Source organism: Xiphophorus maculatus, chromosome 10 (genome assembly GCF_002775205.1).
Source record: "Xiphophorus maculatus strain JP 163 A chromosome 10, X_maculatus-5.0-male, whole genome shotgun sequence".
NCBI lineage: Eukaryota > Metazoa > Chordata > Actinopteri > Cyprinodontiformes > Poeciliidae > Xiphophorus > Xiphophorus maculatus.
Genome location: NC_036452.1, coordinates 14,887,577 through 15,114,694, shown reverse-complemented (window position 1 = coordinate 15,114,694; position 227,118 = coordinate 14,887,577). Strand labels below are relative to the sequence as shown.

The 227,118-nt window shown below is 38.5% G+C and overlaps 3 protein-coding genes across 4 annotated transcripts; 2 read left to right on the top strand and 1 right to left on the bottom strand.

Moving 5' to 3' along the window:
- Positions 1-1,527: 1,527 nt before the first annotated feature.
- Positions 1,528-134,652, top strand: LOC102237580 (thyroid hormone receptor alpha). Its single transcript, XM_005794730.3, has 11 exons — positions 1,528-2,005; positions 21,842-21,924; positions 55,407-55,478; positions 94,502-94,881; positions 104,119-104,180; positions 107,831-107,931; positions 108,508-108,655; positions 109,340-109,545; positions 114,474-114,620; positions 116,821-117,079; positions 118,050-134,652. Exons 4-11 carry the CDS (start codon positions 94,826-94,828, stop codon positions 118,298-118,300), a joined length of 1,230 nt encoding a protein of 409 aa, XP_005794787.1. The 5' UTR covers positions 1,528-2,005; positions 21,842-21,924; positions 55,407-55,478; positions 94,502-94,825; the 3' UTR covers positions 118,301-134,652.
- Positions 134,653-141,976: 7,324 nt separating this feature from the next.
- dhx8 (DEAH-box helicase 8) lies at positions 141,977-154,239 on the top strand. The gene is made up of 23 exons (XM_023341609.1): positions 141,977-142,149; positions 142,315-142,400; positions 142,500-142,572; positions 142,695-142,786; positions 143,527-143,633; positions 143,761-144,165; positions 144,289-144,433; positions 144,621-144,827; positions 145,193-145,280; positions 145,682-145,779; positions 145,979-146,126; positions 146,471-146,652; positions 147,745-147,939; positions 148,028-148,213; positions 148,297-148,507; positions 148,594-148,775; positions 149,439-149,579; positions 149,682-149,837; positions 149,936-150,073; positions 150,164-150,292; positions 150,558-150,754; positions 150,837-151,016; positions 153,229-154,239. Exons 1-23 carry the CDS (start codon positions 141,993-141,995, stop codon positions 153,446-153,448), a joined length of 3,723 nt encoding a protein of 1,240 aa, XP_023197377.1. The 5' UTR covers positions 141,977-141,992; the 3' UTR covers positions 153,449-154,239.
- A 2,749-nt stretch (positions 154,240-156,988) lies between these two features.
- Positions 156,989-195,816, bottom strand: etv4 (ETS variant 4). 2 transcript variants are annotated; one of them, XM_023341611.1, is made up of 13 exons: positions 195,702-195,816; positions 195,261-195,370; positions 194,670-194,760; positions 194,480-194,527; positions 184,341-184,394; positions 168,714-168,843; positions 167,844-168,026; positions 167,311-167,720; positions 162,728-162,796; positions 162,052-162,099; positions 160,385-160,557; positions 158,392-158,493; positions 156,989-157,519 (listed from the first exon to the last, which is right to left on the bottom strand). In XM_023341611.1, the coding sequence occupies exons 2-13, from the start codon at positions 195,315-195,317 to the stop codon at positions 157,292-157,294; spliced, it is 1,593 nt and encodes a 530-aa protein (XP_023197379.1). In that variant the 5' UTR covers positions 195,318-195,370; positions 195,702-195,816; the 3' UTR covers positions 156,989-157,291. The 2 variants fall into 2 exon arrangements, with proteins under 2 accessions (XP_023197379.1, XP_023197378.1); XM_023341610.1 differs by lacking the exon at positions 195,702-195,816 and having other exon boundaries at positions 195,261-195,461.
- Positions 195,817-227,118: the final 31,302 nt, after the last annotated feature.

The following is a 227,118-nucleotide window of genomic DNA, read 5'->3' as shown; positions in this document are numbered from 1 at the left end:
AACAATAACTGCAATAATGTTTGATTTGATTTGACTTGTATCTCCCAAAAAAGACATACAGGGCAAAAAGCAACAACAAAACAAAGACAAACAAACAAAAGAAAAAACATGCTCACACGCACTGACACCCATGGACAAATGACTTAATATTTCATTTCTTAACACTGAGTTGTTTTTTTAGTTTTTCATCACATACATTTTTTTCCACCTGAAAACCATTTCCATGTTTTCAGTTTTATCTAAACATGTATGGGTTCCAAGGCTTTGTTTTGTTTGTTTTTTGGCAAATCTGAGTATTTCCTCGTTTTCTTTCGTTGACATTGAGTGATGTCATAACTTTTTTTTTCACATAGTCAAAGAAAAATGTGGCAATTTACAGGAAAATAATAAAAGTGGTCCAAAAACAAAACAGTATGAAAAAGAGAAAAAACAACATATAAATGAAAAAAAGGACACACATAATGAAAGTGCATAATAATAATGACAATAATACATAAAACTATTCAAATTACACTTTCTAGGAAAAAACAAAACAACAAAAAAAAAAACTAAAACCATTTTGTGGTTCCATTTAGGAATGTACTGCCACGAGCGACTATTAATTATAGCTATTTGTTTCATTGTTTTGCTAAGGAAGATAATGTCAGGATCTTGCTTTATTTGAGTTATTTTGGAGTTTGTTTATTTCTGTGTTCCTTAGTTTCTTATTTTCATTAGATCAGTCTTTTCCCCCCCTGTTTTTACTTTAGTTCATTCCTTTCTTAGTGATTCTGGTTTATGTTTATTTCTCGTGTCAAGTCATTCTTTCTTACTCTACTATGTTTCTTAAGTCTAGTTATTCTTTAATGTTAGATTAATTTAGTTCTTCTGTTGGGTAGTCTCTGTGCCGCTTGTGCAATTTTCTCTCTCCCCTCACACCTGCAACCTGTTAGTTAATTAGTCCACCATTCACCCTCCACGTACACACTTTCCCTCATTCCGCCTTGCTGGCTCTTCCTGCAAGACCTCGTTGCTTCCCCCGGATTATCCTGCTGGCTTTGTGTTCTGGATTCTTGTTTTTGCCTCTGGCTCCCTGTGTTCACTGTCATTTTTGTAAGCTTTCAGTTTTATCGATAGATAACATTCAGTATAACCCAGCTGCTGTCTGCATTTTGGGCCCACCAACAAACACACACATTATGACAAATGAAATCATCTAAGCAAGAAGAAATGAAACCATGATAATTGTTTTAATTTATAACTCAGAAATATTTCTCAACAAAAAAATATTTAAGAATCTTTTTTTTTTCTCTTGACAATCGCTTTAAAATGTCAGAACTTGTAAAAAACACGGATTTTAACTAAACGCCTCCGTCTAACTGACCTTACCTCACACGTTTTTTATCTGCCAAAATCCGAGATGACCTATAGCATCTACCAAACAGAAGAGCAGCAGCAAGAGGAGGAGGAGCAGGTTTGAGCTCAGTCATGATGAAGTCAATAAATAAGGACCACAGAGGCGAGTCGAGAAGAGAATGTTCCGCCTGTCACCCGACGTGTCAGTGCGTGTTTTGCAGCGCGGGTCCTGTAGAGAGCAGTAGATAGTTTTAATAAGTGCGGCTCCTCTTACTGTACAGCACACAGTGCAGCGGAGGGAGGAGCGACAGCGTACTGTTTCTTTTTTGGTTCTTTCCACTCCACACGCATACACACGCGTTGCAGGTCGTCCAAACGTAACTGTAGGACAACAAAACAGGAATCAAACTAGGAAGCGTCGTTGGAAAGCGGACAGGAGAGTCCGCTTTTAAACGGTACGAGGCTCAACAGTAGTGGCCAGGCGGAGGACTGGCGCTCGGGAGAGCGGAGGTGGGGGGGTGGGGGAGAGCCATCCAGCCCTGCCGTTACACACTTTCTACAGCAACCAGGAGGAACCCGGCTGACTTTTTTCCTCCCGCTTCGTCTCCGCCTCATGACCCAATTCCCAGAACAACGTGGGGTCCACGGCGCGCGGGGAAACTGTGGGACGGTAAGTGTTGTTTTCGGGGGTTCGAAGCCTCCGTGGCAGCGTGGTCTGCAGGCACTTCGGCGGCGGTAGCTTGTGTAGCCCGGGCTGGTTTGACAGATCAGCCCTGCGGCCGACAGACGCACATTCACACGGCGTATTGAACGCTCCTTCTGTTATTTAACACTCACTTCGCCGCTTGTGGAACGCTAGTTGGAGCCGCGCTCTGGTTGGTGTTTTGACGCCGGGATCGCGTGCTCCACTCTGGGCCCAGACTGGGACCGAACTGCCTGCTGTACTCCGGGGCGCGCAGGTCCACTCACCCCTGCACACGTGCACACACTTGAAGGCAGATGGACCCACTCAGCAAATGTTGCAGACCACTGTCAGGCTGCTCAGATTTCTAATATTTGATAAAAGTTTCCCTCCCTCAGAAGTAGTAGAAATTGTTTTATGAGCGTCTGAAAAATGCTTTAGTTGTTGTTCTGTATCCAGTTCTTTTACAATGTTTTCTATAGATGCAAACTAACTTGAAGGTAAATTGCATGTAGTCACAAGGTTCTCTAAAAGGTTGTGTGCTGCATGTTGCATGAGTTATGCAATGCTCATAGTCTGCCGTTTTTATTGAATGCCTCAGCCCTGCAAAAGCATTTAAGTTCACTGACATTTTTCAAGTTACAACTCCGTTGTAACTTGAGCTTTGTTTCTATAGGGTTAAGTGTTATAAACAAACACGATGCATAATTGCGAAGTAATGAAAATGACGTGGAGTTTAAAATTTTCTGAAAATGGAATCCGAGAAGTTTGGCGTGCAGTTGTATTCATTCCCGGACTTTGACTGGGTCATTCTCACATGTCAACTTGCTTTGATTAAACCTTTCCGTAGTGGCTGTAGTTGCATGCTCAGGACTCTTGTCCTGCTGACAGATGAATCAGTCCTTTGCAGCCTTAAGCATGTTTTCTTCCAGGATTGCCCTCTGTTGCTGCCCAGCATCCCTGACTTTGCTAAACAAACTTTGCCCGGTGTTTAGTTGAATCATCTTTGCTGTTGGCTTTAGATATCCTGCTCTTGCTGGAGGAAGGCGTCTCCACAGCATGATGCTGCCATCACCATACATAAGTTTTCTTTCAACAATATCTGCTACTTTGCACTATTCCATAAAGTCAAGGTTTGCGGAATACGTGACTAAGAGTTTTCGCGCCAACTGGTTCTCTCAGTTGTGGTTTTCTGCAGACTGAGATTAAATTACACACAAAAACATGCTTTTCCATTTAAGTGACTTCTGAAGACACTTGGTTGCATTTGATTTTATTCAAGTGTATCAGAGTAAAAGGGGGTGAATTATGCAAGTCAGACTTTTCAGATTTGTATTTTTGAAAATGTATTAAACCATGTGTTTTCCTTCTACTTCCCAATTACGCATCATATTGTGTGTGTCACATACAGTTTTAAAATAAATCATTAAGGTTTGTAGTTGTAATGTGGCAAAATGTGAAGTTTATTATGAATACTTTTGCAAAGCATTAAGCTTATTGAATAATAGAGAGACCCCACCTTTTTTCACCATGAATTCAGAGAAGATTTTAATGTTGCCTGGGGAAATTTTGGTAGCGCTCTCTGCTTTCCCTTCTGTCGCCATCTCCCTAACCCAGACCAGAGGAGAATCCTCAGAGAAATCAATCGCATCATAAATGCAGATCAAAAATATATTGGCCATCGTTTGCCTCACACATTTGCAACCGTTTCCCCTTTAAAAGTCCTTGTCCCTGCACCACAGGCTGTGTAATAATTAAATCGCTCAGTGTTAGCACTCAATTCAAACTCTCGAAAGGATGTGAGCTCTCTGAGCGGTGCTGCTTTAATTTCATTTTGGAGTGTGCAGAGAGATGGTGACCATCTAAAGACTGCATGCTGCTACTGCGGCCGAATTCAGCATGCAACAGATGCACCGGAGCGTCGTTAACTCTGCAAGGTGAAAACAGTAGAAAATAAATGGCAGAATGAGCATTAAAACTAAATAGATTCAGTCTATATGGCTTAAATTAAGTAACTTTTATGTCCTGCCCTTCTTCATTAAACATTAACCATCACTATAAAGCCAGCCTTTCTATTTCTGGGTTGATGATTAACCCTATACAGATCTGTCATTCACATATCGCTCTGCGATGGAATAATCCATTGAATACTTTCTAGCAAGTGGCAGCTAACACGTCTTTTAGAGCTAGTCTTTAATATTCTGTAATCCAAAATTTAATATGTGGGTCTTGCTCTTCGTTTGGTGCAAAAATGTTTCAATGCTTCCAGGGAAAACACTTGGAAAATGCTGGCTTGGTTTCTGATGTAGTGATGTAACAGGGTAGCGTGAGGAAAAACGAGGATGGATGGAGCCCCATGTGACCTGGCCTCGTCTCCTCCTCTTTTCCTCAAGGCCATGACTCTTTGTAGAAGATGAGGGTGACCTTATTCGGTTCCTCCTAGAATGCCGCTCTCCAGAAGGGCCTCTCTCTCTGCGACCTTTTCTGTGTGTCTTATTTTCTCCTCTCCTCCTTTCTAAATCACCTACTACTCTGCGGTAGGGCGTGAGCGATCAACGCTTAGATCTGTAGAGCATCCTCTTATGTAACTCTGTGCTCTGTTCTGTTTCTGATATTCAGTGATGTCAGAGCTTAGAGAGGCAGGCAGGATGCTGGGAAATCCAATGTGTCAGGAGATGTCCATGCGCAAAAGGCTTAGTTTCACATATGTTTCCTGGGATGGCTTTAGAAGTAAAACGGTGGATAATGAACAAAGTTTGATGGATCTTTGTTGTGGCATCTTGGTATGAAAAATGCCACTGACATGACACCAGCGTTATGTTGGTTGTTGTTTCACTTTTAAAACTGGTGGGTAAGAGGTTGTGCAGTGGCAAAGCTTTCTCAGTATTAGAAAGGGATGTGTGCTGGAAAAAGGTTGCTGTTAACGTAAAGATGGCTAATGGAAAGTTGAGTGGAAGAAAAAAGGTGATGTTAAAAGCAACGATAACTGCCTCCTGCAGGAGTATCAAATTGTACTGACACTTTAGATGTGTCCACCTCAACTGAATCAAATGGCTGAATCAGCAGGTGCCAAGTTCTATGAAGCCCTGCTAACCAACTGTTTCTTTTATAGTGTTTAGGGACTGACGCCCCTAAAAGTTGCAGGTCACTGACCCTTGCTGCCACTGTTTTTTCTTTTCTTTTTTCCTCTTTCATCTTTTTATTTTTATTTATTTATTTTGTCTTGTAAACTTGGGTGCGCTGGACGCTAGAGATGATAAATCATCGTTTGAATTTCATGCCCCATAATTTCTGTGAAATGCAAACACTCCTGATTAGTGTTTTCCGACCCTGGTTCTCACGGCCTGCTGCATAATTAATCCACATACTTGGGCTAAAAAAATGTTTTAAACAAATTCTCTTCAACTTAAAATACACATTGAAGTTTAAATATATTGGGATGTAATTACATAAACATAATTACATATTGAAAACGTGATAGAGGAACTTTTCACATTTGCTGGAATTATTTAAAAACTGTGTAAAATTGATCACCAGTTGCATGGTGGCTGGTTTTAAAAGTGTGGAAGAAAGTGCACAAGCAACAAGAACTCCAGACTTAATATTTTCAATGCAAATTTGGGATTCAGTATAGTATTTTAAAGTTTTATATAGAAAACACTTCTTGTTACTATAATGAAAAAAATTCTAAATGGGTATTCCCTTGAAATAAGTAGATAAAAAAATAAACTTCTGCTATGAACTGATAAAAATAGGAAAGTTGAAGGTTTTATCAAAGTTTTACTTTTTTCTTTTACTAAATTGCCCTCATTAAAGTGTATGCATTGTTTGTTTTAATGTACTACATAAAACCAATAAAAAAAGAATTTACAGTTGTTGCCAAAGATTCTTGCATCTGTTAGTGATGGTTTTCAGCAAATCAGTGAAAAGTTGAGCGAAAGGAAAACATGTGGCGGAATAAGGTGCACAAGGAACTTTGGCATCTGTAGTTTTGAGAAGATTGTGAAGCAAAAAAATGAAGCAAGTCGCATGGTATAGGCTGAACAGACTATACTTGTATTTTGATCAAACTTTAGCACAAAATGTGTAAAATATAAAAATTCTTTAAAATCTGATGTAAACATTGATGCAAAAGAGGAGACAAAAACAGGCTAACCATATCTGCTATAGGTTTAAGTGGAAGAAATCAATATGAGATTATTTTGTAAGTGGAATATTCAGCTGATTGAGTGAAAATAAAAGATGCTGTATGCTCTGTGGCCTTCCTGTCATGAAGGAAATTCCAAGTGGTTTCCTGCTGTAATATTTGGCACTAAGGCCAATGCCATTTAGCAAGTCAAACTACATTAAGAGAAAGGAATGCGGCAAATCCTCCTGTATGAAGTTGTGGGGGGTTTTCTGCCGTATGAAAGCGTCACTGCTGATAAGCATGCCGTCATGGCGAACACGACAAGAGATTATCAGCAGGCTTCGCACCGGCCTTCCCACAGACCACCGGAGGCTCCCACTGTCACTGAAATAATGTAACATCAGCACTCTGGCACACAAACACACTTTTAGAGGCCTTACATCAGATCTCAGGCAGGCGGCAAGCTCCAGGTTTGTGGTTTGTTTGTTTTCATTTTGGCTCCTCCCTATTCTTTTTTTCTTGTAGGAGGCTGAGTTTCATTTTATTCTGTTAGAGGTTTTTCAGTTGTGTCTGTTGAGCAGCGGTTTCCACGCAGATGGTTACCACAACCCTCCCACCCACGGGCTTATCTGTCGCTACGTCTTCGTGCCATCAAACAACTCCTCTGAGGCAGCAGGGATAATAAACTGGCAAAACTGCCTTTATTGGCCAAAATGGGTAAGAAAGACAGATTATTACGGAGCCGCCTTTTGCTCTTATTAGCACGAGTCAACTTGGCTCTGCTGAAATACCACTGGGGCCACTCACAAACTGGCTTTCCGTCAATGGGAATGCTTGGCACCCGGAGCCAGGAGGCTTCCCTTTGCCAGGATGACATTTGTTGGAGCAGGACTGCCTTCGCTCTGTGCCTGCTAGGGCCATTTTGGTTAATGAAAGTGGCGGAGGAATGAAGTCACTGCTTCATTTGCAGATACGGTTTTAAAAAACCAACTCCCAAAACAATAAAGCGGCTAATTTTCCTTCTGTCATAAACAACGCGGTGTTGTGGAATACAAGCACTGTCCCTCGAGAGTCAATATTGCATTGTCAATAACATCTTCAGATTCTGTTTACCTCTAGGGCTGTAAATAATCAGCTAACAATCAAAGTTCCTTCCTGCAGACGGACTGGTGAAGAGCACTGAAAATAATAAAGTGAGAAAAGGTGTATATTTATTAATTGTTAAGTGCAGCACTCACCAGTGAGCACATGTCACACATGTATCCCTTTTGTATTTACATAAAATGATGCTTTGAGTTTATGAGCTCAAGTTTGGCTGTTTAAACGTCGAAGCATCGCTGAAATATAATCTCACTTCCTGTCTGATAGTGCTGACAGTTGTGATTGGCGGTGATGAACTGTTGCAGGAAACAAAGACAGATGACAAATTCATTCAGGCTTTTGTCTCAGTCATCCATGTCAAACAAAGTAGACGCAAAAAAAACCTTAGACCCACGGTGATGTTATGCACACAAATGAGACGAGAATAAATCATTTAAAAACACCTTTCATGTTATATATTCCTTTGCAATTCAACTGATTAATAAAAAGCATAAATGATAAAGACGGTAGGAACAACGGTTGAAGAGTTAGTCCCCAAATAGGTGGGTTGCGGGTTTGCTTCCAGTTTTGTCCACCTGTTGTTGTGTCCTTGGGCAAGACACTTCATTCACCTTGCCTGCTGGTGGTGGTCAGAGGGCCTGGTGGTGTCATAGGCAGCTGTGGCTACTATCCAGTAGCTTGTCACCATCAGCATGTGAATAGGTGAATGACTGAATGTAGTGTAGAGCACTTTGGGGTCCTGTGGACTTGATAAAGCGCTGTACAATTTCAAATCCTTTACCATTTTACCACAAAGAGCTACAATAAGCTAGTTTTACTGTACAAGTTGTGCAAAACTATCAAACCACTTCTTTAAGCATGTTTTGATTCAGGGTCATCCTTCATTTTTCTCCAGTTAACACTTGTAGCAAGATTAACACAGATTAACCAGGAGTAAAGTCCAACATCCTGATACATATTCATCCACAACCCTCAGAGATTTTGGCCTATATTAGCATTGCACAGTTGATGTCGATCGCATACGTGAATCTTCCATTTCACCACATAGTTCCTCTTTTGGATTGAGAACTGGTGACTGCGCAGGCCACTGGAGATGGTATTTTGAGATGATTCGCGAGATGGTGAAATATCCTTGCCAGAAGGAGAAGAAAATGGGTATATTGTGGTCATGATAACATAATAATAAGGATCACCGAAAAGTAAAAAAAAAAAAAAATCATGTGGGATTACTTATCTTTAGCTGTAACTAGGGATTTTAGTGAAGGAGCTCTATATATCAGTGGGGTTTTGACCTCAAACCTGACATTCTGAAGGGACGTGCTCATGATAGTTTAACAGCATCCTATTTCCAGTTTTTAAACTTTATATTTCTCCATTTAACATTTCTACTGCTTTAAGTTGATTTGTGGAGGGCATATTTAACACCTACTTAAAAATGCTCTTGCACCACTTACAAAGATTTGAGTATTACATCTTTTCACATGATAAAAAACTGACATTTTAGAAGACTAGTATAACCTTTTTATATACATGCACTATTTCAGAGTTTTCTTTTTCTCTCCTGTAAAATTCATTCTGTTAGTAATTTATAATTTATTATATTTTTCTGAATGTAGCTGGGGTCAACAAGTTTTTCAAGCTTATCGTTTGTAAAAAAAAAAAAAAAAATAGGAACAAGACATTTATGTGTTGATTTTTAAAGAGATTAAAATGTTTATTAATTGGTACATTATTCATGCGAAACCAAACTCTTGACAGAAAAATAAAAAAATTCTGTTCTGTGGTGGCTACTACTCAAAAACTGTATATTGTTCAGCCTTATATTAGTGCATAAAAGCAAAGAGAATAGATTACTTTGAAGAGATTATCCTAATAGGGAGTTTAATGCTGTTGCCTTGCTGTTGTCCCACTGTATAGTTGAATAGCAACTAACCCGGATTACCCTCGTTTCAGGAAAAAAAGGAGATTCGATTTCCCTGTAAAGCTACTGTTGCTCGAATTCCCTTCAATCCCTGAATTAGAAGCTGAATGTGTTTCCTGTGGAGAAGAAAAGCTGCATTTTTATTGCTCCTGATTTTGTAATCTGTCACACTTGAGGGACTCTGAATGGGGCCTGTTCCACTGCCCAGTTGGTTTGGAAAGCTTTGCAAATCCCCCTTTGATCCATTGTGTTTTTATTATTATTATTATTATTATTATTATTATTATTATTATTATTATTATTATTATTATTATTATTATTATTATAATCTTGTATCAGGATTGTGGTATTAACCCACTGGTTGCATCAAGCACCTGCAATACTTGTGTGGTGGGAAAGACCCAAAGAAGTGTTCTGGGGCCACAGTTGGTGGTTTGATTGGAAACATTCAGATTTTCTATAAGGAAACTGTGCAGAGCAGTGGATGAAGCTGTTGTACACCAGAAGTCTTCTGGGACAGATATTACCATAAACCTCAATATGATTTGTTCGTATTAATAATTCAACCCGGTATTACAACAGGATCTGAAACGGAACATTTATTTTTTTGTATGGGAAATGAGGATGACTATGTATGAGACTGTATAAAAACCTTTTAGAAACGTAATTTTTTTTGTTTTAAAAATGAAATTAAAAAAGTAAAATACGAGCCGCAAACACTGATTTAATGTGACTTGATTCTCCATTAGCCATGATTCAGTATGTTTTGATTTAACTCAGTGTGATGTGATTTAATTCAGTGGGCTAAACAATGCAATACATTAGGCAAATAAATTAGGATTTAGAACTAAATGAGAAAAATTATAAAACATAAAAATAAAGATTCCACGTCTTATCCTTGTATTTTTGGTACTTCAGGAGAAAAAATAAATCTGAAATCTATCTTGAGCAAATCAAAGCTATATAAAATCAGTTAATCTCAGTTATTGCTATACTTGCATGAAACTTCTTTGCTGAAAAGAGCTTTCTGATTTCTCTTTCCCAGCCTCATTAATCAGTCTTTTCCTTGCTTTCACTTCCAGTTTGATTATTAAAATGAAATTGAAATAGTTAATTGACTTCCAGTTTCAGTATGTCCAGCAATGACAAGTTTTTCTTTTGCTTTCGGTGCAGATCTCTTATAATATACAGCAGGCTGCTACCCGAGCCGGAGTCTACCCCCCGATCTCAGTGCCACGTCTGGTTTTTACAGTCTGAGACTTTTCTCCTTCTGACTGTGTATGCATGCAAGATGTTTCCCTGGTTGAGGAATTAGACGTTGGTTTATGTTATGACTACCAGTGGGGTCAAAGATCAGCTGAGTTTAGCTGGGTTACCTTGAAGCATGACTCCATGGTGACCCGGGCCTCTCTGTTAGTGCACACCAAGCATTTTTTTGTTTGAGGAAACTTTTGTTGTCCCCTCCCACCTCTCCCCCCAACATCATATTTCCAAACCTTTCAGATGGAGGCATGTGCACCAGCAGTGGTTACTTTACTCTCTCTGCTTATATAGAGCAAATTGTGTTTGACAGAAAATGAAGTCAGACACAAGCTGAGCCCAGAAAATTGCATTTGTTAATGAAATTACCAGCTCCAAGGTCTCCGAGTCAGTTCCTCAGAGTGGAGGCTTTATTCAGGTGGCTTGTGGTAAAAAATAATGAGAAATTTGTTTGTCATTAAGTTACAACTGCAGGTGGGTGTGGTATAGGTTGCAGGGAGGATGCTTGATAACAGGAAACAAAAGTGAGTCACCTTTCTGTTTATTATTAGAATGCCTGTGGTTTATCACCCTTCATTTCTATTGTCAGTACTACATCTGTAATCTGTTGTCACACGCATTTTAAGATGGTAAAAGTCTTGAGTTTTAAGTTGTTTTTTTTTTTTTTTTTTTTTTTTTTTATTAAGTACCTACTTTAATGTTTCAGATCATAAAATGTATTTTAAACTCAGATATGAGTTAATACAGAAAATAATTTTCAGGTCATAATTTTAGTAAGAGAAAAAAGCTTTCCAAACCAATCTGTCCCTATAGGGGCCTGGGGGGAGGAGAAAGATTTCCACAGAATCCTCACACCTGGTAGCTTTTTTTGTTGCATTGAGGTGCAGACATGATTACCAAACCTCAAAACTCGATTATCCTAATGTTTATTCATGATCTAATTTTCAAGAATGCTGAGGAAGGAAACCACAAGCATGTAAGTGGAGCAGCAAGACAGTTTACAGTGAACACACAAGTAAATCCAAGTCATGGTGCACATCAGCCTTTGCTGACACTTTGAAAAGTGTCTCACCATATGCAGGTGCTGTTAAAGTAAAAGGAAGTACTTTGAAATACCACATCACACAGTTTCATCCGAGAATATCATAGAGGTAGTATAGCCCTGTATGAACTGCAAAAACAGCACTATGGTACTCAATTTCTGATGTCAGTTAGCATGTTGCGTGTGCCAAATGAGAACTGAAAAACAGCAGCTATGAAAACTTTTGTTTTAGTTACTGACAAAATGAGAGATCTTGGACTCGTTATTTTTTTTCCATGGCACTAGTAGCCTTTATTCATCAATTGAGGAACACATGGAAAACATGGCTGGAAGTCTGAGTTCCACTACTTGTGTTTTCAGTCCATAGAATATTTTTTAAAACTTCTATGGATCACCAAGGTGTAAATATAAAATGGGCCATTATCCTCTTTTTTTGTGAGCAAAGTTTTTGACCTTGGAACTGTAGGGTGGATAACTTTCTTGCCTGGTCTCTTTCTTATCTTTGAATTATGAACTCTGATCTTATCCGAGTTAACTGGCGCCTGCGGTATTTTAGAGGTTCTTTAATATCTCCCTGGATGGCTCCCTGATGCACTCACTCTTTGAGAAATCTTGGTAGACTGACCAATTCTGGGGAGATTCACCACTCTTTAATGTTTTCATCCATAACGATAGGTGCAAGTGACTTTGCTTCTTATCCTAATTTATTTAGATTTGTTGCTCTTTGTAATCTCCTCAAGAAGCAACACTACTTGAGTGATATCTTGATCCTGGTGGTGAGGCAGTAATTGGGTGTAGATTACAAATTTGAATTCAGCTTCAGAAATGCGTTTAATGGCAGTCCATGATTTAATTATGGGATAATTACTTTGTGACATGGATTAGGTTGATTAATAATCAGGTTAGCACATTCAAATACCTACCTATGGGCAATTTACATAGAGCAAGAAATGAGTCATACTTTTGAACTATTGGACAAACTCGGAGTACCCAGTGAAAATCCATTCATGAAAACAGTCAACCTCCGTACAGAAAGATTCGAGACCAGGATTTGAACCTGGAAAGCTCTTGCTGCAAGGCCACAGTGCTAACCGCTGCTCAACCATGCAGCCAGTAGTAAAATGCATGATTACATAAAACGTGTGTTTCTGAGTCAGAGTTCAGTTGGGTAAGAATGGACTCTGAGACTTAAGGTTTGGGGGCATTCCTGAAGGAGATGAAACAGAAAATAGATTATGTGCTGGATGACTTGGATCCTGTATGATACTTAGTGCTTTCTTTCTGCAGGGAGTAGTTTGGATGAATTGTAGATGTAGTCGTTCTCAGCAGTCCTCATCAATAACTTATGATGACACGCTTAACAGCTTTGCACATCAAGACTGACATTTTCATCCATGGCCATTGGCAAAAAGCTCAAGCTCAGTTATATTGGATCGAGAGCTGCAAATATACATTTTGATGACAGTTGTGCTTAAATAATTGTGAAAAACTGCTTTTCAAAAAAGAGCAAAAAAAAAAAAAAAATCTGAGGAAGAGGCCTGCTTGTTGATTAAAACTTTTAACAATTCAAACCAGCATTTTAATACTAGTTGACTTTTGGGGGGATAAAGCACTGGGTACAGTAAACCCAGAAAACACATTTCTATCCATACCTGTTGCTTGCCAAGTAGAGGGATGAAGAGCACCACAGTGGGAGGTCCAGAATGCAAAGTAAATGCCAAGCTCCCAGAGGCGTTGGCGCGCGCCTTTTCTTTGTGCACGTGTGCAAGCATTTGCACAAGATCTCGGAGACTTGCTGATCTGGCAGATGGACACATTCCTCACACGAGTTGTCTCAACTCCTGCCAGTCGCCTAATATTGGTGGAAAGTCCAAACTCACTCAGTTTCCTGCAGGTATTATGATTCACGAACCCTATACGTGTCGACACGGATCTGTTGGGTACATACATATGTGAACAGTATATCTTGACATGTTTGAGGTGTTCTCTATATTTCAGTACCACATTTGAGCGTTTGATCTCGGAGACGGGCTCGTGTTTCCCTGAATGTGGCTGGCCCAGAAACTCAATATTCAATTGGGGGGCCTCCTGCATGTGATAAGTGCCCACTATCGCCTTGAGGTGCTTTTAGCCTCAGTGAGCGCTGGACACGATTGTCTCACACTTGCACAGAAGCTTATTGACAAATCTTTTCACACCACAAGTAACTCATGAAAGCAGCTGTTTTTTTTTCTTTTTTTAGCTCATGTTAAATTTGACTGACCACTACCCTTTTCTGAATGCATATTGCTTTCATGTATAACTTCTATAGTGTGCTTTAGTTTTGTAATTTCCTTGAGCATAAAGAGCACTGGGCCAGGTGTACTTTCTATATAACCAGAAAAACATATAGAACAAAATACTGCAGATTTCCAGGGAGTAAAATTTTTTTTTTATGGGACAGCGGACAGAAATAGAAATCATCGAGCCACAATTTTAAATTTCACTCGGGATTTAACAGGAGCATTATGAAGAGTATAGCTGAAATTAGAGAAATATGATCTCTTCATCTAATCATACCTGGAATAAAACATTTATCTTTAAATACACAAAGAAAGAATAAGCTGGACGCCACAATAGGGAGGTAAGAGAGACTGGGCAATCTGTTCGGGAAGCAGGGGAAGTTATTCGTGGAGCTTCACCTTGCAGTGTAATGTTCCCCTGGGAGTCGACGCTGACAGCGGCATCCTCTTGTGTCTCAGGAGACCTGGAGTCTTTGGAAGAAAAGACAGTAGGCCACGGCCACCTGGCAGTGAAATGCCAGCAGTCTGACACCATGTTGTGCACTGTTGAAATAGAATGAAGCAACAGACCCACTGCCATGGAAACTCAAAAATCTTGTTTTTCCTTTCAGTATTCAGGATAAACTGAACTCTAATAAAAGCTTGCTATTTCCTACCTTTATAGCAGCGATTGACTGATCAGAAACCCATTCAGGAACACACTTGACAGGGGTGTGAAAGAGAGCTATCACAGAGTGTTTTGCTGTACAACTGCCTGGCTTGAACGATGAGGCTGAAAGGAGGCTCAGATCGGAGTTTGTGTTCTCCAGCCAGCGTCCCTGCCCCGTGTCCAGGCTGGCTGAAGTCCTGCTGGAGCCCTGGAAGTGACAGACCCTTCCCTAATTCCACATCTAGTCCCAGAGTCAGCAGCAGACATGACCCTGCAGAGTGAGCGTGCCAAAATCAGACAACTGGAAACAAGCTGGACTGTTTGTGTCGTATCAAGTGTTTGCACTGAAAATACATAGTTCACAGTCCATTAGATCCACTTGTTTTTCCTGTGCGTGTGTTTGTGTCAAGTGTTAGCTGATGGAAGGGGAACCCAGATACACTCATTCACTTTCCTCCCTGTATGTGTTGCTTAAGCTGGACCTTGTACACAACTGCTGCCTAGTTGAGCATCATTTAAAAATCCCTAATGGTGTGTGTGGTTGGGGGCGGGGGGTATACGTAGTAATTTCTACAGATTTTCCTTTTCTGTTATTTAGTTAGCTCCCAAAAGTTATTTTTGTTTCAAGAAATATGTGAAAATAAAAAAGTGCAAGGACATAGCTGCCAAGAAAGCCACTGAAGAATCATGACCTTATATCTAAGACACTGAATTCAAAACGTCTACTGTTCCAAGTCGAGTTCTTAAACGAATATTTTTTTGGGTGATTTATGTATTGAAGAGGATGAAGTCAGGAGCAGTAAACCAGGACCCCATCATGGTGGGAGGGTGAGGTGTGGTTTAAAAGACCTCTGTCGGGAGGCCAGTCAGCTTGTAAATCACCGCAATGGAAAATAACCACTTTGAACCAAAGATGATATTTCAAAACACTTACATTCTGGCAGGATTCCGCTAAATGCTGTAATTTCTCCTCTCGTTCTGACCAGCATTGTCACACTGTTTAGTCAGTAGTCTGAAAATGTAAACAGTATGACTGAGCTGGAAATGCTCCCACGAAAACGGACTGGGCGCATTATTAAGGGAAGACGCCAAGAAACTTGGGTTAACTGGAGAAACTGTAGAGATCCAGAGCATGTAGAAGACACAGCAACCATGTGGAAGAGGGCGCAACATATTTTTTAAAATTTAGATTTCAGTTTATACAAAAATTTTGACTTTCACTGGGCAGCTATGAACTACTTTATCCAAATAAAAAAGTTACATTTTGCCATTTCAATGTGAGTGAATGTAAAAAAAAAAGTTCAGATAGTATAAAAAATGTTCAGATTATGTCACAGGTGCCATTTACAGTTCCTTTTTTTCCATGTACGTTTCTTTGCTACACTTGCAGCCTTATCTTCAAACTCATGGCTGTTCAAACATAAGTTACAATGCAACAGGCATGTGGCAACGCAACTCTCCTTCTGTGGAAAATCCGACTCTTTCTCAGAAGGATCGAGGTGTAAACAATCCCTGACTGTCTTAGCAGCATTTCCCCACTGCCTTTTTTCAAACGTGTGTGACGTGGAAATATTTATCAGCGAGAGATTTTTCTCCTCATTATTGCACAGACTGGCAACATTCATAAAACAGTTCAAAGTTTAAAGTGTGGTATTATGTTCCCACTGGTCATATAATCTATGGCCAGCAGCTGTATGCACACTGAAACCTCTAAACCAAGTTCTAAAAATTAATATATGGTGAAACAGAAAAAAGAATGTCTACGTGTTTTATGTTCCGATAAGAATGCATTAACAGGTTTTACTATTAGTATTTCGCAGCAGTGCTTTTGCGGGGCTTAAATTATTGATTACTGAGCTGATTATTTGGAGCACAGGCTTCTCATTAAGCATGCAGATGCACACATACAGTGCAAGTGTCTGCTTTGCACATTGCCCATAAAAAGCCCAGAGAGAATTCAAAACAGCTGTCAGCCAGGCCCAGCAGGGTGTGTTTTCTTGCCCCACTTATTGCCATTTAGCGGCGTATTCTTTCTCAGGCTGGCATGCTGGTGTTTAGCAGTTTTCACTCTGTAAATTTAATTCTTGTGGCACTGCATTGGATTGAAATGCATGAGTGCAGCTTAAGTGAAAAAGTCTGAGATCGTTCTTACTGTAGATTAGAGGTGGTGGGGAGAATTAGAGAGGAGTTGAAGAGAGAAAGTTTTGAGTAGAAAATGGGTCAGACATCTGAGAGGCATGCATTTCCTTTTTTTTTTTTTGCAAAGAGCGTCGAGACAAGAAACGCTTGCATCTATTTCTCTCCCTCCTTTTTTGGCCTTAGATTAGCGTGGATGTTTTTCTAGTCTCCACTTTGACTGTTTGGGGAAAAAGTGGGAAAACAGGAGAAAATTATTATGCTTGGCATGTCTGCAGAGGGCGAGCATTAATTTGGACTCGGCCCAGCTGATCAATCTCCACCTTGGCTCTGGTACAGCACTGAGTGAGAGTGTTTGTATGTGAGCAAGGCCACACATAACAGCTAAGCCGACCTCACCGTTCTACAAGTAAAGCTCTCCGGATTAATTCCACATGGAAATTACCTTTTCTACACAGAGCCGAGGAGAAAAATACAATTGGATTAGAGCTGGAATTAGTGCTAATGAGTTATGTGTCGGACCCATATGTTATGAAGTTAAAAATGTTTTTGAAACGCTTCAGTTAAACGCCTCACTGTAAAATCTAGAGTGGGGGAGAGAGCAGGTTCTTACACTAAAGCAAGCGCAGTGTGATTTGCATAATATGCAAACATATGGAGGTGATTCCGATGGTGGTTTGGTGAAGTGTCAAAGAGCCTAGAACATTTCCTCTTTAAGGATTTCCTTTGGCATGGAGAGCACTTTGCAGGCTTCTGTTGGAGAGTTTCGGTCGTAGGCATGGCAGCCTGAGTCCCCTCTGACTTCGTTCTCCTGTAAACCCACAGGAGAGGAAGCTGTAAAGTGTGTTTGTGTTTATGTTGTAACGAGATTACTCCACGGTTTAATTCAGGAATTCCGACTATGGAATTTGTTGTATAATCACATCAAGCAAAGTCTTTCTTTTTTTTTTTGTTTGTTTTACCATTACTTTGGTGTAGTGCCTTTACTGTTTGCGGTAAATAGGTTGGTGCCTTATTGGCAAGCTCATTTAGCTCTGTTCCCTTTTAAAACTATGAGTCAACTGCACAAATTGGTACCAGTACCTGGTGATGCTATAATGCCTCTGGATTTTTACCGAAATGCATTTTGGTGATATTTATTTATTTATTTTTTTTCATTTTTAAATACATCTGTCAAAGCCAAGGTCTTCAACTGACTGAAAAAAATCATTAAAACATGGATCTTTTTTTTTTTTTTAGGTCTTGCTAAGTTTGATAATTATAACTATCCATCCATCTAGTTTTTTTTCTGAAGCTGATATTGTGTTGTGAAATGTTGCATTTACAAGTGCTGAAAATGACTAAGAATAGAATAGAATAGAAGTACTTTATTCATCCCAGCAGGGAAATTACTTCGCAGTTACAGCATAGAGACAAGACACAATAACAACTACCACTGAGTAGTAGTTGTAGATAAAATAAAAAATAAAATAGGACATGACAAATGTTTTATTTTTTTTTTTATTTTCTTATTACATTGAAGAAGATTAAATACTGAAAAAGGACATTACATCTACTACCTTTACAGAAGACATGAGACAGCCATAGTGATGGCTGTTGTTGTGACCCTAAAGATTGTGGCAAAGCCTTGTTTTAATGACTCAAATCAAAGTTAACTTATTAGCAAAGGGTTCTAGACACAGTTCAGTTTTTTCTTTTTCCAATGAGAGGAGAGGTTTTTGGAGTTGCCCCCATTTAGCTATCATACACAGCTGACTTTAAGCTTGTAACAGGAGGGAGGGTAGCGGAAGAACTTTTTTACTTCCCATTCTCCCTCAACAGAAATATATGCACTGTGTTTGGCATCTCATTAAAAATAACTTGAAACCACGGGAAAGGTGCAATGGTAAAGTTTTAGGGGTTTACAAACCACAAGCTATGAAAACTGCAGCATGTCTTAAATGGACAACTGGCCCATTCATAACTGTGGGATACTTCATTTTTTCAGCAGATTTATTTATTTATTTATTTATATTACAGTGTTCTTAATATGGAAAGGTATTGAATTTAATTTTAGTATTTTCCAGGTTTGAAGTAACATAGCAAGACAAAATAATAGGAATGGGGGAAAAAGTTTACATATCCAGATTTAATTTCCTATCCCATCCAAATGTTTTGTCCTTTCTTATTTCCTCTACTTCCCTTCCTCCTTCATGTTGTAAGTCTTTTTAGTGTGTCAAACTTCCATTTCTATCTGTCTGTCATACATTCGTGATGAAACTTAGCTTTGTATATTTAGAAAAAAAACTGAAACCTTTCTAAAGGAATTCTCAGGAGACTGATCTTACTTACCTACCCACATTTTGAGTACTCCAGGCATTACTTGTTTGCCTTCTTGGGTTATATAACTGTGTGTTTAACCTAAACAAAACACACATTGTAGCTTTGACTTGCCCACAGTAAAGACTGACAGCATTTCTGTCAGTGCTACTTGTGTGGTTACATATTTATCCTCTTCTGGGTGGCCAGGAGCTGGTTTAGCATATGGATTAACCGGGTAATAAGATGCATGTCCACATTGACTTGCCGTAGACTGTAACGGTGTGTGAGAAAATGAGCAGTCCACTCAGACGCAGCCGAAGGTCACATGGGAGACTAAACCTCAATATCTTCGATTTAATGATCCAGATTATAACAGCCCACCTTTGACCAGTTCCGCAGGAATGGATTTTAAAGTGAAGGATCACTTAGGAAGACAATGTCCATTTTATGCCTCATTATATTGAAAATTAAAGATGCTATGCTAGAAATATTCAACACTTTCTGTATCTGAGAGGTCAGTTTGGTTTTGAATTGTAATACTTAAGACTTTTACCTTGACTTAACAGTCAAAAGGGAAATGCCAACATCTGTATTTGAAGATGAATGCACTTTTTTGATGTTAATGTCTTAAGTATAAAAATATTGTTGCAGTGTTTTAGCTGTCACCAGGCGTACTTGCTAAAGTGAAATATTGGCTGCCTAAAGACTTCTAGCTTGTCTTCTTCTTTCATTGGCCTCAACAGAAGAGCATGATGCTGCCACCACCATATTTCAATATGGTGCATTCTGGGTAATCTGCTGCGTTAGCTTTTGTTCATAAAGTGTGTTTTTAACCAATGCCAACAGTTGAATATTGATCTCAACTCGTTACATTTGTCCATGTATATTTTATAAGAACTGTTGTGTATTATTGAACAATATACAAAGGAAAAACTTGACACGTATCAAATGCTAAAATAAGAAAAAGAAAACAACTTCCATCTGCTCAGTTTTGCTTGTGAAGTCTTAACTTTTAAAGGCCGCCAATTCTGGCTCGGGTTTCTTTTGACACAGAGATATATTTGTCAGGAAGAATTATTTCTTTATCTCTTCATACCAAGATAGGATTGTGTTCGGCTGGAGAAGTCATTGGGAAAAGGTGTCGGTGCTGTGAAGCTGTCAGTCTAAATGTCATCTGATTCAGATACGGCAATGTCGCCTATAACTGATTACTGCTAGAAAAGACACTTTTAGAATAGCGAGATTATCGCTGTTTGTACTTTGGGCCATACTGGTGTCTTTTCTTTGTATTTTGTGAATTTACGAGATGTCTTTTAACAAACACGCACGAAAGCCAAACATCCTAACTGACAGACTGTGTGCTGGATCTACATTAACACCCTGTACGGGTTTTCTGATTTGTATTGTCCTGTCTGGAAAATAAAATGAAATAATTTATATCCTGTCCCCATCCATCTACCCATCTATCTTTTTTTGAATGAATGATCTAGTGTTTAAGAATGCAAAATGTATCTTCTATCTTCTGTTAGTTGAACATTGTATTACTTCTGTTCCTTGTTTTGCAGCCCCGTTTAGGACTGAATGCAAATGTCCCAGGAGGCTTGTTGTGAGGCAGAGGTTAAACAGCTGAAAGCTGGGGTCAGATCTTTTACATCCGAGTTGAGTGAGCCATTTAAATGCATTGCCTGCTTGGACACAGAGACCAGGGACCTACAAGATAAGGAGAGTCCCTGACTAGATTGTATGTAATAAATGACTCCACGTCTGCCTGAATATTTACAGACCGCTGCTATTTGTTTTGCTTTTTTTTTTTATTCATGCAAATGATAGCATTTTACTACCATTTTCAAAATAACCATGAGAAGAATAACACACGTGCAATGCAATTATACATACTCTCATGAAGCATATTCCTGCCTGTTTAATTGCTGATATGCTCATCTGAGAGTGCATTGTAACCCAGAAAAGGAACAGATGTGACATAATTCAATTTGCCTTTGCCAGATCAATTTATGAGATCCATTGCAAAGAAGCAGAATCAGTTCTGTTCATAGTAAAAAAATAAATAATTGAGCACAAAATAACATTTGATGAAATGATTGCAGATCAAGAGCAAAGGTTTTCTTTAAAGATGAGAAAGAAAAACGAAATATTTGCTCACTGTGCCTGAAGGTTGAGCTTGCATTCATGCACTATTTGAGCAGAGTTGGATATTAAGATCTGGATGTTAATGACATTGGGTAATTTTTCCCTTTTGTGTGAACATGTGTTTTATTGTGAAGGAGAACAATAAATTTGAACTGACAAAGCTGTTGTATAAGTATTTTTGGAAAACTTCTGATATGACAGCTTAGAGCTGCTTAAAGACGTTTGGTTTGTATTTTCTGTAGCATGGATTGTGGCATCTAGCTCATTATTTTAAAGGTGCTGCTTGTCGGCTAAAGCCAGATTTGTGAAGCACACGACAAATAGGTAACAGACAGATTCTTCCATCTGAGTTGAGGAGTCCTGTGGCTCTTTCTCCTATTGCCCCCAAAGTAAAACAGCCAAAGAGCAGATTAAGGGAATACCAAGTGTGAGGAATTCCTTCCCAGATACCCAGCATGTGCACAGTGTTGACCATTTTAAAGTCACGCCATTAACTCTCTTTGATTCCTCGGTTTGTCCGCGTCATTTCGTTAAAGGATTAGATTGCTAATCCTTTTAGCTCTAAGCTGGTGACATGAAAATCTACCATTGCTTTTCATGGACAGAGGAACGTTGCGCCTCTCACTGGGATTGAACTCATCCCATGTCATGGGATGGATGACATGGGAGGCCACTCATGCATGCATCAGTGGCCATGTGGACTTCATATTGCCATTTCTATCTGCAGCATTCGGGGAACTGCTTTCTCATAGGACTCCCCTGCAACTCCCTCACTGTGTGGACTGTCTGAGTAGATTCTGCTTCAGATGGCGCAGATATATGGGGCTGAACCAGACTGCTTGTTTCTCTTTGCAGAGTTTGCAGAGACGTTGGCTGGTACGAAGGCTGGGATCGAAAATAGAGGAGCAGCTCTGAAGTGAAGGCAGTTGGCAACCAAGGTGAGAAGTGTTTTCATTGTCGTGGATGATTATTAAGGCTGAAGAAGTCGCTGTTAAGCAAGTCATTCTCCACTTTCCTGCAGATGCATTAAAGTGAACACAGATCATTGTAATGTGGGAGTTGCAGTGACAGTTTACCAAAGTTTACCAAAAGGCGACTGGCGCACGCTATTTTAAATTTTTATTTTTTTTTATTTTTGAAGGTACTGTATTTACATTAAAAACCTACAATCAAATGTGATGCCCTCTGCATATGACAGCTTCATCTTTCTTTTTGTTTGAAAGAAAGAAAAAGCGTTAAAAAATAAATAAAATAAAATACTCCAAAAATAAAACAAAAAAATCCTGCAATAGCCCAAAAATCGATGCAGGTTAGAAGTCCAGCCTACATCCGCTTTTATCTAGGGTTACTTAATAATAGTGTAAGAATCATACTGATTATAGTAAAATTCCTTAACTTCTTATATAGTAGGAAGTTTCATCAAACATGACTTAGTACTTGGGTCTTTTGCACACAGTGATTCCATTATAAGTTAATTGGATTTTTTTTTACCAATGAATGACTTTTTTCCTTGTGTTTTTGTTTGCTTCAAATTGTATTTTTATTGCATCCTGATATGTAGCAACCTAAATGAAAGAGGATTTACTTTTTTTTTTAACCATGACTGTGCTTCATTGTTCTCTCCTATAAATGCATGCCCTTTGTTTTCTGAGGGGAAAAAAATGTTGCTTTGGCTCTGTATTAAGTGTCCGCTGAAACATCAAACCTTTTTATGGTGTTGAAGGGCGAGAGATCATTGGGTGCTGACAGGACTCTGAGAGTACACTGTGAGAGGAACAGGTTCTTCTTCAGTTAGTCTGCTGGCACCTGGCCACTCTACATATTTCCCAGATCAGAATTCTGCAATCACCAAGATTACTCAAGAGCGTTATCTTGCAAAGTGTTGAACTTCTCAGCTTTGTCATCTTTATTAGCCACATGCTATCATCAACTTTCTCGCTTAGTTTTCCAATATGCTTTACAATATTCAAGAAGCATGATTTTTTTTTTCTTTTGTCATGTTCTTTGTTTGCTCTGGACTTTGCATCATTCTGTTTGAACTTTGAGTTTGCAGCAGAATAAATATTCCCAACATGTCTGCAGGATGGGGCAGAAAGTCCAGAGCTGGTCCTCTGAGCTGTTGGTTTACTGACTGGAATGATTGTTTGGATGTAATTTAAAGATTAACTGACAGATTCTGGCAGCTGGAACTGATGTGATGTGATTACTGTGATTGTTTTCCCAGAGATTTAGAACTTGGTTATGTTCAGTGGAAAAAAAAAAAAAAAACACAGTTCAGACAGCCGCTGAGTGATGCTGAAGAGTGACGCTTGTTTTTAGAAGCAGCTAATTTTGGAGAGAGCCTATTTTTTTCTTCTTTTATGCTTTCAGTGAGCTGGAAGAGATTATTTTAGTTTATACGAGCAAATGTGAGTAAGTGTATTTTGAGATGTGCAAATGTTAGGTCTGGAAACATAATTTTTTTGGTATACACTTTGGTTCAGAAGTACAATGAATTTAAAAAAAAAACATGAATTAGGCTTAAGTTTAAATTTATTGTGGATCTTAAGTATAGACATTGACCTATGTCTGGTTAAGTATCTGTTTTAAAGTGCTCTTGATTATTCTGTGGCCACCAAGAAGACCACTTTCCTTGGCGGAACTGGTAAAGTTCATTTGAACCTGTTGGCTTTCGTCATAGTCCACAAACTTTCAACAGCATTGAAGTCAGAGATTTGGGAAGCTCATCCCTGAAACTCCAAAACCAGATTAGTGTGTGTTTGGCATCATCTGGCTATGTCCCAAAGGTTAAAAGCAAAGTCTTAAATAGCTGAAGATGACTTTAGATAAGAGATGAAAGTTTCAGTTTAACTTTTATGTGCCAGACATGGTAAAATTCCTCCTTTCCACTGAATGGACAAAACTTGGCTCCCTGTCATTAAGTATTCCTCAGTAGGCACGGATTGGTGTGAGGTTCTCCCAGTATGGATAACCCTAAGTAAAAATGTCGATTTCACAGTATTACAGGGTAAAGTAAGTGACTGAGTGAGTAGACTGATTGATGGGGAGGTAGACTGATGGTCTAATTGGTGGATTGATGGATGGATGGATGGATGGATCACTGGCATGCTGGCCCTAGGTATGGATGGATTAATGGGTGGATGGAAGAGTGGGTTGATGATTGATGGGCAAAAACGTAGATCGATGAAATGAATGGATTGACTGATAAAATGATGGATAAGTGGGTTATTGGATGGATAGATGGATGGAGAGTTGGATCAATGTTTGTGTTAATGGGTGGGTTAATGGATCGATGGGTGACAAAAAAATCGATGGTTTAATGGGTAGGTTGATTGATATGATTGATAGTTAGTAGGTTAATGGAAAGAGTGGTTTGATTTATAAATAGATGGTTGGATGATTGGGTGGGTGGGGTTAGGGATGGATGGAGTGGGGAGATGGCATGATAAGGAGTTGAGTGATTGGATTTAGTGATGTTTGAAAGTCAGTTGTTGGAGAAAATACCTCACATTTCAAATTCTTCATATCAATACAATCAGCTTTTTCTTATGTTCGTTTGCTAAATTTGCATCTCAGCCATTGTGTTGTTTTTTGCGATCAGTTATGATATAGCAATGATAAAGTTTCTTTCTCTGCATTATCTGACTAAAACAGGAAATACTTGATCAGTTTATTCCATACTGACACTGGTGGTCCTGTGGTTTGACTGTCGCTTACTGTAGTGTTGATACTCTAACCTCTCATAGTGCTTCTATCCCCCAAGGAGAAACTGAGCACAACCAGTTTGGAAGTGAAAATGATGCTCACATTCAGACATCTGCTGCCGTCGGAATGTCCTCGGTGTCACTGTTAGTGGAGGCTTAATTTGCTATGGTGTTTTGATGATGAAATGCAAAGCTAATAAAAGCAGCTTCTGTCAGTGGACTGAGAGACCGTACGGACGCACATCAAACCCTCAGGTGGCGCAAAGATCGCCTGTCCCTACCCATCTGTTATTCCCGTTGGGGAAAATCTCCTTCCTGCTCGGGATCACAAACACAGAAGAGCATATGCCCATCTGGGCACGCATTCCTGGCTGCAAATGCAAATATATACACACATGTAATCAAACAGACGAATATGCATAGACCGAAGCGTGTACACCGACAAAATGCATGAAGCAAGCTGCCCGTTATGTTTGAACCTGTACATAAATCACTTTTGAACTGCATGTTTTGAATGTGTATTAGGAACGGGGATCAGAGCCAGGGGCTGAATTGCTTCAGTTTTCTGCCAGTGTGACTCACCACCTGGTTTGGTACCCCCACCATATGCTTTTTTTTTTTTTTCGATGTTACCTGTGCTTTGAGTTTGACGGCTGATGAACTTTATGACAGATGATGCTGTGAGGAAGCGACACTGTGTGACATTTAAACAGATACCCTAAACAGCCAGATGGATGTTTCTTTATGAATGCTGTCTCCTTCTCTAGAGGTGACATTTAAACGTGCTTTTTTTTGTCAATAATCGATAAACTAACCCAATAAGCTGTCTTGAAGCCCTCGGTTGTTCGGACAGAAAAGAGTTGCACCAATTTAGTTTTACTTGCCAATAAAGGTTGTGATGGATTCAGTTGGACAATGCTGCAGAATGACATTTCAAGGAAGGGTAGGCTGGCCATATCCGGTAAAGTCGTTTCTAAGTGAAGATGTTGGCAGATTGGATGCTCATTAGGTTTTCATGGTAAGGTTTGTTGGTGTGTAGCTGTAATATTGGTCTAGAGCAACCAAGGAAAGGAGCATGTGCTGTTTTATGAAACAGTGTGGTTTCTTGGACTGCTTTGTCATTCTCAGAAGGAAGTGGTTTTATGCCTCCTTTCAACAAAGTACAAAATGTTCCTGTTTTTAAAGCTGTCTCGCGGCTCTGTCATTTCACGAATTCATGTGCGATCATGTCTGCCTCTGTCCTAGAGGTGGGGTAAGTGTTTGGTGTCAGAGGAAAGACTCAAAACCCACATTCAGGAGATGTGTGATTGTCTGCGGTCAGCATTTTGTAATGATTGCTGACATCTCAGTTCTGTTTTTTTGAAATACCGTCGTTTGGTTTATAAAAATTAACAAATGTTTGAATTGTACTTTTTATTTTAATTTATTTTTTTTTTACATTTGCAAACTGATGCCTGGGCATTTTCCTTCTGGATTTTCTCTTTGAGAGTATAATTTGTAGGAGCGTTAATTACATCATTATTTAAGCTCAGCCCCAGGCCATCCTAATACCACCATGTGGTGTGGCTGTAATCTTATTCACACCTTCTTGTCAGTTTACAGAAAATTTTGCCAAAAATCTCTGAGGTCATTAAGGTGTTTTGTTTTTTTTTGCGAGAGAGGCTTTTGTGTTTCTTCTGAGTCAGCAGTTCTTAATAAATAAATGAAAACTACTTTCTGTTATTTACTCAGGTTATATTTATCGCATATTATAAATTATATTGATGTGAAACAGTTAAGTGTGACAAAAAAGCAAAAAAACAGAAGAAGCCTGAAAGGGCAGCAATTTCTTGTGTAATTTCTAATGCACTAAATTCTGATACAAATAACTTCTGCTTTGCATCCATTGCTTAACCGCTTTTCCATGGAGGTGGGGTACACCGACAGATCATTGGTCCATCAGAGACATACAGGACTAACACGCGCACACTCTCATCCCTTGCGTACACAGGAACAACATGCAAACTCCATGCAGATCATGATTAACGCCCAGGATTTTCTTGCTGCAGTGCAACAGTGCTATGTGCACGGATGCCTTGCTTCCTTGTCGCTAAATGTTAAAGTTCACTGAAATAATGCTGTGGTCTTGTGTTGCATCAGAGTGGAGCATCAACTGGCATGTTATCACTTCCAGTTTCCTAACATTTATGTTCAAACTCAGTTTTTTTTTGTGGTTACTGAAAAGCACAATTTGCAAACAATTTTGTCAGTTGTCAGTTCGTGCCCCCAATTTGCATCCTTTGACTGGGTCATTCTAAGACATTAATGGCAAATTGCAAAGTGTCTAGCTTTGTCCATCTTCTGAAAATAGTATACCCAAAACATGGTGTTGCCACCATTTAAACATGGTTTTCATACATTTTCCCTCTGTTCCTCCATATTTTTGTCCATTCATTCATTCATTCATTCATTTATTAATTTGTTCTTTCCTTCCAGTAACCGCAATGGCACCCAGTCTGACAGATTGAACCATATAAAAATAACACCTTCAAGCATTATAAGTTACTCTGCGAGTGCTGCAGGGTTATCCAGTGCAAGAGGATTTTTTATAAATGGTAAATATTTCAAATGAAAAGGGTTAAATTTATATTTTCCACTGCAATAACCAGATTGGAATAGCTTTTTTCCTCACAGAAATCTCTATATATCCTTTAATTTGTATTAAAAAGATGAAATCAGGCTTTATTTAATGCTTTTTTTTTCTTCGTTGATAAGTGTGAGACCCACACTGGTATAATAGCTGTTTTACCTCTCTTTTTGCCCCACTTTCTCTGTTTGTGTTATCTGCTCCCTCCACTTTCCCTGAAGCCTACGTGAGTTGGGGCCCAGCACTGTGACACAGTGCTGGGCCCCAACTCACATTTGAACACACATATGAAGTCATATGAACACACACATTACAGTCATATGTGCGCTGCATGTTGGGCTGTGCCGTTCACACTGGGAGACAACGGATTCAAAGTGCTCACCACACCAGACTGACCCATGCTTGTGTGTAATGTGCCCTGGCAGAGTTTGCTCTACTTCTTTCTCAGCTATAAGGGATTAGAGATAATGGGTTGGAGTGTGGCGAAGACTTCATAAAGACTTTAGCCTCAAGCTGAGTGCAAAACAAGCCGAGCCTGCACGTTTACAAGTTCAACAAGTGACCTAAGACTGTGTAAAAATATCACTGTACTGTACATTTAATCTAGAGTGAGGAGAAAGTGAGCGGCAGAGCAAGTAAACAAATATGTTGGCAGTGTTGCAGCACAGTGCAAATACTTTAATCCACCCAAAATGTTTCTGTTTTACTTCCAATGAGCCTTGCTTACAACTATTTAAAGATGATCAAGATTTCTCCATGTTTTTTGAAAGTCTAATTTAAAAATCTGTTCAACTAAAAAAAAATATTATAATACAAAATACCAAGCGCATTGTAAGAAATAAGTTGCTCCACAGTTTCCAAAAAGTACAGTTTGTGTCTTCATCTTTTGGATCAAATGTTCGTCTTTATCGTTTTAGTCAACACACATACAGGCATACAAAGTGTATTATTTTGCCCCTACATAAATTTGAGTTTAATTTTCCTACTGTAGGGAATTGAAATCAGTGCTTTAATTTTATTAGCCTCTAGGTCCTTCGCCAAGGGAAAGTGCATTTTTAACGAGGTCTATGAAATTTACTGTATGCTTGGTTGCATACCAGAGCCCAAAAGGCACTAACATAAATAGACAAAGTTATATTCAACTTATTAGACAAGTTTAGTTTAAGTAGGCACATTAAGTCAATCTTTAGAAATATATAGGACTTAAATTTATGCTTCAAAAAGCCTTAATTTGAACTTTTGAAGAGTTACAGAAACCCTGGTAATGACTGAGGACAAAAACATAATTCACTTTTTAAAACGTTTCTGCTTGCCAAAAATGCTGTGTTTCAACATTAAACAGTTTCTTAACAATGACCAACCACTTTGACGTATTTCAGTTCAGTTTCTGGGCTCACCACTGCCCTCTTCAAAGTGTTCTGAGACATCCACATACAGTAAATACAGACTGGAGGAACCACAGTGTTGGTTCTGTTTGAACAACTGGAGAGCTGAGTCGGACTTTAGTACAGTACTGAACTGGTTTGAATATCTTACCTAATGAACAGAGACTTGTTTGTGTCAATAGGTAACTTCTCATTGGTGGGGACAGAAGTCATATGTGGAGTACCCCAAGGTTCTATCCTGGGACACCTCCTATTCAATAGCTATTAAATCTCTATTTAAAAAGCAGAAACACTAAATTTCTTCAAATCTAGACTAAAACCCTACCTGTGTAGTGTTGCCTTTTAAGAAAAAAAAAAAAGATTAAATATTGGAACCTTGATAGATATTTGCTTGATGATTTTGTTGACGGCATTTGGCAAAATGTAATGTTTATTGCTTGTTTCATAATTGGTTACTGTATTATGTTTTGCAATAAGCATTTTGAACTGCCTTATTGCAGAAATGTGCTACACAAATCAGCTTGATTTACTTGCAGTCTATTGTGATTCCCGGTGTTTGTAACTTGGGTATTTAAAAGCCTGAGCATTGCCTGTTGAAGACTTGTATTTAAACAAAATGACATAAGTGAACTTATAACTTTTGATGAAACCCCTGAACTGCAAGAGTTGCATGATATGTTTTTTTTTTTTTGTTATATTCTAAGCCAAACAAATACCTTCCAACCAAGAAATTATTCCTTGCAATTTTTTTCTCCCTGGTAGATGACAACATGGGGGAGGATTAAAACAACAAAAATGAGACAACCATCTACGGGGACATAAACTAAAATAATGAAGAGGATTATAATGCCGTTGTTGTCGGTCATACACAGCTGAAGTGAACTTTACAGAACTCCAGTGAAGGTCAAGAGTCTGGACTGTGATATTTATGAAGCTCTGTAGAGTTTGCGGTTTTAGACATCTAACCTGCCGCTCCGCCATGCGTGCTGAGAAATGCATGCACAAACATGTACTGTACGTTGCAGGGTTTTCTCCTAGAAATTCCAGCAGGTACTCAGGGGATGGGCGCAGGAATGTACGGGTGCCTACCTTTTGTTCTGTGTTTAGGGGTAAGTTCCAGATCAGTGAGCTGTGGTTTGCGCCTCCTCATTAAGGACACATTTTTCTGCGCAGCTGGGTGGTTTCAGTACGCCAAGGCTACCTGAACCCATTATAAGACATTTTTTCCCTCACCACTTGCCAGAGATCAACAAAGACATGGAGTCAGATGAAATTCTACCCACAGTGTTATCATCCGTGATAACATAGGAGCAAGGAAGCTTGAAGGTTTAAATAACCATGTTGTCCTCTTAGTTGTTGCTTCATTTCCCTAGGTTGTTGTTTTCGGTTTTCTTTTCTTTTCTCTGCCTTCAAGCTGACGGCCGCGGGTTTTATCTCTGTTACATAAACTGACCACGTGCCTTTTGGCAAAGCCACGCCTACATGGAACGCCATCCAAATCTGTCAAGGTTATTTTAGCTGAAGTTGTGCCAGTGTGGTTTGACACACTTCCTCTCTGCAGCTGTGTTTATGTGCGGATGTTTATTGTTCGTTGTTCGTCAGACAAACCCTATCCTCTCAAGTTTGAGTTTTTTTTTTTTTTTTATAAGTTTGGGCATAGAAAATAGATTCTGATTAATTTAGACTTTTAGATGAAATCATAAGAAAGAGCTTTAGCTTATGCATCATTGCTTCGTAATGCTAGAGAAGATTTCCAATATTGAACTGAGTAATTCGTGTCATTTGGCCAGTCTGTTTTGCCAGTCCTGCTTAGCAGCAACAAATTATGCTGCAGCTTTCATTAATTTCCCATTACCCAATCCTTTTTATTAGTGCTGTCACTAAACACAGTTGACATTTTGGAATTACATCAACTCTGTCCAGGTTTGCATAAGTTCGTCCATTGGAGAACATTTGTTTTCCAAGCAGAAATTCCTTACAAGCTGATCCATTCTGGTTTTGCATTGAAAAATTCACTTATTTGAAAAAAGAACCTACATAATGTGTAATAAAGCATCATAATGTGTAATTTCTTTATACCCCTTAAGCTTTTTCCTGATGTATCACATTGCAATCACATGTTAAAGTTTTACTAGGATTTTATGATAGGTTTCAGCATTTCTCATTTTTTTTCTTTACATAAAAATATCTGAAAAGTTTGACTTGAGTTTGTGCTCGGTTCTGTTAGGAAATAATTTGTCGGTCAACATTTTTTGCCTCAATTAGAGGCACATGTGTATTTGGATTTTTTTCTTACCAGCTTTGCACATTTGGAGACAAAAAATAATCCATTCAATCTGTCCCTGTCAGATAGGATGGAGAACACCTTTTGACATCAGTTGGCTTTAGGAATGGACTTTGATTAGGCCACTAAAACACATTAATATGCTTTGATCTATTACAGGTGTATCCAGTTATATCTTCAAAGGAAAATAAGCAATTGTGACTTACATTAAAGACCAAATCATCGGCAACAGGCTATTTTTCCACGCATAGAAAGTCAAACTCTGTTTTCCATAAACAAAGCCCACCATATTTAGCTTCTGTAAATAAACCCGTAGGCAAGTCTTGTTAAAAACCCTGCATTTAGTTTTGATCTTTGTTTTTTTTTTCTTCTTTTCTCCTATGTCTCTCTCAGTTTAGCAGTGAAAAGCCTATTCACAATGGGGCACCGCTGGATACAAGGGTGCTTAAATAAGACACAAAAAACACCTTGAAATAAAAGCTGTTACAGTGCAGTTGCTGTTACTAATGCAATCGTCTTATAGTTCTCTCCCACCTAAGCGGTTGACCTTTGCAGTTATAATAATCTCCACGGACCTCTTGGCTGCCTCGTACTCTCCTGTCAGTTTAGTTCAGCATCCATGTTTTTGCAATATCACCATGATCTTTCCATTCTAGGATTGAGCAATGAGTGAGATCCTTAACTTCTCGTTGTGTGTTCCTTGGTCTTCATGGTGCTGTTTGTCCACTAATGTTCTCTGACTCCTTGTCTGAAAGGCTGTCTGTACTGAGATTGAACTACACACATATGGACTCTAATTACTAATCATATATCTTCTGAAAGGTAATTTGTTGGACTACTTTTTTTGCTATCAGAAGGTAGTATTTAGCCTTTAGAACCCTTCTCAGATTGATTATAAGGAGTGCACATTCATCCCATCGTTTATCATTCATGAAAAACTACCAATCATAAGAATTTTATCGTTGCCTCGATGACTTTCAGTTAATGTTGTTAAATATAAAACGCCTTAATCATCTGAATGGTATTTTTACTATTTTATCCACTAAAGCATCAGAAAATATCAATAAATATTGAAAATATGACTAAATGCAGTTCCTGTGTGCCATTCAGCAAAAAAATCACATTTAAGTAAGTGGCGTTCTGAAGAAAACAATTTCAATTGGGAAGGTTTTTCTAAGAAAAGTAATTGTGTTTGACAATATCATGCTGCCATAGCCATACAATTATCTAAAAAAAAGAAACAATAAATAGGTTTTTAATCATAATTTGTATTGTTATCACAATAGTACCAAAAAATATTGCAATACAATTCTAACTCCATATAGCCCCCTCTACCCATCAAGTCATTGTTGATGGCATTTCTACATTAGGAATGTGTCAGTCCTTGTGATCAAGACAAACTGAGATAATATTAAAGACTAAATTTGAAATGCTAACTCTTTCTTCTGTCCATGTCTCTTTGCGTTGAGTGTTTGCGCCTGAACCTCTCTGTGACTCTTCACAGTCTAGAAGGATTCCAGCTCTTGTTGCACTCAGACATACAGCAGCAGGAGATGGTTGCAGAGGCATGTCTGGGGATGTAGTCATGAGAGGCTGGTATTTTATGGAACATACTGTACTAAGCTGTGGTGTTCCTGTAAACCTGCTAAAAATAGATGGCGCTGATAAAGAGTACATAAAAGAAAAACAATGCGGAGGTGAATGTAAAACAGACTCACAAAGCTGGTTCATCTTTGAACGCTCAGGCTTCGGGAGCTGGAAGCCTGAGCGGAATAGCTGGAAGCTCAGGCGAGTTTAGTTCAAGAGGAATCCTGGTGAACATTGCATATATGTCTAACGAATTTCATAAATTTTTTTGAAATTTATGAGCCTCTGTGTAAGGTTTTTTTTTTTCTTTTTACTTTTTAGGACTTGATGGATTTATGTTTTTTATTGGACAATTAAGCTGCAGTCACATTCGTAATGTGTTTAAGTCCAAAACCACAAGTCCTTCCTCTGTCAGAACTCTTCCCCTTTACAAATATAGATTTTAAAATGAGCCCACGTAAGAGGCAAGGCTTCAGCTTTCTGAAGCTATGCCTGGGACATAGCTGGGACATTTGTCTTGTCCCTTTCAGAAATGTGTTTAAAGAAAGAAATGTGGCTTTGTCATTGCCTACTCAGTCTAAAGCACATATTAAAAACAAGCTTCAGAAAGCAGAAGGCATAGCTTCAGCTTTCTGAATCTATGCCTGGTATGGTGTTCTGTTCGGCTGTAGTACTTTCTTGGAGGAGGGCGTCTGCTGATATAATACCAAACTTTGTCCATGCCCTCCTATTAACTTTTTGCTTTTCAGTAATATAATGAATACTCCTACAACAGCTCTTCTGTTTCTTTTGTGGTAATCTGTTCTGTCTTCTCAAAACCTCAGTCGGACGTGGCAGATGGCAGATGGCAGATGGTCGGGTTCTGCTGGAAGTTTCTTCCTGTTAAAGGGGAGTTTTTCCTCTCCACTGTCGCTACATGCATGCTCAGTATGAAGGACTCCTGTAATGTCAAGTGATTGTCTGCTGGTGCTGTGTTCTCGTCCAGGAGGAGTGAATGCTGCGAGTTGGTGAGATGATGCAATCTTCTGGGTTTCCTTGGATAAAAAACTTTTTAAGCTAATCTGAATAATAAACTGATTTTAATTCACTGGAATGTATGTACATGGTAAATAGACTGAAATTGTATCACTTTGACCACTCAAAGCACTTTACACTAGAGTCTCATTCTCCCACACATTTATACACCAATACACAGATCGGTAGGCAACTTGAGGCTAAGTGCCTTGCCCAGGGGCACATGGACATGTGGAATTTGAAATCTAAACTACTGTACATCCTTTTGATCACAAGACAACTATTCTACCCACAGAGCCATAGTCGCCCTCAGGTGTGGCTGAATTGAAACTTATTTTTATTTAGTTTTTTTTTTATTCCACTATGTTCTATATAACTAAATTAAAATGAATTGATTGTGTTATATAAAAAATAACCAGGATTTTTCTTGTGCCTTTCTGAAATCTGTTTAAAGAAAGACATTTGGCTGCCTACTCAGTCTAAAGTACATATTAAAAATCAAACTTCTTTGGCTGCCTCCTGTGCTTTCACTCCTTGCTTTCATAAATAAAATTAAATAAGTTCTTTCATATAACTTACATGCAGCTTTATAACTGCTATGTGGCTCCCTACATGCACTGCTCGCCCAATGTTCCCATTTGAGATTCACCCATTGCCTCATTCTCAGACTTTTAGCTCTGTAGCTCTCGATCGTCTGCACTCAAGCACTCATGCAGATATTTAATATTCACCACATCCCTGTCTTCTCCTCCTCCTTTTTTTAATAGCTCTGTTCTTGGCAGTTTTTATGGCCTGCCCCCTCGGTTACAGTATCCCTTCTGGAATTTTGGCCTCCTTTCAAAAATCCTAAATCAACTGCAGGCTGCCACAGCAGCAGCCTGGGCCCCCTTTGCTCCATCACCCCACATTTTGACCTCAGGGAGCATTTGTGTGCAGGAAAAAAAAAAAGTTTGAGACTGACTGGTTACCCTTTGAAGGTTTTGAACTTTAGTTTCTTCAGTTATTTTTTTTATTGCCTCCCTCTAAGTAAATTAGTAAAATTTTAGAATAATTTATTTTGTTGCACTTCCTGATAAAGCAGCTGACAGCTTTTAATCAGTATTTGCTTTGCTAATAGGAAGGCACAGCGTTAAGATCTCATACTTCATCAAAATATGTATATTTTTTTACACTGACAAATGCCTGCATAAAGCATGCTGTTTTAAAGACAATATTCTGATATGTCTGTAGCTGTCCTTTACCTGCAGTGAATGCGTAAAGTTGTCCCAAAACCTATTTTATATCTTGCTGGTCTCCCCCAACTCACCACCCCATTTCTCAAAAACTAGCATATGTTCTTTATTCCTCAAATATATTTTATCTCTATTCTTGCTTTATTTTTCAGTCGTGCTTCTAAAGTTCAAAAAAGAAAAAAAAATGAAAACATCTACAGTGAATCTTTTGAGGCTATAACTAAGCCTTATTTGAACAGTCAAATATAATTAAATTATGAGTAAAGACTCAAAATGTAAAAAAGTAATTTAAAAAAAATTTAACTGACAGATTATGTAAAACTGAAGCTGGTTAAAACGTTGTTAAAGGCTTAATGGAGAAACATTGTGATGACTTCCTGAAGACTGAGTGTCTGAAAGAGCAGGAGCTTCTTAAAGAGACAGAGGCCCAATTTCAAGGTGTTAAATTGCAACGTCAAATTTCTTTAGTCATGATTTACACATACAACATTTCATAACAACTGAAGGTAACACAGTTACTTGGTCGTGCTATAAAAGGGTGCTATGTTCCTGGAAAATACATAATACTGCCCTTGGAAGCTTCTCCTTTACTGCAAAAAGGCTGCTAAATATATCCACTTGGATTTGTAATACTATAAAATGCTATTATAAAGCACAGTGTGCCCTCTGTTTATGGATGTACTAAAGGCAGGAATGGCTGAAAAAAAATCAGTATTTTAAATCAAAAATCTCCCCTTCTGCTTTTGTAGTTTGTGTCATTTGTGCAAAATCAAACTCTTTTGCAGATGTATTTCCAGGAGCCCAAGGCTTATGTCCTCTTTTCACCCGAGTGAGTCCTATTGGTGTTCCTTTACCTTTGAATGACCCTCCTGTCTCATTTACTTGTCTGGTTTGTCTGTTATCCTCTTGTATGCAACATGTTGGTCTGTTTTGTACACACAGACCAACAGCTGGCCCTTTTGATCACTTTACTGGGGTGTGAAGCTAAGCTCTTGTCAGCACAGGGGTTCCTCCTCTGAGCTTTCATGTGGGTTTGTGTTCTTCGTATTTCACATGTACCGAGATCGTCAGCAAAGCAGTGAATCTGTTTTTTTCACCCACATGTGTGGGATGTTATTCTGACGAGCTCTGCTACACATTAGTCCTGTGATTTACTGAGTTTGGTTGGCATGTCCTCCCCAAGATGTCTCACTGGCTCATCCGTCTTTGGTCGTCCATTGTATCTGGTCTGGCTTAGATTTCCAGCCTCGATGGCTGCTTTGCAATAGAACATGTGTGTAGCTGATGATCACAAACATCCTTCCAGGGTTCCTACACAGTTTGGAAAAGTAGCCACTATTGTTATCTGAACTTTAGTCTCCCTCTCGCTGTCCAAAAGTTGTATGATTTCCATCCGTCATTCCTTAAAATCTGGAATTTTTACACAAAAAGCCAAATCAATTTTATTTATAAAGCACATTTCAAAGCAAAGTTCTGCGCAGTACGAAAACAGATCAAAACAATGAATATGAGAAATGTGTTGGAACCTTTCAACAGCTGCTTGTGTCATGATAAAGGCTGAAACTGTCTTTTTCCAGATCGCCTTGTTGTACCTGCGAACTTATAAATGCACACTGTACTCATCAGTATTCAAAGACGTGAGATGGTGCAGTCAACGTGAAGACAAAGACCACAGAGTTTCTGATTATCATCTTTACAAAAGGGGACTGTGTCCCAGCCGAGCTTTCATTAAGTTTTACACAAAGGCATCAAACACATCTACGCTCAGAGGGGACTGAACAGTGTTTAGGTCGATCGTGTGTGGCTTAAAGAGGTTTGGACATCAACTTTTCTGTCAAGACACGTCCTTTGTTCCATTGAAGCGATGCCAGTCTTTGTTCTCGATTGGTAAAACTGTCCTGACTCATTCATCAACCCCCTTCTGTTACCCATCAGTGTACAGTGAGTGTGAACTACACGCTCAGTTTGTTGTGGTCTTTCGGGAAGGCCAATCACGGCCAACAGAGATTTTATTTTATTTTTTAACTCGTTAAAGCCTTACTATTTTAACACACAGTGTCGTGTAGGGATTGTTTTTGCTTCTTTTTGATTCTGGAATGTACTCTTCATTTGTTAAGGATTGCACATTTCTTAGGGTTGCTTTCCAGCCGAGAAACCACAAACTTCAATGCATTTTATTGCGATTTCATGTGATTGTCAACCATGCCAAGTATTACAAAGTGAAATGAAAATGATAAATGGTTTTACAAAACAAGACCTGCTAATCATTTAATCCAGTTTGGAAAAGAGAGTCTGAATATTTTGCTTATTCTACTTTGCAGAGACAGCACACGCTCTTTCTACTGTTATTGGAGAGCATATGTGAAAGCCAGTTGAATTTTGGGCAGAAGCATTGTAAAACGAAAATGCTTTAATCCAAGCCATTCCACTAAAACTCTGGCTGCATGTTTAGGGCCCTCATCGGGTTTTCTTCAACAAAACCCTGTGTCAAACCTTTCCACAGCACTATCCTTAACCTTTCTGGATTGTTTCCTTGATTTTATGATGTCTGTTCGCTCATCTTCTGTGCCAAAGCATGCAGTTACAACATTATTGTTTAGTTTAACTTTTTCTGTGAGTTTTTGTTTCTTGGTCTATAAATTCTACTTACATGCATACATGTGTTGCAAAAACATGTGATTGATGTGAGCACATGGCATTTAAAATATAATACCTACGGTATATTGCTTTCCAGCAGCCTTTTATTTATTGCTCGCATCGATATTGCCATGACGACTGTGGTTCAAAACATTTTGCAGCTTGAACAAATGTAGCGTCTTTCACAAAGGCTTAACGTAACATAAACAAAATGAGAATTCAGCGGGACATGCGGCACAAAGGCCTGTTCCGGCGCGCTGGGAGTGGTTGCATCAGGCAGTTGGAAGTGCTCTAGCTCTTCTGACACCCTGTGTTTTAAATACATCTCAGTGCCAGCAACCACAGAATGTCCTCCAGGGCTATTGTTGTTTTAGACATTTGTGTTTGAACAGCAGCCTGTATTCTAAATATCTCCTTTTTCTCCGGGAGTCGCTACAGGCCTGAGTCACGTTGACATTCCTCATCTGAATCCATTCCTTCTTCCTTCAGATTCCGTCTTTTGTTGAGCGTTTCAAGGTGCATCTCAGCAAGTTAGAGTATCACTGAAAAGTATACCCAATGGGCTCCAGCTTTTTGAGTAATGGCTTTTTGTGTTTTACCTTCCTTCTCAAGAGCGTCATTGACTGACTGCTGATGAACTGTTTGGTCAGCAGTTTTCCCTTTGATTGTAAAGTCCAGCAGTCTACAGCCTACAGCTTTGAAGCCACAAGTGGCTCATTAGATGTTCCTCACTAGCTCGAGCATTTGCCCAAAGGCATAAAATACCAAGGGATGGTTTTTAATATAACATTTTAATGCAATATTTGTGTAGAATTTCTACATTTTTGTTAAGATTTCAAAACACATTCTAATAGATTGCAAATGCAACTCTTTAATGTTGACTTTAACAAATATGGATCACTTAGATTTAAAAAAAGATCAGTTGATCTTTTGGTAAACGTTTATGCTCTTCATTTTAATACCTAAGAACAAATTGTGTCTCTGTAAATTAAATATATATAAAAAGCTCACAGTTGTGTCCTGTTGTTGACGTTTTTATCAGAAATCTATATAATCTTGTTTTGAAAAGACATATTGCTTTTATGGGTTTAAGCAAGTCTTTCAGTTGAGCCGAGGACCAAAATGCAAAGGTTCTTGACCGCTGCTATACGGCTTCAGCAAATTGATGATAGAGGAAGTTATTTAAATCAAAATTATATTTGTGACATAAGACTTTTAGAAACTTTAATTTATTGTTTTTAAAAGGGTCTAAGACATAATCATTAAAATGGAAGTAAATGCTTAGAATGCATCACTGTCTGTCATGACTCTATAATTTTTTTTTTGTTGTGATCTCTATCTTTTCAGGAAACGCTGGATTCCATCACTCTATAAGGCATCTTATGTGGAAATAGTGGCAGATAACAAAATGGGTTTCCTGCTTATCGTAGGTTTGATCACAGATTATATAGCTGTCATGGCTCCAGTTTTTCTGAATGCAAAACACCCGAGTACAGATACTGTGCACGGATTGGCTCTCTGTTGGAGACACCTGACCCAACCAAAACATGGGAGCTCATATGTTGAGCCATCAATTATGCATGACCTCCGTGGCGTCAGGTTTTCTGTAAAAGGGGAGCTCTTTATGCCTTTTTTTTCTGGTCATTCTAGTCACCCTGTGACTCTGATAGCACTTTGTTTTTTGCCCACAGCAAAGGTCAAACTCTAATGGCCATGTAATCTAGAGACACTACTGAGACCTACAGCAGAGAACTGAGTCAGTTAGCATTTAAATCAAATCGGAGAGGATCCTTCATCCATAAGTTATGGTTGTTTCCCATAACTTAAAGCTTCAGCGAGTCATATATTTGCCAAGAAATATCATATATTTCTTTAAACAGTTGAAAAATAGTTTTTCCCGTGATGTGACTCTTGCAGGTGTTGCATAAATCCCTGAGGAAAGAAAAAATAAATAAAAACCTTGATATACAGTAGTGGCTACATGTCTGTGCAGGATGTGGTTTGCTGGTCGCTGCAGTCACATTGTACATACAACATTGACATTCCGTGGCAGCCGGCTTTGTTGTTGATCCGGTTTTTAAAAAGCAACAGCAGCGCATGTACACAGTTGGAGTATCTTTCTGAGCGACGAGTCTGACGACGAGACTGCCAGTACTGCCAGTCCTCCTGCTGCCTCTCAGAGACCCATCTGTACCCAGGCCAGAGTCTACTCAGCTGTTATTGAGCTTATTTGGTGAGCTGATTGGGTAGCTGGGAGGACTAAGAGGGGTGAGGGGCTGTTTGGGTTTGGGTTGAATTGGCTTGAACTGGTGTCCATTTCAAAGATAGTCCAGGTCAGCTGTGATCGTTTAGCTGCTGAGCCTTTATCCCTCTGTTATTGTGTAACAGAGTTTCCGGCAGCTGTGAGAACAGAAAGAGAGGGTACATTTATTGGACATGAACAGATGTATATTTATCGCTCTTCTCTGATTTAGCTCTGTTTATAATCTGTGTTGCCTTATTGTAATTTCTACTCTTCAAAATTAATATTTCACCAGGAATCTCTGTTTTCAGTCACGAAACAGAGGAACCTTTACATTTATTTCAACTTTATTATTCGGATGTAAAAAAAATGCCTAGATAGAAAAACTGAGAATAAATGCAGAAATACTTTAAATAAATTACAACATAACTGAGAAGTTATTTCAGCAATTCAGTTTAGATATTAAAATTATTTTATTATATTGGTAACTTAAAATGCTTTTGTAAATTTAGATGATTATGGTTTACAGGCAATTCAATTTACTTTTAAAGAAAATTAGATTTAAAAAAATTATTTTGGCCATAGAAATGTATTCATAACAAAATATGTCCTAGTTCTGCAGTACAGTCTACTTCCCTTTTCTCAGTGGCCCAGTAAGAGTCTTCCAACATTGTTTCTAGTGGCTTCAGACAATAAATATGACAGTTGTAGCCCATGTCCTAGATGCTTCTGTGTGAAGTCTCTTGATAGACTGACTCAAACTTCAAACCCACGTCTTGTTAATATCTTTCAAACGTTGGACTTTGCTTAACAAACTTTTCAAAGTTGCAGCCGTACTTGTTGGTTACGCTGCTTTTACTTTCAAAATATTTACCTTCCACCAAACTTTTCAATAGCAACTTGGATACAGTCCGAATAACTAGTTTATGTTGCAACTACCTTTTATGACATGCCAGGTGAAGGATCTCAATGACTGTCTGTGGGACATCTTTCAAGCTGACATTTCCACATCCCCTTTATGTAAGACATGGCCTTAATTTAACATTTTTGAATTAAAAAAATCTGTTGCGTTAATTAGTGTTAAATACTTTGATTTTATTTAACTGATCAGCTTGAAACTCGGAGGTTGGGGAACAAAGCCTATTTTTTCATCCTTAGAAAGCAGACCTGGAAGATTCTAACAAATATCATATTTCAATTATCTTAACCTTATGATGACAAGGTTTCCCCCAGAAAACTCGCTAAGTCCGGTGGTTAGGCGCTAAGGCAGTCATTCATCCAGTGGCCCATTGTGTTTTTGAGTTAAAAAATGTTTAAAATTGACAGGAAATTTGAAAATATCACTTGATAGTTATGTATTCTTGAAAGATTAATATCTGAACAAACTATAAAGACTTACAAATTGCAAACATAAAAAAAAAAACTTAAATAAGCAATACTTAGCCTGGTGGGGGCACCAGTAAAGTCTGTGGCCCGCCAGGCTAATAATACACTGAAATCCTGGATAAAATTTTGAGGGATGTAGAAGCTGGACTAAGAAATATGTAAATGATGTACCCTGACAGTTTCTTGTGAACACATAGGGTCATACATGCTTTAGATTGTTGTTTTCAAAGAACCACAGGAATGTTTGTTTTCCAAGACATAAATTAAGTAAGTAGGACTGGCTAGAATTGATACAGCCTAATTTAAGTTGAATTCGATAACTCCCCCCACCAAACTGCTGTGTTTTTTCTTGCTCTTTATGTGGTGCAGCTTCAACATCGTAAACTCTGGGGGACAGTAATGCATCGACTGTACTGCCAAAATCCTAACTTTATGTGAGCTCAAGGAATTCTTTGATCTCTCTTTAGATTGTCTCACAGTCCATTTCAGAAGCAAAAAAAAAAAAAAAGAAGAGAAATCCAGTGTAAACATAAAGAATATGTGGATTGAAACCCTATCTGATCTGCAGGCAGCTCTGCCTTGTGACTTCTTCACTATGTAGAGGCAATTCAAGCAGGATTTGCCTGAACAGCGAGAACAAACAGGCTCATTACAGACGAACTTCCTGCTCAACTCTGATCTGAGTCTGACGAAGACAGAAGGGAGGATTAATGATCCCTCTGCTGCTGCACATGCAGTGTCATGAGTTGGAACATAATGTTCAATACATTGCTTATGCTTTAGGGTAAAACCAAAATCTAAAGTCAAGCAGAGGGCGAGGGTGTGTCTGCACTGTGGATTGCTTCACATAACTTCAATGTGTTCAAGATGTAGAAGAAATTCTTTAAGGTATGGGAACGGTCTGCTGAGTAAGATGTCGACTGGGGCAAGTCCTGTACACCTGTGCAACATTCCAAAGGTAGGACTAATCAGGGTCATGTACACCTGAGCCAAACTGAATCTCTATTAGATATTAAAGCTGGCTGGGTCACGTAAAGGGTACGAGACTTAACAGGAGCTCTCACTGTTTTCAACAAATCAAAACAGTTTGGGAAATGAGTGTAATGTAATACCCAGCAATTATTTTCTTAGGATTTTATGTAACAGGTCTATGCAAAGAAATACTTAGCTGTGAAGAATCTCTCTGCCAACTTTGCACAAACGGATATTCTTGCCCATTCTCCTTTGGGAAAAAAAGGTTTATGTCTGATTGGATGAAGAGTGTTGGTGAACATCAGTTTAATAATATTTCCAGTCAGAAGAAACATCCATCCACACACACACACGCGCACGCCCACGCAGAGTGTTATGTCTGACACACCATTCTCAAAAACACCGCCTGGTAATAGAAAGCTTAAGGAAACACTAATAGAACTAGCAAGGATGTGCTATCTTGGCTTTGACCCACAGCGGGTCCAATTCATTTTATATTTTTTATGTTTTTTATTTCACTTTAACTCAGAGATGTTTCCTTTTGTAATCCTTCAGTACATTTTGTTCGCTCGTTCATTGAGTTCAACAACATGTTTAGTTGCGTTCCTCATTCCTGTTTGTCGAGTGTAATTGTATTTGCAGAGGCCACGATGGCGTGAGGAAACGTGAAAGAGAGTAGCCTTGAAGAGCATTTTCTCTCTAAACTGCACTTGTTTATGTGGTTAGGATTCAAAATGTACAAAAGGACAGTAGAAAAAATTAGGAGGAAACAAAGATCCATAAAATTGGGTTTTTGAGTGTATTTGCATGGGCACTTGATTTTCCCTCAGCTTTCCAAGGTTGATAAGGAGCTGTTGTTGGATATGCTTTTTCTTTAACACAGAGGATGTGGACATCTTGAGCTATTCTGGTTGGTATGTTGGTAAAAGTTATTGAGAAAACTATTTTTTTAAGATTGTACTTATTCTCCTATTGATACTGCATTGACTAGACGAGATGGATCGTCTCGTTTAATCAAAAGTGGAGCCAACTTCCACTTTTTTCTGGCTTTAATCTTACTGTATTTTACAAGTGAACCAGGCTCTTTTGCTTCTGTCTGCTGTTTCAACACAATAGAAAAAAGTGAAATACAGAACTGATCAATGGGGTGTCTAAAACAATGAGTGCAGAGCTGGGATTAAAAAAGTAATGTCAAATCTGTGTCCTTCAAAGCCATGTATCAATTATACACTACCAGAGAAAGCAGTTAACTTCCCCGTCCTTAAATCCAAGTGTAGCCTGTTCTTTCTTCCCCCATCGGTGGTGTTAGTGTGGTCGTATACATTAAAGGATCTTATGACCATGCTGTAGTGAAATCTTGCTGCATCTGACTAGTCATACCTCCCACCCACTCATCATGTATCTTCTCCAAAGACACTAAGTAAAGAGCTTGCTGGCTCCTGCAGCATTCTGGGTTATGTTAATGATATGGCTGTACAAAGGCACGGCCTGCTTTAATTATGGAAGAGTGTTAGGCTCCTTGCTCCTGCTCCCCTTTCTGTTTCTTTGATATTCCTTCATCTTCTACCTCAGATTTCTTTCACTACTTCCCTAATGTGAGGTTTTTGATTTCCCCTCCTCTCCTTAGTGAGAAGGGGCGGACTAATCCGCTGAATCACATATGTCACCTACCCGAGGTAGCAATGAATAGGTCCTAGATTACCAGTGGACACTAATCGCATTTAGTCTCTGGGATGATTGTTCTTGTTTGATTTGGGCCCTGATTTTTACCCAGCTGTTGTCAGGCAACTGTTCTGCTTCCTCATCAGTATTTCTTACAAGATTCTGTGAAATATGTCTTCCATACAAGACACAGACGGTGATCATACTTCCAAAAGTTACCCCTGCGCAAAAATCTTTGTTATTTCTTTGGCCCCTATTTTGAAGTGAAATAGGGTAAGGGCAAAATAGTTCTAAATATCTTTAAGGAACAAAAATAAATAGATTACAAGGGAAGACTGTCTTTTCAGTAATCACAGATTTTTCTGTGGAAGGAGACTCAAAATTATTTCCAGCAAAACTGGCCATTCATTTTTATTTATTTATTTATTTACATTTGAAAAATTCTAAAGAAAATGGAGCTTGAGAACCTGAAATTCCTCAGCACAGTCATACTTAAAACGCTATTGGCCGGCATTTGCAAAGCAGTCAATCTGGGAGTGGTATTTTTATTTATTTTCCTTGATTGACTGTTCCCCCAAGAGCAGTTGTAAGAAAGCCCATGGTTGCCAGCTGCTGTGGTAGTGCTACAGAAGCTGCACATTAATATGTATTAAGGAATGCTTGGTGTTTTAACCATTAAAATAAGCAGTCAAGAGGGTTTTTTAGACGGGGCTCCGAAGTATTTGCTAATTTTAGCTATTTGCAGATCACTGTGGTCTCAAACACCCACAAATGCATCGGGGTCCAATGTGTTTTACTAAAATTTACTTGACATGTAAGAAATGCAATAATAAACAACACAGAACCCAACAATTTTTGATGCTCTTTCAAAGACAACAACAAAAAAAACAGTTTGACTATCTATATCTAACCATTCATAGCACAGCTCTTCTCATGTGTTCAAAATATATATCAGTCTTTGGGTTCATGACAAACATGAAAGTTTGATGAGTCTTGCACTGATAATGATGAATCAGTGTGTTTTTCTCAGTCTCAATCATTTATTGTTTGTGATTTGAATGCAAATCACTTCAGGCTGTATTTGAATGAATGGTGCGGTATAAATACATACACATGTTCTTCCTCTGATTATTAAGCTCAGTCACATCTCACTTTACATTATGAAACATTTTATTCTCATTTGTGACATCACATTAGTTTTTTATGTGCTTCTTTTGCTTTGGTAAGAGCATGAATAGTTGTAGGAGATATTAACTATGCATTTACAGATTCATCAGAGCCATATATATTTTTGAGGACTTCTACAGTTTGAATTTTCTGGCTCTTTTTTTTTTTTTTTGCCTCCCTTGTTGCTTTATTTTTATCCAACCCATCCTCTATGCAAATACAGTATGGTGGGCACAGAGGCTCCACTATTTGCAGCCTCTGTGCCAACAGTAAATTTTCCTTCTGACAAGCCTCGTATCATTGTCTTCTTTTTGTGTGTCGTGACCTAAGGATTATCCGCCCCCTCCTCCTCCTGTCTCCTTGAGCCGTGCATAGTGTGGGCTCCCGTCAATAAGGCCTTGTGTCCTCCGCTCTTTGCCGTTTCTCCCAGCCTATCTCTCCATCCTGTCGTCCCCCTCGTCTCTCATCAGCCCTTTCCTACGGAGCACTATGAGTTTTATGACTGCTCATGTGGTGAACCCAGCCCCATAAGGGAGACCAAACGACCGACCTTGAATTGATACTGTGAATGCACTGACATCACCATACAACCCCATCCACAACCTGAAAATACTGACACACTGCAAGCCTGAAGGACTCTTGCTGTAGCGTCTGTCTTTGAGGGTCAGAGTGCAGGAGCCAAAGATGTTCACTCTCCAGATAAAAAATTCTGTTTTTTTGTGACCATGATTAATAAAGTCAAAACCTGTTTCACCATTAACTCAGCAACTTTTTCTTAGGAGTCCGTCTGCATCCAACATCCTTTACTGGTCAATATTTGTGCTATTACCTTTCCAAACCTCTCTGATTCTGAAGGTCTCTTCATCTTGGTGTTCTTCATGTTCAGTTTTCTAGCAGACACTGTGAGGATCTGGGTCTACACTGTCTGGTATTTGCAGCTGTTCATCACTTTTTGCCCAGCACATCTTCTGGTGATGTGGTGTGGTGTTTTTGTGCCAGACTAACTTTGTGGAGCTGTTGCCAAATGTTTCATTTTTGTTTCATCCAAACATGAAGGAATGTATTTAACTATAATATTATTGACGGAAGCTGTAATTATAGGTTTGATTATTTTTAACTGAAATTTCATCACGCTTTTTCTTCTTTACTCAGTGTCCTCCAATTCTAGATGAGTTTTAACATCTGAGCCGTTAAAACATACATCATTAAGGGAAGTGGGACTCCATCCAAATGGCTAGATACATTATTGATATGCAGAGCAGGAGTAACTAACAGTTAAAATATCTCCTATCAGATTTTGCTTCCAAGCACCCCTTTGGCGCACACTCTAGCATTGTAAAGATGATTATGATTTGATATAATGGCCAGCTCTAACCGCAACACATGCTTCCCACAAGGTTTGAAGGAATTTTAGCCAGGCCTGAGTGGGATCTTTAAAAGAATCCGCTTCTATTTTACCTCTCTACTCCTCAGAATACAACCTGCAGCTCCTTTAGCGTTCCTCCCAGGCTCCTGGCTGCCTCCCTAACCGTTTTCTATCTTGTACACTGGTGCAGACTCTCAATCATTCAGGAAATGACAGTCAGGCAGCTGGACCTCTTCTCTTGTTTCTTGAAGATGTTTCACCTCTCCTCTAAAAAGCTTCCTAAGTTTGAACATGGTTGGAAAAAAACAGGCACAGAACAAACACTAATGGGGTCATTGAGGTCACTAATGGGGCAATCAGGACACATGAGTCACTGGGTCTACCCTCTATTCAGCTCAATTGATTTATTATCAGTAATGCAGACCAGTCACTTTTATTGTTGACTGTCTTTTCTGTACCATGTGGTATAAAAATGCTGTACATTGTTTTGTACACTTCTTCTGTCTGATACCTTTTAAGCATTTGTCACCTCACTACAGAGAATGGTTTTAGTTAAAGGATTCGAGTGAGTCAAGCTTTATTTAAAACCATTTGCTGTAATGATGTTAAATGGGAAGATAAAATGACTAAATCCCCCTTCAAACAGAACTTAAACTTTGAAAATAAGTGATTGATCTTGAACTAACTTATGAAACATGGCTTTTTAACTGAGGTGATAGCACATTTTATATCCATATATTTAAAATCGTTTTATAAGATCAGTTTGTGTTTAAAAAAAATCTTTGCACAGTATTAGAATCAAACATGTATATTTTTTGTTCTTCAATAATCCCGTTGCTTGAGAATAAAATGCGTCTAATCTGGAATTAATTCAGGGATTGTTTTCAGCTGTGAACATTTACGGTTTACTGAAGAGCTCTCATTAGACTTGCTTGTTAAAATCGTGGAATTTACTATTTATTCTTCATGGTTAATTGTTGCTTTATAGTCTCCCTCAACATCCTTTCCCAACCCAATTTTGAATCTGCTTGTCTGCACTCTCTGTCCAGGCTAGCAGAAATACGGCAATCACATTAACAACTCCTGGACCTTTTATGAGAATCAATGTTATTACATTAAATATTGATATTTAATGAGTACATGCTTGATGCTGTTTTGTCTGTGCTGTTTGGTTGCTGACAATAGGTCTTCTGCCAAAATGAAATAAGATATTTACAGTAAGTGGGGAAATGAATGTGCTGCTCATTGTGGACACAGGAGGTTAGTCAGGGCATGACCAAGATGCAACTGACATGGTTTCTGGTTCAGAAATGACTTGGCGTTAGGAAAGAGACAGACCATGTCCTGTACATGTCTGTGTGTTGTGATTATGGAAGCTCTGACTGCAGCTGGAGTCTGCCTCCCTGCACCTCCACGAACAATCCTGCGCTTTTGCACATTTTTCCACACTTCTCCCTTTCAGTCCACTTTGCAACTTATGTAGCGACAACCTTTTGTAGTTAACCCTCTATTCAGAGGGTATCACTGACCATAGGACAAGTGTAAAGTCACAAGAGTTTCCATGATTGTCTGTGCCCAAGTTCTTCTTTTGTTTTTATTTGTGTTGATGATCCTTGCTTTTCTCCTCAGAGGAGTATTTATGCAAGACAGCTTTTCTTACACTGTTTGCCAATTTTATTAAAAATTACACCGTATTTCTGCAGGACGTGTATGAGTAATGTAATGTTTTTATGTTAACACTTTGCAATGCTAGAGCTGGAGCTCTTTATTACTTGCAGTGATTAGTTTTTCATGACTCAGTCTGCCATGTGAGGGGTTCTTCTCCCCACCAAAGGCAGGACAGCGAAGCAGCATCTGATATTTTCCATCCGCCATCATTCATAGCTCTGACAGGCAGCCGAATTCCCCTCGGCCATCCCAGGCTGCAGTTCAAAGCTTTGCATTTGCCACTAGAGACGGGCTGTAGTGGTGAACTTGGGGCCCACTGTCAGAATTTACCCTCAAGATGTTTTCAGTTGAGTGTCCTGTGAAGAGGCAGGAATCTTTTCTGCTTCTGTTTTAGACTTTCCTAAGCACTCACAAGCAGTGTTTTTACTCTTCCTCTCTGCAGACACTTGGAGAAAGAGGAAGAAGCACAAAGCCTTCAAAACAACTCACTGGCATCAAAGTCACATCTCTAGGAGTACAGAGCATTTGAGCTTCTATAAGTTTTTCTCTGGTGAATCAGCTACACTATGAGATTTTTATAAATCAAGGAGGTTTTCCAGTGGGGGAAAAAATAGAAAAAGGGAAGGAAAAAAGTCTTTAAGTTGCTTAAAAGCCTCTGAAATAACATCCCATAATTTCCCTAAATTAGAGCTTACAGCCAGACCTTAAAAAACACCATAAACTGTACTTACAGGGCAGCTTTTATGGTGCTCAGTTTGAAAGTGTAAGCATGTGGTGATGTTGGGACTCGGAGGGCAGGCGTGGGGAGATTAACATCAAACAATCAGTCACGGTGAGCACAAGACTCAGTCTTTTATCGCAGCGCCTCAGTCTCAAATTTCTGCTGTGATTTCAGGCTGGTATAGATAATTTAGAGCTATTGGATAATTAAACATCCTTGTTAGGAAGCGACTTTCTGGCATTAAGCGTTTGAGTCATATGAAAGCCCTGCAAAGAACATGAAACCCATATTCTGCATAGTGCTAAGAGTGCATAACCTCTCATCTCCATATTATTTACTTGTGGTATTTGTGGTTGCTTTAACAGGAAGTTTGACTGTTTGTCCTCACAAATGTAATTGTCAACACGTTGTTCCTCCCGAGAGAGCTCAAATTGTCAGCCAAGTATGCTTATGACCAGGGAAACACCAATATGAAAATTTGAACTGATATCGATATTCACTCAGGTTGCCACAACAAAGAGTTAAATGTCAGAAGATGCCAACAGGAAGCTAAATGCGTTACAAAAAGTGACTCTGTTCCCATTTAAAGTTTGATCAATTATGGAATATGCATACTATTTACTAATTTTGTGAATTGCTTTTTTTATATAATGCCGGCCTTCTCATTGCTAATTTAAGCATTGAAAGACTGTTTGAAATGCACACTTGATACCTATTTTGTTTTTGTTTTGAAACAATATTGAATCCTGTTTATCTGCAGTTATTTTGTTGTAAAATTGTAGGAATAAATGATTAATCTGTCACTGATTTGTTTCTCAATGATCTTACAGAAAAAAAAGTGATATGGTGCACTTTACCATTTTCAGGTATGCAGAACAGGAGTTGGTGATCTGTCTTGTTATCTGGAGAACTCTCCTCTATTTGTCGGTTTTTAGTGATGTACTGAGAGATGGGGCTGTAATTTTGGTCTGTTTTTGGAGAATCATTGTTTTATTTCACCATAAACATTTTATAGTGAAAACAACAATTACATTTTCAGTTTATCCAAGCCAACATCTGTAGGATAAATTAGAATAGAGAGGATCTCATCCAGAATCAGTGTTTGATCTCACAAATGCACCTCAGGAAGAATAGTCCCCAAAACACACTCCACAATCTTTCCCAGGATATATGAAGCTATCAGAGGTGTAAAGATTGAGTCATCCTATTAAATGCTATGGATTAAGAATGGGATGTTGCTCACATTCATGCTATAAAAACAGACAGGTGATACTTTTGGCATTATGATGTAACTGGTCTTCCTCTGCTGCAGGCATTTTAAAGTTTTGCAGGCAATATTTCAATTCTTGGTTGTACAAAGCCTGCTTTTGCTTCCCCTTCCACATGGTTTTGAATTTCAGTCAGTTAGTTCTTTATTCTTTATCACCAGTCAGCATTAATGGAAGTGAAAGTCCATTCAGCCGGCAATCTAAATTATTGGTTACCATTTTTTTTTATCCACACACTTTTTTGCAACTTCAATGTTGCAAACATTGAGGTTTGGTCAATGATTTCATACATTGTGCAACTCTATTGCCATACAAAACCATTCATAATATGACTATATACTTTGTTTTCTCAATACGTTTTTACATCTTGTTATTTTCTGTTAGTAAATATGCTCTTGTGAGTCTGATAAAGATTATGCATCAAATGGAGATTAAGTTTGGTTATATTACATAAGAGCCAACTGCTTTATTTTGGGATTAAAACCATAACAAGATCTTAGCATGTTAAAAAAAAAAAAAAAACGTCTAGAAATTTGTTTACAAAATGAGGATATGAACTGACAGTCACTTCATTTTGTAGAACAGACTTTTAATACGTATGTCCCAGTTTTACCCTTTTAATGTTAATTATTTAATGTTAATTCTTAAAGTTTTCCTCTAAAGAACAAAAGGAACTAAGGTGGACTAAGTTTGTCTTTCATGACTTGAGCGACAAAGCCTTGCACGATTCACAATTCACAGAAATGTATCCGTTTTTAACTTCGTAACATCTAAATGCAGTATGCCGCAAGTCTCCAAGTTAGTTTTTGGTAGGTGAAATATTTCTAATGAAGAACATTTCTCAATGATCTTCATCTGCAGCTTAGAGACACTTTTATGCGAGGAAATCAGTAAAGTGCCCGTTAGAGCAAGTTTGATCAGGATGCCGTTGCATCATTTTATTCTTTAGCTGCTGACAGTCAAAGATATATGAAACCCTTTGTTGGTTAGCCACACCCTGTCGGGTCAAAGTGAACACCATCTTGGGTATTCATATTGGGCTTTTGACAACCCAGCATTGGTTAACCACCTGTCAGATTTACACCACTGCAGCTCAGGGAATCAACGATTCAGTCCTCATTCTCCCTCTCAGTCTTTTCTCTTCTCCTCCTTTCAGATCAGTAAATAATAAGCTTTAGCTTGTGCAGGGGAGCATCACACTGACAGCTTCTTTATTGTTTGCACAGTTTACTTCACACCAAGCCGCCTCCCTCCTTGTACCCTTTCTTTGCTCTTTCTTCTCCCGTGCCCACACATGGGAAGAGCTCTCCGGCTAATTAGAGACTTTGCCAGTGGAATTCCAGAAGACAAAAGAAGCCATTCAGGTCATGATGCTGGTGAAAGGCTGCACTGGCAGAGGCTTCTCTTTGAAACGCGCCCTCTTGTGAAGACATCCCAGCACTTGACTTAAAGGAGCAGCTCTGTCCTCGTTTTTCTATTTTTTTGTGTGTGTGTGTTTTCCACTCCATCTTTGGCCACCTTACACTGTGGGGAGACAGGTGGGATTTGACTGCTGTCACGCACTTCCAGCACAGGGCTGTGATAGTTCAGACCTGTCCTATTGATTTCATGGAGTTGATCTGCTGCCTCTGTGGCACATCTGACCCATATTCTTTAATGCACTTGTCTTGTCTAGCTGCTGGCTCATCCAAGCTTGTAGAAATCCCTGTCCGCTGTGTCGCTGTTCATCCACCTTTCAACTACGCTTGCAGACTCAGGAATCCTTTGAGCAAACTGATCCAGTGACCCTCAACCTGATCAATTAGACAAATTACTGTAGTCGTGTTTAGTGGCTCTGGCTCTTTCTCACACTTCCACCTATTGAATTATCTACCCATCTGGCATTTCCTCAGAAACATTAATTCTTTAGCCCTTAGCTCTTGGCTGTTTTCTTCTAATAAAAATCTCCGAGAATGCATTTAGTGTGGGAGGTTATGGATTTTTTTTTTCTGTTTTATGAATTACTGTACAGCGATGGTTTATTGCTAACCTTGGCCCACTGTTTGATCACCCTTTGCTAAGGCTCCTATCCTCTTATGTCATTACAACCATAAATATCAGTGTATTTTATTGGGATTTTGTGACACACCCATACAAAGTAGTGCCCAGTTGTGAAGTGGAAGGAAAAGGAGACATTTTTAAAAAGAAAAAAAGGAAAATTTCAATAAGGTGTCATACATTGTCATGCAACTGCCACCATCATGCCACTGATATGCAGTCTATGCAGGCCAAAAGATAAACTTTCTGGTAGATTTGATAGTATTAGGTGTTTGTTTGAGAATAAATCTGTATTGCCTCTCCAGAGGTCTGTGAATCAGATAATAAAATCTCTGGTAAAACCATTGGGGCCAGACAAACACAAGCCACTAACGATTCTTTTTTTTTGCATTTGATGAATTTGAACAAAAAAAGCATATTTTTGTTATGATTCTGTATAAATAGTTTGGTTTTGGTTGTATGCAATGTTAGTTTTCCTGCACACCTAATATTTTGCATGTTGGCCAAGAAGTTGAATTTTTACACGTTTAGCATATGGTCCTGTTTAGATTCCTGGTCATGCTTTAAACTTCTCCACAACTTCATTCCTGACCTGTCAGCAGTGTTCTTTAGCCTTCATATTACTGTTAGATTTCTAATGTTCCCTATCAAATGCATTTGGCCTTCACAGAACAGCAACTTCTTGGCCAAATGCTACACTAGTAGAATTATGAACCAGGCAATTTCTGAAGGCGACTGACTGGATTTAGAGGTGTCAGATGAAAAAGTCTAAACAGAAAGGCATCCATAATTATCCTCTACTTTGTGTTGCTCTATCACTCAAAATCCGAATGAAATACACTCAAGTATGTGGTTGTAACATTATAAAGTGCGGAAAAGTTCAATATTTGTTCCATACTATGCAAACCACTGTCTTTGATTAAGCTATAATCAAAGATAGTGTGTTTTGTAATGTAATTTCTGCAAATGTGAACAAAACTGCATACACACCCAGTTCTACATGTACACCCCCACATGCACGCAAACTCCTCCCCCCCCCCCCCCCCCTCCCCCCCCCACACACACACACACACACACAGGGAGAAACCCATCCTTTCCTTCAAGCATTTCCTGTCTGAGTGGACCATAAAGACATGAACAGCTTCCTTCTTCCTCCTACCTTTGTGAAGCACTTTCAGATTCAGGCGTTATGCTTTCCTTCCTCTTTCTCACTCTCACAGTTCTGTCCCATATTTTGCAAAGATTCATTTTTCATGTTTCCCCTCTCACTCTTGTTCTCATTTTTCACTATTGCATACAAAACAGCTGCTTTGTGTGACAAATGACCTTGTTGTTGAACCCATGACGAAACACATCAGCTGTGCTGATGATTTGGTTGACATAATGTTGAATCTAAAGCATTTGTGCTTTACTTGATGGCTCCAACTAGAGGCCTGTTGTGTATTTATACTATCCTGCTGTTTTTTGCATTTTATTAAATAGCATTTTTAACCTAAACACACAGCTAACAGTGATGCACAGTGACTTCCTTTCTCTCGGTTTCTGACAGTTTTGCTTGATGTTTCCTGTGGTTCAGAGTAAACACATGCTGTGCTACAGGGACAGCATTTGGAATTCAGCCTGTTGAGGGCAGTGCAACTGGCCTGGTTTTACCTCTGCCAAATATGCATATATATTTTTTTAACCCTTGATGTAAGAATGATGTTATCTTTTTTGTGCAGTATTAGTTACCTAGAGGGATAGGGAGAGAGAGAAAATGAATACACAATTGTTAAGTGTGCAGGTATGAACTGCAGTGTTTCAGGTTCAGAAAAAGTCAAGTCAAGTGGAAAGGGTCAGAATTACAATACGTGGGCAGGAATTGGTGAAGGGGTGGATTGACCTGGTGCTGCCATCAGCTTCAATCAGCGTTGAAAGTACTAAAATTATCGTGTCTATTGCATACTAAAAAATTCCCTTGACATGGCTGTATAAAAATGTCAATTAGACGATCAAGTCTACTTTTCATCCCCAGAATCGGAACCAAACACGGAGAAGCAGCATCCAAATTTTACGCTCGTCTTATCTGGAAGAAACTTCCAGAAAGCTGCAAAAATGCTGAAACACTCAGTCACTATATATCAAGGCTAAACCCCATTTGCTTAGAGCTGCCTTGGACTAATAACAATTGGAACATTATAAATTGTGGTCTGTTTCTCAACCTGTCATCACTTCTGTTTACTGCAGTGTTTTTCAGTCCTGGTCCTCCAGGCACTCTGCCCCAAATATTTCAGGCATTTCCCTGTTTCAGCGCACGTCATTTCAATTGATGGCTGATTAACAGGCTTTTGCTGAACTGCAGTCATCTGAATTGGGTGTGTTAAAGCAAGGAAACATCTAAAACATGTAGGGCAATGTACCTTGAGGAACAGGAATGGGAAACACTGCTGTGATGTTGTTTCATTTTTATTTTAATCATGTAAAGCACTTCAAGTTACCCTGCTGCTCAAAATGTTCTGTACAAATAAAATTGCCTTGCTTCGTCATTTAAGGTGCTTTAAAAGAAATACCGGAGCAAACCTGCGCTGAAACGTCCTTTCTTGTTGCTATGCAGTGGTCATCTTTCTGAGGCTCAAAAAATCCATATTTGTTTTTAAAAAAAAAGACAAATTCAGCTGTTTGGAAATACGTAATAGTCATGTTTTGGAAGCTAAAAAAGTGCCATCCATCACACTTAAATGACACTCATTTAAAAGCAAAGTTCACTGCAGGTTCACCAGGTCAGCTGGAAAGCTTCAAGTCGTATGACATGTCTCACAAAGCGACGTAAATACAAAGTTGTGTATCATTGGAATACATGCAAGAAGTGCTAAAGTATCCATTATTTGGTCTAGGACAACCATATAAATATCAAATGAAAGTTAGATTTCCACATCATTGACAGGAAATGATAAGATAGAATATAGAATTTGAACTTTTTCCCACAGCATTGATTAGCAAGGACTTAAAAGGTCTAAGTAAGCACTAACAACCTGAACACTGTGATAATCTACAGTACTATTTTATCTTTGATTGACTTTTAGCCAGTTACATTGGCCGTAGGAAGATATTTCTCCGTCGGCTAAAAACGTGACTTCCTCAGATGAATCTATCTGCGGTGTGAAAAGTCAGAGATTCCTGATTTCAAGATGAGAAAGAAGCAAGTGAAGAAAAAGTTGAGTAGAAAGAGAAGGGAAGGTAGAAAGAGAATGATTGAAAACAATGGATGAGAGAAACTTTTTGAAGCAGATCAGCAGCAGGTGAGCGTATGGAGAGAAAAGAAGGAAAGCAAAAAAAAAAAAAAACAAATAAATATAAGAAAGAAAATTGTTGAAGGATGAGAGCACATGGGATTTCAGGGTACTATTACTGGCCTTTGTATTGTTTTCTACTCTGTTTCAGCTTTTGCGTAATCCTAAATTGTCCTTGTTTTATCTCTTCCAGGACAGAAACGAGGTGGACGACACGTCGGAGGGGCGTGGGAATCACTAACCGCACGCACGTACAGTATGATTGGTAGGTTCTGTTCTTCCTGTCTTCAGATGTGTTTTCAGAAATAAACATATGTTAATCATGTATGCACACACAGCGCAGTCTCGGGAAGGTGCCGTGGTGTTCATATAGCTATTCATTATCACTCTAAATGACAGTTATCTTTTTATATAGGAAGCAGACTCGTATGGCGGTATACTCTTGCTTTAGCTCTGATTAGAAGAATACTGTTGCCTCTAAGGAAGTGGTTGTATAGCTATCACTTTTTAAAGATTTGTTTTCTGTTTGATTTACCAGAAAAGGATACAAGAGCCATAATTAAAACAAGAACTTCTGAAAAAGGTCAGATTTTCTGGGGGAAAAAAAAGTCACTAGTTCAAATACACCCCCTACCTATTATTGCTCCCTACCTGCATGTGATTAAATATCCCTTAGCTAGCTTCTGGCATAACTCTGGCTGTATATTTGACTACTTTGTCTTGCACAATTGGTAGTTGATTTAAATTGGTAGGTTTTATTTTTTTTGAAAGGCCTGCTTTACTAAGTTCAAAACCAGTCAGCTATTGTATTTTGGATCAATGTCTGGCAGAACACCTGGTTCTGTTCACGTTTCAACCAAGCTAACTGTTAATTTGAGCTAAAGCTGAAGAACTTGAGCTTCACATGATCTATGTTCCATTAAAACATTTAGGTGTGAGCAAAAGAGAGAAAATGAAATCTGAAACGGAGGCAAACACTTTTTCACAACATGGCTGACGGTTCGTTTTCTTACCCTTATAAGCCATGAACTGCAAGATAAATTCCAACTTAACATTTCTTATCATGAATATAATCTTCTTTAGTGAAGGACAGATAGAAAATAAACAAATCTTGCTCAGACTGATGTTTGTAAAAGCTTGAAAATGATTTCTCATCTGTCATCGAAGCAATGACCTTTTAAAGGACCCTCATATGGGTCCTTTCCATCACAGCTGCCCCCTCTGTACACTATCTCTGCGCACATTAGCCAGAAACCCTCTGAGGGAGGTGAGATTTAGTAGGAAAATTGTTCTTGTTGTGATGGAACAAGGTTAACGGGACATTTTAGAAGGCATGTTTTCGCCCCAGGAAGTTTGAACGCTGCCTACATGTGGTCTGCACGTTTGTGTTAGGGGTCGATGTGCGCATACGAACGGTTGGGTGCTGCGTGCGTATCGTGCAGCTGAGTTTTTGACTGTGCGAATGTGTGTCTGTAAGTGCCTATGTGTCTGTCAGGAGGGGTGTCAGGCGAGGAGGTGGGATCAGTCTCACATCACTGGGCTAAAAGCAAACCTGCGCAACACCTCATAAATCTCACCTTGTGCTACAAGCCCCGCTTCTGATGTAGCTGCAGCCGTGCATGCTCACACAGACAGCGCAGGTATTTTGTGGTGCGCGCTGCACACAGGTTGATTATGTCAAAAGCAAGAGAGAAATTGGAAAAATAATATGATGTATGATGTGTCCGTAAGCGGCCGCTGTTGGAACAAAGCGCCACTTATTGAAAATAATTTATTTTCAAACCAAAAGAAGCAGTAACATCTGGCTTTGTTATGCTTCTGGCTAAAACCCTCCAGTGCTCTGTTCAGGTTTAGCTAAATGTACGGTATATTTTTATTTAAGCACATCTGCCACTCTCTTACACTTTCCACCTGTCTTCAACAACTTTCGGGGAGCGAGTAAGGACATGTAAAGCTGTTATCAGCGTTACATGCTTTAGAGAAGAATTTCTCATTGCTACAAGCCAGACCCCATTTATAACCGTTTAATAAGCAGTCGCAACCAGAGAACGTTTACAGAAGCTGTGAGTTCAGCCAAACTTCACTGTATTTATTAAGTCTTCAATCTCCTTGAACCTCCTTACATTTTCCCACATTACAACTTCAAACCTGAAAGTACAAAGTCGTGCATTAATGTGAAGTGGAAGTAAATACACCCTGTTTTCAAAAGATTTTACAACTAGTCAGAAAACTGCAGCGTGCATTTCTGTTGTCTTACAGTTGCTGACAGAAAGTCATGAAAAGTTCTGCTTGCTAACTGCCAAGAGCGACAAAGAAAACATAGCAAACATGTGAAAGAAGATACTGGGCAGGACAACAACCCTAAATGTAGGGACTGGTTTAGATCAAAGGTTACTGATGTGTTAGAACAGCCTAGCCAAAGTCCAGACATAAGTCCAGTTCAGGATCTTTGGCAGGACTTGAAAACTAATCTCACACAGTCCCCACCTTGATTTGAATTTAAAATATTTCCAATCACTGATTTGAAAATATTTATATTTAATTTTTTTTTTGTAATAAGTGTAGAAAAAAAGCATTGTCCTTTACTTCATAATTATACCCTGCTTTTAATATGAAGAAGTGCCATTTGTAAAGATATATACTGCTATGCACCAAACTGCACTGACTTGAATGATATTAGTCTCTAATGTTAATTATAGAGATTATAATCCACAGATCCAAATAGTTAAACAGATTTTGGAGTTTTGATTGAAATGTGTTGCTGGCTGTGAAAAAACCCTGAAAATTCTCTTAATTTCTTCAGAGTTTCATCCAGGCTTTATTGGTGCTATTAATAGTTATTTAAAAGTTGTTTTTGGCTGTTTTTTTATTTTTTTTTTACTCATTTTACTCATAAGTGATTAAATCACAAAAAATCCTTGTTATTCTCTTTATTTCCACCAGTAGTAAGCCAGGTCCCACTAGATGGTTGTTACGTCTTTGTGAAAGAAATTCAGCAGTTGCAAATTTTTCTACAGAAGCAATAAAGATTTCCCCTTAAATATCAATTAATCACCTCTGGATTGAACTAGAAAATGTGTATTTCTGAAGCCCTTTTCCCTTTGGTGCACCTGCTTTGTTGTTTTTAATCCAGGACAGTCAGTAATGCTGGCTCATGTTCAACCACAAACATGCACATTGGCTGGATTTGGCTTCAATTACCGCATTAGTGGCCTCAGTGGAATCTGTTTTGGGAAAAGCTTGACAGGTAAACTCCCATTTTCCCCCAACCTTCTCACAGAGATTCTGTTTTTTTTTTCCACTAAATGAAAATAGCTTAGCCTTCTCGCCGTGTAAGTTGCCAATAATTTATCAGGTGACTCGAAGAGTTTTGTTTGTTTTTGCACAGCAACCACTAGTTTACTTTTAGGCGGAGTAATATCACTGCAGAGTAGCGCTCAAGTGATGAAAGAACAACATATGTTACTGCAGCAAGCATCTGTCAAATTTTTTTTTTTTTTTCAGATGACTATGCAGAATCCACTCTGAATTATGAAGGCCTGTATAGTTATGTCAGGTTGAGTGTAAGACAAAGAAATAATCAGTTGTTTTTTTTTTACTTCACCTTTCTAACTGATTTTTCTTTCAGTGGAGATTGGTCTCTTTAAATGTGCCACTGTTTCATGCATTTTAAAATAGAATATAAATATGTGATTATTTGTCATCATACAGTATATGCACTTATGCAAGTGTCCTTTATAAGAAAACTCAAAAAAGTCCTGACCACTATTGGTCAGAGATGCCGTTTTCATGCCAAGTTAAGGAGGAGAATTGATGACTCCGCTGTTACTTCATACAATTAATTTTATTTTTATTTCTGAACAGGATCCAGCTGCACATTCTACCAAACCACTTTGGCATATGTTCAATCTTGGCACTGGATTAGTGCAATACACACAGGCAGTCAATTAGAATGGTATTTTCTCTCAGTGACTGCTGTCGTCGACAAGTTGACCCTGAGGATGTGACTTGTCCCCTCTGATTTACATTTATATATAAATAACTGTAGAGGCAATACGTGAAGACGTCATTTGAAATGCTCATCTTATATCAAACTGAAGCTGCACGTAACCTTGAACACACCATCCTTATGTTGAAATATGGTGATCGGGATGCTTTTGTTCAGCAGAGACATGAACAAAAAGTTTCGTTTGCCTTATTTATATTTGATCAATTATTTTTCTTGATCTAGAGGTTTTCTAACCTATTGTCAGAAGCAAGTGTGTCTCTTTCTTTGAAAGCGCTTGCTATGTTGTGTCCTGCTTTTGAGTTGAAGTCACTTTATGTTCTGGCTCTTTGAAATTAAATTGAAACAAAAAGACATTGTTAATAAAGATAAATACTTGGTTGTCCATTCTAAGAAGGATTTGATTAAATATTACATAGGACATGACAGTCGTAAGTGTTTAAGTAGAAGGAATATGGACTTTTTCCTCATGTTTCCTGAAGATTGTCTTGAATCTCATCCAAAAGGTTGAACTGAATACGCTTAGGACTCCCTGTAAATGATTTCAAAAAGTGCCTATCAGTGTTAATTGTAGGTTAATTGCACAGCCTTGGCTTTAGAAATTGTTTCTTTACTTATTTTTACTTCTTCAAATGACCTACACTGGGAACATGAAGATAAAGCCGGGCATATTGGCTTCAGGCCATGCGCATTCCTTCACTCTTCCTGCTGTGTTTGAACTGCCTCTTTAGCCGTAGCAGTCGATGAGCGATACTCACACATTGAGGGACTCCAGTTCAATCATCCTGAAAGTGGCTTTGCTCGTCAGAGCATTATCATCAACAGAGCTAACTACCCGTCTGCTGCCAGCCTGTCCACAGCTTGTTGATCAATAGCTCCCAGCGCTTGGGAGCTATTTGCTTGTGGCTCCGGGGGGGAATAGTTTCCTGACAAACAGAGAGGCTCCGGACATGGACAGAGTCTGTTCTGTGTGGCTCGCCTGCTCCATTGCAGTCACTAAAGTGAACAGTATTTTTTTTTTCTCTCTCTCCTCTTACTCTGTCAACCTTTGGCCAAGCGGGAGATCGACTACATTAGCAGAAAAAACGCATGGCTTCAAGTCTTCAGCTAACCACTACACTTCAGTGGTGCTCATCGAGGCTATTTGCAGCTGTCACACACTAGTAAGGCCCCCGGGTGTACTGGTTGAATTCCACACTCATTCATCTGCCCTGTGGCATTTATTTGTGCTCGAGGATGTCAGCCTTCTAGCTGCGCCTCTGCTCTTAGGCCTTTTTTTTCTTTTTTCCTTGAGGGTGTGTTCTTTTTGCTTTGTGTTTTCAGACCCATTCAGCGTTAATGAGCTGTTGTGTTAGAGCACTGGCAGGTTGCATACTGGATAAGGATGGGTTCGCTTATAAATTCAGCAGACCTCAATAAGTGAGAGTTGAAGAGGCATGCACATTAGGACATCTGCTCTTGTTTAAATGTGGTTGAAAAGCTGTAATAGTCCATCAAACGAGTCATCCAACCTTTCCCCTCCATGGTTTTATATTTAAAGCTGTACCTCAACAGAAATATACGCTTTAAATTCATAGAGAACTTCTGTGTTTATACCAAGCACTGACAATTACTAACCATCGTCTGAAAAAAGACTGAAATCAAGGCAGGGAAAAATGTGTAGGAACCCCTGGACCTGATTTAGGATGCAAGTTAAATCAACTGATTCTAAACGTTTGGTTATGCAGTGAGTTTTTATTGGAGCAGAAGTGTGTGTGGGATTACCTCAAAATAAACTCTAGCGTGTGTGTGTTTATGGTAATTAAGAAACAGGTCACCGAGCAACAATGTTGGAGCTCTGTGGAATAACACAAGAATACCTACCAAGCTGTGGGAAGTTGTTTGCTAGATTCTCATTGAGTTTGATCATTTATCTTTAGTTCATTCGTGAAGGAAAAAAAAAAAAACGGGCCTGTATGTGTCACTAATAGGACATAAATTTATGTCCTATTGATTGTTGTGTACTTGAGTGCAACCCTTCACTGGATGAGTCTGCAGGAATCCTTGTTGATACATTTATCCAGTAATGGAGACATTTCACTCTGATCGCAGTCATTTTATGTAATGAAGTAAACAAGCCTTTCTTCCTCTCTAAAAGTTTATCTCATTTCAATGATATTGGATGCAATGATTCGTGCGACTCATTTCTCTGTTTCATCCAGCTCAGCGAACAGAATTACTCTGCTGCCACTTGGTTATATTGTTGCTTGCTAAGACTGTTCGTATTGTGTGTGTGTGTGTGTTTGCTTCTTTCTAAATGTGTTCCTGTTATTATTTTTGCTCTGAATAGGCTCCTTTGCAGTCCCACACGACATCAGGTCTGTCGGATTGTAAACACAATATTTTATCCCTAAGCAGCAACTGCCTCATCATGGATAAACATTGTGTGTTTAAACATGTCAGCTTTAGCAGACAGCATAAAGAATTCCTTGTTTCTCTTCTCGATTTTCCTCCTTTTGGGTTTTCTGTCGATGTTTTTTTTCTCCCCTGCACGTTTACTGTATTTCATCAGGCCTCGGCCTTCGAAGCGGGAGAAAAACATCATGCGCCGGGGTGGGCTTTCACTGATCAAACAGCCACACATGGACACAAGCAGCAGCCTGGTCATTGTCCCATCAATCAGGTCATAAATGTCATTAGAGGGATGTTGAAGGAGGCAGTTGCAGGGCAGATGAAGTCCATTTTATCCTGCAGACGGGGACAGAGTGGGAGGTAAAGACTGGAGTCATGGAGGGAGACAGTTATATAAGTTGGGGCCTGGTTTCTTTAACTAACAGCTAGAAGCCTGGTGGGGCTTTTCAGGTCTCCATCTGGTCTATTACCACGTGAAAATGGCGTTCAAAAAAGTTCCAGCGGAGTGTCGAGGAGCTTTTAATTGGTAGTCCACAACTGCCTGTCTCCCGGGGGTTTTTTGTGAAACAGAGCCCCCTAGCCGCTCTTAAAACTGGGAGAGATGGGGAAACGGTCCGAGCAAATTTTTAAAAAATGGCTAACTTGCACACATCTACATCAAGAGAAAATAAATAACATTTCTAAAACAACTGCTCCATAAGTGTGAAGTATATGTAGTCACTACAAATCAGTTTGATTTAAATGGCACAGCAGACTGTTTATAAAGCAAAGTTTTCTCCCTAGTATATTCGAAGTGATTGAAGCTCACATTTTGAATACCAATGTAATGTTCAGTCTAACAGCAGCGAATCACCTACACCTGACACTGATCACCGTGTGATGATCAGAAGTGATGCGGTTCAGTCACGTGCGCTTACGTTGCTATGATGTGTAACCATGGCAATAAAGTGCTTTTGTTTTTTCTTTCAGTTGGCAAAAGCTGATTAGCTCAAAAGCTGTAATAATACCTGAACTTTGACCCAGAATCCCAGGAGAGTTGTAAAGGAGATTTTATGGATGCAGAGCAGAACCAAAGAACAGAGAAAAAGAAAAAGGGAGAGTAAAGGGAGAAAGTTCAAACCCTCTCTTCAATCAGTGACTCAAATGTGTCTGTATGACTTTCTATCCCTACAGCCAGACAGAGATTTAAAGAACAGCCGCAAGGGCAAATGAGGTGAATTAGCAGCGCTTGCCAATAACTGATGGTGCCATTCAGGACATGTTATTGTGAAATATCCTCTCTGCTGCCCAGATATTGATGTGTTAGCATGTTTTGACAGTCATGTGACAGTCATAAAGCAACAGTCGTCAGTCAGAGGCATCTTCACAGTTGTTGCATTTCCTGAGTTCCTTCAAGCACAAACATCTGCAACAACTCTTAGTGATGGCAACATTTAAGTTCTGTGTAAAAGCACCTAATGCTTACTGTTAAGTACATTGCCAGAAAGACAAGCTTGGCAGAAAACCGAAAACGGTTCGTTGTAAGGTCTTTCAGGAGGATAATTATCAAAATCGTATGACCAAATTAACTCAGAAATGGCTAACAAGATGCAAAAATCAATCTTCTTATACACCTATCTATGTCAGAAAAAACAAAATCCTACATTAAACCCATAGGGTGAGTTAAAAAAAACAATACTTTTATATACTGCTGCGTTAAAAGATGATTTAATTTCAAGGTTTTTCACATATCGTCATAATGTTTTCCAGAAAGTATGGGAGCAAAATTGTTTTGTTTTTTTCTGTCCAAAAATGTTAATTTAGACAACATTTAAGTCCTGTAACAAATGCAGCATCTTATTAGGGCCCACCCACAGTTCGAGTATGTTGGATTACCAGTTTATTTCAATCTGCATACATAAACATTACCCCAGGGATTGAATTGTAGGACCTTGTTTCAGTTTCTCCTTTTCTTCCCGTCACATTCTTGGCCTGAACAGAACCTTGGCAGCACACTACATGTTGCAGTTAAACAAGGTCTGGCAACAAAAATAAGTAAAATTGTTAAGCTGCATTTAGACTCATTTTTTATATGAGGCTTGATCATGGCAGCCCACCGCTGAGCGCTGGCACCAACAGATAGTGCTCACTTACCATGGAGGTGAAATGTGATATTTATAGTTTAGTTCTTAGGGGGAAAAAATTAACATTTCATTTCAAGAAACGTTTTAAAGAGGGTTTATTTGTAGGAGTCAAATAGTGGTCAGGTTTGGACCCAAATGTTCTGGCGGGCTTCAAAATAGAAATTTAGAAAAATGTTAATGAAAATTTGTCATGATTGCCATCATTTAAATTATTTGTTCAATTTACAGACCTTGAAGAGAGTCCTTGCGTCCTGTTTTAGATTATCAACAGAATTAATGACTGAGTTTGAACCAAGCTTCAACTGCCAGGTATATTATCTCACAATTGACTCTAGAATACGTTTGTATTCAGAGGAGTTCATGGTTGAGTCAGTGACTGGATCATGTCCAGGTCATGTTGTTGAACTCAAGCTCAGATTATCATCCCCTCCTTTGTGGTGTTTGACAGTTGGAATGAGGTGTTTGTGCTGATATGCAGTGGTGAGTTTCTCCTAAACGTATGTAGCTAATCTCCTTTACTTTGGACCTAAAGACATTGTTCTATAAATGCTTTATTCAGATGTAACTTTAAGCAAATTCCTTTAGGAGAGAGAATATTTTTTCCTGGCAACCCTTCATGACAAGCTAACCTTGTTTATTCTTATTTTTTAATTAGACTGCTAGAGAGTTTACATTGAACATGCTAACATGGTCATCTAGACTCTAAAATGGAACCTAAAAAGATTGCCATATGTCTCAAATGGTTTCCCCAGGTGAATGCTTTTTAATTTGGATGTTTTTGTACAAAGCAAGTAACAAAATCTTTGGGTACCATACAGAGTGTGCCATGAAATTGTATTCAGACCCCGAGAGAGTACGTGTAGAATTCCTTTTAGCTGCAATTAAAGCTACACACCCTTTTTTTGGTTATGTCTCTTCAAGTTTCGCATGTTCTTCCTTGCAAAACTGTTATAGCTCAGGCATATTGAATGAAGAACATCAATTTTCAAGTCTGGCCATAAATTGTTAATTTAGGTCTAGACTTGAACTCAGACTGCTTTTAACTAAACCATTCATTTGTAGTTCTGGTTGTAAACTTAGGATTATAGTTCTGCTGGATGGCAAGTAGCAGTTTCAAGCTCTCTGCTGCTTTTAGCAGATTTTCCTCTAAGATTGTCTTGAATTTATTTGAATTCCTATAGAATTAAGTAACGATATTACCTTCAGTTGTTATTATTTATTTTAGAAATTTAACGCCTTGAAATTGGGCTTCTGTATCTTTAAAAACTCTGCTCTTTCTGAAACTCCGCCTTCAGGAAGTCATCTCTACATGGCTCCTCTATTAACTCTTTAACAACATTTTTATCAGAGTTGTACTGAGAAGTAGCTCCTATAAAGAGCTTAGCAGATGCACAGTTCTGCCAGGTCTTTGCTAAATGCTGCTGGCTAGTCTGAAGGAGCTGAGTGGGGCAGTGGCAGGGGAGGACTGCTCTGTGAGGAGCATAGAAACTGCAGCTTTGAGCAGACTCTGCGCCTCGAAGGCGGCACTTAGTCCACCAACGTGTTTTGGGCAGCTGAATGGTTGCCATGGGAGATTAAAGGCTTTCTCAAACATGCATGGAAGAATTCAGGCAACACTGCAGGTATGGCTTTGATTAGGGAATAACATTGTAGCATTTGACATAATTCTGCCCCTTTAAATCAATACTCATTGTATGAATGCTATTACAGCCTTGCTATAACAATCGGGTTTGCACGCGTTAGTTTTTCCACCCCTTGGCATGATCTCGTTTTGATGTTACATTTGCCACGACTGCATTGTTCTTATCGTTTTATGTTTTCCTGCCACATCTGTTTTCCTAATCCTCCCTGCCTTCCTTCCTTCATTTCCCCTCCTTGGCTTCGAGAAGGAAAAAAAGAAAAAGAGCCCCATTTCCTCTCTGCTAATTACTGTAATCGATGATCGCCCTACCACTTTTACCCAGCGTCCTGCTCTGTGCTTTGCTTACGTGCTTTAAACAGCTTCAAGGCAGCAAGTTCTAATCCCTTGAAACGGCTGCCGCTAAGAAAGGAAGCTGGACTGTGTTTTCTTCATCGTACATTATGACTTAAACATGTGAGTGAGTCTAAAATTGAAAGGAAACAAACACACAATCATTAGCAGTGTTTCTGGTCATTGTATGTCTTAAAGCAATCTGTAGCAGTGCCTCTCAGAACCAAGTGCCACATTTAATACACATTCATTAGTTGTTTTGCCTGTTTTAGGATTGCTTATGACTATCTTAAGAGGTTTGTTTTCGTCCAAAGTTGTTGTCGCTCTGACATTTCCACCTGAGCTACAACGGTCAAGTTAAATTATCCCACCTTTAGGGACCATGTGTGATTTTTATAAAATCAAACTTTTGCATTTCCTTTGTTTGATTCGAGCCTGGACAGCAGTTGAGTAGAACAAGCCCAATTTCTTCCCAAAACAACTTTTGGGTTCCTGAGGTTAGAAGTTTAAATTGAAATATTTGTTGTTTTTTTTGGCAGCTTGAGAGACTGGCATGTGGTTTTTTAGGCTCTTCCTTCAAAAGACAAATTGTTTGATCAACTTCATATCACAAGCGCGTTTCATTGAGTGCATCAGTGACATAATAGTGAATAAAAACACTCTGTGTGTACCAAGGCAGCGTGCCACTCCTGGCAGCTGTCCTGAAGGGTACAACCCACTTTTGATATTTGCTAATGTGCTGACTCAGTCGCTGATGAGTCCTCCTCTTTCTTAATGATTAAACGGGCCTGTTTGTGTGCCGAGTCACACGGCAGAAATGCAAACCTCCAGCTGACTTTGCAGAGAGGCCAAGAACTGGTGCCAGAAACCTCAGTAAGAATTTTGCAGTAGGCGTGTCGGGGGTATGTGCCGCTCTCATCCAATCGACTTGCAGATTTAAGCGAGGAAGTTGTGGCCTGGAACTCGTGTTGACAGCAAAAAGGGAATCAAAAGGATTGCAGATGGGAGCTGTTTATAGCCTCTGTAGTTTATTTAAATTGGTAACTGTCTAACACACAGATGCTTTTTAAATTTTTCGACTGAGGAAATTTGAACTTATAAACATGCAGATCAGTACAGTTGAAGCAGAAGAATTGCAGTCCTGCTTTGTACAAGGTCATTGAAAATCTTTTATTCTTGTTTTAAAAAGGAGGTCAACCAAAGGCACAGATCAAAATTTGCACAGAGCATATTAAATTCCAAGACTGAATTACTAATTAGAATTGTCCTTTAAATAGGAAAATTGTTTCTCCATGTGCAACAGGTCACAGTAGTAAAACAAAATTTCTGTTTGAGGCTAACTCAAATTTTACATAGTAATATTTTTTTGTAAATGAATTTGTTTCCAATAACATTTCAATTGTGATGTTCTGTAAATAATTATTTTATTATTTATCTTATTGATACATTATAAGACTATATGATTAAATACTTTTATTTGAAATACCTTTAATTAAATGTATGTATTTGCTTTATTATTTTATATACCGATTTATTTATTTTTTTCTAATTCCATTTTAATAAACACACATGTAATTAGGCCTCAAGTTATACTAATGACAGATTTTAATATGGCTCAAGATTTTTTTTCTCTTTCTGACAGTAAACAAGTCAAGATTAAGACAATAATGAAAGAAAAACCTTATAAATTGAATGAAAAAAGTAGAAATTTTTTTGAAAAAGATTGTTGATATCTGATGCATTTTTTACCAGTTGGTCACTAGACTTGTCCAAAATGTTTTTTTACTTTCAGTCATAAGAAACATGTTTTTAACAATTAAACATAACTTAATTTTTGCACTTTTAAAATGTAATTGAGACATTGTTTTTGGCAGGAGCAGTTTGATTGGAGCCAGTTTATTAAAATTAAAAGAAACAGATGTTACAAAGCATGAGTGAAATAAGGCCATGCCTTAGAAAAATAAAATAAAATCAAATTAAAATGATCCCCTTCCTTCACTGAGTAATTCATGATATTTTTTAAATTACATAGTTTCTTTTTTCCCATTCCCCACAGTACAATGGCTTAGCCACTCAGATCAGATCAAATACCTATATATCAAATAGGCATTTGATTTACTACTGTCTTTCTGGCTTTAAGCAGAGCTGTATAAACCAAAGTAAAATTCTCCTGGTGTTTCTTTGGTCCCTGCTATCTTAGATTGGGGTTTCATGTGATAAAACATTTTTCTCCCATGAGGCAAGTGAGTACATTTCATCTCTTTCTGTCTTTGATGGTTGTTTTGAAAGCTGCTTTGGAAATCTGCAGAAAAATATCTTTATTAATTTCGCACATGTATGGAGAGCCTTTTTGGCACATCTTTGCACAAAGATTACACACTAACGAGAAGCACTCTGAGTACAGCAGTACAGCTCCCTCTTGTCTATGTAAATCAATATGCACTTGTAGACAAACTGGGCGAAGGGCAACTCAGGTCATGTGCGCTCATGTACCCAAGAGAAATCACAAAACAATAAATCCTGTTTTTCTGACTTTTTGGGGTTTTGGTGAGCCTAATGTGCATCACAATCCCATCATCATCTCTTGCACTAATGCCCTGGCTGCCATTTGAAGTTGAACTGGCATTGTATTGCACTTCAATGAAGCTGTATGATACAGTCACTTTAGAAATGTATACATTTTAGAACTCTATTAAAACAATATTTCAAAAGTTTTGGGATTTGTTTATAGTATACTCTAACAGAGAAGTCAAAAGAAACAATAATTTAGATGAGAAACCTCTTCATGTTTCTTTAAATTGTTAGCACAGATTCCAAGCCTTAGTTAGAATTACAAGCTTATTTTAGTAGCTTAGAATTGCAAAAGATAGTTGAAAAAGTAACAGTTTAAAACTCTTGAGCCATTGCCTTGAAATGACTGGGATGGTTAATTATCAGTTTATTGATTCTAAGTTTGTAGCCAGCATTTTTGAAAGTCAATAATGTCATAAAAAGTTTCAGTAAATTTAATGTGAATTCAGTAATTTTCATATTGCTTTTACTTAATATTGCTTTTATTATCTACATCCAGGGTGTCTTGCATTTGCTTCCACTAAACCCAAAGCAGCAGCAATATAGACTTTCAACTCACTTAGTACCTGCTGGGATGAATAAAGTAATTCTTCTTCTTCTAAATTGATCTTTTGTGATGACTGTGTGGTTTTCATGATACTGATCTTGTCTTGTAAAGAGTAAGACTGATATCTAAATGTATCAAAAAAAGACTAGAAAGAATATTATTATATTATATTATATTATATTATATTATATTATATTATATTATATTATAATATATTATTAAACCAGATTTCCAACCTCTGCTGCATTTGCAGACATAAATGCCGGATCTCCTAGGAGAAGCTCAATCGCTGGTATTTCCTGCTTTGGGATGATGCCATTCAAATTATGGGAAAAAATGTGATGGCTTTGGTTTAATGACCCTACAGTGTCTTGCTCACACTTATTTGTTATGTTTTATACCTCATTTCATTGTGTTCAAATATGTGCACGTGGTATATCCAGGAAAATAAATGGTAGTGTTTTTTTTAATAGGGAGAGAAACTAGGAACTGTAAACCAACACCTACAGCACAGGGCCCAGTAGTTCAGTTAACTAGACATGGCAACACATGCTGGAGTAAAAAATAAAGTCAGTTATGCTTAAGTCGTGTTGGAACTTATTGTGCACACATAATTCTATTGCTCTGTTGTACTCCCAGAAGTGTCAACCTTATACAAATATCATCTTTACTTGGTATAGACGGGAATGATCCTGAGTAACCCTGCTGTTCTGTGAGCGAGCAAGACAGAGTTTAAAAAAGTTGTAGGCAAAGAACTAGGATTACCTCCACTATGTGAGGATTGATTGTGTCAGCTTTAAGATTTATGGGCCCATCATTCATCAGTGTTAAAGGTGTGCAAACCTATTATGAGGGGTTGGAGCCAAATCGTCTTGAATAAATTACAGTGCTTTCAAAACGTCATTTATTTACTTCAAAATAATAATTACAGCTCTTCTTGTAAACCCGATGCTCAGAAAAGAAAATGTCGGATTGTTGTTTTTTTTTTGTTAGTTTTTCATTTGCACAGTTCTGTGCTTTTGCTGTAAACTACACATTTTTTCTCTTAACCTTTGTATAATTACAGGATTAAAGAACATAATTTTGTGATGCAGATTTTCTTGTCTTCTAAGTTAGAAACACTAACTTAGATGGTTAGAAAACTGTAATTCATGGCCTAAAACTGTCACACTGACTTCTCTGGTAATGTCAGATGACCAATTTAGTTTCAATTTTTAAAAAAATATATTGAGTAAAATTAAAAGTTAAGGCTAATAAGTGCAACATAGATGAGATAATTAACTAAAATCAAAATACTTTGTCATCTTATTTTAATATTATTCTAAAATATGCACTACATTAGCAATGCAGCTTTAAAGTGTCTAGAATTACTGTTTCAATCATCTCGCTTAAATAAAATGTATGTTGTTAAAGTTGAGACAAAAGTCCAGTTTTTATGAACCTGTCTTTATACAATGTATGGATTTATCTTTCATTATATGACCAAAGGAAATACCCTAGAAAAATAATCCTGTCTGAAAATGAGATAAGAATGAGCAAAAAAGAAAACTGTTGTTTAGAACACATCTCTGCAGACCCCACACATCCCGGACACCAACTGTTCAGCCTTTTACCTTCAGACCAGAACTACAGAGTGCAATTTGCAAAAAGCAGCCTGCACATTGACCTTTTCTTCCACAAGGCTGGCTCTGATGAGCACAATGAACACCTTACAGCCTGAGTAGTCACTAACTATTCTGTGAAACAAAATAAGCCTGTTTGCACTGTCCCTACCTGGCTTCCCTTGCACTTAGTGTTTTTACATTGTGAGCGCTAGACACCAGAGACAAATTCCTTTTTTGTAGACATAATTTTGATTTACATTCTAAACTGTGACAACTACTTCATAAGATTAAAGAATTCTTGGCTGTTCAGAAGCTACAATCACATTTGTATGAGTTTTAGTGATCAAACCTGTTTGTACAAACCACTGAAACAAACACAGACTCATGTTAACCCATCAACACACTGATGTCCCAACATTTTACGTCTGAGCGTCACACAATCTCACATTAAATGTTCAACATGGTCATTAATGACAGGCTACGATACTCTTAAGGTTTGAGTAGCTTTTGATGACACTCATTCCACTTGTAATTAATTAAACATAGACACTGTTCAACAAGTCAGGCAGCATGGCCGTTAATGAAGATAACTCAGGTCCTTTACTAATAAGATAGATAATTATACAGACTGCACAATGTGATTTGCCGCTGCATTCAGAGGTCACTGAGGGGACACACACGCACATTTACGGGAGAGGCAGGATGGCACCAGGCCTTATTTCCCCGGGCCCCTAAGGTCCCATGTTGTTTTAATGTTTCCCATCTGACATCAGCCATGCATGTCTGGCCTCTTTAGATGACAGTGCAGAGGAGAGGCAGCGTAGCCGCTCTGTCTCCTGCGCTACCTGACGTTATTCTGCAAGTGTGTTTGATTGTGACACACGAGTACATCCAGCTCGTTATTTGGGCCGTCTGTCCCAACTTCTTGTTAGTTCCAGCAGAACCTCAGGCGGTGTGATTATGAGTCATTGTGGTTGTGCATCAGTCATGTTTTTTTGGAGCTGTGTTGTTGTAATATATAATTGCAATTGTGTTACAAATTGGCTTCAACTAAAGTCAGCACAGATCTTTTCTCAAAAAAGTGACAACAGGGTTGAACATGCCAAGGGTGCAATCAGACTCTGTCCTTTCATGTGTTTAATGTTCCCTGTTTGAACTGATCAGATTGTTGATAAAGGCAGATCGGCCATCTGATGACAAGTAATAGTCATACATTCTAAGGTTTAATGTTTATTTGATTTGGCCTTTACCAAGTATTTAAATTCATCATCAGATATACAAAACTACTGAAAATGTCCTCCTCTGTTGTTGTTTGTTACATAAAAATTAAGCTGAAATTGAAAAAACAATGTAAAAGGAAAACTGATTACCACTTTGCTACTTTTAGGGATTTACGTAGCAGCCAGATGCTGCTATGTAAACCACCGCCTCCCCTTGTTCTATTCTTTGCTTCGCACACAGGGTCTAGACTCTTGGCGATTGAGAAATGATTGCTTGTTGGAGGCATAGACTCTGTTGAAGTTCATATATATGTGTTACGTTTGGCCGTAACTATATATTATGCCAGCTCAATTGTGAAGGAAGCTATGCCATAAAGCTTACCGTACATTGTGTTTGCTGTAAACAAAGTACGACCACAGGATCTCTACAAGCAACAAAATGTGGTAAAAATTCCTCTTGCTCTGACCTTAATTGCTCAGTATTTGGAAGCGTGGCCGATATGGACTTCCTCTGCCACCATTGCTAAACTACAACCCTGACGACAGTTCTAAACCAGGGCAGAAACTCAAGATTATTGTGTATAATTACGCCTTCTATTTGCTGAGTAGCCAAGATTCATATTATGAAATCAAGCTCAATGGGACAAATCCTAGACAGAGCTTTGAAATTAGAATTCAATGACGAGGCTAGGAAGACGGCATAAATAACCTTGCATGACACCGTCCAGCCAATATGTCAACCAGAGCTCCTCTGTACACCAGACTATTCTGCAAAAGTAGGCCACCTGTAACAGCTAAAGCTTGACCCAAACTAGGTGATCAACGAAAGAACGATCCCAAACACAATGGCTAATCTACAACAGAACAGCTGAAAAAGACAAGGATAATGGTATCACAGTGGGTTTAATCTGAATGAAATGCTGGAGTGGGATCTAAAGAGAGCTCTGTTGAAGCAAATAAACTTCAATAAACTGAAGCAATATCATATATCAGATTTGTCCAACATTCCTCCTCAACAATGTGAGAGACTGATAAAGTTGGACAGTAACTGGCTGCTGGGAGTTATCAGTGAATCTGCATGCTGCTTCATCATAGGGTATGCTTAGTTCTTTGTTGTAGTTTGATCTATTTAATAAATAAAGACAAGTTGGAATCTGTTGTTTGTGTTCACTTGAAGTCAGATATACACAAATCTATTGTGAAAATCTAGTAAATAGCCAATTTTTATCATGTCCTGATCTGTAGTTAATTCTGCTAATGGATGATGGCACGGAGAGGCCACATCCTTCAACCTATCAGCCTCATGGATAATCCAAACATTTTCAGCCTCATTGTAAACATCAAACCAAAAGGGGGTCTTGGATCTAAACCTTCAGCTAAAACTTCAACACAATCAAAGAACATATGTTTGCCTTTACAGCCTTGCTCTGCGAGCACAAACATTAAAATGCCTGAAAGGAGGGAGAGCAAACAAAGGTTGATGTGCAGGAGAAAAATGTTTTCAGGAGGCCCAAGTACAGGATTTGTTTAGCTGTTGCCACCTCAATGATGATTATGTTTCGGCATGATATTTCACTAATATTTATTTTCTGCAAAACCAAACAGCCTGAATTATTCCCCGGGAGCAAGTCTTGCAAAGAATCGAAAGTAGTTACTGGGCAAATAAAAATGGGGTGAAAAGCAGAGAGCCGATTGATTTACTTTCTAAGACGATCTTCTGTGATACATATTTGCTTTTCAGAGCAAATTCCATGGAAAACTTTTATCATCATTCCGCTGCTGCTGCTTGCTCTGGTTTTCTGTGTTTTGTTTATTCTTTTACACTGCCTTGCAAAAATATTTCCTTAAACCTTTTCATATTAAAACCACAAACTCCAATGTATTTGTGTTGGGACTTATGAGGTAGCATAGAGTACTGCGTAATTGTGAAGCGGGAAAGACATCACCCTGAACACACCGCTACCACAGGGAAAGACTTTGCACTTCAATTGTTCAGTATGAAACTATTTTAGGGCTTTTTATGCTCTTTAATGGATCAGTTTGAAAGGGTTTTTAAAAAAAAGAGGTGTCCATTAAACTTTATGCTTCACAAAATGGAATAATAAGGAAAAAAAGAGAATTGAGCGATTTTACCCTTTAATGGCATAAATGTGACATTATCTGCACATTTAGTTGAAACTCTTGTTAAGGATTAAAACCGACAGCTCGGCGTGCGGGTCCAAACTGGTAAAATGCCGGGTTTTTTTTCTTGTCCCCCTCAAGCATGCCGTTTCTCACAGAAAAGTTACTATTATACCACCTCTGTGGAGAGCGTGCAGCACTTAGCCAGTGTGGGACCCCTCTAGCTATGATACTTTATTCAGCAGAAACTGCCAGGTTGGAATCCCCGATCCTCTTAAAGCAGGGATATTGGAAACTACTTGCTCCAAGCATCCATGTTAAAGTAAATTATGTCTGCAGTGTGTCACTGTTCTATTATTCAGGCATTGGCTGATTTAAGGCAGAACGATAAACTTGACTAAAGAGCTCACATTTTTATTAATATTGCAAAGCAAAATTTTGGATGGACCACACAAAGGAACGACCAAGTAACACAGATCATTTTCTCAGTTTTTCAGTTGTAACATTTTTAAGTTGTTGCCAAATTTACAGTATTAAACAACTGCAACAATAATTTGCATAATTCAAAGTGTCGTGTGGTGCATTTTTAACTTTACCATCTTACTCCTCCTCTGTGGCTTGGATTATTTTTACATTACACAAAACGACTAACAGGCCTTTTAACACAAGGATGTTAAAATCTTTAGATGTGAAACCAACGCGTTACATTGATCCTCCAGAAATTTTTTTTTTGCATGATTTCTTTAGGAGGGATGGGAAGCAACAAGACACCCCAGAGATACTTCAGATGCTGTTTGTAATGAAATAGAATAATAATCGCTTAGAGCTTTATTGATGCAGATTGCCAGAAGGTAAAGTGAAGAGGAATCATAAAGAAAATGCTTCAAGACCACCAATCTGCCTGCTGATTATGTTAATAATGGCTCCCTTCTGACCTTTAGATCAGACTGATATGAGCCCTGCTGGCATGTTAACCTTAATCGACCATCCATTAGTGTAATGATAGGTCACATGATGAGCTCCCGGCAGCTGGTGAAGGGTGGCCTGCAGATTGTGAGAAGATATGGTTAACAACTCTGTAATAGATTCTACAATAGAGCTGATATAAGTTAGGTCATTTCATACTAAAATAACCAAAATATGAGTCTGGAGAAGGTTTAAGACTGTGTCCCATGAGGTGTTTTTTGAGTGGTGATATGGGAGTAAAGGGGGCAAGGGATATTTTTGTTATAACCAAGCAATGTCCTGATCCACTTTCCTATGAACTCTGACCTGTCCCTGCTGGAAAAAATGCAACCCCGCAGAACGATGCTGTCAACACATCTCTCAACATGGCATGGTGAGCTTAGGCTGACCTGCAGTGTTATTTTTCCACCACTAATAGTAAAAAAAATTTTTTAAAAGTGCAATTTAAGGGCTACAAATACACAATATATCTACTTTAAGATAAATCTAGATATATTTTTATTTTTTTAAATTAAGGAACTAACAGATATTTCTAAATTTATATTGGGGGAAAAAAAGAAAAACACATTTGAATACTCTCATTTTTGAGGATATCTGTTGAGAATCCTAATATCCTGAGGATATCTGTTGAGAATCCAAAGCTCAACTGAAATTTCATGGTCTATTTGCGAAGTGTTGCTCATGACCTCAGGCACAGTGTACACAACAATGATCCCTTGTCAACATTAGATACCGCCTAGCTCAGTGTTCTCTGGTTACATTTTGGTCTACTTAGGCACCGAGTCAGGAAACATCGCAGACACTTCTCCACCGCCATTCTGTGATTCCAGCCTTCTGTGTCACTGCGACACAGAATCTTCCTTCCAGCACAATCCTTAGCTCAGCTTAAATCACAGAAATCCTCAATGTGTCTCTGTAGCTTAGCATCCCATTACTGCATCTGATTCCCACATCATATCTCCACCTATGATGCTTTTGCTTTTGTTTCATCCCTTTTTCTGCTGCTGGATATAATGGGGCTTGCTGAGGTTACGCTCTCTTCATGTCACTTTGGAGTAAAAAGCCCCTGTTTTAACTTCATTCGCAGACATGACTTAGCCGTTTCAGAGAAATATAGCCCAGTTTTCTGCTGTTTTTTCTTTTTTTTCTTTTACGTCTTCATGTTGACTCAGGCCAAATCCGTCTTAACGAATAGGAGCAGTGGGAGCAGCTGCAGGCTGTGAGTTCATCACTATTGCTGGCTGTTACTCTGTATGTGGCCTACGGAGCGAGTTGGAGCAGATAAGTGAGAGTGTTCGAGTCACAGCGATTTGTTTGTTTTGAATGCTTTCGGTTGAGTCAGTGAGATAAATGAAGGATTAAAAACAATACTACCTACCACATGATGATATAATTCCACTTTTCACTTGCAGCCTTCGGAGTACATGGAACATTTTGTCACATTGTAACCACATAATTCCACAAAATCCCAGTGCATTTCATTGGGATTTTTTTTATGATAGGCTTTCATTCATTTGTGTTCACCCCACCTGAGTGAATACTTTGTCGAGGCGTATTACAGCCGCATTCTTTTGGGATATGTCTCTACCAAATCTGCACATCGGAGGAGTAACATCGGAGGAGTAACTTTGTTTTCTTTTATTTTTCTTAGAAAAATACATAGCTTCTGTGAAAATCATGTTTCAATACTGAGCCAAAGATTTTTCCAGTGAATTTAGGTTTGGACTTGACTAGGTCTTCCTAATGCATCAATGATGCTTCGATATCAACTGTTCCATTGCAGCTTTGGCTGTAGTTTTACATCCGGCCCAGACTCTAATATTGTGTTGCTTCTAACAGATTTACTTCAGTGATGATAAGTTTAGTTTACATTTTTACGTCTGAAGAATTTTGAAAGCTGTATATCATTTTCTGATATCTGTATTTCATATTTGATCTGTATATCAACAAATAAATCTAATAAATTACAGTAAATTGGACTAATTTAAAAAGTAAATCATATTTTGACAGCTCTGTAATTGAATCTGTTAATCCAGTAAATTATTGACGAACATGACGTCTAATTTGAAAGCATAAAATATTCCAGGATTATACTTTTGCTACGGTAATGAGTTCAATGATCAATTTCTAAAGCAGGAAAACTTTTGAACATGGGTGTCTGAGTCCATCTGTTACCAGCTGCAGATCTGTGCTGCTAGAATGTCTCTGTTCAATTATTGTGAGCATGTATGACTGCGCTCACCTCGATACGTGTTCTGTAAATCAACTACACAGCACGCGGCGTGAAATCAGCCATGCTGCTTCCCTCCGTCTCTCTTTCGTCTTTGTTGATGTCTCTTGGTGACCCTTCCTCCCCCGTTCTTTGTTTGCTCCAGCTTCTCTTTGAGTGAGAGGAGGCTGTACGGGGGAGAGCGCTCAGGGGTCAGCCAGCCCATGCTTTTGCTTAAATACTGTTGGTGAAGAGGAGCGGGCTGGATGCCCTGTGGAGCAGTGAGCCAGGGGGCATTGCAGCATCCTCACCTTGTGTTCGTACACCTGTACGAGACTGAACCTAGTGCATATTTTCTCTGCTCTTGCATGCCGCGCTGTGTATGTGACATGGTTAGAAACATTTGTATATGAGCTTGTTTTGAATACAGATTCTATGAAGGGGCCTCTCTGCTGCTACCTGAGCACTGTAACGGCTGTTCCTCATCTGGTAAAACCGGACTGTTGTTTCCATGGTTCCTCACTACTATAAAAATGAGGCACTGGCTTCTGCTCAGATATGAACTAACAGAATATAAGGTTTTATTATTAAATAATATTATTATCGCACATGGTTGGTGATATGGCAAAAAAATATATTTATTCAAGGTAAAGTCTAAATTTTACCACAAATTCAGTAGTTCTTTAAAACTCAATCATAAATTAGCTTTGATTAAGGATTTTTTTTGTTTTGCTTTGTTCAGTTTTGGAATCCGCACTCAAAGCTGATTGGTCAGACCCAAGAAATCACTTTAATTGGACCTGTTCATCAACATCAAGTAGGCAAAACGATCCTAGAATAGCATTTAAAGTATTGTGGGCCTCGGTTAATGCCAGTGGTTCAACAATAACAGAGACTGGGCACCAATGACATTGGTGGGAAAGTTTCATTGCCAAATTAATATTGAATAAAAAGATCACACAGACCCATCTCAATTAATCAATCAAATATTGCACATTTCAGCAAGAGGGCAGTTCTTGCTTTACATCATAAAAACATAAAAATCAACAATTGAAATGCTACATTTTTCCAAGTGCTGTCATTGCACATCAAAATATTGGTTAGTCTTGCATTCATAAAATATATCATGATAATTCCTAAAGACTTTTTAGAGAACATTCTGTATAATAATGAGACAAAAGATTCAGTTGTACTGACGAATCAGAGACAGTAGTGTGCTGGTCTGGAGAATCTGGGCAATTTGTTCTAATTGATTGAACCCTTCTCTGCTCTCCACAGAAAATCCTAAAGCTTAATAATATTTGGGTATCAGTTCCTGACCTTAAGCTCATGCACACTTGAGTTATGACAATAATCGAAAACACCCCAGCATGTCCACCTGAATTAAAATAATTGTGCAGAGAAGAGTGGGTCAAAGTTCATCCACAGTGATGTGAACGACACTCGATGGGATCTGCTGTGGCCAGTTATCAGGTGTGTTTACTTCAGGGAGGTAGGGTGGTTTGGATGAACTACATTTAGCGTTTTTCATTTAATCTGTGCATCATTATAGAACAAATGTTTTATCTTAAAAATTTAAATTTGATAGAAAAGTGGAAAAAAAGTGGAATTTAAAGTTTTTCCTCCATTGATGCATCAAAGCACTAAACAAAAGACGGGTCTAAAGATGCTACATCTGGAATTATTATTAGACTTAAATGAGGTCAGAAACAAATTCTTATGGGCTGTTATAGTCTTCTTTAAAGCCTCGGCTTTTCTTCTTTTACCAAAAGCAAACTGCTGCTTCTCAGAGACATTTTTGTTCAGGAGATGTTTTCTGTCAAAAACATCTCCTGTAGTTGGAAAGCATTCCTCTGAACGGTTTCCAGCCACAGCTCACAGCTAAACTATATCTGACTCTTGCTGCACTCAAACCAAAATTTTGTTTTCAAGAGATTCACATTTTTGATGATTTTTCTTTTTCACTTGCCAACAAAGGGAAAAGGAACAATTTATTTGTGCATCATTACTGAGATATTTCTTTCCATTTTTATTGCTGCAGAAGATCACTCAGAAATCCTCAGAGTTGATATGCACAGTTTTATTGCTTTAGGCAGAACGTCTTTTATAGGTAGAATACAAATTTAGTTTATGCCATAACAAGTTAGACTGTTGGCACGTTTTTATGAAATATTGTGGATATAAAGTAATGAAAGAGGTATGTTGAAATACCTTTCTGGCCACAAATGCCCTGCCAAATTGCTGCAACTCATCTTTTATGGACCAAACTGATCATTATGCACATTCCAAGCCAACAAGGCAGAGACACAAAGCAAACGGTGGCAGTGAGGAGCTCCTGACATATCTTGCCTTTTTGTTCACCCCGCTTCCTCCTCCGAGGTCCTCGGTGCAAATGGGGAAAGCTATATAAATAGTGGGAAGTAAAATGAGTGAAAGTGTTTCCTGGATCGTGTGTAGGTGAGTGTGTGCTTCTCACACACTTCTCGCAAGAAGAAGACGGGACTCTGGTTTTACGTGAAGAAGCAGATCTTGTAAATTCAGGTGGAAAGAAACCGCTAAGATGATGAATTGAGAAATGGGACAGAATGACTGGTAGGTCCTGAGGCATTCGTGGAGCCTGCCTGAATGCAAACCCAAGACAAAATCTGGTCCTTTTTTATACGTTAACATTTCTCTTTACAAAACGAACCCAAATATATTCAAAGGTAGTTGAAGGAGAATAAAACCCATCTATATGCTCTGTTTTTCAAAGTCTGTTTCTACTCCAGAACCTTTCCCAGGAAGCAGAATTTTTTTTTTTTGCTCACATGGTTTCCTTAATGGGCTGCACAGTGGCTCAGTTGGTAGCACTGTTGCCTTGTAGCAAGAAGGTCCTGGGTTTGATTCCCTGCCTGGGGTCTTTCTGCATGGAGTTTGCATGTTCTCCCTGTGCATGCGTGGGTTCTCTCAGGGTACTCCTCCCACAGTCCAAAAACATGACTGTTAGGTTAATTGGTCTCTCTAAATTCTCCATAGGTGTGAGTGTGTGTGTGCATGGCTGTCTGTCCCGTCTGTTTCTGTGTTTCCCTGCGACAGACTGGCGACCTGTCCAGGGTGTACCCCGCCTCTCGCCCGGAACGTTAGGTGGAGATAGACACTAGCAGCTCTGTTATGTTACTATATGTTACTGCATTTATGTCATACCAAGTAAAATCAAATAACCATCACCATCCCCCTGCATCACTACCTCATACATGCATCTGCTGCACGTTGGTGTATTTTGTCATTTTTACAACTTCTCCTTTTTAAACTGTATTCAGGCTCTTAAGGCCATAACACCAAAATTTATAAAAAGGCGTAAACTATAAAAGGCAAACAAAAGGAACACAGACCAGAGGTTGAACAGTGAAAACTGGGCAACAATGGAGAACATATTTTTTCTTCCAAGACAAAAGTAATGGGAGGAAAGCCTCCAGTTTTGAATTAGGGTTCATAAGGCAAAAGTTTTGTGGGTGGGAGAAATGTTTTTCTGAGAGTAGTAGCTTGGAGACTTAAAAACAAAACTGCTTTTCAGTCCAGTTTGTCTGTAATTTTTACCACAGAGAGAGAAAGAAAATATATACAGTATATCAAACACTAAAGTTCTGGAGGTATTCAGGTAGATGTAACTTTTGCTCCATCTGACCAGCGTTGTTGTTCTGGCAGTCAGCAGTATAGGCAGAAAATGTTATATTGGTGAACCATGTAGTGATTGGGCAACTCTCACTTTTCTCCACATAATACATCAGTGATTTACTCATGATGGTATAACTGCACTGTAATAATGTAAAGGTCAAAATATTGTTCTAAAGACTCCATCTGACAAACCAAACACAAGTCTTCGTAAGCTTAATTGTCCCACAACATGTTGTTTGGCTTGAAGAAGTAATATCTGCCATATTGTCACAGTATTCAGGGAAATACCTGCCGGCAGGAAATGGTGGCTGAACACTGCTCAATCTGATGCATTTAGGACGTCTTTGTACCTGTGTATCTTGTGAGCATGCAGTGCATTCACGTAAAGAAAACAAGGGGAATTTACAGAACAGATTAAACAGTGAGAGTTTGTTTCCGTTTTATTCCTCAGGGCTGTTAGCAGTAAAACCAAAACAAAACAAACAACGAAAAAAAAAGATGCTGTGTTCTCTGACAGATTTTGACTCTCGCTGCTTTCTGTCGTTATGAATCCAAAAAACATCAGATTTCACCTTGAGGAGAGCAAGAGCAGATCTGAACTTTGAGGAGTGTGCCCCCGCATGTGCACACCACCTGATTCAAAGCGTATGTGTCGAAAAGTTAAGCACTTCAGCGGGCATCTATGCCCCCGTGCCCCTTGCACATTGCCTTTCTATGACAGAAGGTTTGGATCTAATCAGGTCCTGGACCACACAGACGTTCCGGGGGGAGCCAGTCGGGAATCCGGGCCCCTTTCCCAAACGCAACATTCTGCCAAGAAAATCACCTTCCAGCCTGCCGGCTCCACCTTTGTGGCCCCAGCTTGTTCTCCTCCCCTTTTACCACCTTCTCCGCTTTCACAAAATGTGCTGTTTGCAGCCAGAAAAAGACAGAGGTGTGAGGTGGGTGTTGTTATGGCCCTGGTGCTCTCAGAGGCCACAAGAGGCCTCGTAGGCTTCATTACACCAGTGGGTGGGAGAAGCTGGCAGGGGGAGGGGTGGGAAGAGGGCATATGCAAGAAATGAGCTTGTTGGTCCTTTGTGAGTTTTTGCGCGTGTGTGTCTGTGGTCTTTTTTACAGTTGCAGTTGTTGCTCATTACAGAGGTGGCTGAGATGTGGGAATGAATGGGAAGGTGTAATGTGCACAGGCTGCGTGTCTTAAACAAGCCTCACAGGCTAAACATGGATCGCCGGATCAGGACTGTGTGAAGATGGGTTCTGATTCGTTCCACAAATTCCAAACTGAAAAATCTATGTTATTGTTCCTTGCAGAATAAGCAAAATTGATGGAGTCTGTGCTGTCGAAAGCGTATTCTCGAAGGAGTCTTCTGTTTGCAAAGCAACAGTGGGGATAATAATTCAGAGCACAAGGCGTGCAGAAAATGGCTCCCTGTATGCTGGAGTGCAGTGTAGCAAGATCAACCCATATTCCTTGGTGTCTATTGTTTCCACCTTTACGTATGCAGTGCTGGCCAGTAGTGTACACCCACTTGCCATCAGCATATATGTCATGTTCATTTTGGGCTTTCGATGACGCATTTAAACTGTTCAATTTGGAATGAATCTTTTTTTTTTATCCACAGAGGCTTTAAATTAAATACATCCTCACTGATATTTGAGTAAATGTCATAAAGCAAGTTTAAGAGAAACAGTGCACTTCTATAAATGAGCTTTTGGCATCATCACATTTGCCTTTTTGCCCACTCCTCTTATCAAATATTGTTCATTTAAATTGGTCAGTTTGGGTTGGATATTAGATTTAATATTAGATTTATAATATTTTATGTCCGGGATAATTTTCCTGTTAGAACATCCAGTTGTTTATTTCCAAAAAGGTGAGGGTTGACAAAGAAATAGTCCTCCTGCTTCATTTTCCATCCGCTTCCTGCCAGAACTTGGCAATAGTTCAGTAAAGAAGAGCTGCAGCTTGATCGTTTTCGTCTCTGTGAAACTCTGAGATGCCTCACCTCAGCCCATAGTCTGATAAATTCATCAGACGTTTTACAGGCTTTGCGTTTTTGCTTGATCATCTGCAGGTTTTCATCTGATTCACTAGGGCTTGTGTTATTTGAGGTGCATCTGGCGCCTAAATCCAAACCAGGTGCACAGACATAGGTTAATACTAAAGCTATTATGTCCTAAACTGAATAATTATATATATATATAGATATATATATATACATATATATATATATATATATATATATATATATATATATACCGTATATATATATAATTTTGGTACTTTAGCCAAAATTAAGCTGCTTTTATAGGGCATTTAGTTTCTTGGCCAGTTTAGTGCAGGATAAACACAACCAATATCAACAAATGTGGTCAGAATTTAGCCACAAAATTCCTGCTTCTTTTCAGCTGTTATTCTGTTCCAAAACTACTTTCTCTGTGAGGGAAAAACACAGTTTGATTAAAACATGAAGGCCCTGTTTAGAAATGTTATTTTCTTTTAGTGCAACTGTGTGCCTCATGTGCTCATAAAAATGTGTAGAACCTACACAGTCATAGTCATTTTAAAATACCAGAGCCATTACTCCTATTGATTAAGAATGCAGAGAGCATTTTTATGAAAAAAATTATACAAAGCTGTAAATATTACAGGAAGCTAATGCTCCCTTTTTTCCACCATTGGCACAATCAGCAAGAAATTGGTCTTTTTTTTTTTTTACCTGGCAGTATAAGCTGCAGAAGCTTTGCACTCCTCCTCACACTGCATACATCTTTTTTATGGTCGAGAAAGTGAGCACTTTGGTTTCTTCTCAATTAGTTTTTTCTGCAGATATCCAGGAAAAGTGGGGAAAAACACGGTTATAGATGATACAGTGAGTATGTAGTTGGAGGAAACGAGGACCTGCTGGTGAAACAAACAGCAAGTTTGTTCATTACTCATAAGTTTCACAAGTTGTACACATTCGTCAATGAAAGAAAAACGTGCAATGAATCAGTATTTAAACACTGAAAATGTACCCGGTGTTGGTTTTGGGCATTATAAATGTCACCAGGCAAATTACAAATCAGCCAATTTGATCCGGCTAGCAGAGCAGGAGGAGAACTTACTAAAAGCCGCAGAGGGAGGAACAGACACTCTAAAAAGCAGGAAACGTCTCTCCTGCGAGACAAATAATTTATTGTGGGCTCCACCTCGTACACACACAGCTGATGTGTACAGAAGTGTTTGTCAGCATCTTCCTGCTTCCAGTTTAGTGCATGCAGATGACTTTGGAAAGACATGATGTTTAAGTATTGACTCATACATTTTTGTAAAATAAGTTTACTTTGCGCACCAAACTGAGCAGTGTCTGTGTCTTTGACGCTTTTGTAGTTCAAATTTCGGAAACAGGGCTGTGTAAGAAATGTTTTTGTGTTTTAATGGATAGACGACAACAAAGTGGAAGAAAATTGTAAATAAAATACAAATAAATATCTGAAGTTTGTCATGCATTGCTATCTGGAGCCACGTAGTGAATAAATAAAGTCCACCTGTGTGTAATTTAACCTCAGTGTAAATTCAGCTGCTCCACATACTGTATGAGGCCTTTATGAAGATACGACAAGAAAAAAAAAACTGCTGAGAAAAAGCCGTTAGAGATCAAATTTAACGTTTGCAACATGACTTCAGTATCAGAAGGTCCTCTGCAAAACTGAGCTTTTGGGCCTCCATGCATAATGCTATGTATGGGGTACACATTCATAACTATACACACAACATCCCCATTGTGAATCACGGTGATGGCAACATCATGCCACTGGCAGTTCTTTGAGGAAACCTTTAAAAGGCTACTGCTACAACTAGTGAGTTAGTTTCAGTTGTAAGGTTCTCTTGTAGCTGTGGTAGAAAAAACATTTTAAAATAAACAGTTTCAGCCAAATGCTTGGAGCCTCGTCCTTAAGTTTTATTTTCTATATTGACATCCTGGTATAATTGTTAGCAATCATCCCGAAGTTGTCCAGCTGTTTTTTACATGTTCACACCAGAGGCGTCGGGTGTTTTGTTCACCAGGATGCTGGTCTTAAAGTTTGAGATCAATCAAGGCAAATCCAGGGTGTGTTTTGACGCAGAAGGGGATGAGAATTTTATCAGGACGCTGACCTTTTTGAGTTTCTTGCTGGCCACAAACACCGTCAACAGAGCTTCTTTGGGTGGATGAGGTGGGGGGAATCAGTCGAAGCAGAAAAGAGTGATAAAGAGCATCGATTGCTGTGTGTCTGTGCGTGCGTGTGTGTAGGTAAACCTTTTCTCGCCATCTGTTTCAGCACTATCATCTCAGTCTGGAAACAGAGTGAAGTACGAACTAATACACAATACAGTATTTAAGCACCAACCTGCCAGATTTTAGATGTATAATTATCAAGTTGTATTATTGGGTTTTATTTCTGCAGTAATTGTGACAAATCGTCCATCTCTGTGCTTTTTTTATGAGGAAATAAAGCACTCCAACAGTTTCAGACAGATTGCTGCTTCTCTTAAGGTGGGCCTTGAAAAACAGGTGGACATGTGTTTGTCTTGGCTGATGTGGGAGGGGGGAAAAAAATACATTTTCCTGCAGTTAATCTACTTTGTTTTCTAAAATCTCCACCTTTTAGCTGTACTGCAAAGCTCTTACCCTCCTTAAGGAGAAGAGAGTAACTACTGTTGAAGGGAAATGGAAGAAAAGAGGAGAGATTCATTTGTTTTGCTAGCACTTTGTAGGACTTTGTTTTGTCTTTGCCAATGAATGGAAGAAAGGGAAGGAATCAGAGGGAAGAGGAAGTAGAAGTGAGAGGGGAGTTGGTTTCTTTTCCCCTCTCTTTAATGTGTGGCTTTAAATTTATTTGGCTGAATTCTTAGGTTTTCAGCTTATGATACTGGTGGGCCATTCAGTTTGTTTTTGTACAGGAATTATTCATGTGTGAAAGTAGAAATGTGACTTGAAAAAGTATTCACACCCTTTAGACTTTTTTTCACATTTTGTCACCTTACAACCATTATCTCTTATGTATTTTAAGAATTTGTGATACACCATAACAAAGTGGTTAAAAAAAAAGAAAGAAAATAAAAACAAAGTGACTTTGGTTGTAAATGTAAAAAATCTAACTATTTTTCTCATCATTTACTGAGAACATTATTTTTAAAAAATGACTTGAATGTTTTGGACATAATACAATTATTCAGGACTGGCAAACATTAAAAATCAACCCGTTAATGCACATTGCCATTGACTTGAAGCGCACGCTGTTGAGTCATTGATTTTTCTTTTCTTGTGACGTGGTAAGCAGTTCAAGTAAACAAACTAAATCTCCTCTGATTGCATTGACATTTCATTGTCAGTATTATACATAGAGAGCAAAGATTCAGAGAGAACTTCTCCTCAATTTCTCCAATAAAGATATTGTTATTGCTATGTTTGAACTAGCTGCTAGCTTTTCTGATCCGTTATATGCACCTTGTTAAAACAATTAGGCATGTTCCTAAAACAAAATAATGAATTACACATTTGTTTCCAGTCCATTTTAAAGACATTTTGTCAGTTTTAGATGTTCTGTTTTTCCACTGCTATGCAGCATTTTTTAAATTATTATTATTACTACTTAAGGGTTGTGTCCAGATTATATTCCTTTTTACAAGCAACATGTTTGTGATAGTGTCAGAAAACAGATGTTTTGTAATGAAGGCTAAAACTTCAGCTGCATACAAACTCGCAAGCTCACAAAACATCTGTTGCTCCCTCCATCATGATGCAACTCTTTCAGATTCATAGCCTGTTTACTGTAAATCTGCAATAAAATGTTAAGAATGAGGGACTTTGCAGGAAAAAAAGGAAGGCATAAAAGAAAGAGGGAGGTAATTGGTCAGATAGCTGTGTCCTAGAACTATGCAGATGTCTCATGAAAATGTATGTTTTTGACCTCTTGTCAGGTTCGGTGCCAGGCACCAGTCTGTTCTCCTTCTCCTCGAACAACTGCTGCTGACAGGCCACTAAGCAAAAAATTGCTGAGGATCAACAAAATGTGTGCTCAGAAAGTAGGAAAATTCAAACGTGGACATCGCTTCTGTGTGTGTGTGTGTGTGTGTGTGTGTTTGTATTTCGGTTCGGCTTGCCTAAAATAAAGATTCTGAATTCGCCAATGTGAGAAGTTGACAACAGCAACAACAACACAAGAGGCGACATGATGAGTTAAGAGATGTTAGAGAGCTACTGCAGCAGCCGACAGTCAGATGTTGGAAGTAAATGATTCGGCTTTGTTTACAAATTTTATAGATAGCCACATGCGTAGAGTTTCTAATAGTTTTGCTTCTAAAGTATTAAACGCTGAATCACTTGTAAACATAATCTAGAGTTTATGCAAATGGCTGCCTGTACATGTCAACACAACAAGGTCACATATCACAACATGGCCACTTCACCCTCACCTGAAGCCACATGTTAAAGTTTCTCCAGCAACAAATTTGCAAACTGGTGGAATAAACTGAAATGGAGCAGAGAAGCTGATTTTTATGTCTGTCGCTGCTGGACTATTCCTCCCCACTTTTCACTGCAGTCTAACCTATAATCAGAGCACTTTCACCACATCCACAGGTCAGCTCTGCTTCCCTGCCCTGTCACTTAACCTCTAATTAGTCAGGTCAGCAATATGAGCTGAGGTCGCTGACCCCACGTCTGGTACGGGGGTGTGAAGTCTAACAAAGGTTGTCTTCGCAAGATCAACTTTTTCAGGCTGCCCAAGAATGCACTGTGATCCTCGAAAGGTTTACGCTGCCTTGTAAAAGTATTTATCACAAACAATGAACATGTGAAATTGTATTGAATAAAAAGATGGGGTTTTTTTAATATAAATCATATTCTGTAAAACAGAAAACAGACATTTTTGCCCTTTCTGTTTTGCAAAATCTCAGTCAACTCAGAATGTCAGTGCCCCAGTCTTACTATAAGGTTTTTAATTGGATTTACAACATGACTTTGACAAGGCCACTTTAACACATGAATATGTTTGTATCAAAAAGATCCTTTTGTTGTATGTTGAAGGTTTTTCTTCTGCTGGAAGGTTAACCGCCACCCCAGTGTCAGGTCTTGTGCAGCCTCTGATAGTTTTTATTCTCAAAAGAAGAGGAAAATGATAGTTCCATCTATGATATTCTTCTTTGTAAAAATACATGCCGCAGTTTTAACCCTTTCATGCACAGTAGTCACTACTGTGGACAGCCATCTAAAAGCCTTTTTCTTGTGCTTCTTGTGGATTTTTATGTTATAAATGCACACAGACCACTGAAGTGGACACTAATGCATCATAAAATAAGCTATCAACTACTGGCCATCAGCTGAAAATGCAAGAAATTATTTTTGTTAAATCCAATATGGCCGACAGACAATAAAGCATGCCAACCGACCCTGTCCCTCCTTCTACTGTAGACGACTCTTGCACGTAAAAAAAATATTGACATCAGATAACCCCTAAAGAACAATACTACTGATGTACAGTATTTATCAAATAACAACTTTGTATTTGGAGAAAATTACAATTGATCACCTAAAAAATAAAATAAAAATAATAAACAAATTTTGACAAATTCTTTTTCCTACCTTTTTTATGCCTTAAGAAAATAAACAAAATGGGGAAAAAAATCCTGACACAAAGGATCATAATTCATGCATGAAAGGGTTAATAGTTTATCATGTTGGTTTAACTGTTGAAGAAAAAATCCCAATAAAAATGCATGCAAGTTTGAGGGGGTTTAGTCAGACTCATCATGCACTGACTGATTCCTCAGACCACTTTCAAAAGGATGTTTGGTATGCTTTATGCAGCCACATCTATTTATTTGTTTCCATGCACATATTTTATAGCCCACCTACTTTACCGAACAGCCGTCACGTAGGCAGAAGGAATTCCACAAGGACAGTTTTATGGAAGGACATAAACAAAAGAATCTTGTTTATCCTGAGCACATCAATTGTGTCAATTTGTTAATTTTTGCTTGGCAGCAACTGCACAATGGCCGTGTGTTTACAGTTCCAAAGCTCGCTGTCTATTTTGTTGAGGTGTTAGATTTTAATCTATTTCTGTGATCAGACAGTTAGGGGATTGTAGTTTCAAATTGCAGTTAATTGTAACGTTTGATATTGCAAATGTCTAATGTTTCTTAGTTTGTCTTTTGATGTTGTTGAATAATGAGTAGGTAAAATGTGGAAAAAGCTGTCAAATTAACTCATCTATTGTTGCAATTTCAAAACCTTCCGTTGAAAAAATGTCAGAAAAATCCAACCTTTGATTTTAAATTTAGCGCCAATTATGTATGTGCAATTATTACAGACTTCAAAGGAACAAGAGAGAGCAGAACTTTCAGCAGATAACAAGAAGGCTGAACAGAGTACAACAAAGCTCTGATTTGTCTGTTTAAACCTTCAACTTTTACCTGTAATGGAACATCTAGGTTTTATCAATCTTATCTGAGTTAAAGATCTATATTTTGCGGGAAATGTACAAAAACACTGCTAATTTAGAAATCTTAGTTAAGATGCTACAGACAGTTTGGGATAACAACTATTTTTTTAATAAAATTGTAAAAATCCAGGGCATACACCTCTAATATTTTTCACTTTATTGCAGCTCATAAGGACAGTAACAGTCTAAAATATGAATCATCGGGTCAGAGTTTACCAAAGTTGTAGATTAGAATACAGTTTATCTCTAAAACTATTTTTGAATTTACTTGTCCAGTAGGTCCAGCGGACCTACAGTTGTCCAAATATTTAGTTACACTCAGCACAGGGATATTTAATCCCATTCACATCTTTGCTCATTTAAAACTAATGGCAAACTGTTGAGTCTCTGAGAAGCTGCACTCACTGGATGTATGTTACTTCTACATTCAGTTAACCTTTGTCTCTCCGATCATCCTTAACTTAAACCTTCTCACTTATTAAACTGTCTGTGTATATTCGGCAGCATTAAATTCTGTGTTGCACATAAATAAATTTAAAAAATAAATAAAGTTGTAATGGGCATCATGCTTGCTGTGATGGTTCCGTACCACAACTCAGACTTGACAAGTAAAACTAGGAGTCTGTTCTGAAAGCAAATTTGATTTGTGTCTGTTCTAAAAGCAAAAGCAAACCAGTTCGGAACGTAACACTTTGCCTCTGCTTCACCACCATCCCACCATCCCTGTTTTCCTCTTTGTTTTTTAATGAGGGACATGGATTCTTTTTCTTCAGCCGTTAGAAGGAAATACGTAGGTTTTTTTTGTTCCTCAACTTCTCCAGGACTTGTGGTTCATTCACTGGTTGGTTGTCTGCTTTCCTTTTACGGCTTTTGGGGCAATTAGACATTTGGTCTGTTTAATTAAAATCATAATCATTTTAATCCTTAATTATAAATGTCAGATTTGTATATTTTTTTTATGTCACAGTGATTGTTTTCTTTGTAGCATTGCCCACTCAGTGAGCCAATGATCGATGTATTTCATCGATCATTGGCCTACTTTGTTCAGTTTTGATCCATGACAATTGACCCTAAATAAATTGCCCTAATGTGAATATAGCACTGGCATGATTTTGTGGCCCCACAGATGTTTACTTATTTAGTTGCCACTAAAACTTTAGTAAGACTTTTGAAAAGGTGATCACTATTACAAATCACTTCACCTAAATATACTATGTGGCACCTAGTAAGTGTTCACTGCTTCTAGGGGAAAAAAAGCTGAATACCTCTAAAATCTGCATTTTGACAGGTCTTGTTGCTCTCTGATTAAAGTTTGCATCATCTTTATTCCAACGTTGACTTGCATAATCTTTTCCTCACTTTTTCATCAACTTTTCCACCCCCATTTTATAAACTGTGTATTATCTTAAATCAATTTTATCTCACTTGCTTTCTTTCCCACCTTATCTCGACAAAATGAATTTTCATCCTCCGACCCCCGGGTAGAGGATATTAATGTTAGCAGAACTTCCTGCATGGGAGCAAGAGCAAACAAGGACACAGTAGCTAAGAAAATGTGAGAATTATGCTACTTGTGAGTGGAGCAGATAAGTTGTGCTACAAACATTTTCTAAGGCAACTCTTGGAGAATTTTCATTTTGACAAAGTCTTAGTCTGATATCAGTTCTCTATGTTTGATCCTTACTTTGTTTCAACATTAATTGTAATATCACTAGCATGTTTTGATAGAGTGCTAAAGTCTGTAGCAAAAAGTGAAATAGAATCAGCGTTACACACTAGACAAAAATTTATCTGGAGAAATTTAGTTGTATTCCACTCACTGTTGTAATCCACTGTTATCTCTTGAAGTCTTCTCCCGGTGTCTCTACCTCTTAGATTTTTATCGTCTTCTTTCTTTTCAAGCACTTCACTGACATGCTGGGTCGTCTTCCTTCAGTGACAACTGCCACTCTGAGTAGTGTTGTTCTCAGGGCAACCTGTTTGTGTTTTTAGGTCTTTCCTGACTCATTGGCAGTCAGAACCAGTCCCTATTTCTTGTTGCCTCTCTAAATGCAGGTCATAACAAATCAAAGGGTTTCCATAATGTTCCCTGACAGCCTGGCTTTTAATGGAGAGCAAGATGAAAACAGTTTTAAACACAAGATTGAAAAGATTGAAGTTTCTTTTAAAGTGGGTTGGCCGTTTTTTAACCAGAGAGTTAATGTTTCAATGTTATTGCAGTTGCTAATCAAACAATACCCTTTTTTTTTCTTCCCCTTTCCTCTCCCCTCATTGTCCCAGTGTGATAAACAACTAATTGTATTTGCCACAAACACGAACTGAGGCTGGTTCCACTTGTGGCAGAAGTTGATGTGATAGAGAGAGGCCCTTTGATAAAGGACACTCCATTAGCGGTTTGCCTCCCAGCTTTATGTCATCACCCTCCCTGCCACTCTCAGCAGTTGTGCTCGGGTAGAAGAGCCTGAAGCTCAGACTTGTACGGATTTCCAAATCCGCAGACTCTGCAAAAATATTTTGCAGAAATATCATGTGTTCAGGTTTATTCTGGAGGTCGTTGTTTTACTGAAAGCTGCAGAGGTAGATGTTTTGGGGATTCTTTTGGTTGTAATTTGTCTGTGTAATAGTGACAAGATGTACCATTAATTTACTGCATTCTTTCAACTGTTATTTCAATCAGTAGATAAATAAAAATAAATTGAAAGTTTGCCTTCATTTTTTTTTCTCTTAAATGAGTTTGAGCTTCATAAATATACCATTCTTTGGGTGTTATTTGTCCCATCTTATTATAAACCTGCTTAGATTGAAAAATGCAAAGCAAACTGTTCTGCAGTGATGGGTTTAATGGTTTTATCTGCAATCTTAAACTTTAAGTAAGAGACAGCAGATGAGGCATGGAATGAAGACACAACACAACCTTTAATTAAGTGCACCAATAAAAACACACAACTGAGACTGATGCATGGGGGGGATGTTATTAGACTACACATGCATGGCGTTCCTATTTTTCTATTCTGTTCTATTCTAAAGAACTCACAGCACATATTTTTTCAGTTTTTTTTGTTTGTTTTGATTTGGTTTTTTTCCCCAATTCATCGCCCATAATTCTTAGGAAAGAAAACAGAATCCATAAAATGATGAGCTATGGAAGGTCAGCCCTTAGACTGAAATTGATACCAACCAGAAAAAGCCTAATCTAAAGGAAACATTGTGGGAATGTCAGAAATGCAGATAATTCTAATCTTCCTGTAGACAAGTTAAAATATTAAATGTAAGTGTTACAAGCTCAGATAAGACCAATGTCTCTATAAGAGACCACCAGCTGGTAAATATTGTCTGTTACAGTGCTTCCCTGCAGAACAAGGTGTTTGTGCAGACTTTTGAACAGATCTTTAAAGTGTGTTTGATTTTAATCCTGAACTTTACTCATTAAAAATATTAAATACCTCTAAATTGTCCATGGCAGTTTGTTCTGCAATTACTGTTAATTATGTCTTAAATTTTGACTGCCATTCATTCAGATTAATTTGGAGAATTGAACTCCCCTTATTGGGTAATTTTGTTATTTTTATCTCTGGCACCAAGTATTTGGGTATTGTTATTTTCTAACAAAACTAAAAATACAATGATGCAGGGAACCAAAATAAAAAATCATTTATTGTGAGATGCATAGCAATCCCTGCAGACGTACAAAATAACTAATATATTTGCCATAATTAATTTGGGCCTAAGAAATATCCCGAAGGAAGGTACAAAAGCTGCATAGTTGTGAATTTCATGTGGCAGATGGCTCTTTTTGATTCCTGAACAAAGTTAGGTACAAAATGATCCCAGCATCCGAATAACCAAAACCTGTTGGTTGATTTGTGGATCTTAGAACAGTTTTCATTAAAATTGAGGTTACATTTCTGGGCTCTGTCTTTTTTCTATTTTATCTCTCTGTCTAAAGTTGTACCCATATACCTTTATTGACAAGATGTGGCTGTGGAGAGGAAACCACCTTCACACTTTGAATAAATATAGAACTGTTATGTTGCACAGCAGCCCTATGCTCAACTTCAGTAATTTAAAATTCCTAATTTCAGATTTGTGAAGCATTTAAAAACTCATTAGCAATTAATTGAAATTGATTGATGTGATTGCTTCAACCCTGGAATTTGATTTAAAGTCAAATTTTCTCTAAATATCATCTGTTTGATGGTGTGGTGTTTACCAGAGCGTGGTATCTCTCTCTCTCTCTCTCTCTTTTTTTTATTGCTTTGTCATTAAATGTTTGCTTATCATTCATTGCTAAATCTCCTATTGAAGGTTTGCTTGCACGATAAGATGCTTTAGAAAAAATAAATACTTGCAAGAAAATCAGTTTGAGTCAGGAAAGCAATAATAATATCCATTCTCTCTGAGGTCAGCATCCTGGCCAGTCCCTGACTGTTCAGGATTAGAAAGATACTGAATAATGGGATTAACAGAGGAACAGATAAAGCTGTCGAAAGAAAACAAGAGAAGACATCAAGACCCTCCAAGTGCTTCCAGATTACACTGGTCATAATAACTGCTTAAGCATGTATGGTAGGAGACATTCCTTACGATTTCAGCTTTCAGGAACTAGTCAATTGGAGAACAAAGACAGGAGACTTTTTGACCTGCAGACCACCTTCTTTACTATTGTCACTATTGATTTGGTATGTGACTCAGAGGATCCCTCCTTCTGCTGCATGCTCAAGATACAGCCAGTTTCATCTGACCAGGGTCATGCTGTGAGAGATGAAATATGAGATTTGCATCCAGGGGACTTTGGAGCATTAGACCGTGAAGGCACAACATGTGGTGAAGGTGTTGCTTTCTCATTCGCACTGCAGTTTGTCTTTGTGAAAATGTGTTAGTGATAAGTAACGAGAAAGGTTGGAAGAAAGTTTCTTGCTGGCCGTCGCTTTGGAATTGTTTTTGAATCTTTCATTTGCTTCTCCTTTGCAACCGTTAGTGTGATGGTTTTTTTTGCGCTGTCGAGCAGAGAAACGATTCTTGCCTGGTTGGTGTCGTCTTAAGCGAAGAATCCAGTTGATGTGTTTTTCGTCGCAAGGACAGTTTAAAAGTGTCTCTGAAATCCCCTGATATAGAAATAAGGAGATATGTAGGAGGTGCTTGGCTTCAAAATTTTACTTCTTGCCATAAAGCGTTGTTGTAGTAGTTCCAACTTCACCACAGTCAGTAAATCCCAACCAATAAACTTATATATAATCATTTCTGACATCATTTGGCCACACCCACAAAGATCAGGAAAGCATTTTTTTTTTTTTTTTTGCATGTTAATTTTTCAATTTAAAATTATAAAAAAATACTGTTACTACTTGGCAGAAATCCAGGGACAATGGAGCCATTGTTTTCTCTCCTGGAGATGCTGTAATCTTTTTCTGTACTTGTGTGTTCTCCTGCAGGGTGTCTCCCATTCCTCCTTCCGTCTGCCTAAGAGCGACGTCCACCTCCAGCCCTGGCTGCAGGGCCAGCAGATTTACCCCCGCGGTTTCCCCAACCTCTTCTGTGTCCTGAAGCTTCACACCCAGCAACAACCTCACAGGGGGTCAACCCCCCCTCACCCCCTACCCTCCGCCCTCCACGGCTCCCCTCCCAGGTACTCCAGGGACGAGACGACTCTGTGCTTTACAGACAGACCCCTCCGGACCGTCGAATGACGAGCGTGCTTCGGAGGGCGGGGCTTGCCTCAGTCTCTCATGATTGGCTGCTGGATGGAATTGAGGTGAATGGAACACATGCCCAAGGAGCAGGACTCTAACCCATCAGAGGGAGAAGAGAAACAGTGAGTTCAAGTCTTTTGGACATTTTTTTTCTTTTCATGTCACCAGGTTTTTTTTGTTTGTTTTTTTCTCTTTTAATAGGCACTTTTTACATTATTGGAGCATCAGCGGTAAAACACACTTTGCTCACCGGTCTTTTTACTCCATGTGTGAACGGTTTCAAGTGGACTTTGGCCTGTAGCTGCTTTTAGCCTCGATATGTTGACCTTTACGTTCGGTTCTTGAGTAGCAGAGCTGAGTGCAAACAAACACTGTACTGTCTAAGCTACTGCTACTTATTGAAAAAAACAATATTAGTGACACGGAGGGCAAGAGGAAGGCAACAGGAGCCTTTTAAAGGAAAAGTCTTGGGGCTGGGGTCCAATAGAAAGGGTTATCATTTATCATCAGTCTACTTTGATATTTAAAAACTCTGTGGAGGAAAATTCTGAACTTATTGAGCTGATTTGTGTGGGAATTTTAAAGGTGCTGCTCTGACCCTGACTGGGAATTAATTAAATTAATGCAAATTAAGGTATGCATTTGTTAAGGTCTCACTTCAACTCAGTTGTTTTCTTAATTTTGTCTCATGGATTAAATATTGCAGAACAGTATTTACCTAGCTACAAAACTTAGCTTAGAATGCAGGCATGGTGATCACCCAGCCTATTAAAACTTATTTTGGCAAAAGAAGGGCAATAAGAACTTTTTGTTAGCTTTCAATTTACCCCCAGATGAATGTCACCAGACCTTTGACTTTCAAGATCTTAAATATATCTGACCTCTTCTTACATAACGGTAACTAAAATGAACAACATCAAAACACATTTTCTATTATATATGTGCCGTTTGAAGGAATACTTGTAAAAATGCTGTTTTGTTGTATAGGTATTAGTCAACATCCTGCCACCTACTGGTCGGACAGTGCACAAAAACAAAAATGAAATCTTCAAACACAGAATAAAACATCTATTCACATGATGTCTTTACAGGTAAAAACTTACTGATTTTTTGTCTGTGTGGGGAAACTATTTGTATTTGCTTTTTTTAACCAATAATTTAGGTAAGCTTCATAGCAGTTTTATCACATTACATTGGGACTGCAGAATATACAGGTGTGTGGTTGTTGGCCGCTATATTCTATAACATAAATGTGTATGAATTCACCCTTTGACTGGTGAATTCTTTGACAGGTCTATTCAATCTGGTGCTGAAGACCTATGACAGTTCGCAGCAGACTACAGTGCAAAGCGAGTGCTGAGAGCATCACAGTAACATCTGAGAAAGAGTTGAAAAAAATGTAGATCACAGTATTCAACCGTATCACATGATTTCCTAAAATCATGCAGTCCTACATTAAACAATAGCAGAGAATGGTAAAATATGTGGCCACTTAAATTTCGTAACAATATTTCTATATCGGTTTATAAATTTCTCTTAATATAGCATTGCTGTCTTACATTGTAATAAAGTCAAAACGCTTATCATCATACATGTTGAAGATAATTCTGAGTGAATCATAAGTTATCCATGAAATGGCTCATGACAATAATAAAAAAAGAAGCAGTAAATGTTTTATTACCATGTAAATGAACTGGCTGAGTGTCTGTGCGGTAATGCGGTATCAGGTTTCCTTCACTGTGTAAAGCTCGGATGCGTTCCTCAGCCAACACAGACACCTGTTGGAGGAATACCAGCTCTCCCTCTTGGGTGACAGTTGTTGTTGTTGTGTTTTTGGGAGTAAATCCTTCAAACTTTTATTTTTCATTTGACATGTTTAAGGGTGTCTCAGCTCAATGTTCTCTCCTAACACCAGCATCACATTCTAGCTGCAATTTGTTGCATTGTTGAGATAATTAACAGTGCTTTCACTGTTAATTACACTGCTGATGAGTTTTGGTTGGTCGGTGCTTTCTGTGGATGTCAGGCCCGTGTTGTACGATGTGAACGTTGTTATTCCAGTTCAAAATGGGAATGATTATCGGTCTGATTTTCACACAAACAGAAAACTTCTTGATGGACAATTACCTTTGATGCTGTTTTTGACACTAATTTGAAGCTTTGTGCTCCGGCTTCATGGTAAATATGGATTGGGTGTTGCATCACGTTTCCAAACATGTTACAGCAGCTGATGTAAGCCTGCATAGTCTTTGATGCAACAACTTTATGGCACTAGCTCACGTCCTTAAAGAGTGTGATTTGTCTATGAGCTATAATAGGCCTTTTTTATGTTTTTACATTTTGCACAGCGGAAGATTCCACTTCCCGCTTGATCATCCGTGTTTGCATTTATTCATGTAGTGCAGCTTAGCTTCTAGCGTCAATGTGAGCCATAATTTGAAACAATAAGAACTACTAGAATGTTTTTCTCATACTATTTCTGTGATGTAAACTTATCTTTACAGGATCCATTTGATTTCTGGTCATATCGAGCATAGAGTTCCTAAATCTCACCTATAGTGCGCTATTAATCAGCTGTGTTATGGCAGCAAAATAACAAGAGACCCAAGAAACATTTCCTTCATTTAAAAAGAGGCAAAGCTGGTATTTCTGAATATACACAAAAATTAACAGTGTGTTATTGTGATACTCTCTTACTTAGAAATCCCTAAATAAAATCATGTGTAATAAACTGCATTTAGAAGTCACATAATTACGAGACAGTGTGATTTAATCTGAGTTGCAAATGCATCAAAAGTATTGACTCAGAAGGGCTGAACTTAGATGCACAACACACTTGTGAGGTTATGTCTTTAAAAAAGTTGTAATTTTTCCTTAAGTTTACGATTTTATTTCACTTTGTGTTTATCTATCTAATTCAAAAGAAGTGCAATTAAAATTGTGGTTGTAACTTCTCAAAATGTGAAAAACACAACAGGGTATTAACATCTTTTCAAGCCCGTGTGAATATTTGGCCTTCTCTACCTCCTCTTGATGATTTTGGGTTTGAACCAACTAGTTTGCAGAGGCATTTTTATGTGATGTTTGCATGCTTTTTCTGTTTTCTAGATTTTCCTTACAATAAAAATGAATGCATGTAAAGTTAGCAAGAGTTGATGAGTGAGCCTGAAGTGTTCAAATTCCGGTCCTTTTGTGTTAGCCCTGGAATATATTGGCTACAAATGTCCATTGCACAACTGTGCTCTGAGTCAACTTAGGCTGGTGGAGGACTGACACTTTCTCTGACCTTGGACAGTAATTTGGAAATGTATTGGTGCATTGGAAGATTTGAGGTGGCATTTAGTACTTTCAGGAAAGTATTCATTCAAACAAATATCATAAACTTTGTCAAATGAATCACCCAGTTGTGCAGTGCATTTACTAAACTGGAATACATGTTGGAATAATGAAGATCACGACCATGTGGGAAGGATATCAATTCTTTCCCACCAAAGAGCTGGATGTTATTGTCCACCATCAGAGTTCTTGATGGTGTTCTTCAGTATAGAAGGTTCAAGCTGGTTTAATGTCACCATTGTGTCTCAGCACATGACATGTGAAGCTTACATGTTTATTTGCTGCTTAAAGTACATTTGTGTAGAGCAGGGGTGTCAAACTCCAGTCCTCAAGGGCCACTGTCCTGCAGTTTTTAGATGTGCCGTAGGTACAAAACACTGGAATGAAATGGCTTAATTACCTCCTTCTTGTGTAGATAAGTTCTCCAGAGCCTTGCTAATGACCTAATTATTCTATTCAGGTGTGGTGCAGCAGAGGCACATCTAAAAGTTGCAGGACAGTGGCCCTCCAGGACTGGAGTTTGACACGTGTGGTGTAGAAGCACAGCCAGTAGCATGTTGTATCCTTCGCTGGTTTGGACTGTGTTTTAGACACTGAGGGGACGCATGAGGGAATAAAGTGTTCATTAGCGCTTGATGCATGGGCCGAGACAGGCTCAGCTGTGAGCCGATAACATACAGGGACAACAATAGGCAACTGTAGCACTCTAAACATAGGACAAGGGGCCTCATTTAGACACTATTAGGGATATAATTCTGTACTAAGTGTCTTTTTTTGTCCTTTTTCTGTAAAAGCCTTTCAATGCTGCTGCTTAGGCTTCAGTTGCGCTCACCTGCATAAGAAGAAATATTATATAAGTGTAAAGAAATAAAAACAGAAGCGCCTTCTCTTCTACAGCTGTCATGCAATTAACACACAACTGATTAGGGAAATTAAACATTGATGTTCATGCTTGTTTGTGTATAGAAAGCAGGAACAGTCCATTTACACTAAATTTAAAACAGATTTGACAATATCAACTTAAACTAACTATCTCACATGTTGTGTAAAGCATCACACCAAACTAATATACACACAAAAAAAAAACACACATGGCAAATGAGAGTAAAAGTTAAACGCTCCAGTTGCATCCGCAACTAAACATCCTTTTGTTATTTTGCCTTGTTTGGCTCAGACACTGGAAAAACTAAAAAGACAGTTATCTGTAAAATAAAACTTTTTTTTTACCTGATAAACCTTATGCTCACAAACAGCTGCTCAAGCTGTTGTCGTTTTCATGACATAAACTTTATGTTCTCATCCTTCGGCTATGGGTTGTTTATGGTGTTAAAATCAAGATTCCAACTCTATAATACAATGCAATAAAGTCAGTCTACAAAATGTTGTAAACCATTCGAATATTTATTTATTATAACAAACCCATTTCTGTTGGGTTTGTTAGGTTTTTTTATTTTCTGTGTTCTGTCATTTTTATATATCTACCTTTTAGGTCGATATATATGTTTTTTTCCCCTTTAAAAAAAAGCAACACATTTTTCTTAGTTTTTTTGCAGGTGGTCGGGTCAATAAACTCCTTTCTAAACAATCCACAGCAACCATTTGGGTCACCAGCAAAGAGGCTGGCAGTGCTCCAGTCAGGGTAGAATGGGTGGTACTGTTCTTGTAGCCGAGAGAGAGAGTGAAACAGACTGAAAGAATAAGAAGGGAGAGGCAGAGTGCACTTGAGTGGGTCACCAGACTAAACATAGCATCGCATGTTAGAGATGCATGGAGGCAGCGCCCCAGCTCACATCTGTAGCTTCAGCTAGAGCCACTCCTCTGCCATGCATATTTTACAGTCTCGCTGTGTCATCTGCTCAGCAGTGCTGTGAGTTTGAGAATTTGCAGGTTTTTTTGGTTTTATATTCTTGGTTGTTCTCTTTAGTTTAAGAAAGGTGACTCTCTTATTGAGCAACATGTGTGTGTATGTTTGTGTTTGTTATGCGCAAATTTAGGACATACTAATCTTTTTCTGTCGTTGTTCTCAAGTGTGTGCTATGTAATTGGTGGGGTGTTAAGTGTGTTTGTGGGGCTTATTGCGCTTGCTGCTGAGAGTCTAAGAGTGCTGGAATCAGAAAGCCCTCTGAGGCTCTCCAGCAAATAATGCTGTGCATAATATTCAATTATGCATGTTGTTTTTATTTCCAAACTGAGATACTTACGTGTGCACATGTTCAGCAGTCGTATGAGACGGTTTGCTAACATCCTGCTTTTTATAACATCACAAAACCTTTAAAATATATATATATTTTCTCAGCAAAACTTTTTCTTTTTTTTTTTAACAGTAATGGTTCTGTCTTGGGCTTAATCAGAACTTAATAGAGAGGATTACAGCAAGAGCTCTATCTGAGCCAGAGATTTGTATTATCGTTTTATAATCATATCATTACTGTGCCAGTTCTCCGGCTGTTGTGCAGTGATGTAACAGATGTGTGCTTGCAAATAGAACAGTGTGGTACTCAGAGGAGGGAAACCAAACCACAGCATGTGGCAACTGTGATTTTCATCTTTTTTTCCACACCATGATTTCTTCAGAAATGCACAGTTGTAGGAGTGACAGAAAGCTGGAAAAAAAAAGAGTATCTGTTTGTTGATGCTTCTGACGGCATAAACACACTGTCACAGTGGTGGTCTGAGCTGTCACACCACTGACGGACTGAGGGGCTGTCGCCCCAAGCACCTACACGGACACAGTTTGTTTTTTGTTACCCGCACTTGCTAAAAACTCAAATGTTATCTTGATGCTGCTGTGCTGTCACAACTATTACTGACAATTTCACCCTCAATGTAAACAAAACACTGATGTCAAGTTTAAAACAGACGTACGGTGCCTTGAAAACAACTGATTCCCATTTTGAAGTTGATGGAAATAAAAAAAAAAGTTAAAAATTAAAATCTGAAAAGTTGGTGTTATGAAGGTGGATCAAGCAAGCCCAAGAAAAAAAGAAGCCTTATAGACCACAAAAGGCTTGAAACACTCAGGAGGGTTAAGTGCTCCTGAGAGCTCCTAAATTTGATTTGTTTTAGATCAAATCAAATTTGTGCAGAATTTTATTAAAATCTGCGGCAAAACCCAAAAATTGATATCCACAGACACTCTCCATTTCAGTTTGGGATAAGCAGAATTGTTAGAAATTTAGCGAAACGGTTGTCTTTACAAATTAATAATCTGTTTGAATAGGAATAAAGGAATCTTTTAGTTTTTCCATCATGTTTCTTCTCACTGGAAGTAACAGGTTTTGAAATATCCCAGTCAGAGCTGTGAATCTGATATAAAATGAATCTAGCGAGCTTAAGATTAGGGTGATGGCAAAGAGGTCTTCCAACGTCAAAAGCCAAAGAAATTATATAAATACTGGAAACATGTACAAATCTGTTCAACCCGTATTGAACCCTTTCAATAAGGGTTGAACAGATTTAGGGTATCAATAATTTTGGGCTAAACTTTGCATCTCGTTTACAAATTTCACAAATTTGTAAACAAGCAATACTTAATGTCTGTATATGAAATTCAAATCAAGTGAAATGCCCTAAGGTTTCTGCCTGCAACATTTTAAAATGTGGAAAAGTTCAAACATCTGAGAATGTTCTTCAGTGGATCACATTCATTAAATTACATTTTGCTTAAAAGCTGCTAAAGTCGCTTTTTTCAACATCCTAACAGAATGGGATCATCATCTCAATCAACTGGGCCACAAGAGAGTTTTAAGACGCTCCAAACAAAACAGTCAAAATAAATCAGGCTCCATTGGGTGTTTAAGAGCTTTATTTTATGCTGTTGTAATCCATCCTATAGATTTTGAAAAGAGCAAAGGGAGTTATAAGCAGGGCCAAGCTATAATTAAAGTCTAACATGTAAAGGGCAGCATTAGGGCACAATGATAGTAACTTAACAGGCAATTAAATTTGTTTTCCCACTGGGAGGTTAAACACCAAGCATGTCTAGACATGTAGTCCTGTTTTCGACTTTTTATTCTGTATCATATCATTATGAATTTAAGTTATCAACCTTGCAAACATTAGAAGAAAATTGTCTCCATCTTTGCACCATCACACCGGGACTTGTAAAACTAGAAGCTACTTTTGCTATTGAAAATTAATAATATATTTATTGAATGAAAATGCTAAATACACTTAAACAGAAAGAAGCAGATTTTCTAAAATTGAGGAAACGTTGATACTTAAATAAGAAATAGAGGAAGTGAAATGTTTTTGGATTAGATAAAAAGCTGTTAGATAAACTTAGATAAAAGCTGTTATTATTAATTAAGTTATTAATTCAAAGACAAACAGTTAATATAATAAATTATAGTTGTGCATAGTGAGACAAACATAAATGGATAGAAAAAAAATATATATATATATAATATTTAAATACAATTAATTCATATTTACTACATAAATTATTTATGACAAACAGTAAATTGGTCTAATTTTAATGTATATTTTTTATGTAATTAGTCCATTAATGAATCTGAATGTATCTTGTTCATGGTAATTTAGATAACACTTAACATGTACTAATTAAATTGAATTATTATTGCAAAATTCAGTTATAAAAATAAAAAATAAATATGTTTTATAATTTCTATAGTGACATTAATTTTAGTATGACTTAAGTTATTCAACTTGTTTGAAACTTTTTTTATTAAATATTGCAGATAAATCAAAGCAGATATATTAATTGAATAGCAACTTTATGTTTGGTTCTAGTCTTTATTGTTCCATTTATTACAGACTGAATAACTAATGCTGCCTTTACCTACAATTTTAATTTGGCAAATAAAACTGTTTTTATAGCTTATTTATTTAAGCACATATTATATGCTGCCTCAGTGGCTTTCCAAGCTCCACATGGTGTCCTTATGTGCGACAATAATAAACAAACTGGGCATAAAACATTAATTATTGCAGAAATCTCTGTGGTTAGGGTGTGCAATTTCTGCTGGTACTCCTTGTTCTCCCTGAGGTTGAGCCCGACCACCCTACACACTCTTTGAACTGCAAACACCTCCGACATTAACAGACTGCACAACCTGACTGTGTGTCACGCATGGTCTTTATGGGATCGTGTTCTTCCTTCACCTTCCATCCCCTCCCATCTGAGCAGGCTGTTTCCAACATGTCTTTCAAACTTTGCTGGCGTGGTTTCAGCTGTGCGTCTGATGTGCTGTGTGTTGATGTGCCTGTGGAGTGGTTCTCTCCCCTGCTTTGTCAGTGTGGGGTTTCCCCCATGTGTAGCCATGTAATTGAAGGGCTTTAAGGGGCTTATTTGTGTATTTCCCGCAGAGTCATTTTCCTGCTATTGAATTTAGTTTGAGAGCACGGTCAAAAGGAAAGCTTTTACTGTTAAAATACACTCAATTACTTGTATAAAAGGCCTCCTAATAGTATTGGCTTTGAGTGCTCCATTGGTCCATGAAAACACTCTTGTTACTTTCTAGATTTTAGAGCGCAGATGGCTGGTACAGAGACGGTTTATACAGATGAGCTTATATTGTCTCTGGCTTTTTATGTATAAATTTTGGATCGTCCGACTCTGATATAGACAACTACATTATAGAGAAATTTTACATATCTGTTTTTAGTTCAATTAAAAACTCATACTGGCCTCAGTGAGGCCTTCTGTCACACAATTAGCGCATGGTCCAAACTGGGTACTCAACTGGACAATGATACAGCACCAGCAGCAAATCTAACACAAAATGTTTGGAAAAGAAAATCATCAAGATGTTGCAGTGTTCTGGTCAAAGACCACGCCTCAGCTTCTGGAAATTGCTGTGGTGGCTCATTAGAACGAGGCAGAAACTCAATAGATGAATAAAGTTGTACAGAAACTAGGAACCTCACGCTAACTTGTGTGTATGTAACTTTTCTGTGACTGCTTAATATAACAGCTGTGAAACAAACCAGGTGGTCTCATTGTAAAACAGAAAATTCATCAAAGTCTGATATCCTTTTCTGTTTCTTTTATCATCCCTCAGGTGGCTCAATGGCCCTAAGAGGAAGAGGAAGAACAGCCAATGTTCGGTGAAGAGTATGACTGGTGAGTGACTGATTTAATCTTCTAAGATCCATGAATCCCTAATCCAGAGATTAAAGGCTGTCCAGATGCAGACAGATGTTCACTTTAGAAAATTGAACAAATAAGTGATGAATGTAACATTTTTTTATAATTTATATAGAAAAGCTCCTCACAGTGAATCTAGGCAACTGTGCAATTGTACAAAGGTTGGTGGTAGCTATTTCAAAGCTGCCTTGTGAACATTTTGCTTTCAAATATGGAGAAAAATATTTTGGGCATCTGCCGTTGATAGACAATAGCCCTCTGCTTCGTCTGCCTCTGCCTTGGTCAGTGTTTATTGTGAGAGTGACAGCTCCAAATCCTGGGAACTGAGGGAGAGAGGTAAACAGGCGAAGAAAGACGCAGTGAAAGAATTACGGTGGGAGGAACAGCTTTATTTAGGAAAATAAAGCACCAGATATGTTTTTGTTTTCCCTCCAAGCCAGCATATGGTTTGAATCACCTGCATCACTGCTGGATAGCCCATTAATGCCATCATTTTGAGCCTCTTTCTCTTCAGGTTGCTCTTGTAAAAGAGTCTTCTTTGCTGGTGTTACGGTAAAGGTTTTGAGAAGAAAACACACACACACACCACCCACCCCCACACACAAAGACACTTTGCTTCCACGCATCTTTTGTTGGAAGCACAGCAAGTGTGTATACAGCTCATCAAAGTGTTGCTCAGCATGGTGCGAACAACACTGGCAACCTGGCAATTCACAGAGTTTCCCATATTGATATTGAATTGGATAATAAATAATTGCAATTGCATTGATGAGTCGATATTTTTATCCACCCCTAATTGTGAGTTTTCAGCTCAAGGAACTGCGATCGTGGAAACCAAAAGGTATAGGTTGCAACCTGGCAGCTGTGAGGATTTCTTCTTGGAAGTTTACCTGGACTTAACTCCGTGTGTCAATCTTCGCGTACATTCTTCAAAAGCATTCAGTGCTTTAAATACAAGCAAAGTTGCTGCCCACATCCTCAGCATCTTATCTTCATCAGACTCTGCTCATGTTTCTCAAAAAGATGGACACTAGAGTATGATTAATGTCTCTGACCTGCAGGAACAGTTGTTGTTGCTTTGGGTCATGCCACGCTCATTTCGCAGTCTTATATTACGCCTTAGAGTTCATAGTCAGTTCAGTAACTACCAGCACTTGATGGTGGCAGTTACAGAGCTGAGCAGAGCTCTGTGAGATGTTTAAAGCCTGGGATATTGATTGAAATCCTCCTTTTTCATCACCGCATATCCTGAAATATGTGTAGGATCTAACGTCAAGACAGGATAACAAGCCTTTTGAAATTAGGAGCTCATTAATTTTTTTCTTTTTTTTAACATTATAAGCATGAGTAATTGCTTATTATGCTATTAAAGTTTTATTGTATAGTTCATACAACAGCAGGGGATTAGTGTGTGTAGTCAGGATTATCCCCTAATGTCCTCAGTGTTTACAGTCTCATATGTCGTCCCGCCCGGACTCCTGTTGTGTCAGGACCTCAGAGAAAGAACCACGGGACTCCGTCAGACACCTGATCCATTACGTTCCGATCCAAACAAAGAAAGCGGCTTTTCTGGCGCGAACCTCTTGAAGACTGAATATTTATCTGGGCTCTGCCTCTGCAGCAGCGACCCTCGTTGATGTCTCTTGAGTTTCCTGTTCCAAAAAGGGGGCACAGCCACATCCAGAGAGCTGCAGCGGTATTGATTTTGGGCTTGGCTTCCGAAAGCAGCCACAGACTAGCTTTGGGATTGGTCTACCACTGTTTGGCCCTGCCAAGGCAGCAGCACTGACATTCCTCTCACAGGCTTACCTCTGATGTTCTCCTTATCTTTTTCCTCATGCTTTTCTGAGCTTCTATATTTTCTTCTTCAGTTCTGCGGGTTTTTATTTCCTCTCAGCAAGTCTAAACTCTTATTACAATCCCCAGTGGGGTTCTATCAGCTTGAACTTGGTGGTATTTGTTCAAATCGATTTGGCTTGAAATGTGACTTGTTGTGCCCCCTTGGCACTCACTCTTGCCTTGCTTTCCCACCATCCTCTTCTTGCACTGCCCCTCCTTCTTCTCCTCATCCTCTTCCTCATCTGGAATCTGTAGCAAAGCCAAAAAGCAGGGCGCAACTGACACTGCCAGTCACAGCTCTCAACACGCCTCAATACAAACACGCACACAGCTGCAGTCCTGCTTCATCCGCTGAGAGTAAAGAAGGAAAGGCTTTTATTTAATAATCTGTTTGAATAAGTTAAAGCCAGACAAAGAATTGGGCCACTATTTGACCACACATAACCTTGCCCATTCTCCTCACTGCACTTTTGCAGTTACAGACATGCAAAAAAAAAGCTAAGATCGTGGAAACGAGTCTCAATTTTATCAGTGGATTCAGGTTCTCCGATTCTTCTGTCTGGATGTAATCTGAGACTCTGCAGGGGCCAAACCGTCTGCACTCTGCTACCTCCCTCTCTCCCTTCATGTTTGGGGTTGTTATCATACCATAAAAGAGGTCTGTCCGCCTCAGTCCTGATACAGTGTGATATCCATCAGAAGGGGCTGAAAAATTCTGAGCAGTTGTGAAGCTAAAAACGCATGATGAAGTCACTCAGTTTGTGTATGTTTGTGCCCACACCGACTTTATTTGCGACTTGCACTGGACCATTTCCTCCCCTCCCAGCTGCTCGGCCACGTATACGGCACATGAAATGTCTGGAAATCTGCTATTTCCTGTGTTTCTGAGCAAACTCCTTGGTTCTCCCCAGTCTTGGAGGCGGCATAGGAGGAGAACGAGCTGTTCCGTTCCCAACCTATGACTTATTCCCTGTGTCAAAACAAGTGTAACTAGTTCCATATAGTTCATGTCCAATTAAACCCATTAAAGATATTTAGAAAGTTTTTAATTAAATTTCTGGAAGTTAATTTAGAAGTAGAGAGGGAGCATTTAAAGTTAGGGTTCCTCACACAGTGCTTGTAGAAATTGATTTGCATTTTCAAAGTGTAGAAAAAAAAGTGGGGAAAGATATTTGAGCTTACAGACTGCATCTCCTGTGCTCTTGTCTAAATGTTGTGACCATTCTCTCATCATTGTGTCCCACATCTTTCCATCTTAACTTCTTGTATTATGTCCTTCTTTAATTTCTTTCTTAGGTTTTTCTTCCACTTTCTTTCTTATGTTCTTCCTTTCTTTGTTTCCAGGTGTCCTACTTCTCTTTCTTCCCTCCTTTTTTTCTGCCCACCTAGTTTCCTAAATTCTTTTTTGCATTTTTCTTTCTTTTCTTATTTCCTTTTGTGATCTTTTCCCTTCCCTCCATTTTCTTTCCTTCCTTCTGCCCTTATTTTAAACATATTAACCTCACAAATATTAATGGATTAAATACATTTATTTCCAAAATAAATTTGTTGCAAGGTTTTGTATACTTCTAATTTTATAAAACATTGTTTCTACTGTAAAAGGAAAGTAAAGGAATGAGAATGCTAGAATAATGAGCCTGGAAAGATTCCGAATGTTTTCATTGAAAACTCTGTAAGAATCCTAAAAGATACAAACGCAACACTCTTGATGAGTGCTCAGTTTCTGGTTTAAATAGCCCGCAGTAATGTGCCCTTTATGTTTATGCTTGTGTTCCTTCTTCTTTCAGGGTACATCCCCAGCTACCTCGAAAAGGATGAGCCATGTGTGGTGTGTGGCGACAAGGCCACAGGGTACCACTACCGCTGCATTACCTGCGAGGGCTGCAAGGTATGCGTCCACAGAGACACTCACCTCCGTCAGTTATCTGTAGCTTATTTTTTTGTGCTCATATTACAGGCCAAGGCTTTTCTCAGTGTAAAAATACAGTGATCTTTGCATGCTTAGGAGAGATTATGTTTTGGATGTGATTCACAGTAAGAAGAATTCAATAAAAGTAAAAAAAAATAAAAGAAAAAGAAAAAAAAAACCCTCAGACAGGCTGAAAATCAGCTTATTTGGATCTTTGGATCAGATACAAGATTATAGGAAATTTATTCCTTCGTGGAGGCTAAGATAAAATAACTGAAGCTTGATGTAAGGTTTTTACACCATACTGTGTGTTAACATTTCTCACAAACAAGACCAGCAGGAGGACTGATTGATCCTGACTTTCCTGAGCTGTTGTAGGACGTGGGATTTAAGGTTTTCATTTTATCTTGTCCTTTTCTTGTCCTCCATCGCTTTAATCTCTGCCTGCTCTGTTTCCCATCAGGCCTCCACCGTATGTGACCTACTGTCACTCTGCCTGAAGCGTTCATTCATTCATCAGTCTCCCTCTCTGTGTGCTTTTCGTCGTGCCTGCAGGGTTTCTTTCGTAGGACCATTCAAAAGAACCTCCACCCCACCTACTCCTGCAAGTACGATGGCTGCTGCATCATTGACAAGATCACCCGCAACCAGTGCCAGCTGTGTCGCTTTAAGAAGTGCATCTCAGTGGGAATGGCCATGGACTGTAAGTGCAAAGGTTTTTCCACATTCTGTCTCTTGACAAACATAAACTTCAATGTATTTTATTGGGATTTTTAATCATGGTAAAGTAGAACAAAAGTTAAATAGTTTTACTTTTTCTTTAAACAGAAAATTTAGAAAGTAATGGCACACATTTGTATTCGGCCCCTATCAATCTGTTACCCTTAAATACAATCTCGAATTCCTGTTTACAGTTGCCCACAGCCCAATTAGGTGGAGCAGACTTTACACCATCTTGAAAATATCATATTGGGTGCTGAGAAAGACTTTGGACTGGGGTGGAGGTTGACCTTCTACAAGGTCAATGTCCCTAATTATATGTCCAGAGTTACAATGGAACAGCTTAGATGATAGTATATCTATGTGTCCAACTCAAAGTTTGTGCCAAGGCATGAAATTGATGCTTTCCATTCACTCAGGCTGAGCTTGAACTATTATACAAAGGCTTTAATAAAATCTCATGAAACATGAGTTTGATGGCAGAATTTGAACATATTTAAAGAGTGTAGATGCTGGTATGCATTCAGAAAATTGATATTAAAGTTTGGATTGGAAATAATAAGTGATGTAACTCACAAGTTATTGTGGTTGAAATGTGTTTTGTAGTAAAAATCTACCTTTAAACTTAATGTAACTAAACCTAAATCTTTTCTTTCTTCCTCCCCAGTGGTCCTGGATGACTCAAAGCGTGTGGCTAAACGGCGCCTTATTGAGGAGAACAGGGAGAAACGCAAAAAGGAGGAGATGGTGAAGTCCCTGCAGACCCGTCCAGAGCCCACTGTGGCCGAATGGGACCTGATCCGGCTGGTGACAGAGGCCCATCGGCATACCAACGCTCAGGGCGCACAGTGGAAACAGAACCGCAAATTCCTGGTAAGAACACGTTGCTCTGGTTTCCATTTTTGTCCAGATAACTCCACTTTCTTTTAGATGTACAATATTTCATGGTCTGACACTCAAATGCAAAAAAAAAATATTAATCCAAGAGAGTCTCCTCTAAAGGTCGGAGCTTGCTGCAGGGAGGAGTTTGGCTCTGAAAGTGTTTGAAGGTGCATAAAAGCTGAATGCTTCAGATAATCCTCAGCCAAAACACAAGGTCGTAGCCTGAGTTTGTGTGAGGTGTGAAGCCTTATAGGACAAACCTGAGAGCAGCAGAAACAAAAGTCTGTGCATAAACTTGTTTTTGTTACTAATCAAAGCGTGAACAGGTTGAGCTCTCTTAGTTACAACAAATATATAATGTTTTAGAAGGCTTTTCAGTCTAATAAGGCCAAGAGACCAAAAGCAAATCTGTACAGTAACATTTTGTAAGTTATTCATTTACTCATTTAAATAGACACAGTTCTCTGTAATACAGATAAGACCTGCTAAATTTAGGAAAAACAGATTTGGTTGCCATGGTTTAGGAATGTATATCACAATGTAAAATTCTTGAAAAGCTGTTATTTGTTTATATTTTACACACTATTATGCACATATATAAATAAATTTAAACCACATGGAGTCATGACGCCTGTTAATTTTATTCTTAGACTCTACCATCTTTATTTGTGTTCTCTTTTTATATAGTTTTACATTTTTATCTCTTTCATTCACCTTATTTAAAATTTGCTTGCAAAAATTGTGACTTTTGTATTTGACAGGTAACTTGCCAGCATTTGATTAGTTTATCATCAGTGAACACAACACGCCCAGGCGTCACCAGGTCCTGCTGAGACTGTAAACTCAGCTTATTATATTGATTTGCATCAGTCTCTGTGGATTAAGGTGGTGATAGCATTCTGGTTTGAAAAATGTCCAGTTAGAAGGAAGGAGGGATAATTAAAAGTAGAAAGTAATTGAATTAAATGTACCTCTTGGGAAATGAATGCATGATGTTTTCTTGTCCATAAGAGATAAATTACACAGATAAGGAATTTGTTTGATTTTTCACTTCCTTATTCCTAAAAGAAAAGTAAAAACAAATAATTGCCTTTCTTCTGCTGTTGCTGGAGTGAGTCGTGGTTTGCTTTACCTGCTGTGTGTATGACACCACCTTTTGACGTGGGGCTGCATGTTGCGGTTGACTCACACATTCAGTGTGAGGGATGTTGTTACCGGTGAGTCCACTAAGTTGAGTAAGTCAATCAAATCCACCTAATCGGCTGAATCTGCTGTATTTCTGCCGATTCAGGAACTTTCCAGCTCTTCTGACAACCCACATCTTTCAGTGTAGATGCTGTTTCTGAGTGAAGAAAGCTCAAAGTTAACTGTTTTTCAGTGTTAGTGAGGCCCCCGCCATGAAATATGCTGACTTTGAACATGCTGTCAGCCTCTCGGACATCTCTAAGTTAAGGTGCTTTCCCTTGAATGCCAACAGAGAAGCTGCTGTTTTATGTAATGCCAGCAACACTAACCACACTGATAGCTTTACTCAGCAGTGTGATATCTGTTTGAAAGTCAAAGCTAAGATTACTAGTAGCACTTTCAAACAGCTGGATGCATCCAGAATGAACTTCTATGGAACAAAAACTGTGGGAATAATTTTTCATTTTAAGTGTTGGATCATCTTGTACACACCATCCTTCTCGGTTTTCTGTTCTATTCTCTCAGCCAAATAAAATATAAAACCTCTCCACAACCCTTCAGTGCACAGAAGTCTCCTGTTTTTCACAGGTCCTAAACTTTAAACTGTTGCTCTTAGAAACATTTGCCAAATATTGAATTTGAATCTCTGTTTTCTGTCTTTGCAATTAGAAACAGAAACTGATCTAATTTAAGGCCCATTGAACATCTGCTTTTAGTTCAGTGCAGATTAAGTAAAAAATAACACACAAAAAAACACTTTCCATACCACAGACCTGCAGGTTCCCAGAGGAGATCTCATCATCCAATCAGATGTTGTGTGCATTGTGTTTATAATTTTTGGCTTCTAACTGTTGAACGTTTTATCTCATCTTAAAAAAAAAAAACATCTGTATGTCATTGGGAATTCATACATTTTTACATGTATGTAAAAATGTATGACATATTATATATTCATACATTTATATATGTATATATATATTCATACATTTTTTATATATTCATACATTTTTGAATATATAAATATATTCATACATTATTCATACATTTTTTGTATATTCATACATTTTTTGGTTTTATTCTTGATCCATTATGCCAAAATTGTGGCGAAGCACCTTTTATTGATTGAAATTGGCTTTGAACTTGACTCATTGTGAGTGACCAGTTTTAATCGCTTTTGGTATGAAGCAGACGTACAATAAGCTCATTATGAACAAAGCTTCCAGAGATAATGTAATATGTATATAATATGTCAACAGTTCAACACTTTAATGCTGAAACTGCAATAACAAGGTACCTCCCCAACCCCTGTCAGTAAATCAGTTGAACTTTATTCATACTTAGGTCCATGGATCATGTGCAAGCTGCTCATTTTTATTTCTCTGATTGATTGATTCTTTAATTCACTTGAAGTCCATTTTTTTTTTATTTTCTCTTTTCTCCATCTATGTACCTTGGACATAAACAAGGAGGTCTTGAAGATGGGCAAATAAATATTATGTATTATCTTAAATACTTAAATTTTTGTGTTTTTAACTTCAATAATCTCAATGTATCCATAAAAAAATGTCATGAATTTTCTGAAACCTAGTCATGGGTCAGAAAGTCCCCCAACAGGAATCCACAATTAAGGCTGATGCTGTTGGAACATTTTTAGAATAATATTGAACTGGAAGCTTTGTGTTGGAAAATGAGCGAGTTTTGCAGACAGCATCAAAAATACTGGGTGGAAAGTAAGTACTGGTATAAATTACTCCTAAACGTCCTGGTGTAGTTTGTTTTGAACTCTAATGGATTGTGCTCCCCAACTGCCCATAAATCTAGAATTACATTCTGACTCACCGAGCAAGAGGAAACTCTGTGTGAAGGTCACCATGAGACACTTTGGTATTTTTCAGTCTGTAAATCTGTTAAAAACATCTTTTCATTCAAAAGTTGGTTTTGACTACGCAGATTCATGACTGACTTTCTGAAACTTGACTTTCTTTCTCTTCTTCCTTTCATTTGTTTTGTTTTCTTTCTTTTCTTTCTGATTTCCTTCCTTCCTTGTATCATTATTTTTGTTAATCTCTTGTTCTCATTCTTTTTTCCTCCATTCTATTGTTTCTTCTTGCCTTCCTTCTTTTCTCCCTCTTATTTTTTCCTTCCTTGTCTCATAAATTCCATCCTGTGCCTTTTTGTTTTTCTTTTCCATCATTCCTTATGTTCTTCCTGTCTTTCCGTCTTTACATTCCTTCTTCTTTCCACCCTCTATTTACTTTTTTCCTCTTTTTAGCATTCTTTCTTCTTTCCTTCTCGTCTTCCTACACTGTGTCCTTTCTTTGCACCTTCATTCTTTCCTTGCTTTCTTCCTCCTCCAGTGCTCTTCTCTTTTTCATTCATTCCATTCCATACACTTGTCCTTTCTTCTGTCCTTCCATAGTCAGAAATTGATGGTGTATTGATAGAGTAGTGTACTTTAAAATGAAATCTGAAAAGTTGACTGGAAAAGTGTGGAGTATTTACGCAGTTAATGGGTGGGAACCTTGGAGCAGGCCACCTTTTTTTTTCTTTCTTTAAAACAAGACCCAAGAAGAGACAAAGAAGTAAGCTTGCATTCCACATAAATCTTAAAACAGACATTTTCTATTAGTACTATCAAGGCTCCTCAGTTATTTTAGAAATCGGACTGATTTGGAAATAGAAAAGCACCGTGATTAATCCCCATCAGCTTCCAAAAGTTTTCCCTGCATTAATCTAGGTAATCTGCAGAGCTTACTATGAAGACTTCTTTTTGCTTATTGCTGCCATTTTTTAGGTTCTCCGCACTTTTCTAATCACACTGGGGTTAAGGATGAACTCTGCAGAGACAAAAGCCATTAAACAACGTAAAATATGACTGAAAGACTGCGGAAGGAGTGTTATGCTTTCAGTATGTATAACCTGCAGCTGATTCTCTTGCGTCTCCCTTGACAGCTATTTTCTCAATAGTGATGTAAAAAATGTCCCTGACCTACAAACACTATGCTTAGTTTTTGGCTTTTCACAGCATCCATCTCTGTCTTTCATGATTGATGACTTACTGTTTACCATGATTATTCTCATGCTTTAGTTTTATCCTGTTCATGGCCGGAGCCCAACTTAAATTAATTGCTATAGTTCTGACACATGCTTTATTCAGTGGAAGGTGACACAATATGTATCATTATCACCCCTCAATTTACACAGATTTCTGAATGCAAAGCCTTGACTTTTCCTCATTTGTCACATTAGACCCTGAAACGAAAGTGTATTTTATTGAGATTTTATATGATAGACCAAGATAAAGTGGAGCGTAATTATGAAGAAGAACGTGAATGATAAATGAGTTGTGGTTGTCAAATAATTTTTTTTAAAAACTGGAAAAGGTTGGTTTGCAATTATTTGAGGTGAGCAACGGATGGGGCTTTGTGAAACATCAGCCTTAACCTTGATGAGAAATGTGTTTCATTGTCACAAGAGCTCAACCCAAAGGACTTTGTCAAACTAATTAGTGATGATAAAAAATGCACAAAAATTATTAGCCTTAACTGTACACTGCAAAGGCAAACAAAAGCTGCACAATGTTCTTAGGACCATGATGAAGGTTTTGATCCTTGTATGGTATGTCTTGACAGATACCCCTGAAAATTGAGCTCTTTAAGAATGTCCTCTTCAGGTGTTATCTCTTAAGGATTATTTAACACCCAGCGGTAATCACTGCCTTTTTTCCAATGCAGCCAGAGAAGATTGGCCAATCTCCGGTTGCCCCGACGTCCGACGGAGACAAGGTGGACCTGGAAGCCTTCAGCGAATTCACCAAGATCATCACCCCTGCCATCACCAGAGTAGTCGACTTTGCCAAAAAACTGCCCATGTTCTCTGAGGTGAGGGAAGGTTGATTATTTGGCAGCAGACGACCAGTTCGTGCATAGATGAATGCCCCTGTCAGGCTGTGTGTGTTTGTAAGTGCTCATAGAGGTGTGAGGGTCATAAGTACAATTTGTCAAGCAGATCATTGAATCTGTCTGAAGGAAAGGCTAATGCATTTCATTGCAAATTTATTCAAACCTCTTAAACATTTAAACTGCTTTACATTTAGTTTCATCTTGGGATTTTCTATTATAGATTCCCATAACTTCAGAAGTAAAAGAAGGATTTGTGGTTCTCAAAAGTTTATTCAAGTATCACCTTTTGCTGCAATTGCAGCTGCAAGTCTTTCAGTTATTTCTGTACTACCTTTGCACACTCTCATCATTTTCAATCTGTTGTCATTGATTTTAAGATCTTTCTAAAGATTCTCAGTCTGATATAGATCTGGACTTGTCTGCCTTGATCTGAAGTGCCCTTCTGTGGCTCTGGTTGTATGTTTCGGCTCTGACGGACTTCATGACTTTCTTTCAAAAAGGATTTATTTCTTGTCGCTTTGTATTTGTGAAGCGAACAGACACTTGTGTTAGTCAATATTTCCTCCAGCACTGACTTACAGGTAGACACCTCAGGGAACAAGCTTTCTTACATATGATAGTCAGTTTGGGTTATATTAATTAGTTAACAGCTGATAAAGCAGTGACAAGGCATTATATTATTGGGCACTGATTAAAGAGTTATTGTCTGATGGGGCAGATGGATTTAAATAGGCCTGTGAGTGGGAATGTGTAGCATAATTAGTTACAGATGTGAAGAAGTTGCAACTGTAACTCTGTACAACATTTAGAAACAAAAATCGAAGGCAATGATGTTGAATCTGCTTTTTTCAGTATAAATGTGTGTTTAACTTTTTCTTCCTTGATAGATGATACCACTGAAAACAATAAGAAAAAAAACTCATTGTGTTAACTGAGATGAAAATTAAAGCTTAGTAGATAGCAATGCCAGAATCTGCCTTGTTTTATCTCAAAATAATAAAAGGCACTATAAATTTGGCTGTTTAATCTGATAACATTGGACTATGGAAAAAACCTATTTGAGCCATGAGGCTTCTTCATGCTGCCTGTTTGAAGCCCTGATAGGACAGCTGATAGCACAGAAACAAGGCCAGCAGTCATTTACTCACTAAAAAAACACTAATTAATTGCTGCTCCTTTAAATTGACACAGCCATAAATGAATTGTAAGTGTTTGGTTTGAGCTTCAGTTACAAGCTATGATTACAAATTTACAAGACAGATCAAGGCAACAAATGTCAATTAATCTGCTCGGGTGCCAGCAGCGACACAGGGAGAGTAGAGTTCGCACCGAGGTGAGATTAATTCAGTGAACGCATTCTGCACACGTAACGAGATGAGATTCAACTGAGAGGGGCTTGCATCCATGTAAATCAGGGTGATTTTGAAATAATCTATTTATTCATGGAAACAAATACATGCTTGGTATTCATCTATCGTTTTTCTTCTGTTCTTGAACCACTTATTTTACTATTATATTTTTGTCTCCCTCATTATCTGTTAAACTTTGGTTGATGCTGGAAATTTTTTTTATTTATTTTTTTCGTCATGTGTAACACTGAAACTGAGGAAATTAGGCCATGCCCACACGAGAACACAACGGATCTGAACAATCTTTTTGTTTCCCTAAAATATTCTCATAGAAATAACACTGTTGCTATAAATGTCTTCATTCATATAAGAACACCATAAGTGAAAGGATGTGGTGCTCTGATGTTGCCTGGAAAATGCACAAACACAGGAATGGAGGGAGCATGTTCTCACAGAGCTGAAAAGCATAAAAAATAAGTGCTGCCACCCTTTGTTTAGTTCTGATACTGGAGACATTACGGGTTAGAGTTACTGACTAACATTTATTTTTGGCCCAAAGACAATACCCCATATAGACTATCATAAAGTGCAATGATTTGAGTGCTAGCATAACATGAAACATTTTTCATGTTATGCTAGCAACACAATAACATTGTGTTGTCCTGACCAACACAATGTTATTACGTTGGTCAAGTGAGGAAACTTGTTCATTGTAATGAATTTTTTTCAACAACGTAAATGTAAATGGATGCAGAATATATCTTCACATTTCTATGTTTGCATTGAATGATAAATGTGGTTTTTTTGGGGTTTTTTTATTTGATCACCAGCTGCCTTGTGAAGACCAGATCATCTTGTTGAAGGGCTGCTGCATGGAGATCATGTCGTTGCGTGCAGCAATCCGTTATGACCCCGAAAGCGAGACGCTGACGCTGAGCGGGGAGATAGCTGTGAAGCGTGAGCAGCTGAAGAACGGAGGGCTGGGTGTGGTGTCTGACGCCATCTTTGATTTGGGCAAAAGCCTGGCGCAGTTCAACCTGGACGACACGGAAGTGGCGCTTCTGCAGGCTGTGCTTCTCATGAGCTCAGGTATCCTTAAAGAAAAAAGGCATCTTTCAATTTATAATTTTATTTCAATGGCTTTACATTCCATTGAATGAAACATGTAGTAAGTACATGAGGTCTTACTTAATGTTATTTAAATAAAAATTTCAATCGTACTTCTCACTGGGAGGTAACATGTATAAGCACACTAAGTACTGTACATAGTGCTTAGAACTAGGTGTTTAAAAACCAAAAACTATCTTTTAAAGAAATGTCTTGTGTAAACCATCCCCAGGGAAAGGGGAACTGTGATTTCTCAGTAATTGAAACACACTTTTTGGTCCCCTTTCTTAAAGATTGGTTCCACCGTCCTAATCTGTCACTCCAGAGCCATTGTCCCAGTCCTCCATGTAACAGAAAAGAGGCTTGTCAACCAGGCCAATAATGCCCAGAGTCTTCACCATCTGAGGATAAATGCTCTGCACTCCAGGCAACATGCTGATGAGGAGCTATCCGCTACTAACTGAGTCATGTAGAGGAAATAAATTTTGAACTTGGAAAATTTGCTTCTTCTACTAAGGATATGGGGACTGGATTAAGGAGATCCTCAAAGTTATCCTTACATTACCCAACAAGGTCCTTTGTGTGGGTCAGCAGCTCAAACCCTATGCCAAACAAGACATAGGGAATATCCTATGATTTCTTTTCTGAGTCACTTCCAGAACTTCCTTGAGACCAACCAAAAATCCATCCCCATAGCTTCTCTGAATGGCACCTACATTTTTTCCTCAACAAAGCCATCCATTAACTGCCAACAGGATTGTCAGTTCTGCTATACTGTCAGTAAACTGTTTTCTTTTTGTTTTGGTGTAGCATTATTGAGTAAAACATTTGTGCACCTGCTCCTGGCTTTCTCAGTGATTTATTGCTGTAGCCACACATCATCATAACAAGTCAAGAAAACGCTACCAAGTTCAGAGCTTTCTAAATGTTCCTTTGTCTCCTTTGTTGACAGATCGCTCAGGCCTGACGTCTGTGGACAAGATAGAGAAGTGCCAGGAGACGTACCTGCTGGCATTCGAACACTACATCAATTACCGCAAGCACAACATTCCCCACTTCTGGCCCAAACTCCTGATGAAGGTGACGGACCTGCGGATGATCGGTGCATGCCACGCCAGCCGTTTCCTTCACATGAAGGTGGAGTGTCCCAACGAACTGTTCCCGCCGCTTTTCCTCGAGGTCTTCGAGGAACAGGAAGTGTGACACGTGCAGATGCCAGCATGTGCAATGGGAAACAGGAAACAGGAGATGGGCTAAGCCACAGAGACACATGGAGAGTCTCATCGGCAGGAATTTGCGTTTCTCCGACATCAAATTCACAGTTTGTGGTTACAAAGAAACTGGATATAACCGGAAAGAAAACACACACCAGCAACAGGAGAATGGAACAAGAACCTCCTCCCTCTCTTTCTTACACCATCTCCTGTTTAAACATCCGTGTGGGGGCCCTTCTGTCTGAGCAAGCTGTTTTATCCAGAAAGAGTTGTTGCCATTTGCCAAGACACATCCACAAACACATAAAAACACTCACACACAGAGCCACAGCTTGTTTCACCTCAGTTCTTCAGGGCAGCGTTGTTTGTGGGGATCAGGTTCCCCTCCTTGTTTCCTTTTTTTTTAATGCTTCTCGCAGTGCTCACGTTTTGAAGCAGCCTCAGAGCTGGTCAGAATCTTTCAGTATTATTTCTGAACAAGTGTTAAAACAGTAGTTCAGAAAACACAGCCTAATTTCTCACAGTCATGTGAGCAGTCAGCAAACACTGCGAGCTAAAATTTCCTGTTTTTTTGTTTGTTTTTTTTCTCCACATTTCTTTGGTGTGCAATGGCGCCGATGGAAGCAAAAGCAACTGGACTCGGCTGCCAGGTAATCAACTCAATCTGAGCCGTTACTGCTGTCTTGTTGTTTTGTTTTGGAGCTGCTCCTCCTCTAAGATCCCACTGAAACAGGTGCTATATTTATATAAAAAAAGGCTAGTCCAGTTTGATGAAAATGTTCTGTCAGCCTTTAAAAAGGCGGCAGACCATATTTACTTTTTTTTTTTTTTTGTCATTGGACCGGCTCCTGTGACTCATACACATACAAACAAACATACATACGTACATACATACATATGTGCAGGCAGTCACTGTCTGTTCATACCGTCGTATGAATGACAATGAAGCGCTTCTCTCTCCAAGGAGTTACGACTCTGAAAGAAGGAAAGGAAAAATGAGATGGGAGGAGGGAGAGATTCCCTTTGAGAAGCAGAAAAAGGAGGAGCGAAGGCAGGGAGAGGAAATGCGTTGTAATACCCGGACTGGGGTCAGAAGTAAATCTTCTGCACCCCGTCTGCCTCTGTCTTCATTTGACACACACATTTATATGAAAACACACAACTTCACCTCAGAGTAACATAAATGCCTCATTTTACTGTACACACTGCACGACAGTGTGGATTTAAAGCCCTAATCCGTAGGGTTTCTACAGAGTCCTCTCCTCATGGACTCAGCTCAGTGTGGCCCCTCCAGGCTTCCATACACACTTGCCTTTTTTTAAAAAAAAAGAAAAAAAGAAAAAAAGAAATGAATCTATGGGAGTCACTGAGAGTAGGCAAAAAGGCCAAGAAGGCTACCATTTACCTCAAATACGGACACACCCCGAGGATGGGGCGGCCATGCTGCCCCACGGTGTCAGGCACTACCTCACCTCTGTGGACACAGGGCAGCTGCCCACAGCCAGACGTACACCATTCAACTGGTTCATATGTGGACTAACACAAAAGTTCAGACTTTTCTTTTTGTTGTTGTTGTTTTGCATAGCGGCACAAAAACACTCAAAGAACACACACAGACACACATTTAACTCTCTCACTTGGTTCTAATGAAAAACTGTACAAAAAGACAGGAGGGCCGACCACCCTTCCCCACCCTGCAGGGGGGGAGTGGTACCCATCACATTCGGATCATCTCGTGTTCTGTTATTTGGGACCAAGCGACATCCTTTCACCCCCCTCTGTAAAAACAGAAACTGACTTACAGGAGCAACCAATGAATGGTGGGCACCCCCAACTTAGACCACCTCTGAGAGCAAGCAAGAGGAGCAGACGAGGCACAGGAAGCAAGCGTCCATGATGGCCTCCCAGATGGCCTCCCCCGCTGAATTAGCACACAGAGACCGGGCGTCTGCAAACGAGTGACTTTCCACAGCTCGCCCATGATTTCTGCCACTGGATATAGAACAAAACAGGATATCTGTGATTGATGGTCACCACATTAGATTTACAATCATGGGAAAAAGAAAGTTTCTAACAAGGTCACTGTCATTTTAATTTCAAAATTTGCGCCATCCACTCAGACATTTGAGAGGCTTTAAATAGTTCATAGTCCTAAGCGCCCTTTTCTGCTATATTGATTTTTGATGTAAAAAAAAAAAATATTTATTTGATATTTGTCCAGTGACCAGTGTTGATTTCCACCTTTGATCAGTACAGTGATAGAAAAAAAACTACATTTAATGATCAACTGTAGGATTTATTAGTTTCTCTAATCACTGTAGATTATCCTCCACTTTTCATTACAGCAAAATATTTCCTGTTGAGTTTGGTGTTTCTGTCCCGTTGAGTCCAAATTTCAGCCATGCTCCTGCTGTCGGAGAGAATAATTCTTATTTCACTCTACAATACATTGTTTTATAGAGGAATATATGATCAAGCCGCCTTTTTACTGAGACAGCAAATCGAGGCCAAATCATCCCCCTTCCACCACTGTGCTTGTGAGTTGGTGAAGGACTTTGTTCCTGAAGTCTTACGATTCATTGCTGACCAGGAACCCTAAGTCATGCCACTGTAATTTGATATTGCTATAAAACTTAACATTTAAAATGCTCATTGGGTTTTCACAGTTCTTACGAGTATTGCATATTTTCATTTTGGGGCGGAATTTGTTTTTAACTTTGGGCAGTTTACAAGTTTAAATCATGTTCATAAACTCAGAGTAGAATGTTCAGAAATGGCCTTATAGCCATCCCTACATTGGCGGCACCAACAGTTCCTTCCATAAACTCTTTGCTGATGTCTTTCTGCCTTAACATTGTGCTAGCCCGCTAATGTTTGACTCCCAACCAGCTAACTATCAGAACTCCCATTTTGAAGAGGCTTCTGGGTCACACTTGTTGAATTGATTTCTACTAGACTTACTTTTAAACCCCATGGCAACAAAGGTGGAATTTCTTTTTGTCATGATTGTAATCAAATGTCTTATGTATCCCAGTTCTTGTCACTATACTAGTAATGTGTAAAACATCCATGGCAGACATCATACATGAGGCAGCTGAATGACTATTAAAGAATACAGCATCTGTTATAAAAACCCACTCTGTTCCTTCAATTTTGGGTCCATGCCAAATCTGGGTTCCCCTCCTATAAAAGAATCAGTTCTATTTAAATGTCAAGCAGCAGTCCTGTACATAATGGATAACTCACACCTCTACCAGATGGATAAGCATCCGCAATGAAAAGCTAAAGAGGACCTGGAATGTTGCTCCTTAAGCACATCTACAGCTTCTGGGGATTGATCACTTCTCCTGTTCTGCCATCCTCATGGCCTACCTTGGAGCTGAGCTCAAGCCGTCATTACATCCCCATTCAGCCAGGCTAGTGGGAGTTTTTGCACTACTGGAGCGGTCCTCACTTTCACCCTTTCCTTTTCAAAGTTTTATCTGTACACATTTGTTGGCCCTACTCACCCTAAATGGGAATCCTTGACCACTCTGTATAACAGAGGCTGACAGCCACAGTGGCCTCAGGCCCAAACCTTTCCTGTTGTCGGCGTCATGCTGACAATCCAGAAAAAAACAGGGAGGTTTGTGAGAGACCCCTGCATGGGAGGGTTTGGAGGGCTGTGTAGCACTTATCGTCTTCTCGTAATCATCATCATTACTTTTCAGATCTGGGGCCCTCCAAATTGTTTTTCCTCCTCTTCTTAACCTTGCTGTTTCCCCACGGGTTTGGCCAAGAATCCCTGACACCAAACAGGTTCCGGGCCTCTCCACCTTGTGAGACAAGGCTGGCTATAACCGCCTTTCAGAGAGGCGCCACCGATTGAATGTGAACAGCAAAGCAGTAGAGACGAGATCGAGAGATTTGAAGACGCAAGGAAGCTAAAGAAAACAAAATGCCGTTATTAACTTGGATTAAAGTGGGAATTGTGGATGGGGAAATGTTGGATATGCAATGTCCCCCCCAATTTAGGTGCCCCAACCTCTTCTCCCACACCAGCCGAGGACCCAAAATGAGCCCCCGCCCCCACCTCCTCCTCTCAGTTCCAGTTGAAAATTTTAATACTATGGGGGTCGGAAAAGATATCCCACATTCCAGAGATTGAGGTTTGGATCACCTCTTTGTTAAACAACTGAAAGAGGAGTGTAAGAAATCTGATGTCCTTTTGTTGAGCTGACATGGTTTTTGTGTGTCACTGAGGGGGTTAAATGCTGCTTTTCCTTATGGGACAAAATAAAATCTGAAATGATATGAATCCATAAAACAAAATTAAAAAAGAGAGGACTTTAAAAAAAAAGACTCCTAAACAGAATTATTGGAGATTTTCTTTTTCCTTGTTTTTGTATATTTCTTTGTATTTTGATGCTTTAACTGCTCCGTGTAAAAGAGAGAGGAAAAAGAAAATGGCTGTAGTCACTTTTTGACCATGTGTGCAGTGTAACGTTGGAGAAATTTCACTTCTTTTGCCCACATCTGTCTTTTGTGTTGAGAAGCCAACTGATGTGTTTTGTCTAGTGTCTCTCCAATTGTCTGTCCTCTTTTATCAGAGGAGGAACTTAGAACCAACAAAACAGGAGTTGCTTTTTTTTTATATTCTTATATATATTTCTCTTTTTGTAATGGAATACAACAGAAAATAATGCAACCTAAAACTGAAAACTGAAAAAAACTGAAACACAAGCCTGTCATACCTCACGCAACACAAAACTCATATGAACTTGGGAGGCATCGTGTTTTGCAGGCACATGTAAAATTGCAGAGATGCATATAGACTAAAAAGGAACAGAGAGTTACGTATTGGGCCTGTGTGTACGCATCCGTATACAAGTTCAGCTCAATAAATTAGATTATTATTGCAAAGTTAATCGATTTCAGTAATTCAATTCAAAAGAGAAATCATATGTAAGACTTCCTGCACACGTTGATAAATTTCAAATATTTATATCTGAGTTAATGTTTATGAATATGGCTCGAAGCTAAAAAAAAACAAAAACACATCCATTTTTTCTGGAAAAAAAAATGGGGGGGAGACCATAACATACCAATATGTTATGGTCTACAGAATCATTTGGAAGACTACTGACTGGACAGCTGACAGTATAGTCATTGACAGGCTCTACAAGGAAGGTAAGCTACGAGAGAGTGCTGTATTCAGACATTTTAATGGAAAATTGAGTAGAAGGGAAAGATGCACAAGTAAAAGGGATAACTACAAAATGAAAGTCATGGACTGAGGCTGAAGCAGCTTATTACTATACTATTATTATCATACTTGGTCAGGGCTTTTTTTTGCATGAAATACAAAAAGATTCAGCTCGTTATTGGCATATTCACCAATTCAGATTTTTCTGTGGAATGCAACTCCAAATTATTTGCAGAAAACCCGCCTATTCACCTTTTTTTCACCTTTTTTTTACTGAAAATGCAGCTTAGGAGCAAGGCTACTTGACGCTCTATTGTCTGGTATTTTCAAAGCAGCCAATCCAGGAGTAGTATTGATTTATCTTGCTGTTGTTTGGCTATACCCTGAAGTACAGAGACAAGGTAGAATTTAGATATTGGCTCCTGTGGTAGTGCTAAGACAGTTTCCACGGTGCGTATTATTGCATATTGAGGTATATTTGGTGTTTGGTATAAAATAGTCAGTTTCAGGAATTTTTAATAAGGACTTTTAAGTATTTCAGGATTTTATCTATTTGCGGGTGGTCGTGGCCCCTTACTGTTGACATGACGGCTAAAAAACAAGATTAGCTTCTCCAAAGTTCTCTAAATTATATTCAAGCTTTGTCCCTCCACTGAACTTTCTATTATTAAGCTTGGTTGAAACACTATTAGGATCCAGTTTTTTTAACTATAGTTTTTTGTTGCTCTTGCAGAAGATGTCCGTCACTTTCTGCTGCTCAACTGTCAAGTCTGGAGTTTTCCAAATAATTGTGCTGAGCATAACATGGCCATAAAATAACATCCTGTTTTAGTGATATATTTTTCTAAGAAACAAAATTTGGGGTTTTCATTAATTGTAGGCTATAATCAACCAACTGTCACTGTATGCAATACATCTATAAAATGAGTTTTACTTTGCAAACAGAATTACTGAAAAGAATTTACTTTTCTATGATATTCTACATTATTGAGATACGTCTGTTGGTTTTTCCTCAAGGTTTGGGGCCCTCTTATTGATTTGGATCTCAGATGAACCCACGGACATGCTTTGCTAAAATCACTCAGCACTTCTCTGACTCTGTTGTAGATCATGACTTAAAAAAATGTGAACGGCCCAGAGACTGAGGGATGTTTGCTTCTGTAATGGCTGATTGTTTTATGGAACTGAATGTAGCTGAAAGAGGGGGGCACTGGACCTTAACCTGGCACCCACAACCCAGCTTCCACTCACCAGCAGAGAGGATAGTGGTGTCACACAGACATTAGGGGGGGGAAAAAACTGAAAGGATATATTGCCCGTTTGCAAGGTGCAATACTCTGTACTTTTGTATGTTTTCGGTTTGGATTTAGTTTTTGTTTACTTTTTACTTTTTCAGGGGTGGGGAGGGGAAACATGATCAATGATGTAAATACAAAACCATACAAAAACACTCAAGATTCATTATAAAAAGTCACCTTTACCGCTCCATCCCATTGTCATGTAAGTGAAGACAACAAAAGAAGCGAAGAAATGTGTAATGCTTTTTACAACTTTTTATGTGTGCACGCTGTCACATGTGCATGCAGGTCCATAATCAAAAGTGACCCTTGACATTAATCATAACCCCCTGTGCCTCGTCTTGTTTGCAAAGAGATAAAAAGCCTATACCCTCTGTAGTCTCATGACGACATGAAGCGCTACATGTGTGGCTGTGGGTTTTTGTGTGTGCGTGCTCAGATATTGTCCTTTAAAACTGATGATGCGAGTGGTGACAGCAGCTCAGTTAGCTGCAGGAAAGGAAAGAGGTACACTTGGACTCTTTGTCTAGCATCTATCTCAGCTAATTCAGCTGCTAAGCACTTACATTGTTGTCATCAAAGTGTAAAATGGATCTGACCATTTGTCCAAAGCATCGTTGGGTTCCAAAAGCTAGCTTGGAAATGTTGCAGCATCAGCTTATACTGGCCCCAGTTACACTAATATTTTAAAATTCTATTGGTTTATGTATGTGTGGTTCTGGGAGAATTATTATTTTTTTCCCCAAAATTGAATGTCCATTCTGCCCTTGATACATAAAATGGCGTGTAAATGGGGTCTTAGATGATGACCGCAGTTTGAACTTTCCATTGTTTCATTCAAGTGTAAAATGTTTGCTCTGTTTTAACTACAGATGCACCAATCAGGCTTTTCCTGGCTGCTACTGATATCCTATTCCCAGATCTGTTTATTTGCATTGCACCAATTCACAACAAATCTCATATCGAGGAAGTTTGAAAACAAAAAGACCCAATTTATATCTAGAAATATAATCAGTTCAATATAATCCAATCAGATGGACAGATTGCAATTCAATGAAATTGCAATTCCAGTTCAATCCTACTTATAATACAATGCACTCAAGTTTATAATGGCAATTGCTAAGAAATTATTTAAGGACCCACAGTTCTCTTGTATCTGACACAAAAGGAATTATAAAAGTTACAACTTTTATAAAAGTTATGTTATGGATACTGACTGCTGTCAGTATCCATAACGTTGGTATTCTTACCATTGATGGGTTAAGTAAATACTGTAGGTCACAGGAAAACTGGCCGTTTGATTGGTGCTTCTTCCATCTGCAGACCACCTACTAAGCTCAAAGTGAGCTTTTTTAGGCTGATTTTGAGAAACTTTAAATCCAGCCCCAACTAATTTTGATCTATTCTCACATGTTGATGCTTTGGACAAAGGTGAAGATTGTCTCTAATGTCATTTGTTTCATTTTGTTTTTTTTCTTATTGGTTGTGTTTGGTTCCCTGCCCCTCCCCCTATGCCAAATATAGAGTTTGTTGAGACATGCAAACAGCAAGATGTCTATGCAATCTCCCCTCCTAAATCTTTTTCCCAAAAAAGAAAGACAAGCTCACTGTAACAAAGAGCCAGTCTGACTAATTAAAATCAAATTTGACCCGGCTTGAATTCCAGAGGCTCTTTGCATGACCCAAGGACCCTTGCTGCTCTTGTGTGGGCACATATCCTGACTGCTCAGCGGCGCTGGCCTTACCGCCCAGCTTTTTTGGCCGGTCCAAAGGCGCAGGAGCTCTTTCCAGCAGTCCGTATCCCACAGAAGTAGGCGGGGTTCATTGGAATGTTGTGGAAAACAAAGATTCAGCGAGATGTGTTGTTTTCTGTGAATTGCTCAGAGTGTGATGCGTGAGTCTAAGTGTACGCGTGCATGCTTGGGTTCTGCTCATGGTTCCTTAATGGGATCGGTGCATCAAGAAACTTAGATTTTAAAATTAGGACCAGCAGCTAAATTTAATCCCGTTTGCTGCCTTTATATACTGTCACTTAGTCAATGTAATGTTAGTTCTTAGATTTGTGCTTTAGCTTATGTTTACTAAAACCTTAATGCTTTTGATTCTGAGTCAGTTTCTCTGACTCAGAAGAGAAACCGAGTCAGAGAAACTCAAACATCTCAAAAAATTTTCACTTTTTTGAGATGAAGATTCAAAATCAACCTGATTTAGCTTTACATTAGCACTTAACTTAAAGAGCACTTTGAATGGCCCAAACACGATAAAAAGGGAAAAGTCTTTGTGGTAATTCTCAAAATGCACATATTTATAAATTGCATATAAAGTTATGTATATTTAAAAAAAATTTAACCCCAAAAAAGAAAGAAAAAGAATATTAAAAGAATTATTTAAAGTTTACTATAATTTATAATGACGTGCAATAACTCATTGAGTTTCACATCTAACCAGAAAGTTCTTCACACATTTGTGGGGATTAATGCACCTTTCCCTGAGAGCACCAGCAAGACCCAATCAGCATGCATGCACACACAAACACAAATTACTTTTTGTTACTGGGTAAAGAAAGTTATTGAAGGATTCTCTCAGGTAAAAAAAAAAAGAACATTTTCTAATAAATGATGGTGAACATTAGATCAGAAATCCTTGTTATTCGTCTTTTTGGCCTCCCAATATGCAGTTGTGCATTGTGTCTGTTTTCTGTCCTGGATGGGTTTCTAGAAGAAAATTAATTTTAACCAAGGTTACCAAACACTTAAGTTTCCAAGTTTAGACCCAGTGAAACTGAATGACGCTCACCTGGTTTTGGTAGATGGTTTACACCTCAAAGGGAGGGAAATTTGTATCGCATGAGGAGGTGAGTGTTTTCAATCCTTGTCGGGTTGGAGTTTGTGCTACTATTGAAACCCACCTCTCTCATATCAGGTAAAAGGAATATCCAAAAAATGTTAAAACAATCTGGCCTTTTTTCTCTTTATTGCTGATCTTTCTTATGTATTTCAAAATTTAAGATAAAAAGAGTGTAATTTTGCAGAAAATTATGATTGGTTTGAATAATGACATTCTCACTGCGATGGAGTATTGTGTTTTCTTTTTTTTTATCTTTTCATGCACGACACTTTAAGTTGACTAGGTTTAGGCTCTAAAAGTTATCCATGTAGAAAAATAAAAGTTTTTAGATTATATTTATTTATAAATAAGGACAGAAATAAATATATTTTCTTAACTATGTTAATTTTCAGATTAACCTTTACACTTTGTTTTAGTCATTGTGTATTATAATTTAGATTTTACCCTGTACGTTAAAAACGCGGTGGAAAATTTATAGATTTTTGATTTAAAAAAAAAAAATCTGTTATAGGTCTCTAAAAATATCCTTTTACTCTGACTAATGATTACATCTACCTTTTTTTTTTAATAAACCTTACTTTTTTAGTTTTTTTGTAGTCACAGGGTTATATTTTCTGTTACGTGTTTCTAACATGATGCTTAACATTTCCAGGTAAGTACATGATGCACTATGCAGTATCTCAAATACTGGATAGATTTTGACTTTTCTCAAAACCAGGCTATGCAAACTTGCTGTTTTTTCTTTACACTCGCTCCCTTTTATAGTCAAAATCTCTGCAGCCATAAATAACACTCCCTCGTGTTGAGGCTGGACGTACAGAAGCACATGACTCCCATCTAAAACCCAGCATCAGTCTTCGTCAGTGTGGAGGTAAAGGAACCTGACCCAATCCCCAACACACACACACAGACCCCACACACCCCTATCTAACTGCTGACGACATGATGCTCTCAACTGGTGGGAATAAAGAAAGGCCTTGCATGTGTAAAACTGTGCATGCCAATGTCTCTGTGGGAGGATTGAGTTGTGTGTAAGAAAAACTGTGTAAGCGCTTTGTTGTGACTGTCTCTCCAATGGTGTATCTTGGTTGACCTGCTTCACTTTTTCTTCAAAACCCATCAAAAAGCACCTTTTAAGGCCTCGGTGAATGTAGAATAGACATTTGTCCTGTCCCAGACCAGTATTATTCCCTCAGATGTATTCATCACAGTGACAGGCAGACTTATATGAAGAAAAAGGTGGGAGGGAGGAGTGGCTTGGCAACCATTCCTCATCTTCTGCAAGATTTCAAGGTAGAGAAAAATGAATTTCAAGAAAATAACAGAAAATAGATACTTCAAAAGAGAAACTTCAGCAGCTTTAATCAACAAAAGCTGTGTTACTACGGGATAAGGGAGATAACTGGCACAGATGAAGAGTTTGGATTTTTGTAATCACTTCAAACGTTCACATTATTGATTGCGTTAATCGCCCTCATCCCTCATCATTTTCCTACAATTTGTTTCATACTACGGCAGGTGATTTATTCTAAAATCTGCACTTTTATAAAAGGGAGGATTTGAGGCTTTTCTGAAAGAAGATTTAGGTGCTGCATTGAATCCACAAAACGGGCACAAAAATAAGTTGAGAGTATTAAAACTCAAAGTGAAATTGTTTTAGTGGTGCTGAATGTCACAAGAGTTTGCTGGCCAGTCAAACACAGTGATATTATGATCATTAAAGCCTTAAACCTTTGGAAATGTGAGCAGGTACCAAATCTGGTAATCTGCATTTCCCAAAAGTTTGTGACCAGAAGGAATCACTATGTGTTCAATATCTTTTTTTTCTTTTGACTCAACTTTCCACTACAATGTTCAGGAGCAGCTGTCAGTGGAAAGTCAGTTCCTTTAGCAATGAGTTTTTGTAGTTTAGTGATTATAAATGACTATCAAGCCAGTGGTCCCAATTCTTTTTAAAACTCAGAAATCATTATTTCAGTATCCAAATTTTATTTACTTTGTTTCATATGTAATCTAATTTTTAGAGAAGTGGAATTTATTTTATTTTTACTAGCATGAACCCATATAAACATCATGATTTACAGAAATAAGCCCTTGAAATCTATCACTCTGTGTGTGTAAATCTACATAATCGCTTTTTGGACTCAATTACTGAAATAGATTTGATGATATAAATTATTGATGTTGTATTTAGAGCCGCTAACATCGATATTGGTGGCTATGACGTGGATTAAAAAGCATGAAAATAGGAAAAATCTGGTAGGGAAACGTTTTTGCTGCTCAGATCATCTGCATAAAGATTTATAGTCGAAGGGTTTTATGGAAAAGTATATGTATAAATGAGTGAAAGTGTGCAGATTTTAGCTGAAATTTTAGTAGTGGTTAGAAATTAGAAAGGTGAGGTGTCGAGGAAAGAAATTTGTTTTAGGAAAGATATACAATGTACTGTATGCCTTTTTTCTTCTTTTTTTTTAATCTTCAGATGATTAACTGGCCTCAAAGGGTGCTTATCGTTCTCTCATTGTGGTTCAACCTGTTTCCTACTCCACCAAATGCCCACAATCACATTACACCATCCACTTACTTACATGCACGAACCTACTGTGAAATCAAAAGCATTGCTCGCTTCTTGGCAACTTGCTGTAAAGGTGTTCACATCTCTTAAACTTCAGCGTGTTTCACGTACACACAAGTAAAATCCAGTGCAATCAAGGCTAACCACTTAAACTGACAGATCTGGGAGCAATGTATTTGCTCACTGCTGCATGCACACAAAACTGCATGTCTATATCAGAAACCTGGAGTGCACAAGTACAACATGTCTTTTATGCAGCAATTGGTGTGAGGTAATGCTTCTACTGAATTCCGGTGGTGCTATTTTTTTGCCAACAACTGAGTAAATTGTGTCTTTATTGATTTATTTAAGTGTTATTACTATGCAATGAGTTTTCCTCTTTCAAAATGATGATGCTAATTTTAAGCTGTGTTTTTACAAAGCTGAAAAGTGGCACCCTTTGGGTTACATTTTTTTCTCTGACTTATTATTTTTTACTAAAGGATCTTGTTCAGACTGCTTACAGCAGTAACACATTGCAAATACTGACAGTTCTAATTACATTTTGCAAAGAAAACAACTTACATTTACTCGTCATGGCTGCACTTTGACTGCTGTGGCTGCTGGAGACGCTATGATGAGTTCTGCAGACTCGCGTGTATCTTGTTTTGCATATCTGGAAAGTGCGAGAAACAAGACGTTAGATGGATTACTTATTTATACTGATGCTTTACAGACCTAACAAACTGCGTTTATTTTATGCTCTTGGTGGACAAAATCCAGAAAATCAAGAAAAAAATCTTGGTGCAAAATAAAATAAAGTTAATATAAATTTGTCCTATGATAGCATCTGAAATTTTATTTATTTTTTGTTTGTCTTTTAATTTGTCAGGTTGTAGCTTAAAAGAATAACCTTGTCACTTTTTCATTTTTGTTGTTTAATCAGCCACCCTGAAAATTAAGATACATAAATTTTAATGTACCTTTCTGAGCCTTTATGCAGCACCAAACCTTGCCTCTGTGCCTCCTAGCTTCCTAGCCATTTATGATGTGAAGATGCAGTAATTTAATGATGTTTTTACCAGAGAGCTTAGTGTCTCTGGAAATAACATCCAACCTTGTTTTGCTCTGTCTTGTGGCAGCCAGTTCGGCCACCCATTGTCAGTGTTTGTGAATTTTTGCCAGGTCTCAAGCGAACTGCCAAGTTGCTGTCTCTGTAGCAGTTTGTCAACCTGTCCTAAAGGAGGAATCTGATGACTTGCATCCTGTGGAATAACATTTTTTCCTTAGATATATGTTGCATTAAATGAAGGACTAAACTCTCAAGATACAAAACAGCCATTGAGGTTAACCTGAAAGCTTCAGAGTGTAGCAAAAAGGGGAGAAAAAAAATCCATGTAAAGAATCTCTGAAATTAATGCAGGTGAAACAGTGTTTTAGTAAGAGGATAAACTACATACCCCCTGTTCCCATTCTACAACTGGTGCTAGAGCTGGATCTTACCTTACTTTACTGTGAAAAATCAATAAAACATTTAAGAAGTGCTTTGGATTTCCAAAGCCAGATAACCAGCATGGTGCCACATCATCATATTATTTAAAGATTCTCTGTACGTAAATGTCTGATCCTCCATCTGTTGTATTCTGAATTTTTTGGAGGACCATAGTACAAGAAGGCAGTTTATCTACTATGATCAAGTGATTTTTTTTACCAAGAACTTTGGTCCTCACTGTTAAGACACAATGTTTGGAGCAGGATTTACTACAGCAATGAAGTGATAAACAAAATGCCAGCAGCGTTTCCATGAACAGATGTGAAAACAATCTTTTCGGCGGTCATCAGTGCAGATCTATGCAGCACAAAAAGCTAGAAAATCAAACATGAGGAACTTATTTCACCCTTTTGCCAATCTCCTCAGAATGAAAAATTGGATTAGTTGTTGGTTTCTCATTTCTGTTGAGTTGTCTTTGAGATAGCACCAGTTTTTTCTGTCTGACAGTCTGTCCTTGTACCAGTGAAAACAGACCAGTCACATTTAGGAATCCAATTACCGTACACCAAATGAAAGCTCTTTAAGATGGCAATGGCATAGCTCAGCTCTGATTTGTAGTTTTAAAAGGTGCTAGGCAATCAGAGGCACCGATTTTTCCCAGTAAAATAAAACAAATAAAAATAAAACAATAATAATAAAAACAAAACATAAGTGAGAACTTAAAGCTTCTTGAATGTCTGACAGTTATTTTGCTTCTGATCTATGCTATAGTTTGATTTAAAATATTTGTTGTACATTTGTCACTGACTTCAACCTTGTTATGCAGCATAATGTTATTATTTCTTCCTGTAGATAGGGGTCAGTAAAGTCTGACCAGGTCTTTGTAAACTTCAAAACAGTGAGGCTCCTTCTAGTTTTTTCTCTAGACCGACAAATTAGCTTCTTACTTTTGACACAGGATTTGGTTAAATCTACTGCTTCAATCCCAACAGCATAAACCCAACTTTTTAAAGAATTATGAATAATTCTGATTTTTTCACACCTGCATGAAGTCCAAAGCATACTTCAGAGGCTGGACTCTGAAGTATGCTTTTGTAAGGCTGTAAGACCAAAATGACTTAACTCTGCTCTTGTTGTTGAGCAGAATCTTATTTGTTATAATATAAAGGTTGTGGGCAGCAGTAGGAGAGCTCTATGGGGTATGGGACATCTGTGACTCGGTTTGTAGATCAGTCATTCTGCATTTGAATATTAGTGAAGTTGCTGTGAAAAGTCCTGGCTAGAAAGAACTTTGTTCTTGCAGCCTTGGGTAAAAACACATTTCTCAGTTCTTGCAGTGCATGTACTGGCCTTAGGAGGTCTCTGCAAACTTTGTTGGAGATCAGAATGAATTTCATGCTTCTTTCAAAAAATAGAGTACAGCTTCGGGAAAATATAAAGCTAATATTCAAATGGTTGACAACATTTGAAGTAGCATATCAACAGCGTACTTGGAATATATTGTTGATGAAGGCATTGAAAAGGCATACTCCATCTTCCCCGGACAGAATTTGTATGGTGGCTTTGGAAATAAGCTCAAAAACTGGCTGCCTATTGGATTCTACAGAAGTTATATAATAGCTCCATAGTAATAGCCTATACATTTGATGGAGAACAATGTTAAGTGAAAACCAGGATCTGTATGTTCTCTACCCAAGTTGTGGAATTTGAATTGATTTTCTTAATTCCACTTTAGGACCAACACAAATAGGATGCCTAACAGATTTGACTAATATGGGTTTTATCATCAAACCTAAAATAGGTCTCACATAAGGGTAACCATTGTAAGCCCCTGCCTTCAAAATCAATATTGGACCCACATACGCAAGTTGGCTGGGTCCAGATTGCTTTCTTTCAAAAATACAATGTCTCCATATGCAAAACATTTTTAGTCAGACAAATTGCCATGACAGATACAAACCCTGCAAACTCTGCATTTTAAACAATGTAATTAAACCTTATTGGAGAATTTCAGCCAGTAAGGGCATGTTTGTATACATCACTGTCACATATATAGTATATTTATGCTAAACTAGTACAGGCCATTTACCATATGGAATGAAATAAACATCTTGTTTGAAATTCCTACTCATATAAACCACTTTGCTTGCACTATGCAAAAGGATTGGAAGAGGATGGGTTAAAGAGGCAGGAGCAGCATGACCATTAACTGTGGAAATTTTAAAAATATGTTCTTCAGCCTGTTTTGCTCTGGTCTATTACCAGATCATGGGTATATTTTTCCCTACTTATCCTTCATAAATCCAGTAAATTTACCTACAATCTCTAGTCTGGCGTTTGTTTTAATATGTCCCAGACAATAAGCAGTCTGAGCATATTTTTAGACCCAATCGTTTTAATTATTTTCTTTGTTTGTGCTTCTCAGTTTTTGCTGGGATCAACACAAAAGAACAATATTCAGAACCCAACCCCACAAAGTGCTGGGATCAACAAATATCCACAAACAAACGCAGTCAAGCTTTAGTTAACCCTCTGAGCTGAACATTTACATGCCGTCCTGTCTCACTGACAAACCTCAAAATATCCACTGTGATTTCCCACACCACCCACGCCTTCATCGCACCAGCTCACCGGTTCCACCCACAAAACCCAATTCTCCACCACTACCCGTGCTCCTCCTCCCAGATTGAGTCCAGTGGGTGGTGTGATGTCAGGTAAATGTGGTGGACTGCTGAAAAGAGGTCCAGACAATCAGTGTGCTTTGTAAACGTTAGTGTGAAGCTCTCACACCTTTATGTTTGTTGTCAGGATTTTAAAAGGAAGCTATTTTTATGCTAACTGTCGCTGGTTTATTTTGCTCTCTATTTACGTAATTATTGTGACTCAGAATACATCTGAAATGTTCTTTGATCTGTCAAATCATCAATGACAGTTGGAATGAACCAATAAAAAATCTTAAAATAAACATTTGGCTTTTTGTCTGTTATATGAAATTGTGCATTACATTGTGGAGGGGATCAAGGCTGCATTACTGTTATGGGTTAAGCATCATGTTTTAGAGCAATATTGTTTGTTTTTCTTTCTTTTTAAAACTGTAAGAACAATCGTGAGAAGAATGACTAAATGAGGAATAAAGATTTGTCTTCTTGAATCAGAGTCACTGTCAGGATTGACCCTGGCAGCATTGCTCAGTTTGTTGAAAAAATCAAAACACATCATGTCTAACTTACTGACAGATGTGCTGTGTGGTTTAATAGATACAAGACTATGGGTTGACCAGCTCTCCCTCAGTGTGATTTCAGTTTCAAAAATGAAAGGTTGTGCTCCAATTTTGTAAATTGTAATTTTAAAAAGTCGTCAACTGTAACGGGTAGTATGTAGAGACTATATGACGTGGTTTTTTTGGGTTTTTTTTCTCCAGAAGCGAGCATTATGGTTTTAACAAAAAGGATCCTGACTGAAATCTGATGGGTACAAGACTGTTTTAAGCGAAGGGTCTGTAGTGAGAAGCCAGGTTACAGAGGCCAGCATAGATACATAGCACATCACCATCTGCTGGTCAAGCAGCAATGGATAGAGAGCCATTCAAAAACCTGCAGTTAGTTTTTTAAGCTATTTGATGGTGGGGCTGCTGTTGTGCTTCGAATCTTTGTTTCGGTGTTGGCTGGACATTTCCTGTAGGATTTTCTGGCAGAGATCAGAATTAATTATTACAAGTCCTCCAAGTCCCAAAGCATCAAAGGAGTTCCATACCAACAAACTTCCACTACCATGCTTGTCTGTCTGTGTGATGTTTGTTTTATAAAACATAAAAACTTCTAGTTTTGTTCCAATGTAGCAGGATACATCTTCCAAAAAGCTTCACTTTTATTTGGCAGTACAAAGAATATTATTTTGTAGGTTTACCAGAGGTTTAGGACGTCCCCTTTGGAAGTCATTGTCTTTTTATTGGTGATGAACATCACCCCGCAGTGCTTTAAAATTTAGTTCTTAGATTTTTTTTACCTTCTGTTTGATTGTCAATAATCCCTCTCACAGTTATTCACCGGAGTCCCAGGCTGATAGATGGTAATGACTTTGTTTCACTCCAGCTCTTGAATTTCTTTAGATTGAAGGTCGATGTCTTGCATTTGTGTTTGTTTAACCTACTTCATGTTGTTTCAGAGAACTGCTCAACCTACTAATTGCTCCAAAACTCTTGCCTGTATGGAAGCAAGGGGATGACTGGGTGACCTAGGGATACAGCAAACATGTGGTGAAAAGTGGTCTGGCAAAATGAGATCAAAGCTTACTTAAATTTAAATTACTTTTTGGCCGACATGCAAAACATTTGTGTGGCGGCAAACTAATGTTCCATGTAACACACACACTATGCCCACAGTGAAACAGCATGATGCAAAATTCTTGAGTTTTGGTACCAAGTTCACCCCTCAGCATCACAATGACCCTAAGCATTCAGAGAAAGTTACAAAGGAAAAGTTTAGATCAAAGTAGATTCATATTTTGGTTAAAGTAGCCTATTCAAAATCCAGACATAAAGCAAAATTGATGTTCACAGATGCTTCCAGTCTAATCTTACGGACATCCAATTTCTCTGCAAAGAACAATGGGTGGACATTTTATTCATTAGGTGCATAGAATGGTAGACATACCCAAAGACTTGCAACTACTTTGAAAGGTGCATGTATCTTTTTCTTCAAATGTATGCATTTATGGACTATGTTGCATTGGTCTATCATGTAAGTAATACAAATAAAATACTATGAAGATTGTAGTTATAATTTGAAAAGGTTTAGGACCTTTTGTAAGTACGGTAAGTCTGTAGCTATGTCTAGTTAATTGCATTTTAAAATGGCTTTACTCCCTTATTGCAAAAAGATAGTCAACTGTTTGGCGGCAAAGTTCTGACTCGTTTGGAAAACTGTGTAGCTGATTTTTTTATTTTTTTTTTTTAGCTCGTTGCATATGTTTGTTGTAATCACTAAGTGACAAGAGTGATTCCTGTCATTGAAGTCCATCTTGGGGGTGGGGGCTGTTGTGATGGGTGTGACCTCACAAAGGCAGCTTTTCTACCAACCAATCCCTTCCCGGCTGTTTGAATAAAAGCCCAACCCACCTCAGTTTGCTCTCCTCTTTTACTCTTCCCTTCTCTCTGGTGTGTGTCTCTGTCATGCACACATGTCATGCTCCCTGTCATATCAGGGATTTTCCACTCAGCGGCAAGTAAACTTTGCAGCCAGCTGTGCTGTCAGTTTCAGAGCATGCTCATACCTCAACAACTCTTTGCAGACACTCCAGCCCTCTGCCCAGCCTTCTTCCCCTGTTTTTTTTGTTATTATTGTTATTTTTCCTTGTTGGTGATCAGAGGCGTGTGCACAGCTGTACCAGACTGCATATGGCATATTGTGCCAGGTCTTTGCATGTCAGACTGCAGCAGATCTCATTACTCCGAACTGCAGAATCAATTTAAAAAGAACTTTGTGCACTTGTTTTTGTTAAATGCATTTCTATCTACTCTCTGTGTGCAAAGGAATCTGTTGGACCCAATCCCATGTTGGAGCTCTGTTTTTCCTCTTTTATTCCTCCATCTGGATAATTCTCACAGTCTGTCCTTCTGCTATGTTAGCTACAAGAGTAAATCAAATACGCCAGTCTGCTGACCACAAACCAAAACAGTGATCATAAAGGCTAAGATTGTAGAGCTATGGGAAACTGTAGAGTTGATACTTTTGATAATATTTAGACTATTTTCCTCACTGGAGTTGTTTTTATATCAATCTTGCTGTTTTGATCTGTTGATTCTTTAGAGACGTGCTGTTTCCAACTTTCCAAGCACATAGTGAACTTCTTAAAGCACAACCTTCAGTTGTTATAAAACAACTTTGCAATTTAATTATTTGAAATCAGACTTTAAAAAGCTCTTGCTCTTTCCGATACTCCGCCTTCCGCATATCATTACAACAATTATGCTGTTTACAACCGTTAGGAGCATTACACTGAGAAGTAGTTTGTATGATGAGCTAAGCAGACTCACATTTCCACCAGGTGTTTTCTAATTGCTGGTGGAACTGAGAGAGGAAGAGCTGCTCTGTGAGGCAGAAGCTCGGCTGGAGACTGCAGCTCCAAGGAGGAGCTTTGTGGAAAAGGTGGCACTTGATATGAGCGAGTGGTTAGCCACCCCAAAATGGCTGACTTTGGAAGATTCCAGGATTTCTCAGACATTCATAAAATAGTCAAAGCAACACCCCAGGTATGTTTTTGATGAGGGAATAACGTTATAACATGACATAAAGCTGAAAAAAGTCGATTTTACATACTACCCCCTCCCCTTTAAAAACATCTTTTAAGACAAAAATACAGAAATGATATCATGTTCTGCACAATCAACCTCAGTCAGTCAGTGTGAATTGTGAATTTATGGGAAGTTGAGCTTATGGTACTGCAGTACTTATGCAAGAACTGTTCTGTACGTCTCGCTTGTGATCTGTATACACAAGAAGACGATTATGTAAGTGTGAGGTCACCCACTCTCACTCCCCTTCCCTGCAACCCATACATGTCCCCGCTGGCTCTCAAATCAGGTCAAATGAGGACTGCTGAAGCTGAGCCCTGCCCCGAATTACCCCCATATATGCATAAAGCAACATGGAGAAAGCCTTGAGGTGGCTTAAACATTCTTTTTAGCAAGTTGCCAGAGTGAATAATCCCACAGAGCCACCCGTGGCAGATTTAGATGTAAAATTGTTTTTCATTCTGCCAAGAAATGTGCTCTTAATGGGAAATAAGGTGTCTCTCAAAAGACCATAAGGCAACTTAAAGGAGTGTTACTTTTGAAAAAGAGAAGTGTATCTGTTAATTTTACATTTCTTTTAAAAATAACATGCTGAAAAATGATTTATGCCCTTCTCAATAATCAATGCAAAAATCTTTACTGGCAGTAAATTAGACAACTATCTTTGTGCATGTTTCCACTTCTATTTTAATTGGTGATGAGCTCCTAGTCGTTGACGTTGGAAGACTTGTTTGCCATCACCCCGATATTTTTATCTCCATCCACATCATCTATAACTTGGGCCCCTAATAACTTCAAATAACATTAAAATCCACAGTTCAACTAAAGACCATAAAAACAGTGTGAAAACTAATACATAATGCAGCTGAAAACGAAAATCTAATTATTCCTGTTTCTAAATACTCTTTGATGTTTACCATCTCCAAGTCTATTCTCCCTTTTGCCAATTCCTATGTCGTCATGTTCTCATTTTGTACTGCTTATCAAAATGTCCTCTGTCCTTTGGAGGTCTGAAGAAATTACGACTGAGAAGAGAAATAAAAGTGAAAGACAAATTCAAATTATCAGACGTACCTAGATCTACTCTGAGAGAAAACAGTCAGAAATTGACTTATGTTAATGAGGGAGATGTGTCAAGTTGAACAATCAATAATAGTATATTCTAATTTTTAACAATTTTCTGACTAAAAGAAACCTAAAATTTCAACAATCTCCATTTAATTAGACAGGCTAACTAATGACCGAGGCTACAATTACAGGGCAACTTTCTAAATCATATGAATTGTATTGAATAAAAAGGTAACCAGGTTGGGATGTAATTATTTTCAATAACAACTTGTATACAACATGAAATAGAGCTGAAGATCTACATTGATGAATTGCCAGAAGGAGCCTAGAGAAGGCTTGCATTTGCTTCTTTTCTGACAGAAATGCTTTGTGAAAGATGCTGTTGCCTTGGAGATGAAGCTTAACTAAGCCATTTACACCTGTTACACACTGAGCTTGTTAATTCCTGTGAAACATCTCAGATTTATTTTTAAATGCCTAATTTTCCCTTTGAGAGTTTTAAGTATCATGCTGTATTTATGTCAGTACAGTAGTGAGAAAATCTGTTTCTTTCAAAGCTATGTCCTTGCAAGGTAAATCCATCCAACACTACTGGGACCCATTTTAACCATAGTCCATGATAAACTATTTTTAATGCTCTTTTGTTAGAACTGGAGTAAATTTCAAAAGGCAGGTTTCATCAAGGTTTTTGCAGAAGATTGGAGAATCCTGGAGCAACAGATTAAAGTCTACTAATGGAAGCAGGACTTTACAGTAACCCTGTGAAAATATGCCCAAAATAATGCTTGGGGCGCATGGAACAAATACATAGATGAAATCTGACAAATGCAAGCTGAAGAAACAATAATTTGTCCTGAACTTATGCCTCATGTTCTCCTTAAAATCTCAAATAGTTTAAGGTTATCTGGCTGTACTATCCTCATGATTATGAAATATTCGTGCCATGTTGAATAAATTAATAAGTAAACTGGTTCCAAGAGGGAGGAAGATCACAAGAGGTGCATTGCATCAAGTTTACACAGAGTACACTGTGTTTCGGTTAAAATGTATGTTTCAAATCCAAATGATTGGCTGAGTATTGTATCTCTGTTTATCTCTGAAAGAAGGGAGAAAGAGTTTCTGCTTTCTGCTTCTTGGTATCCCACAGTATTATGACCCTGACAATCCATATAAAGCGATACAGGAACTCTTGATTTACTGAACTACATTTCAGCGTCGGTAAAACCCTCCTAGGAATTAAAGGGAGATAAACGTGTTAGCGAGTGCAAAACTATGAATCATTATTGCCTTCAGTGACACTGTGTGCTGGCCAAGGTAAAGAAACAGAGAAAAAAAGCTAGTGAAGTAAGTGTTTGTGTTTTCAAGGATTGATCTATTTTTAAAGATTAAACAGCAATAAAAAACCTTTTACAGTTTTTAAAGTAAATCCTGGTGTTTTAAAAGCATTTGTTTCTCATCAATCATTCTCATAGTTTGATATAAACTTCTTTCAAAGAATTGATTTATATAAATGGGGAACCTAGGTCGTATATGACTGTTGAAAGCTTCCCATGTGGGTATTAAGTATCAAATACATTATAGAAGATTTGCCTTCACACAAACACCTTTTAGGGACACGTTTATTGAGCTTGAACTTAAGAATGATGGCCAGTTAAGTCATGGATAAAAGGTGGTGCTCTGAATAAGCCAGATTTTAGACAGAATGCATTTTATCCAAATATATCCATGCCTTTGGCAGTACACAACCACTCTACGGCATAACGTTAAAATATGTATTGAGGTTTCCAAGATTTTCTTTTCTTTACAAGTTCAAATGAAGAAAGTCATTTCTCTACTTCCATCAGTTTTTGCTGTATCCTTCTCAAAATTTGCTGCCAAAGTTTGGCATGTACAACATCTGTCCCATGGGGTATATAGCGAATGGATGGAGGAGATTATTTCCCAACCCCCTTTAAAAAAGAGTAACAAAGATGTATAACACTGTTTAAAAACACTGAGCTTTTTTTTTTTTTTTTTGGAATAGGCCTTACAAAATTCCTATATTGAAAAAAAAAACCCTCTTTTGGTAGCCTCTCTGATTGTTCACTATCCAACAACCAATATTGCAGAAGCTATGTGTGAAAGCATTAGCATTGGCTAAAATGAGGCACTAACTATGTCAGCGCCCACTTCGTATCTACTGGCCAACAGTGCTGTATGATTACTTGCTGGTGCTTATTCTCATCAAGTCAGAAAAGAACTCCTTGACAAAACAATACAAAAAAAAACAAAAACACGTTTACTATTAACAGGGGGAAATAAAATCAGGATCCACTTGATTCTTGAGTTTTTTTTTAAATTTCCTTCCCTTGTTGGGTTAATAACAAAATAAGGAGCAGTTATTGCAACTTTGTGTGCTTCGGGCTGTACTAGACAAATGCGTGTGAGACAGATCATTATGAATATTATCTATATCTGCTTTAAATGCTGTGACTTATTTCCAAAGAGCAGTCAGACATGACAAATTCAAACATTTTAATTATCTTCTAAAATAATTTTTCCGAGTTTGTTTTGTTTTTCCATACCTACTGAGACATAGCTGTCCAGCTAAACTGACAGCATTAATCAGAAAAGCAGCCTCCAGACCTATTGTGCCTCTGGAGAAGCTGCAAAGATCCACACCTCAGGTGGAATAATTTGTTTACAAGACAGATTTTTTCAGTTTTTTATTTTTTTATTTTACCCTACTACAAGGTCACCCCACACTCCAGCTTTAACTGGGTCACAGGTGAAAACCCCATTAAAAAAAGGGCATGGTTACACTTACGGACATCTTGCTCTTCGTGAAAGATACAGTGCCATTTATGTTATTTTACGTCTTTGCCGCCATCGTGTGGTCGTCAGTGGGTAGCGCAGGAAATGTGTTTCCGCTTAAAACGGAAGAGGAAATTGCTTTTACATCCAATATGTCTGCCGTCGTCAACGTTGTTGAACACAAACAAGACCCGTGGAAAATGGCAGACGTCGGAGTTGACGAGTTATCGCAGCTGGAATATTTGTCCTTGGTGTCGAAGGTCTGCACGGAGCTCGACAACCATCTGGGAATTAATGACAAGGATTTAGGTGCGTGTTTTTAACTTTCGTCCCAGTTCGTAACCTAGACCAGCTAGCTTCTCTGTTAGCTTTTACAACCCGTTCTTTTGCCTTATTTCCCCGATCCCCTTGATACAGTTTTACGTGAACACCAAGTCCAGTCTAACGTTATTGCCTTTTGCTTCACTGTCCTAGCCGAGTTTGTCATCAGTCTTGCTGAAAAACAGCCGAGCTTCGATGGATTCAAAGCGCTTTTACTCGACAATGGAGCAGAATTCACTGTAAGTCAGCGGATCGCGGAATTATTAGCCAAAGTAAGAAATTGTTGCCTAAACGATTCGTTAATTTCACTAACCCTGCTTTCTTGCGTTTAACTGCAGGATTCTCTCATCGGCAACTTGCTCAGACTCATCCAGACGATGCGACCTCCTTCTAAGGCATCGACAAGTAAAGGTAAGTCTGAACTTAACAGCTCCATCGTACATGATACATTGTGGCCATTTTTAGTAAACCTATCACTTGTTTGAATCAAAAGGCTTCCTAACTAAATATGTCTTCATTTCTTGACCCTGCAGCCTCTGATGTTTCAGTCAAGCCAAAAAGTGAGAAAGACAAGTTGAAGGAGCTGTTTCCTGCTCTGTGTAAACCCAACGATCCATCACCAAAGGTACTCAAAGCTCACATTTGTGTTTCTTTCATCACTGTCCTTATTTCTTTATACATTTTCATAGAAACAGTATTATCTCTGAATGAATGTTCTGCTTTTAATTTCTTTTTTTTTTACAGTCCAACTAGCCTGAGCCACAAATGTATCTTATTCAATAATCCAATTTCAACAATGAAGGATTAATATATTTCTAGAGTTCTTTTGTTTAATTGTTTATGAAAATGACCCGCAGCTAATGGAAAAACAATTTTTAAAATTTCTCAAAAAGTTTCAATACTATATAAGTCAATTGAAATCAAATATCTACACATTCAAGAAGAAAACTTCTGACCTGACTAACAATAAGTTATTGCAAAAGAAGCTCACTAAGTTCTTTATCCAAGCACATTGCTTTAAAGTTGAATGGATGGAAAGAGCTTAGAAGAAGATGTAGAAATAGCTGAAAATTATTAGCTGCAAAATATAATAATTATCAAAATAATGATAGAAATTCTTGACAAATATCCCACTGTGTGTAATGATTATACTGTGCTTTTGAACTAAAAATTTGAAGTAAAGAAAATTGTTTTATATTGCAGTTTTTTATATGTAAACACGTTTTTTTGGAAACAGAGGAATTTATTTTTATTTTAACCAAAGTATTCACCAAAGATAAATTATATTTTCCAAAAATGTTGTCAGAAAAACAAATCTTGTCATAAGTCTGAGAATCTAAATCGGTTTTTGTTTAAAATTTGTAGCGGGTGCTGGATGAAGACGATGTAAAAGTTGCTGCTGATGCGATGAAGGAACTAGAGATGTTTATGCCCAGTGTCAGCGGGGCAGACTCCAAAGTCAGCAAGAGCAAGTAAGACACATTTAGTTGTAACTATATGAAACAAGAACGAAACTTTTTCAAAGTTCTGGTTTTGCTAAAATGGAAGGACAAAGTTGTTACAGTTGCTTTGATCTAGATTTCCCCTTTCATCCCACAGATCAGAAAAAAGCAAGCATCGCAGCCGAAGTAGAGAACGAGAGAGGCACAGGGACAGGGACCGGGACAGAGACAGAGACCGGGACAGGGACAGGGACCGGGGAGGAGACAGGAAGAGGCGGCACCATTCCCGATCGCGTTCCAGATCCAGGTCTCGCTCCCGGGACCGTGACCGGCACAGAGACAGAGATCGGGACAGAGATCGTGGTAAAAGAAAGGACAAGTCTTCCCGCTGGTCTGATCGTTCACCCAGCCCCAGGAAAGACCTGGATAAAGACTCTGATCGCTGGAAAGACAAACACGTGGACCGGCCTCCTCCCGAGGAGCCTTCTGTTGGCGACATTTATAACGGCAAAGTGACCAGCATCATGCAGTTTGGATGCTTTGTTCAGCTGGAGGGACTAAGGTCAGCTTGAAAGAAGCCAGCACCAAAGATTACTTACTAAAAATGACCAATAAGTAAAAGTTTCAATTTGCTTAATTTCACTCTGTCTGACCTCATTCTTCATTTGTCTTTTTTGGAGTTTAGAAAACGATGGGAGGGTTTGGTCCACATTTCTGAGCTGCGCAGAGAGGGACGTGTTGCGAATGTGGCGGACGTCGTCAGCAAGGGCCAACGAGTGAAAGTAAAGGTGCTGTCGTTCACCGGCTCCAAGACGAGCCTCAGTATGAAGGTAAGAACAAAGGCTGTTACTGTGTAATAAGATACATGCATAATTATAAAAAAAAAGTGGTGTTGAGCTTTAAAAATATCAGTTTGTAATTAGATATTAAGATTGTAAATTAAAGATGACATCTTATTTAGAGTAAGTGGTAAACTTTATTACCAGCTTGCCTTGTTATTATTATTTATTCTGCCAGGATGTGGACCAGGACACAGGAGAAGATCTAAACCCCAACAGGAGAAGGAATATGGGCCCCGAAGGAGGCGATGACGTCTCCATGAGGAACCCCGACAGGCCTAGCAACCTGAACCTGGGCCACGCCCCCGAGCTGGAGCAGGACGACACGCTGGAGCGCAAGAGGCTCACCAAAATCTCTGACCCGGAGAAGTGGGAGATCAAACAGGTCAGGACTCTGTGGCTCACTTGAGTCCTGACCTTTTTGTAGATAAAAAAAAAAAAATTAAGGTGCCTCGTTCTACACAGAAGGGGAGGGGGCAGCAAATATGAATGAGCATGCTGGGGTTAACAGATGAGTGTTTTACAAAGCAGCAGCAATACTGGAGGAAAATCCAGATACTATTCACAATTTGATTTAGTAAATAATCTGCAGCTGATGCTATTTTCTATGTTATCTCCTAACTATTCCTGAACTGTTGCTTTTTTTGTAGATTTATATGTCTAACTGTAAAATGATATAAATCTTGAATTGAGCCTGTTTGATGTCGAGAGCATTTTTTCACGTTATTCCTGTGGCTTTCCTGTACTTAGATGATTGCTGCAAATGTGTTGTCCAAAGAAGAGTTCCCAGATTTCGACGATGAGACGGGAATCCTCCCTAAGGTGGACGATGAAGAGGGTAACAGAATTTTTTTTATTCCTTCATTCTCACACAGTAAATATATTTGACAAAAGAATATCAGATTAAAAAAATCAAAGCTAATTATTCTTATTATTTAATTTTTTTATTATTATTTTTATTTATTTATTTTTTCTCATCTAGCAAAAAAAAGTCTTCATATTTTAGAGGAAAAATAAAAATTCTGGGTCTCATAATCACATTTGGTGAGAGAAGAGAACTGGATGCATTCATAGGCACATCACATGTTGTGTAATATCACCAGCTATTACTTCCAGATTATCCTGTAGATCACTACCACATCACCTAATGTTTCTGAATTAATTTGCTAGAATTGTAGCAAATTCAAACTCAACAAATTTTTGAAGTACCTTATGTGACTTTTCTGACACTGTCGACAGATGAGGACCTGGAAATCGAGCTTGTTGAAGAGGAACCACCGTTTTTGAGGGGACACACCAAACAGAGCATGGACATGAGCCCCGTCAAGATTGTCAAGGTGCTTATCATTCAGCATGGGTCGTCTTTTATTCGCAAGATAAATGAAGAGCTCACTTACTTTTAGTTTATTTTTGTGGTTTGTAGTGTTTTTTTTCTTTTTCGTGCAGTTTGTGATGTGGCACTTTCATCAACACACTTGTGTCTGGATTTATCGGGTAATGTTTTCCTGTGATTTGACGTTCCTTCTCTGTTCCCAGAATCCGGACGGCTCGCTATCGCAGGCAGCCATGATGCAAAGCGCTCTGGCTAAGGAGAGGCGTGAGCTGAAGCAGGCGGCTCGAGAGGCAGAGATGGACTCCATCCCCATGGGGCTGAACAAACACTGGGTCGACCCGCTGCCGGACGGTTAGGAATCCCATAGATATCCACGCTAAGCCATTTCTAGGATGCCCAGATTGTTACTGAAGTCATCTTTAAATTAGAACTTAAAGAACAAGATTAATATAAGGTTTTTGGAAGTAAATATTCTTTGGTTTTGTTAGTTTTCAGAGAGATTTTATTCTCGTTGTGCAGAAAATGCCCGTCTAACTTCCTGCAGCCCTTATTTGGCTCCCATTCGTTATAGTTTGTTTCTGTTTATCGTCCCTTTTGTGACCCTTTTGAGCCAGCTGGGATCTGTCTGGTGTGTCATGGTTTTAGTTGCCATGTTTAAAGTTGTCCATAACAAACACATTAATCCTCTCCCGCAGTGGACGGTAGGCAGATCGCTGCTAACATGAGGGGAATCGGAATGATGCCCAATGACATTCCAGAATGGAAGAAACATGCTTTTGGAGGGAACAAGGCCTCGTACGGAAAGAAGACTCAGCTCTCCATCTTGGAGCAGAGGGAGAGTCTGCCCATCTATAAACTAAAGGAGCAGCTCATTCAGGTGCTCTACTGTTCACTAACTTATAGAGATGAAATAACCAGAATGTTATTTTATGATCTCATTGTCTTTCTCTACAGCTCTGGTTTTATTGTAACAGTTTGCTGCTGTTCCAAATGTTTTCACAAAATGCTTGATATCCATCTTCTGTTTTTTTTTTCAGCACTAAAATATCTCAAAAGAAACTGACATTAAGCAGCAGAGTGGTCTTTGTTCTGTCCAGTAACGTCAGGCTTCCATAACAGGCTCCATCATTATATTTAAAGCTTAAGTAATGGGCCATATCTAATAAAATAAATCTATTCATCCTGATATTACTGTCATCCAGAGTCAAATCAGTCGAGATATGACCACCAGCAACACAGGACCATCCTGTCTGGACTGGTGGACAGATTGGCGGCCCAGGCTCAATGGCTGATTCAAGAATGAATTGAGTTTTGGATCCGATCCCGATATTGGATCTAGTCTGCTCCCTGTTTATTCTTCCCGTGAGCGATCGTTAATTATCTGTCAGAGCAGAGATGATTTCAGTAAACCTTCAGACATTTCCAGACAAAGAAAGTTCCACAGCAGTAGAATTTTGAAACCGAATTTCTTCAGATCCATTTTCATCCTTGCATGAATAAATCTTAAACTATTGTAGGAAATAAAGTCTCAAAGATGTTTTTGTTATTAGACACTGCTGTTCTTGTGTCTAATAACAAAATAATATTTAAGATTTTGTAACATATAGACATAATGAGTTTTGCAAATATTTTGTAGAAAATTATTTCCTTTTTAAATAGCCACTTGCGTCCCTGTTCCTCTGAATTTGTTTTTCAGCACCTAATTGACGCTGAATAATATTTACTTCTTCATTTTCTAGATTCAGCAACAATCTCAATCTAGTGGTGTTGTCTGTTTGACCTAGTAGCACTTAAATGTTACACTGGCTGGTATTTTTTTTATTAAAAAGATGATTAATAACCAGGCTTAGCCGGACTAATCAAGCTCTTAGCTGGTTGATTTGCGTCCATTTCCATTTGCTGGGTTTGGTTTATGTTTGCAGAACATAAACCAGCTGGAATTCCCGTAACATCTCCTCCATCTTCGCAGGCTGTTCACGACAACCAGATCCTGATCGTCATTGGAGAGACGGGCTCTGGGAAGACCACCCAGATCACTCAGTACCTGGCAGAGGCAGGTTACACCACGCGGGGGAAGATCGGTTGTACGCAGCCGCGACGTGTCGCCGCCATGTCAGTGGCCAAGCGAGTCTCTGAGGAGTATGGTTGCTGTCTGGGACAGGAGGTAACTTGCTGCTCCTACAGTATATGGTTCTCATTATGTTGTAGACATCTGTTGTTTAATATCTAGAGGTTCTATTTGCTTCCTGCAGGTGGGTTACACCATCCGATTCGAGGACTGCACAAGCCCTGAGACGGTGATCAAGTACATGACAGACGGTATGCTGCTGAGGGAGTGTTTGATCGACTCCGAGTTGGGCCAGTACGCCATAATCATGCTGGACGAAGCTCACGAGAGAACCATCCACACTGATGTTCTGTTCGGTCTCCTCAAGAAGGTAAGCAACCCAGATAGAACGGTTCTTTAGGGTTTTTTCTAGGTGGAAATGGAGAACTTTTCTGATTATTTGTTTCACTTTAGACGGTACAGAAGCGCACAGACATGAAGTTGATCGTAACCTCAGCCACGCTGGACGCCGTGAAGTTCTCCCAGTATTTCTACGAAGCCCCCATCTTCACCATCCCGGGCAGAACGTATCCAGTGGAGGTTCTTTACACCAAAGAACCTGAGACTGACTACTTGGACGCCAGCCTCATCACCGTCATGCAGATTCATCTGACCGAGCCTCCAGGCATGACAGAGAGCGAGGGAAAAACTCACTGGTGCCGTTTTCAATATCACACTGTAAACATTGTTGTGTATCCTTTGTCCGCACAGGTGACATCCTGGTCTTTTTAACTGGGCAGGAAGAGATCGACACCGCCTGTGAGATTCTCTACGAGAGGATGAAGTCCCTTGGACCCGATGTCCCTGAACTCATCATTCTCCCTGTGTATTCTGCTCTGCCCAGCGAGATGCAGACCAGAATCTTTGACCCTGCTCCCCCAGGAAGCAGAAAGGTACCTTTAAAAAAAAACTAAAAAGAACATGAATGGTTATTTAAATATATATATATATATATATATATATATATAAGAGCTTATGATAGCATTTGCAGATGTTTATTTTCACTCTTGCAAAAATAATCCTGAAATCTACTCTGTTTCTGTCTGCTTTGACATGAATGTTGGTGTTGATCCATATATGTCATTTTGAGGTTGTCTGATCATTTCTATTCTTTCTTAATTACGACAAAGATGCGCTATTTATTTGTTCTAATAAAATTGTTTTTTTAAAGTAAAATGATCTAATTAACAAAGCTAAATTAGTTTTACAAACTCATGTTGAGCTAAAATATTTTGTTTTGTTACATTAGACACAAACTTCAATATATTTTATTTGGATTTTTGTGACAAAAAAAACTTAACATCTGTCTTCTGAACTTGTTGCACATTTTTCTTTTCTAATGAGCTGACTTGAACTTGAGACATTTAAATCAGAGTGGTTCGTAGTTTAGAGTTAAGTGGTTTAACAAAGAAAAAAAAAATGTGGAAATGAATGAAATGGGAACCAAGGAAAAATAGAGTAAATTAACGGCCAACTTAAGATGTTAAATCATTGCACAGTGTTTGCACACTCTTTCTTTATGGAATCCGTTGCAAATAAATCCTCCACTTCTTCAGGTTGTCATTGCCACCAACATCGCGGAGACCTCTCTGACCATCGACGGGATCTACTATGTGGTGGACCCGGGCTTCGTCAAGCAAAAGGTCTACAACTCCAAGACTGGCATTGATCAGCTGGTGGTGACTCCCATCTCACAGGTGAGCCGGGTCTGGATTTTCTGAATGTGTGCGTGAGGCTTTCTGATTGCTGTCGTTCAGGACACTGAAGCAAAACCTCGTTTGATCCGTTTTACCTTCCAGGCCCAGGCCAAGCAGAGGGCGGGGCGCGCCGGCAGGACGGGTCCTGGGAAATGTTACAGGCTTTACACGGAGAGAGCGTACAGGGACGAGATGCTGACCACCAACGTTCCTGAGATACAGAGGACTAACTTGGCCAGCACTGTGCTGTCTCTAAAGGTTAAACAAAGTCTTTATTTTACATCGATCATATTTGAACACCTGTTTATTATTAGCTGAGTTTTGATCTTTCTACTACATTTCTTTTTCTCCTTTAGGCCATGGGCATCAACGACCTCCTCTCCTTTGACTTCATGGATGCTCCTCCCATGGAGACTCTGATCACAGCCATGGAGCAGCTTTACACTCTGGGAGCTCTGGATGATGAGGGCTTGCTCACACGCCTGGGTAGAAGGGTGAGGATGCAAACATATACCTGTCCCTCCGAACATTTAAAGTGCTGTTTGTTTAAATTAAACATTGGCACCATATTGTCTTTCTTCCAGATGGCGGAGTTTCCTCTGGAGCCCATGTTGTGTAAGATGCTGATCATGTCCGTCCACCTGGGCTGCAGTGAAGAGATGCTGACCATTGTTTCGATGTTGTCTGTTCAGAACGTTTTCTACAGACCCAAGGTACAGTACCCACAGACTTAAAACATTTGGGATGTTTAAGTAAAAATCAGTCCATGATAAATGAGTTCAGCCCTTTTTTTTCACATTGAGATTCTGAAAAAAATATCTGAAAAACAAATTTGCTCAGGAGGGAATGATTGTAATACTTTGCAAATCCATAAGCGAATCCTTTTGTTGACCCTTCTCTTACACCCATTACATCGTCTAGTTTTTTATGTGAAATAGTTGAACCCAGTTAACCCAATAATGATTTTCCTGAACGCAGGACAAGCAGGCCCTGGCTGACCAGAAAAAGGCAAAGTTCCACCAGCCTGAGGGCGACCACCTCACTCTGCTGGCCGTTTACAACTCCTGGAAGAACAACAAGTTCTCCAACCCCTGGTGCTACGAGAACTTCATCCAGGCTCGCTCCCTGCGCCGAGCCCAGGATATCCGCAAACAGATGCTGGGGATTATGGACAGGTTCAATTTACCTTCACTGTCAAATGGTAGAATGCTAGGTTGTGTGATTGGGAGTTTATCGAACGTCTTTCTCCTCCTCCAGACATAAACTGGATGTGGTGTCTTGCGGCAAAGCCACGGTGCGGGTCCAGAAGGCTATCTGCAGCGGTTTCTTCAGGAATGCTGCTAAGAAGGATCCCCAGGAGGGCTACAGGACCCTCATAGACCAGCAAGTTGTTTACATCCATCCCTCAAGTGCCCTGTTCAACAGACAGCCTGAATGGTACGACCGCATCTTAGATCTCCATAGAAACGAAATGTCTATTTATGCTAATTTCAGTTAGCATAATTTAGATCTTTTCGTTATTAGCAACTTTGCAGGTCTTTCCATCTACATTATGAACACTAAGGCGGTAAAAAACGCTACACATGGACGGGAACCAGGGCTGACTCTAGCCACTTTGGCACCCTAGGAAAGATTTTATTTGCCCCCGCAAACTGTTTCACCAATTTACATATGTATATGAAGTTTTAGTTTAGAAAAAACCAATCACTAAAACATAAGTTAAAAATACATGAAAAATATTAAAAATACTGTGATCAGTTAGATCTATGCGGGAACCTTCTTCACCTGTGAAAGAGCTGGAGATAAGTAAAGTATCATTATTATAAATGCAGTATTTCATATTCTTTCTTATTCAGCCAACTTGAGTAGAATCTTTAATATTAGGAAATTATGTTATTGCCTTTAAGTTTAAAAAGTGGCTACACAGTGGCTCAGTTGGTAGCACTGTTGCCTAAGAAGGTCCTGGGTTCGATTCCTGGCCCGGGGTCTTTCTGCATGGAGTTTGCATGTTCTCCCTGTGCACGCGTGGGTTCTCTCCGGGTACTCTGGCTTCCTCCCACAGTCCAAAAACATGACTGTCAGGTTAATTGTTCTTTCTAAATTCTCCCTTGGTGTGAGTGTGTGTGTGAATGGTTGTGTGTGCTGTCTGTTTCTGTGTTGCCCTGTGACAGACTGGCGACCTGTCCAGGGTGTACCCCGCCTCTCGCCTGGAACGTTAGCTGGAGACAGGCACCAGCACCTCCTGACCACACTAGGGACAAGGGTGTAAGAAAATGGATGGAAGTTTAAAAATTATAGTTAGTGTTTTTTTCCTTTCCCCATTTATGGAACCTCCTGTGCCACGGCCAGGCTGGCCCTGGCTGGCAGACATTGTCACCTAGGTTTATTGGCAAAATATAGAAAATAACAGTTGTAATAAATGAAACATGAACAAGTTGAATGGCTCATCACAAGTTACTTCACAACTTTTTCCTCCTGATGTTGCTTCTGATGAGTACTGCAGTCCCAGTCATGATTGTTTGAGGCTTAAAGCTGCGTTTCACTGTTGCGACCTTCTGCTGCAGAGTGATTCACACTAGCTCCTGGCAGGGTGTTTAGCGAAAGCTTCCAATTTATAGTTTTGATTTCAACAGAGGTCATGTCAGGTAATTACAATGACTATACTAGCATCTTCTAGAACCTTTTTTGAAATTACGGTAATCCTTTTGATGATTTTGATATATGATTGGCATCATTGCTTTGTTTGAAGGCTTGATGAGTCTAAGATTTGACATTTTCTTCCAGGATTTCCATTTTTTTTTGTTAGAATCAATCTTTCCTTCCTTATGCGCAGCTTTCTAATGTGGCTTCAGAGCATCACTGCAGTGGTTCTCGTACATTTCTCAACAGAACAGAATCACGCAACCTGTTTTGCTTATTATGGCAGCTGTGAGCAAATTGGAGTGGATTTAGTGTTGTTTGTCTTTCTCCAGGTCCTTCTCAGGAGGCATTTGACCGTCTGTCTCTTCAGGAATCTGATGGCAGTGGTTAATAACTTCCTCTTTCTGCCACCAGGTGGCATCACCACAGTTCCTATGACTTCAAACTTTATTCTGTACTTCCAATAAGTTATTTAGGAACATTCAGGGCCTTTTTCTTTCCTTGTTTGGCAGTCCTCTATGTGGGTATAAATGTCTTCGTCATTTCTGAAATGTCTCCATGTGGTTTAGAGTCCTCTCAAGCATACTTGATGTAACAATGAAGACCTTTATTGGTTGCATCAGGTGTGTGTGAGACCAAAGAAAATGAGCAAAAGGTTGCCGTGGTGAAGGATTCTGCTCGGGGGAGGGGGGAAATCACGTTGAGTCAGCAGCACTCACTGAAAGTAGGATTATGAGTTGAACTAAGAAAAACTTCCGTAATATTAGGTTTATTCAACTGTCTAAGCAGATCTTGTGTAGTTTTGTCATTGCAAAATCGCTAATAAGTCTAATTTGCATTGGGTTCTGAATAATTCTAGGTGCATTTGTATATGCCCGTTGGAAAGAGGTTACATTTGTAAGAAAATGTTTTGTTTTGTTAACATGAGAACAGCAATCAAAGCTCTCTATAATACAGAAAACAAAATGCGTTTAAAGCTGTCGTCTAACATCCTGCCTCTTTCTAACAGGGTTGTGTACCATGAGCTGGTGCTGACCACCAAGGAGTACATGAGGGAGGTGACCACCATCGATCCGCGCTGGCTTGTAGAATTCGCGCCCGCCTTCTTCAAAGTCTCCGATCCCACTCGCCTCAGCAAGCAGAAGAAGCAGCAGCGCCTCGAGCCGCTGTACAATCGATACGAGGAGCCGAACGCCTGGAGAATCTCGCGCGCCTTCAGACGTCGCTAATCCGCAGTATGGATTTCATTCCAGAACTGTGGTGCTGCGCCAGGATTGGACAAGCACTGATGGGTTTAGGGTTCCCCATCACAAGTCAGCTTTCAGTTGTGGTTTGTATTTTATTTTGTTATTATTATTTTTTTTTTTGCCTGTAAAAACTGTAAATTTTCTTTCTTTGTCTCAAAAATTTTCAATGATTTAAATTTAGTCAGAAATGTTCATGTCATATCAGCAAATGTCAGGTTTTTTACTTATTAAAGAAACAAAACAGCAATTAGAAAACATTTTTGTCTTGCAAACAGTTCAAGTCTTTAATAAGGACATATTCCAAAATGACGACCTATTTATTTTTACTCTGTAAACTGTTGAGTCCAAAGAATGTCCTGATGCAAATCGAGTTTGACATTTTGTCTTCAATGTGATTAGCTCTTATTTTTCAAAACAAGAGGATGGTCAAATGTGTGATATGTTGTATAATAACTGGGAAATATCTTCATCAGTGTATGGATGACTGTAAAACAAATGACTTCCTCCCCAGCCCCACTATATGGAGAAAATTTAAAAAGCCTATCTGATTTTGTCATTAAGTAAAAAAAAAAAGTGGAATTTCAGTAGGAAATAGGTGTAACAAAATATGAATATTTGGGTTTTCTAGTTTGTCAAAATATCTCAAATGATTATCATACTTGTTTCTCTGCAACATATTTTATCTTTTTAATTGGTACTTTTGAAACTAATTGGATCAGTGGAGACATGTTCTGCATTTTTATTAAAATGAAGAAAACCATTTTAATTCCTTGCATTGCTTATTCTTTGTCTATTTTTTTCTAATTACAAACTTATTAATATCTGAGACGTCACAAAGTAGTGCGCAGCTGTGAAGTGGAAGAAAAAAATTTGAACATGGTTTTTAGTTCTTATTCGGATTTACGTCTGCACTTTGACTAGGCCATAATATCCTTTGGTCTTAACCGTCATCATCTTATTGGATGGTAAAGCCAGTCTTAACTTTTCTGCAGCCTTTTACTTTGCGTTCGTCTATCACACAAAATCCTGATACTATGGTTTGTCCTCATAACAACAAACTGAAAATATTTTTCAACCCTATTCCTGTTACTAGTTAACTTTATATATTTTAGTGATTTAGTGTCAGGAATCCCAAATTAGGTGATGGAAAAACTGAAATTAGTCTCCTAATTTGTGGAGAAACAACAGATAAAAAGATCCACATTTACAAGCTAAAGTGGTTAAGATGAGTGTAAGTTTGGTCTACATGGGGTAAACCTGCTCTAATTAAGGTTTTTTATCATGATTTACGGAAAAAATGTTACAAATTCTTCCTTTCAACGGCTCTCAGGCAGAGAGGTGAGGGTAAACAACTAGCCAAAGTTTTAAGAGCCCAGTTTACTACTCGGAGCTTTCTCGTTAGCCACAACCATCTCCAAAATGCTCTTCCAGCATCAGCGTTACAAGCTCAAATCTTTTCGTCTCATCTGCCACTTCCAGCTGTAAAGTAATTTAAAAAGCTAAACTAATCTATTGTATCCGATATTTAATAGTCAAGATAAGTTTTATTTTACTGGATTTCCTGCAGTGGGCCTGTTCCAATGTTACCATGCCACAGCTGGAGATGATTATCAGACAGTTAACACAGATATGACTCAGTCTTTATATACCCCAGGGGAAGCTCCCTCCACTCCATGGTTGCCATCTGACTCATAGTTTGACTTTTGCAAAATCCTGTTGGTAAGTGAATTATTCCTGATGGAACAGAATGGAAAACACTGCAGACCACTGCTGGAACCTAAAGTTGGTCCGTTTTGTTGTTGTTGTCATGTACAGAGGAAGACAGGGATGTTTGTCAAAGGGAATCTTGTTGATTTTTGTGAGGGGTGGGGAAAAAAGTTTTTTTTAATAGAAGAAACTAAACATTTTTGAAGTCGGTGAAAGTAACAACACTATTAGTTTTTGTCAGCCTTCACACTTTCCATTTGAATTCAGTGCCTCTCCACTCTTCCTTCGGACTCTAGAACCTTCACAATCCTTTAAAGGCCGTTATCTCTGCTGCTTGCATTCCTTTTTATAACCGGCGCTTTAACTTCCATTAGAGAAGCATAGATGTAACACTTTCTGAACTGCCAGCTTCTTCAGCTTGTTTGTTGCTTTCCCTCCTTTTATAGTGAATATGAGTTTCTGTTTATGAACTGAATTATAGTTTTCTCAGAAATTCTTCGTTTTTGAGAAAGGGCTGTAAGCTTCAGGGAGATGAAACCTAAAAGAATTTGCTGTACCTACAGTGACCAGCAGGTGGTGGGTCACCTCTGCCTATAGGTAATGAGCACACTTTGACCCCAGAGTCAAAGTGTGCAAGACTAATTGGTGTGTCTAAAACATTCTTCCACAAGTTGTGGATCTCTGAAGCTCCTCCAGAGTTACAATGGACCTCTTTGCTACTTTTCTGACTAATGCTTTCCTTGCTCAACCTGCCAGTTTAGGTGGAAATTCATGTTTTAGTAGGCTTTCCATACTTAATTTACAGATGATGAATAGAACAGTGCTCTATGAGATGTTTCAAGCTTGCAATAATGTTTGATAACCTACAGCCCTGGATTATTCTTTTTCCACACTCCTGTGGTGTTCTTAGGTCTTCTTGTTGCTGTTTGTTCTCTAAAGTTCTCTAAAAAAACCCTAACCCTACAGCTGGATTTATGCCGTGATTTAATTACAAGTGAACTCTATGTATGGATTAGGTGACTTTAAAATGCATTTCGTTTCATTAGGAGCCTTAGGTGTAAAAGTGTTTAATACAAATGCATAAAACATTTAAAATGCACGTATATATACAGTATATATAACTACCGGTACTAAAAATAAAAATACTTACAGTATGCACCACTTTGTATTGCTTTATCACATTCAACTCCAATTCATTTGCATTAAAGTTTGTGGTTGGAATGTGACAGACTGTGGGAAAAGATTAAGCAGTATACCAGCATCTCAGTAAACATGCATGAATATTAAAATTAATTTTTTCATAATGAAATACTGAAAAGTACAATAGATGCCTTCATAAATAGAGATAAAATTCTTTAATCATTAAATGAGACATAATTGCAGATCTTTGGTCCACAAGCTGAATCTTTTTAGGGATTTACCTAATTTATTTAGGTAAATCTCTAGGTAGTTTTTTTTTTTTTTCTAGTTTTCAAGCATATGTGGTGAATGTTTAGGACTGACCATCAGCATATATTTCTGAAGTTTTCTCCTTCAGAAAACTTCAGAAGGAAGTTTATCGCCAGGTTTAGGCGAATCGACTGTTCAGATAGAAAAGGCTGACATGTAGTTCACTTCTACACCAGGAGTTTTTATAGGTTCCAAAAGGCAAATGTGGCCATTTACAGTGGAATCTTTTAAAATTTCTGGAAATTGTTTTTGCTTTCTAACTCCTCGTATGCTACCCCCATGTTTTAATCAAAATGTCTGGTTGTCCTTTTGTTTACCTATTTATAATCCAAATCATCACTAGAATAAAAACAGTCTGGACTCAAATTGAGGGGTATTATTATGAGTATTTATTATTAAGCAATCTCTTGAACCACGTTAATGTTTAAGTATTGAATAGGCCTCAGATGTGGGAGGAATGCAGCTTATAAAAACAAAAGAAAACAAAACAAAAAAAAATCCCTAATGAGATTAATTTAAACAAAAACACCATAGCCTTATATACAAGTGGATGGGTGGGCATGTGCAAGAGGTGCATGGTGGGGCTTCAGGGTGTGCTTGATGATGACTTGGTACAAGAGAAGGGATTTTCTGAAAGTGGGTGTAGAAGGAAATGCGGGTGGGCTGGCTTTAGTACATGTAGCCTTTGGAGTAGGGCTGGTGGGCCATGTTTTGGGGGGCTTGTTCCGGGGTGTAGGGCACTCCCTCGTCTAGGTGCGACAGTGGCACCGTGTCCTCCTCGTTGACGTAGCGCTCGAACTCGGCCTTTAGGCTCGGCCGCTGATTGTCAGGAAAGGCCAGGGAGATGAGCGCCTCGGGCTCACACACAAATTTGTAAACATAACGCTCCCCCGCCACCTGGAGAGAGAGTGAGAACTCAAATGAGATTGTATGATGGGGGGAAAAATGAATGCTCCGTTAAAGTGAGCAGCATAGAATAAACAGAAAGGCTTGGTAAATGTCTCCTCATCCCTTGTGGCATTTTGTCACATTACAACAAACAATGTTTTTTTTTAGTAAGGATGAAATGCAATAGACCCACACAAAGTGGTGGATAATAGTAGTGTAGAAGGAACATTACAGGTGGTTTTCACTTTTTTTTTTACAAATTAAAATAAAATCCAACAAGGTGCATTTATATTGAGATGTCCACAAATTTGTAGCACCACCTTTCATTGCAATTAAGCTGTATGTATTTTACAGTAAGTCTCTTGAGCCTCCTTTGGTCTCATCCACCATATATTTATAGGTTTGCAGCAGCATCATACTCTTTAATTTTTTTTAGATTATGAAACAAACATTGATTTGTGAAATGTTCACAAACCAATAAAGCTTGAAATGCTGTTTTATAACCTAGCCGTCTTATAAATTTCTCCACAACTTCCTCCTTGACATCTGAGGTGCTTCACAGAACAGGTGGATTTATACAGAAATGTAATTACAGACATGTGAACTTATGAATGACTTGCTTTCTTATGGAGCCTGGTTGCACTGAATCTAATTTAGGCGTATTCAAGAATTGAGTGTTGAATTTGTATGAATGCCACACCTTTTAGTTTTCATTTCTGACAGAATGCATCACTATCCCCACTTCACAATTATACACCGCTATGCGCTACTCTGTCACATAAAATCCACTGACGTTTGTCGTTATAATGCGACAAGATGTGGAAAATTTTAAAGGTTATGAAAGCTTCTTGCATTCCCGGTTAGCAGGTGTGTTTTTGTACCTTTTGCATGATTCCCTTTTCGTAGTAATAGCGCAGAGAACGACTAAGCTTGTCATAGTTCATGGCTGGACGGTTCTTCTGCATGCCCCACAGTCTGGCCACCTGGGGAAAAGAAAAATCAGTCATCCACTTTCCAGTTTTCTTTCCTTTAATGTTCATAAATCACAGGTGCAATTCAACACTATGACCACTAAGGGCCCCCAGTGGCAAACCAAACTCCCGTCTGGTCTTAAGTTCAACTGCGTCAACATGCCAAGACTGGGGCGAGTCCCCACATGTGGATTCACTTCCTTTTTATGTAACCCATTACCACTTGAATGTAACCAGAGTCCCGCAGTGTTTTGCAGTGAAAAAGGGAGCAATGGCTGTCAATGAACAGCTGTAAAACATAGCTACAGTCTTAAATTAAACTCTCAGCTGAGCTGGTAGTAGAACACACAGGAGAGAGGGAGACAAACACTTCAGAGGAATCATGAGGGAAGGGATGGACGGTGGGGGGGGCGCTAAAAGTCTCGACTGAAGAAGACGAGTTTCATCACCCAGCTGCCCCGTTTGATCTCTCAGTACGCTCTCAGGCCTAATTGCTCCTGTAAAACTCTTAGCCCATTCATTTTTAATGTACAGTAAAGAGATAATGGAAAACGCAATACGGACCTGTCTGTCTTAAAAAAAAAAAAAGAAAGAACGAAAAACCCTACCTAAATGGACCAATCAAACTGCAGACTTAAACATTGTGTAAATGTCTCTCAGGTGAAAGAGATTGGGGTGGTTCTCTTTTGTTTATCAATTCAGTGTTTCATATGATGAATAATAAATGGGTAGCGGGTAGGGGAGGGGGTTGTGGGGATCAGAGTCGGTGAGGGGAGGTGGACTGATGCCACTCTGAACAGTTGAAATCTGGATAAAAAAGTAGAAAAGATTTAATCCCAAAATAACTTCTCTGTTCTGCTCATATCTCTGTTGTACATTAGTCATGAATGCCATTAACTCTAACTGTGAACAGAGTGCTGTACAGTAATGGGCCTGAAACTGAATGCTTAAATTATTCATCTCTTTCTACAAACATAACCGAATCCATATTAATTCAAATCTGAAGATTTAAGCAGCTACAGTATTGAGCGCAATGATTTAAACGCTCATAGCATTTTAAATATGTCAAGTCCAATGAAAACCTTGGACAAACCTTTAGAAAGTGTGGGTAACTACTGAGCAAGACCATCCAGGTTCATAAGAAAGTCTGACTGCTTGAAAGAAGAATAAACAGAAATGAGACATGACTTGAAACTTTTCCAGAGAGCTGTATATAGATCTTGCGATGAGCTGTCATCAATAGCAAGTTGATCTTTGCTGACTGTCACAATACAATTGGAGAGTCTGTACTTCCACTTTTTCCCACGTCCTGTGTTTCTGTTGATTATGGACCTAGATGTAGATTTGCTCTTAAAACAGCTTCACCATGTAAATAGTGTCTCTATGTGCTGACTCAGTTTGCCTACATTAAAATGAGGGATTGTGGATTTAGGGAATGTCCATTGAAATGTATGCAAATTACAGCACTAGCAAATAGCTTTTCTTTCTCAAAGACCACAACCGTTTATGTTGGATTGCACAGGAAAAATACCATCTGCTGAAAGCAAAAAAAAAATGCCTTGTACATAAAATTGATCAAAACAAAGTGATTAAATACATGTGATTTCCATTTTCCCTCTTTGCCCTGCTCTTACTTTATCCTATCTGTTTCCTCCAGTCATCCATAGCGAACAAGGTCTGCATATTCAAATGAAATTGAGAAAAGTTTAATATCTTTGTTTTTGTTTGCTTAAAAGAAATTGGCAACTGATGAAGTTTGGGCCTCTTCTGGGAGACTTGAGGAATGTCCCTTGTGACTTTGAGGAGACACTCTAAAGTCTGGTGGTAAGAATCGCATTTGGAACTACTGTTCATGGCCTGTCCAACTTTGCTTTCTTGAGGTTAATTCAAAATTCAAATCTACCTCTTCTGGTTCAATGAGCTTGAACTCCATGCCGCGGCCAGTCCAGGCGATGAAATGGGAATTTCCTGGATCGTCCAGAAGGGCAACGAGGAATTGCCAGAGCTGCAAAGAGCCGCGTCGCTGGTAAGGCGTTCCCTCACGGAAGACACCGCCTGCTTCCTGCTTTACCTCACCTGGACGTGAGGAACATAGAAAAAAGCTTCTTAGGAGAAGTAGCCAGAGAGGACTCATTGTAGTCACACATAGGTGCTTTTATGATGCTTCGGGTGTCTTGGCTTCTCTACGTCATTCCCAGGCTTCTAACACACACATATACAGTATATATATATATATATATATATATATATATATATATATATATATATATATATATATATATATATATATATATATATAGTACAGACCAAAAATTTTCTCATTGAATTCAAAGTTGTGTCCAAACTTTTGGTCTGTACTGTATATATATATATATATTGTGTGAATAATTTCGATATTAAAGTCCATAAAACATTAATAAAAAAAATTCTAGAAACATTGACTTTTTTTGCCTTCTCCTGAACAAACCAAAAAGCTCTCACTCTAAAGTAGCTCAGCATTTGAGCTACTTAAGAGTGTTGGATTTTCTCAATTGTTTAGAAACAACACTTTGAAAGAAAACTCATTACTATGTTATGCTGTATTCAGTGTCAATATTTAAAAATGTTGTTATTGTTTATTTCTTTTTCATGAATTATCTTTCCAACCACCATTTTTTTTTACTTTCATTGATAATGTGGGGAAATAGGATGATGGAAGCAGTTTAATGAGAGTAATTTATGTAATCACCTAGTAAGACCAAAACAAAGCAAACGGTGTACACCTCTGCAGAAAGTGACCCTCGTGAAGATCAAACTTGTCTGAAATATGAAGGTCAATGTTAATTTTGTTTTTCACTGAATGCAAGAAGTTTGAACCAAAGTTAAGAGTTACTAAAACAATCAAGCATCAAATGGACCTTTATGGATCATGAGCAAGTCTAAAATTCTTCTGATGCAAAATCTGTTACCTGATGTTAACTAATATTTTATATATGTTCCCAATGTAGGCAGTATGGCTTACATACAGAGCAACAAACTGCTGTACTAAGACAGAATTTGACAAATGATCAGAAAAGACTGGAGAACATAAAACTAAATGTAGCATGGTTAAGAACTGGAAAAAAACTCAGTTTTGAACGAAGCTGTAAGTAGGTTAACGTACCCATGTTCCAGTTTTGCTTCAAGTTGTTTACTTGTTACTGGATATGTTGTACACAACTGTAGCAACATGAGAACTGTGGCTAAGTTACCACCGTTGTCTCTCATAAAACTCGTTCGCTTCACCGGTTCAACCATCGCTGACACCTCAGGCTTTTCACTCAATCACTTCTAGCATCAACAAACAGCCACACCATGGGAAACTGCTCGTCTGTGTGACAGAGGAGCTCTACATGATGAAACCAAATCCACTTAGTAAAGCTTTGGAGTGCACAAACCTGTTTACATCTCAGTCAGGGATCTCATGTTTCTTTACAACGCAGACATAGAGATTGGAGTGACCTCATCTGAGGTACCTGCTGCCCTAAGCTAACAGCTCGTCTGTTGGGACTGAGGTGTGTAAATGTGCGGGAATGAAGGGTGTGCGCTCACCTTCGAACTTCTCTGGGACAACACGGGAGTCGTTCTCGAACAGATAGCCTGAGAGACAAGAGGGGAGCTGTGTCAGAGTTTCCAGCACCCTTGATCTGAGAAGAACTCAACTGTGCAATCAGGATGTGTGCTAAACCTTAAATACTATCTCACAAAAAATACAAAGGGGCTGTATTCACACTGGAATAACACTGAGGGAAAATGTGAACATTCTTCTCACAACATACTTTCAAAAGAGGAATGCACATTTCGTAGTTGAAGTAGTTTTTGAGGCATTTAAGAAAGCTTTGACACGCCGAATTTGACCAAAAATGGTCCAACAAACAGTGGGAGCAAAGGGAGGGTCTGTTTTCCTTTTTGCTGGGGAACTATTCTGCTTTTTCCAGGAGTTGTGTTTATTCAAGGATTCATGAGGCAGGGGTGAGCTTTGAGCCTCTGCCAATGGAAACATGAACACACCACTGGTTGGCCAATGGAAACATGGACACTGTTGACTGGTTACCCAATGACCACAGAGCTGTAATGAGTGAAGGTTCATAGTAGAAAGAAATGCAGAAGAGACGATTGGCTACGTGAAGCTGTAACGCTTTTAGATTTGGAAAAGAGTTTAATGACAAAATGTAAAGAGTTTTTTGCAATAAAAGTCGATCAAGACAATGAGAAAAGTCATTGTTACCTTCATTGCTGTGTTGGGGGTTCGGGTAACCCTCGGTGTGGTGGTACATGGAGGGACAACCAGGCACATCTGGGACAGAAACAGAAAGAGCCACAGTAACACAAGATGGATCTTATTTCATCCCCTCCTCCCTTTTTGTTCTTAAACCTAAACTTAATTTTGATTATTTACACCCAGGGGTTAAACACTGTAATGTGTAGTTTGTGGAATTTCGTGGCGACTACACTCAGTATCACTGATACCCCCCAAAATGGAGCTGCATTTCTCAGTTAAGACTGATGTACTGCAAGAGCAGAACATCCATTTGGTCTGATGTTAATAAATGTCCAATCCAAGGATGATATCTAAAAGTGTGAAAAGAAATCACAATCAGACCCTTTTATTTTGATACCACTAAGTAAATAAATAAATAAATACCGGTGTACTGTGACAGTCTTAGACTTTGTTAGAGAACACATACGTAGAACAAGTTTAAGGCAGAGTTAGGATATAAAATAACATCCCAACAGTTCTAATGATCTAGTAGCACCAAGGGCATTCCTTCATCTGGGAGCATGGATGAACTCTGAACCAAACAAGACATGGCGGTCCACCTAAGCTGACATGCTGGACAAAAGGAGAATTAATCATAGAAGCAGCCAAGAGGCTCATGGTTACTCTGGACGAACTGCAAAAATCAATAGCAATAGGAAAGCTATTAGTTTCGTAGTACACAAGTCTAGCCTTTTTGAAAGAGTAGCTAGTAGAGAGCCATTGATTGAAAAAAAAAAATCGTAGGAGGCTCTGTTTTTCGTTTGCCAAAAGCCATTTCGAAGACACAGCAAACATGTTAAAAACCTGGATGGTTGGATGAGACCAAAATGGACCTCTTTAGTACAAATGCTATTTGAGGAAGAAAATTAACACTGCACATCACCCTAACATAGCATCCCCAATATTAAGCAAGGTAGTGGAAGTGACATGCCACAGAGAGCACTTTCTTGCGCAAAGACAGGGAGTTAGTTGTTTAGACCAAAACATATTCATGTTAGAATAGCCAAATGAGAATCTGTGTCAAGATTTGAAATTAATGTTCATTGATGTTTATGTGTGGGGTTTATTTCTTCGAGGAAGAAAGCAGTAGTGGTAGCAGCTATGATAATCAAATTCAAAATTGGAATTGGGCAAAGGTACACTAGTAGTCAAGGTGTTGTAGTAAAGGGATTCAGTCTCAAGGACAGAGCTGAGTCAGAATTACAGTACAAGCATAAAACCAAATTGGATAAAATCATAGATCTGCAAATTTTTTTTACAGATGTCTTTACAGATGATGACAAGTTAGGAAAAAATTATTAAACAGTAGTAAGTTGCAGTACCCATTTGAGAAAGAGTATGTGGTGTGTAATAAGCATTTATTGTCTGAACACCACTAGCATTATAAGAACAAATAAAACATACGTCATTTCACTCCTGTTGCTGCTGTGGGTATATTTAAATAAGGATCAGGATATTTAAACTTTTCTTGCACCTTGTTCTTGCACCTTGTCAGGGGACATCATCGATTGACTCAAAAAGCTGCATTCGCTACACAAAGCCATTGTGTTTCATTTCCTTTACCTGAGCTGCTCACCTTTGTGTGTATGCTTTTCCTTTTCTATACCTGTCTGTGCACACACAAAGACGATGAGTCAGTGGCTATTCTGTGTGTTTACTGGTATTCTTTTATTTCAGCTATCCGACAAGTGCATCACTGAGAAAAGCAAGTGGATATCAACTGAAATGCACAGCCCTTTGACTGTGGCTCTCACTGTAGTGACTCACTCCAGGGGAATGCAGCTGCAGAACTGCGGTTGCGATAAGACGCCACTGGGGAAAATCAAGCCCTCCATTCCGGGGCAGCAACTTTGGATAGTAGTGTAAATGATATGTCTGGCAACAACAGGGAGTGATGGGTAGATTAGGGTGTGAGTGAGAGCACCAGGGTTAATTGTGCACTGAGTGGAAAGACCGTTTGTGTCTTTCAAATGACACGACAGCAGTGACGAAACACTGCAATGACTCTGTTTTCAAAATGGAGTGCAAAGTGGTGGCATGTGTCCGTCTTTGTTTATAGCGTCCGGCCTTTATTTTCCATTTGCTAAAAAACCCAGCCTCATTACTATTTTTCCATTATAAAGGATGACGTTAAAGCTTTGGGATGCATTTTTTCTCCCATTTAAACAGCATGTTAACAGCCCACATCAACAACAACACACAAAGCCGATGTCATTTACTTTTTCTTTAAAGGTACATCAATCTGGAGCCTTGAATGATAATCACCCAGATAAGCTGCTGTCACAACATGGCCTACTTTGCCATGTATGGTGGCATGTTAAAAAACATGTTCCACACGTCTAGATGTGGGAGAACAAAGGGGATTTTGTGGAACATCAAGTCCTGGCACGTCTTTGCAGTATGTTTGTCTTGTTTTTGACGTGCTCCACTTTTACGTTGGGATTAGTGTTCACCTTTGTCAGAAAGGGGTACGTTACTTTCGCCACCACACCACTAACTTGTGTTATTAGTTTTTCCATATTTAAGGATCAGCTCACAATGTGGGGTAATGAAATTGAAATGCTAGCAAGAAAAAAGATCATGCTGTCAGTTACACTTTAAGTTTTAAGCATTCTGCCAAGGCATGCTCTGTAAATATTTATTGGTGCAAACAACATGAGATGAGGTAAAACTATTACTGGCTTATTTCTGTGATTTTTCACTTGCAGTTGGGTCAATTCTGCTGCTGTGGTAGAAGTCTGGAAAATAAAGTCTGGCTTATTTGATGAAATGATACATTCTACTGTGTTGAATGTTTAGTAGGTGATGATTTAACAATATATTTCTATGCCATCAAAACTAAAAGCAGAAGTATAATAGAGCTATGCGGGTATTAACACACTAAAAACACTGGGATAAAAAGGTTTTGTTTTATTTATTTTCCAAACTAAAGTATCGTATGCACATGGGCTCCATATGTAAGGCAGATTGGAGTCACAACTAGCTTCCTCTATACAGCTTCCTCTTGTTGTCTTGACAAGAAGGTGAAAAAAAAAAGAAGATTTAACTGTATCACAAGATATTCACATTATTGACCTTTCTGATCACTAATGAGGCCACTTAATCATTATTTAAATAGAAATACGTATATATCATCTGAGTAATCAAGTTTGGGGTAGGAATGAAACTTTTAACCAGGAGTCTCTATTTAACTTACGCTGAACAACGAACCTTTTTTGACATTGGACACTGAAGTTTGTTAAATCAGAGACACCTCTAAGGAAACCCCACCAAATTCAAATCTCTCCACATAGAAGTTATCCACAAAAAAAATCATCCTCCTGTAATTTCCTCTTCCTCCTGTCTTAAGATTGTGAATGTTTGTCTCAAATATGGTGATTTCCGCACAGCAGGAACACTTTTTACTTTATGATTCAACTCAAGTCAGTGCAGGCGATCTTCACTGAAAGGTTCCCAGTCAGCTAAGGAGAATCTTGAATGCAGGTGAATGAGGACAGAATGTGTGCCAAGTGTTGGATTTCTCAGAAAGAAGCAAGCCGATGAGCTCCCTGCTTGTACGGCTTGTCGCTAAAGAGCCTGAGCCACCCCATCCACCACCCGCCCCACCTTCAGCATTGCCCTCCTTACACACACCCTCTCCTGCAGACCAGCCAGTGAGAGGCTTGAGTTACCGCCGGCACACTCATTTTTCCATTATGAGTTCATCTGCCTGCAGAAAAAGGAAGCCACTGGTGCAACCTGAAACCCCGGAGCACTCCGCGAGGGACTCTAGTCTTTCCAGTGCCCTCCATTTTCTCAATGAAATTCCTCTGCCTCTCTCTCACAGAGGGCGGAGAAAAGCTGCGGCCAAAAGAAGAAACTAAACTTTTTTTTTTCTTTTTTCTTTTTGCTGCACAGTGTCAGAGAGTTGAAAGGAGGAGTCTTTGAGGCTGAGAAGCAGTCGGCATTCATGGGGAAAAGTTTGTTTTCCTCTTGTACATTTTGTTCTCTAGTTAGCCACGCTCACCATGGACCTTTCATCTCAATGTAAAAATAAACTTGAAAAAAGCGACCAAAATATGGATTTACTGCACAAGAACATTCTTGTATTCACCAATATTGATTGATTTTTATAGGGCTCACATTAAATTTTTTTCTTTAAGTAGAAAAGAAAATCTAACTGGTCTCAAAATCATTTTTGAATATTTCCTCGAAAACTGATAATGGCTTTAAAGTTTGCCTTTAGTTGCTTGCAATTTGGTATTCTGTCAACAAAGCTGTTCCTTATGGATAAGTAGTATTGAAAGTTATAAGAAGTCTTGGTGAAAGCCATATGGAAGAAAAATGTCAAAATCAATTTTCTATTGTTGCCACAGATTCTTGAATTGGAACTTTGACCAGGTCATTCTAACACACAATGTCTCAAGGCTTCAGAGTGATGTGCAGTGTTAGTTTTCTGTTACACAAAGGGTTTTTGATGTAGGTACTAAACTTTATATGGTGCTGCATCTGAACACAGCAACATATATTCTAAAAGCTAAACCGTTTAGTAGGGAGACATCACCACTCACCAGGCTCATAGGTGTAGTCTGTGGGCTCCTGCTTAACCATCATGTGGGCTGGTGGAAACCTGTGTGGATGTGGTTGTGGATGTGAGTGCGGATGTTGGTGGGGTCCGTGCCCGTGCCCCTGTCCTTGGCCCGGTCCTGCCATGTGAGCTGCTCGCTCATACATAGGGTCCAGGTATTCTTGTTTAAAGCTTTGCTGCAGGTATGGCACACAGGGGTCAGAGTGCTGCCGATGATACGCCCCACCACCGCCTCCGCCCCCGCCACCGCCGCTCCCTGGACCTCCACCGCCTCCCACGCCACATCCTCCAGTGCCATGTCCAGCTGGGGCAGACGGCATGCGCTGAAAGGCCTGTGCTGGTGGGGGGAATTGGGGGCACATAGGGTCTGCTGAAGTGCCCTGAAACCTGGAACTGGAAGATAAAAACACGTTGTTCAACTTTAAGATCTTATGTTAGATCGTTTACTGGATCTATGTAACAAAACATGGAAAATTAAGTAAGTAAGTAAAAAGATTCATTTTTTTCCTCTATAACCTGTTGTTAATGTGGTAATTGTTGCTGGGAAGGGGCTGGGACGTGGCAGCTGGGTTCAGGTAGCCGGCGTCGGGCCGTCCAGCTGCTGCAGGTTTGGGGGAGTAATGCTGCTGCATCGGGGACATGGGAGTCCCTGGACAGGAGCTCTTTGCTCCTCCCGCAGCCCTTTTCTGCTCATAGGCACTGTTAATAAAAAGGACAGAAATTCATACAGGAATTCATGTCACAACAAGGAGCAATGTATTTATTTTTGTTGCAGTCAATACAACAAACAGCGCTAATGGGAGATGGGTTGGTGCTCTTCTGTCAATAATGTGTGGTTTTAGATTTGTTGATGTATGCTCACCATTAGTAGTGTTCATGTCTAACCATTGCTGCACAGAAAGAGCAAACTGAGTAGCTGTTTGCTTTATTTATTACTGTGGAGTCTGAGGCAGAACTTAAATTTTTTTCTGCAATGTTTGTGGAAAATTGCACAGAGAATTTGCAGAACTTTCCAAGAATATTAGCATCCATATTAAATATTTTCTACTTGTGAATAACTTCTCTCGCTGGAGAATAATGGGCTTCAAATTGTCTGAGAATAGCCTTATAACTATTCCCAGAGTGATGGACAGCAACATTTGCTTCTATAAGTCTGTTTTCTTATGTCTTTTCACACTGGCATTTTGGTAACACCCAACTGCCAAGCACCTACAGGAGGCTGGAGATGCTCACACTAAGAATAATCTGTTAATAGAGTGCTTTACAGTTACTTGTCCTTTTAAAATTTACAGAAGAAGCAAAGCTATAGTTGACTTTTCCAAAGAGAGTGCTGATGGTCATGGAAACTTTGGCTATATTCTGCAAATCAAGGCAACAAACCAATACCTGGCGTAAAGGCACTGCTCTCCGCTGGGGTAGCTGAAGGTTTGTTTGTGGCTACAGGACTGGCTGGGGTCAGAGCCAGGGCTCTGTGGTTCCTTTTTGATGGTGACTGGAGGACTGTGAAATGCCACTGCTACAAGAGACGATAAACAGAAAGCAGACACAAGGTTAGCTCATGCACACTAACAATAGACGTTCATAGATTCTTTTGTGATTCAACCCTGCCCCGATACTACTGTCGCTGAGCTTTGAGGCAAAAGGGTAATTCTCCTGTCTGCACTGGAATGTCTTTTATGTGCCAGCAAAAAGGAAAAAAAACAAAAACACTTAAGCGACTGTCAGTGGAAGCACAGGGCAGCAAACAGACACGTATAAATACACAGTTACATAAACACGGACGAGGAAGCACACATGCTTGCACACGACCGCATTCCAGGAGCCCGAAGTGTCCTTGCCCACTTTTTTTTTTCTCATCCAGACACAACAGCAGCCAAAACTTCCTCTGTCGAAGTCAGAAAGAAAGCTATGGAGGCCAGAAAGACGCCTGATTGCCGATGAAAGCAAACGTCACGTCTCTTTCAGAAGGGCACATACAGTAAATCTGTGGCTCAGCATTCTTTCTTGTTTGTAACCAGATGCTAACCATCTCTTTGTTTCCTTGCATTGACAGATAATCTTACATAACCCGATGAAGTCCCATGCGCCATAAAGAGTCTCCTCAAACGGCCACATATTGAACTGTCTATCAAGCCCGACTGCTGGAGGCGACCTTTTGCCTCGACGGCCACAAAAACCACCCAAAGTGGAGCTTCAAACTGTGCAGAGGGCTCGTGTTTATTATCCGAGGGGAGGTTTTCACCCAGAGAACTGTACAGGATGTTTTTCTGGTCCCGACAGGGTAAACAGCAGCAGCTGTGCGCTTCCAGCTGGGGAAGGGAGGCATGCATGTGTGTATGTGGGGGTGTGTGTGCGCTCGTCAGCTCATCTGTCTGCTGAATATGTGTGTGCGTGTGTGTGTGTCTGCCGTGGGCGTGGATCTGACAGAACAGGCCACACTGAAAGCACAGCCCAGGTAATTACAAAGTAATGTCCTCCATTCACAAAAAAAAGAAGAAAAAAACATCTGGCTCACTGAATGAAGCACAAAATGGCTGTGAGGTAGAAAGTGAGAAGGAAAGCAGGACAGAAGATTAAATGGTGCCTTGGAAAACCATTCACACCTCTTGGACTTTGTCCCCTCTTATAAACCGACATGTTACAGTGAATTTTGTGAGGCGACAGACAAACACAAAACAACATGGGAACTGCAAGGTGGAAAGAATAAAAATAGAGTGATGTTATAAAACAACAGTTGAAGCAAAAAGTGATTTGATCCAGGTGGAACGAATATGAACAAAAGACAACCTTTGACAATTTTTCTGTTATGTATGGTTCTTTTCTACTTCATACTTATGCTACTTTGTGGTAGTCTGTTACATAAAATCCAAACAAAGTACACTACCTTTGGTAGATGTAATGTGACAAACTGTAAAAAAGCTCAGGAGGTATATTGTACTTTTTCAATAAGGCAACCAGTCACATATTGGATTGAGGTTGTTTATTTATGTCAACTCCCCACAATTCATCATACTAATTTATCATATTTCATTTTTAAATCACTTTTGCCACCCTAGATAAACAAATTCATCAGAATGTGTGCTCTTACATTCCTTTCATTTCACTTTGATCAGTTTGCCTCGGAAATATCACACATTTTTAATAATAAACCGACAGTCGAGTGGCACTTCTCCTCATCGTGACCTTCCTATTTTTACTCTGTAGTCACTCTCCCATGGCAGGCGGGCAGGTGAGGAAGTGTTGGCTTTAGCCAAGGATCAACAGGATTAGAGAGCATTTACCCAGATTTCCCAGACAGACACGACGGGGATTCCTGCCTCCTCTGAATCTCCGGCACAGCGTCTGCCGGTGTGTTCACACAGAGGGCGGCACATGACTGCTGCTCTAATAATATGAGTGTGTTTGTCTGTTGACATTCCCCTCTTTTCTTCTCAGGCACGGTCATGAACTGCAAACAATCCTTAAAGGGAGTGTGCACAACTTGACTCAGTGCAGAGCAAACTAATATGACTGGGAGGGATGTCGCCCTTGATGTTGCCCTTCTCAGTTTAAGATGTTCTTATTTAACCTGAACAATGTCAGATGGTACCATAAATGTTTCTGTGTTTTGATACTTTTTGCGCAGCTTTGTTCCAGTTCAGTGAAGATATATGTCATTTTAACTAAACAGAACATTTTCTTTGTCCTATAGCCTTTTTCTACCAAGTTTTTGGAGCTCAACATGTTTTTTTCATAATTCCCTAACAATTACAAAACATCAATAAACCAAACACAAATGTTTCCTCTTTTTATAACGGTTCTGATACACATTTTTCAGTTCAAGGCTGTTGGTTTATTTTCTGACTCCTCCCAACTATTATGCACTGGAAAAAGAGGCTGAACCCCAGATTGCTTCAAACTGCAGCCTCCATGTGTCAGTTCTATAAAACCTCCATGTTAAACCATGAAGCTTCCAAGATATGAATTTCTTGTAAGTGCAGTAGACATTCGTTAACATTTCACTAATATATCATTCAATAATTATATGTGGATTTTGAGTGATTTGATAAAATGATATGTATTTATTATTTCAAGTTACATTTAATTTTAAATGTCAAAGTGATTGATCAAATATATGCTTATATCTGATTGGTTAACCTGCCTAGTATCTCGTCTTTCTAGTTGTTATTTGGGCTAGGGCAGTTTTAGCACTGGCCAGTGACTTTGATCAGTAAGAGTGATAAAATAAATTTATAATGTTCAGTGTGCAACATCTAATAAACCTTAAAATTAGTTAGACAAGCCCTGCTAATTCTTTTTAGGACCAAATATAGATTTTTAGAATAAAAACAATTTTTGGTACATTTTAAAGTACATTGCTCTATATCCTTAGAAGTTCATGTGATACTATTCTATCATTGACATTTTTGGATTGTTTCAACAAAACTCTTCCCACTGCTTGATCACATGTTGCAGTTAAGCAGTTTTTAAACCCATGCTTACATTTCTGTACTGTACATTGATGCTAACGATTGGTCATATTTTTCTTTCAAAAAATCTTACATTTAAACACTTGAAATAATATAAGCTTGTAGCAACTATTTAGATAGCTTTCAGTATTTATAGAGCTCAAAGCAGGTTGAGGTTTAGGATATATTTTTTGTGTCCTCAAAAGACCATATTCTGCAGAACATCTCTAAAACTAAACATCTATAAAATCTAAAATCTTCCAAAGAACAGTAACCTTGCAGCCACATCCACAAATAGTTCTTAGAATAATACCAGCTCTGGTCTCCAGCAACTATTATAAACTGTCGTGCATGTTACAGTAAATATTCCTGTCTAAATGATGTCAGATTTGCGGCTGAAGTTTATAAAGTGCTGGCAGTCTTGTAAACAGATCCAGGCAAAGTTATGTTCTTCAGGTTTCCTTCTCTTCCTGCTTTTATTTTGGGGCAATATGACCTCCTATAGCAGTTTTTTCTTGACATGTTACATTACCCTTCCAAAGAGATCCTCATATTTCCTCACACAAGGTGAAGGGCCTCTGTGTGAGCTTACGCACTCTGAGCCCTGAGGTAGTGAAGGGTGTTTGGAAGTGAAAAGACAGATTCCAAACACAATGGTTGTTGCCCTCTGACGCGGACAATTTTGAAATAATACAGACAAAGCACTGTGTCACTAAGGTAGCGGCTTCCCATCACCTCCTATAAGATAAGGTCAGAGACCCCTCCTCACTCATAGCCCATCTTATCTCCACCTTCCTTATTATGTGCTACTCTTTTTGCTGTCTCTTTCTGCACCCTGTTTTAATTCCTTCGTAGAGTAGTGACACCCTAACCCCCCCTTGCAACTAGCAAGGCTGAGATGGACGTTTACATATGTAAATACTGGCTCTTGACAGGGGAGGATGCAGGGTGAAAGGTGATGGTCATGGTTGAGTGCTTTAGGAAGTAGATGGGTCATTACACGGGTAGGACTCCCATTCAGTAGATACCTACCACAAACAGACTGCATGAACAGGGATGCTCAACAACCACCCCCCTGCCACAAACACACACACATGCACACAAGCTCTTCTCTGTACAATAGGGGTCTAAACTGAGTCATGCAAGTGTGGTGTGAAAATATCCACTCAATTTGTAATATGTTGAATTTTTAAAACTTAAAAAAAAAAAAGTCTTTCCAATTTTTGTGTTTTAAAACAAATGCGAATAAAAGGCTAAAAAGTGTGGGCAAATGGGTTCATTCTGATTTGTTTTAATACTTCCAAATCAAATTCAATGCAAACAAACATATTCAGAAGTCTAACCGGGTCTAGTTTAAACTCAGTATAAATCCAGCTGTGAAAGACTCAGAGATTCACTGTAGGACATTAGAGAACAAACAGCAAGGAACACAGCAGAACAGTCAAGGTGAAGAAGTTTAAAGCAGGTTATTTTCTACACTAGAATCACCTTATTCTAGCCCACATGCACACAGGTTCATACATTGTTGCACATATTGTTACGCAACATAGTTAAATGTCTTGTCCTACTTGTCCTCTTGTCATACTGAGCCACAGTCACCCTACAGACCTACTAAGACATGGCTTTTGTTTTCCATTCTTAACTGTCACTCTTAGTTACCAATCAGATATCATTCATTTTCACTCAAGCAGGTGATCTTTACAGAAAAGACAAAAAGAAAGTCATAAGAAATCTGTTTATATTTTGCAACAAGCCATGTAGCGGCCAGGCAGTGGTCTGGTTAGATGACAGCAAAACTAAACTTATTTGCTTTCATGCAAGATGCTTTATGTGACAAAAAATCTGGCTCTGAAAATAACCTTAAGCGCAGTTTTCTGACAGTAGATGGAAATATGTATGAAGTTAGAAACAGGATAATACTGGAAGAAAACCTGTTTGCTGGATCCAAAAGACCTGAGACTGGGGCAGAGGTTTATAATGCAGCAGGACATAAAACTAGAACTACAAAGAAATGGTTAAGATCATGTGCTAAAATGGTCCAGTCAAAGTCCAGACCAAAATTTTCAGCCTCAATCTGTGAAGTTGGTAGAGAAATACTTACAAATATATTGTAGTGAATAGTGTCCCTATAAAGCATTAGTGGGGTAAATACAAACACAAGACTATTCAGATAGTAAAAATATTTTAAAAACCATGGAACATTTTCCTTCCACCTTACATTTGTGCACTACTTTGTGCTCCTCTATCACATGAAACCTCAACTGCTGAGGTTGAGGTTTCATGCACAAACCTCAACCTGTTGTGTATTTAAAATACACAACAGTTTTGTGGTTATAAAGTGACTATATATGAAACAACTCCATCTAATTCTGGATAGATTATTTCCTCCCATTAAGGGCCTTCACTATGCAGAAATCCAGCAAGAAGACACAGAGCATCTGGAGAGTCTTACATTGGATGTTTATTTCCAGCTTGGCCAAGTCTTAAGCCCCTGGAACTCTGCAGCGCACGACAGCCCTGCTCACAATCAATCATCGGAAGCGAGCATCAGTGTCAAGTGCAGAGCATGCGACTGTGCAGTTAAAACCCCCAACAAACTCTCAGTAAGTCTGGTTTAACAAATATGATTCAAGCTATCTCCAGATCTGGTTCTTATCTTACATGATGTAATGTTTTACACAGCCTGTGTGTGATATAGACACATGGGGTTGTTCCCATTGGAGGTAGGTAAATAGAAGGATAATAAAAACGAGACTTTGATTATAAAAAGGATGATGTTAAGTCACAGATGTTGCAAATGTCATGTTTGACCAGCTTAATACATAGAGGTTAGAGACATTTTCATTCTCTGATCATAATAGTGCAGAAAGTAGGGGTTTCATTCGGTAAGCGGTGGGCAAGACACTTGGCCCATTTGCCCAAGTACACAGATAAGTGGTTCAATTGGAACCCCTGGGCTCTCTGACCACCACCAGAGAGCCCAGTGGTTCCAATTGAATGGCAGCCTCACTTCTTACGGACTGCCCCGGGGCAGCTGCGGCTACAATGTGGCTTACACCATCAGTGTGTAAATGTGTATTTAAAAGGATAAATTACTGATTGTAGTGTAAAGCACTTTGGAGTCCTCAGACCTGATAAAGTGTGATACAAGAGTGGGTCATTTATCATGGGCAAATATTCAATGTGCTGTCTGGACCTCTGTAAAGCACTTTGTGTTACACCTGAATGTATAAAAGGTGTCCTTAAAATAAACTGTGATTGGTTCACTGTGATTGGTTTAATTTTGATGTGACAAGAAGTTGTGTAAGTCTGTGCTTGAAGTGCCAAATGAAAGATGTCTGAGGTGTTCCCTGCATGTACATCCTGTTTCTCTAGAGCAAAAAAAATTAAGATACGATTTTTGACTCAGCCCAGGACTTCCCATTTTGTAATTCTCAGCAAGTGCTTGGAGGATTTACTGCCACCTTTTGAATCATTATCATGCAGCATGGCCCAATGGTCCAGTTTCATTTATTTATTTTACAAATGGCGTCACATTTTTCCTCAAGAACCACACCGGCCAGATCCTGCTGTAACAAATATTCCCCAAACAATGACTGCAGCACCTCAATGGTTTGAAGTTGTTTGAAGCTCTTCGTTTCTATATTTGGTTTATGCCAATCAAATCCTCTGTTTTAGTGTTTTGGGGACATTTCACCAAAGAACATTAGACCAGAGGCCCTGATCTTTGTCATTAATCTTTCTGATAAATTACATTATTTAATAGTAAATTTATTATTCAACATCATCCCTTTTCAACTGTGACACGTTAGAGCTATATTGAGCAATAATCATTGCAGTATTGCTAAAATATTGCCTTGCTGCTATGTAGACTAGGCGAGTCAGACAAATGACTAACATCTCAATCACAGATTTCCATAAGCATATGTTCTTTTCATGAGAATTCAAGAGCAGAAATTAGTCATATTTACACAAAGGTCCCAAGTTTGTAGCGGGTGCTAAATGATGTGTATCACCAGAGGAGGGAGAGAGAAAGTAACTGAGGAAACAGTTCTAATCCAGACTATTTCAGTTGCAGAGGCGGACCAGCCAATCCACTGGTGCATGGAAACATGTGCTGGACATGTGTGCATGCTTCTCAGGTCACTGCACATTCAGAGAGACACAAACAGGCCGGGCAGCACTAACGAGCTCATCCTCGTCTCTGAGAGCCAGCAGGCTCGAGAGCCGCTTCAGTATCTATCTGGAGTGCTGGATCCATTAGTGTCTGCTCTATCTGATTTATGGATCGTCCACTCCCATCTGATAATGGTTCAGTCCCCTTGAATATTTAAAGAATGGTTTTCAGATACATGCCAAACAAGCCTGACTAGATTGATGAAGAGTGCAGCGGTAACATCCAAGCAGACAACAGGCCTGAAGAGACGTTTTTGGGTCATTGTTGACTGTTAAAACACCCATGGGGCATTTCACCGCGTTACCAAACAGGATGTAGACGTGAATGACACTAATCCTGGGAAAGGGAGCTGAAGAATAAAATCTGCACACATCATAGTTTCACTTCCTTTTAATGAACTCGAAGCAGAGCGCAGTACTGTTTTCTTTTTTTTTCTCTCTCTCTTGAGAGGTGAGAACATTTCTTCCTCAATGAGAATGCTTCTGGTTTTTCTCAGAACGATTCCTGCTCCTTAAACCCGGAAACTTCACCTCATTCCCACTCTCCTTGGTGGTTCGAGAGAATTAAGATTTAACTGTACACGTTTTGCCATTTTATGTTTTCCCAGCTGTCCAATTCACTTTCAACTGTGCAGCGTTAGCTTTTTATAAATGGCCATTGGGTTATAAATCTCACTACCCCGCTGCAGTTTAGTGGACCAGATACAATAGATCCCTGTCTCAGGACACGTGCAGCGAGAGGGACGTCCCATCAAAGATGAGGCCTGGATGTAATTAATCTGCCTCAATATTGACTCTTTGCTCTCAATCAATCCCCCCTCACTCCCCCCAATATATCTGTCCCCCCTCTTAATGTTTAATGTAGCCATCGATTAGTCCCCACACTGTTACTGAAATGAAATAATGAACTGTGTACCCTTGTGTGCTACATGTGTCGAAGGGGTGTGTGTGTGTGTGTGTGTGTTGGTTTTCTATGAGGTGCAACCTGCGGAGGTAATGAAATCAACAAGAGATAATGGATCCATGCCGGAACACCTTGCTCAGGATTATCAGCATAAATGCCACATCCACAGCTTCTTCTTGCAAATTCCACCCCAGCTGCCCTCTAGTTTGACCCTCGCTTTCTCGATCAGGATCTCAGCCGTAACTCTTCGTGGCACATTTTTAACCCCTCTCCTTCCCCTCGTCTGCTTTCAAGCTGATTTATCTGAGCTTTATCTTTATCAAGCCATCTATCAACCCTCTCCATCTCCTCCTTCTGTGCTCCTGGATCAATATCCCTGTAGGATGGCTCTCATCTCATCCTGAACACCTTCTGGTTGGTGTCAGCAGGCCATGATTATGTTCATCCACTGCCACACATGCTGTGTTTGAGGTGCTAATGCTAGTATGCTTGGATGTTGTGCTTAAATTTAACAAATATGGTAACTTTGTAGCTTAATTGCTAAGTCACTGCGCATGAATCTGTACGCACGGCATCCACCAGTTGACATGGCAGTTGCAGCATCATGCTGAGGGGATGCCTTTCTTCAACATTGGAAAGGTAGCTGGTCAGAGTTGATGGGAAAGTGGATGGAGTCATATATGAGTAATATTCCAAAAAAAAAAGAATCGTGTTAGAGGTCGCAAAATACTCAACTTTCATAAGGAAAATGACCTACAATTAAATGGATCAGCCCAAAGGATGGCCCAGTCAAAGTTTGGAGTAAAATTCTGTGGCAGGACTTCAAATTTGTTGTGCAGAGCTGGTGTGGACATACACTAAACACCTACAGCTGTTCCTGCAGCTGTAGGTGTTTAGTGTATGTCATAGGTGTCATAGGTTTAGTATTCTACAACGTGGTAAGTAAGAGCCGAAATAAAAATGTGTGCTACACTTTCCACATTTTTATAAGTAAAGATGAAAAAAAAAGAAAACTATGCATCCTTTTCACTTCACTTATTAATTATGCATTGGTTCATCACATAAAATACAAATAAAACACACAGAAATTTGTAGTTTTATGCTCATAGATTGTGAAAAAGTGAGTTAGAGGTTCATATCCCCATACAGCTCTACATTGTGAGCTTAACAAAAATGCTTAAGTGTAGAGAGTACAACTGTAAAGGAGGAGAGCAGACCTGTGATACTGTGCAAAAGTAGAATATTTTATTTTTATCATTTATTTGCTAAATTGTTGATATATCCCACTACTTTAGAAAGTTCTTAATACAACTACTACTATTTTTGCAGAATCCTCTAACTTTGGTCTTTGCTTATTTTCACTGAAAACAAAACTTCAGCAGCAGAAAGTCTCTTAATCCACAACAACATGAACACAGCAGAACATCAACAGTTCTTTGATTGTTTCGAGGATAAACAGCATGAAAAAGGTCTCTTCTCCCTCCTCCAGCTCTCCTGTAATGAAGCGCACACTGCCATCCATTCACAAAGCTGTGCTGCCGGCTCTAATCCTCGTGCCCCCACCCTCAGCTTTGACAACGCCACTCTGAATCAACTCTGAGAGGCTTTTATTTCCCTCATTGAAAGCTGTAAAACAAATATATGCCTGACCATCAAATTCTCCAAAGACCAGACCACATAGGTAGGAAAGGTGCAAATGTCATGTAGCTTTGCATGTTTGCTGAGACTCCGAAGGAAATATTTGAATGATGACAAGACCAAATAAAAAAAAGCTGAAGTTATATTTTTACTTTGAAAGAATGTGCAGAAAATGAGAAATTTCTGAGACATTATCTGACAGAAAGAAAAAGAAAACAATTCTACACTTACACAAATAGGTGCTGCTGGTGGAGAAATAACTCATGTCAATGTCATGAATGAAGGTTCACTCCCCTTAACTCAATGTGCTTCCTCAGCCAGTCTTTCACAACCAGCCCATTCATAAAACACCGGGGATGAGGTTTGTGTGTGAAAAGAGGGAGTGTGTGTTTGTGCGTACACCGGCGGATGAGGGGTTGTCAAAAGAAATCATCTGCTCACGTGAGAGAAATCAGCTATTTCAGTCCCCCTGAAAATAAGCACAAATTCAACTCACCTCCCGAAGTAAATCTGTGTGTTTTTGGCAGTCACCTAAGTGTTTGTGCAGACGTTGTTGCATAGCAGCTGTATTTTGGAAAGTGGCAGAACACAGAGGCTAATGTTTTTTTTCTTTTTCTTTACACGAGAGGTGAAGAGGATTCACTCGCCCACTGGCTAGTTCTGATCTAGGAAACCCACCCAGAAGAAAAGGAAGGGATAAGAATTCATGACAAAGCAAAGTCCACGGAGTCAAAACGACACAAGGTTTGGTTAGAGCACGAGTCACTGGAACCATAATGCCTTTCTTCTCTCAGCACCACTTGCTTTTCTTCCATTTGTTTTAGCATTAGTTATGTAGTCAATAACCTCTACCTCGAGACAAAGATAAAACCAATGAGGAACCAGCTGTAAGTGGAACAATCTTCATATTTTCTAGTTAAAGTCAAAGGTCTGAAACAACAACTAGCTATGAATAAATCGCTTTTATTAAATTTGCAAAAGAAGTAGGATAATTAGTTTCCATGCTCTAATAAACATCATGCCTCTTGTTTTTACACACAAGTATAAGGGAAAAAAATACAACAGAACGCTATATGATCAAAACAGCTGCGATAAAACTTACAGATATTTAGAAACAGCAACCCTAAAGCTAAGTGTGAAAAAAGATACTTCCTGCCTTCAATGAGTCGCATAAAACATTGGACACCATACAATTCTGAAGTCTGTTTTTTTTTTCAAATTCTGCTTTAATTTGTTTCAGAATTCTATGTTCAATGAAGAAAACACACGATTTTAATCTTAAAATTCATGCAATCATATGACTATTGTTTACAATTTCGACAATTCGAAGAACAACCAGTTGGCATTTAAATTATTTTGCAAAGATCTCAGCCTCCATAAATATGTGTCAGGTGTGGGCATTGAGCCCATACAACAGTTCAAACAAATCAGTGGCATCCTGAATTTGCATGCATGTCACTTTCAGTATGACATTCTACCAAATCACCTACATGTTGTCCTTTGTGATTGCAGAATTGCACTCACTATCCCAATAATAATTGTGCTGCAATATGTTGAACAGCTCTAGTTCTCCAATTATCATGTTTAGGATTATTTGCTTTTGACAGTGATCAATAATTTGTACTGTCAGAGTCTCAGGACAGCTTTTACAGCTACGTCTGGACTTTTAGAAAGGCTGTTTTGTAAAATGCAGAAGAGGTACAATCAGACATGAGTTGGACTTTAAAATACACCTGCAAATATATTTTCACTAAAAATGCTTTTACTTGGAAAGAAAAACACAATATCACAGGCATTACATTGCTTTTCAGAGGTGCAAGTTGTTTTACCTCTGCCATCTCCTGCCATTTTGTAGTTTCTAGTCAACGTTTTTTTAGGTATTAAACACACAAACTTTACAACCAGCCATTTATAGTAACTTTCTGTAATCTGGATGCAGTCCACTGAAAGGAAATGTGATTTTATGACTCCCATGAATAATATCTACCACCAGGACGCTGCTTAAAGCACATGGCAGGAAGGTTAATGTGAACACTGTTAGTTATAATTATTAATAAGAAAGTCAACTGAAATTTGCAATGGCAACTAACAAAAACCCCAGTTCAATGAATCACCAGACGAATTTAAGAGCATGGAATTGTGCAACTGGAGCGACACTAACAAGAATCCTATATTGTCAGTAGTGAAGGAGTTTACTTTCATTTCCTCTTCTCTCCTTTTTTTTCTATCCTCCCCTTACCAACTGTGCTCTCAGGGAAACAGTGTAACGGCATTCTATAGCCACAACTTCCTATATAATTACGGCAAGGCACAAAACTAAACAATCACCCTACACAACTCCGAAAAACACAGGATTAGTTCACATCTTGGAATGCTCAAAGCGTGTGTGTGCGTTGAAAGAGGTAGCGAGAGAAAAGAGAAAGGGGTGGTGGGGTGGGGGGGACGACGGGGGAGTGTAGGGGTGTATGTGTGTGTGTGTCGGATTTTTAAATTTGACTCAGTTTGTACAGAGACAGGAAGGGAGGGAGGGTTTTAGAGTATCCAGTTGGAGAGCAGAAGTTTTACTGTAGGGCTCTTTTTTTATGAATGGAGACTGAAGGAGAGCTCTGCAGAGGAGCAATGGGGAGAAAGCAGGAGAGGAGGAGGGGAGAGAGGGGAGGCACACTTCCTTTTACGCACGCAGTGAAGAAAATTTATGAATGGGTCACATCTCTCGAGCTGCTCCAAGTGTAAACAACATAGTTGGACGGAGAAGAGCAGGCTCGAGACGCAGGGAAAGGCTCATAGAGCTCTCCAACTGTGCGTTTTTATGCTTTTTACACCCAAAAAGAACACCAAATTAGCAACACATCCAAACTATTTTAATGAACTTTCTGAGCCATAAATTAAAGACACCTTTGCGAGCTTTTGTTTCCCTCCTGCAGGCGGCAAACCGACAAAGAAATCTGCTTGACAGCCTGGCGTCAGGCGCGGATAAGCCCTGAAGGGGTTGTTGGCTTCCACAGACAAACCCCTAATGCTCTCTCACTTTTTCATGGGCACAAAATTATAATCAAATCTCTCTTTTAACATTTACAGAGCAATCACATTAAACCAGTGGAAACAACATGGAGCGCTAGTTTACAGTAAAAACACACATAAACAAAGGCGGCCCTGCAAGTACATAAAAAACACAGCATGGCTGTTTGCATAACCTTCCAGACAGAGCTCGCTTGTTAGCCCTGAACTAAAGGACCAGAAGAGATGGATTTACCAGATGTGAAAGTATTGCTCAATCCTAGCTTTACCCCCCTGCTTCTCCCCGCCTCTTCTTTAATTTAGCACTGTAACATGTGTTTATTTCTCTTTTTTTCCCCTTCTCTCTCTTACTATCTCTCTTTGCCCCCGTTAACATTGCCACACCCATGCAGGTAAAGACTTGACTCAGAAAACAACAATGTTTATTTTAACAAGGCACAGCCTTCAATGGAAGCTTCAATTATGCTCCCGGTCACCTGGGATTAATGCTCTGCTCTAAGTTTTTTTGTGTTGGTGTGTTTGTGTGTGTTTTAGACTTTCCAAAACAGGTGAGTCACCTGTTTTTAACGTTTAGCCGAAGGTAAGAAAGCCTTTTACTTTGGTATGGGAAAGGACAAAGTTAACAGATTAAAAAAATATGTTATGAAACTAGCAATGATGAAGATGCACACCAATATACGCTGACCACTTCTTCATTATGGCACCAATTATAACCAATTTAAAAGTTTATCTGTTAGAGGACAGAAAAATTAACAACAGTAAGAAGGTAAGCAACTGTATCAGAGAAAAATTGTGAAGGGTAGACTACTTGATCATAGCATCTCTATCAGGGCAGGTCTAGTGATGTATTCCCTGTCTGCAATGGACAATATCTATCAAAAATCATGCGAAAAACCTCCCAAAATCCTGAAGCAGCGGAAGAAGTCCCATCTGGTGAATCACATTTCCTCTGATCCCTTAGAAAATTAAATTTGAGTTATCAAAGAACCCAGTTTGACAGATCCCCTATATATAATTGAAAGCCCATCATCATGCTGGATTTTGGTTTAAAAGTAAAAAAATAAACTGCTAAGTTTGAACTGAAGATTGTATGACTGATAACTTTGCTTTGGTTGATATTATATACATGTAAAAATGTATATAAAAACAAAACACAGGACTCTAATGCGTGGAATAATGCTAACCTTATTCTTTCGAATGTTATAAAGGAAAATGATTTTTAAAGAATCTAACAAAGTTTTAGCTGTAGAGATTTGGGCCATATACTTGTGCTTCTGTGAGGTGAACAAGGCTTTTTCCATGGACATCCAACTTTGCAACCTACAAGGCTTTATCTGCTGTTAACACTTTACATGAGGCATAATATTATGCCTCATGTAGGCATAATATTATGCCTCATGTACGTGCATATCCAGCTGTCACTTAAAATTCTCCATCAAAGTTTAAAGTGATTGGTGTTCTGTTATTGACAACAATCAGCAGGGGAAAGTTTCATCACAGGAGCAACTCTGCTGTGTATAACTGAGCTGCCCGTCAAACCGGAGCCCTTCTGACCCTGCAAATCACACTCAGGTCAGCCGTTAGAAAGCTCTGACGGCTGATTGGGTGTTGAGGCCAGTGGGTTAAGTCGACATGACCCTTGTTTGCCCTGAGGTTCATCTGCACTTCCTCCTCCACATTGTTGGCCAGTAGACAGCCACAGTAGACAGGGCATGTGTCACCCAGTGGCTGATCAGTAGGGAGTCAGAATTGTTAAAAAGGCAAGAAAGAAAAAAACATCTTCCAATGTTTGGAAATAAAAGACGCATGGTTTCAATCGGAACCATTGATTGAATGGGTAGCACCCAAAGCGGACACTTTTCACTTTGGAGGAGGGATTGGTCTTGCTGTCCTCCCTTTACCATTTCAGCACCCATGCTAGAGTAGGGGACGCTGGAAAAAAAAAAAAAACTGTTTGCAGAGCAACACGTCCTCCCACCCAGATCCTGAATCGCCATTGTTAGGACGAACAACAAGAAAGGAAAACTCATTCAAATAGCAGCTCAGTTGTAGGGCCAAGGAATTTGCTTTTCCATTTTGCACCTTCCGATGTGTACAAAGGGACCACCTTTGTACCTGCACCCTGAATAATTGTGTACTGGTTTCCTGGGCTGTGACCCATTCAGCTTTTCAAAGGTATGCAAATGAACGACGGTGGCGCGTATCGCTGGGATCCAGATTCACTGGATGACTGGGTCATTAGGCCTTCTGTCTCTGTATAGTTTTGCCTGGCAAAGAGGTTACTGTAACATCGGTGAGTTATTGCTTCAGGAGTCCTCCCCTAGTTCAAAGCTGACCAGAGTCAAATGGATGAATGTGAAAAATAATATGAGCAATAACTTAGACCAATACTAAGGTTTATCCTGCAGCCACGCACAATGAGGAAGACAGTTGGGAAAATAATTCTTTATAACACTTCAGAGACAACGAAGAGACAGAAAGATTTTTAAAATGTTCCAAGTTGTAGGTGAACATCAACACCGAAGTCCAGCTGTTTGTTTCAGCTTCAATTGACTTAAATACCATCATTACATCTGGAAGAGTCTATTTCTATGCCTATTTGTAGTCCAGGAATATCAACAAGAGCCTAAAACAAACGCGTTCATTCTCTCATGTAGTTTGGATTGCACTCTCTTCATTTTCTCTCCTTTGCACCTTTGTCTCCAAGCTTTTTGATGTGCTAAGTACGTATATGTTCTCTATGTTACAGCAGCTTTGGATGCAAATGCAAATTGTTCACACTTATAGTTCCAAGCAGACAGAAAAAAAACCAAAAACTAAAGTACTCACAGTTCTCAGAGTGGAAATCAGGAACAAATTGCTCGTCACTGTCAGGAACTTGAGCTGAAACGAAAACAAAAATTAACTTTAATATATTTCTTTGCACACCCTGACCTCAGTCCACCTTACTGTCTCTGCTCTGTGAAATCTGAGTCTTGGTTTCATTCAGATGACCTCCACTAAAAGATTTTCACAGCTTACAGCGGCTTTTTCAATCGACAGATCAATTCAAAAGACCACAGAGCTCTTACACGGATCACACATTTTTATCTACACAAGCTGCACCAACCTTAGAGGGACTAAATGTGACATAGTCAACTAACAAGTTATTGAATCATACATGTAACTTTCCCACTGCAGCTCACATTTAAAAAACTGTTCATTTTTATTGTGAAATGTTCCTGTATTGGTTTATATTTCACAAAGATATCTTTGTCAACCTGACAAACAAGGCTGAGAGCTCCAACGCTTCCATCAGCTTTCTATTTTTCTAAAACACAACAGCTTTTTTTGTATAAACACACAAAACAAAAATTGTTATTTTTGACCTGTGGGTGGTTTTTACTCTATTCTGCAAATTTCCACAGCAAAAGCTCAGGAGGGCTAAAACAGGGGGTTCAGGCTAAACCAGAGAAACCTTTCTTTGTTGGAAAACTGCTGGAGCACAAAATTCTGAGAATAGTTGGTGTTTTGTCTTCTGTGTGTATAAGACAGAAACTAGAACTGGTAAAGTTAGTCATGAGGTGAGCGGTGACCATAAAAGAAAGTTTCCCTTTTATTTTACTGCAGAGAGATAATGGAAGAGATAACAAAAACAGAGCAAACAAAAAATAAATTAGGAATCATGTATACGCATGGAGAAGGGGTTCCATTTTTAGCATATTAGTGTATCACAAATAAATGATAAAGTAATGCTAACAATAAAAAACAGAAAATTTAAAATAAGTAATGTTATGAATACTACTCTACCAAAAAACAACAAAAATGACAAATTAGAGTAGTTATTTGGATACATTTACATGCACAAATATGCCTTTATTTTTGACAAACGGGCAGGAATTATTTTAAGATTTATTTCAAGGACACATAAATATGTCAGGAAATATTATAAGACCACCTTACACCAGTTTGTAAAAATAGATGAATCAATACACTGATCTAGCTCGTATGATGCTGTTGCAGTGGTGTTGAATTTCAGAGGCCCTGATTAGGCACTCTTCCACAATGAAACTCATCACACTGAATAAGCAAAGCTGGCGAGGCCAAGGCCAGGTGCAGCAGCACTATTGCACCACCTTCTAATTCAAAATTCTATTCATGATGATCTTTCTGGAGCTTTGGGCTTTGTTTTCACCATTTCCTTAGGAAAAGCCTAAATTATTTGTCACCATCCCTTTAGTATTGTGAAGGGCAAGGCCATTTCATTGAAATAACAGCCAAATCTTACATACTGTTTAAACCAACAGCAATTTGGTTCGGGAATTTGAATAGTGCTGCAGAAAACTTGGGGTAAGTTTGGAAAACATGCAATAAGATCACTAATTTACTTACTTACTGTGTTTAGATTACAGAAAACAGAAAGTGTGTAAAGAAAACTTTTGTATTTCAAATAAATACAAAAGCAATCATTTTTGCTTTTTTGTCTTATTATCATTCTGACATTTTTATGACATACTCTTTAAGTTACCAGTACTTGCTATACATTTTATGGCTTAATGAGCTGAAATGCTGTTCACAAAACAAGTTGAGTTTTAGGATGAATGAAAATAAACAAAACGTGCACATTTAGTTGAAATTTAAGTTTTTAATCACAAGCAAAGTAAATACATCTCACATGCTCAGGCTCATATCAATTATTAAAATCTGGTAAAATCTGGTAAACCTTTTATGTGTGGGGAGCTAAGGGCATTTTCCTGAATTTTTTTAGAGCACATTAAAATGGCAAAATTTTACATTTGAAATATGCCAACACTCTTCTACCAGAGTAGAAGAGGAAGCAAGTTGTTAATTGCTTTCTATAGCATGTCTTTGTTCAAGATGAAGGCTTAAATGGACTTGCTGATATAATTGTATAGACTTTATGGTGGACTACCGACACTGATTACTGTCTAGCAGCAGAGTCCAGAATGCATTACAAGCAGTGAAATCAGACCAATCTCAATAATTAAAGCAATGTTTTTCCCCCCAGTAAAGCCGTTCCTGATGATTCTGTTACAGGGACTACACTTTATAACTCATGTAATGCCATTCATTCCAAACTCCATGCAAAGGTGCAACTGCAACAAACTCCACATTAAATGTTGACTTCAGTTCAGTTGACTTTTGGAGCAGAGCATAACACTCTTTCTGCCTCCACAGTTTCGAAAACAAGATGTCTGTGTTTCTTTTAATTAATTCCATCTATATTTCCACTTAAGATAACTTATTTTATTGGTGTGTCTGAAGTATTTGGAACTATATTTTTTTGTGGTAAGAGAGTAGCCCGACATAATCAATCTGTCTTTTTCTCTAAAAATGAAAATAAATTAAAGCAATTCAGAGTAAACAAACACTTCTGAAGTCCATGACACATCCATGACTTTGCAATAATTGCAACCTCACCAGAGAGGCAAAAATCTGACCCAGCCAAATTATTTCTCTCCCTTCTGCCAATATTTGGATTTCCAGACAATGATACACAATGCAGAAACCAAAACTCGCAGACAGAGGACAAAAAGAGGAAATAAGAAATTCAAATCCACTTTCATGTCGTCACACTCCTTCCTCTGCAGAGGAAACCGGATGACTCCGCTCTGCAGCATGTTCTGATAAATCACATAGATTTCTTATGTAACGCTGCATCCTGTGATTTACTATATTATAATGATATTATCTCCTTTTAAGTTTTTAGTCCTTTGCCCTCAGGGGAGGCCTGCATGTGACAGAGCAAAGGCCAGTATTTAGTTCTGCAGGCCCACCAATCAATCACTTCCACTAGTTTCAACATGTCCAAAACAGAACACACTGGACCCCATAAAATTAAAGGCAGCAGAAAAGAAACGATGAACTTCAGACATTATCGCAACCTCTACTGTCTGTGTCTGTACACTTTCCTGAGTTTGAATGTGTGTGGGGGGGGGCGCGCACGCGCATGTGTGTGTGTGCGAGCATGCACGTGGATCTGATTTGTTTCCAGGAACACCCCGTCAGGAGCTTTCAGATGCAAGTCAGCACAAGAAGAGAAGTGTGTTTATATGAGCCCAGACGCATGTTCTCCCAGATGCTTCCAACCACCTTGAATAACTTTTTTCCCCTCTTTCCCAGCAGGAGATCCTGGGAGGAGTCAAGCAGCCAAAGTCATATAAACCTAAAGGCCAAAATGAGACAAGATGTGACAAGTTCCTGAACTCTTGCCTTTCAGAACTTCGCCCTTTCCGTTTCTCTCTCGCTTCCTCCCCTATTTGGTGAACAACAAGAAGAAAAAAAAAAAAAGAAAATCTCCCTCTAGCTAACCAGCTTTTACAACTGCGGTGGATCCGTCACAACTGCAATCAGTCATGATAGGGTCTTTAATTAATGCAACAGGAAAGGAAAGGTCTTAGCCGGGGGAAGCTGAAAACAAGCCAGTACTTAGGGTTAAATAACGCTTTGATAGGGTTACACTTCCATCTCTCTGCTTTCTGTTGCCTTGATCACTCTCTAAGACTCAACAATAAGCCATCATACTATTTGTGAGTTCAAGACATTGTATCCTTTAAAAGGCTGCTTTGTTCAATAATAGGAAATAATGACTTTTAAGCATCAGAAAGATGAAAAGAGCATGTTATTACTGGATTTAAAGTGATTATTTCTTCCATTGAAGGCATTAAAAAAATACTTTTTTCCCCCCTTTGCTGTAAATGACCTAATCCAAAGCTGAGATAAGCCATGAAGTGGTGGAAAAAGGGTTTTTGATCTTTACTATAAGTGATAAATCAATAAAATAAAATACATAATCCAACTTATAACTCAGAATAAATTCAAACTGTTAAAAAAAAATATCAGTGCTAAATTTACTGACAACAACTATTATCCCCAAATTTGAAGGGCCAAACTATTGGCTGCACATATTCTTTCCAAGAATATTTTTGATAATGAAAAGTTAATGTAATTTTTATCTGCCTCTGGGAACAGTAGTCATTGTATAAATAATAGATAGATAGATAGCATTTATTGTCATTGAACAGAATTCAACGAAATTTCCATTGCAGCTCCCGTGCAAAAGGTCAAATATATACAGTAAAAATAAGCAAACACACAATAATAATAATAACAATATATACAACTAAATTAACTAAAGGCACTCAACCACACCAAAGAAGTAGCAGCAGGTCCAATTATGGCAAACTTCAAAAAACAGGGATCAAAACTGTACTAAGTTTTGTATTTTATAACTTCTGTGTAATGCAGATGACATACTGACCACTAATGATCACCAAGAAAATCTGTTATTTTATATCCATAAGGATAAGGATGATTTGATAATTTGCACAAATGCGACATGCAATTCTCAGTAACTGTACTATGAATAATAAAGCCGGTGATTTTTGATTTTACTATAAGGATATTGGATGTAATGCGGGATACAATGTCGTTCAAATATGGCAGACATATCTTGATCTAAAAAAGTCATAATATAGCTACAAAAAGGTGGTTATTTATTTAAAATACAACATATCTACAATTAGAGTAATCACTGTGAAAAACAAGTTTAGAGGAAATTTATCTTGAGAAACACAATAAAACAGTCGCAATTTGGAGTCAGCCATTCTTTATGTCAGCTATTTCCTTTAAGGCTTTTTATGTGTTCTAATCAGGGATGTCACAAGCAATAGAGGCATCTGTATTTGCAACTTTCAGTTAAAAAGTGAATTTTTTTTTATCTGAACCTTCAAGAGAGGTCTACAGACACCTTTGAAGTGACACCTATTGTTGTAGCTTTATGACTCTGGTCTTTGTCTGAGTCAGATGCTGGTGTGAAGTGGCTTTGCAGCTTTTCAACACTGCATGAAAAAAGGTGTAAAAGCCAATGTGGATGCTGCACTATTTTCCCCTTAAGATGGGCTGAGTTCAAATGGCGCAGACACTTCCACAAAGTCTGATCTCTGTTGCTTAACTTTACTGATTTGCCAGTGAGCTGTGAGTGACTCATTCTCAATCCATTGTGTTGTTTTATACTACCATTGATATTTTATTATCTTTAGAAACAGGGAAACTCTGCCCCAGAACATATTAAAACTGCCGCAAAGGTTACAAACTCCTCCAAAGATGTGCTTCAAACTGATTTATTCACTCACTTATTTAGCAGGTCAAATCAGAAAAAAGGGTTTCGTATATTATACAATTAGAAGTAATGGTTTTAATTGCTGCACAAGACACAACCTGCTCGCAAAACTTCAGGAAGTGGAGCCGACTTAAACTGCTTGGTATGAAGTTGGATTCACAGTGACACCAGATTAATCCAAGACTGTTTGGATGATTAATGGGAGAGGAAATAAAGAGCTACAGCTCTGTTTTCAGTCTCTTGTTCTTCAGGAAACATTGGATCATTTGAAAATTGAAAGAGATTAATACTCCTTGTCACTGTTTGGTGTAGTTGATGATTACCTGTAAAATCTCACAAGAGTCATAGCTGGCTTTATGTAACAAGTTCAAATGGTTACAAACACTGTTTGGAATGTTGTTAGGATGTGTTACATATTAAAGCCCAAAATAGTCATTTAAAAGTATCTACTTATATGCAAACATGACACAGATAGTACAAGGACTTCCTCAGAAAGGCAGTGATTTAGGTAATAGGTTAGAAATGTGTGCAAGCTTTTTGACTTTGGTATTCAAACATTTTAAAAACTCTTCTGCTTATTAATAAATTACTTGGTCATAAATTCTTAAAACTCCATTAAGTCTTTCTCTCTTATTAAAAATGTATACATTTATTGGGACTAAATCACTTTTAAGTATGGAAGCATAGCAAAAGGGTACCGAAATGCTTATGTCAAATGATTTTGAGCTCAGCATTGGCAAAACCCTAACCCCAACAGGTTTGAATTTTTAGAACATCTTTCACATATCGACCGTTTTAGTCACCAAAGCTTTTAGAACATATTGATTCATTGTCGAGGAGCTAAGCAGAAGTTTCTTAAGAGTTGGCCTGAATGGACATTAACAAAATGCTGCCTTTGATCCTCAGAGCAGGGGTGTCAAACTTCAGTCCTCAAAGGATGTTGTCTTGCAACCTTTGGATGTGTCAAACATCCAACAAGCCTAAATCAAATGATTTGAATGACCTCCTCATGCACTCACATAGTACAAAGTCCTGCTAATGGGCTAATTATGCTTTTCAGGTCTGCTAACATAGTTCGAACTATGGCTCCAAAGGACTTTTTTTCTGACATTTATCAAATTGTGTCAAGTTTCCAAAATGTTAGTCAGAGTACGGAAAGGAACTCACTGCTTGAAATCTTCTAGGGGGCGCTGTAACTGCATTTTGCCACTACCAATGAATATATGCATATATATATGTTCCTGATTGGAAAAATATTTTTCATATGCAATTTTTTCAAAGTTTTGAAGATATAGTTGGAATTTAGATGTATTAAGCATCCCATGCTGCTACAGACCCACCCTACAGCCAAAAACCATAGTTTAGATAATATCAGAATATGTACGTGCAGTGTGGTTGCAGACCAGGTTAACGTCAGTCAGGGAAGGTTTGAGAGTCAAGTGTTATCAGTGAGAATAGCAGTTTAAAGTTTCGTGACAAGAGTTTAAGAAGTCTGTCATCAGCCAAGGCCCAGATTGTCTTTGAAAAACTGAAACTTTGCTAAACTCTAAACCCCCAAAGCATGAAGAGACATGTGGCGAACCTCAAAATTAGGGGTTTGGTTCAAAATGGCCAACTTCTTCTTTGTTTTAGGGCAAGTCTCTAAATAATTTTTGTTGTATGATCTTGGAGAGCTCTAGACGAGTACCAAGTTTTACAGCTCTTGGTAAATCTGGTGCAAGGGATCCCTGCACTGTGGAACATTTTTTCTATTTTCCCCCCACCCCAATCCTTAGTAGGCTTTTTTTTCATCCACCCTTAATGCTGTGCAAAGATTTAAAGACTGTTGAAAGTTTTTAAAAAATGCAATTTATTTAATTTAACACACATTAATAATATTATTTAAATCTGAATATTATTGTTCATAGTTCTGAACAGGTCTAACGGGTAACAGTTCACATCTAATCATGAAGGATTTCAGCCTGTTTTTCTGCAGTGATCTAGCCTCTTCAACATACAATTAGTCTGGCTAGAGATGGAAATGGAAGATAAAAAAAAAACACTTGCAATTAATTTAGCTTTTGCACTGCTTTTGATATTTGGTTCTAATTTTCATACCTATGCAGCTTTGGAGTCTTGGGTCTAAATGGCCGTTTTGGTCTAATTTTGAATTTACCCTTATATTTTCACCATAAAAACTATTTACCTTACCTTGTTTGGTATCATTATTTTCAGAACATCCTAAACTTTGTGATTTTACAGTGTTTGTTTCATTTTGACAAAATTTATTATCACATTGGAGCAAAAAACACACACAGAAACATGACGTCATGCCCGCCACAGGGCGGCGTCGACCTCAAAATTAAACCGGTCCAGTGAGGTATAACCTATAGGGGGTGCTGTAGAGGAATTATTCACTTTTTTTGCACTTAATACATGCACATTATCAATGCTAGCACAATTTTTCATGAATTTTGGGGAATGTTGAGGCCTCCAGGAATGCAGTTCTTTCAACAAAAAGGAAATGGAGGAATAAAAAACATATGTAAGAATGATATAAGGGATTGCAGTATATTTAATAATCTTTTTTTCTACCCTGGTAACCATTAAAATATATACATTTTTTCTGTCTCTAATTAACAAATTTTTTTTATGAGTTTCAGGACTCAACAACGGAATTTAATTTTATAAAAGACAAAAGATCACTGGACATTTGCAGTTCAATAGGTCACTTGAGTGTACCAGGAAACAATTTAATCTAAATTGGCCCTCACACTTTTGTATGAGATGTGAGAATATTTAACTAACATCCGGAAAAAACTAAAATACAGTGAATTTTAGTTTATAATAATACATCAGTACATTAGAGTTTATTACATCATTATGAGAAGGAAAGGGGCTAGTGAAAAAATAGCAAAGCATGATAACGAAAGTGATGTACAAATTGACAAAGGTGCACAATAACCCCCAGTCTTTAATTCATCTTCAGTGTAGGTATTTTCTAAATATAAACCAAACGTATTAACGGAAACTCTGTGGGTCACAATGCATAGACATGTGCTTTCAATTAAGACATGAGGTGAGCACAAAGGATCAGTCTCCTATAGGCACAAGAATGTAAAACAGCCAGATTCATCACTGTGCAAGTGAGACAACAACAGTTTGAATAAAAACCACGTAGAAGGAACTTTAAACAGGACTCAAGAGTCTGATGTGGTTCACATTTGAATATAAATGTCAAAACTGAGCGGCATTCACCCTTTAAATCTCCACATCAAAGCACATCAAAGCAACAGACACAGCAAAATTTACACCTCAGACTATGGTCCTCTTTTACACACATCCACAGTCTCAGTGCTGATCACTGCTTGGGCCCAGATCACCACAACAAATGCTCCAAATGACCCACATCTTGTGGTATTTTTCCTTCCCTCCTCACAGGCGGCATAATTACTGTATTACAGCTCACGTCAGCGGCACTCTTCTTAGGTCAGCTCAGTGACAGTTGTCTCTGACTGGGCCTCATTTCGTTGCTATGTGCGTTTGAGTGACACAAGCCAAACAGGCAGTTTGTTTGCATTGGCTGCAGTTTGGCACGCACTCCACATGCCAACATGGCCAAAGTAGGATGTGCTCAAAGCTAATAATGTCCTGTCTGTGCTCACTTGGGCTGCTTTTTCTTTAGTAGGGAAAACGAGGGATTGTGGTTTGTGAGTGTGCGTGAGCAGAGCTGGCCCAAGATTGTATGGAGACCTAAGCAGAAGGGGCTTCTTGGTCTTACTTCCAGCTAATTCCCATGAAAAACCCATACATGTAAAATACTTAATGGACTTAACTTATAACACTTTTCTTGTGACACCAACCACACAAAGCACTTTAACACTATGCATCTCACCCCCCTTCCCTTGCACTCACTGCAGAGTGAGAAAGAGTTCTACATGTGAAATTAATCATTTCTTTAAAACAACATGTGAAGTACTTTGTGTAGTAACAATTTAGCAGGTATTTCACATGTGTAAATGTTATTGTGTCCTTACTTATGAAACACATGGATGAAAACTTTCTGGATTTGATAGATGTTCTTTTGTGTTTCACATGTAAAACATTACGCAGTGTAGTAGGCACCAAATACATGGGGCACACCTGTCATACGTCAAATGTTTACATGTTAGCTTGAGAAATGTAAAAGAAAAAAAATTTTAAATGTGAATTTTGGTGTAGTCATATTGTGATCATGTTACTTAAACATGAAAACATTGTGTGTTTCATTAATTAGGAGGATCAGAAATGCAAAATTATTACTGTTAACACAGCTATCAAACCATATGTTTAGGATTACATGCCAATTGTGAATGAAGATACATAAATACAAAAATATATATGTTTATTCACAGTTTTTTAATTTGTTTTATAAACTTAGCCTCTATTTTTATGTTTATACTTAAATTTATACATTTAAATGTTTAAATTTAAGAGCATGCTAAGTTTTTATAACCTACAGCCCCAAATAAAAAAGCAAGGTTCGTGTGAGAAGTCAAGCTTTCTTAGTTTCTTAGTTTGTGTATGTGTCCGGCCAGCCCCGTGTGTGTGTGTGTGTGTGTGTGTGTGTGTGTGGGGGGGGGGGGGGGGGGGTGTATGCGGGTGTGCGTGTGTGTGTGTGTGTGTGTTGGGGAGGGGGGTGTCACATCAGAATAGGATATATCAGTTTCTTAACAAGACTGACTCAGATCAATGCCTAAGCACTTCAAATACTCAAGTTTTTGTGTCAAACATTCAATCAGTTTGCATGATTATCACAATCAGCACAGATAAAAAAAAATACAATAACATAAAATAAAATTTAAAAAAAAACACTGAGAAGTCTCACCTTCTGTGAGCCAAGTCTCTTGTAGTTGGCTTAAATCCTGGAAGAGGTCTGTGTGAAAACAGAAAAGAAAGGCAAGAGTGAATATTCCTCATAGAACAGAAAATAATTACGTTTCACGCTCTCACACACTGACATCGTTTCAGCTACTGGAAGCCCCAAATCCAAATCTGTTTGTTTCTGCGTCCTTTACCTTCAGATTCCTGAGGGGGTAATTCTGTGTCCATGAATTTCCTTTTTGCTGCCATCAACAGTCTATTTAGGGGCCCATTTCCTTGCGACTTCTGCAAAAGCAATAGATGTTAACAGAATCCAGTCGAGCACTTCAACAACAGAAGTATCAAAACAGTTCGCGGCGGTCATTTACTGTCCACCAATTGGGCACATCTGACCGGGAAATGACATGAAAGCGCATAAAGCAGCAATATGTTTTGGGATGCATATTTTAAAAGGACTCATCGTGCCTATACAATATCGCATGTGTCAGTTAGGGGGTGTGGGGGGAACCTTTTGACCAAAAATAATTATTTGAAGCAAACTAAACCAGCAAAATAAATTGACAATAACTTTTAAATGCGCACAGGCGTAACTTAGTGGAGGCTTTTTTCCTTCCTGGCAGTTGCAATCAGTGCAGACAAACACTTTTTCTATCGCAACTCGTGCAGACGCGACGCGAACACGAATAAAGCCGCGACAAGCAGCGAAACAACAAGGCAAAAAAAAAAAAACAACAAACAAACACATTTATAGAATAAAGCAACAAAAAGCGTTGAGACATACGTACATTTGCTAAAGGGTAAGGCACTTGCTGGTCCAAATATCCATCCATCTTATAATCCATCCGTTTAACCGTTTGCGGTCATTTGCGCTGAGTTGGAGTGGGATCCACGCAGGCTGCAGGGAAGAGGAGGGAGCGCTGTTTGTGAATGGAGCTGCGTGGAGGCTGCATGCATAATGAGCTCCATTCACAAAAAATGCCGAGGGGAAGTGATGGCGAGTGATTACCCAGCGGGCTGCGGCCCTCTTTACAAATCTCTTTTGTGCACATGCGGGTGTGTGTGTGAGTGAGTGATTGCGCGTTGATTTCACAAGCAAATAAACAACCACTTTTCCCCCGCATTCATTCATTAAATAACGCGACTTTTACTTTTTTTTTTATTTACATAACAAATCGCCTTTCTGATAGTGAGAAATACGGAATGATTGCATTTTGCCGACTACATACAATTTTTTTTTCAATATTTCTTGCCACGTCTGCCCCGGGTTTGTTCTTGGAAACAGCCAAGTCCAGAAAGTGTAAAGAGAAACAGATGTTGCGTTCACGTCGAGACCCCTACCCCCCACTTCATCTGAATTTTGATCAGCTTTTGGTGGAACAGATTTGAAAGTGTGGAGTGAGCTGTTATTTCTGCAACAGATCTAATTTTGGTGAGACTCCTTCTTCCAGGTCGGCTCCACTGGACGGTTCTGATTGGTGGGTCTCCTCTGAAGGGCTCGAATTTCTCGCTTTTGTCCGGTTGAATTCACCGACTTCTGAATGAAGTCTCGGTTCCCGGTGTGAGCCAATCAGATACCTGATCGTCGGGGTCCTAGCAACGATGGGCGGGGCTGACACTCGAGCAGCCAATGAGCTCTGAGCAGACTGTGGCTTTTTCTACTGGATTTTCCAGTTGTTTTTCATTCACAAAAAAGGAAGAGGGGAGCGAGAGTGAAGGAAAAAAAATGTCCATTCATAAAAACTTGCCCTGGCATGAAAGGCTTAACATGTTTTTGTCGCCTTTGCATGGGAAAACTCAAAGAATCTCCTGTTATTTACCTGCGTTCAGGTCCCTGGCTCTGTAGTTATTACAAGCTGTTATCAGAACGTTGAAAGAAAAACCTTGAACATTAAACCTGACTCCTAGAAGCACAGGGATATGCATTCTCCCATTTTTGTGGCTTAAGTCTACCTCACAAGAAAACCACAGCATTTAAAATGCATATGGACAGTTCTTGTGTGAATGGGGCCCAGGACAGCCCTCTGCTTCTGCCCCATGCTCCCCATATACGTCTCCGATCTCCAAAAATAACCAAAGTAAATACAAGAGAAACTTTTTAAATGATGTATTCTGGCTGCATATACAGGAGTAATCACTGGAATCTTGTTTTGGTGTGTGTGTGTGTAGAACCATATCATTTAGATTCTGTCAGTAACACATTTTCCTGTCCTATGACATGATGGTGCCCTTGGTGCTGACCCACACTGAGCCATGAGTGAAAGCACATTCCAAGGTTTTATGCAAAAGAGCAGTGAAATATTTCCAGCTTGTCCAGCTTTGTACCTGTTTCAGGAGCTTCTTTTTACAAATAAAAAAGAAAAGGAAAAAAAAACTCAGAGAGAATCAGGGTGACTCCAGAAAGTTTTGGGCTTAGTGGTCGAATTGGGGCCCCTTAGTCTTGGTGTGAACACCGAAACCAGAAGGCATCAAATTATTTCATAAACAAGAGATCTTTATTCTCGGAAGAATTTGTTTAAACAAATTCAAATTCTTACAAATTTGTAAGAAGGCATTTTTTTCAAGTAGATAAATGCCAAAGTTAGCTATGTTGAGAGGTTCCAGGAAAAAAAAAATGTCAATAGTTTTAATAACTTTCAACAAAAGAAAGATAACTTTGTTTTATTGATTTTGAAAAACTGGCAAACAAACAAATAAATGTTGAAAGTCTTTGGACGTTAGTCAGAATCAATATTGTGTAATAATTGTATTTTTTCCTTCTGGAAAAGGACATACATGTTTTTCTTTCTGGACATACATGTTTTCCAAAACATATGTCGGAAAAACAAGAAAAATAATCAACAAAGAATTTTATTTAAATGGAATGGGAAGAAAACTATCTGCCGAAACTGAACAATTAGCAGGAAAAAGATGCCGCAATTAGAAGGAACAATACTGAGTTTAATTAAAATTGTATTTTTCTGATAAATTAGCAATACCTGACAAAAATGACTTTTCCTGAACCATTCACGCATACAAATACGAATTTAGGACTTTCTGGAAAGAGGGAAGCAGTGAATTTAGTCAATAAATTTAAAGGACTGGCCATTAATTCCTACCGGCTCCCTCTTCATGGCACCAGTGGAGAGAAGAGTTCAGATTGAATTTGCGTTCAGTTTCAGCTATGACTGAGATTCAGAGATATTTCATGAAGTACGTTAGGACCATCTGTTTCTTACCCTTCCTCCTTTCCCATCTGCACTGTACAGATTACTTCCTGTTTAATGATATTTAGATGCCCATTTAGATGTATATTACAGGCTATAAATATTGAATCAGATATGTTCTTTACAACTATGGCTGATGCATTTCCCTACTGTGCAAGGCAGATTTAAAATAAATGGAATTATGTTTCTTCTAAACTATGTTTCTTTTACAGAAATAAGACTTGTTTTACTCAACAAGTCCAAGATTATTTAATCTCAGCAACATTCCTTCCTCTTTTGGACTATATTGACTTGATGTTTATGAATTTACCTGGACAATATATTAAGAAATTGTATTGTTGCACACTTTTTTGTGCATATTATGTTCACTATTGTCATTTGTATGCAGCTGCTCATCGTCCCTCTCTGTTTGTAGACAGTCACATGTGCTCCTTTATATATACTGAGACGACTTACTTGACTGTTTTTATTATTATGTCCCAAACCTGGCATTGTCCTCTTTTCCCTCCACATGTTTGTTAGAACAGACCTGGGTAAAAAAGCATTGCAGTATGCTGCCCTGTCTGTGTGAAAGGACTTTCAGTTAGAGTCGAAATTGATAGAGAATTTGGTGAACTCAAATCCCATAAAGAAGAGTGTTTTGTCAATTGCAATTGCTTTTGTTAGTTGGTCATGTTTTTTAATTGACTAATTTGATCATTTTATACTTCCAAGAATTTCAAACAAAACAAATGCATGTTGCAGATCTCAATAAGGTTTTATATGGTAAACTAAGGTTATTATTATTACTTCATACCTCTTTCAAAAACTCTGCTGTTCCTGCCTGAGCTGATGGGAAAGCTGCAAACAATGTATTGACTACTTTCAAGTTTTTTATGGGCACTCCCAAAAACTGTTTTCAAAGGTCAAACGGTTATAACCTCCTGTACTTCTGAATTTTGAATGAACTGTGATTAAACACATTTGTTGCGAAACTGATTTCCAAACTTTTGCTAGCCAAGAAAATAATCTAAATAGGATATTTCTGTCCACTCTTTATGCTTTTTGGAAGCTGTGTGTTCCATTGCATCTGCTGTAAAATCTATTGCAGCGTTTAAGAAGAAGACATTATAACATAGCATCGTAATATGAGTTAAACAGTGGTAACAGTGTAATGATGTGGTTTCAAGACCTGAAAGACTTGCTTTAACCATTGGAGCCATACACTTGGCCCTTTGGTGAAAAAAATAAATAAAAAAAAAACCCTAGTTAGAGTTAGGTTGTACAGAATAAAAGTCACATTATGTGTATATAAAAGTCATGAAACAACGTAAAAATGGCCTTGATTATTCCCAAAAAACTTGGCCTTTTAAAATGGGCGTATACACTTTGAGATCCTCTTTAAATTATTTTTCTTTGTGTAAATAATTTCTTTCAGTGTTCAAACTAAAAACACAGCATCAGACTAAAGTGTGACTAAAACTAATGCACATATGAGTAAAGAGCCTGACTAAAACTGAATTAAAATCTAAACCAAAGCTGTCAGAACGGTGTGCTTTTGTATTTGTTGAGTGAAAGTCAAAAGCAAGCAGAAAGCCTTTTCCACGAGTACTTGTCGAGATATACGCCGTTACCCGACAACATCATGTTGCTACAAATCACACAAGATTTACAACATCTGTAGACCCTTTAGGATGAATTGTAAAAGTGAAGACCATTGGCAGTGGCTATCGATCGATTCCCATGTATTTCATTTACAGAACCCTGCCCCCCACACACACACATGCACACAAGCAAAGTGCTGAAAAGCATTGTGAAATCTATTGTAATAGTCATCCACCTTTGAGTCTAATATAGCTTCGTCAGCAGTGAGATAAGTACTGACGGAGACAGACGGGAGACATTTTAAGACCCGTGCAGCGCTGTGGAGTGGACTCAAAGTGCTTATTGATCAAAGCTGGCTGTGCTTGATGGATGGATGAAATGTTATTATAGCTTCAAACGTTGTAGTTATGGAGAGACATGGTGTCGAAAATGGAGGCAAAATGTGAAGACATTCAGAAAAAATGAAAAACTTAGGAAGAAAAGTCAAGTTTGAAGCGAAATGGATGGACAGACACACACAGAGTGATTGGAAAAGGGAATTTAAAGAGAGGACTCATGAGGTGAGGCGTTGGGGGAGGATGCGGTGAGAAATTCTTGTCGACAACACCTCTTGGGTTCGGGTCTCTTTCTCTATCTGAAGCTTTTAGTCTTCATTCCTCCTCTAGTTCTCCCGATAAGGCTGATGGTGACCGATATACAAATGAGGATTCCTGACAATAGAAGGACATCACATACAGATTTACTGGAAGCATAATGCACAATCTTAACAGTCACAACCACAACAGATTTTTAACAATTAGAAATGCATCAGTGAGAGATTTTGTGGATGGTTTCTGCTCTCTGATTTTGTAAAAGTTGAAAAGCACTGGTACTGATTTGAGTCCATTCCAATTTATCCTTTCATTACCATAAATAATATTCAAAATACAATGAAGTATTTTCTGTTTTCATAATTTTGTGCTGTCTTCACAATCAACTATTTATTGTTAAAAGTCATAATGAATCTTCTCAAATACAGAACCAAGTGATTTTGCCTTTTTTTTTGTTCAGGTCTCTTATAAACTTCAAATATTCCTTAATAAAACCAAACTAAAATGAAGGAATATGCATCCATTACAAAACAGATCGTACACTAGTAGCTTTTTTATTTCTTTTTTGTATTCCTTAAACCATAGAAGTGCGCCATATCACAAAATATGCCAGTATTTGTCAAACGTTCCAGTCAACAGTAATCACAGCTGTGTCCAGCTTTACATTTGGGAGGGAAAAACGCTGTTTTATTCCCAGAAGTGTTAAATTATTAGAGCATTTACTCATTTTTTCAATGGCTATTAGGAATCTTCTTATAGTTTTTCTGTTAATCGTCCTTTTGTGTATTAGAACCAGAGGCGTTATCACATTGTGTGTGTTTTGGTGCAGAATGAAATTTTTTTTATCCCATTTACTTACAAAGAGATAATGTTTCTCTATTTCAGCTGATATTATTTTTGCCCATGTTTTCCAAAAAAACAAGCAGTCACATTTAACTCTTGGTCAGAAAGTCTGTCCTGGCTGGAATGAGCAAAGAGAAGGAAACCTCTCTCTCTCATATCACTCCACCTGGAAAGTTGCTGCAAATACAAATACTTGTGTGAAACAATAGCACAGGAGTCTCACATGCCCGTGTGCCTTTCTTGTGCATCGGTGCCCAAAAACAGCCTTTGGATAGTTTCTTTTCCAAGACAACCAAAAATAATAACACCTCTGTGCAAGCTCCCAAATATCTCACATCTCTGCTGCCAAATCTTGACCCCAAGGGCTGTCCTATGTCCTGCCTGCAGTGTGAAACACAAAGTATTTGGTTTACACCCAGGACAGTGTTTCCTAAGAAAACAATACACACCTTAAAATAACCTCAGTCAAAATAGAGATCGCTCTGTTTGTTGCATTATTTTTTCCCCCTCCAAACACTTCCTTCAAAAGCCAAGTTGAATTATTTGAACTCATGACCTTCCTGAAAAGATTCCTCTGTTCAAGGTAAAGAAACACTGCATATCATGTTGCCCCTCAACAATTTGCTCTAAGCAGACATGCTTTAGTGCATTACAGTGCTTTTCAAAAGTATTAAAGTTTTACATTTGATCCTTTTACAACCACAAACTTCAAGGAATTTACTGAGATTTATTGTGACAGACAAACACAAAGTAGTTCTTTGTTGCAAAGTTGAAGGAAAACATCACAGAGTACAGAGTAACAATGTATGATACAAAAATTTGAAAAGTTTGGAATGCACATATATACAGATATTCTCAGATGAGCCTTTTTGTGTTGGCAAGTGTATAGATAGTAAAAAAAAAAACCTCCCTCAGGGATTCCATGAATGTCATCTGAAAAGCTTGATGCACATTTGAATTTAGACTCCCTGAATTAGTACTTTTCAAAGCCTCATTTTGCAATAATTACAGTTGCAAATCTTGTGAGATACAGTTCTGTGAAAACAAATATTTATCCTCTACATCAGGGGTCTCAAACTCCAGTCCTCGAGGGCCGCTGTCCTGCAGTTTTTAGATATGCCACAGGTACAAAACGCTGGAATGAAATGGCTTAATTACCTCCTCCTTGTGTAGATCAGTTCTCCAGAGCCTTGCTAATGACCTAATTATTCTATTCAGGTGTGGTGCAGCAGAGGCACATCTAAAAGTTGCAGGAATGCGGCCCTCGAGGACTGGAGTTTGAGACCCTTGCTCTACATATTTATCTTTCTGTTTCATAAAACAGATACCCAAAGTTTTTAAAATCAGACATAGTTAACATGAGTAAAAATATATATAAAAAAGCAAATTTGGACATCAGAATCAGACAAGAATCATGCCTGTCTTGGTAAGTTTGCAGTTATCTCATACTTTTTCCGCTCAAATGATGTACTGATCAGAGATTTGTGAGATGATTAGGTTATGTTTTATAACCAAAACCTAATATCCCTGTCCTCTGTTCCATTGATCTTAATAATGCTATTTGTTCACTAATTTGGATGTATACTGAGATTAAAATAAACACAGGTGAACTTAATTTAGTAATTATGTGATTTCTGAAGGTGCCTGGTTGGTGGTTTCATTACATTCTATTAAGAGGTATCAGAGGAAAATAGGGCTGAATACAAATACATCCAATAGTTTTTGTTCACATGCAGATTACATTTTGCATAACACTTTAGACACCACATATCATTTTACTTTGACTTCCCATTTTCTACTTTGTGTTGGTCTGTTACGCACATAAAATCCCAATAAAATGCAGTTCACAAAATGTGAAAAGGTTTAACAGATTTGGCATCTTTCGCAAGTCCTTGCAGCTGGAACAGCAACAGTTGACTTTTTGTTTTTGAGATCAAAGTGTAAGAATAAAAGGTGGAGACTTTAAACATTATTCCAGAAAATTTAATTTATAGATCCCAGTAATAGAATTTGGCTAGAGAAGAAAATGTGACTGCCATTCATGCACCACCCTGTAAATTTCTGGCAGTTCTGTTCAGTCTCCTAACAGGCTGCACTTGCCTCTGTCCTCCTTCAGTTGGCGTGCATTTAAGAAAGCACAACAAAACTGAAAGGGATCTTTAAAATGAGAAACTGTCCGTTTCATGTTTAATGCATGCCTCTATAGATGTGTGCATTTCCTCCCTCTTTGCCCGTGTGAGTTGTAAAACCGTCCCAAGGTCCCGCTCTTCATTCCCTCATCGCACTGCACCGTTGCTGGGATTCCTGCCTGTGTAAAAGCCATAGTCCAGAAATGTCACTGCTGGCATGTGATGAGAGCTGGTGCGCCAAACCAAGCGTGCCTTCTAGCCACCTGCGACCCAACCTCCTCTAGCACACACTGGCTTGCTTGTTTGTTCACCATCCATTCCTTTGCCATTCCGCTTCTAAGTCAGCCTGTCTGGCCTGCCCTGGGCCTGTGAAAGATCAATCAGGTGAACACAATAGCATTTATAGGGGTGTTTTTGACTGGTGGCCCTGTAGAATTAAGGCTGCCATGCAGCTGCACCGGCCCGGTTGAGCTGCCAGAAACACAAACACAAAAGCTGAGTCAAAACGCTCCCTCACAGATGTACAAATACATGCTAACATGTATTTTTACAATCAAAATACTGATTTGATTTTCTATTTAAAGGTTTGATCCACATATAGGCTAGCTGGGATGTGTTGTTTCTGAATCAGTTAGTTGTTTTTAATTACAGGGTTGAAATTTGGAGCTGAAAGTTAGGCAGAAGGTTTTTACTAATAGGCATATCTCTATATTAGTTAGATCTGTATGCTTTAAAAAATGTCTGGACAATGTGGGCTATATACACGAACTGAATAGAATTTAACATAAAGGCATCAATACCAAGTTGTCAAGATTTATTTTTAAAGTCATTAAAAAATGTTTTCACTGATCAGAGTTGTTTAATTTATAGAAATTATGCAGAGAGTTTATTGTTTGAATTTTACAAACAGTTAATATCTGCAGATGTTTTTTTTATTATTTGTCTCTTTTACAAGGTATGTTATGATCCCTAGTTGTTTAGTTGTTTTGGAGTTTGATTTATTCATTCTATCTTGATTATTCTGTATTCTTTGATTAGATCAGTCTTGCTTCTGTTTTGCTTTAGTTCAGTGCTTATTAGTGTTTCAAGTTATGTTTACTTCTCGTTTCCAGTAATTTTTAGTTACTCTAATTGTGTTTCTTAAGTCTAGTTATTCTTTAGTGTTAGATTTATTTCCTGTTCCCCAGTGTATTTTCTCTTGCCCCATGTGCCATTTTCTCACTCACTCTCTCCCCAGTCTGCTGTCTGTGCTCTCCTTTTACACCTGTAACCTGTTAGTCAATTAGCCTGGTCCTTTATTTCAGCATTCAACCTCCCAGTACCTCATCCTCAGTGACTCCTTGCTGGCTCCTCCTGTTACCTTTCTGTTCAGTCCTGTGTGCTCCTCATGTCTCCTTGCTGGTTTACTTCCCTTGGCTTTTTGATTTTTGTTCTGACCCTCTGTGCTCTCATGGATTTTTGTAAGTTGTTCTTCTATTTTCATTAAATCTTCACCATCAACTCAATACCTCAGCCAGTATGCATTTGGATCCGCTCTCGATGACAACATATGTCTGAAGTCTTCAGTTGAAATAACAAGGAAGTTACAAACCTTTAATGAGAACATTTTTAACTCATTGCTAACTAATTGCAAACTTTAATAATCTATTGTGATTTCTAGAGTAAACTAGCACAGCCACTAAGCCAGCTGTTGCTCCACACAACCCTTCAGCTGACTAAAAGAAGGCTGTTATACTTCTACCCTGCTTACAAAAAATACAAATTTCACTCTTTCAAAATAACTCAAGAAAAAACACCAACAACAAAAACAGTCATTGCATGGAAACGAAATAAATTAAACAAAACCGAACAGGTGTGAGCTAGTAGCCACATTTGTTTAATATTTCCATTGGATTGTTTGATTTTAAATAATTATAACTAGTTTTGCTAAAGCCCCTACTTTTACATTTGTAAAATGTTTACATAAATACAGACACATGAAAATATCTACATGAATGTGCATGCATTCATGTTTAGATATTGACAGCATAAAGGAGTCCTCTTTTGTGACCAAGAGGAACAGCTTGGAGACTAAAGAGTGTTGGGAGAGCTAGTGTTTGATTCCAAACATTGGATGGCTGTAAAAAGACACAGAGGGGCTTTGTTGACATCTCTGTCTTTCCTTCTCACACTAACTGCTCACATAGTGCCAGTTTTGAGTAAACCATCCTATTGTTGGGTCCTGCACCCTCTTAACCCACATTTCCATTTATATCCCATTTTCCACTTCATTTCCATACCAATTTCAGAGGACAAAAAAAGCCAGTGTTATGTCATTTATAGTGATGCAGCTGGTTTATCTATCTAAAAAAGGGGAAAACCAGTGAGATAGCCTGCAGGGCATGGCCTCTCCTACATCAAAACTGCTTGTGTTAATTCAAAGGCAGGACGCGTTGATGGTTGGCCCGTTTGGCAAACTGATGACAAAGATGCCTATTATGGTTTTGCCTTGATGCCATAGTTAGCACTGATTTGGGGAGAAAAAAAGAAACAGATTAACAGCAAGTTATTTTAGCTTGTTCCTGACATTTTCTGTTGAGGTTTCACGGCTTTGCAAAACTTTATTGGAGTGTTTTCTTGCTCTGTGTAGATGTACTTTTCCTTGTATTTACTCCAAGCCTTGTAAACTCTGTGGTGTAAAGCAGATCTTCTCAACAGACCAACACACACCACTGCTTGAATGGGTGCATGAATGGATAGTTGTGTTTAGCTTGAGTATCTATAAAATCTTGCTATGGTAAATTTATTAGGGTACTTCGGCAGCCCTAAGTTTTATTTCTGGCATCCTTAAAAAATAAAGGCTTGATAACAACAACAGCATAGGAAAACCTAGTTCTCAAACTTTAGAATTACCATATCTTTATTCAAAAAAATCAAATACCAATGATACTATATGTATATATAAATATTGTAGGATGTAATTTATGTGCAGTTGGGATACACTACGTTTTCAAGAATGAGACTTGACAAGATTCTTGCAAAAAAAGTCAGAACATTATTTATTTATTACGAACACACACTCTGTTTCATTGAATGTCTGTCCAGTGGAATTTCTCTGATAGTTTGACAACTCCTAGTATTTTAGAAAATAGCTCAATAATTTCTTTCTCAGCAGTCACTGTTAGCAAGTGGTGTGAGTAGATATCTTCAAATGCTAACAATGTCAGACAAAGGTATTCTGATATCAACCTAATTAATATTTATTGTATTTTTCTATCACTAAAATGGTTGGAAGCTGGCAGAAGTTATAAGGGTGAACTGTGCGGGACAGTCTGAACTATGCCAGACAGTCCTGTACTTACACATCTTCTAATCAAAAGAGGGACCTTCAACATAGCGCAGTGACTGCCAAAGCAAAACATGGAAGGTGACCCTTTGCATCTGTAATAACAAGCTGGTTTCCTACATGTACCGAATACTTGACACTCCACACTGCCTTTGAAGTTAGCAACAGGGTATGTGTGGCTGGCACCTGTGCCATCATCTACCATCTGGGACTTTACTGGGCCAAGAACATCAATGGTTGCCTTTGAAGGAGCACACATTGATCATCGAGCAGGAGCAGTGATGACATGGTTTGTCTTCCATTACCATAAGCTTTGTCCTTGAGGGTGCTAATGCCTGTGGGGTTTTCAAATGCTACCTTGATGAACACAGCATTCATAATAATTGAGGCTTTTGGAAGATTCTACCTATGAGTGACTCTTTTCTACAAGTTTTCTTAAGGAAAAAAGTAAAATTCAAATAATAAAAAGTTTCTTAGAGATTATAAAAAATAGCCCTATATACAGTATGTCTTTCTTTATTTTATTTTATTTTATTTATTTATTTTGCTGTTGCTTTACCAGAGCAAAAAACAAACAAAAATAAACTTATCTTTGAGGTTCCACAAAGACTGGTTCTCAGTTTTGCATATGTTGGTAATATCAGGTATTCACTTTCTGCATAATGATCATATGATTGTTGAATGGACTCTAACTCCACCTAATACCCACAACGGGCACTGAAACTTTTAGCTCTGACTATTTTCATTGTAAAGCATCTTTGAAAACCCTCTGAGAGTTGAAATGTGGTATGTAAGTCTGATGTCCTTTCATTTCATTATCCATAACATTTCTGATGTTATAGCAGTTACTGGATTTATATCTTAAATATATATATTTTTTAATGAAAAGGCTGAGTCTGGACATAAAGAAGTGGTAAACAGCAACATTCAGCAGTTTCAAATAATATTCTATCTTGTTCTCATCATTTTTGGTCCGTTTTTCTTGAGTATGCAGTTTGAAATAGTTGAATAGAGAACCAATAGTTCTCTACTGAAAAAACAAAAAAACTAAGTCCTCTAGCTCCCGTCGAATGCCACACTATTTGCTCTGCTCAGGTAGATCTGCACTGATATCAGGCCTCTCTCAGCCTCATGTTAGGGTATTAAGTCAGTGGTGTTTGAGGGGATGAGATCAATTTTCCATTTACTGTGATGTGGACCAGTGTAATAGACACCTCTAGTTGAAGCCAGGGATATGTTGCCGTTCTGCCTTTTGTCTCACTGCAGACCTACCTAACTACCTGTTGCCATTACACATATTTTTCTGTCTCCCATCTTGTTATCCCTTTGGAGTCTTGGGTCTAAATGGCCGTTTTGGTCTAATTTTGAATTTACCCTTATATTTTCACCATAAAAACTATTTACCTTACCTTGTTTGGTATCATTATTTTCAGAACATCCTAAACTTTGTGATTTTACAGTGTTTGTTTCATTTTGACAAAATTTATTATCACATTGGAGCAAAAAACACACACAGAAACATGACGTCATGCCCGCCACAGGGCGGGCGTCGACCTTAAAAGGTTATTTTGCATGTGTGACTATCTGCCTGAAAGGATTTGGATTTAACTCGATTGGCATTTCCCCTGACCCTATGATCTTTATGCACAAATTATCCAACAGAAAGGTTTTGTGTAATGTATACCTGGTAAATTAGGTAGCTGTTGCCCAATTTTTGGACTATATTTTGTTCATTAACTGTGCTTCTAAGGTTTCATAAAATCTAAAGTGATTGCCATGTGTGTTAAAATCAGAACAAAAGTGCAGATAAGAAACAGGGATCAACAGGCTAGTCGGTGTAAAGAATAATGAAAAAATACAGGTATTCAACAAAAACAACAGTACACAGAACACAGACAATGTCACAGGATGAACTAGAATTAGAAGCAGAATTGATAGTACTGGCCTTGCATTAACAAGAAATTTGACTTCAGTTTCAGTGACAAACAAAGTAAATTAGGTAGTTTAGAAGTAAAGGTGGAGAATGACATTGGATTCAGGTGAGGCTCACCAGAGGAATGTGGAACAACTGTGAATGAGCAGAGAACACGGAAAGGTGAATGATAACACAAAGAGAGATGAACTATATATAGAAAAACTGCAATCCAAGGGGAAACAACTAACATCTATCTAAGAATACAAGTAAAATTCCACAGGGAATAGATCATAAGAATTACCTAACAATCTTAACACAAGTAATGAACTCATACGGCAAAACCTTAATGATAATAATAAACAAGTAAAAAAGGAAAGATCTTTCTAGCAATAGTAAATAACAAATAAATCATCATTAAAGTCAATTTTCAGACTCTCAAAGAGCTCAGATGAAGTTGTACGCCAATCTGGATCAGTTATCTCTCTACAGACTACTGCAGCTCACCTGGCCCTGAGAAGCATGAACACATTACTCCACATGCAAGTAACTACCTATACCTAACTATACCAAAATGGTTTACTGTCTGTTTCCTTATTTAGTTAAAATGTTGGTAATAGGTTTTAAAGTTTGGTAGTCTAGTCCCATCTTACTCCACTAATCTCCTCAACATCCACACACAAGTAAAATGCACTCAATCAACCAGACAGTCTCTCTTCAATGCTCCCATATCCAGACTGAAATAGAACGATAATATTGGGTTCTAGCAGGAGCTACCACCAAAATTATGGACTACTTTGCGGATCCATATACACACTGCTAAGAGCACAGAGGCTTTAAAATTACTGCTTACAAGGCTTATGTTTTTCCCTTTTATCTGGAAGCTCTTTGTGGCATCAACCCTAATCTTTAGCTCCCTCCACAGATTTTCAATCAGATCTTTCTACCTAGTCAATACTTTGACTGGGCCACTCCAAAGCATTATTGTTATTTCTAGTTAGAGAAAATATGTTGGGGGAAATTCAAAGATTGTTAAAAAGATACCTAAAACCACTTTGGGTATTAATAATTTTAGACTTCACTGTCATTCATCTATTTTAGATACTGCCTTCAGTAGATTTGTACAGGAAGAAGTGGAAAGTTGGGTTTTTGTGCATAAAGTTGTTATTGCTTAAAATATCCAAATTTGAGAATTTTCTTGCGTGTCTTTTTACACACTGAAGTCAGCACTTCAGTAGTCTTGTCTTGAGAACCTTTCTTACTCTTAAGTACAAATGAAAAGAAAAACACCTTTTCACTTGTACTTGAATAATATTATTTGAAAAATATTGATAATCTTTCTTGAGTAAATATTTTAGCTACTGTACCAAGTCATAATTGATTAGAACAAAGTAAAATAGGTTAAGAAAGTACACAAAGCCTAAAAAAATACTCAGTCTGAATTATTCAGACAGATTATTTTTCAGACTTCAAAAAGTCAGAAGAATTAACAATCAAGACCTCTTCCAAGGTTATGGGACACTTTGCCTCCTTGAGAGAAGAATGCTAATTTTTGTCCATTTTTGTTGGAGCATTTGACAAAAATCAAATTATATAATACACCTTTAATCTGATGCACACCTCTAAAACCTAACAATCCCCCCCATTAAGACAACTATTATGGTTTGTGTGTGTACAAACCAAACGATCAACTCAATCCAGAAGTGTTGACTCTGTGAGTTCAAACACACTCTTGAAATCACTTCTCTAGTTCTGTTTGTCTTACGTCATGTGGTTCATGTGGGTGGTTAGTCATCCTCACATGACTTAACTTTGTGTCTGTGGATACAAAAAAAAAGAGAAAAAAAACATGCACACAGACAGGAATCAATCTTTTCATGAACACAAAATCTGCAAAGCACATTGCCCCCTCTACACATATACACATACACACTCATCCTCCCCCTCTCTGCCCATCTAAGCATGACATCAGCTCATCCTGTGTTACCGAGCCTCCAGAGTGTCCTGATAGCAGAGATAGGGTAGGAAAGTCACTGATTAGCTGGGAATCTCGTTACACTGGAGCAATGGATCCCTCCCATCCTCCTATTCTTCCTCCTTCTTCGCCACTGCCGGAGCCACACATCACTGATTCTGAGGCAGAAATGATGACAGAAACTAAACAGTTTATTGGATTTACGCTTTTTAAATAAATGAACTAAGTAGTGGTTTTCCAGTCGTAAAGACTCCTCAAAACACTTTTACACCATGAGTGACATCTATACATCTGCACTCACAACATGCACATAATAAGCAATATTATAGGGAACTAGGGGTTCAGTATCTTGCCCAATGACATTTCAGGATGTGGCACAGAAACTGGAGTTGAGAAAACACTTCTGATTCACAGACTAAAATATACACAAAACCAAATTACAGAAAACTATTTACTTAGTGCTTTTGCTAATGAAAGGTCATTAATTATTCATACAAAGTGGCAACTGAGACTCTGAAAGAAGTAACACCAAGCAGCTGAATAAAGTAGAAGCTTATTATTTTAGCAAAGCAAAGTCAGGAACATGAAGTGAGGACATTTCAGAAAATGTTTTAAATTTTTCGTTTATTTGCAAATGACATTGTTAGAGTAGTGAGTGTCGCTAAGAGTTACAAAACCCTGTCTGTATTTTCTAGCTTGTAATACTCCTTAGCATTTGGCATTTCATATAAAGAAACAGAACTCTAAGAACTTACTTGATGATTTCTCCAAATCAATTTCTTAACCATATATATACAGTACAGACCAAAGGTTGGACACACTTTCTCATTGAATTTATATATATATATATATATATATATATATATATATATATATATATATATATATATATATATATATATATATATATATATATATATATATAAAGCAATCTCATCTCATCCTGGGCCATTTATGTCTGTTGAAAGGAAACTGTTCCATTCTTCTTTCATAGGATGAGGGACTTTACTGAAATGAAGAATTGGTGCAGCCTGCTTCACCCATTAATGCCATTTTACTAACTAGGGCATTTCATGATTTCTCAAACTGACTGCTTGGAACTAGATCAAATTGGATTCTCTGTTACAGTTCTGACTGACTGATACTCGATTCAATTTTACTGAATCTGTTTGTTTTTCATGATCCTATCAGAAGAACTTTTGCACATTTTGTCATGTTGCCAACACAAACTTCATTGTATTTTATTGGGATTTTATGTACTAGGCCAACACCAAGGAGGTAAAATATCAAAGATGAAAGTGTTGGTGACTTAAATTCCTTTGGTGTTACTTTGTTTTCCATTGATGTTCACCATTACAAGAAGAGCAAATGTACGCTTGAGGGGATCCCTTTTTAAGACTCAATCAGTCCTTTGTAGGGTCCGCTGACCCAGAAAATGGATTTCAACAGTAAGAGGAAATGATACTCCGTAATCACCTTACTGGCAACACAGAGGAAGGAATGCACATGGGATCTCACACATAGTTGCAGAGCAGGATACTGAAGTATACATACAGTTGCAAAATGGGTCCTATTTCCAATATATCCTCGAGGTGAAGCAATTTCCCATAAGATAATGAGTGAGAAGATATTAAATCATGTTATCGTCTTGTAGGTCATCAAGATGTTTGCTTGCTCTGTTGTTCCCACTTTCAACTAATACGTTCTTTTTGTTTCCCACACATTCCTGTCATATGTCAGAGCATTCTGCAGAGATGAGAGCAGGTATATCACATGTCCTTCGCACTGCTTTCCCGTGGGAGATGTGGCACACTGGTAAAAGGAGCCGGTAACGGTGCAAATGTTTTTTTTAAATTTTATTTTATTTAATCAAATCTTTTCATTAACACCAGTAATTTCACTCAATATTGATATATTCCTCTATTATCCAGAAAAATCTCACGTTACCTGTTTTTTGTTTATGAATTAAAAGAGACTTTAAAGACGTTTAAACACTTTTACATCTATACTTGAAGTGAAGTCACACTGCCCAATTTTACAGATACATGTTAAATTCTCTTTCTTTCAAGTCTTTCTGATTTCAAAGTGTTTGATCATGCCACTGATACTCATTGAATTGTAGTTATGTCAGAGAGGACATCTAATCTGGGAGGGGCTCAGTGAAAACATTGTGTCTCTGCTATTCTATTACCTGCTTCATTGCGTAACAAATGGTTCTCTATGAGCCATTCATGCACTTGACATTAAAAATCTTTGGAGGAACTGCTTTGACTGTCCTGCTGATTGAGTTTGGTATTAAGTTTCACATGGAGAACTGTTGTGTTATGAAGATATTGTGGCTGTTATTTTTTTTGCTGGGAGGGACTTTATATTGATACAGTTCCTTTCAAATGTATTGACACCATTTAAATTTGTGTGGTTACAAACGAGTGTTAATTTTGTGATTTTATGTGACAGACCAATATAGTAGTGATTATGGTGGAGGTCTTCAGCACATTTCTCTCACACTCATAAATACAATCCAGAGCAACTAACTAACCTTCAAGAAACTTCTATTTAGTAAATGGTTTCTCTTTACTCTGAGGAATGCAGTGCTGCCGGAAAAGCTAGAAATGCATGGATATTGTGCTATCTTACTCTAGGGGGAGTTTACACACAATCAGAATATAATACAAATGTTAAAACAAAATATAAAAACAGAATATATATATATATATATATATATATGCTATCCATAAAAAAATTCATAATCTGGATTAGTGACCATATTGTAATGGACAAAAATTTATAATAAAAGGATAAAAGGGGCGTAAATGAGAAAACAATGTACATACTATGACACAAGGAAGCTAAAATCAAACTCATCTTTCAATAAGCAATGTTTTATTGAAACAGAAATGTGAACAAATTAAACCTTTCTGGTTTCACAGAATAGGTAAAATTCTAAACACCCAAGAAAAGTCAGAGTTTGTCTTTTAATTGCTGTTTCTCACAAAGTGGTGGGCCTGACAAAGCATAATGATCAGAGCCTCAATGATCATCACACCTGGTGGACTCTACCCTGACAACCCCTTCTGTCTAGTCAAGTTAGAGAGTGACCAACAATTATAAATACATTTCTTCTGAGAAAAATCTGCTTTGCATTTCAGTGAAGTCCATTGATTGTAGAATGAACCTTACCAGGTGGCTTACAAGCTTTAAATGTGAGAGCAGATGGTAAAGGTAGGCGATAAAGTTTATGGTGACGTCCCCAGGCAACGATATGTAATGTGACATAAACCACCGCTGTTATACTTGGTTTGAGTAAATATTATTAGAAAATAGAAGATTGCAAATCTGTCCGTCTTGTTCAGTGTTCCTGTTAATGGCTGGTGCTTTACCATACCAGCCATTATACCATAATACTCTATGTATTATGGTACAATTTTATAGAAGGAAATTGAGAAACTGATATGTGTGCCTGTGAACAAATTGTGGTAGCAGATGCCTCTGTCAGGTCACTTTCTGTTTTGCAGAATTTCTATTGGATGGGGGTAAAATTTGCCACAGAATAAAAAAAGTAGATAAAAAAAATAATATTTTTACTCAAACTAGAGACTGATTTCGAAATCATATATTTAGAATGTTTTTCTTATGTTGCTGTGCAGCTAAATTCTAACAGAATACTTGCAGAAACAACCAGTCACATTGATTGGCTCTCCTGGTAAAGCCTCAAAAATGCTATTTCCTTTGCAGTGGCATTAACTAAACATTGTTGAGCCACTGCTTAAATACTTGAACTAAAACTTTTATGTGATGCTGAATTTTCCTTTGGCCTCTCTTACAGTGAAGTGGTGCACTGATGCCACCTAGTGTTCAGACGTCTAACTGACATGACCCAATCCAACCTAAGAAATAGATCAGAGGAAAACGACTGATATTGAATAAGTTGTGTTGGTTACAGATTAAAGGCGTGTCTAGTTAAATGGGAAACTACACAACTTGCCCTGATCTCAAACAACAACAACAGAAGTAAGGTAAGGTGACTTTATGGGTTAAGTTGTGTTGTAGATAAGAGAGAACAGATTATGTTTAAATATGTATGTAAAATCAGACACATGCAAAACAATAAAAAATATCGGACATTTCTTGAAAATACTTAAAAAATCAATTACTGACAGATATTTTAAAAAGTATGATTAAATAGTAATAATGAACATTGAGTAAAATAAAATATGATAAATAAAAAGTGTCTCCAGAGTCTAAGAACAAGTGAGAAAAGAATACCACAATTCAGTTAAGATCTATTTCAAAACAAGATTTCAGCATGGACAAAACTGTCCCTGTAATATTTAGTCTTTATAAGTTATAAAGACTAAATACCATCAGTCTGGTCCATTACGACCAGACTGATGGACCATAGCCCCAAGTGAGACTTCCAATCAGCCTTCCTGTCCATTAAGCCAGCTGGTTCAGTGTTCTCTTCGCCATTAGGGACAGGCTTTCAAACTATGACACTATACAGAAAAAGTTAAAACTGACTCAATAACAGCTCTGTAAGGCAGTGTTTTAATTCCTTAGACAGTAGTACACAAGAATTTATGAAAAATAAAGTTGGTGAAAACTGATTTTAAACTGTTGTGTGAGTTGACTTATAAGTGTTGAATTGCAAATGTAAATTGCAAGGCTTTTGCAGGGAAGAATCTACAGATTTTTAGGAAGGTAAATTTATCAAAATGGTTGAAAATGAATGAATGAGTCACAGCACATAATGAACTGAAATTAAATCATTTTCTGTTCCTCCCCCCCTCCCTTCCCATTGTAACTCATATCACAGCTGGTTTATGAGAGGGGTAACATTAGGTTTGTGGAAGAGCTCTGATTTCAACACTGATGAAGATTTATATAATATGCATAAAGCATGAGTCTTTGTCAGGAAATCAACCTGAACTCCGGGCGGTTCTGCAACGAGGAGAGGTCAAATATCCAGCCAGAATTATTCCAAAAATATATTCAGATTTGCAAGTGGTTGAATGTCACCTGCTAGGAGACATTTAACCAAATATCGTTGATACTGTATGTAAAATTGAAACCACATATACTTACATATATAAAGACACCACCTTCTTTTCTGTGGCACTAAACTTATTTTATTATCTCTATTATTATTTAAAAACAAAATAGCTGTTTGCTCTTTTAAAAAGTTTATTTACATTTCTGGTGTTAATTGCATAACTTATTTGTTAAATTTTAAAGTGCGCTGATTAGAGAACATCTAGAATAAATTCCAACTTGTATATCATTCAGTCATCACAGTTGTATGTTGTACATTATTCTATCCTGTAAATAATGTCATTGTTTTTGCTCCTTTGTGCCCCTGCAAAAGCACAGTTATTTTGCTGAACACTAGGTGGCGTCAGTGAACTGCTAAACAGTAAAAGAAACCCAAGGGCCATAGGAAAACAGCAACAACTTTTAATGTTGTTTCTTTTCTTTTCTTTTATTTTCCTTCTACAACATCAATAGGGTCAAGGAGTGAACTCTACCTAAGAGGGTTTTATCATCTTCACTGGACCATAATCCAAATATAATCTAGTTTTTATATGACTATTGGTTTTGTACTGATAAAAGCTGATTTTTTTATTCAAAAGCTATAGCGGCACAGAAAAAGAAGAACATGGAACTGAAAATATTTTTAGTTCAAAGAAAGATAGGAAATTATGTTAGAAATTGTTAAAGGACTGATGTCTGATATCTATTTTGAGCTCATTGAAATAAAACAAAACAATTGGACACATGATGAAATGTATGGAAAGCAAGAAAAATCCACATAGAATTAATGTAAATAATCACAACCAATAAAAATCTGCAACTGGCCTATCATGTTCAAAAAGTGATAGAAAGAAAATAAAGTCTTATAGACTTATTATTTAAGGTAATTGCGTTGTTTCTATTATATAATTTATGATATACTTTGAACAGAGAGAATGAAAGTATTCACAGACATACATCCACAAAAATTGCTTAGCAAAAGTGTTGAACTTTTTCTACAATTTGTTATGTTACAAACATACTTCAGTGTATTGCTGAAAAAAGAAAAAAAAAAAAAAACATTCCAAAAGCATGATACCTCCAACACCATGAGGATGATGTGTTCAAGGTGATTTGGAGACAAAACGTATTTGTCATGAAAAATATTTTGCATGTAGGCATTTTGGATTTCTGTTTCATCTGAACATAACACTCTCTTCAACATATTTGCTGTGTCCCCTACAAGACTGGGAAGGAGGTTCGCCCAAACTGTCTGAACAGCAGACAGTTTGGAACAATGTTCGACTCACTCTTCCATCAAGGCCGGATTTTGTGGAGTGCATGACTAATATCTAATAGTTGTCCTGTCAACAGATTCTTCTGCCTGAGCTGTGGAGGTTTCCTCTAGAGTCACCATCGGTCTCTTGGCTCCTTCTTTGATTAGTTCTCTCCTTCCCAGCCTGTCAGTTTAAGTGGAAGTCAATGTCTTGATAGGTTTGCATTTCAACAAAACATTACCTCTGAAGGCAATAGGTTGCACTGTGTTTTATTCAGGGGTTTGGTTGTGAACATGCCTTTATTGTATGAGTCATTTCTATTTATTGTATGAGTCATTTATTGTATGAGTCATTTCTATCTTTATGTTATTAAAAAAATTAAATAACATGAAGTTACATTTTCTACTTCAGTTACCTATTCTGTTTTACGTCTATAGTGATTCCAATCACTCTTTTTTTATGTTATGCATAGAAATGAAAATGAACAAAAATAAAATCAGGTACCTCAGAGGTACATTTTAAAAGCATTTGAAAAAAATATTATGTTGACACCAGTAAATTGTGATTATTTTGTTATTGAGCTGTTAAAATTTTAAATATTATTTTTAAGTGTTTATAAGTTAATAATTTTTTTTCTTTTTTTTACATTATAGAACAGAATATTCTGAAAATGCAACATTTAGCAAAAACAAATACAATTACATCTGGTTATGTGTTAAAACTATTTCTGGGTATCATAATGGTTCACCTTAGTTCCTTTGATGTTGAACTTTAATTAGTGTTCAAGTTTATTCCTTTTGGTTAAGAAGGGCATCTTATTAGTTGAGGCAGAAATATTTATTTAGATGCAAACAACATTTTTTAAATAGAATTTGATCGTTCATTATGCTTTACTGTTGAAATTAGAGCAGCCTGGGGTCACAAACAACTGTAGATACAACATTGTATATATCCCTCTGTTTTTAAGTTTTGAGCAAATTTAACAAAATAAATGTGCTCACTGCAAGGTGCTCTGGACGTTTCTTAATAGTAAAGTAATATTAATGAATCATTAAGGTTTTATTGTTCCTCTTCCTTTTTAAGATGCGTTAGAAAACTTTTCCTTTATTTGTGAATATTTCAAGAAATACAAAATCACAGATTGCAAGAGAATCAAAAATAGTTTCCTCCTTTTCACCACTGAATATATCAGAACGCGCAGCCTATAATTTACCTCCAGATTTCCGCTTTTATTCTCCACGTCTCGAAGCACCGTTTCGGTCTCGCCCACTCGTTTGACCTCTGGAGGAAATCCACGCAATCTGGTAATGATGTCACTTTTCCGAGCCTATCACGAGCAATTAGCGTTTTGCACAAGGACATGTGCACACAGACTCATACAGAGGCACGTAAATACTCATGTGCACACACACTATAATTAAGAAATACTTATATAAACAGAGTAATATAATATCTTAAAACCCATTTTGAGAGAGCTCTGAAATAAACCTTCAGCTTATTGCATTTGTCAGTTCTCAAAAACTGACTGGTTGTGTTTCTTCACCCCAGTGCTGAGATTTCTTTTTTCCTCTTTCTGATGAAACGTTGAGCAGAAGATGAGTGAAATCCTGCCTGGTCTGATAAAGAAAAAAAGCTTGTCAGGATGAAAGAGTGCAGGCCGAGTCGAGGAGCAGCAAGCAATAACATTTTTAAAAAATTCATCAAGGTCCTCTTTTTCTTCTTCTGAGGGAGCGTGGGTATAGAATAACGGTGCTGTGACCGTGTGTCTCGTCCTCATGACAGATTGACAGAAGCACTATTTCTCCTCTGTCCTTTATTTCACAGATGAATACACTTTTCTCCTAATGAGAAAGAGGAGAAGCATGTAAGTGATACAGAAAAAGGAAAGATCTGGTGGGATTCAAGCCATGAGGGTTGAGTTAACATTTCAGTGACATTAAATAAGCTCAATATTTGTGGTTAGAGTCTTGAAAGCTGGAAGTTGTCATTAATCAGTGAAGCAGGCCTTGTGCTTTTTATCACAGCGGTCTTGTCCTACAATGCAGACTGATTAATGAACATTTTATTGCACTACAAAAACTGTCTTCATATCAAAATTTTGAAAACCTATGTCATGAGCTCAAGAAAGAACATTTTTAATGCAGAGATTATGGCTTACACAATCATGGGAATGCTGCTGATTTGACAGTTGTCCAGCAGCCATTGTCACATTCTAAAAAGTGGTTAAGCTACAACCAAGATCTTCTTCGAGGATGCTGGCTGTTCTGAGTGCGGAATCCAAGCATATTTGTGAAAAGTTTAGAGGAAGGAAAAACTGTGGTGCACAAGCAACTGAGATAATCACAGCCTTTAGAGAAATGGGAAGAAAATGTTTGTGGCAGATAAACAAGCTTGAGACTGCAGCTAAACTCAGAGTTTCAAGAGCTACATGGACTGTAAGTGATGATTTGGTAGCCATGTCATCTGCTGCAGTGTTTTATCAAGTCAAAGGCCAGACCGGACATCTACCCAGCATTTACTGCCACTCCTGACGTCACTAGGGACAAGGGTGTACAGACAAAGGATGGATGGATGGATGTTTTAAAGACCATGAGGCTTACCTAGTTAGCAACCTGACCTGACCTAGACCCCAGAGAGAATTAGATGCATCTTGTAAAATATGCACCTACATCCATAAGAGCACTTCACTTGTTACTCTGCTCACTTCTTAAAAACACAAACCTTTGGTTATGAGGCATCACAGCTCCTGAGTCAAACCCTGGGCTGATTCCCAGATCGACATTTTATCTTCCACCTCAATTTTATTAGAGGAACTAATTTATTACTTTAACATTTGTCTCAGCATGTTTAAAAGCAGATGGAAAGATTCTAATTGATTTTCTGTGTTTGACTCATGAAAAGAGGAAGATGTTTTGTAAAAAAAAAATGGGATGATGCATAAGTAAAGCTTTTGAATCATTGATAAGTATTTTAAATAATATAATTTTAAATACTTACGTGGTCACCAGTAATTTTTTGGGGAAAACATGTTCATTCTAATTTTGGCTGTGGATATCGTTTAATTCCTATTTTTTCTTTTTTTTCTAGAAGCTGTTTCCTCTACCTGATTTTGATTTGTAGTTGTCATCTTCCTTAATCCCAATTTCCTTTTGCTTGCTGTCAGATTCTTGTGTGTTTTGTTACTGCCATCTGTGAAGTTTACTTCAATGGTGCTCTGAGCATGCTAGAACAGAATATTTGTGTTAAATAAAAGTCCTGTGCTTGTCATAACTCCTTAACGCCTCCCTGTTCTGGATTTGAATCATCTCTCCTCTTTTCTTGTTAGGACAGTTTATCACTTCAATTTATCTCAGCCCCAAAGAGACACTTGTGAAAGTCATGTATATTCCTCTAAGCATGAGTAATGCATTGAGTCAAGAATTTGTCAGCTCATATGCAGTGATACCTATTCCAGAATTCTCTGTGTTTTAGAACTTACTCACCAAACCTTTCTGTAAAATCAATTACACTCATGGGAGAAGCAGCTTTATTTTCATGATTTATTCCTATCAAACTCCTTCTTCAGATGTGTTACCAGACCTTCTGCAAAACCTTCAAGCAAATGCGCAAAAATCGATGAACCTGGGTACATTGGTATGGTGAGATTTAATTATCAAAGCGCGGCAGTTATCATTCCAAGACATGTTGTTGTAAAACCACAGGGTCTGGGCGATATATTTCAATTATGAGCATTTTTATGTGCCAGAGACACTACCTGCACAACCACCTGCTGAAATGACTAAAAATGATCTCTACGCAGATTTATACTGAAACCAGCCACACCAGTTAGCCCCACGATGCTTTCACCATCATTTCAGTCAACACCAGAGAGAAGAAATTCTGATCAAATATCCCATTGAGAGATTGTCTAGGTGGGTTGAAGTGCTATGATCTCAGACTGCGGTGTACTGGGAAAGCAGTTAAGAGTTTAAGATGATGCAAGCAGAATGTGACATTTATTCATTTCTGTAGCAAAAATGCAAGGGCACAAATCCAATGTAATAACTCAAATAGGAATAGAAACACATTTGTACCAGTTAAAAATCTGAAGTTTCTTCCAACCCTGCTTTTCCATCCACAGCAGTATCTGTTGTTGTTTGGAGGTCACTGCAGTAAAACTCTGGCTAAAACATGTAGGGATTGAATCCCTTGTAGCCCAAATGTAATTTGAATATTTAAACATTTATATCAAAGTCTGCCAAAATCTCTTATAATGTTATGTAATCTTATTGATAGCCCACAAAGCAAAATTAGCAGGATTTTTTTTAACTTTTAGAAAGTTTGTGTTTGGTAAAAAAAAACAACAACAACAACAAAAAAACCTAACGGTAAATGCATACTTCATTACCCATGTATATTTTTATTCATTTTGAGTCCATAATGACTCCAAATTTTGGACTCAAGATTAGAACATGGCTTCCAATCTATACAATTGGAAGCCATGTTCTAAATCTACAATTCTTTGTTGTCAAGGCAAAGGTACATTGTAAATTACAAAGAGAGAGAGAGACACAGAGTTGTGAGTAAACAAATGAGAATGTTGAATTTCTAAATGGACAGCTGTCATTTGCAATGAGCTGTAAGTGTAAGGCTCAAAGACAAACAGAACAACTGAATCCTGGAGCATCACAGAAACGCTCCAATATTTCTACTTCTGCATACTAACAATTTAACACAGTGGGTTTGTTCACTTGGACTGGCCTTTGCATTTGTATCCTGCCAGACATGGACTGGACAGCAGATTTACAAGCCAGCATAGCTATGCAGACGTGGAACCAAAGAGCAAGTGTTATTTTGTATCCCCCAGTGTCCAAGTGTACTGTCTCCTGTCCTCGTCCCCCCATCCTCACGCCTCCTGGTCTCCCAACCACCCCAGCTCCTCTTGTGCTACCTCTCCATCCACCTCACCACAGCATCCCTGCTGGGTGGTGCCTGTTTATCTCTTCCGAGGTTGCCATGATTAATGAGGCCCTGAACACATCCCCTATTTCCCTTGGACCCAGGGAGCCCCACAGCTGAGTAAACAAGCCCAGCCGCTGTGCTTCAATCCCAGCTCTTAGCTTGGTTGACCATGGAATCCCCCCAATACAGGTAGCGACACATAAGAACTGTTCAAACCTTTTCTATTTCACTGAGCATTTAGATTTACAACAGTGATGAAAATCCAACAGATATATCAGCCAGATTGTGGGTAAATGTATGTAAAAAAAAAACCCATCTCCAGCAATTCCTTGAACATGTGTGGCACATGCATGTTGGTCTTCTGGTCAGCAAGTTCACAAGAGACCCCGTTTCCTTAGAAAAAAAAAGCTGATTTATTACTTTCTTCAGGTTCTGTTGAATGTAAGCTGTGACGAAGTTTGTGGTTTCGTACGTCCTCAGAGAGCATGTTACATCATTAAAAGTACACAAATACATGACATGAAATGGATCTGTGAAGCACCAAGTAAAAATGACAAATCCTTTTGGCTTAAGTGAGGGTTTCAGTGTAATCAGTTAAACAAACATGCATCATTTCAAACTATTTAAGAACAATCATATGCAGAGGATCAGTTTCTGGTGAAATCCAATTGCAAAAAATCAATCTGCAATAAAGTGAAAAAAAGTTGCCTTGCCAAAGTTTTCTTCTCTGTTGGCTTTTTTGCTACTCCCAAATACCTTAAATGATCACATACAATTTTATATCTTACAAAAGATAAACACAGTAAAAACAAATGTCCTTTTGAAAAATTATTTCCTATAACTGCCATTGAATCTTTTACATCTGTGTGGAGGAATTTTGCTAGACTTTGCTTCAAAGTGTTGGTTGTAATTCAGACATATTAAGGTTTGAGCATGAATGGCCTGATTAGGGTCACATTACAGAACAACTGAATAAAAGCAGAATTAATTTGCAATTTGGCAAAAACCTTTTCACAGCGCTGTATACCTAACCGATGCTAAAAAAGAAAAATGAAAGAAAGAAAAAGAATCAACAGTCAATTAAAGTTAGTTTATTTAATAAATGTGGATTTTCTCATTTAGGATGCCTAATTGGAGAAGATACTTACACTGGTTACATTACCAATTGATAATAATAATAATACTAAAAACTGCCTGGCCAGCAACTTGTGAAATTCAGAACAACTTTATTCATTGATGGCCACTTTCAGAGTTATAAGAACACAAGGGTGTGAGATACTTTAATACTTGCCATATGAAGAAATTCCTCGTGTCAAACTTGATGTGCAGCTTTGACAAATTTCCCCTACACACAACATTAGCCTCCAGTTGTGCCTCCCCAGAGCTCCCAGTTTGTTTAGGATGAAACCGGGTGCCAAAAGCTTGTTTGTTGTGTCAGGCTGGGGTGTCAAATGTTGTGTTCAAGACCCAGCAGGGATACTTTCACCTCTAACAGTCCTGACTTGGACTTAACAGGTCTTATGTCCACCACTGTCCATTTCTTTAGTGGCGTGAGAGGCTTTTATTGAAGTCATCTCATGTTTGGAGCCATTTGTTGATATTCATCCCCCCTTTTGGAAATCCTTGCCTTTGAAAGTATCAGAGTTAGCAGTCTTTTATTAACGCTAAACATACATTCTAAAATAGGGCAAAAAAAATCCTACATCTTGGATAATTTTTTTCTCATAATATTTATGTTAAATAAAAGCGCACAATAGTTAACTTCATTTCATTTGAATGTGCCAGTTAATGTAGACATAAAGTCAAAAGTGTAATTCTAGTTTTATTCAAGAATTGTATTCTTCAGCATTGGATCAATGCAGACTCTAGGTTGTTTATCTACAGTCCCTTGCAAAACTATAAAATGTTCCACTTTTTGTCAAGTTACAACCAAAATGTATGCTATATTTTAAAGTTTTTATCAATCAATCAATCAAATTTTATTTGTATAACACATTTCAGCAGCAAGGCATTTCAAAGTGCTTTACATCATATGAGTCAGGTTCCATCAATAAATTTGGATAAATTTATTTATTTATTTATTTATTTTTGTGATGGAGCTGCACAAAGTAGTGCATAATTGTGAACTGAAAGGAAAATATGACATGGTTTGGTATTTTATGTACAAATGAAAAAAAAAATAAAAAATGAGTCAAGAAGTTGTCATGTCAATACTTTTGGGAAACAAATTTACGAGCTGTGTACGTAAAGAGACTGAATTTTTTTTATTGTTCTTGAAAACAGCTCATTCAGATTGGAAATCATATTTGCAAAAACTAGTTTTAAGTATTTCCACAAATTCTCAATTTAATTTATATCTGGATTTGACGGGGCCATTCTAAAATAGGATTGTACTCTGATCTGATTTTATTACTGAACTCACAATTTAGGATTGTTTTGCTGGAAGGTGAACCTCCTTCCCAGTCTCAAGTCTTTTGCAGCCTCTTACAGGTTTTTTTCCAAAAATTCCTCTGCATTTAATGCCACCCATCTGCATTTAGCACAGAAATGCAGAATGCAGAAAACTTCAATTTTGATTTAATCCAGCCAGATAACCTCTCTCTATATATGTTTAATATGTTCACTACATATTAACAGAACTTCTTATGTTTTTCTTGCCACACTTCACGTTTTGAATACAATCATTATTTGGTTAGATATTTATAGGAAAATCACCAGCAACACAGTGGGTCAGCTTTAAGAAAGTAGGCCTTATCTCAAAAGGTCTCACACTGTCCAGTGGATGCAGGTGATGATTGATTAAACACAAAAGACAAACACATGCCCTAGTTTCTTCACTGATAATGGTTCTTCTTACTGAGTGTTACGCTGAGTGGCTCACAGAGTGATGATGGTTAAATGTGTCCCCATCAGTTATTTTGCCTTTCTCTGCATGCTTGGCGTATGTAACACACGTGTGTGAGGGGGTGTTTTTGCATGAGTCTCAAGAAGTGCTACAGAATCCCCTGGTAGCTGGTGCCATGATGTGGGATCAAGGAAAAGTGCAAGTGTGTAATGGATACAGTTGTCTCCAGTATCAAGGCCTTGTTTCCAGGAATGAATGACTGACTGGTCGGTTGGTTGGTTGGCTGGCTAGCTGAGGGCGCCTGGCCTGTCTGTTCCCATGTCTACCCATCTGTCTCTGGGCTCAGTTTGGAGAGGTGTGAGATGAAGAATGGGGAGCCAAGCAGATGTACAGCCATTATCCTGATGACGTGGTTGAGTCATGGTCATGTGGATGTGTGGGAAGGCAGAGTCATACAAAGAACTAATGGACATTGGTATTGGAAGAGATAATTCACAAAGAAAATGCCAAAGTATTTGTTTCACTTAAACTTTTCCACACATTGTCACATAGCAACCAGAAGCTTCAGTGCATTTTATTGGGATTTCATGTGATAAGCCAAACCAAAGTTGGTTATATTGGTGAAGTGGAAGGATACAGGTCTTTCGATTTGTTTTACAAAAAAAAAAAAAAAAAATTAGAAAAGTGTGACAGGCATTTTTCAAGTCAATGTTTTGCAGAATATGTCTCTACAAGCTTTGCTTGAATCTATTGATTATAACAATGGATTCTTTTTCCTCAACTTCACAGTTCTGTAGCACTTTGTGATTATCTGTTAAATATAATCCCAGTGTAATTTATTGGCATATCATTCGTAATTTGTTGTGGTAACTTGAAAAACTACTGAAAAGTTCATTTGCAAGGCACTGTATAAAATAGGTTGATGGATATGTTTATTTTTAATAGTAAAGCAAAAGCAAAAGTTTAAGCCAAATATTTTTATAGGTTCTCTTTAATGGGAAGCAGTTCCAGTGAAATGTCCTGTGAGAAAAGTTTGTGGATTATGCACAGCAGCCAAGAAATTGTTGTTGGAAAGTTTATGCTATTAAATTGTCTCTGTTATCAGCAGCAAAAGAGAAAGTTCTATTTACCTACGGTGCTTTGGTTTGGAGACAAACCTTGAGGGTAAAGATAAAAAAAAAGCAAAAAAAAAAAGAAACATAAAAATACACAATTTATAATGGGGCAGCAAGAGAAAAGAATACACTTCACCCACCTTGCCTGCTGTGTTGGTCAGAACAGCTGATGACACAAAATTGCAGCCTCGCCTCTGTCAAACTGCTCCAGGGCAACTATAGCTACAGTTCAGCATCGGCAGTGTGTGAATGTGCCCTTTGAGAAATAAAGAGCAATAAAATTGTCTATTATTATATCTGACTTGTCAAAACTTTAGAACTTCTTGCTCAAGAGGTTTACTACTATCTTGACAGTTGTTCTGTGCCTCTCCTAGGCTTTTGCTAGTTTCTTTAAAAACCTCCCCAGGTCCCTAGAAAAACTGTTCAACCACTTTCAATGTTTCTCAACTGCATGGGATTCCTCTAAAGATTCAATCAGATCTTTAAAGGAATCATAGTCGTCAATAGTTTCCCGAGTAAGGAAGAAGCTCAGTTCAGTCTTGGGAGTGAGAGAAGAATACAGTTCTGGTTTTCATCCTTAACCAAGTAAGTGAATCAGAATCTAGAAGCCACCCTGCTGCGTGGTCAGTGGTCTTTCCCCATTTGAGTCTTCTGTTGACCGCCAACCTCCATTATTTCCGTCAGATTACAATGGCATTTCAGTGACATCAGTCTAACGTCACATCCGTAGCTGATTTAGTGTTCTTCAAGATCGTCTGTATTTCCTCAATGTTAGACCCACACAACAACTGTTTGATACAACAACATACCTGGCAGGATAGCAAATGAAAACCTCTGTCAAGTCATCCTTTTGTTCTGTGAGCTACATATGTTCATTACAGACATGATCAGCTTAAAATTCTGGGTAACCAGGCCCACCAGCTGGAGTAAGGAGCTAAGAGTAAGGAGCACTTCCTTACTCTTAAGGTAAATAAGGAGTTAAGGTTGATGCACCAGTTAAACCAACTTGGTAGTCATCAAACAATATGCATGTATAACTTTAAAGGGAAATCAGGGATTGTGAACCAATTTTTACAAAGACATTGTACACGTTGTCTTTGTACAATGGAAGTACATTGCACAAAGACAGCAGAACTCCTTTAGAGTCCACCGATCGTCAGAGTTTGATGAAGGTAAGGGCATGCTGAAGATAACACACCAGAAACATTGCTCATGTCAAAAGCTCTATATCCATTTGGACACCCTGCCAGAATCCCTTAGGAAAAATATCACTTGTCTCACAGAAGTGAATGTTAGGAACTGCATGCTATGACCCTTTTAATCTGCAAACCCAGCTACAATGAATTCAGAACTATGTTGTGAAAGGACAGCGTGATTCATAATTTTCTGCCAGTTATTTCCTGTCAGGCTTTGACAGATTATAAATATTACAGTTGTATTTTCCTTCTTTCTAATATTTTTGTCAAAAATTCTTATTTAAAAAGATTTACATCGTATGTCTGTGAAAACAGCTGGTATGTGTTTGGTTTGCTGAAATTAAGGTGGGACATTGAAAAGGTATGAAGGGATCTGCGGGTGTGTATGCTCGAGTGGTTTAGTGCACGTCCCCAGTTCGCAAATCTGATTACACTTGTACGTGCATGTGCATGAATTGAGCATCTTTGGCCAGTGAGTGGGAGTGTGTCAGGCAGTGTGTCTGTGCATTGTTCTATGCATAGTCACGTGTTTGAGAGGTCAAATGATCGCGGCCTGTCTGTCTGAGGTCTGCCTCCCCATGAGTCCTGAGCTGCTGGCTGGAAAAGCGCTCTGACGCTCTTCCTCTGTCTTTCATTCCCACTGTCCGCTGCTCTCCCTCTCTCTTTCTCTCTCTGTCAGGCTGGGAGAACACAAACAG

What these genes read in the sequence shown, in the direction of transcription:
- LOC102237580 (XM_005794730.3), top strand. Translation starts at nt 94,826, where the DNA reads ATGGAACACATGCCCAAGGAGCAGGACTCTAACCCATCAGAGGGAGAA. An exon ending in TCAGAGGGAGAAGAGAAACA is followed by an intron (nt 94,882 to 104,118) that starts GTGAGTTCAAGT and finishes ATCATCCCTCAG; the next exon opens with GTGGCTCAATGGCCCTAAGA. An exon ending in TTCGGTGAAGAGTATGACTG is followed by an intron (nt 104,181 to 107,830) that starts GTGAGTGACTGA and finishes TTCTTCTTTCAG; the next exon opens with GGTACATCCCCAGCTACCTC.
- dhx8 (XM_023341609.1), top strand. Translation starts at nt 141,993, where the DNA reads ATGTCTGCCGTCGTCAACGTTGTTGAACACAAACAAGACCCGTGGAAA. An exon ending in ACAATGGAGCAGAATTCACT is followed by an intron (nt 142,401 to 142,499) that starts GTAAGTCAGCGG and finishes GTTTAACTGCAG; the next exon opens with GATTCTCTCATCGGCAACTT. An exon ending in GTTCAGCTGGAGGGACTAAG is followed by an intron (nt 144,166 to 144,288) that starts GTCAGCTTGAAA and finishes TTTGGAGTTTAG; the next exon opens with AAAACGATGGGAGGGTTTGG.
- etv4 (XM_023341611.1), bottom strand. Translation starts at nt 195,317, where the DNA reads ATGGATTATAAGATGGATGGATATTTGGACCAGCAAGTGCCTTACCCT. An exon ending in CCCCCAACACAGCAATGAAG is followed by an intron (nt 162,100 to 162,727) that starts GTAACAATGACT and finishes CTTGTCTCTCAG; the next exon opens with GCTATCTGTTCGAGAACGAC. An exon ending in TGTCCCAGAGAAGTTCGAAG is followed by an intron (nt 160,558 to 162,051) that starts GTGAGCGCACAC and finishes CCTCACGTCCAG; the next exon opens with GTGAGGTAAAGCAGGAAGCA.